The sequence below is a fragment of the Macaca mulatta genome, chromosome 8 (assembly GCF_049350105.2).
Source record: "Macaca mulatta isolate MMU2019108-1 chromosome 8, T2T-MMU8v2.0, whole genome shotgun sequence".
NCBI classification, from domain to species: domain Eukaryota; kingdom Metazoa; phylum Chordata; class Mammalia; order Primates; family Cercopithecidae; genus Macaca; species Macaca mulatta.
In genome coordinates, this window is record NC_133413.1 from 38,624,568 (window position 1) to 38,912,925 (window position 288,358).

At 38.2% G+C, this 288,358-nt stretch overlaps 1 protein-coding gene, 1 long non-coding RNA gene and 1 pseudogene across 2 annotated transcripts; 2 read left to right on the forward strand and 1 right to left on the reverse strand.

The window, feature by feature from the left end:
- Positions 1–34,525: 34,525 nt before the first annotated feature.
- On the reverse strand, positions 34,526–54,444 carry LOC106999725 (uncharacterized). The gene is made up of 3 exons (XR_013396884.1): positions 54,352–54,444; positions 35,464–35,546; positions 34,526–34,770 (listed from the first exon to the last, which is right to left on the reverse strand). It is a non-coding gene; the product is annotated as an uncharacterized LOC106999725 (long non-coding RNA).
- A 5,160-nt stretch (positions 54,445–59,604) lies between these two features.
- On the forward strand, positions 59,605–222,203 carry KCNU1 (potassium calcium-activated channel subfamily U member 1). The gene is made up of 27 exons (XM_077942816.1): positions 59,605–59,799; positions 62,815–62,934; positions 81,233–81,294; positions 82,432–82,522; positions 83,529–83,640; positions 84,599–84,674; positions 85,944–86,019; positions 91,419–91,589; positions 93,159–93,250; positions 95,519–95,629; positions 112,800–112,905; positions 114,033–114,115; positions 115,569–115,638; positions 116,064–116,216; positions 119,751–119,863; positions 120,220–120,291; positions 124,899–124,988; positions 125,124–125,221; positions 143,761–143,878; positions 186,477–186,573; positions 190,070–190,294; positions 191,611–191,800; positions 205,221–205,295; positions 208,799–208,938; positions 217,170–217,364; positions 219,122–219,240; positions 221,713–222,203. The coding sequence occupies exons 1-27, from the start codon at positions 59,605–59,607 to the stop codon at positions 222,116–222,118; spliced, it is 3,456 nt and encodes a 1,151-aa protein (XP_077798942.1). The 3' UTR covers positions 222,119–222,203.
- On the forward strand, positions 152,076–169,901 carry LOC144330645 (translationally-controlled tumor protein-like; annotated as a pseudogene).
- Positions 222,204–288,358: the final 66,155 nt, after the last annotated feature.

Genomic DNA, 288,358 nt, shown 5'->3' on the forward strand with positions numbered 1-288,358 from the left:
ACAAGGCTACAGTAACCAGAACAGCACGGTACTGGTACCAAAACAGATATATAGACCAATGGAACAGAACAGAGGCCTCAGAAATAACACCACACATCTACAACCATCTGATCTTTGACAAACCTGACAACAACAAGGAATGGGGAAAGGATTCCCTATTTAATAAAGGGTGCTGGGAAAACTGGCTAGCCATATGCCAAAAGCTGAAACTGGATCCCTTCCTTACACCATATACAAAAATTAACTCGAGATAGATTAAAGACTTAAATGTTAGACCTAAAACTATAAAAACCCTAGAAGAAAACCTAGGCAACACCATTCAAGACATAGGCATGGGCAAAGACTTCATGACTAAAACACCAAAAGCAATGGCAACAAAAGCCAAAATAGACAAATGGGATCTAATTAAACCGAAGAGCTTCTGTACAGCAAAAGAAACTATCATCAGAGTGAACAGGCAACCTATAGAATGGGAGAAAATCTTTACAATCTACCCATCTGACAAAGGGCTAATATTCAGAATCTACAAAGAACTGAAACAAATTTCCAAGAAAAAAACAAACAAACCCATCAAAAAGTGGGCAAATGATATGAACAGACACTTCTTAAAAGAAGACATTTATGCAGCCAACAGACACATGAAAAAATTCTAATCATCACTGGTCATGAAAGAAATGCAAATCAAAACCACAATGAGATACCATCTCACACCAGTCACAATGGCAATCATTAAAAAGTGAGGAAAAAGCAGATGCTGGAGAGGATGTGGAGAAATAGGAACCTTTTACACTGTTGGTGGGAGTGTAAGTTAGTTCAACCATTGTGGAAGACACTGTGGCAATTCCTCAAGGATCTAGAACTAGAAACACCATTTGACGCAATGATCCTATTACCAGGTGTATATCCAAAGGATTATAAATCATGCTACTACAAAGACGTATGTTTATTGTGGCACTATTCACAATAGCAAAGACTTGGAACCAACCCAAATGTCCCTCATTGATAGACTGGATTACGAAAATGTGGCACATATACACCATGGAATACTATGCAGCCATAACAAAGGATGAGTTCGTGTCCTTTGCAGAGACATGGATGAAGATAGAAACCATTATTCTAAGCAAACTATCACCGGGACAGAAAACCAAACACTGCATGTTCTCACTCATAGGTGGGAATTGAACAATGAGAACACTTGGACACAGGGTGGGGAACATCACACACTGGGGCCTGTCATCAGGTGGAGGGTTGGGGGAGGGATAGCATTAGGAGAAAATACTTAATGTAAATGACGAGTTGATGGGTGCAGCAAACCAACATGGGACATGTACACCTATGTAACAAACCTGCACGTCGTGCACATGTACCCTAGAACTTAAAGTATAATAATAATAAAAAGAAATTCAATTTAAACTTAAAAAATCAATTTCCCAAGTTTAGCTCCCACTCAAATGTCCAATGACATTGACATTAAAGAAAGTCCTACAAGGGACATCTCAACTTCCCTGCATCTGCCAAGTCCTCATATTACAATTGCAACCCATTTCTCTAGTATTGTTTTAGCTTGATCATTTCAATGTCCATTCATGCAATAAATATTTATTGCATATCTGTTGTGTCCCAGTCACTGACCTGGGCTCTGAGGATAAAGCTGGGCATAAGTAGCCCCAGTTTCTCCATTCTTAGTGCTGACATTCGATCAGAGGACTTCCTTCTTTCAACTCAGTTCAGCACTTCTAACTTCAGCCTCTCATTCTTTAAACAATCCAAACAAACAACAAATTTTGAGCTTGATTAAAATATGCGATCACTTTTCCCATCCCTCCTCCTATTGTCCTCTTCTACTCATCTTCCATATTAATGTTTTAAAAGCATTGGTGTCACTATATGCCACTCCCTGTTCAAAAATCTCCAATAGCTCCCCATGGCTTATAGCAGAGAATCTACTGACATTTATAAACCTCCTCTCTCTGCCGTTTTTGAGGACCACTGTGGTATCAGCTCCTGTTATTGAGATGAGTACCGCCCAGTCCCCATGTCTATTAGAATGGAGAATAAAACACGAATCCTTACACTAACTGCAGCTATGCCTGACTTCCCTTTTCTGTTCAGTCTTATGAATCTCTGATAAAGGAGCATTAGCGCACTCTGTTGTCGACTAACCTTCCATATCCCTGCCTGAGATGTCTATCTTTACCCTGATTCTCCTACCTAAAAGACCCCAGTACTTTTGATCCATCCCTTTCTTTAGCAATGTGTTTCTCTTGAACTAATCTCTCATGCTATTATTTTAATCCCTATGTACCCAAAAAGAAAAATCATTTCTTGAGAAATCAGCGATTTGTTTGATAAATGTATGTCTTATTCATAGCACCTAAAAGTGGTGGACACATAGAGGCATTGCAGAGTGAATGCAAGAGTTTTAGGCTTAGAAGCTGCAGACCTTGGTTTAACTCTAAGAGCCAACATAGTCAAACTCATTTTCCTTATATCTAAAATGAGAACTATGGCACTCGCCTTTCAAGTACCAAAGAATAAAATTAAATCACAAAGTTTTTTTAAAAAATAAACACAGCTATGACAATAAACACAGTATGTCAATTTGCCAACAAGGAAACATGCCATTGAAGAAATTCACTTAGTTGTTTACTAGCTACAGAAAAAGAAATCAGGGGAGTTTAAGTGCTGGAAAGGAGGAGTTAATGGTGGTTATGCTAGTTAAGCTTTGAAGTCTGGCACTATGGATAGAATGAGTCCATGGGTCCAGAGCAATTGGTTGAAATGAGTCCTGTTGTTCATGGGTTAGAAGAGCTTTTTCAGTTATGTCCAGTAAGAGTCTAGAGTACTGGGGTCATTCAAAGGTCATGTCTTCCATTTGCTTTAACTAGATAGAGTAACTTATGAAATACAACACTGAATTTTAGTATCTCCTAGGAAAGCACCGCCTTCAATGAAAAATGTCCTTTATAAAGGCTTGTTTAAAAAAAATCTTAAAAGTCAAGTAATTAAAATGTATATTGTCCAGAATATAGTAAACATTTAATAAATTATATGTGGCATTCTTATTGAGTAATATTTGCTCATTAGTTAATTCTTAGATTGGTTCCAAAAGGCATGCCCTTGAGTTCTGGTTATCTTTGGAAATAATTTTGAAAATGAGAAGTAAAATTATTTTAATAAATATTATGTTAGCAGCTGTATGGCTGAATTGTGTCCCCACTCCCACCCTCCAAATTCATATGTTTAAGTTTTAACCCCTAGTACCGCAGAACATGGCTTTTTTTTTTTTTTTTTTTTTTAATTCAGGGCCTTTAAAGAAGAATTACGGTAAAATCCAGTCAAAGGAAGTGGGGGCTAATATAATATGTCTGATTTCCTTATAAGAAAAGGAGATTAGGACACAGACACGTAAGACAGATCTCATGAACAATGTGAAGACACCAGTAGACAGCCATCTACAAGTCCAGGAGAAAGATCTCAGAAGAAACCAACCCTGCTGACACCCGTAGAGTAAATGTGCCTGACACCAATAATTTAAGCATACCCTTAGAATGACCCTGTATGGCAGACACACTTTAATGTGTGTTCTGAGCTACTGAATCTGGGAGTGGCCAACCTGAAGATTCATTCCTTGTCTATAATAAACATCCTAGCCCCACATCCTGTCCCATGGAACATAAGCCATACAGGGGATTGAGGGAGGCCCTGAGTTTGGGGTTAAGTGAGGTTCCCAGGTGGAGATCATTAGGGGAAGGGTGTTAAGTGAAAATGCTATATAAAGTGCATGACATTTGGAGGTGATTGTGTTTTCCTGTCCAGCTTGCTGCCACTGGGGCATGTGGTAACGTTGTTCAGCCTGCCACCAATGGACCATTTCTATAAGTAAGTTGGTTCTCCTGTCTGGCCTGCAGGCACTGGACTCCTCCGTATGTAAGACCCAGTAAAACCCCATGTCTTGTTTGCGGGATAATGGGTCTCTTCTTAGGCCTCTCAAACCTGGTTTCTTCCCAACTGAGGTTAGTGGGGTTTGGCGCAATACCACCTTGATGTTGGCTTCTAGCTTCCAGAGCTGTAAGGAAATATATTTCTGTTTAAGCCAACCAGGCTGTCTATCGTTTATTATGGCAGCCCTAGCAAACTAATACAGGGGCTTTCATTTATTATATATATTTTAACCATAACCCTGTGTAGTAGACAATATCCTCATTTTACAAATTCAGAAGCTGGGGTTAGAAAAATTAGGTACACTGGCTTGTATTTTTACAGTGTCCTAAATGCTGGAGATCTCATTGAATCTTTAGGATCAGGGTTCAGACCAAGTCAAGGCTGGTGAAGCACTTGCCTCAAGCTCAAATTTTAAGGGATGACAAAATATTCGTCAATAAAGATAAATGGGTCTGGCGTAGCGGCTCACGCCTGTAATCCCAGCAGTTTGGGAGGCCAAGGCGGCCATCTACCTGAGGTCAGGAGTTCGAGACCAGCCTGACCAACATAGTGAAACTCCGTGTCTACTAAAAATTAAAAAAAAAAAAAAATTAGCTTTGTGTGATGGCGCATGCCTATAATCTCAGCTACTTGGAAGGCTGAGGCAGGAGAATCGCTTGAACACAGGAGGCAGAAGTTGCAGTGAGCTGAAATCATGCCATTGCACTCCAGCCTGGGCTACAAGAACAAAACTCCATCTCAAAACACAAAACAAAACCAAAACAATAAATGGCTCAATGCAATATATTTTACATTCAACTTGTTTTGGGGATAATTATAGATTCACATGCTATTATAAAAAATATTACCCAGACCCTTCATGTACCCTATTCTCAGTTTTCCTGAAGGATAACATCTTCCAAAATTATACTACAATATTATACGAGAGTATTAATCTTGATACAGTCAGATACATAACATTTCCATCACCACAAAGACCCCTCGTGTTGCCCTTTTGTACCACAACCGCTTTCCCCATCTCCACTCCCTCACCGACTTCTGAAAAGGACTAACCTGTTCTCTATTTCTATGATTTTGTCATTTCAAGATTGTGAAACAAATGAAACCACATAGTAAGTAAGCTTTTGGGGTTGGCTTTTTTCATACAGCGTAATTCTCCGGAGAGTCAGCCAGGCTGTTGTGAGTCTCAGTGGTTTGTTCCTTTTTATTGCTGAGCAGTGTTCCATGGTATGGATCTACCACAGTTTAGCCACTCGCTCATTGAAGGACACCGAGATACTTTAGTTTAGGGTTTTTAAGAGTAAAGCTATTATAAACATTGTATACAGGATGGTTTGTTTCGTTTTGTCAGAAGATTTTGTTTTTATTTTCCTTTTTAAATTTTTTTCCTAGCTTTATTGAGATATAATTGACTAATAATATAGTGCAGGGCTTTGTGTCGTAACTCCTCATTTCTCTGGGATAAATACCCAAGTATGATGGGAGTTGAATGTTTAGTTTGTTAAGAAACTACGGAACTGTTTTGTAGAATGGCTATATCATTTTACTTTCCTACAAGAAACGTGTACGCAATCCAGTTTCTTCACTTCCTAACCAGCATTTTTAATTTTAGCCATTCTGACATATTAAGGGATAGCTCATTGTTCTTTTAACTTGCACTTCCCTAATGGATGATGATGTAAATAGCTTTTTGTATGCTCACTTGTCATCAGTTTATCCTCTTTAGTGAAATATCTGTTTATATCTTTTGTCTTGTTCTAATTGGATTTTGTGTTTCTTTCTTTAATGCCGAATTTTAAGCATTTTTATTAGTCTAGATATTAGTCATTTGTCAGATTTATGACTTGCAAATATTTTCATCCTCTTAAAAGATCGTTTTTTAAAAAGTTTTTAATTTTCACTAAGTCCAATTTATTAATCTTTTTCTTTTATAGACTCTGCTTTTGTGTTGAATTTAAGAACTTTTGCCCATTGCTAAATCCCAGAGTTTCTTTTACATTTTCTTTTCTAAAACTTTTATATATTTTCTGTTTTACATTTAAGTCAGTAATCCATTTTGAGCTAATGTTTCTATAAGATGTGAGACAGGCTGAGATCAATTTTTTTGTCTATGGATGTCCACTTTCTCTGAAAGGCTATGTTTCCTCCATTAAATTATTTTTACATCTTTGTGAAAAATTAGTTGGGCATATTGAATGGGTCTCTTTCTTGGTTCTCTAGTTTGTTCCATTGATGCATGTGCCAATCACCTACTGTCTTCATTACTATAGATACATAAATATTGAAATCAGTTTGCAAGGCAAGAAACACACTTGCCTTGTTCCTGATCTTAGGGGGAAACAATTTTGTCTTTCACCACTAACTTTGGGGTCCCCTGTAGGCTTTGGGTAGATGTTCTTTGTCAAGTTAAGAAGATACCCTCTATTTCTATTTTGCTGAGAGGGTATTTTTTAAGTCAGTTGAATCATGTCAAATGCTTTTCCTACATTGATTGATATGATTATATGATTTTTGGTTTTAGCATTTTAATGTAGTGGATTGCATTAATTGACTTTTTTTTTTTTTTTTTTTGAGACAGAGTCTCGCTCTGTTGCCCAGGCTGGAGTGCAGTAGCGCGATCTCAGCTCACCGCAAGCTCCGCCTCCCGGGTTCATGCCATTCTCCTGCCTCAGCCTCCTGGGTAGCTGGGACTACAGGCACCCACAACTGCGCCCGACCAATTTTTGGATTTTTAATACAGACGGGGTTTCACCGTGGTCTCGATCTCCTGACCTCGTGATCCACCCGCCTCGGCCTCCCAAAGTGCTGGGATTACAGGCGTGAGCCACCGCGCCCGGCCTAATTGACTTTTGAATACTGAATCAGACTTCCATCCCTGAAATAAACCCCACTTGGTCATAGGTATAATTCCTATTATATGTTGCTGATTTATATTTGTTGATATTCATTTACAAATTGTACTAAGAACTATTTTGATCTGAGGGTTTTTTATTTTTGTGCTGTTGTCTGATTGATGCTGGTTTCATAAAATGGAAAACGTTCCTTTCTCTTCAATATTCTGGAAAAATGTCTTTTGAATTGGTGTTAATTTCTTTTTAAAAGTTCAGTAGAATTATCTGATGAAACCATCCGGGTGTGGAGATTGCTTTTGGGGGAATTTTAAAATTATGAGATCAATTTTTTAACAGTTATAGAGCTATTAAAATTTTCTATTTCCCATTTGTGGAGTTGTCATAATCTTTTCTGACAAATTGGTTCTTTTCATCTAAGTTGTTAAGTTTACATATATAGAGCTATTTGTAATATTCCCTTATTATCATCCTAATGTCAGTGAGGTCTCTAATGACATCCCCTATTTTATTTCTGATTTTGGTAATTTATGTGTTTCTCTCTCTCTCTCATCAGTCTTGCTAGAGATCTTTGTGACTTTTATTGATATTTTCAAAGCGCCAGTTCTTTGTCTTATTTCTTGTTTTTCTCTATTGCTTTTCCATTTTAATTTTATTTCTGTTTTTATTGGTATTGTTTCTTTTGTTCTCCTTGTTTGGGGTTTATTTTGCTCTTTAGTATTTATATTCTTAAAGTGGGAGCATGGATTATTGATAGGAAACTTTTTCTCCTTTCCTTTTATTTTATTTTATTTTATTTTTTGAGACAAGTCTTGCTCTATCATTCAGCCTGAAATGCAGTGCCAAAATCACAGCTCACTGCAGCCTTGACTTCCCAGGCTCAATTGATCCCCCCACTTCAGCCTCCCAAGTACCTGGGACTGCAGGCATGCACCACCACTCCTGCTTAATTTTAATTTTTATTTCTGTAGAGATGAGGTTTCTCCATGTTACCCAGGTTTGAGATACTGGGCTAGAATAATCCACCCACCTCAGTTTCCCAAAGTGCTGGGATTACAGGCATGAGCTGCCATGCCCAGCCCTTTGCCTCTTTTCTAATCAATGCATTTAGTGTTACAAATGTCCCTCTCAGCACTGCTTTAGCTGTGCCCCACATATTTCTTATATGCTGCATTTTCATGTAGTTTACTATATAGTTTGATTTCTTTTCAGACTTTTCTTTGGCCTGTGGATTACTTAAAAGTGTGTTGTTCACTTTCCCAAAGTTTAAAGATTCTCCTGTTATCTCTGTTACTGATTTCTACTTGAATTCAGTTGTTAGACAACAATTCAACATAAGCTCATTTTTCTATAAGTTTGTTGAGGTTGAATTTATGACCCAATATGTGGTTTGTCTTCATACTCTATATCCTTTGGGCACTTGGAAAAGAAAGTGTATTCTGCTGTTGTTGGGTGGAATGTTCTATAAATGTAGATTAGATACTATTAGTTGATGGTGCTGTGAGTTCTCTTCCACATTCTTACTGATTTTCTGTTTAATTTTTCTATTAATTATTGAGAAAGGAGTGTTGATATCTCCAATTATAACTGTAGTTTTGTCTGTTTCTCCTTTTAGTTCTATCAATTTTTACTTCACATATTTTGCAATTCTGATGTTTGATATATATACATTTATATAACTTCTTGGTGAATTGATCCTTTTATTATACAATATATCCCTCTCTGGTGATTTTCTTTCCTCTAAAGTCAAATTTATTTGTATACTTTATATTTGTATCAAAATATCACATGTGCCCCCAAAATATGTACAACTATTATGTATCCATAATAATTAAAAAGTTTCTTAAGTGAAAAAAATAAATTCTAATTTATGTAATGTTAATATAGCTACTTTTGCTTTATTTTATTCATGTTTGCATAATATATCTTTTTGCATTACTTTATTTTTAATCTCCATATGTCATGTCTAAAGTGAGTTTCTTGTAAACAGCATAAAGTTTGATTACATTTTTTAATCCATTATGCCAATCTCTATCTTATATTTATACCACTTATATTTAGTGTAGTTATTGTACTATTTTATTTCATTTGCTGTTTTTTTTTCTTTCTTTCTTTATCTGTTTTGCTTTTCCTGCCATGCTGGGGGGCTACTTTAACATTTTTTAGAATTACATTTGGATTTATTTTTAGTATATCTCTACGGATAGCTTTTTTTTTAGTGGTTGCTCTAGGTATCACTTTATTTATATATAAATTACTGGTGTCCATCTAAGTGACACATAGAAAGCTTATATTCCTTTAAGTCCTTCTACCCTTCCTTATATATCATAGAGTTGGATTAAATATTTCCTCCTATATGCATTTAGAATTACATCAGATAGTGTTATAATTTTTGCTTCGATCACCAAAACTAATTTAGAACACCAACAAAGAGAAGGAAAAACTATACTACTTACCTGTATTTTTGTTTACTGTGTTCTTTCTCCCTTCCTGATATTCTAGGATTTCTTATTCTATCATTTTCATTCTGTTTGAGGAGTTTCTTATAGACATTTCTTAAGGTAAATGTACTGGCAACAAATTATTTTAGTTTTCTTCTATTTGAAAATGGATTCATTTCCCCCTTATTTTTGAGTAATATTTTTGCTGACTATTGAATTCTGGCTTGATAGTTCTTTTCCTTCAAGCTTGAAAAATGTTGTGCTACTTTTTTCTGGACTCCATGTTTTCTAATGAGAAATCTGTTGTCATTGAAATTGTTTTCTCCCATACGTAAGGGATCATTTACTTTGACTGCTTTCAAGATTTTATTCTGTCTTGATATTTCACAGCATGTCGTGATGTGTTCTTAGTGGATTTATTTTAGTTTATTCTTTTTAGAGTACATTCAGATTTTTGAATGTGTAAGTTTATGTATTGTGCCAAATTAGGGAAGTTTGCAGTCATTTCTTCAAGTTCTTTTAAGCCCCTTTCTTTCTACTCTTCTTTTAAGAATTTTATAATATTTGAAAAGTTCATAAAGTGCTGTCCATATTTAAATTCAGTTTATTTACTCTCTGCTGTTCCTATGGGTAATTTCCAGTATTCTACCTCCCAGTTTACTGATTCTTTATCTGTCCTTTTCATTCTGCTATTGAGAGTAAATACTGAGCTTTTATTTTGGTTATTGTAGTTTTCAGACAAATTTTATTTCTGAAATTTCCACTTGGTAATTCTGTATATCTCTTATTTTTTTACTGAGACATTCTACTTTTTTGCTGAGGCTTTTTTACATTTTTGTTGTTGTAAGCATGTTTGTAATTGTGCACTGTATCATTTTATAATGGCTGCTTTAAAATTATTCTCAGAATTCTAATACCTCTGTCATCTTGATATTAGCATTCATTAGGTCTATTTTTATACACTTTGAGGTTTTCCTGGTTCTTAGTATGATGAGAGGTGCTACCCTGGATAGCTTTGCATTATGTTATGGGATTCTGGATCTTACTTAAATCTTCTTTTTTGCCGGGCGCGGTGGCTCAAGCCTGTAATCCCAGCACTTTGGGAGGCCGGGACGGGCGGATCACAAGGTCAGGAGATCGAGACCATCCTGGCTAACACGGTGAAACCCCGTCTCTACTAAAAAATACAAAACATCTAGCCGGGCGAGGTGGTGGGCACCTGTAGTCCCAGCTACTCGGGAGGCTGAGGCAGGAGAATGGCGTGAACCCGGGAGACGGAGCTTGCAGTGAGCCGAGATCCGACCACTGCACTCCAGCCTGGGTGACTGAGCGAGACTCCGTCTCAAAAAAAAAAAAAAAAAAAAATCTTCTTTTTTAACTGGCTTTGATTGACACCACTGCAGCAAGAGAAGGGAGAACACTGTCTCATTACTGTTAATTGTAGGTAGAAGTCAAAGTTTCTTACTAGTATACCTTTGACATTGGAAGTTGAAAGGACTTTTTGTTACTGCTGATGAAGAGTATAGTGCTGGTTTATCATGTAGGCTCTACTGATCCCACATTTGTTGAGGATTCATTACTGTTGGGCAATAGTAAAACCCTGACCTCTTTAGCCCTCTTCTGACATTGCCCCAGGAGAGGAGAGAAAAACTGTGTTACTGTCAGTGGGGAATGGGAATTCAGGTTTCCATTATGGTCTTCAATGACACTATCATAGAATGAGACTCAATACTAATCAGTGGGAATAAGAATCCTGGCTTTGGGTAAATCTGACATTTAAGAAGCTTAGAAGACATCACTCTGTCCTAACAACAAATAAAAAACTGAACAAACTGAAAAGTACCCAATTCCAGCTCACCCTCACCATCCTATTCTATCTGTGAAGAGAGGAAGGGGCTACTGAGAAACACATGTGAAGTACACAGTCCAAAGGCATAGGCTTACTAAATGACTGAGACCTAATTTTAAAACTATAGAATGATTCCCAATACCCAGCCTTTACCACCACATTCCCAAAGGTCTATTTATTACATTTTCTTTTACCAAGTATCATATCCAACTATCAAGAATAAATCACAAGGCATACTAAAAGGCAAAAGCAAACACAGTTTAAAGAGACTGCACAAGCATCACACCACACTTGAATATGGCAAAGATGTTGAGGTTATCAGACCAGAAATGTAAAGCAACTGATTAATATGCTAACAACTTTAATGAATAGAACAATATGCAAGAACAGATGCGCAATGTAATCAGAGAGATGGAAATTCTGAAATCAAAAAGAAATGCTAGAGATCAAAAATACAGTAAAAACATAAATAATACCTTGAATGAGCTTATTAGTTGACTGTACACAGCTGAGGAAAAATATCTGCACTTTGAACTATCTCAATAGAAACTTCCAAAACTGAAAGACAAAGAGATAAAAGACACATACACACCAGAAAAGACTTATAATGTCCAAGAACTGTGAATCAACTATAAAAGGTGTAACATTACCAGAGCAGAAGTAAGAAAGAGATGCCATATTTGAAGCAATGATGACTGATAATTTTCTCAAATTAGTGTCAAATACCAAACAAAAAATCCACAAGGTTCAGAAGACATCCATCAGGATAAAAGCCAAAGATAGCTATACCTGGGCATATTATATTCAAGTTACAGAAAATAAAAGATAAAGAAAAAACCTTGTAAGAAGCCTGATAAATAAACATAAATAAATAAATCTTACCTAAAGAGAAGCAACTATAAGAATTATATCTGACATCTACTCAAAAGTAATAAAAGCAAGAAGAGGATGGATAAATTCTTTAAGGTTTTGAAAGAAAAAAAACACCAACCTAGAATTCTGTACCTTGAAAAAATTAACCTTAAAAAGTGAAGGAAATACAAATACATTTTTGGAAAACAAAAATTGGAGGAATTTGCTGTCAGTATACCTTTCTTGCAGAAATTTTAAAAGATGTTTTTAGAGAAGTGAAGTTATGTAAGCCAAAAGCTTAGACATGCATAAAGAACTCCAGAGTAGGAATAAGTAAAGGTAAAATATAAAATTTTATTTTTCTTATTATTAGTTGATCTATTTTTTGCCACTTTCTCCTAGAACTTATTCTTAATTGATCTGACAGATAATAGGTTTCTTAAAAATTATAACAACAGTATATTTGAATACACACACACACACACACAGAATTCTGTATGCTTATATATAAATGAAATCACTACAAACAATGACACAAGGAACAAGAGGAAAGAATTAGAATTATTTTGTTATTAAAAGACACTTTCATGACCCATAAAGTTGCATAATATTTGTAAGTGGACATGGATTACTTGTAAATGTGTATTGCATATTCTAGGGCAACCATCAACAAAGTAAAAGATGGCCAGGAGCGGTGGCTTACGCCTCTAATCCTAGCACTTTGGGAGGCCAAGGCAGGCGGACTGCCTGAGCTCAGGAGTTCAAGAACACCCTGAGGGCAACATGGTGAAATCCCATCTCTACTAAAATACAAAAAATTAGCCAGGCTTCATAGTACATGTCTGTAATCCCAGCTACTCGGAAGTCTGAGACAGGAGAATTCCTTGAATGCAGGAGGTGGAGGTTGCAGTGAGCTGAGATTCCACTGCTGCACTCCAGCCTGGGCCACAGAGCAAGACTCTGTCTCAAAAAATAAATAAATAAATATAAATTTAAAAGGAAGAATAATATTTCTAAGAAAGGTAGAAAATGAATCATATAAAATGTCCAGCTGAAACCACTGAAAGTAGAAAAAGTAGAAGACAAAAATAGAAACAAAAATCAAGGGCAACAAATAGAAAACAGCAACAAATATGGCAGATGTTAACTATATCAATAATTACTTTACACATAAATGGTTTAAGTACAACAATTAAAGACACAAATTTTAGAGTGTATAGAAAAATAAGACTCAACGATGTCATATGTAAGAAATATTTAAATATAAAGACTCAGGTAGATTAAAAGTAAAGGGAAGAAGAAACATGCTAACAAAAGAAATTATAAATAGCTATATTAATTTCAAACAGCAGACTGTAGAGAAAGGAAAGTGATCAGGGATAAACAAAAGCATTACATAATGATAAAGGGTTTAATTCTCCAAGAAGACATAACAATTCCTAATGTTTATGCATCCAGCAACTATGCATCAAAATACATAAGACAAATACTAATAGAACAAGGAGAAATTGGTAAATTCACTCTTAGAGACTTCAACATCCCTGTATGAGAAATGAACAGACCCAGTGGGCAGAAAGTCACTAAGAACATAGTTGGACTCAACAGCACCATCAATCAAATGAATATAATTGACATCTATAGACTACTTCATCCAACAACAGCAGAATGTACATTCTTTTCAAGCCTACATGGAACAGTCACCAAAATATATCACATTTATGTCCATAAAACACATATTAACAAATTTTAAAGAATAGAAATCAAGCAATGCCTACTCTCAGACCATAATATAAGTAAATTAAAAACCAGTAACAGAAGGACAGCTGGGAAATCTCAAAATAAATGGAGATTCAACAACATATATTTCAATAACACATAAGTCAAAGGAAAAATCTCAAGACACATAAAAAATATTTTGAACTAAATGAAAATGAAAATATAACATCAAAATTTATGGGATTCAGTAAAAGCAGTCATTAGATGGAAATGTATAGCACTGCATACATATATTAGGAAAAAGAAAGATCTAAGATAAATAATCTAAACTTCTATTTTAACTAGGAAAAAATAGCAAGTGAAATCCAAAGTAAACATAAGAAAATAGAAATTAGAGCAAAAATCAATGAATTGAAAACAGGGAACTAATATGAAAATCAACAAAGCTAACAGTTGCTTTTTTTAAAAAAGACCAACAAAATCAATAAACCTCCAACTAGATTAACTAAGAAAAAAAGAGAAAGATGTAGTGGCTAATGTCTGTAATCCCAACACTTTGTGGGGGGGCCGAGGCAGGTGGATCACTTGAGGTCAGGAGTTCGAGACTAGCCTGACCAATATGGTGAAACCCCATCTCTACTAAAATTACAAAAATTAGCTGAGCGTGGTAGCAAGTGCCTGTAGTCCCACCTAGGGTAGAAGAATCACTTGAACCCAGGATGCGGAGGTTGCAGTGAGCTGAGATTGCGCCACTGCACTCCAGCCTGGACAACAGACAGAGACTCTGTCTCCCACACGCCCCCACCCAGAAAAATAAGGAAAAAAAGAGAGAGGACATAAATTACAAATGTGAAAAATGAAAATGGAGGCATCACTACAGATACCATGGACATTAAAAGAAAAATAAATAAATACTATGAACAACTATATTCTCCCAAACTTGATAACTTAGATGAAATGGACCAACTTCTTAAAAGACACAATCTTCCAAAGTTCACACAAGAGGAAGTAGACAATCACAATAGGCCTATATCTATTACAGAAATTAAATCAGTAATTAACAACCTTCCAAAAGAGAAAGCAACAGACACAGATGGGTTCACTGGTGAATTCTACTAAATACTTAATGAAGAAATTATACCAATTCTCTCTAATTTCTTTCAGAATACAGAAGCAGAGGAAATACATCCTAATTCATTCTATGAGGTCAGGATTACCTTAATATCAAAATCAAAGACATTACAGAAAGAGAAAACTACAGGCCAATAGCTCTCATGAACACAGATGCAAAACTTTTCTTTTCAACAAAATATTAACAAATCAAATCAAACAATGTATAAAAAGAATTCTACGCCACAACAAGTGAGATATATCTCAGGTATGCAAGGCTGATACAACATTCAGAAAGCAATTAATAGAATCCATCGCATCAAAACTCTAAAGAAGAAAAATCGCATTTTTATATCAGTAGATGCAGAAAAATGATTTAACAAAATTCAACAACCATTCATGATTAAAAAAAAAAAACCTCTTAGCAAATTATGAATAGAGAAAAAGTTTGTAAATTTGATTTTTTAAAAAAATCTACACAAAACCTACAATTAACATAACCCATAATCATAACAAACTAGAAGCCAGCCAGACACAGTGGCTCACTCCTGTAATCTGTAATCACAGCACTGTGGGAGGCCAAGGCAGGCAGATCACGAGGTCAGGAGACTGAGACCAACCTGGAAAACATGGTGAAACCAAGTCTCTACTAAAAACACATACACACACACACAAAATTAGCTGGGTATGGTGGCACAAACATGTATTTCCAGCTACTCGGGAGGCTGAGGCAGGAGAATTACTTGAACCAGGGAGACGGAGGTTGCAGTGAGCCCAGATTGCACCATTACACTCCAGCTTGGCAACAGGGCAAGACTCCATCTCAAAAAAAAAAAAAAAAAAAAACAAAGCAAAACAAACAAAAAAAAAACTGGAAGCCTTTCTGATAAGATTAGAAACAAGGCAAGGATATCTTCTCTCACCACTTCTTGTTGATATTACTCTGGAATTCCTAGCTAATGCAACTAAGAGAAGAAAAAAATTAAAAGGTACATAGATTAAGGAGGAAGAAATAAAATTGGCTTTGTTCACAAATGACAATTAAAGAACTGACAAAAACTTTGCTTGTAACCAATAAGTGATTATAGCAAGGGGCACAATAATACAAAGTTAATATTTATAAAACTCAGTTTCTTTTCTATATACCAGCAATGAATAAGTACAATTTGAAACTAAAAATACAAAACCATTTATATTAACCCCCACAAAAATGAAATACTTTGGTATAAATCAAATAAAATTTTTATAAGATATATATAAGGAATATCACAAAACTCTCATGAAAGAAATCAAAGAAATAAATAAATGGAGAAATATTCTATGTTCATGGATAGGAAGACTAATATTGTATGATGTCAGTTTTTCTCAACTCTATCTATAGATTTAACACAATCTCAATTTAAATCCCAGAAGGCTATTTTGTGGATGTGAACAAACTGATTCCAATGTTTAGAGAGGGAGGCAGGTGACCTAGAATCGACAATGCAATATTGAAGGAGAAGAACAAAGTCAGAGGACTGATACTACCCTACTTTAGATCTACTAAAATGTTACGGTAGTCAAGGCAGCATGGTATTGGCCAAAAAAAAAAAAAAGGCAGAAAAAGTGTTCAATGGAACAGAAGACAAAGCCTAGAAATAGACCCACATAAATATAGGCAACTTGATCTTTGACAAATGAGCAAAGGCAATACAATAAAGCAAAAGATCTTTTCAACAAATGGTGTGAACAACTGGACATTTACATAAAAAGAATCTAGACACAGAACTTATACCCTTACAAATATAAACATTAAATATATCATGAACCTAAATGTAAATGTAAAATGCAAAACTAAAACTTTCCTAGACAATAACATAGGAGAGAACCTAGATGACACTAGGTATGGTAATGACTTCTTAGATACAACACCAACAGCCTGATCTGTGAAAGAAATCATTCATAAATTTGACTTTGTTAAAATTAAAAATATCTTCTCTGTGAAAAACACTGTCAAAAGTATGAGAAGACAAGCCACAAACTGGGAAAAAGGATATTTGCAAATCACATATGGTAAAGTACTGTTAACCAAAATATACAAAGAATTCTTAAAACTCGACAATAATAAAAATACAACCCAATTTAAAAAACAGCCAAAAGATCTGAATAGATACCTCACTAAAAAAGATACATGGATGGCAAAAAACAAATAGTATTTAAAAAGATACTCAATATCATATGACATTAGGGAATGGGAAATTAAAACAACATTAAGTTATTCTCACACCACTACTAGAACGGTCAAAATCCAGAACACTGACAATGCCGAATGCTGGTTTGGATGTGGAGCAATGGGCATTCCCATTCATTGCTGGTCAGAATGATGAATGATATAGCCATTTTGGAAGACAGTTTGGCAGTTTCTTATAACCCTAAACATACTTTTACTATACAATTCGGCAATAGTGCTCTTTGGTGTTTATCCAAATGAGTTGAAAATTTACATCCACACAAAAACCTACACATCAATGTTTACAGCAGCTTTATTCACAATTGTCAAAACTTAAAAGCAACCAAGATGTTCATAACTGTTACATATATATATATGTATGTATATATCCATACAGTGGAATATTTAGTCCTGAATAATATTCCACGGTGGAATAATATTCAGGACTAAATAGGAATGAGCTCTCAAGCCATAAAAAGACATACAGGAAACTGAAATTCACATTACCAAGTAGAAGAAGCCAATCTGGAAAGACCATATACTACATGTTTCCCACTATGACATTGTGGAAAAGGGCAAAACTATGAATACAGTAATAGAACTAGTGGTTACCAGGGATTAGGGGGAGGAAGAGAAGAATAGGGAGAACACAGAAGATTTTTAGGGCAGTGAAACTACTCTATGATACTAGAACGGTGGATCCAAGTCATTAGCATTTGTCAAACCCATAAAAGATACAACCTCAAGAAAAAATTCTATTGTAAACTATGGGCTTTAGGTATCAATGATGTGTCAATGCAGGTTCATCGACGGTAACAAACGTACCACTCTGGTAGGGATGTAGGTAACAGGGGAGGCTGTGCTTTCTGTGGGGGCAGGAAGCATATGGGAACTCTGCATACCTTGCAATAATTGTTGCTGTAAAACTACTGTAAAAAATGAAATCGATTTTTTTTAAACCTGACTCCATATTGGCATTCTCTGATACAATTCCTGTGAGGGTCTTGGGCACCTTGTTTCATCTTCACAAGTGTCCCCCCTCAGTTACCCATTTAATCTTTGCTGGCTTGGGTGGAGTGGAGCCACACTTTTTCTGTAGTATTTGGATAAAGCAGAGTAGCTATTTTCTAAGTTTCCTGTCTTAGTAGACTGCCCCTTTCCTGATCCTTTGAGTAGTGAAAGCAACTGTTTGCTGCTGGGACTTGTTGTCTCTGCTCTAATTGGCATTTATGGGTTGCCTGCTTCTTCAGTTACATGTGCAAGTGACATGAGGTGAAAAGATAATCAAGGGAGTTCACTGCTGTGTCACTCCTCTGGTCCTGAGGAAGCCTTCTGCCTTCTGCTGTCATCACATATAGAACGTATGTCCAAGATTTTTAGTTGTACTTAGTATGAGGAATAGGTGAAAGTATTTGTAATTTATCTTTTCAGGAGCACAAGTCCCAGTGCAATAATTTAAAAAATCGAAATTAATGCAAAAAAAATGCATGATGAATAAAACATCAAAACTGTAAAGGCAGAATCAGTATTACAAAAATTTCCTCTTCTCTGAGCCTCCAGTGTGGCCTTGTGCAGCACCGCTATTGATCTTGCCTATATTTAACATTTAGAATTGGCCTTCCTTTAGCGAAGAAAACAACAACCAATGGCTTAAACAAGAGAGGAATGTTTTTTTTATTGTTGCTGTTGTTGCAGAGAGGAAGTCCTGAATCCGCAGCTTCGGGCTAGGAGATGCTCCATGGCTTTATCAGGAATTTGGGCTTCTTCCTGTCTATTTCACCGTCTTTAGCCTATGGACTCTTTTTCAAGGTCACCTTGTGGTATTCACGGCTAGTCGAGGCCAGAAGGAGGAAGAATGGCTGGAGAGTACAGATGGACTTATGTTCAGCTGAGGCAGCATTTTTCAAGTAGCCTTTCCACAAATTCTACACATTTCCATTCACATTTTCCTGGTAAAGACATTCTTTTGCCTCTTCTAGCTAAACACGAGGGTTGAATATATTCTTCATTTCTGAGCTGCAATATATCAGCTAAGAATTAGGGTTATCTATTCGAGGAAGAAGAGATCAAATGTTGGAGGAAGGGAATTAGCAATCTCTGCCATACATATGCCACTTGGTAAGTGTCCAAAGTCTGAAAGAGACTGGCCCAATTGCTGTATATCTCACGATGCTGTAAATGTTGGTAAATAGGAATAATCTTCTTTGGGGGGAAAAGCAAAGTCAAAAGCAGTAAGTATAAATGCAAGACCTCAAGGTACATGCACACTGAGCACTGCTGGAAAACATCAACACTCACAGTTCCTGTCCACCCACTTCCTGGGGCTGACTTGGAAGTTCTCACATATCCTCCTGGTCAATGTGAATGGATGCTATTTTAGATCCAAAGGGCAATATGTCCTGTTCGCTGACACAAAGTGTATGTTTTTATTTCCCAATATCAATCCCATTGCTCTGGACATTTAAGAGGCAAGTTCTCCTCAGCATTCGGGATGCTGTGGATGGTATCGATATGTTCACACTTCCTGCTGTTAAACTCTCTGTTTTCACTGCTGACAGCTTTATGGGGTGGATATAAAGTTTTCTCAGGCAGCTCGTCAGTCCTAGAGCAGCATACCTATTCAAGAAGGAGGGACAGAGCCCCTTATTGTAGCAATTTTGAACAAGGTCAAGAGTTTTTCTGGCATGGCCCAACCCAATGCAATAACAGGACAACAGCCGCAAGCCAAGGGCTGAAAGGCAGAATTGTATTAAATCTTCAAGGAAAAGGGCAAAAAAAAGCCATGCATCTGCAACAGAAAAATGTGTGTTTTTTCAAAGGCTAAAAATAATCAAACAAATAAAATCACAGAAAAAATATAAAGCACACATGGAATAAAACACACCTGTTTGTCTTTTTAGTTTTCAATGCTTTCTTCATTGCTTTTCATATTTTAGTTTTCATTGCTTTATATATTTTATATAAATGTATGTGTATGTAAATTTTTATATTTACATACCTTTGATATATTTATACGCAAATATATTTCATTCACCTGATTTACAGACATTAATATATCTTTTTGTAGGTTAATTCAGAAAATATTCTCATATACCTCAACTTGGAAGAGCACGTGAAAAAAAGAAAGACATAACACTTGAAATGACCTTGTCAACTGGAAAACACTAACCAGATATTAGGAAGAGGATTCTGGCATTACCACAATCCAAGAGCTAAGCGTACAGTCTTACCTCTCAGAGAGATGAAAATATTCTCCAAAGGTTACACATTTAGGAGGAGTCACTCAAACTGATACAAACTTCTACCTGCAAAATACATGCTACTGTCCAGGTATAGGGACACCATAGGCATGAATAGCAGTGACGCAAAGTGCAACAGCCAAGCCATACTAGAGAACAGCTGAGAGCAGGAGTGACCTGGTGCCGGGGTTCCCCAGGGTTCATGAATCCCGACATCACCTTCTGCCATCCACTTAGCTAAGGGTCCTCATGTTTCTTATACTTATTACTCATTTTTTGAAAATGTGATATTCCTGTATTATCCAGTTCATAACTCTCCAATTCTTTTCTACCTTCAGCCACACCAAGTGCCTCTGGTGGTCAGTTAGGAGGAAACTGTGCAAAGGATTAAACAAAAATGACCACATCACTTGACCTTAGAGGAAAATGAAGTTAAAGGCCCTTTCCCCTCTAGGCTGATGATTTCTTACTCTGATTTATAAGGTTGGCAGGAAAAAGCCATTCTGCACCCAACTCTACTTCATTTATTGTAAGATTGCATGCAATTGTATGAGAAGGCAACAATTGCCCAGTCGGTCACTGCAGAGTTTGTCTCTCCCTCTCTGACCCACTCACTTCTATTGGCCACGTGCTCTCAGTGTGAGGCCACTTGTCCCAGGGCACTCTTGAAATGGGGATGTGTGTTCCTCCATTCAGTACCCATTTCTCTAACTTGCCCTTTATCTCTCTTCTAGAATTCTCAATAAAATAGTTTTTAATTCATTAGCAACTTGTTAGCACTGGGTTGCTGTATCAATTCTTAAGAGAGATGTTAAAGTTAACAGAGGAAACTGGAAAAGAAAATCTCCTAATGCTAAGGTAACACTTGCCTGTGAATACAACACTATGGAGAAAATAGGTAGGGATGTTGGAACGTTCGGTCAGTCCCTAGAGACTTCTGCCCGGATCAACCTGCTCCCAAGGGTCGAATTAGGAGCTTCCTGGCAGGCTTCTGACTTGAAGGAAATATGTGGGAAGTAGTCATATCCTTTGTCCTCTAAAGTGCCACTGGTTTCTGTGGGCACTGCAAAAATCCAGAGATTGAGAATGTTTTGAAAAAAAGGTGCTTTTGTAATTGGGAGAAATGTCTACAGCTGTGACTTTCGCCTCATGGATTCTAGAAGATCTCTTTTATTCTGTAATTCAAGACTGCATGGGTAGCAAAAAAATTATGTGGCATATCAGAAGCATGAAGTAAAATTTAAAATACTAGAATAATATATTCAGTCACATCACTGTATATAATCCTTTTTAAGAAATGGTTCTTTCCTTTGTTTAACTTAGTCTAAAACTCCATCAGATATCTGAGGCATCATTATAAGATTTTAAACCAAGATTAGTTCAGTATGTTAAAGGGGAAGAAAATATTTCTCTTCAGAAATGTTAGTAAAAGTGGGTTGAAATGTTGACTATCATTCCTCTCAAATAAAGCTGACAGAATATAAATCACCCTTAATGTGTCTTATCCTCTTTAAAAAATGCACCAGGAGAAAATGGTCTGTGCTCTTCGTATACTTTGAAGGGTTTTAATCCTCATTTCGTTTTCTGACTTAGGTGCAAAACAAAGGACACTGAAGACCAAGGCAAGAGTTGGGTTTTCATACTAAGTGAGATTTCTGGTTTATTTAAGATGTTGCCCAATCCAGAAGAAATCATAATCTCAGAACAGCTGCCAAATTAGGAGGCAGTTCTGGGTTTTCCTATCACCTGACATTTTCTGAGTTTGCTGTTTGTCCAGACCCAGAGTTCATTTTCATGTTAATCAAATTTGTCCAGTCACCAGGTGGGCGGGACCACCTGACCTTGTGAAGCTAGCTCATCTGTTTCTCAAATCATGAGCAGTCCCTAGTAAGAAGTGATTCTTGTTAATAAGAAGTAGAAACCCCCATTTGTGACCAAAACAACTTTTAATTAGAAATACAAAAAAAAGAGCATTTTCTATAGATATTCTCCACTTAACAATTAAAACATTAAATATTTATGTTTTAAATTGAAAATAGATTTTAAAAAGCCTAGGACCCTACTGTATTGAAGCATATAATTTATAGGAATAATCCATATATGATTGCTTTCTCAAATTAGAAACACTAATTACCTCAGCAAGTTAGTCTCTGATTCATTTGGTATAGACTTATACCTTTATGCATGAGTGTTGCTAAGCCAGGATGATCCAAGCAACCTTAAAAAATCTCCTTTATCCACAGGCCTAGGCTGTTTGGGCTCAATCAGTATTCATGAGAAGTGTCCTGGCAATTAGTAGTGAAAGAACAGAGAGAGTTTGATAAACTAAAGCTCAGAAAATTTTTAGAATTCAAAATGGTGAGATAGTTTAAGATAGAAATTGATCACATAGATTTCAGTTCTGGATTCCTAAAAACAGATGTAGCAGAGGATTTCGGGTACAGACTGATAAGCCCTTCTTTCCACGGGTTGGCCAGTAAAGCATGTTATTGAAAATCTGTGGTTAACTTTGACACAGAGAGGAATGATGTCATACAGTTTTGTAAGTGGTCAGCGATAGGCACTCTAGGTTAACATAACAAAGGCTAAAGTTTTCTATAGAAAACATAAGGATACTCTTGGCTAAATTAAGGCTGTATTAAGTTTAATTAGAGCTGTCACAACAGAATCTGTAACAAGGAATCCAGATTCTGAAAACATCTAGGTGTCAAGGTCATTCAGATTTTATTAACCTGAGGACTGAAAAAGGAACTGATCTATGGAGCGCATTGCCGCTGCAACAAGACAAGGTACTCGATGCTTTTGGCAGACATCATTTATTTTCGTCTTAACACAGACCTTATGAAGTAGGAATTATGAATCTTTATGTTCACATAGTTTATTAGTTAAGTTATAGCACCAGGTTCAAGTCGAGGCCAGTGTGACTCCAAAGCCCATGCGTTTCCCACTGCATTATACTGTTTATGTGGAGGAGTCAGTAGGCATTGGACAGTAAATAAAATTAAGTTAGCTAAATTACAAATGCATCCATGCTTTCACCTAACCATTCTACCTGGAGTAATTTACTTTGAAAAGATGCCTGCAGAAGTCCAAAATATAATTCACAAGCTTATTGACTGCTGCATTATTTGTATTAGTAAAAGTCAGAAAAGAACACTAAATGTATCCTAATAAGGGAGAGGTTAAATAAGAAACAATGCAATTATACATTAAATTGCTATGTGGCCAGATAAAAAGGATGAAGAAAATATAAACTTACATGGAATAATCTTTAGAAAAAGTTAATTAAAAAACTAAGACGAAGAACACTGTAAAAAGGGTTAATATTTATGTGAGAAGTGAGAGGAAATAAGAACATATATGTATATGATTTTATATATTATACACACCCTTAAAATGAGAATCATCAGAAAAAATAACCAAACATTTTTTAAATGTTCAGCTATAGATGGTAGAGAGCTATGGGGTGAGGGGACAGAGATAGAAATTAAATGTCTCTGAAATTGTTGTTTTGACTTTTAAACCATGTAAACATCATACAATGCCTAAAAGTAAATAATAATAAAACAGAAAAACAAAGGAATAAAAATTTTAAAGTGAAAGCCATCTGAAACAAATGAACCTTATAATATTGGCCACATGGAGCAAATAATTATTTTAGTGTCATTAAAAACAGCACTGATGTAACACTGGGATGTATTCTAAGACAAAAAAAAAAAAATTACAAAAATAAATTTAAAACTTTATCCAGAAATTTTGTTTTGTTTTCCTCAGTGGTAATATTTATTTCCTTGTTTTGAATCATTTTTGTGAATATTGTATTATGCTACAAATAGATAGTTGTTTGTTATTATATATCAAGATTTCATTTGTAAGGGAACAGAGATACAAATCTAAAGTTCAAGAAGTTAAGTAAATCTCTTGTTCAAGTTAAAATAAAAACAAAATGATAAATTCATGAGTTTAAAAAATCTATCCATGAAAGGGCTGAAGAGCAATAATACCTAAGTAGTATTGGGCACCACTTATGTCCAAAATTTGCTTTCTATACACCATTCGTCTCTAAAGGAGACTGTCTTTGTTTCTGAAAATAGCTGTTTCCAGATCTAATAGGGAAAATACAGTGTTGGGACATTTTTTGGTCCCAGAAAGCAAAAAGCATTCCAAGACCAATGGAGTTCTGTCAAAAGGACCCAGGGCCCAGTCAAAAGGGATTCTACCAATCAAAATTGAAACAATCTGAGTGACAAAATAAAGATAAAGGTATTTGATTTAAGCATATCGAATATAAACAATTTCAGACTACAATGATGCACACATACCCCTACACACTCACATAAATAAAAAAAAGCTCCCATTAGAGATGACAATTATACCAAGTCCTTCTGTGGAAATTAGTAAATTAATGAATTAAACGATTATATTTTTATTTTATTAACCATAAAATGTCACCAAATAGTCCTAATTGATGAGGGACAACTTTTATTATAGAAAAACATCGACTAACAATTATAGATGGAATAACAGGGGAAATAACACCACCATTTAATAGCTCCTAATAGGTATTTGATTCAACAAGGATCAGGAATGAATGCTAAAATCATTAACTGACAAGTTGATGGTGCTAAAAATACTGCCACACAGATAATCTCCTAATTGTAAAGGGAGAAATCTGATTGCTACTATCATGAAAAATGAATCAACCAATCATTTTGTGCCTCCTGATATGACGGAACATGAAGTACCTACCATCACCAATAACTTACTTTGTTAAATTGTGGTTAAATATAAACAATATAAAATGTACTATTTTAACTGTTTTTAAGTGAACAGTTCAGTGGCATTAAGTGCATTCATATTGATATGCAAATATCACCACCATCTATCTCCAGAACTTTTTATCTTCCTAAACTAAACTTACCACCCATTAAACACTAACTTCTTACCTTCTCTTCAAAGTTGTGGTGACCATCATCCTACTTCCTGTCTCTAAGAATTTGACTACCGTAAGTACCTTATATATGTGGAATTATACAATATTTGTTCTTTGTGACTGGCTTGTTTCACTTACCAATGCTTCAATGTTGTAGCATGTGTCAGAATTTTCTTCTTTATAAGGATGAATAATATTACATTGTGTATATTATACTGACCGTTGTCTGAGCATTGGGCCTATTTATTCCTCCTAAAATTATCATTTATGAACCCTCAAAACGGCCACATTTCTCCAATACTCCCTTCCCCTATTAAGATGGATATACAACTATGTGTACCTCATTGGGTCATTGGATAACTATCCTGAAATTCTTCAGTACTTATGCACATTAAATTTATTTGTATGCTTTTTTCTCTTATTAATCTGCCTTATTATCAGTTCATTTTTAGTGAATCTTTAGAGGGGAGGGGAAGGATTTCCCTTGGCCCCTACATAACAATTCAATTTCTTTAATAGTTGCAAAAATATTCAACTATCTTTCTTATATTGGGTGATATATATATATTATAAAAATTTGTTATATGTTATTTAACAAATGTGTATATATTATATAACAAATTTGTTTATTCATGCAGCCATTGATGGACACTTAGGTAGTGTTCACCTTTTGGCTACCATAAATAATGGTGCTATGACCATGAGTGTATAAAGATCTGTTCTACTCACTGACTTCAATTTTTGGGGGTTTATACCCAGGAGTGGAATTGCTGAGTCATATAGTAATTCTATGTTTAGTTCTTTGAGGAACTGCTTTACTGTTTCCCACAGCAATTGCATTATTTTACATTCTTATCAGCAAGACAAAAGGGTTCCAATCTCTCCACATTCTGGCCAAAAATTACTTTTTCTGGTTTTGTTCGTTTGTTTGACAATAGCCATCCTAATGCGTGGTAATTGGAATCATATCGTGTCTCTCCTGCTGTTATTGTAGATCTGCCTATTTGTCCCTTCAATTCTGTCAATATTTGCTTCATATATTTAGAGCTCTGATGTCTGGTGCATACAAATTTATAATTGTTATATCTTTGATTAACTGACACTTTTATTATTATACAAGGTCTTTCAATATATCTTGTAATGGTTTTTGACTTAGTCTATTTTGTCTGATATTAGCATAGGAACCTCTGCTTTCCTTTAGTTAATGTTTACGTGGAATTTCCCACCCTTTATTTTTCACTTTCAACCTATGCATATCCTTAGATCTAAAGTGACTATGTGGTAGATAGCACATAGCTAGATCTGTTAAAACAAAAATTCACTCCATCAATCTAAGCCTTTTGTTGGAGACTTTAACCCATTTATAATTAATTACTGAAAGAGCAGCACTTACTTTTGACATTCTGTTATTTATTTTTCATACATCTTATTTAATTTTTTATAGTGACATTCTAATTACCTTCTCATTTTATTTGTGTATATTCTACAGATATTTTCTTTTTGGTTAACATGGGGATTATATTTAACCTCCTGAAGTTATAATAATCTATCTTAAATGAATACCAACTCAATTTCAATTGCATACAAAAACCCTACTCCTTTGTAGCTCTGCCCCCTTTATGTTATTTATGTCATAAATTACCTCTTTATATATGTGTGCCTGTTAACAGATTTATAATCAATTTTATGCATTTGTCTTTTAAACCTTATCAAAAATAAAACATTGAATTAAAAACCAAAATTACAATAACAATTTTTAAAAATGTCTTTGTACTTCCCTTTATCAGAGAACTCTATATTTTTGTATGGCTTTTGAGCTACTATCCAGCATCCCTTCATTTCAACTTGAAGGACTACATTTGGAATTTTTGTAGAGCAGATTCAGTGGTTATGAACTTTCACAGATTTTTGTTTATCTGAGAAAGTCTCAATTTCTCCCTGTTTTTTGAAGAACAGTTTTGCCACATATAGAATTCTTGGTTGATGGTTTTGTTTTATTTATTTTTTTCCGCTTTGTATATGTATCAATCCACTGACTTCTGGCCTTCGATGTTTCTTCTGAGAAATCCACTGATAATCTGGGGACACACTGATAATATTGGGAAATTCTGTGATTTACTCATGACATGAATAGTCATTCTGCTGTTGTTCTTCTCCAGATTCTTGCTTTGTCTTTGACTTAGCAATTTGATTATAATGTGTCTCACTGTGGGTCTCTTCAAGTTTGTAGATCATTGAGCTTCTTCCACTTGTAGAACCATACCTTTCCTCAAATTTTGAAAGTTTACAGCAATTATGTTTTTCAAGTAGTCTCTCTACCCTTTTCTTTCTTCTCCCTCTAAACTCATATAGTGTATGCATTTGTCTGTTTAATGGTACCTTATAAGTTCCTTAGGTTCTGCTCACTTTTCTTAATTCTTTTTGTTCCTCACACTAGATAATTTCAAATGTCCTGTTTTCAAATTTTCTGATTCTTTCTTCTGTCTGCTTGAGTCTCTTGTTGTATAACTGTAGTAAGTTTTTTAATTCAATGATTACATCTTTCAGCTGTGGGACTTCTGTTTGGTTATTTTTATTAAATAACTTCTAGCGCTTTGTTGCTCTTCTCATAGTATTCATTTATTACTTTCCTACGTTTCTTTAGTTATCTGTCATGTTTTTATTTAGCTCTGGGAATATTTAAGACAGTTATTTTAAAGTATTTTTCTAGTAAACACGATGCCTGTGTTTTTTAAGGATAACTTCTGGAGATGTATTTTCTTCCTTTGAATGTGCCATGATTATTTATATGACAAATATGGGAAAATGTTCCGATTGTTTGATTTAGGTAGAGGATATATGGGTAGTAATTGTACTATTCTTCCTGCCTTAGAAGATATTTGAAACTATTAAAAATAAAATGCTCAAAATTTAAGAGGTCTAAGTAGAGTAGAACAGGATTAAACCACTTATAAGAGCAGAAACTTGTGGTGCAAACAAACAGGGAGCTGAAGTAGCTAAACACAGTTCACAATGGTTGGAATACTCCTCAGTCCCACTGATTTCTCTCACTCATACTTCTTTAGTACATATGGGTTAGACAATAATAAGCTGGGGATGCTTGTACCTGTAGATCTCAGATGAGGTTCATACTTTCCTTCTCCATAGATTACAGGCAACATAAATATAGAAGCAGTATTTTTCGTTCCTTTTGTCACTCCTTATAGCATCTACCTGTACAGACACTGCCACGGTTATAAATTACCAAGAGGCTTATGAAAATTTTCAGAGGTGAGTGACAATGATAAACACTGTCATAATTTTCTACTTCAACCTTTGTCCACACTTCTGTGCAATGTGACTTTACAGTACTTCCTATCAAAAGGTGGAATCTATTCCTTAATTGTTTACATCTGGGCTGTGACTTGCTTTGACCAATAGAATGCAGCAGAAATGATATTTGTACCAGTTCCAAACCTACTCTTCAGGAGGCCTTGCGTGCCTCCACTCTCTCTCAGAATCCTCCCAGCCACCATGTGAACCAATACAGGCTAGCCTGTTGTGTATTAAAAGATACTTGCTCAGTTCTCCCCGATACCCCCGCTAACAGGTAGCCAACCTGGCTTTCCATAAGCTGACAGATGCATAACTGACAACAGAGCAGAATAACTGGACAGCTGGGCCTAGCCCAAATTGCTGACTCACAGAACTGTGAGCTAAAAATAAAATTGTTATCTTTTAAGAGATGGGGTCTTGCTATGTTGCCCAGACTGGCTACAAACTTCTGTTCTCAAGCAATCCTCCCACCTCAGCCTCCCAGCTGAGACTACAGGTATATGCTGAAGCAAATGTCTCAAATGGTTGTTGTGTTAAGCCGCTCAGTTTGAGGTGGTGGTGCTTTGCATAGAGAAAGATAGATGATGCTAAAGATGAAGGGGGATGATTTTAAAAAGAAAGAGAGAAGGAAGAAAAAAATAAAAGAGCTCCTGAGCATATGTATGACTTCTTTTCATGGATCTCTTAAACCTACATTTTATTTAATCGTAGTTTCTGTTGCATTGGGAGCATTCAGCAAAAACACAAAAGTTATGTTGCATTACTTCTATTTTCTCATGCATGGGATTTGAAATATTTTTACAGACAAAAGAACTCATTATAATTCAAGAGAGTTTATCTCATTTGCCATTAGTTCATATCTACAGAAGCAGCATCTGTCTTCCAGCAATGGGTAGCTACTTAGTCTCACCTATCAGTTTTTCCTTTGATTAATCCCACAAACCAGAACATTGTTGCTTTCCTGTGTGTTACGACTTTACCTTTTTAACTGCTATATTTTTTTAAAGCTGTTAATAGAGTGCTGAGTGAGGTGACACCTCAGACATGGACTAGATTCCAGAAGACACAAGGATTCTGGTCCCCAATTCGAAGCTCCTAATTTCTTCCTCTACCTCTACCATACACCACCTCTGAGTATAAGACAATATACCCGGAAATACGTGATGAATCTTATCCAGTAAAAAATACTGACAAAGACCTAAAAAAAAGATCAATATCAAAGTCTACACTAAAGATATTTATTTGAAATATTTATTCACAATCAGAATGTCAGTGTGCTGTCTTGATACTGTGTAAGGATCTCAAAGAATATCTGTGGATAGAGGAGATTAAAGAAAAAGTAGAAGTTAAGAGAAATATCAAACTAAAGAATCACTCAAGTGCCTACCCTTCTCACTCCTCCTCACGTTTTCCTCCGCTCCGTCAAAGGTTTTGAAAAATTGTAAGACGTCTGGGGAATTTGGAGGCTGAGCAGGGCAGAGAAGCTTATGTTCATCAGAGAATAAGTTGGATTAAAATAGAAGAAGCAGAAGAGACATCTGATCTACTTCTGCTTCTGTAATATTGGCTTCAGCTACCCTTCTCTTGGGTCCTGACCTTCTCATTCAGTGAGATGCTCTGACAGATTGAAATAAAGTGATTAATGCCAATAAATTTAATTAATGGACCTGTCCAGCAGTTCAGCTGCAGTAGTTAATGTACTTCTGTGGCCCTCTCATCCCTCCCCACCTAGGGTGAGAAGGACAGGGAACCAATGGCTCCCAATACACTATGCAAGAGAATTGCCCAGATATTTTAGTGAAAAAGGTAGACAGGCTCCATCCCTGACCCACACTGAAATCAACGTGTTTAAGGATGGGGGCCTACTAATTCAAATTCAGAAAACTATCCCAGTTAATTTTCCTGCAGCCATTCAGATGCTGGTTCATGGATAAAATTTTGGAAATCACTGGAGAAGATGAAATTAAGATCAAGATATTATGATGTGATATTTATAGAGGTTTTAGTAGAGTTAGTTGACTTCTATAGAATTACTTTAGACACCTCCATAAGTATGCCATTTGAGTGAGACTCTAAAGTAGACAACACAAATATAAATACCTACAGAATAAACAGGCAAGTAGAAAGTGCCAAAGCCAGAGACTAAAGCCCTCTCTAAAAGTCATAATCCATTACTGCCATTTAGAAATGAGGGCACAGTGTGATTGTTCAAATACATATGAACATTAAGATATTTTAAAGTGAAATTTCTTAATTTTAAAATCATAACAACTTAGTTTTAAAAACTTAAAATACTGTTTTAATGCCTAACTGGATGCTTCTATGGGTCTGAATGTGATTGCCAGCTCCCTTTAGGTATCTGCAAATAAGTTGTTACCTTGGTACAACTTCAATCTATAATAAACATTCTGAAGTATTCCAAGTATCAAAAGATTTTAAGCACAACAAAAAATTACCCCAAATTGAGTAATGACTAATCTTTACCAAATATAATTTTTCCACTTGGCATGCATGAGGGTAGGATAGACATCATTCTAAACACAAACTTGTATGGTGCTCAGCAGCACCCCCTCCCCAAATACAAACTCGAACACACACAGATATTATCTACCAGGGTCTATCTGTATGATGTTATACACACCAGGTGTTTGTTTTAGGCTGGAGGAGGGCACCTTATTCAGGGAGACTTGGGATAATGAGATAATGAAACAACTACTACTACTGTCAGTGCTTCCTGAGCTGTGGCTTTTGATTCCTTGTGGAGAAAGATGTTAAAACCACAGGATAAAATAGCTGTCTCCTTGAGTCTTTATGGGACTCTGAGTACAAGTGCGGCTTGGGGGCCTGGGTGAGAAAGTCAACACAAGCCAAGAGATTGGTATTCTCTACTTCTTTCTGGTTACTCTACAGCTCCAGCACCTGGAGGGCTGAAGGATAATATAGCTTCATTTGGTGTCACCTGGGATGCTGCAGCCTTTATGGAGGTGGGGTCAGGGCTTCAGCATCATTTGGAGTGGCAGCCCTGACAGTGCCAAATGATCGACTTTGAGTCACTTGTGAGCAGGCACCACCTACAAAGAGATCACAGTTGATATAAGCCAATTTGTTCCTGTATCTCAATGAAACTATGCAGGCAACTCCCAGAAAATTGATGCCTCCCCACCACATACCTACCACCATCACAAGCCATGGCTGTACTGAATGTCTTATTCACCCTAATAATTTCTGTTAAGGATAGACCTAAGCCAATTTAGCCATTCAGAGTCATCAGGTTCTCCTTGGTAAATATTGGTTGCCTCCAGTGACTAGTGATGGCTGCAGTCAGTTGATTTCTCTACAATGTTATTGCTAGATGCTATGTTTAAAAAAATACAAATTCTGAAACAAGTACCAATATGTATCAATGAGCAGGCATCAAAACATGCAAACAATGAGGTCTTGCAAACTTGAGGAACTGCTAGCTCTCCACCCTTCCCACTCTTCTCTTTTGCACACCACAAGGCCACTAATAGCTCACACTGAGACAACCCTACAAATACTCTGATGGCAGAAAAGCAATGTTTCTAGTCTCATAGAGCAAATAATTCTCCATCAGGTGAGAAAGTTGGGAATAAGGGGAGTTTTAGAGCTGAGGTGCTACTCAAAAAATATTAGCCTGCTGGGATCATAGAGGATTGATCATGCAAGAGTAGATTTTTCTGTACAAACCTTTCCAGACAGCATCTATTGAATGCTATTTATTTCTCCAACAATATATTTTTAATATTCCTTATGTCAGTTAATAAACCCTCCAGTACTGAATCAGACTGTGATATGTGAAACACATTGTGTGTAGCTACTTCTGTGAAGTGTGAACTGTGGTATAAAGTTTTCTAAATTCTAAACAACCACCTCTGAAGCATCCTGAAATGGAAATTACTGGGTAACGTTCTTTACTTATGTGATCATCCCTGCAGTACAGATTCATGTTAACTTGCACACACATCCACACCTCACACTCTCCAGATATTTTTAGATAATAAAATAATATCCCACAGAACACTATTTTTTGCACAAGGAACCTACTTTATAGTGAATTAACATTACAGTAAAGGAGATCAAGCTGGTGGGTTTCACTGATCTTACTCTCTATTCAATTGTCTAGAAGCAGCTGGCTCTGTAAAATAGAATGGTATATGAAGACTCTGGCACAATATTAATCAGGAGAAAATACCACATGAGACAGAGGTGTTGCTCACAGGCTTCGTATCCCCTCTAAACAGCAACCAACAAGGGGCTCTTTCCCCCTGGATACACAGGCACAGAATACAACTAGTTGAAGTGAAAGGAGTACCTCTTATTTTTATGCACATAATGGTCTTCTCACAAAATTTCACCTTGTGCATCAGCAAATATATACCTCCTTGATAAGCAAGATCACTTTTATTGGCCAATATCCCAATATTATAAACCTCCTTTCCTCCTGTTGACTTAGTGGCTGGAGAAGCCCACATTTATCAAGTGGATGTCTCAGCTTCATATACAATGGAAGCATTGTTTATTCTCCTGCTGGAAGCACCAGTATTCTCCTGAAATATTAAAATCTTAAAACCATGGGAGCCTAAGGTTTATCTTGTATTGGACAATGAAAAGAGTGGTATGTGGCAGTAGTAACACTTGTTGCTTGATCACTGAATATGGTTTGGCTGTGTCCCCACCCAAATCTCATCTTGAACTGTAGCTCCCATAATTCCCATGGGTTGTGGGAAGGACCGGGTCGGAGATAATTGAATCATGGAGGCAGTTTTCCCCATACTATTCTTGTGGTAGTAAATAAGTCCCACGAGATTGATGATTTTATAAGCGGTTTCCCTTTTCGCTTGGCTCTCTCATTCTGCTGCCATGTTAAGACGTGCCTTTCCTCCACCATGATCGTGAGGCCTCTCCAGCCACATGGAACTGTGAGTCCATTAAACCTTTGTCTTTATAAATCACCCAGTCTCAGGCATGTCTTTATCAGCAGTGTGAAAATACCATTATTTGAATCTCCTTTCAATGTTTGGGGAATTATTGATGAGAAGCTCAGCATACCCCACCCCGCCCCAACTATAGAAGCTGATTATTACAGGTAGCCACGTTTCAAGCCTCTTTTGTAGTTAGTGCATGGCACATGGTCTAAGCATAGCTAATAACAAGCACTCATTCTGGAATTTGAGTGAGAAACTGATGAAACAAAGAATTAAGATAGGAGGAAACTTCTCTGCAAGCAGATGACAGGTGCATCTAGCTTCCCAGGTAACCAAGCCATGAAATGCCAGCAATAGCATCCAGTGATGAGTGTCACAATGAGCCCCATGCCCACTATGGTGCTCAGGGATCATACTAATTTTCTATTGCTATATAAAAAATTATCACCATCTTAGTCCAAAAAACAACACACACTGATTTTCTCACCATTCTGTATGGCAGAAGTCCAGGTGGGTATGACTGACTTCTCCATTCCAGGTTTTATAAGGAAGATATCAAGGTAGTGGCCAGTCTGAGCTAATATCTACAGGCTCTGGGGAGAATCTGTGCAGAAGAGTAGCTCTTTCATGGTTTCCTGGTGACTTTTCATGTATTTATGTAGCTCATGCATGCAAAGGCTTGAACCACAGCTTACCTGAGCCTTAGAAGAATGCTTTGTGATCCTTCCAGAACAGGAGAGGCTAGGAGCATGATGAGGAGCTTCTGTGAGGCCATCTCCCACTGAACCTACCTCTCCCAAGAGGCTTTCATGAGATGATATGGTTTACTGCAGCTTCCCAGGTTGTGATGAGGCATGGGAATGTCTTCTCTGCTCCCCTGAAAATGGAGCTGTAGGATATAAGACTGCTTAGCTATAGAGTTAGCTCCCCAGGAACACCATAGCCCACAATCCATATTATAGCCCCCTTTTGTTTCTGTATAATTCTTTCTGGTGTGAGGGATGAGGACCATTGGGAACTGCAGCCCTTGGTTAATCTCCCTCTTGCTGTCTATGTAAGTAAATCAGCTGTTTGAATCTAAAAAGTGGCTTGTTGTATTTTTACTAAACAGTAAATGAGACTTGCCTTGTCTTGGGTGGGCTTGGAGACCTGCTTCCAAGCTCATTCAAGTTGTTGGCAGAATTCGGTTTTTTTGTGGATGTGGGCTGAGTCTCCCATTTTTGCTGACTGTCTGCTGGGAATGGTTCTTATCTCATTAGGCTCCAGTCAACCCTCATCATGTTGCCGCCTCCATTTTCACACCAACAGTGGTGCAAATCTCATTCTTCAAATCTCTCCAACTTCTCCATCAGATCTCTTCTTTCTCCTTTCAGAAAAAGTTCTGTTTTAAGGTTCATATTATAACATTGGCCCCACCTGGGTAATATGGGATAGTTTCCCTATTTTAAGGTTCATAAACTTAATTACATTTGCAAAGTCCCTCTTGTCATGTAAAATAACAATGTCACAGGCTCTGGAATTACGGTGTGGATATCTTTTGGGATACATTCTGCCAATTAAAATTGGAAATGATGTTGGCATCTCATCAGACCAGATTTACGGCACAATTTTGAGTCTTGCTATGCCTAGATGGCTTTCAAGCTTGGTTCTACAGCACTTCCAGCTACTCAAGCTACTGTGAGCTACTCAATATTCCTCTATAAATCCCTCTCCTGCTTGTCAGAGTCAACTTTTATTTCTTGCAAGTAAAATTCTAACTGATACCGATCCACATCATTTTTAGCACTGTTGACAAATATTGGATGACATTTCTTAGGGCTTAAAAATTTTTGCCAAATGATCATAGCCCATAGACTGGCTTACAAATATATCCTTTACGACTTTCTAATAACAATGACATCTTGGCATAAAAAGCTTCCTTTTCTTTTTTGAGACAGTCCCCTCTGGGGCTTGTGGTATCAATGTCTATAACTGTCTTATGAAATAATTCCTCATTCTCGACTGACCATTATTAGAGAAAACAATTGAGAAAGTAGCCACCCAAAGACCAACACCTTACCTCTCACTCCCAGTAAGAATCTTCCATCCTACTCTCGCCTCCCTCAGTCTTATTCTCAGTCAAGGTTATTACACAGACATCATCTGAAATTGCAGAGGAAGCAATCACTCCATATCATTTAACTTCTTGCAACTGTACTTTGAACTAATTGTTCCCCTTCCTCTAGAAGCCATCAGAGGTAACCCCACAATGTCTTGCATCCCTGCTGGCCTTAGGTACCACCTGCACTCTTGTCCCCTTCCTGCTTGGAACCCCTCATAGTCTGGTCCATTGCCTTCCCCTTCCTGCCCATGCAAAGTCTACACTATGCACATTAGATGGCCTCACCTGGAAACAGCAAGTCCATCTTCAACAGTTGCTGATTGTGCCTTTACTGAAAGCTGGTTTTCCCATTTCTCCAAAACTCCCCCAGTTGGAGGCCTTTTATCTCCCTCTCTCATTTCCCCACACCGCAGGGCCATGAGGCAGCATAAGTGTTCTCTGTGCTCCCTCTTGCCTCTTCCATACCCTTTCTCCTTCCTCCTGCAATATCCCAGCTCCTCCGATACTGAAGCCACCAGAATATACCAGAGATGCTGCTCCCTCCTTGCTATCATCTGTAGACATCTCATTCTCATCTCTTAACTGAAGAGGTTACCAAGTAAAATGGCTTACTCCTAGATGCACAGGAAGCCAATATTATATCCCTGGGTTTTTGAGAAAAGAAAAGCATTTTTTATTGCAAGTCAACCAACAAGGAGACTAGAGTCTAGCTCAAATCTGTCTCCCTGTACTGGCTCTAAGGCAGTCATTTTATTAGAAAAGGTTTAGGGGGTGAATTCTGAGATTAGTGGGTGATTGGTGGGAGGAAAGAGGAGGACTAAAAAGTTCTCAGGCATGCACAGGTATCTCTTCACTGCCTTCTCATGAGTCAGTCACGTGTGCACATTTGATGGGCATTATTAGTATGAAACATGTGATCGAAATTTGGGCTGTGACATCAGCAAGCCCATTCTGCATAGACTCCAGTTGGTCATATTTGTTCCAATCAATTATAATCAATGTTTGGCAGTCTTTGAAATCTCATGAGTGGGGGGAGCTTCAGCATTTCAGCAAGTCTTTTGTTGTTGTTTAATCTGCCATCCTACAAACTCATGAATATCTTAGTCATTAGTTTCTTTAACTATTTTGGGCACAGTTTCAATTCAATATAGTTTGGCTGTATTCCACCCAACTCTCATCTTGATTTGTAGCTCCCATAATCCCCACAGATTGTAGGAGGGACCTAGCAGGAGATCATTCAATCTTGGGGGCAGTTTCTCCCCTATGGTAGTGAATAAGCCTTGTGGTAGTGAATAAGTCTCACGAGATCTGATCGTTTTATAACAGGTTTCCCTTTTTGCTTGGCTCTTATTCTTCTGCCTGCTGCCATGTAAGATGTGACTTTGCTCCTCCTTTGCCTTCTGAGACCTCCCCAGCCATGTGTAACTGTGAGTCCATTAAATCTCTTTTTCTTCTAAATTACCCAGTCTCGGGTATGTCTTCATTAGCACCATGAGAACAGACTAATACACAATTCTTGTGGTCTCTGCTCAGATTCCAACTTCTTAAAGGAGACTTCCATGCCACCCCATCTGAAGTCACTTTACCTCCACCTCATTTCTTCTCTAGCCCATCAACCTGCTCATTTCCTTCAGAGCATGTATATTCTGAAGTTTTTTAAATTACTTTATTCATTTGTTTAGTGTATGTTTATCCTCATTAGAATAAGCAAGGTCCTCATCTTTCTATTTCACAGATATAACCTCAGTACCTAGAATAGTGTCTGACACTTTTAAGAAAAATTACCTACCTGAAATTAAGTCATAGTTACATGAAGTTCTACTTTCATGTTTTATCCAAAGAGACAATTTTCCTACTGCTATTGATAGAATAGTAAGCTTTGCTCCTGCTAACATGCAATGTTTTGTGATATATTACATAGCAATATTGGGTCTGTTTCATGATTTTCTACTCTCTCATTTGAATGCATTTGTCTGATTTTTCTGCCAAAGCCAAACTGTTTTAATTACTGTGACTTGATAAACTTGGTAATACTAATAGGACAAGTTTCTCCCCGCCCCCTTTTTTTTTTTTTTGACAGAGTGTGGCTCTGTCGCCTAAGCTGGAGTGCAGTGGCACGATCTCAGCTCACTGCAATCTCCAGCTCCTGGGTTCACGTCATTCTCCTGCCTCACTACAGGTGCCCGCCACCACGCCCAGCTAATTCTTTTTTTTTTTTTTTTTTTTTTACTTTTAGTAGAGACAGGGTTTCACCATGTTAGCAAGGATGGTCCTGATCTCCTGACCTCGAGATCCGCCCGCCTCGACCTCCCAAAGTGCTGGGATTACAGGCTTGATCTTTTCCTCTTTTAAGCTTTTCAGAGGAAGTCTCTTTTATATGGATGTTAGAGTTCAACTTATTAGGGTACTTTCAATGTACAATGACAATGGAGTAAATCATGAGTGAAAAAAAAAACTTAAATTTGATTATATAAAAATACAAACACTTTGGGAGGCCAAGACAGGCAGATCATCTGAAGTCAGGAGTTCAAGACCAGCCTGGCCAACAAGGTGAAACCCTGTCTCTACTAAAAATACAAAAATTAGCCAGGGGTGGTGGTGCACGTCTGTAATCCCAGCTACTCGGGAGGCTGAGGCAGGAGAATCACCTGAACCTGGGAGGTGAAGGTTGCAGTGAGCCAAGATTGTGCCACTGCATTCCAGCCTGGAAGACAGAGTAAGACTACCTAAAAATAAATAAATAAATAAATAAATAAACAAACAAAACAAAACACGAAAAGAACTTTAGCATGTTGCAAAACACCAGAACCAAACTTGGGAATAGTTAAACAATATGTAGCAGTATTTGTGTTGGGGTTTGACAGAGGCTATGAGTCCTCTTAAGGAATCAGGTCATACCATCCTCAGGACCAGCCTCAACCTGCCATCAAACTCCCAAAGGCCCCACCACCACAGAATGCTCAGGGACAGGGAAGAGAGGCTGCACACAGCCAATCACTTGGAAATATCTGGGAGCCAGTAAGAAAGAGAGAACAGCAACCCTCAGCATAATCAGGATTTAAATGTGTCCACAGATCTGACAGATGGACTGGACAGAAAGCAGGAAATGGAGGAGTGTGTCTGGAAGAAAGGGCTTGCTGCTTGATGCATTAGAAGCCAACATCATGGCCTTGGATTTCTGAGCAAAAAAAAAAAAAAGCTTTTTATTTTAGAGCAACCAACAAGGTGAGTGGAGTCAAGCTCCAACTCTCTCCCAGGGCTGGCCTGGTATTTTTATTAGAAAAGGTTTAGGGGGTGGATCTGGGGATTAGTAGGTGACTGGTGGAAGGAAAGGGAGGTCTGGAAAATCCTCGGAGCTGTGTAGTTGTCTCTTCATGCCTACTCCTGGGTTGTATGCATAAATTCACAGGGAGTTAGTATGAAGCATGCAACCAACATTTGAACCAGATTGTTCTGTGCAAACTTCAGTTGGCCATATTGGTTCCAACCAATTTCAGCCAGTTTTGTCATTTTATAAGCAGAGGGAGTTTTAGCATTTCAGCAAGCTGATTTTATTTTTTATAATGTCATCATGTAAACTCAATAATTGGCCACTCGTTTCTTGACCTCTTTGGGGCACAGTTTCAAAAGTGTCAGAGCCTAAAGATCAGTGAAAAGGAGTGTGTGAAGCTGGCCTGGTCATGCCTGTTGCAGCCCCTCTATTCTTGGAGTCCTCTGCTATCTGATAAGGAAAAACCTAAGGCAGGAAGAAGCAGATGGAATTCTGTTTCTAAGAACCCAGTGAACTGCTGCGGAAAGCCCTTTCTGAAGAGCTGGTCCTGCCAGTCAGTCACACAGAAGATCCCCTTGTTGGTTCAGGAATGTGGAGAACAACATCAGGCTGATGGCCAAGGATGATGAGACAGAAAGAGGAGCCATCACGGAAAGGAACAGATGCCTGATTTTCCTGCCAGTTCCTCCCCTTTCCCTAACCAAGTTCTAGGGAATAATGGGGTGAGGGGAACCCTAGTAGAGTTTGATTAGGAGGTGAAGACTCTAATTTGTGGAATTTGGAATTGCTAAATATTTGTAATCACTGGTAGGTGAGGTCAAGACACCTATGAGCTATAAATAAGAGAACCAAAGGGTTAATATTATCCTCAATGGAAAAGATGTTCTTAACTCAAATAAAGACAGGACTGGCTTTCCAATGGAAAAAAAAAGTCAAATACATACATAAACACACACACACACACACACACACACACACACACATATATATATGTTTTGAGACAGAGTTTTGCTTTGTTGCCCAGGCCTCAGTGCAATGGCACAATCTCGGCTCACCACAACCTCCACCTCCAGGGTTCAAGCAATTCACCTGCCTCAGCCTCCCAAGTAGCTGGGATTACAGGCATGCGCCACCGTGCCCAGCTAATTTTGTATTTTTAGTAAAGACAGGGTTTCTTCATGTTGGTCAGGCTGGTCTCGAACTCCTGAACTCAGGTGATCCACCGCCTCAGCCTCCCAAAGTGCTGGGATTACAGGCAAGAGCCACTGCACCCAGCCTATACTTTTTAAATGTTAAATATAATAATATGGGTGAAATGGAGAAGACCTAGGAGTTCCAGTAGGCATAAAAATATTTCAAGCTTTCTAAGAAGAGATTTGGCAACAAATATCAAACACTTTAAAGGAGCTCATTGTCTTTAAAATAGTAATTTTATTTTTAGGACTCAACCCAAGGAGCTCACTGGAGATGGAGACAAATATTTACAAAGATGCTTATGCAGCATTTTTAATCATAAAAACATTGGAAAGAGCTTAAATATGTAGGAGATGGCTAAATAATTAAGATAATGTAATAAGCATTATGCAGTCATTCAAACGATGTCTTAAAGTAATGTTACTGACATGGAAAATATTCAATATATAATGTTCAATGGAAGAAAAAAAAGATGCAAAACGATATAGTATGATTACCTACAAGCCATAAAATCACTGAACTGTACCTCAGGCATTACCCAGGCCACTGCGATCATTTTATGGATGAAGAAATTAAGGTTCAGAAAAAAAATTAAAGATCGGAGAGGATAAACGACTTCCTCAAAGTCACAGAGTTAGTTTGGAGCAGAACCAGGACTAGAATTCTGAAGTCCCTGAAATCTCCACTGAATGTTTCTGAAACTGGCTCACAAAAATTTTTCTTAACCATAATATGCATTTATGCATTTTTTTAAAAAGGGCTTCCAACCTCCTACCTACATCACTACATTTCTCTCTCTCTCTCTCTCTCTCTCTCTCTGCCTCCCACCCCCTTTTTTTCCATTATTATTACTCTTATCAATCTATTATGACTCTGGCTACTAAAACTGCCTTATCTCCAAATCCTTATCTGACTAGGTAAAGGGAATTCTTTTTTGTTCTTTTCATCAGATCATTAACACTTTAAGAAACATACATTGATGTCTACGGCCATACCACACTGAACACACCCGATCTCATTGGACCTCAGAAGCCAAGCAGTACTTGGATGGGAGAAATATACATTCATGAGGGGAATGTCCCTAGGCCTTCTCAAATTTGCAAATCTGAAAATACCCCTATTACACATCATTTTTCCATAAAATGCTATATAAAGTATAACTTAAAATTTTAAGTGACCCCCTTAGACAATTAATGATTCTATAAATTCAATACTGAAGGCTTTACACAGCTATTAAAATAAATTCTGGCAGAAATAGTTCCACAGATTGCTCACTCTCGTTTCTCTGTAGAGGGCATGCTGAGTTGAACTCAGCATTTGACTCTATTTTTTTTTTTCTTTTCTGTCTAAGAAGTATAACCTTCAGAACCACTTAACTTTTATCCCAAACTTAGCTATGGACTTCCTTTTCCAGGTCATTTTTTCAAAAGAAATAAATGTGTGTTTTTGTGTTTGGTTTTTTGTTGTTGTTGTTTTGTTTAATTCAATCACTACCTACAGCCAAGAGACAGTGCTGAGCAGAGAACAGAGTTACGTCTAGATTTAGATACAGGGAAGCCAATTATGTTCCCACCTATTAAGATCACTCTAAAATACTAAATTCGAATTCATAACGCTGTTGTGGTATTGGGTGCCTATAATCCCAGCTACTCGGGAGGCTAGGCAGGGAGAACTGCTTGAACCCAGGAGGTGAAGGTTGCAGTGAGCCGAGATCAAGCCACTCTGTCTCAAAAAATAATAAACAACAACGACGACAAAAATTCATGATGCCCGCAAAATTATTAATTACTATGTTCCAAAATAATTGAAATTTTAAAGGTTATCTCAAAATGCCAAGTTTTGTTTTCCTATAGCGTTTCATTCCTAGTAAGACATTTTATCACCTCGAGTTTATTTTTTATATTTTCCTTTGCCTACCTATCCCACTTCCAATTAGCTGAGGTGGCTATTGTGTGTTCCTAACCTCGTCTATAGCCCAGCGATAAACACTTTACCAGTTGCTCAGTACTTACCTGTTTGTCTGACAAAAGATCTGCAAACACTTCAGTCCCAGATTGTTGATAGGATGGAAGCAGAAAAAGTCTAAAATGCATGCTCTTGGGATACCCCTATGGTCTCATACAGCCCAGTCTTTGATTTCCTACATTATCCCAAAGCAAATGCTTTGCTCTATTAAAACAGATTAAAATCTGCCATGACCTATCCAGTCTTTTCTTTAATGAAAGTAGAATGAGAAATATATCAGTTAATACAGCAAATGAAAGGGGGAAACTGCATCGTAAATGTATGGTTGAGGAATCAAATTTCACTGTCCCTTGCATGAAATAAAATACAGATGGACATTCTAATAGTCATGTTCTTCTTTCCTTACCTAGAAAATACCAGTCATCTCAGAATTATTGGATAAGTGTGTCAAGACAAAGTCTGGCCTCATCATGCTGACAACCATGAAGGGTCTAGAATGTGGCCTAATGTGCTGGAAGCCCAGACTTCTCACCGGTGACCTAGGGACAGGCCCTGTTCATTATTACATACATATTTGGGACTTTGAACAATTCAATTATTTTTTATTTATACTTAATCTTGGAATATCTTTCTGTTACAAATTCACTTTGGTTAAGGGAACATTATAAAGGGCGTTTTTCCCATAATTATGATAAAGCTCACCAGCTGTTAGCGACTCTTTGCATCTAGGAAATAAATCTCAATTAGATTTCACATGATAAATACTAGTGTGTCTTACGACCATTCCCATATGCAGTCATAAACAAGTCATCACTATTTTACTCATAAATATCTGTCAATTCCACCCACCCTCCTCTGTTTGACCCTCATCCACTTCCACACTGTCCTATGATAGTGCACTGACCACCCTTTTTCATTCTGGTTCCCCAGCAATCTCTTCTTCTCATTGCAGAGAGAGGAAAGATTTAGAAAATGTAAATCTGTTGTCAAATCTAGGCTTAAATGCTTCAAAGGTTTTCCAGTGCTTTCAGGAAAATAAATGCACAGGTTAAAAATCCAGGACCCAGAAGCCTCGCACACTTTGTCTGACTCTAGCCATGTCCAGTTCCATTGTCTGCATCTTCTCCTCACCTCAGCCCAGTTGTGCTCCAACCACCGGGTTGAAGGGTATGTCACCTGGAGAGTAAGACCTGGGACAGAGGAGAGAAGGGTGGGGAGCAAGCTAGGGATTGTCGTCTGTTAAGTATCCCAGGTGATTCCAATATCAGAGTTGAGAACTATTCCTGTCAAGTAGTTTGGAGCAGGTTACTTTACTCTGAATTCTTTTTTTTTTTTTTTTTTTTTTTGTGATGGAGTCTCAGTCTGTCTCCCAAGCTGGAGTGCAGTGGCACAATCTTGGCTCACTGCAGCCTCTGCCTCCCGGTTTCAAGCGATTCTCCTACCTCAGCCTCCCAAGTAGCTGGGATTACAGGCATGTGCCACCATACCCCGCTAATTTTTGTATTTTTAGATGGCCAGGCTGGTCTCAAACTCCTCACATCAGGTGATCCACCGGCCTTAGCCTCCCAAAGTGCTGGGATTACAGTCGTGAGCCACTGTGCCCAGCCTCTGAATTCTTATAGAAACGTATCCTCTTCATTCATAATACTTATTTTCATTTGTAATTTTACACTGGATCATACACTTGAAAGTTCCTTGGGAGCAGGGACTCTGTGCAGCATAGTGGGCAAGTGCCTGCCACCACATAGAAGCTTCTCTGTAATGACTTGTTCAATGAATGAATGAATGAAGGAACAATGGCAAGCTAGTTGATTATTTTACTTAAAGTATGTACCATAATACAGTGCATTTTCATTTTAAAGACAATAAAAAGTGTATTTTAACAATTTTTTTTACTTTTTTTTTTTCTTTTCTTTTTTGAGACAGGGTCTCACTCTCACCCAGGCTGGAGCTTACTAATATGCTCACAGCTCACTGTAGCCTCAAGAACTCCTGGGCTCAAGTGATCCTCCCACCTCCATCTCCGGAGTAGCTGGGACCACAGGCACACGCCACCATGTCCAGCTAATTTTTTTAGTTTTTGTACACAAGGGATTCCCATTATGTTGTCCAGGCTGGTCTCAAACTTTTGGGCTGAAGTAAATCTCTCACTTCAGCTTCCCAAAATAATGGAATTACTAGCATAAGCCACTGCGGCTCGCCAAAAATATATATATTTTTTAAATCCCTATATTTTCACACTAAAAGATAGTAAATGACCCTATATTACATTTCCTTCTGGTCTTTTTTCTAAGCATACAAATTTCAATATTATAAAGATAATATTGTACATTTAATGTTGCTACTTTAAAAAAAATTTAATATTCTTTTGTCATAATTTTCCATACTATGAATGGCAAGATAACCCACCAATGGATGTCTTTATTTATTTTCTTTTCATTTAATAATTAGGTACTTGCTATTATTTTTCCATTAAAAACAAAAATTATTCTTTTGAAGTTTACTTTGAAGTTCTAATTACTTCTTGAGGATAGATACCTTAAAAATGAGTTACTAGGCCAAGCTCAGTGGCTCATCCATGTAATCCCAGCACTTTGAGAGGCCGAGGTGGGTGGATCACTTACAGTCAGAAGTTTGAGACCAGCCTGGCCAACATGGTGAAACCCTGTTTCTACTAAAAATGCAAAAAAAATTAGCCAGGTGTGGTGGTGCATGCCTGTAATCCCAGCTACTCTGGAGGCTGAGACAGGAGAATCAATTGAACCTGAGAGGCAGAGACTGCCATGAGCCAAGATTACACCACTGCACTCCAGACTCCAGCCTAGGCGACAGAGTGAGACTCCATCTCAAAAATAAATAAATAAATAAGTTACTCAGTTAACAAAATAAATATTATGATACTTCTGCAATATTTACATTTTTAACAGCTGTATATGAGGTAACATTTTTGTGCTCATGACAAAGAAGACTTTCTTTTATATAAGTATTCACATCGTTATCAAATATTAGCTGTAGTCTTCATCACTGAATGTTAATGTTTCTTTTCATTTTTCCAGTACTGTTCAGTATTGCTTACAAATTTTATGAGTTATTTATAAGAGGTACCAAATTTTGTACCAATTATTTGTTGTAAAAATGTATTGCTTGGCTTTAATTTTATGATGTTTATGAACTATAAAGAATTCAATTGTCATATAAGCTAAGAAATCTATTTTTGGTTACTTTTTTCATTCTTTTTATGCTTAGAAAGTCCTTTTCTCTACCATATCATATAAATAGTAACTGGATTTTTTTTTCTGGTTTTAATTTTTTTTTTCTTTTTGAAAGACATTTATTAGTAAATCACACTCTAAAATTAAGAGGAGACATCATATAAGGGAAAAAAATCCATGCTTTGGGATCACAAGATTGGGCCTTCTATTCCTAATTAAGTCTGTGATCTTAGGCACATCAACTCAGATCCTAGAGTTAATTGGGTATCATAACACTCATTATCTAGGACTGTTATTGTAAAGGAAGTGTAAAATGGCTAGATCCCAAAAATGTTATTTCTTCCTCCTTCCCTTTTCACATACGTTCATTCTTACAGCTCCTGACATTTTCTCATCTGGAATGACTCTGTCTCCTTTATCCTCTAAATTCTACCTGGTCATTATTACCGTCTCTTCCTTAAAAACAGTACCAGATCTCACATCCCTTCTTCGGGTTGCACTCTTGAGGTTATAATAAAGTACTAAATTTATTTTTCATAGTTTTTCATTACACGTGTGTGTTCACTCTCATCGCATAGCTCTCTCTTCCAGCAAGCTCATTGTTTAAAATATGAACAGATTTTGCAAGATGTTGTGGAGGCTGCAAAAGAAGATCTGAAACTCTCGGCTTCCTACCCTACCCAAACCAAGGAGATAGTACTTTTAAAATATTAAGAGAAGGGACAAACTAATCCCAGACATGTACACCAAGCAAGGAATGGCGAATGATGTATCATAGGTTATACCCTCTTCCTGATGCATTTCAGAACTCTGGAGCTATTCCCAGTCTCCATAGTTCAGACCTCAAACTGAAATACTTCTAGATGACCTTGGTTCCACCTGCTAGAGGCCACTTCTTCCTGTCTCCTAGGGGACAACATTTCCTGCAAAGAAACACACCCTCCTCATCTGGCTGCTCCTCAGGAGAGCTCTTGTCTGTGCAGGCTGCAAATGCAGCTAATTAGGTGTGGTGACTGGCTTTAGCCTTTCCTGTATTTTTCCCTTTTCTCCCACTTCCACCCCCTTTTCTTTCTCGTTAGACTGAAGAGGTCTCCTTAGATAGAGCATGATTTCCAAATCAGAGTAGTGGAGGCAATCAGGAGTTACCTAAAGCCATTAAAGATCCTTCATTAACATGGAGTGCCCCTTTGTAATGACCCATGTGGTCAGAAAGAGGAAGGAGGTTTAACCTCTTTACAGAGAAGCAGCCTCAGATGCTGAAGGTTTCACTGTCCCAGATACAGACAGCAGCTTGCAACAGATCTGTCTGTAAAGCTTAATAGTGAGAGCAACGATTTTGAAGCCTGCTTGACTGAGCTGTGAGTCAAAACCACCACTTACTGGCTCAGAGACCATGGGCAAATCAATGAGTGTCTCTGCCCCTGAAATTTTTAATCTCTAAAGTGGATCAATGTATGTCTACGGTGAACCCCAAATATCTAACTCAGGTCTCCGGTCAATTTAGGAAGTTTATTTTGCCAAAATTAAGGACGCGCGTCTGTGACACAGCCTCAGAAGGTCCTGAGGACATGTGCCCAAGGTGGCCAGGGTACATCTTGGTTTTATACATTTTAGGGAGACAGGAGACCTCAATCGATATATGAGGATGTACATTAGTTTGGTCCAGAAAGGCAGGACAACTGGATGCAGAGAGGGAGCTTCCAGGTAACAGGTAAATAAGACACAAAAGGCTGCATTCTTTTGATTTCTGATTAGCCTTTCCAAAGGAAGTAATCAGATATGCATTTATCTCAGTGAACAGAGGGATGACTTTGAATAGAATGGGAGGCCGGTTTGCCCCAACAGTGCCCAGCTTGATTTTTCCCTTTAACTTAGTGATTTTGGGGTCCCAAGATTTGTTTTCCTTTCACACTACTATGCACTTACTGTTGAGATGATTTAGTGAGGCAGTCTGCAAAAACTGTTTAATATAGAACTCTGTGCTCAATAAATAACAGCTATTATTATAGTAGTCCCCCTTTACCCACAGGGCATATGTTCCAAGACTCTCAGTGGATGCCTGAAACCCAATACGTGCATACAGTACAACGATTTTTCCTACACATGCAGAGCTACAATAAAGTTTAATTTATCAGATATTAACGACAATAACTAATAACAAAATAGAACAATTATAGCAATATCTTGTTCACAATTTCACCGATATAAGATTTGCTCTTACTATATCTCCTAGCAACCTCAGCATACAATTTCTTTTCTTTGCTCATGGAGAATTTTCACTTTTTCACTTTAAAAAAGCACTTGATGGCTTCTCTTTGGCAGATCTGAATTGCCAGCATCACTAAGGTTGCATTTGGGGGCCATTATGAATAAGTGAAGCCGTGTCATTTGTCTGGGGTAATACCTGCGGTTGCTTGTCCCACAGTCATGGAAAACTAGGATTTGGATACAACAGGGTGAGGTTCAGAGCAGAAGTTCAATAGGCAAAAGAAAGAGAAAAGCTCTTTAACTGCAGAGAGGGGTCCCAAAGAAAATGAGCTGCCAGTTCCTTGGTGAAATGCACAGAGTTTTATAGACTACCTTGAGGAGGTGGTATCTGATTTACATAGGGGACAAAGAATTGTTTGGACCAGATATGCCATTTACATAGTGTGCAAAGAGACTGGCTGCCCCAGTCTAATCTGTTATTATGCAGATGGGTTCGCTACCTGGCGGGTGCCATGTTGCCTGCTTCTTTATTGTACACGTGGCAACAAAGAAAAGGGAAAATGGAGCCTCCATGTTGAACATAACTGGCTTTCAGGTAGCCCTTTTCTATTTGCACAGCTGCTGGCAGTCACCTGTGCAATCTTCCAGCTTGCCTATGTCTGTAGTTCCATTTTTCAGGTTGCTGTTTGTGAGAAAAGAAATAATTTGGGGACTGCTTTTTATTAAAAGGGAAATTCCACTGAGGACTCTCTTACCCTCACTATCTGCCTAAATAATTTCTTTTTAGCTTCTGTATCATAAGGGTGACTTGAACTCAAGCACTACAATTCCACGACAGTCGGTTTAATAACCAGGAGGGCTCCTAAGTGACTAGTGGGCCGGGAGTAGAGACAGTGTGGGTCCCCTGGTTAAAAGGATTCATGTCCTTCGTGGAGGTGGAGCAGGATAATGTAAAATTTTATCACACTACTCAGAATGGTGTACAATTTAAAACATAGACATCTTTTATTTCTGAAATTTCATGTTTAATATTTTCAGATTACAGTTGACCATGGGTGGCTAAAACCATGGAAAGTGAAGCTGTGGATAATGGGACTACTGTATTATTATTGAGTGCCTGAGTGTTGTCACACGAAAGAGCTTTCCTCATGATGCCTAACTTGACCTCATACTGTCTACGAGGCTTCAGGGTAGGGTAGGTATTTTATCTCCATGGATTCCGCAGGGTTTTTTTTTTTCTTTTTTTCCCCGGATCTGATAAGTAGCAAAGCCAGCACTCAAAGCCCTCCCTAGAGGATTCGGGGCACTTTTCCCCTGGCCACGGACCCTCTTGCCTTTCCGGTAGAGGAGCTCTAATTTGTAGAGGCCATGATTCCCCTGTGAATAATGAGCTTCTAAACAATGAACAGGGGTTTGTTTGGGTTGTTTTCATTCCATCTACTGGAATCAGTCAGGTAGTATTGAAGCCCAGAAGCCTCACTACTGTGTGCTATCAATTTGTTCAACGATTATTCGAGGAGCAGGTGATTTCCATTAGATGATCCATTAAATGGGGATGTGTGTTTTTCAAACTGGAAACTCTCAGCAAACAGAGAAGCAGAGCCAGCTGATCTGCCTCCCTGGGAGCCACTGTCCTTAGGCTGAGCTTGGGTGGGAAGGATAACAGTGTGGTTATCTGGGTGTTGTGTGGTCAGGCCAGGTACTAGACTCTGAGTATATCCACTGCCAAGTGTTAACTTACCCAGCAGTGAGAAGGATATGAGATGGGTCAGGGAGGGAAAATGACAGCCAGTGTGTGACAGACAGGTTGAGAACAAGACTCCAGAAACCAAAAGAGCTCCCAGAATCTTATTTTCTAGCTGCAGAAGGGGTTAGGGATAACTCACAAAGCCAAGAAAGAAAGTCCTGGATGATCCTTCTAACATCACCACGATCTTTCTGGGGAAAATTAGTTAATTACCTTCTACCTTTCTGCGTTTTTATTTTGTATGGGCACATTAAATGGGGAAAATGGTTAAGACTCTCCCACTTACATCTTGATTTCTGTGTTAGACCTTGATAATCTATGGCTGAGATCATCTTGTAACGTGGTCTTTGCTGCAAGAAAAGTCCATGCTCAGGAAGACATTTTGAGTGGAGATGCAATAAACGAGTTTACTTTTTAGTTCTTTCACTAAGTTAACTAGTCTAAGGATGGTGATCCAGGACAAGAATGAACTTTGCAAACCTAAATCCTCTCTGGATTTTCAGATGTTAATATACTTCTTAAATATAAGACTCAGAACAAGTTTCTTATGTTCCCTGAAGCATAGTTTTCTCATCAGTGTAAAGAAGAGTCTGAACTGATCTCTGAGATCCCTTCTGGCATTGACATACTACCAATCTTTTATTCTGTAATCTTAGATTATTTCTGTAATAGACTGTAAACACCTTACCATATTTCTAGAACCTGACCTCATTCTCCAAATGGACTCTTTTAAAAAATGAACAGAGTTACCTGTGTTACATGCAACCACCCTGCCTAGTTATACTAGTGAGATTCACATCTATAGCCCTAAACACTTGTCCTTCCAGTTTCATCGAGGTGAGCACCAAGGTAATTGCCAGGAAAGTTGCCAAGGGCTCTCCTGTATCTCATTGTTAATCAGGACTGCATTTCTTTCTCCCCATTCTGATCAGGGACTGCAAAGATGTGATTTCTGAAGGGTTTATTTGGCATACTCCTGGGGAAAACACACACACACACTTTTCCTTAAAAAGGGGGTGGAAGTTGTGGAAGTTGGTGGGGGTGTTGGCAGGTCTCTAAGAGCAAAAGTTAGACAGTGTTGCCCTCTGGTGGCAAAATTTCCCAACAGTGACCTTTGCTTTGAAGAAACTGCAATGACACTGGCTCGTCAGGGACTGGACACAGGGCGCTCGGGACACAGCATACATGCGGAGAGGAAGAGGTCACTTGCTCAGAGATGGCCATTCCATAGAGAGTTGCTACCTTGACAAGCAAATAAAATCTTGCCACCAAATTGCTATGCTCTCTCCTTTCACTCTCTCTCTTGGCCACAAAGGATTTGATCTTTATCTCATCTGTAGTACTCCCTTTTCTCCCATCAGTTCAATGCTTGTTAGAAATAAGATTAGAAGATATTTTAAAACTCAGAGGATTTGCCAAATCAAAGGTTTTGCCAAATAAGCTTATCATTAGTCCTTATGACAGCTTGACATCATAGGGTTTTCTTTTTTTCTGCGAAATACTATGCGTGTGGATGAATTGGGGTAGCTCTGCATTCATAGTTTGAAGAACAAATTCTTCTGCCTGGGTATCAGTTTCCTCCTTTCTAAAAAGAATGAACAGGAATAAGTGCTAAACAGATTTAATGCTCAATAATTCTTGTACCCCAATATTTATCTATATAGTTTTTGCATTTTATATTCCAAAGACCCATACTTCAAGGACATGCTGAAAAAAGAAAATAAATGTATTAATGCAAACAGCTCCACATCAAGGGCATTGCATAGAAAGGCAGTTTTTAGACAAATGCAATTAAAATCACAATACTGATGAAGAAAGTCAGAAATACCAATAAGGAGGGCAACATTACCCTTTGATGGTAGAAAGAACAAAGCTGGGTGAATAAGTAAAGCTCTGCATAAGAATATGTTAATCAGTTTCAGGGTATTTCATTTGCCTCGTGCATGCATCTTATAGCATTTGTTTGTATTTTCTTGTAAATATGTGAATTAAAATGAATTTTATTATGGAGAGCTATTTTATCTATGGCGTTTTAGTTTCTCCCTTAATTGAAAAACTACTGGGCTATCCTCAAACCAAAGATGGATCTAATGGCCACTCCTTTCAACTCCTGCCAGAGCTCACAAGGAGACAGAAGGCTGTGGAAAGGAGTATTTTTGCATGAACGTGCCAATTCAATAAGATCTGATACAGAAAAGATGGCTTTCATCTCCTATGCTGTTGTGGGGTGACAACTGTTTTTTAACCTAAGCCTCATGTTGGGACTCAAACAAATACACAGTTCATGGTAATTAGGATTTCGGAAACACGTTCACACAGCACCCACGGAAATAATGCAACCAGCCACTGGGCCAATGCCTGGTGATTTGCTTTAGTCTTTTAATGACAGACCACTAATTCCAAACAGGAGTGGTGGAGAGGATGGGCAAAGGGCTGGCATCAGAAGTTTGGCCAGAGTTGCTAGTCAGAACTGCCAACAGTGAGCCTCCACTGCTGTCTCCTTCACGCTGCTTTGTGGTGGACATTAAGCATTCCAATAAAATCACCAGCTTGATGCTCAGCTGGCCTGATTGCTGAAGAGACTGATTGCATTATTCATTCTCATGAAAAGATTTTTAGGACTCTCAAGGATCTATAGAGATTACATTAAAAATAAAAAAAAAACTCCAGAGTTATCAACAGTTTAATTTATCCTCCTATTCTCTCAAAAGGAACAAAATCACAGAAGACAATAGACAGAGCCTGAACAGAAAACAGGTTTTTGCTGAGGTTGAATCAGTTTGGAAGCCCTGCATGTTATGGGATTGGGTGCCCCTCTCTTAGTCTTTTCTTTTTTCTTTTTCATTTCCCCTTTCCACTTTTATTCCAGACAGGTTCCTCTAACTTTTTTTAAAAATAAATAAACAAAAAGTAAACAACACCCCCTCCACCAAAAAAAAAAAAAAAAAAAAAACACCAAAAAAAGTCCCAAAACAACAAAAGCTTGCTGCTTGCTAATTCCCTATGAAATACTTCCATCTACTGGCTGAATGGAGAAGACTCATGTTTTAGCTTTTGTTGTTGAATTTGTACCACAATTTATGAACACCACTCTTCAAGTATTTAATACAAAAAAATAGGAATCGCAAATCCAAAAATTAAAGAAACTGAGCAATGTTTTACTTTATATTTAGCAATAGACCCAAGGAATACCCCCAAGTATTTGATATAGGCATGAACATTCAAATGCACTTTGCAAACACCCAAAATGAGGCACAGATCTGCAGTACTGCAGAAAGCAAATTGGTGAGAAAAAAGGAATTGAGAGACTAGGGAGAGCAATGGTAAGAGATGATCTTTTGAGAGATGATCTTTCTGTCAAGTTAGTCAGGATATTTTAAATCAGACCACATAGGGAACAAGGCCGTAGCATTAGAGATGAAATCAGAGACAGTGGCCAAGGTAACCACATTCTCTTTATGAAGAAAAGTAATTCTGTGAGATCTAAAAAGAAACCAAATTGGATTTCAAGTTATGTTATTAAAGAGGATGCCTTCAATAAAAAGCCATTCAGAACTGATGCTTCTTCCTCTGTGTTCATTTTTTAAAAGAGTCCATTTGGAGAATGAGGTCAGATTCTAGAAATATGGTAAGGTGTTTAGTCTATTACAGAAATAATCTAAGATTACAGAATAAAAGATTGGTAGTATGTCAATGCCAGAAGGGATCTCAGAGATCAGTTCAGACTCTCCTTTACACTGATGAGAAAACTATGCTTCAGGGAGCATAAGAAACTTGTTCTGAGTCTTATATTTCAGAAGTGTATTAACAAATTCAACAAAAAATACAAATAAAACTCAGGGTTTCCATATGGATGTTAAATGCATTATATTGTTTGTAATATTCTTTCAAGAGTTGTCAGTTTCTAAAAGCAGATCCATATGCACAACAGAGCATCACAGACATCCTGTTATTGGGTTAATATTCACATCACAGTGGAACGTCTTGCTGCAGTTTGTCCATTTAGAATACACAGGGAACAACAGACTGCAGAGAAAATACAGTGCCTTTTTCAAAGGGTAAGTCTCAATAGGTCATGGGGCTAAATAAAATACGGATTGAATTATGTTCCCTCATTAGCTGGGCGTGGTGTTGTGTGCCTATAATCCCAGCTACTCAGGAGGCTGAAGCAGGAGAATCACTTGAACCTGGGAGGCGGAGGTTACAGTGAACTGAGATCGCACCACTGCACTCTAGCCTGGGTGACAGAGCAAGATTCTGTAGAGAAAAAAAAAAAAATGTTCCCTTTGAGGGAACTTCTCTAAAAGTAATTAATATGTTATGTACCCTATTGGTGAAATGTAAAAAGAGGGGTCAAACCAAAAATGAATCCTTAAGGAGGTTTAAGGTAAAGACGTGGTGACTTAAATAACTCCACATACACATCTTGAGAAACTGAAGCTCTAATCTTTAAGTCAATTTCCTTAGTGATATATATAAAAACTCAGCAAGGAGAGAGTTCCCCAGAAGTAGCTGGTTGTGATGTGCTTTCGCCATGACTCTAGTGCTCTGTGGCATTACAGCCATTTCCATCCCCAACTTCAGACCTGCTTCTGCCATTGACTGGCCACACGAATTGAAGATTGAGGCTTAGCATTTCTCAACATTGCAATTTCCCAATGGTATGAATGTGCTCTGAGGATATAAAAAGAAAAACTCTGCTTGTAGAAATAGAGAAATGTGGGGGTATAGCATTAAGTGCAATGGATAGGCACTTAAAAGGCAACATTACAATATAATTTATTACTTCCGGATGCATTGCAAACACACACACACACACACACACACACACATTCATGAGTGCTGTTATCTACACTTAAAAAATGTAATTCTTACTTTCCTTTCCCAGATATGGCATGTTTCTTGAAGAGAGTAAATTTTTAAAAATTAAACATTTATTCAATCCCATTACAAAGTATAATTTTCCAGAATATTTGAGTGCCCAGAGGCAAATTGCAGAAATGTGTACAAAATGAAGCAATTTTTCTAATCAAATCACTGACATGTTAAAAAATTCATCTGAAATTAAAAAAAAGAAAAAAAAAATAGATTCCGTAGCACAGTCTTCATTTCTTAGATTTACTATTAAAGGCATAGCAGTGAAAAGCCCCCGGAACCACCCAGAGGTATCATTCAGAGACCCAGGATCAGCTTTGATGCTTCCTGGCCCTCACGCCCCAAATGCTGACTTTTCCCCAGACGTCACTCACATCTGCGCACTTGTGTCTCTTCCCACCAGCCCCATCCCACCAGGACTAGCGTTCTGTCAGGGTCGGGACCAGCTGTCTCTGCATGGAAACCAGTGTGACGCTTTCACAATGGAAATGCAATCACTTACCTCCCTTCTTCAGAACCTATCAAATATTTCCTCTTGACCTTAGGATAAAGTTGTTCTTGGTTTTTAGCCTAAGCTGGAACACAAAGCCTTGCATAATCTGGTTCCCTTTTAGACAGCCAGGTTGGAAGCGATCCCGGAAAACCTCCAACCAACCTGCGCATTAGGAATAACGCGCACTGGGGTGGAGACACAGAAGTTCGTGCCCTTTGGAGCAGGGAGGAGCCTGGCCCCTCCTCTTCCTGTGTGGAACCAGGGATTCAAGCTGCAGGCGGGAAGCGCCCTAGCAGGGACTCGCCTTGCGAGAGTTGTTTCCCCCTTTTCTTCCTCTTCACCCACTACAACTCTCTCCTACTCACCATTCAAACCACCTGCGAGCCTAAATTTTCATGGCCATGGGACGGACGAGGACCCCGTCTTTAGCCGAACCAAGGAAAAGTCCTGCAACACGTTTATACACGCCCAGCCTTCTTTTGGGTCACGGCGTTTCATCTGGCCGATGAAGAATGCCCTTCAGCACTTTGGGAGGCCGAGGCGGGCGGATCACGAGGTCAGGAAATCGAGACCCTACTGGCTAACACGGTGAAACCCCGTCTCTATTAAAAATACAAAAAATTAGCAGGGGGTTGTGGCGGGCGCCTGTAGTCCCAGCTACTGGGGAGGCTGAGGCAGGAGAATGGCGTGAACCCGGGAGGCGGAGCTTGCAGTGAGCCGAGATTGCGCCACTGCACTCCAGCCTGGGCAACAGAGCAAGACTCTGTCTCAAAAAAAAAAAAAAAAAAAGGTGCATTCTCCTTCCCAGCCTAATCATGCTTTACCCCAGCTTCCTTAACCCCCTTCTGTGGTCCTGGCCTGGGAAGCTTCTCATCCTTCAGACCTCAGCTTCAAACATGATGTATTTGAGGTAGCTTTCCTGACCCCCTGGCTCCTTACTAGATTAGTTTATTTTCTAAACACTTTTTGCAGTTTGTCATTGTAAATATCTTCCTCAGTTGACTCTATCTTCTGTGAGGGAATGAACTAGATTTGTTTTGGTGACCCTGGTGCTGCCAGTCCTTGGTATAAGGTAGTTGTTCAATACACACAAACACACACACACTTAGACAACAAAGATTCTAGCTTGCAGTTGGTAGTCAAAAAAATAGTTATTGTGTTTTATTCTTATCAAACCATCAAGTACAAGGAGAATACTATCTTTCATTACTGTGAAGGGTATCATTGCTTCAAAGTTCTCTACCTTCCAAGTTCTGAACCCTGAACTGCTACCAAGCTATAAAGGGCTATGCCTAGTCACATGTCCACCCATCACCAAATAACTCACTAACCGAGAATAATTACCAATTTTTTTTTTTTTTTTTTTTTTTAATTTTGAGACGGAGTCTTGCTCTGTCGCCCAGGCTGGAGTGCAGCGGCACCATCTCGGCTCACTGCAACCTCCACCTCCCAGGTTCAAGTGATTCTCCTGCCTCAGCCTCCCGAGTAGCTGGGATTACAGGCATCCACCATCCCACATGGCTAATTTTTTTTGTATTTTTAGTAGAGGGGGGTTTCACCATGTTGGTCAGGCTGGTCTCAAACTCCTGACTTAAGGTGATCTGCCCGCCTTGGCCTCCTGAAGTGCTGGGATTACAGGCGTGAGCCACCGCATCCGGCCATAATTACCAAATTTAAATTTGCAAAGATGGTGACACTTTGACACTTGATCCAAATCAGGTGCCCTTTTCACTACACACACACACGCACATACACACACAGTATGAACCATGCATTACACACTATGGGTGATGCTTTCGTCACAAGAACAGTTTGCAGTCAGAGGTGGAGAATATGGAGCAGAGAAGTCTGGATAACTTGGGTTAAGGTTGATGTAGATTCAGTATTTCATTCACCTAACAAATATTTTTGAGGATCAACATGCATTTGTTCAATCGCCAAATATTTACAAAGTCCGTACGTATTCCCAGGCACGTGCCAGGTACAACACTAGACACAGTAATCGGTGATGAGTAAAGCAGAAATGACATCCCGTGCTTGTGGAGCTTACAGTCTTGTGAAAGGAGACCAGGCAACAAGTAAATCACATAACAACAAATCTTGAGTACTATGAAGTGCTATAAAAGAAAGGGTCAGAAAGCCGTAAGAGAGACCAAGGGAGATCTGAAGAACAACAAAATAGCAACCACTACTGAAGTGAGTGCTCTGGGCAGAGGGAACAGAGGCATTGTGCTGTAAGGGCCTGGGCCAGGAAAAGGTTTGTATGTCCTCATAGCTAAGAGGAGGCAGCAGGATTGGAGTGCAGCATAGATGACGTGTTGCGGGATGCGGGGTGACTAGTCGCTGCAGTTTGCTAGGACAAGGTGGTTTCTCAAGACACTGGACTTTCAGTTTTGAACCTGGGACAGTTCTGAACGGACCATTCGTCACTCTAGGTTCAAGATGGGTTTGAAGAGACTGATTTTGAATCTCTCCTGTCCAGACCTACAACTGCTCCAGTCAGTAAGCAGGGCCTGGGCTCTAGCGCTGTCTGGTGTTCCCCCTCTGCAAATCTTTGTCCAGTAAATCTGTGTTGCTGTTGAGCAACCCTCCCCACCGCTGTCTCTGTTTCTTTTCTCCATTCTAACAAATAGTAAATAGCAAAAGTGAAGAAAATGAGAAAATTAAAGTGATAATGATAGATTAATCATTACTTAAGAGGGAGAATACTAAGTAAAGGATGTGGAGGAATTTTGGCTTAGAAACTCTGATCTTGTCCACATAGCTGTAAGTGTATGTGTGTGTGTGCATGCACACACACACATGTGAAAGAGATAAAACAAGTGATTTCTCCCTTTCTTCCTTCCTCCCTCCCTCCCTCCCTTCCTTCCTTCTTTCTTCCCTCCCTCCCTCTCTTCCTTCTTTCCTCCCTCCCTCCCTTCCTTCCTCCCTCCCTCCCTTCCTTCCTCCCTCCCTTCTTTCCTTCCTCCCTCCTTCTCTTCCTTCCTTCCTCCCTCCCTCCCTTCTTTCTTTCCTTCCTCCCTCTCTTCCTTGTTTCCTTCCTCCCTCTCTCCCTTCTTTCCTTTCTTCCTTCCTTCCCTTCCTTCCTTCCTTCTTTCTTCCCTCCCTCCCTCTCTCCTTCCCTCTTTCTCTCCCTCCTTTCCTTTACTTTCTTCCTCCTCCTCTCTTTATAATTAATGCCATTCAAAAAAGGAACTGAAATGGCTAATGGCATCTTATATTGAGTTTTATGCTTTTCAAAATATGTTCACACTACCTTCTTGAATCCCCACAATAATTCTACCAAGTAGGTATTATCTTCCACATAAAATCAAAAGACTATGAAAATTAAAATGACTTGTTAGACATCACACAGTAACTTAACAAAAGGACTAGGCTGGAACGCAGGGCTCCTAACTCCTCGACCAGTGTTCTTTTAAACACCGCCCTTTATTATTAGCTAGCTCAATGACAGGATTTTGTAGAAATGATGGGTAAGCTTAAAGGCAGGAAACGTAACTGTGGCAGCAGTTCTAGGAAATGCTACAGTTATCTTCTGAAGCAGCCTGCCAAACAGCTCAGAGTCATGGCGGGCTCCCAAGGACAGTGTGAAGATTTCTCTTGGGCCTCTTCACCTGGTGTTAGGTTATCTTCATAATAACTGGGGTGAACTAGGCCCTCCACTGGGCTCTGACATTTCACCTGCCACTTGTGCACACTGAAAGGCATGACATTTCTTACACCTTTGAAAACATCAGGGAAAATCAAAGAAATTTCTCTCATTCTGAACTTTACCTCTGCTGGGCCAAAAGGTTTGCTACCAGGGCAATAATAAAAGCAAGAAAGGAGAGAGTTCCATAAAGAAGAGATAAGTGGAACAGATTTATGGGCTGAAATAACAATCAACCAATGACCACACTAGTTAAATTGCCTTCTTCAATACCTGCACTCTATACTATGCCTTTCTTATGTAAAGAGTAAACAAACCCCTTTTTTTTTCTGTTTCAAGACAATCTTGATTTTCATTGTGTGTAATTAAGGAGTACAATGTGATATTCTTTGGATTGATGCACAATAGATACACATATTTTCAAGTCACGTGGGATAATATGTTCACATAATTTGTACAGATCAAGTCAGTGTACTTGGGATATCAATCAACTTACATATTTGTATTTTCTTTATGCTAGAAACATTCAAATTTTTCTCTTCTAGCTATTTTTAAATGTACAATAGATTATCATAAGCTTTAGTCACCTCACTGATCTTTAGAACATTATATGTTATTTCTTCTATCAAACCAAATATTTGTACCCATTAATCAACTTCTCTTTATCCCACTTCTTTCTTTGGCCACCCTTCCCGACCTCTGGTAACCACAAATCTACTCTCTTTCTTTATGAGATCCACTGTTTTAGCTTCCACATATGAGTATAAATGCAAAATGCTCTTTTAATATACTTATGCGTAGTGAAACAGTGACTGTAGTCAAGCAAATTCACATATCTGTCATCTCACAGAGTTAATCTTTTTTTGTGTGCATGTAACAAGAGCCCTTAAAATCTACTCTTTTAGCAAAAATCCTGAATATAAAATAATTTTATTAATTATGTTCTTTGTTCTGTACACTGAATCTTTTAGACTTATTCATTCTGCATATCTGCTCCTTTGTATAAAGGATAAACAAAAACTTTAAAATACTTCTCTCTTCTGTCCTTCCAAGCCTACTAAGCACGTGGCATCCTCCCAGATGGAGAACCAACTCATTCACACACATAGTTGGCTGTTGTTTCACTCAAAAGGAGTTGATTTGAAATTATCTGACTGCATTAACTGAACTGATAACCAGCTGATCATTGCTATAGATAATGGGATTTCTTCAAGGCATAGGGAAAGTCAGTAACAATCAGATCTAGAATTATGATTTTTTGACTATTCATATTGTAGGCCCCAGCCATCTCCAGTTGTGTATTTGTCCACAACCCATGAGCTGGCACCGGGGGATTGGCAGACCCTTGTTCCTGGAACCTCCCACTGGTTATCACACCTAACGTTGGAACACTGTGGTACAGTGAACTCTGATTCCTGGAATTGTTACCAGGTGACCACGACGTCATCAAATGGTCTGGCCATTCCTTCTACTGATGTCTCAAACATGTTTCAGACTAAGCTACGAAATGAAAGTTGGGAAGACTTGCAGAAAATGTCCTGCACAACTGAGATCCAAGTAGCATTCATTCTCTCCTCCTTTATGACCTTCATCAGTGGACTCATCATCCTGCTGATCTTCAGGCTGATTTGGAGAACTGTTAAAAAATGGCAAATCATCAAGGGAACAGGAATTATCTTGGTCAGTTTCCTTATTAGGGATCCCTTTGTGTGAAGTTACAGATGAGTTTGGGGTAGTTTTGTGTTCAGCAAAAGATCTAAGCTTCATTCAGTTTTTCAGGCTAACACAGTCAGCTTCTCTGGCCTGGTGCCTCAGAAAGGGTAGTAAGCCAGACCTCAGGCCACATTCTGAAGCCTGAAGAGACAGGGTCAGGCCTCTTTTTTCTCCCATCACTGGAAAAAGCAATGTCTTGTATGGTTAATGATTAATGTTAGCTCTGGAAAGGGAGGTCACTGTTCTGAAAAAAAGGTTCATAAACATTATGTCCATGACTCTATCTTGAATTTTAACAAGACAATTGTGCTAGGTTGTAGAAAGGAGGTGAAAGGGAACAAGACATCAACGTCAACCTTGCTTTCATAAATTGTTCATGCATAATGCATATGTACTGACATGTGTACATTGTCTTTTGTATGGTATGTGAACACAACACATTGAGTTGCACATACACAGAGAAGCTCATGCATACATGCCTGTGCTATCCAGGCATAGATGCAAGGACATTTCTTATAACCAAACAACCTTAGCAGGAGTTGATGTTGTTGAATAACAGCTGGCAAATGATGATGATGAGGATAACTGATGTATTATACAGATAAGGCATTGCTTAAGAGCTTGAAATAAAGCTCTCAAATGCTGTGTAATGGATGTTCTATTACCAGAGGTCAAAGATGAAGAGTTTTATTATACCCTGTGTAGTTTGTTTCCATTTTTGCTTCCCAAACTTTCTTTCTCTGATAGATTATAGCAATTTCCATAACACAACACATTTCACCTGTGCATTATAATATTGAAAATTTGCTTAAAACATTTCTTTTAGTACTAAAACCTACAGAAAATATAATTTATAAATTGATAATTTTTAAGGTTATTGGTAATATAGAATTTTGTTTTCCATATTTGAAAATTAGCCAATATTGAAGCTTATAGATTTTGTTCCTAAACAAGATTATTCTATTGATTATTTGTACATTATGGATTTTAAGCAGTGGCACAATAATTGGAGAAAGAATACTGGGATACTGACTTATGGGTAAATAGCCTTGATGAATCTGCCTCCTGTTTTCTACCTTGTTTTGTTGTTGTTAATGCACAACTGAATTTGTAGGATTTTTAAATCTTCTTAGTCTTCTGCTCTAGGCAGTGTTCTTCTCCATTATGTTCATTTTCTGTGATTACAAAAATGTGAGAGTACATTTGTCAATTTCCTATATTTTTCATTTCTTACTTTGGGTGTAATTTATGTCTACACTTCAATCCAGGTGTATCCTTTAATTACAAATATTTAGCAAATGTTACGAAATGTTAAGAAGTGAGCCTGAGCAACCAGAATGCTGTACCGTTCTGCTTTTGAATCTTGAGGAAAGAGTTTGATCAAGTTGAGTTAGTTTTCAATAATTTGTTTTGTTTCATCAAATTAAGAGTGACCTGTTTTTCTCTAAGCCTTTGGAGAAGTTGGACAAATGCAAAAAAAAAAAAAAAAAGTCAGAAATCTAGGTGTACTGTGAAGAGTTATTTTAAAAATTATTTGGAGAGTTATAATTTCTCTCCTTAAATGTGCATTTAAAACATTTATTACATCTATAAATATGATTTTATTATATCTTAGGACCAATTTGTTTTTCCACAGAAGGTAGCTCCATTTTATGATGGAATTCAAATGAGTATTCTATATTAATGTCATACCTAGTATTTTTTTAAATTAATTCTCAGACAACATTTAGAAACAGACATGAGTCGTGTGTATTAGAGGACAAATAATTGATCAGGATGTAAACTTTTATCAAAGAGTTTTTAAATGAGACTTCTCTTCTTATCATTCAGAAAATATGAGTAGAAACATTAACTGATTTTGGAAATCTTGGTTTCATATAAAATGAGCTTTTTTGAAAGTCAGAGGGAGTCATTTAGCTTGGTGTGGGTAGTCCTAGGTGGTTTGTGTATTTCTTTGTGGTGGTTCTAAAATATTATCAGCAAACAATGAATGCCAGCTCAGGCCCCAGCCTTTCCTCATTGCCTGATATTAGGAAAGTCATTTAATTTCTCTATACCTTGGTTTCCACATCAATATAAAATTTATTTAGTCATGCCTAACTTTATCATATGAGATTACTGTAACATTTAAATATAATAAGTGAAGACATTCTGGCCGGGCGCGGTGGCTCACGCCTGTAATCCCAGCACTTTGGGAGGCCGAGATGGGCGGATCACAAGGTCAGGAGATGGAGACCATCCTGGCTAACACGGTGAAACCCTGTCTCTACTAAAAATACAAAAAAACTAGCCGGGCGAGGTGGCGGGCGCCTGTAGTCCCAGCTACTCGGGAGGCTGAAGCAGGAGAATGGCGTAAACCCGGGAGGCGGAGCTTGCAGTGAGCTGAGATCCGGCCACTGCACTCCGGCCTGGGTGACAGAGCGAGACTCCGTCTTAAAAAAAAAAAAAAAAAAAAAAGACATTCTATAAATGTGAGGAAGGATTATAATTTCAGAATATAATACCAGCCAAAAAAACTAAAAGCAACACAAAATTGCTGAAAACTTCTCCCTTGTCTCACAAAATGCAGACACTTAAGTAATCACCTAAAAAATCAATTTGTAATCTTTTTTCTTTGTCCACATATCTTGATGAAAACTGTTACACTTATACCCAGAGCAGAAGAAAGTATGATGCTCCCAATTCTGATCGTTGCAATGATGTCAGTATGAAGGGTCTGGGACTGAGTATACATGAGAAAGACATAGAGGAAGATTGCAGAATTTCAGCATAGAAAAAGCTGTGCAGAAAACCAGGAAAATGCAAATCCAGTAAAATCCGTATTATGAAATATTGAATAAGCAACTTCAGGGTTCCCTGGTTTGGACAAGGTAGAGTGGTTTTCGACTGATACCATCACAAGAGGCTCTATCAACATAAGTAAAACAGATTTCTTTCTCTCAGATCCAGCTCACATTGTCAATTTCTTTCTCTCGATTGTAGGAACTGTTCACATCAGGTAGCATCCGTAGGAACCATGTAAGAAGCCTCCACTTCCACGGACGATTTCGTGATCGTATAGAAATGTTGCTTTCGGCCCAGACCTTTGTGGGGCAAGTGTTGGTAAGTACATTTTCAGTGTTAGCTTGCTAACAAACTTTAGCCATAGGTGTGATTATAGTCAGTATAAATCAATTGATTCTCTAGGTAAACAACTGATGTTCCTTTGGTCGTCTTATCTATAATATCACCACCTCCCCGTCCCCACCTCCCTGTGTCTACCACTCTTTACCCATTATCTTGCTTTATATCTGGAGTGAATATAATTACTAATAATTGTATTATATTATTATATATTAATGTAAATCATATATATTATTAATGTTATATAATTAATAGTATATAATACATTATCTGTAATAACATGTAATTATATGGAATAATTATATAATTATTAATAATTATAATCTTCCTAATTATAGTTAATTACTAATCATATATTTATAAATAGTAATTGTAATATTATATATTTACTAATTAATGATATATATTTATAATTATATAATTACTAATTATGTATTATAATTATATTTTATATTTATTGTCAGTCTTTCCACAAGGAAGAAAGCTTTGTTAGGGCAATAGTTGTGAGCGTTTGGTTCTCCTTATATATGCAGATGGGTGTGCACATAGATATTTTCAAAAAATGTTTAGTAAACGAATCAGACCTGAAATATATAGCTACTTTCCTCTCCTTTGATTTCAACAGACCTCTTTATATCATTATGCAAAGTAGCCTTTAGTGTCCCTCTATGATATTTATCCCTCTACTTCCTATTTTAATCTCGGTAATTTGAACATATTAAATCTCACTTTGGGCATCATCTCTTTGGGGCATCCTAACCTTACCTCTTTATTAAGAGCTCCTCCTCTAGCTTCTTTAATATTTGTTGAGCATTGCTATTAAAATTATCTGTGCACATGCCTCTCTCAGAGTACAGTGAGCTCCTGTCCATACTATGTCATGGAACTGTTTATTTCCCATTATCTGGATATAGCAGATGCCCTGTAAATGAAGATTGCGCTGATCATCCTTTCAGTAGTGTGGTTTGATCTAAAATATGAAAAGATGAAATTCATAATTAGGGGTCTGCTGCCATCAGATGGTCTTATAATGGAAGTAGGTTCGTGTGAGCTAAAGATTATCCTCTGTTTCTTATAACTAGCAAAAACATGGCCCTTTTCCAGTTACTGTTTAATTCTGATCTCATACATTGCTAACGCTTGGTTGGAAGTATTAAGTAAAACTGCTTTCATAAAAGCTGCAGGGAATGTTGAGTCATCTGGAAATGTGCCTCTCCTTTTTCTGTCTTCTAAAGTTTTTTATCTCTTTTCCTGAAATCTCTGTGGGTATGACCCATTGCAGAAGGATTTTGTAATTCTCTCTGATGATATCAAGGATTTCTTGGTTAGGATTCAATGTTCTTCAAACGTTCAAGTCATGTTTGTGTGAGAAACTTTGGGAATAATATATTAAAGGTCACTAGGGTGAGGGAGAAGGGAACTTACAACATCCATCATATGAGCATTGCATATGGGAAGTGGGTGGGAAAGGAATGATGAAAAATTACCATACCAATAAAAATTACTTACTTAACAAAGGGAAACTGTATTATTTTAACCTATAACAGCTGGTGATTATCTAGTTGGAACAGCAGGAGGCAAGGAGTAAAGCTTAGATTAGAATAAATGCTTCAGGCCGGGTGTGGTGGCTCATGCCTGTAATCTAGCACTTTGAGAGGCAGAGCAGGAGGATTGCTTGAGCCCAGGAGATCAAGACCAGCCTGAGCAGCATAGCAAGACCTCACCTCCACAAGTAATTTAAAAGTTAACTCAGTATATTGGCCTGCACCTGTGGTCCCAGCTACTCAGGAGGCTGAGATAGGAGGATCGCTTGAGCCCAAGTGGTCAAGGCTGCAGTGCTGCAGTGAGCTGTGATCATGCCACTGCACTCCAGCCTGGGCAACAGAGAGAGACCCCATCTAAAAAAAATACTCTAGCATTGAAAGCCAAAACTGAGCCTCTTAGAGATCCCAAGTACAGTTTTAAGAGAATAAAACAGCTTAAAAGGAAGGCTTCCTTCCTTCTATCCTTCTTTCCTTCCTTTGTAATTCTTTTACTTCTTTTTTTTATTTTAATACTTTAAGTTCTAGGGTACATGTGTACAATGTGCAGGTTTGTTACACACACACATATATATATATGTATATATATATATATATATACACACACACACACACACACACATGCCATGTTGGTGTGCTGCACCCATTAACTCGTCATTTATATTAGGTATATCTCCTAATGCTATCCGCCCCCCCACCCACTCCCCACAATAGGACCCGGTGTGTGATGTTCCCCTTCCTGTGTCCAAGTGATCTCAATGTTCAATTCCCACCTGTGAGTGAGAATATGCGGTATTTGGTTTTCTGTTCTTGCGATAGTTTGCTGAGAATGATGGTTTCCAGCTGCATCTATGTCCCTACAAAGGACACAAACTCATCCTTTTTTATGGTTGCCTAGTATTCCATGGTATATATGTGCCACATATTCTTAATCCAGTCTGTCATTGATGGACATTTGGGTTGATTCCAAGTCTTTGCTATTGTGAATAGTGCTGCAATAAACATACATGTGCATGTGTCTTTATAGCAGCATGACTTATAATCCTTTGGGTATATCCCCAGTAATGGGATGGCTGGGTCAAATGGTATTTCTAGTTCCAAGACTAAACCAGAAAGAAGCTGAATCCCTGAATAGACCAATAGCAGGCTCTGAAATTGAGGCAATAATTAATAGCCTACCAACCAAAAAACATCCAGGACCAGACGAATTCACAGCCGAATTCTACCGGAGGTACAAGGAGGAGTTGGTACCATTCCTTCTGAAACTATTCCAATCAATAGAAAAGAGGGAATACTCCCTAACTCATTTTACGAGGCCAACATCATCCTGATACCAAAGCCTGACAGAGATACAACAAAAAAAAGAGAATTTTAGACCAATAGCTCTGATGAACATCGATGCAAAAATCCTCAATAAAATACTGGCAAACCGAATCCAGCAGCACATCAAAAAGCTCATCCACCATGATCAAGTGGGCTTCATCCCTGAAATGCAAGGCTGGTTCAACATACACAAATCAATAAACGTAATCTAGCATATAAACAGAACCAAAGACAAAAACCACATGATTATCTCAATAGATGCAGAAAAGGCCTTTGACAAAATTCAACAGCCCTTCATGCTAAAAACGCTCAACAAATTCGGTATTGATGGAACGTATCTCAAAATAATAAGAGCTATTTATGACAAACCCATAGCCAATATCATACTGAATGGGCAAAAACTGGAAGCATTCCCTTTGAAAACTGACACAAGACAGGGATGCCCTCTCTCACCACTCCTATTCAACATAGTGTTGGAAGTTCTTTTACTTCTTTCAGCAAATATTTATTGTTTGCCAAGTACATGCTAGGCAAACACTCTAGGTATAGTGGAGAATTCACGCAAGAAACTTGCATTTAAGAAACTTAAATTCTAGTGAGGGTAGATATGAAAATTACATACATATGTAAATAAGATAAATTCAGATAAGGAGTGCCATGAGGGAAATGTGAGTGAAGTGTTTGTGAGATATGGTTGTTACAGAGTTAGATCACAGTGATGATAGAAAAAATCTCTAAAAAGGTAAGATTTGAGCTGAAGCATGATGACAAAGAATAAAGCAATTGAAGAATTAAGGGAATAGAGTTCCAGATTGAGAGAATAGAATTGTGGAGTCAAAGAGTGCCACAAGAGTTTACTGCAAGTACCAGAAGGAGGCTCCTATGCTAGGGACATGGAGGGCAGGGGACAGCGAGGTCTTACAAGAGACTGTAAAATGGCTCAATGTCTTAAGATTCATAGGGAGGAGCTAAAAGACTCAAAGGGAATCACTCTATTCTAAAGTAAAGGGATATCTGAGATCTTAAAGCATGAGTTGACATGGTCTGATTATATTTTAAGGTTCAACAGGCACTAAAGGCTGAAAATAGAGGAATTGTTAAAAGTAAGCCAGGAAAATGATGGTAGAAATTAGGAGTACAGTAGGGACATGGATGCAGCTGGAAACCATCATTCTTAGCAAACTATCACAAGAACAGAAAACCAAACACCACATGTTCTCACTCATAGGTGGGAACTGAACAATGAGATCACTTGGACTCAGGAAGGGGAACATCACATACCGGGGCCTATCATGGGGAGGGGGGAGGGGGAAGGGATGGCATTGGGAGTTATAACTGATGTAAATGACGAGTTGATGGGTGCTGACGAGTTGATGGGTGCAGCACACCAACATGGCACAAGTATACATATGTAACAAACCTGCACATTATGCACATGTACCCTAGAACTTAAAGTATAATAATAATAATAATAATAAATAAATAAATAAATAAAATATTCACACACACAAAAAAGAAATTAGGAGTACAATTTTAATATCACATAACTTTAAATTCAACAAAATTCAACCATAACCTTTGAAATGATAAATGTAACAAACCACAAAGAAGATATAACATCATTAACATCACTGCACCAAAAATATAACCCCAACGATATGTAAAACATTAAAAAGTTATTTTGATAAATGAAAAAGTAATTAAAATAAGTGAACTAAGTATCAAATGCAAAAAGTTAGGGAATAAAAACATTAAATCTAAGCAGAATAAATTTAAAAGATAGTTAGAAAATAATGAATTATAAAACAGTTGATTACTTCAAGCAATGAAATAGAGAAATCAATAGCTAGTCTATAAACAAGGAAAAAAAAGGAAAAAGAACAAATATATGAAATAAGACATTTAAATGAGAAAATAAGTACAGATAAAAAGGAAATTGAAAAAAATATATATGCAATTAATTTTGAAAACTAGATGATTTCTTATGATAATATGAATTACCAAAACTGTCCATAAAAGGAGAAATTCAAACAGACCAGTATCTGGGAAAAACAAAGTTGTCAAAGACCCATAATCATCATCACCCTCCCTTTTTGCCCCTTTGAGGAGAGACTTGGATGATTTCAAGGACTAGTCTATAAAACCATCAAGGAGTAGATCTCTCTAATGCTAATTAAACAGCTCCAGGTCATGGAAAAGAAAGCATTACATTTTCTTTTCCAATGAAGACACAGTACTTACATGAAAATCCCCCCAAATAGCAAATTTTATATACCCTAAAAACTAATGCCCTTAACACTTTGAGGGAGAATACATGGGCAACCACTCAATAGAAGTCTAAGAAAAGGAAGAAGGAGGAAGAGGAAACTAGGAAGATGGGGAAAAAAAAGGAAAACGAGAAAGAGGAAAAGAGAAAGAAGGAACGTGAGAAGGAAACTCCAACAGTAAAATAAAAAGATTCCCTTCAAACAAGCATGCCCTCTAGAAGTCTTCCTATATTATTAATATTAATGGAATGACAAGGTGTTGATCAACTCTGTAGCATCTATGGGTTTGATGTTTAGTGCATTTATGGGTTAGGTGTGTTATACCAACTACCTGCAGACAAAAATTTTTCTTCTAAATTTAGTTCCAAATATGATCCTATTCTCAAACAATTATCTTATTCCTTTTTGAGATTTTGTGTTGTAGTTAATTATGTAACTGACTGTAATTCTCTATTGCTTTGTGGCTAGAAAATGTAAAACCAAAATTACGGCTTATTTTTAGCAAGTGTGTCTATTTTTAGCATCATCCTAAGCACTACTGTACGTTCACATTCTGTTTTTCTGGCTTCTCTGGCATCTCTTTTTTTTTTTTTTTCCAGGTAATCTAGCATTTGTGTTTTTATATTCTGCCTTAAATCCTTCCTGTAAATGCATAACTTTTTCTGTGAACATGTAATCCTCTCTGTAGATAAATTAAGCCCCTAGCAACAACAACAGTTGTCAACCTTAGTATAAAGAAGAACTAAATGCACAAATAAAGCATCATAATTCATTTCGAAATGGGAAAGAATATTTCAAAAATGGTGTTTGGAATGACTAAATAACTTATTTTGCTATTTTTGCTCATTTTCCTAATGTAATGCAACCTCTAGGGAAAAAAATAAGAAAAACATAAAACATACTGGAAAAGATCAGTTTCTTCATATTTTATATGCATTGTTTATGTGAAAATAAAATAAACGTTTTCCACCACCTTGAGATAAGCTGTATCTTTATCTTTGTTTTCTTCCTTTCCTTATTCCATATTTCATATTGAATATACCATCAAGCATCAAGAATGTACTTTGACAGATATATGATGAGAATACAGTTTAGAGATCACTATCATATGAACAAAGAAAACACTGGCAGGAAACACTACACTACCGTCCTAGAAATGTTTTTGGCAGATGATTACCTTGTTTATGTTTTTTTCTGCACTGATCATTTATGGATATTATTGTTTATCTTTTCATGCACATGATACAGTATTTTAAAAGTACAAAGTAAAAACTAAGTTCCTTCCTTACCCCTATCCCCAGAAGCAAGTACCTACTGCCATGAGTTTCTTCCTTCAAAGCTCTGCAAATTCTCAGCAACATTGTCAGATTTATTTTATTTAGGTGTTCAGGCCACTTGGGATACTCTTGTCCTCCCATAATTGTATCTACAAATATAAATTTTGAAATAATGTGTTACTTCTTGTGGCACTTCTTTGTGGAGAGTAGTAAAGTGAATGGCCAGTGAAGCCAGTGGAGGTAAAATTAGATCTGAATTCAGGTTAGTCCATAGATCCTGTCTTCAAATAGGGATACACCCCGCGAGAAAGGGAGGGATGCCAACAGGTTTCTGAGGGGTCAGCAGGTGGAACGGTTCTCCAGCTTTCCTTGGTTCTACTTCCTAACATTGATGAAGCTGCGAACTCCACATGCTCACTTTCCTTTCCCCCACTACCATTTCACAATCCGTTTTTCAAGAGAGGCACTATCATTACCTCCTTTTTAAATGAGGAAATTGACACATATCTCATAGAAATATAATGTAAAAATTATACAGTGGGGATGAAAAATGCTATCTATAGATTTCAATAAACAAGCTAAAACATAAGAATGAGTTAACATTATAATCATTACTGTAGTGTTGTCATTATTACATGAGTTAATAAGTGTAAAATATACATAGGTTGTGCATATAATAAGCATATATAGGTATTGTTATTAATATTTTTATAAAGAAAATATCTCAGGACTTATATCTATAAACATAAACAATGACTAATATTGATGTTGAACCCTGTCTCATTCTAACAATAAGTGATATCTATAAATACCAACATTAATTTGAAAAGTCCATCTCATGGGTGAATGTTTTATAAAATTTTACTTTTTATGTTTTGCAATGATCAGCTTATGTTGTTTAATAAAAATTATCATGACAATTCAATACAGAAAAAAATATACAAAATAATATTTTGAGGCAGATGTCAGGAAATTTAGATTCCCTTTGAGTTTCTTGCACCTATCTTGAGATTTCAAACCTGCTGTCCCATTTTTCCATTTGTTTATTACTGGAAATAATATTTGTTAGAGGCATTAAGCAGTAATTACTAATCAACATGACATTTTATGTTGTAACTAGGATGATCATAAACACAGATTTCTGCTAGTTGTCCTAGTATAATTGTTAATAGAGCCTCTTTTATTCTTAAAAATCTATGTATGGCCAGGTGCAGTGGTTCATGCCTGTAATCCCAGCACTCTGGGAGGCCAAGGCAGGCGGATCATGAGGTCAGGAGTTTGAGACCAACATGGTGAAACCCCGTCTCTACTAAATATGCAAAAATTAGCCAGGCGTGGTAGCGCTCGCCTGTAATCCCAGCTACTCAGGAGACTGAGTCAGAAGTATCACTTCAACTTGGGAGGCAGAGGTTGCAGTGAGTTGAGATTGTGCCACTGTACTCCAGCCTGGGTGACAGAGCGAGACTCTGTCTCTTTAAAAAAAAAAAAAAAAAAAAAAAAAAAAAAAAAAAAAAAAAGAGTCCATATATTTGGACAATAAATAATATAGTCACCTTGGTTTTAAATGAAAGCAAGTTACAGGTCATTTTCCAAAGAAGAGGAGCCAACAGAGAGAAGACAATTTTGTCTCCTTGATGGCCCCACAGATTAAATTACAGCTTTGATTAGAAAGAACCTTTTTTTTTTGCTTTTGTTTGGTATGCCTCTTTTTCTCTAATTTGCACCCTTCTTCCCCTTTCCTCATGGGTCATGTTCCTTCCTTTTGGTCTCATTTAGCCTTTTTGGAGATGTATATGTTTCATTAGTCTCATGAAGAAAAGTAGCTTTATTCATTAATTCTACATAGATGCATGTGTATATATATATACTTCAGTGTGTGTGTACAATTTATACACACACATATATGTGTAATTAATATCTTCCTTAGCCTTCTTAATTTTAATATGGTTTTTTCCAATTTACCTTAATTTTCCTTTTCTCCCCCTCTAGTCAGTTATATGAATGTATCACATGCTACACCACCAGTTCAGGATGAGCATTTTCTCATAAACTTTTTCTGATACCCAAACTGCTTCCTCTTACCATCCAAAAGTCCATCCTGTCCAGGCATGATGGTTCATTCCTATAATCCCAGGACTTTGGGAGGCTGAGGCAGTAGAATCACTTGAGCCAAGGAGCCTGAGACCAGCCTGGCAACATAGTGAGACCTCATTTGTACAAAAAATAAAAATATAATTACCCAGGCATGGTGACGCACACCTGTGGTCCCAGCTATTTAATTGAGAGGCTGAGGTAGGAGGATTACCTGAGCCCAGGAGGCTGAGGCTACAGTGAGCTGAGACTGCACCACCCACTCCAGCCTGGGCAACAGAGCAAAACCCTGTCTCAACAAAAACAAAACCATAAAAAACAAAAGTCCATCCCAAGCTGAGGAAAGGGAAGTCTGGTTGGGCCCTAAGTTTCTTGAGAGGAATCCCCAAATCCACATTTCCTCTTTGCAAGGAGGTGGGGCAGGGAGAGCTAATTCTAGCCCACAGGGCAAAAAGGATTAATGGGTAATAAACACATTGCTCAATGGTTCTTGTGAAGCTTGCCATTTAAAAATAACATCCTCAGCACAGGTTTTCAGTGGCAGTGGCTCACACTGTTGGCTTTGGCAGAGGGGCCTGGGCTCCTTCCCCCTGGAGCCTCTACCTGCCTCTGTTACCAGCAGTGACTAGTCTTGGACGTCTCATGTACTTGGCACTTACTCTTAATCACTGACCCTGATTGCAGATACCCAGCAGCTCTAGCAGTAACCCCCCTCACATCTGGCATCCACATTCATGCCTTGTCCATGCTGTCAGTAATCATCCACTTCAAAGCCAGGAAGTGGCTGATCAATGAGGGGCACAGGGGCTTGGTAGAAATGGCCCCTGGAGGGTATGTACCTGATCCATCCCAGGCTGGCACTTCAGGAAAATTCCTCAGTGGTTGGTGGAAGGTGGTGTGGGGGTTGGGCTGGACACTTACCCCTTCCTTTGCAGAAGCAGCGTGATACTTTCCAAACTTATTCTGTCCATAGTTCCCTGAGTCTGTGTCCTAAAGGCTCTGGCTGTACTTGACTTCCTCCTTCCATGATGATGAATTCATCATCGTGTTGATGAATTCACTGGACCACTGGATCTTCCAACACAGCTTGTGTTCTTGACTGGGGCAGCTTTGATAAGTGTCTTTCTGAGATCCAGCTCATCCTTTGCCCTCTGGATGAGCTTGGCCGTGGGCTTGGGTAATATTCGTTGTCAGTCTGGGTATTCCCGTATTCAGGACCAGAGATTCATCATCTCCCTCAACTTAGCCCAGAGGCGCAGGACAGCACCACAAGCCCAGGTTAGGTCCCACTATCTTGCACAGCCTTCACCGTGGAAACAGCCATCTGGGCTGGCCACATTTTCCAGTTTCTTGAGTTGAAATTAATTGTATCAGAATTTTTCCTCGGAGTACTTCTTTGGCTATATCTCAGAGACTCTGGCAAGTAATGCTTTTATTTTTATTGATGCATAATTCATCTTTTAAGTTGTTTAAATTTTAATTTTGATTTCTTGTTTGATTCATGATCTATTTAGAGAAATGTTGTGTGCTTTCACTTTCCTTGGATGGAGGGGTTTTCGATTGGGGATAGAGTGGCTATCTTTTCTACTTTGGTAGAAATTTATGGTCCAAGAATGTCAAAGCTTTTATGATTTCTACTTCACAGAATTTATGGAGAAATTCTTTGTTGCCTAGTACATGATCAATTTTTATTACCATGTAATGGAATTTTGAAAGACTATATATTATCTGTTTGATGTATAAGCAATACTAATTATGTTATATGTGTTTTCCATATCCTTAATTATTTGCTGAATGATTGAAAGGGACATGTCAGAAAGCTTCATTTATAATTTTTTAGTTTTATTGACAGTCATGTATTTCCAGCAGACTTTGAATGATATATTCTTATATGATATCCACTGATATACAAAGTCACCTATTGCATCTTCTTGGTTGATAGTGCCTTTTATCAATATGAAATATCCATTTTTGCCAAATTTTGTATTATTTTTGGCTTTGTTTTGCTTTTGCTGGAATATTTTAGAATGCAATATTAGCATGTAACATTGATCCTCCTGTTTTCATTTTATTCCTACTGGGATATCTTTGCCAAGGTCTCTTTCAATCTTTCTTTCTTATTTCCTTTTAAGTATGTCTCTTGGAAGTGTCATATAGCTGGATTTTTGTTCTTGTGTTGATTTAAAAATACATTTATTTTTTAATTTGCCAGGAGAATGTGATCATTTTCCTTTATGGTGATCTATTTTATTGGTCTTTATATTATAATATTTAGAGATTAAATGTACTGCATAATAGAATATCTAAATATTAGTGGCTTAAACAAACAAATGGGAGATCTGTTAGCAAAGAAAGAGAGAACAGGTATTGGATACACACTAGGAGCTCTGCTAGGGTCTGAATTTCCTATCTTACCAGAGAGGCAGAACTACATGGTGATTGTGAATTTCAGGAGATTTCGGTTCAAACACTCACGCCTCCACTTCCTAGTATGTAATCTTGAGTGAGTTAATTTTTCTAAATTGGAATTCATTCACATAATATGAATATAAAGAAGGTTATAATAACACCCATTAGAGTGTTGCGAGGAGAATTCTATCATAATACATGTAAACCACTCAAGGCAGAGTAAGCACTGACCATTGGCTGATATTTACATTTTTACTTTATTTTTTTTATTACTTTAATTTATTTTTTGGCATCCTCTAATGTGGCTAATTTAATTTTAATAGACTATTATACACATTATGTAAATCAAATGCAGAACAAACTATCTGCACTATATTTCTCTGTGTATCTTTGTGTGTTTATTGTATCTATATGCTCCTTTTGTATGAGAATAATTGCAGGGGAGGTCAGGTAGCATTATACATGTAGTATGATTCCTTCTTAACGTTTACTTTAAAGTCTAAAATTACACTAAAACCTAATTTTATCAGTTTTATTATGTACCAGTTTTTCTTACATAACATACCATTTCTTTCTGAATTTTTCTTCTTCTTTTTTTTTTTTTTTTTTTTTTTAAAGAAGTGCCCATATTCATTTGCCATGGGGAAGTGTGGGTAGTATACTTTCTGAATCTTTGAGTGTCCAAAAATGTTTTTTTTTTTTTTTTTTTTGCTCTTACAAGTAAACAACAATGTGGTTGAGTTTAGAATTCTTGGCTTGCAATCTGTTTTTCCTAAAACTCTGTAAAAGCTGCTCCAGTGTTTTCTAGCACTTAGGGCCACATGCCAGGTACTAAGCTATTGTCTAGCAGCTCCCAATATAGCCTCTCTCCTCTGTTTTGTGAGGCGGGGCCTGAACTCAGCAAGTGTGTCTCTTCTGTAAGCTTGCTCCTAGACTCTGCCAATAGAGAGTATAAGACGAGGCAGGAAGCCTCGAGGTCAGAAAAGGGAGCTGTTTGTTGCTTCTATGTTTTGTGTCTGTTCCTTTCAGTCCCACCTACTCAACAGATTTTTAATCCAATTGTCGTACTTGATTCTTGTTTCCTTTTTTTTTCTTCCAACATTGCCACAAGCAGCTCACAGCATCACTGCAGAGGCACAATTACCATCTGTGCTGGGATCCTTCCTCTTAGATCTTGAGGACTAAATTCTGATTATTTTATCTTGCCCAAATTCCTATCTAAGGGATGTAGGGAGTCATGCCCTACAAACCGTAAATTCTCATCGATAGGTTTTATTTAACCCTATATATTGTGAGTTACTTTCCAATCTGACTGGCATAACATTATGCCAGAAGAAGAAAGTCAAAATATTTTTACCCCAAAACATGTTTCTTTGCCATATTTTGAATGGCCCTGCAAAGCTGTCCTTTGTGGGGGAATATTTGCATGTGTAAAGAATCTCTATTAACATAGCTAGATCTTTTTCTTCCAGGCCCTCCCAGTCCTAAAGAGCTTAACTAAGAGTCCAGCAAGTTTTAAAGATCTGGATAGGAAACATTTGTCATCTATTGTCTCTAAGGGCAGCTATCATAAGACTTCAGAAGAACCTTGGTCTCCACAGTCTTTTACCTTAACCTGAACATTTCCTTTCTATCAATCCCAGGTCTCCAGACAAACTCAACCAATTGTCAACCAGAAAATGTTTAAATTTACCTATATCCTGGAAGCTCCCCACCACTGCTTTGAGTCCTGCCTTTCCGTACTAAACCAATGTATTTCTTAAATGTATTTGATTGCTGTCTCATGCCTCCCTAAAATGTATAAAACCAAGCTGCACGCTGACCACCTTGGGCACAGGTTCTCAGGATCCCCTGAGGGCTGTGTCATGGGCCATGGTCACTCATATTTGGCTCAGAATAAATCACTTCAAATATTTTACAGAGTTTGACTCTTATCGTCGATAGTCTGAATCCCAACTCCAAAGAGCACCTCTTTGAAACTACTAAATTTTGAGAATTCCAATCTCTTTTTTGTTGATCCCGCAGGCACTGGGGTGCAGAAGCTCACAGTGAGTTACGCCCATATTCCTCTTTTTGCCTTTCTGATCCTCCAATCCTACTTAATAAACTTTTAAAATTCAATTCTCTTAAAATGACTGGTATGACTTCTGCTTTCCCTTTCGGATCCTGATTGATACAGATTAGAAAGGAGAATTACAAAGTCAGTCTTACTCTCTTTAGTTTGCAGATAACCTGTATTTTTATATTTTCCAATATAGAAAAGTATAGACTATCTTCAAAATCTGAAATTTCCCCATGATATGGCTGTGTGTGTGTCTTCTTTCAATGTTTCCTCCCTGACAAGTTTTGGTGGGCCTTTTCAATCTAGACTCAGGTTAGTTTTCAGTTCAGGGAATCACCTTTTGCTTTTTTCTTTAGCTATTCTTTTTTTTTTTTTTCCTTGGGGGGGGGTGGGTAGAAGTGTTTGTCTTATCCTTCTAGAATGCCCATTATAGTTGTTTCTCTTGTATTTAACCTCCCTGCCTTTTATTTTTATTTATTTATTTATTTATTTTATGGCGTATCACTCTGTCACCCAGGCTGTAGTGCAGTGGTGCAATCTCGGCTCATTGCAACCTCCGCCTCCCGGGTTCAAGCAATTCTCCTGTTTCAGCCTTCTGAGTAGCTGGGACTACAGGCGCATGCCACCACACTTGGCTATTTTTTTTTTTTTTTTTGTATTTTTAGTGGAGATGGGGTTTCACCATATTGGTCAGGCCTGTCTTGAACCCCTGACCTCAGGCGATCCTCCCACCTTGGCCTCCCAAAGTGCTGGGATTACAAGCATGAGCCACTGTGCCAGGCCCCTGCCCTTTTAATTATAATTTTTATCTCCGTTTTTTTGCTTGGTGGTTTTGGAGAATTCCTTTATTCTAGTTCACTTTCATCAGTAGCCATTCTGCTATTCAGTACCTCCACTGAGATATCAATTTTGTCAGTCACATTCCCTCCTGCCCTAAGACTTCTCTCATTCTCTTATTGTTCCTTCTGATTGTAGGCTGCATTTATTTCATCAGTATAATATCCTCTCAAGTCTCACTAGAAACTCTAATTGTAACTTTAAAATGTTAAATCGTAACAGATTCTGTGTTAACTCTTTCATGAAAGTCACTCCGTGTACTTTCTTTGCCTGACCCTCCTGTTTTCCTATACTTCTCATAAAACAGGCACTTCTCCGTGGTATGTTACTATTCCCAAGGTTTAGAGTACTCCTGGTGCCCTTTTTAAAAAGCATTGCATTTTGTTTCTTATCTGAAGACCCCACAACTATCCGCTAACTAAACAGGGGTTTTTAAATCCAGTTGTGAAAATCAAAGTCCCAGGTTTCTATGTGTTTCCTCATAAAGATAAGTGTGGGAAATAAGGCTGAGGCCAGCAACTCTACAAACAAGGCTCTGTCTGGATGAGGTCTCCACTCTTTCAGTTAATTTTTCTTTGATTTCTTTCTAATGTGCTTCCTAGAAAAAGAACTGTTGCCACTAGCCAAGAGGTTCCTCCTCCGGGACTGCTCAGCCTCAGGGTGTCTCCTCTCCGCCACTTTCAGCTGGGTGGCCCCATCTCCAATCCATGGTCTCCATGGCTCAGGTAGAGGGCTTTCTACCCGTCTCTGAACAGTCAGCTCTTCCAGATTTTGCTCCTCCAACCCAGTGAAAAATTTACAGCCCTTCTCAGAATTATCTATCATTTCTACCCGACTCACTGAACAGTGTCAGTCAGAGCCCTAGCATCGGAAAGTACTCATCTTGAGAGTTGGTAAGAATGACTGACAACAGTATAACAGGTTTGAAAAAGGAAAGTGTTATCGGAAGGAAAGAAAACTGCAGTAGAGTTCAGCAATGTTCTTCAGCAAAACAGGACTGAGTGGGCAGCAGGGTGCTTCAGCAAAGCAGGACTGAGTGTGTAGCAACAGGACTGAGTGGGCACCAAGGTGCTTTGACAAAACAGGACTGAGTGTGCAGCAGGGTGCTTCAGCAAAGGAGGACTGAGTATGCTGAGATGGATTTTTCCTTAGGGGTGTTTTGGACCTTAAAGCAGGAGCTTAAGGGAAATTTGAACCATATTAGCCCATAGGTCTGCATAAATGATTACATTTGTAGACATCGTGGTGCCTTGATGTCAACAAGGGTTGCGCAATGAGTTTTGACATGCATGCAATCCAGAGATGTATAGAAATTCTGGTTACTTGTAAATTTGGGAGAAAGAAACATGGAACCAGATGCCTGCTTTAGGTAATAGGAAAGCCCAATTAGTTGTAATTCCTCGGGTAAGGAGTTTTGTCTCTGGAGGGTCTGCTTGATGGGCATCAGGTGATCTTTCCTCTCCTTAGTGTCCACAAAGCTGTCAGCTCCCAGTGCCTTCTTTTGGTTTTAATATATATTTTGCTGTTTGTTTCCTATGATTTCTGGGTAATGTTCTTTGGGTTTGTGGTATTCAATTCTTAGTTTTGACAATTTTTTTTTCTTTTTAAATTTACTTACCTGTTTTTGTTCATTTCCATGGGTTGGGGGGTGTAAAAGTAAGGCATGTATGCCATCATCTTTCCAGAAATCTGTCAATATATGATTTTTACTTGAACCTTCTATGGGATTTCATAAGAGAAAAAATGTACATAATCATATGTAAATAAAAGTAAAAGGATTTCATTAAAATTATTAATAATTATCAATATGCTGCGGTTAAATGTATATATGTGTGTATAAATACACACAAACACATATATATCTCCACTCCCAACAACTCTTCTGAGCTTCAGACCACAGTTGCAACTGAATATCTGCATGAGACCATCAAACTTAGTACTATCTTCATCAACACTTAACCTAGATTTTTTAAATGGAACTCACAGGGCCAAGCGCCATGGCTCACGCCTGTAATCCCAGCACCTGGGAGGCCAAGGCAGGCAGATCACTTGAGGTCAGGAGTTTAAGACCAGCCTAGCCAACATGGTGAAACCCCATCTCTACTACAAATACAAAAATTAACTAGGTGTGGTGGCAGGTGCCTGTAATCACAGCTACTCAGGAGACTGAGGCAGGGGAATTGCTTGAAATAGGAAGGCGGCAGTTACAATGAGCCGAGATTGCGCCACTGCACTCCAGCCTGGGCAAAAGAGAAAAACTCCGTCTCAAAAAAACCAAAAACAAAACAAAAATGGAACTTACAATAAGAGCTGAGACGCCAGCACTACCACATACAAAGCTCTTGAAAGAAAACCAGTTGAAGCTCCTAACCTCTTACCCAATCACTTGTAAACTAGGGTCAATTTGAAATAGAAGAGCATTTTTGGAAGGGACTCTGCTGTTGGAGAAATGTGAGGGTACTTTCCTCTCATCTCAAACTTAGGACAGGAAGCTGAAGAGGGACTACTCAGAAATCTCAATTTGCCTTCCTTGGAACTTTGGGAGCGCAGAGGACAGGTCTGTGCCTCCTCTGTGGCTCACTGTTGGCTAGCTGCTTTGTGTCAGACGAGTTGCCACCCAGGACATAATCTGTCCCTTCCAGTGTTTGTTGGAGCAAAGAAAACTTAAGAGTTTCCATGGGCCAAACATGAATCACAGGGGAGAGACTTCTATAACCAGCTGAACGGGGGATCTGGGAGGATAAGGGTTCCTGCGGAAAATAGGAGGGTAGGAAGTAGCGAGAGAAGAGTGGCTGTGAGAGAACAGGCGTCACAGAAATAAGGGAACCACAAATCAAAAAGATTGTCTTCCCTCTTCCCCTTCTTCCCCTTGCATTTTCCCCCTTTATTTTGCTTTGTTTTATTTTCAAAGAATTTCACTTCTAACATATCAGATGATTTGCATATTAATTATCTTCATTTGTCATCCAGGCTGTGATGTCCATGAGGGGGCAGGGATCTTTGTGTATGTTGCTCACTGATGAACAGAAGAGTACTTGGGTCACAAGAGGAGCGAGAGAAATCTTTGTGGAATTTGAACATGAATTCAGTTGGAATCTCCAAAGAACAATGGGACCACCATGAAAGTAAACATTAAAGACCTTTCATGGCCAGAGAGCCCCAGGGTGTGAGCACCATGATCTAACACCAGTCAGAGAAGCAAGTTCTTTCTCTCATCTCCCTTTTCTGATCCCTCCCCAGATGGAGCTACAATTCTGGAGAGGTCAGTGCTGGCCTAGTCAGCAGAATCCAGGAATAACAACCTAGAAATGGTTAATAGAGATGAAACCGAGTCCTTTCACAATATACATAGCCCACCCAAGGAATATCTGAGCTAAAATTAAGAGAAGATTTAATCCTAAATAAAAATCCAGAGTTTCATTATTAGAATTACACTGGACTGAACATGTTCAAGAGCTGGATCGTTTGGAAACAAGAAATAACTGGAGGAATGTTAAATTACCTAAAATTAACCTGAAATGCATTAAGGCCGCCAAAGGTTTTATCCAAACACCCTCAGGGCTTTGAATGGACAGTTTCTAATTGCATTCCCCGAGTTATCCCTGTTTTACCGAGGCACTGGCATAGGAAAAAACCACCTTCTTCTCACTTGCAGCATTTTCGCTACTGGGAAAATTCTGGCTATACTTTAGGGAATACATGTCTGTAATTTTTTCTATAGTATAACCAACAATTCAAATCCAGGGTCTATTTCCCATAACCCCTTCTTTTCTAGCGTGTGATAAGTTGCATAATGCCTATTAAGCACTTAATAGATGTTTGATGAGTGAATAAGTGATCACAAGATAGGGCCTCTTGAGATCAAAGATTAAAAGCCTCTAGAAGTGCAAGGAGAACAAACTGTGTATTCTGAAATGTATGCAAGTGAAAATTAAGTAAGTAAAATGGGTGCATATTCATTTTTTTAATAGTCAGGAAAGGTCCAATCATGTTTTCTTGAATCAGCCAGGCGTGGTGGCTCAAGCCTGTAATCCCAACACTTTGGGAGGCAGAGGCAGGCGGATCACTAGGTCAGGAGATCGAGACTATCCTGGCAAACACGGTGAAACCCTGTCTCTACTAAAAATACAAAAAAACTAGCCAGGCGTGGTGGTGGGCGCCTGTAGTCCCAGCTGCTCAGGAGGCTGAGGCAGGAGAATGGCGTGAGTCCAGGAGGCGGAGGTTGCAGTGAGCTGAGATTGCATCACTGCACTCCAGACTGGGCAATAGAGCCAGACTCCGTCTCAAAAAAAAAAACTTTTCTTGAATCGATAAATGAATGAATGAATGAATGAATACTAACATAAGTGAATATGTGAATAAATGGCTGTACATGCACAGGCACGGTAAAAAGAGAAAACAAGCTTTTGTCGATGTTGTTTAATGCAAATAAAGTGGATTTAGACATTTGTTCCTGTTTTTCATTTTCAGGTGATCCTTGTCTTTGTACTAAGCATTGGGTCTCTTATTATCTATTTCATCAATTCTGCTGAGTGAGTACAATGTCCAGCCATGCTTGTCTGCTATATCAGTACATTGCTCGGCTAATTTGGAATTTTCTCCTCAGGAATAATGCTTAATATACTTTCACACACACATGCACGCACACACACAAGCTCATAAAGAATGATGTGTTTGGCCTCTCCCAGTAAGCACTAAGCCCAGCTCTGCAAAATATACAAGAGTTTCCTTGTATCCTGCCACCTTCCACTGCTAGGGGTCAGGGTGGTCTGCAACCCCCACCCCAGATTTATTCTGGAGTCTCTGGGACACCAGCCTTCAGCTTTCTTTCCCTCACTTAGGCCACTCATAAAGATTTTGTATGTCTTTGGTTTCCTTGGGTGTTGGAGCAGAAGCTTTTGGTTTCCGTGGGTGTTGGAGCAGAAACTCTGTTGTAGTTTCAGGGTTTCTCATAGGTTTCAGGCAACTTCGGATGGTATTAAGAAAGGAAAATGCCAGCCCTCACCTGCGACAAAGAAGCGAATTGTTGCCTGCTGTCTCTGAAAGCATCCCCTTCTTATTGCTCAGGGTTAGGGCAGCTATTTTGGACAAAGCCCACTCTACTCTGAATTCCATGTCAATCACCTGGGAATTATATTGGATTTCTAGCTAAAATGGACTTGGGATTGCAGGGCCACAGAAAGCCAGACAACTTTAGAGAACCTAGGAAAACTGGTTGTCTTTGCATTGTACATTCCTAAGATATCTTTTAGGAGATTTTCTTTGAAATTGGTTCAAATCAATCCATTTGACCTAGAGTATCTCTGTATCAGAAGAGAATAAAGTCGAAATATACTGACTAGATAGATGATCTTGCAAACCAGGAAGAGCTCCCTCATCTCTCTGGCTCTGAATCCCCATTGTTAAAATGGAAATAGAACCAATACATCCTACGAAAGAAATTGTGGGTAATTTTTTTGTTATTTCCAGTGCCATGGGCAGTCCACTGGTTTTGTTCATGCATTCCTCTACTCCCAAAAGAAAAGTTAATTTCCTTGAGATCTGAACTTAAGTATCTGGATTCACGGTGAATAAAGAAAAATTTTCCTATTCTTTCCCTTTAGTTGATCTTATATAGACATCACTTTTAAAATGTTCATCTTCACAAACTGTCCTTCTTTCTTTCCCAGCCCTGTTGGAAGCTGTTCATCATACGAAGATAAAACCATTCCTGTTGATTTGGTTTTCAATGCTTTCTTCAGTTTCTATTTTGGATTGAGAGTAAGTACCTACTGAAAGTGGGAGTGAATATCCAAACACCGCAGGCACAGCATACAGAGAACTAACTGTGTCTCAGTTAGTCCTACAATCTGCCTGAGTTTTCAAACTCTAAAGATAGATCATCTGTGCCCTAACTTGCTAAATATATACTGATCCCTAAAAACTCTTTCTCTTGCACGTGAAACCCTAAACCAGGTTAAAAGTTCCAATACAGCATGAAAGTGATTCTTTTGTTAAATGCCATCATCGTGTTCCCATGGCCTCCTTACTGGCTTCCCATCTTTACTAATAAAGTCAAACGAGCAGAACTTGAGTAGCAAGTCTCTGGAGATGTCCTTGGCTCCACTGGTGGCATGCCTGCAATACAACTGTGGAAAATAACTTTGTATCTTTATTTCATTTTGTTACACTCATTTGTTAAATATTTCTCTCTCTCTAGAGGTATTTATTAAGACCTTTTCTAGATCTAGATTTCAATCTCTTTATTCATTCCTTGTTTGTGGGAGACTAATGTGTGTATATAAAATATACACATATATGTATGTATATATAGGCATGCTATATATAAAAACATATCTTTTTTTTTTTTTTTTAAAGACAGGATCTTGCTTTGTCACCTAGGCTGGAGTACAATGATGCATTCTTCGCTCACTGCAACCTATACCTCCCAGGTTCTAATGGTTCTCCTGCTTCAGCCTCCTGGGTAGATGGGATTACAGGTGCCTGCAACCATGTCCATGTCCTAATCTTTGTATTTTTGGTAGAGACAGGGTTTCACCATGTTGGTCAGGCTGGTCTCAAACTCCTGACCTCAAGCTATCTGCCTGCCTTGGCCTCCCAAAGCATCCACATAGCATATAAATATACGTGTCCGTGTATATGTAAAACAGAAGGAGATCAAGGCTTCAGCTGATAAGTAAAATGTAGCTGAATAATGCTGTCTCTTGTGTTCCTTTAAAATTCTTGAGGGTAACAGAATTTGTGTTATTCTGTTTCCGTTTCATAGTTTATGGCAGCTGATGACAAGATCAAGTTCTGGCTGGAGATGAATTCTATCGTAGACATCTTTACCATCCCACCAACCTTTATTTCTTACTATTTGAAGAGCAATTGGCTAGGTAAGTGTGCTGTGGGAACTGGTAGCAATATCTATGAAAAAATAAAAACTCAACATTCATTTATAAGTATCTATTTTTCATTTTTGCTTAATGCCTGACTGTCATTTTAAAAACCCCTCACCTTAATAGTATGGTTTTGCAATACACTTGCAGAAACCTTTTAACTTTAACACTTTGCAATGCAGCAGGCACACAGTAGGTGTTCAATAGGTGTTGATGGAATTGACTGCATTTGTCATGTGAGAGGCAAGGTACCAACATCTCATTCCCCTCATGACACCTTTATGCTGGGATCCCACAGGACCTGGGGGAGGTGTAAAACCTCCCTTTGTCTTTAAAAGCTAATCATCACCTCCATATGTACTATGGCATTTTAGAGAATTATTTAATTAATTGTTTTGTCTTTAAGGTGAATGTGTTGACAGTGCATGGACATTATGTAGCTTTTATCAGTTTCATAAAATAAATATGAATTCCATTCCTTGCTAACATTATCATACCACCTAAAGTAAAATATTATACAAACATTGTGAAGCATATCATACAGACTGTAATGTCAGGAGTTTAAGTGGTTAAGGGAAAATTTGCTGTCTGTTCTAAAGAAGGGTTAAATAGAGTAAAATGAATAGTCCCCATAATATGTCAGGCATGCTTCTACATGCTTGATAGGGATGCTACAACTCTGTGAGGTTGGTACTATTATAATAGTAACATTTTACATTTTACATTCCCATCTTACAGATAAGGAACTAGAGACGGTGAGGGGATTGCCTTAGGTTACAACAGTGTCAGGGCTAGTATTTGAACTACAGCTTAAGCTGTTACACCTATAACAGAACAGATTTGGAACATGTCGAGAAGAAAAAGAATGTAAGCAATTCCAATGATGTTATAACGTAGGCTCCCTCTGGGGTGACCCTCTGATTTTGGCAGCTTTCTTCTTTCCACTGGTTTGTAGGTTTAAGGTTCCTAAGAGCATTGCGGCTGCTAGAACTCCCTCGAATCTTGCAAATTCTACGAGCCATCAAGACCAGGTAAATAGCCCTGACCGAAGTACTGCTTACTTACTAGTTTGGATTAGAAAATGAATGTATTAACTGGACCTTAAACTCAATGCATTTCTTATCAGAATTTCAGTGCAAAGATCATGAAATCTCTCAGCTGCCAAAATATTATTTGTTCACATTCTCCCATTATATTGCATCTTAAACTAGCTGAAAACTTTGCAATCATTTTAAATAGCTGGTTTAGTCTTTGTTTTGTAAAGCTATGGTGTATAAGTTTATTTAGGTTTTAATTCTAGGTCCCTCCACCAAAAAAAAAAAAAAAAAAGTCAAAACAATTCAGAGGCATTGGTTCCATATATTTGCTTTAACAACGCACGTCTCTCCTGGCTAGGTAAAGAAAAAGAAATAATTCTTCAGGCGTTAGAGTATAAAACAATTCCTTGAAGCATATGTTACCCAGTAGCAGCCAGCAGTGAACTATTGCTTGCAGAAATATAGCCACCTAAGTATTTCCAGACAACAAGAACACAATCCAAACTGCCTTTGAGCAGCAATACTTGTAAAGTTTTGAGCAGTTTGATCTGTTACCCACTCAAAATCTCCATGCCTTGACAGTCAAACTAGAAGCATCAAATATTAGAGGCCAGGTGGATTTCATTTCTATGTGTTTATGAATTATGGAGAAGCTGGAGGAGGAAAGGCTGCTCCTGTGTGACAGGTGGTCCTGCCTGAAAACCAGAGAGATCTCAGCTAAACTCTAGGGCTCTCCTTAGGTGACAAGGGCCCCTCTCATCCTTCTTCACTTGAAGACCCTGTTATCAGTTCAGCAGCCTGAGTGACTTTATATTTTTGTGTTCTGTTCAGAATTTTATTTTGCAAACGTGCTCCCTGGATTTCTACTCCCTGGATTCCTGGCATAATGCATTGCATATTATTATGTTGGACAATACAACAATCTCTATGATCCACATGTAGCATATTTTAAAAGTGATATGAGGCTAGTGGATATCGCAGCAAAATTCAGACTTTCCAAACAAGTATATGTAACTGGGCGAGTTTTAAAGCTGTGTTTCTCAACCTCTAATGTGTATGTGAATGAAGCAGAGAATCTTGTACCAATGCAGATTGAGAGATCGGGGCAGGGACTGGGATGCTGCATTTCGAATACGTTCTCGGGTAACGCCATTCCTTCTGGTCCATGAGCCACACTTTGTGTAGCAACATCTTAGAGGATGAGGTGTTTATGTTGTTCTGGAATCTGTTAGACCCAACAGCTCTTTGTCTTTCTTCCTCTAGTAACTCAGTGAAGTTTTCCAAACTATTGTCAATAGTTCTCAGTACCTGGTTCACAGCTGCAGGATTCATTCACCTGGTAAGCATCTCATCACAATTCCTAGTGGTGTCTGTTGTTACCAGCATCCGTTTTTTGAAAAATGGAAGGGAACCTGCTGAGCCCCTGTCTCCACCACTGTAAGCCAGTTAGAGGTGTGTCTTTCTACTTCCCATTTTCAGGTTTTCTTTACCCTCATATTCTCACAAATATGCATATCCTACAATCAAGGTGTCTCTGTTTCCTCTTCCAACTTTCAAAACCTACTCTTAGGGAAAGACCCAGTAAGCTCCAAAAGTATCAGCAATAAGTAAAATGTATCACTGTATCTTCATAAGAGTTCTAGCATTAAAAAAAATTAAAAAGTGAAGGAAATGAAGCCAGTTACAGGATTTCAGACTTATAAATGCTGGAGACATATGAGGGAGGAGTTACTGTTGCAAAGGGAAGTTTGGGGGCTTTTTTGATCCTCCTGAAATCAATCTGTAAACCTAGCTGCCTCCTTTGCCTATAGGAAAGGCTGGTTCTTATCCCACGTAATAAGAAATCTAGGAAATGGATCTCAACCATAGGAAAGGAACTCCTGGACCTTACTTTTTGAGGACAGTTGAGGAGCAGTCATTAGCAAATACAGAAATTGATGGGAAATGTTAAAAGCCTGCAAAAGCCTTTGAGATAAACAAAACAGAATTCATAACAGGTCTTTTTTATCTGAGCCCTTCTCTCAAAATTAATGTAAGACAATAACAATTTAAAAATACACTAAAAAGTTACCATTGTTCGATTCAACAAGAAAAATGTCAAATGCAAACAAGGATATGAACCTTCAAGAAATCTGAAGCTCTCTACGTCCTCCACAGCACTCAGGAAGGAAAGAGATTGTCCTGAAGTGTCACAGCAGTAAAGGCTGATTCCTGGATTTAGAGAATTGAACCTTCGAGTCCTGGACCCACCAGGGGACAAGTAGACATTAGTGTCCCTTTAGAAACCTCATGGCCACCACAGGATGCTAAAGGAAAAGTCATTAGGGCTTTTTTCTTTTTCCTTTAATAGCTGTTTCAATGAGAAGCTCGAAGCCTAAATGTGGCCTACAAGCATATTATTATATTTGACCTAATTATGTTTCAATTTTTTGTTTGCTATTTTTTGTCACTTGCTGACTTTTATGAAGAGCTCAGATAAAAATCAGAATTTCTGAATTCTTCAGGAAAATATAAGGTTCTAATAATCCCACTCTCCCAAGGCCACCAACAGCTATAGCTGAAGAATAGCTTCATATCACAAGGTCAAGAGATCGAGACCATCCTGGCCAACATAGTGAAACCCCATCTCTACTAAAAATACAAAAATTAGCCAGGCGTGGTGGCATGCATCTATCGTTCCAGCTACTCAGGAGGTAGAGGCAGGAGAATTGATTGAACCCAGGAGGCACAGGTTGCAGTGAGCCGAGATCGTGCCACTGCACTCCAGCCTGGCAGCAGAGCGAGACTCCATCAAAAAAAAAAAAAAAAAATCTTCTCTCTATGTACAGCAGGTGCTCTTGGGTTTAACACAGTCTCTGCCAGGCCTACTTGAATCATTGTAGTTTTGCTCCACTTCTCTAAGGATGTGAGCATGTTTCCCTGCTGGACATCTGGTCTCCCAGGAAAGGAGACCTCCAGCAAGGAAGTAAGCACAGAAAAAAGGAGAAGCAATCAGATGACATGTGAATTAAATGGTGCCACTTTGAGCCATACCAATTTCTAGAACATTAAAAACCTAGAAGAACTATATCCCAGAGCAAAGAGGATAGCAGATTTTATTGAGGGGATATTTGAAATGACAAGCCAAAATAAAAGCTATGGTTGTCCTAACTCACCATCTTCCCATTCTCATACTATCCTTCAGCTAAAAGATGATATCATTCAAAGATTAATATTAACTAGAAATGAATCAATATGGCACCTGTGCCTAAATTCTGCTAAAAACAACAAGAAGGTGTATTGGAAAGCGAGAGAAACATTAGCATAATAGAAGTTACAAAATAAAACAGTTATGAGAGCAACAATTAAGATAATTTGCCCAAGGGAACAAAGGAAAAGCTAAGGAAAAAAGCCATTTGTATTTAAAAAAATAAATAATTTTTTTAGAAAAACTGAAAATGATCCTTCACAGAATATTTATACGGTTTTAACTGAGGGATTATTAAACAATAGAAGTAATTGAAAGTGGGCCAAAAGACATCAGAGAAAAATAACAAGAAGAGTATTACAGAGCTAAAAACCACATTAGAGGGAACCAAAATGTAATACATTTGACAAAATCACATTCAGAAACATGATGGACAGGACTGGAGCAAAAATCTTGACATGGAAAATAACAAAGATACTCAAATGGTTGTAAAAAAGAAACGTGAAAGTGGGACAATATTGATTCAACCTACTGTAAGTATCATTAGGGTATTACAGAAAATAATAAATGGTGCCAGAAAAGTGTTTTAGAATAAGGTGTTGAATCTGGAGATTAAAGGATAGACTGTATTCCAGGAAAGATAATTCTAAGATATTAATTCTAATCATATATTGGAGCAGTTACAGACATTCAGGGATAAAAAGATAATCCAAGCAGAACAAAACAAGATTTATACAGGGGGGAACCAATGAGACTAGCTTCAGGTTTCTTGGCAATATAGATCAATACCAGAAGATGATACAGCAGTGTCTATAAAGTTTGCATAAAAGAAAGTGTAACCTGTCTTGTCATTTTAAGCATGCAAGGGGTAACGCACCAGTGAGCTTCTTTTGAATCTGTATTAATAGCTTAATGATAAAATTCAGCCACATAGGAGATGAATGAAAAGAGAATTCAAGAATGGGGAAGGCATGGTAAGAAGTAGTGGTAGTGGCTGGGCACGGTGGCTCACCCTTTTAATCTCAGCACTTTGGGAGGCCATGGCAGGCACATCATTGGAGGTCAGGGGTTCGAGACCAGCTTGGCCAACATGGTGAAACCTCATCTCTACTAAAAATACAAAAATTAGTTGGGTATGATGGCAGGTGCCTATAATCCCAGCTACTTGTGAGGCTGAGGCAGGTGCATCACTGGGGGGCAGGAGTTCGAGACCAGCCTGGCTAATGAAGCCTCATCTCTACTAAACATACAAAAAAATTAGCTGTGCATGGTGGCATGCACCTGTAATCCCAGCTACTTGAGAGACTGAGGCAGGAGAATCACTTGAATCTGAGAGATGGAGGCTGCAGTGAGCTGAGATCATGCCACTGTACTCCAGCCTGGGTGACAGAGTGAGAATCGATCTCAAAAAACAAACAAACAACAACAACAACAAAAAAACCATGATATTTTGGTCAGGCCCCTTGGCTCATGACTGTAATCCCAGAGCTTTGGGAGGCCAAGGAGGGGCGGATCACGTGAGGTTGGGAGTTCAAGACCAGCCTGGCCAACATGAGGAAACCCTGTCTCTACTAAAAATCGATAAATTAATCAGGTGTGGTGGCAGGCACCTGTAATCCTAGCTACTTGGGAGGCCGAGGCAAGAGAATTGCTTGAGCCCAGGAAGTGGAGGTTGCAGTGAGCCGAGATCATGCCACTGCACTCCAGCCTGAGTGACAGAGCAAGACTTCTCTCAAAAACAAAACAAAAAAGTAGTGGTAGTGATTACTGAATGGATATAAAATAGAGCTAAGACATAATCAAGGTAATTATCACTACAGAATAGAATGTAGATGCACAAAGTAAAAGTAATATAGCTAATATAAATGTTGATGGGCAGGTAAGAGAAGATGAGAGAATGTCCTCATATTCTTCTTCCTAATGTATCTCATCTAAAGTTGAAACAAAGTTTAAAATAATAAGAATTCAGTTTTGAAATATGTGGTTAAAGTAGATAATGATTCAGTCTGATAACATTAGTCCGTAATACTTTACCTTAACTGTATTTCCCACCTTGGACTGATGGGTCAACGCTAACATGGTTAAGAGGAAGAACAATGTGAATAAGTAGACCCACAGAAGGCTGCCAGCTCCCTTCCTCCATAAACTAAAGAGATACTGAGGAAGTGGAAAGGGATTTGAAACACCAAATTATTACTCCCAAGGACAATGAGTTAAATTTTAAAGCCTTCTTTAAAAAATTGTAAAGGATATTTCCAGATTAAAATAAATTTAGTTTTACTTTGTACATATTGTGCAGGGATAATATTGAATCCCTGTACTACGAGTTGTAAGAGACACTATGGGATTTTAGCTTAAAGGGAACTCTGCAAATAAATATGAATGATTTAAATCTGTGTGACTTAAATTTGGTTTTCTTGTAATGTACGTCTTGGAAAATAGTGAAGACTCCAGAAGTCAGTGACTTTGCAACAGTATCCACTATCAGCCATAAGACTTAAGAACAGACATATAATCCCATTCTTACTTTGGAGTGGAGTATTATAGGGGTCCATACTCTTAACCTATTCATTAAATTTAAGAAAGGGTCAGCACTTGGCACATCACTTTTAAAAAGGGAACAAATATCTGAGCAAACTGCATGGTTTCTAATTTCCATCCTAGTTCTTGAAAACAAAACAAAAAGCCCACTTCCCCCAGTTAGGCATCTCTAAGATTTTATCATCTTTTGTGCTAAATAGAAATGTAAACATCTAGAAAATATGTGAGGTGAGGAGGAAAAAAGGTCTAAAAAGAAAAAACAAAAAAAATTTTTATTATAAACTATATATGTATAAATGTATGTTATATATATGTTACATAATATTTTACACATATTTATAATAAATTTATATATGATATAAATGTCTAAGTTACTTCATTTATCTAATATTAAAAAATCTGATACATTTAGTTTTCTTGAAAGGTGAAGACTCAAAGAAAAAATCAGAAGAAAATATTTTTAAAGGTTTTTTTTTTTTTAATCAACAAAAAGACCATTGTGCAAAGAGATAAACAACTTGGAAAATTGGTTTGTTTTTCCATAGACACTAGCATTCTATATGCTTAAGCTTACTGAAATGAAGTGCTCATTTAAGCGCTTCTTTCTTTAATGATAATCCTAATCTGGTTAAAAAGTGAGAATATGTTATAATTGCTCAGTCTGAGAGCCTTTGGAGTCCCCTGGCTCCAGGATGCAATGCTTGCACCTACTTGAAAAGAGAGCACAGAGGCATCTGTGCCCTGTGGAGCTTTTCAAATGCTGTCCTGCAGCTACAAGCCCCCTCAGGTTTCGGCAATGATCACAATTAAGGAAACCAAGACTTTACACTCACTACCCGTGATTTACAAACTCTTCCATTTATGTAAACTCTTCATAGCAACCTGAAAGCCATTTGGTATTTCATTTGGATTGAATGAAGTGCAATTAATCTCGTGTTTTGCCTATTCTTTAAAACTCTTCTCTTGGATTCTATTCAGAGACGTTTCCTGAGTCTTCTCTCTTTGGACAGGTGGAAAATTCTGGTGATCCCTGGCTCAAAGGTAGAAATTCACAGAACATATCATATTTTGATTCAGTTTACCTGGTCATGGCAACAACGTCAACTGTTGGCTTTGGAGATGTGGTAGCCAAGACATCCTTAGGACGGACATTCATCATATTCTTCACACTGGGGAGTTTGGTGAAGAGTATTTTTAATATATTTTGAATATAGTTACATAAACCAGAAAATATTTGGTTAGTGGTAATCAATGAAGCAATATAGGTTTAAGAGTGAATGTTGCATTACTTGGGGCACGTGTCAAGGGCAAATGAAAACATGCACAGATCCCGTATTTTCCAAACTGCATCACCTGGAGCTCAGGATAAAATTGCTCGGTTTCCAGGGATGAAGGATGGTAGACAAAAGAAGCAGACTTTCCTGATTAAGCTCTACATTGATTTGAGCAAACCTATCTTCCTTCATAGTTTGCCCATCAAACTAAAGTCTTTCTTCTAGAGGAAGGCTATTTGAGATTTGATCTGAAGAAAATTCCATTCCTCCCAGCTCAAATGAGTAACCTTTCACTAAAACAGCGTTTAACTTTAGAGATGTGAACATCTGTGCCTGGCTTACGGGTGTAGCAAAGGCAAAAGCCTTCTTTTCTTTTAGTGACTTTCATATCAATTCCTTAAATTCCACAACAGAGTTCTCCACTCCACTTATTTGATACCTACGCATCCACGGTCTCACATGCCTTTTTTTCAGTCATTGTCTCTTAACCCTCCTCTGTCCCATATGCTTTCATTTTTCCAAGCTCCAAATAGAATAAAGTCAGTGAGAAGGGAAGTTTTAAGTGATAAAAGGAGGGCGGCCGGGCGCAGTGGCTCATGCCTGTAATCCCAGCACTATGGGAGGCCAAGGCGGGCGGATCACGAGGTCAGGAGATCGAAACCATCTTGGATAACACAGTGAAACCCCGTCTCTACTAAAAATATAAAAAATTAGCCAGGCGTGGTGGCAGGCGCCTGTAGTCCCAGCTACTGAGGCTGAGGCAGGAGAATGGCGTGAACCTGGGAGGCGGAGCTTGCAGTGAGCCGAGATCACGCCACTGCACTCCAGCCTGGGTGACAGAGCAAGACTCCGTCTCAAAAAAAATTAATTAATTAATTAAAAGCAGGGCTGGGCACGGTGGCTCAGGCCTGTAATCCCAGCATTTTGTGAGTCCAAGACAGGCGGATTACCTGAGGTCAGGAGTTCCAGACCTGTTCGAGACCAGCCTGGCCAACATGGAGGCACCCCATCTCTACTAAAAATACAAAAATCAGTCAGGCCTGGTGGCAGGCACCTGTAGCCCCAGCCACTTGGGAGGCTGAGGCAGGAGAATCGCTTGAACCTGGGAAGTGGAGGTTGCAACGAGCTAAGATCTCACCACTGCACTCCAGCCCGGGAGACAGACAAGAGACTCCGCCTCAAAAACAGAAACAAAAACAAAAACAAAAGTGATGAAATGATAAGACATGTGGAGAAGTCACCTTGCTGCTTTCCTTTGTTTTCATCATTTTGAATACAGAAAAGCCTTATGTTAAATTTTAACAAAATTCAAAGGCTGAAATAAGGAAGAAAAACGGGGTCCCTTTTAACATGCTATCATGTACTCTTAGATGACAGAAAGTTTTATGTACCCTCCTTTTCCTTTCTAATCTTGAAATTTTTGGAGTATTCATCAATATAATTGGAACTAAGATTTTATTTGCTGATCAATTTTAGATATTGTTTGCAAACTATATACCTGAAATGGTGGAACTGTTTGCTAACAAGAGGAAATACACCAGTTCCTATGAAGCACTCAAAGGAAAGAAGTAAGTAGTGTTTTAAGTATTTCTACAGTTTAAGAAATTCTATTAGCCACGTATCTCGTTCTAGACATCTGTTGTCTGGCTTAGCTGTAGAAGCCAAGGTGAATATATCAGTAACATCCTGCATTCACTAAAAAAGATTGTGCTAAACTAAATACCATAAGAAAATGATATTTGCTACTTGACACAAATTGCTACATAGATGCCCATAAGAATACTAAATCAACTAAAATGACAGATAATGTTGTAATTCACTGTCAATAAATATTATTGATTATGGCACTATTTGTACATTCCTTTTCACTAACTTCTCCTATAGTCATTATCAATTGTCTGACTCATTTTCCTTGTATGGGTAACTTATGGCTAATTTTACATAATGGATAAGATTAAAGCCATGACTCCAATTTAAAATAATTAGTTTAATTCAGTTGTCTTAGCCAAAGCTCCCCTAAACCATCTGGGGCTCATTTATGGTGAGGATTTGCCCGCCTGAGAAGTTTCTACCCTGTCTTCTGTAGCACCTCCTAGATGACTGATTTTTTTTCCATACCACAGCCATGTGTTCCCAGGAGGAAAATGGAGTGGAGTTGTTTTTATATTATTTCTTCTTGGATTCATGTTACCTTAGCTTCCATTAGGTTTTTTTCCTTTCTAAGACAAAAAAAATGAAATGGAGGGTTTTGTTTGTTTGTTTGTTTGTTTGTTTGTTTGTTTGTTTTTGAGACAAGAGTCTGCCTCTGTTGCCCAGGCCTGAGTGCAGTGGCGCGATCTCGGCTCACTGCAAGCTCCACCTCCCGGGTTCATGCCATTCTCCTGCCTCAGCCTCCCGAGTGGCTGGGACTACAGGCGCCCGCCACCACGCCTGGCTAATTTTTGCATTTTTAGTAGAGAAGGGGTTTCATAGTGTTAGCCAGGATGGTCTCGATCTCCTGACCTCGTGATCCGCCCGCCTTGGCCTCCCAAAGTGCTGGGGTTACAGGCGTGAACCACCGCGCCCCGCCTAAATTGGAGATCTTAAATTAGATGTGATCCTTTTAAAATCTTAGTCCCTGTCTGCTGTAATGAAAAACGCATAATGGAGATAGACTCCCTCAAAGCAGTCTCTTAATACAGTTGGATGAAAACTATAATTGACCTAGGACTATGAAGAGGAAAGGAAAAATATGATGAAATGAACAAAAAATAAATAGTGAGAAGCAATGAATTTAACTAGATAAGCCAAAATCAGGCCTCATTTGTCTCAGGAAAAGCCTTTGGGGCACATACGAAATCAGTCAATAGGTCTGGGAATGTTAATGTTAACTTAGGCTAAAATTATGTTTTCAGTTTTCTTCAATGAGTAATAGGAGGAAAATAGTTCCTTTAAATACATTAAACCTAAAAAAATTTTTCACGACAAAAACTACGTGCATAGAGTTCTGCACCTGTCTTCGATGTCCCTCCACTGGGCTCATGTTTTTGTAACTCCTAGATATTTGTAAATGTGGAAGATAAGCTGAAACAATCTGGAATGTGGTGCTTTCTCAGCCATGATATTTGGCTCTGGAAAAATTGATGAACTTTTCTGCTCCTCAAGAAAAAAACAAACAACAACAAAAAAACCCTATATCAGACAACTAGGAATCAAGCGAAAAAATGAAGTGAAAAATGTATTATAAGTTATAAATAAATGTGAAAAATCTAGCAATAATAATAATTGCTCTTGTATTCTTAAAAAGCTAGGTGCAATTTAAATGTTTGGAGTCATATTCTACTTGAGATGAGATAGAAGACTGTGGATATCTGATGCTTCTTTTGTATTAGAAATTCAGTCCTTAGTGTTTCAACGTTTAAAATCTGGGTGAGGTAGGCCAGGCATGGTGGCTCATGCCTGTAATCCCAGCACTTTGGGAGACTGAGGTGGGCAGATCACCTGAGGTTGGGAGTTCAAGAACAGCCTGACCAACATGGAGAAACCCCATCTCTACTAAAAAAAATACAAAATTAGCTGGGCATGGTGGCGCATGCCTGTAATCCCAGCTACTTGGGAGACTGAGGCAGGAGAATCACTTGAACCCAGGAGGTGGATGTTGGAGTGAGCCGAGATCACGCCATTGCTCTCCAGCCTGGGCAACAAGAGCAAAGCTCTGTCTCAAAAAAAAAAAAATGGGTGATGCAAATACCATATTTATTGAAAACTAAGTTTAAGCTAATTATTCATCTCTAAATGCTGACAGGAAGGTGCTTGTGTTCCTCGGATGATCCACCTCACCTGTTCTTGCTGCCTAGGTTTATTGTGGTCTGTGGAAACATCACCGTGGACAGTGTGACCGCTTTCCTGAGGAATTTCCTCCGTCGCAAGTCAGGAGAGATCAATACCGAAATTGTTTTCCTGGGAGAGTAAGTATATCTGTATGGCTCATGGGTTCTAAATGAATACTTAAAATATGAGTGAATATTTTTAATGCAAGAAAATCACCTTCACAATATTTATAGAAAAATTAGATATTGATCATAAACAAAACAAAAAAGAAATCTTTGACCACGCTAATCTCTGCAAATATTTTGGAATATGTCTTGTCAGATGTTTTTCTGCATAGGTACTAATATGATTTAAGTGATTACTATTTGACATTTAGGTTACACTACACATTATTATCATATATGACTGTAATCTTATGCAAAAGCCTGGTGCACTTGGTAACTATTATTCTGTTAATTCTGAGAATTAGAAATGTGAAGTTCAAATCAATACAGAAATGATTGTTCTTGATGCCGTTTTTGTCCTATGCAGTCTATCTTTCCACTAGCAGAGCCTAAGTCAAATATTTTGTCGAGCACTGGGAAATACATATTTAGTACAGAAAGATTTTAAGCATAGCTTAGGTATACAAAATGATTTCTTATATTTTAATTTTATAATTTTCAATTTGGTAAGATTGACTAATTTTCTATGTTTTGACTGTTGGCTTTTCTTTTTGAAATTTTTCTGTCTTTCATCCCCTCCTATTAGGTAGATTGATTACCTGTTGCTTTACTGACTTTTCTACTCAATATATGTTGATACTGGTCATTTTGTGTTACATGTTATACATGTTTTTCTTCCTACTTTCACCTTTTAATTTTTTTCGTACTTTTATTTTCATACAGAAGTGTTTGATTTGCATGCACTCCAGTCAGCTCATTCTTTTAGTGTTTAAGATCCATGGAATTGTTTTGCCTGATGTGTAGAGAATTAACTTCTTTATTTTTCTCAAATAACTCATCAGTTACACAAATATCATTCACTTAATAAGTCAGCCAGATTTTGAAATGACATTTTGATCTTACGTGGGATTGTATATAGCATCGCCTCTATCTTTGGGCACTGTGTAGTTGAGCACTCTGCTTTTACATTATGACATGTTCAATTCACCATAAATCTGGGCCCTCATATATGGAATAACCGATAGCAGTTTGAAGCACTCTACGATGTTACTGACAGCCAAGAATTTTGTTTAAGTAGCATCACCATGTCCATCTTTCTAGCAATTTGTGCATTATTTAAATCTTTTGTTAGAAAATAGTAGAAACAAAGAGTACTAAAACTAGGGATTAAAAGCTAATTATTATGATCCAGTTGAGATAGAGAGGAAATCAATAGATGTGTGACATGTTTTACCTGCCGTTGCATTTTTATGGACTAATGTGTGTTGTTGTATGTACTTCCCAAGATAATGAATAATATTTTTTAATGGAGAAAAATGTGGAAAGTATCTATATAGAATTTTGTTAATTTCATCTATACTCCGATGACTCCAAAAATTTACATCTTCCCTTAGACATTCTCTGTGGCTTTGTATTTACACAACTAATTGCCTCCTGGATATTTTTAGTGTTATGAAGCCCCTCAAGCTCAACATTCTCAAAAGTGAACTCATGATCTTGTGTTCTCCTTTCCAACTCAAAGGCAAACAAACAAAAATAAAAGAAGGAAAGCAAACAACATTTTATATCCTAGTGAATGAGACCTGATTAATATACTTCCTTAAAACAGAAAACTGAGTATTATCTCTGGTACTCCTGTTCCCCTCAATCCCTATATACGTTTTCATCAATACCATTAATTTTGTCTCACATGTAAATACTAATTCTATTTCTACCATTTCTTCTCCACTATCACAACCCTATTCATAGTTAAATCTTGTCTTCCCAAAATTTCTCTAAAGGCCACTTTATTTGTTTGTTCTTTGTGCTCCAAAGCTCTTCTTCTCCCTTTATATGACCAATTTATTCCCATCCTTCCCACTCAGAGAGACAGTCCCTGTCCATTCTGTCTAAATTGGTGTCCTCTAATTTCCTTCTATCTCATTACTCTGTTTTGTTTCCTTTAAAACAATTATCACAATCTATAAAACACAGCTGTTAACATTTCTTTCTTTTATGATATACTCCTGCCCCTTCTCCCATTTAAATGTGAATTCTCTTTCTTCTTCCTTTGAATCTGGGCTGACTTGTGGCTTAATTTGATAAATAGAACACAGAAGATGTGATACTTTGCTACTTCAGGCCTAGCATTTAGGAGGATTGACAGTTCCAGCTTCCACTTGGAGCTCTGAGTCATCATGTAAAAAGCCATACTACCTTGCTGGAGAGAAGACCCAGTCAGCTGTCAGCTACTCTAGTCATATAGCTAAAGCAACAATCGTGTGTATAGCCACTTTGGACATTCCAGCTCCCTGTGAAACTCCTGGATGAATGTACCTATGTGGAAGCCGCTAGTCAACAATGCATGGAACACAACAATCTGGCTAGAGACACAACAAAAAAAGAGAATTTTAGACCAATACCCCTGATGAACATCAATGCAAATTCCTCAATAAAATACTGGCAAACCGGATCCAGCAGCACATCTAAAAGCTTATGGACCATGATCAAGTGGGCTTCATCCCTGGGATGTAAGGCTGGTTCAATATACACAAATCAATAAATGTAATCCAGCATATAAACAGAACTAAAGACAAAAACCACATGATTATCTCAATAGATGCAGAAAAGGCCTTTGACAAAGTTCAACAGCCCTTCATGCTAAAAACTCTCAATAAATTCGGTATTGATGGAACGTATCTCAAAATAATAAGAGTTATTTATGACAAACCCACAGCCAATATCATACTGAATGGGCAAAACTGGAAGCATTCCCCTTGAAAACTGGCAAAAGACAGGGATGCCCTCTCTCATCACTCCTATTCAACATATTGTTGGAAGTTCTTGCCAGGGCAATGAGGCAAGAGAAAGAAATAAACGCTATTCAATTAGGAAAAGAGGAAGTCAAATTATCCCTGTGTGCAGATGACATGATTATCTATTTAGAAAACCCCTTCGTTTCAGTCCAAAATCTCCTTAAGCTGATAAGCAACTTCAGCAAAGTCTCAGGTTACAAAATCAATGTGCAAAAATCACAAGCATTCTTATACACCAATAACAGACAAACAGAGAGCCAAATCATGAGTGAACTCCCATTCACAATTGCTTCAAAGAGAATAAAATACCTAGGAATCCAACTTACAAGTGATGTGAAGGACCTCTTCAAGGAGAACTACAATGAAATAAAAGAGGACACAAACAAATGGAAGAACATACCATGCTCATGGATAGAAAGAATCAATATCGTGAAAATGGCCATACTGCCCAAGGCAATTTATAGATTCAATGCCATACTTGTGAAGCTACCAATGACTTTCTTCACAGAATTGGAAAAAACTACTTTAACGTTCATATGGAACCAAAAAAGAGCCCGCATTGCCAAGACAATCCTAAGCCAAAACAACAAAGCTGGAGGCATCATGCTACCTGACTTCAAACTATACTACAAGGCTACAGTAACCAAAACAGCAGGGTGCTAGTGCTAAAACAGAGATATAGACCAATGGAACAGAACAGAGCCCTCAGAAATAATACCACACATCTACAACCATCTGATCTTTGACAAACCTGACAGATACAAGAAATGGGGAAAGGATTCCCTATTTAATAAATGGTGCTAGGAAAACTAGATAACCATAAGTAGAAAGCTGAAACTGGATCCCTTCCTTACATCTTATACAAAAATTAATTCAAGATGGGTTAGAGACTTAAATTTTAGACCTAAAACCATAAAAACCCTAGAAGAAAACCTAGGCAATACCATTCAGGACATAGGCATGGGCAAGGACTTCATGTCTAAAACACCAAAAGCAATGGCAACAAAAGCCAAAATTGACAAATGGGACCTAATTAAACTAAAGAGCTTCTGCACAGCAAAAGAAACTACCATCAGAGTGAACAAGCAACCTACAGAATGGGAGAAAATTTTGGCAATCTACTCATCTGACAAAGGGCTAATACGCAGAAGCTACAAAAAACTCAAACAAATTTACAAGAAAAAAACAAACAACCCCATCAATAAGTGGGCAAAGGATATGAACAGACACTTCTCAAAAGAAGGCATTTATGCAGCCAACAGAAACATGAAGACATGCTCATCATTGCTAGCCATCAGAGAAACGGAAATCAAAACCACAATGAGGATACCATCTCACACCAGTTAGAATGGCAATCATTAAAAGGTCAGGAAACAACAGGTGCTGGAGAGGATGTGAAGAAATGGAATACTTTTACACTGTTGATGGGACTGTAAACTAGTTCAACCATTGTGGAAGACAGTGTGACGATCTGTCAAGGATCTAGAACTAGAAATACCATTTGACCCAGCCATCCCATTACTGGGTATACACCCAAAGGATTATAAATCATGCTGCTATAAAGACACATGCACACGTATGCTTATTGCGGCACTATTCACAATAGCAAAGACTTGGAACCAACCCAAATGTCCATCAATGACAGACTGGATTAGGAAAATGTGGCACATATATACCATGGAATACTATGCAGCCTTAAAAAAGGATGAGATCATGTCCTTTGTAGGGACATGGATGCAGCTGGAAACCATCATTCTCAGCAAACTATCGCAAGAACAGAAAACCAAACACCACATGTTCTCACTCATAGGTGGGAACTGAACAATGAGAACACAACACAGGAAGGGGAACATCACACACTGGGGCCTGTCGTGGGGTGGGGGGAGGGGGGAGGGATAGCATTGGGAGATATACCTAATGTAAATGACAAGTTAATGGGTGCAGCACACCAACATGGCACATGTATACATATGTAACAAACCTGCGTGTTGTGCACATGTACCATAGAACATAAAATATAATAAAAAATAAATAAATAAATAAATGAAGAACAATCTGGCTAAGACCAGCCAACCTACAACATCATGAACATAGTATATTATTGTTGCTTAAGGTCAATAATTTCTAGGATGGTTTGTTTTGCAGAAATAGATAATTGATACAACAAGTGGTACTAGAAGTGGGGTGCTATCATATTGAGAGCCAAAATGTGGGCTTTTCCTTGGAACTGGTGGAGACAGAGGCCAGAAGAGTTTCATGGAGACTCAGTAAAGGCTGGAAAAGCAATGAGGAAATTGCTGTAGGGTGCTGGAGGAAGAAAAGCCCATGCATGGTATTATGTCAGAATTTTGGTAACACTGTCACCAGCAATAATGTGGAAGACAGGAAATGTACCTAATGAAATTGTGAAGCTAAGAAGATTTCCCAAAGGAAGGTCATTTACTCTAGTTTAATCATGCATGCTAAGGTATTATAAAAAAAAAATTGAAGAAAAAAAAACAAAGAAATTCTTTAGTTTTTGAGCAGAACTTAGAAGAAATACAGAAGGCCCAGAACAATCTCTCCAGATGGACAAAAAAGGGGAAAATGACCTCAAAGAGAAAAAAATCAAATTTAGGATGCAATCTATAACATTTGACCTCAAGGTCAAAAATTGAATCAAGGATGCAACTGTAAGATCATTTGTTAAGATCTCAGAAAGATTTAAGGTGGTGACTTACAAAGGCTCTCAGTCAGGCAAAGAGGCTGCAAAGAAGCTTACAGACATCTGTCCTGGAAGCCTGACATTGTCAAAGTGGAGAGAGATCTGTCTGCAAGGAATCATGGATCTGACTTTTAAAGCATGACATGAACCTGAATTAGGTTTATAGAAACTACTCAATAGAATTCTGCTTTAAACAGAATTTTTCTGATAGCAGCCCTCCCAACTTGAAGTAAAAGGGAAAGAAATAGTTCAAAATGAAAAAAAAAAAAAAAAGTGTTTCTGAGCCCAATTTAGCACACACAAGAATCAGGCAGAGAAAGCTACTGAAGTATAAACATAGACCTTCTATTAAAGAAAGGGAAGCATGATGACTCAGGATCAGAGGACAGAGAAAAGAATTATGGACAATAGATTAACTCGTGACCACAGAACTGGGCCATAATTGAGAAACATTCTCTACCCCTAATAATACATGCTCAGATTTCAGAATTTCTGTGGACTCGTGATTTCTCAGTGCCCTCCATTACAACCTCCACCACTTTTGATGGGGCTTGTCTATTGCAATTTTCCTATCCCTGTTGGTGTCATCATGGTGAGTTGGCTGTTGGAGTCAGGGTATGCACTTCTGCATTCAGTTCACAGGTGTTCACATCAGGACCAGATGTGTTCAGGAGCCCCCAACCAGGTCTGGGCCTAATTTAGATGACAAGATCCAGGACTTTGAGCTGATTCTGTAAAGAGATGAGACTTTGGGAGGAAATGTGAGAATATTTTGTACAAGGGAGAGATGTGAATTCTTGTAGCCAGGATGCAGACTGTGGTAGTTTAATGATGGCTAATAGCAATTCCTCTTTATACATACAGATAGTCCCTGGTTCATGATGCTTTGACTTAAAACAATTTTGTTTTACTTTATGATGGTGCAAAAGCCATATGCATTCAGTAGAAACCATACTTTGTATACTCATACAACCATTTGGTTTTTCACTTTCAGTACAGTATTCAGTAAATAATATGAGATACTCAATGCTTTATTATAAATAGGCTTTGTGTTAGATATTTTGACCAAATGTAGGCTAATGTGAGTGTTCTGAGCATGTTTGAGGTAGGCCAGGCTAAGCAACGATGTTTGATAGGTTAGCTGTGTTCAAAGCATTTTAAAATTACCACGTTTTCAATTTATGATGAGTTTATAGGGATGTAGCTCCATCATAAGTTCAGGAGTGTCTGTATTCTGCTCCTCCTACCAAAAGTGGAGTCCTTTCTCCCTTCTCTTGAATCTGGGCTAGCCTTTTAACTCATTTCAACCGTAAGATATCGACAAGTGACAGTATGCCAGTTATGCCAGCCCTTAAGACTCCTGATAACATCTGCTTTCAGTATCTTGGCATCTTGAAATATAACTATAAATAAATAAATGCACACATATCTATGTATGTATATATATGCATCATACATATATATGTATGTATGATACATATATACATACATATATAATATATTGATAAATACATAAATACATACATATATGTATGCTACATATATACATATATAATATATGTATGATACATCTATACATACACATATATACATACATATATATATGTATGTATGATGGAGAATAAGGCCCATCCCACTGCCAGTCTTTCCAGCTAGCTCAGTCGAGGCAGCAGACATATAAATGATGCCATCTTGGATGTTCTAGACCACTAAAGCTCTCCTATAAAGGAAGTCAGTCCTATAAAGGACTCTAACAAAACCACAGGGAACAGAAGTGTCACCCCGCTGAGCCCAGTCAAAACAAGGAATACAAAAAATAATAACTTGTTATTTTAAGCTACAAAGTTCTTATGAGATTCTACACAAGAATACATAAATGATACCATATCATCATTTTCTTTCTTTGGTTACTTATTTATTGCTTGAACAAAGCAGTATCTAACATATTATTCTACGAAATATTATGAAAATAAAATATTAACTTATATTTCCATAAGTCAGACTGCTTAGTTGCACGCAAGAAAAACTATAGTTAAATTAAGCAGAAAAGAATATATAAATAGATATTACACAGCTCTTAAAACCACCAAAAGCCAGATAACTAGGCTTAGAGGCTACATAGCAAGGAGCAGTGATAATGTGATACCTCTTTCCTTGAGTAATTTGTTTTATGAGTGGGCACATAAATGTTGACTTCCTTGTCATTCTTTATGCTGACTGCATATGTACTATTTTTTACAAAATTTAAAAGATGAGAGCTTTCTAGGTTTGACAAAAGAAATCAGTTCTCAGATGAGAAGGCACAAGAAATCATGTATACTTCCATATACTTGAAATGTGAAAATCAAAACATAGGGATAAAGAGAGGCATGCATGTGAGTGTTGTCATAACAGAGGGGGCAGCTAATTCAGCAATTGTTAGGGGATGGGGCAGACCAGAGTATGCATTCCGAAGAAAGTACCATTAAGAAAGTATTTGGTTGGTGCAAAAGTAATTGTGGTTTTGCCATTAAGAGTAATGCAAAAACAGTATATAACCATAAGTTACACATCAAAAGTAAAATACTTACCATGAAGTGCTTATCCCTTCTTCCCTTTCCCCAGTCCTACTGCTCAGAGACAACTGCTTTCAGTTCTTTCAGACTTAATATTTCTTCAAATTTTAAGTCTAAATGTTACCACTTTTTTGATTCCTCGGTTATAGATGGTATTTATTAACCATCAGATTTGCAGATGAGAATTGTCAGCACTGTGCATCACTTCTATTGTTTCAGTATTATGATCTTAAATCTGTAGTTACATGATTAGTGTTTATATCATTGTGGCAAATAAATATTGTTCCTTGCAGATTCAAGTAAAAGTGTATAAAGATAACAGTATATTTCCTCAAAATTTTATTTTCAATCCTCAATGATTGTTTCATTTTATAATATGTTTATCATATATATCATATATAGTAAGTATATATAATAGAGGTACCATATGAGTGGCAATAAATATTTTCCAATTTCTCCAATATGTAATAATACAATAGGAGAAAAGTTGACTGAGAAATTTTAAGAGTTGCACATGGGTCATTGGACTATAGAAAAAAATATGCCAGAACGTTTATTCACTTCTAAAATAGCAAGGAAATAATTAATCTCCTTGTTTAAACCTTGTTGTTTTTTTGAGAAGGAGTTTTGCTCTTATTGCCCAGGCTGTAGTGCAATGGTGCGATCTCAGTTCACTGCAACCTCCGCCTCCCAGATTCAAGTGATTCTCCTGCCTCAGCCTCCCAAGTAGCTGGGATTACAGGTGTGCACCACCAGACCTAGCTAATTTTGTATTTTTAGTACAGACAGAATTTCACCATGTTGGCTGGACTGGTCTCGAACTCCTGACCTCAGGTGATCCACCGGCCTCTGCCTCCCAAAGTGCTGGGATTACAGGTGTGAGCCACCACGCCCAGTGCCTGTTTAAACTTTTTTAGACCAAAATGTAATTCAAAAACTCACTTAGAATTAAAATGATTATAAAATGAACACCCATGTAACTACCACTCAAGTCATTAAATAAAGTAGTGCCTCCTTATCTGCAGTTTCATTTAGCACAATTTCAGTTATATATGGTCAGTCGTGTTCTAAAACTTAGTGAGTACAGTACAATATGGTATTTTGAAAGAGAGACTGCTTTCACATACATTTTGTTACAGCATATTGTTATAATTATTCTATTTCATTATTACTTGTTATTGTTAATGCCATACTGTACCTAATTTATAAATTAAATGTTATTATAGGTATGTGTATATAGGAAAAACAGTACTGTATATACAGGGTTTGGTACTATCTGTGGTTTCAGGCATCCCCTGGGGATCTTGGAATGTATCCCCCTCGGATAAGGATGGATTACTATATTCCATAGGTAGCACACCAACACAACCCTCTGCAGCTGAAGCTCCATCTTTACTTCCTAGAAGTAACTACAGTTCGAACATTATATCTTATTATTTTTTGTTTATCTTCTATGTTTATTTAGAATATTATTTGCCTTTTCCTGTTTTCTTAAACTTTTTAAATGGAATATAAATTTCTTTACCTCATTGTTATGTTTGTGAGATTTATCCATATTGCAACTGGAAATAGTTGTATAATACTTATTTTTATTGCTGTGTAGACAGTATTCTATGAATACACCATGATTTTTCTTAATCCATTCAACCATTGGTGGCATTTCTCCCCTATACTTTGGCTATTATAAAGAATGGTGCGGTGCAAATTTTTGTATATGTATCTTGATGCCCAAAAATGTAATTGTAGGGTAATAAAGTTTAAATATTTTTCTTAGGTAGAACTGTCAGTTGTACAAAATGATTTGAACAATCTGCACCGTACCAGTAGCCCTGAGAGTTCCTGGTGCCCTACATCCTACTAACACTGAAAGTGTAACTCCACACTTAGAAACAGCAGTCTTTTTAATTGTAGCCATTGGGTAGTACTTTATCAAGATGGTGGTCTTTCTTGTGGTTTTAACTAACATTTTTCTCACTACTAGTGAGGCCAAGCATCTTTTCATATCCATAAGCCAACTGGACTGCCTCATATTAAATGATGATCCATTTGTCTTGACCATTTTTATGCTGAATCGTTAGTCCTTTTTTATTTGCATGAGGTAATATGTGATTCAAGCCTTTGTCAGGTATATGCATGATTAAGCTTATTTCATGTTAAAAAAAATCTACAAACTTAAAGTTTTATGACAAATTTCATTAAATTTGCCCTAACATTTAACCTTTTGTTATATTTATCTCTTCTTGCACCTCTGCTCTTCCTTCCTATTGTAATGATTTTCTTCATGCCAAAAAGTAAAAAAAAAAATTGGTATGAGTTTAAGGGGTACGAGTGCAGTTTTGTTACGTGGAAAGATGTGCAGTGGAGAAGTCTGGGCTTTTAGTGTAACCATCGCCTGAATAATTTATATTGTACCCATTAAGTAATTTTTCATCTCCCAACCCCCAAATTTTTAAATTTTCCTTAAATGCAGATCTACCAGTGACTAACTCTGTTGGGTGTTGTTTGTTTTTTTTTAAGTGTAAAGATGTCTTTTTTTTTCATTCTTGAAGGACAATTTCACTGATACAGAGTTACAAACTGGCAGTTTATTTACTTAAGAACCACGAAATCTTATTCCACTTATTTCTGACTTCTGTTGTTACTATTAAGAAGTCTGTTGAATTACCTTGTTAAAAGAGCTATCTTTTTTAAAGGTCATACATTTTACTTAATATGGATGTATGTTATACTTTTCCTATGATGTGTATAGGTTTGAATTTCTATCAATTTACCACAGTTAGGATGCATAGATCTCCCTGAGTCTCTGGATTGGTGTCTTTGATCATTTCTGGAGGATTCTCAATTACTTTAATTATATCTTCAAATGTTGCTTGTGTCACCTTTTTGTTTCTCCTTTTCTTCCAGGATTCCGATTACAGTTAACTCTGCTAGCCTTTTTCTTTTTTATTGTTCCAGTTATATGTCCTGATTTTTTTTTTTTTTTTTGAGACAGGGTCTTGCTCTGTTGCCCAGGCTGGAGTGCACTGGTGTGATCTTGGCTAACTGCAACCTCTGCCTCCCGGGTTCAAGCAATTCTCCTGCCTCAGCCTCCCAAGAAGCTGGGATAATAGGTGCCCGCCACCACACCTGGCTAATTTTTATATTGTTAGTAGAGATGGGGTTTCACCATGTTGGCCAGGCTGGTCTCTAACTCCTGACCTCAAGTGACCTGCCCACATTGGCCTCCCAAAGTGCTGGGAGTACAGGTGTGAGCCACTGTGCTAGGCCATATGACCTGAATTTCTTACCCTCTTTTGAACTTATCTCCTCCCTTTTTATATCTCTGTGTTGCATTCTGGATAATTTGTTTTGACCTAGATTCCAGAACCTTAGCTCTTTTTGTGTGTTTAATCTACTTATAAACCCATCCATTAAGTTTTCAATTTCAGTTATTATATTATTCAGTTCTAGAATTTACATTTGATTCTTTTTTTAAAAAATTAACTTTTATTTTGATTTCAGGGGCACATAGGAAGGTTTGTTATATAGGTAAACTTGTGTCATGAGGGTTTGTTGTACAGATTATTTCATCACCCAGGTATTAACCCCAGTACCCATTAGTTATTTTTGATTATTTATCAAACTGTCCTGTTTTTATTTTTACTTCTTGCATTTCTACCTTACCTTTTGTGTATTTCAACAAAATAAGCATAAATATGCTGTAGCTAGTGTCCAATAATTGAATGCCTCACATCTTTGATTTTACTGACTGTGGCTTCTGCTGCATGTTACACACACTGTCTTATTTTCTTTCTTTCTTGTTTATGTGCCTATTGTCTTACATTAGCACTGATTCCTGTATTGCACAATTACACATGGAAACATTGTTAACTTAGAAAGATGATGTTACCTTCCTCAAGAGAGTATGTTTCTTTACTTCTTTGAAACACAACAGGGCACTTCTGCCTCAGGACCATCTTAATCCAAGCTCAACGCTTGAAACTCTCTGTACTTCCCAGGTGACAAACTCAGGATGACAGCCCATTTATAAGCGAGTCTATTCAATTTTACCCTTCTTCTTTGCTTCTGTGCTTTTGTTATGCCAGTTTTTATTTTGGAAAAGATATCAAACCCTTCATTTTGTATGTCAGGTGAACTGCACTTTTTTGTCCTTTGACTTGTGTGACCACCAAATGTTATCTCAGATTGGTAGCTGCTTCTTCTGAATTATAAAATGCCTTCAGGGGAAGAAAATTGGACCTAACCCCCTGGTTATTGATTTCTCTCAGGTTTTGGCCTGATAACTCTTCATTGTTTGCTTGTATCATTGATGACTTCTTAGCAGACATTTTTAATATTTCATCCAGTTTTTTTATATATCCTCAGAAGGGAGTTGGCTGAAGTTACCTAACTTATTATTCTTGAAAGTAGAAGCTCTCAGTTCTGTTAATATTGTAATGTATGCAAACATAAGCAGAGCTCTCACTTTTCCACATATGTTGATTGTCATGTGTCACATATTGAATCCAAAGTGTTCTAAGGAAAAGGGGGAAGTTTCACTCATAAGGACTGATAATTTCAGAGTATTTGAAAAATATTGTAATTGATAGTGGGCCTGATAATAAAGTTGTATTGAGTCCATTGTACCATTGTAGAGACTTGGCTTTAAGGAAGGTAATTTTCTCTGTGTCAGTTCTGATTGTTGGAGTACTTTGAGTAGAGGGATGACATGATTCTTCATCAATTATGAGAACTGCAAATTTCTTCTTCAGGTTTGTAATTTGCCTTTTTACTGAATACTGTGTGTTTTTCATATTTAAAAGTTTTTAATATTATCTCAAAGATAGAATAATTTATATTATATTAAATCACCTCTTGTTTTTTGTTTAGAAAATCTTTCCCTATCCCAGTGTTTACAACATGTTGAACTACATTTCCTACTAGGATTTAGTTTTCTTCTTTGAGTGTTAGAAAATCAGGATTAGATTTATTACAATTCTTAGTCATAACATTCATAATTGGTTTACACATAAGCCCATTTTGGTTATTTATGTTACTAGTTCTTTTTAATAATGTTGTAAGCACCAATGTGTGAACTCACTGCCAAGGTGAAACGTAGGACAATAATCTATATCTAACCGTATAATCTTCCCCATATTTCAACCTATGGCTAGTTTTTTAAAATATCACTACCATTCTTTCTTTCTCCTATGTTTTATTACATCTATATTCACATCTAAAGTGTGCATATTACTTTAGACATGTTTAACTTTATAGAAGGAACACCATACCAATGTAATCTTTGGGGTTTTATTCAGTTTATATTATGTTAGTAAGATGCTTTCATATTTTTGAGTGTTGCTGTAATTAATTGGTTGTTCTTGTTAGTGATATTCATTTTCTTCAGTTCCACTCTTCTTTTGGTGTGATTGGGGTTATTTCTATATTTTGCAATTGGAAATAGTTTTGTTATTAACATGCTTGTATATGGCTCCTGGTGGACACATGAAATAGTGTCTCTGTGTGCATGTTTGTGTGCATTTGTGCTTGTACATGTGTGTGCTTAATAGTGTCAAGTATGTGAATATTCATTTTTAGGCCATTAATCATTTTTTCCAAGTCTTCGAACCATTTTGCAAGCCTATCAGGAATGTGTAAGAGACTTCATATATATATATATACACACACACACACACACACACATTCTTCTCATATATACGTGTATATATACATTCTTCATATATATACACACACACATATATATACATTCTTTCCAACAACTGATATGGTTATGTGTTTTAATCTTTGCAATAAAATCAATGTAAAATGGAACCTTCTTGTGGTTTTGATTTCTATGCCCTTTAGCTCTACAGATGTGGAGCTTCACCATGTTTACTAGCCACACATCTTTTCTCTTTCCGTGACATACTCATTCATGTGTTTTGCCTATTTACTTTTTTTACTTAACTATTTTGTGTGGTTTTTGATATTTAATTTTAGGAATGTGTAATATATTATTTGCAATAATTCTTCATCAGTTGTGGGAACTGCAATTTCTTCTTTCAGTTTATAATTTGCCTTATTACTGAATATTACATGTCTTCTGATGCTTAAAAGTTTTTAATATTATTATAGTCAAATATTGAATGTTTTCTATTACGTTAAAGCACTTATTGTTTTTTGTTTAGAAACTCCCTATTACATTGCTTAAAATATGTTGAACTACATTTCCTACCAATAATTTAAAATTTTTGTTTTTGTCATTTATGTCTCTAATTCATTTAGAATTTTTTATAGAGTAAGATACATGTAGAAAGTTTTTACCTTATTCCATATGGATATAACTATTTTACCAGTGCCAGTTATTGAACAAACCCTTCCCTCTCCTCACTGATCTGGCATGTGACCACTGTGAGTAATGTACTTTCTATTTTAAAGAGAAATTTTATATATTAATCTTGTAATTAATTTTGTATGTTAATCATATCTAATCACATAAATTTTATTTTTTTCTGTAGTAATATTAGGGATTTCCATGTAAATAATTATATATATAATTAATTGTATAATTATTTATATTTGTGTAATTATAATTATTCGCATTAAACCAATTTATGTTTATTATCTTTATAATAAAATAAATTTAAATCAAGATTTATAAATCTGTATAAATCTTTATCAATTTTTCTATTACTGCATTAATACTACACTCTTTTAATTACTAAATCTTTATAACTAGTTCTATCTATCCCTAGAGCAAGTCTTTTAACCTTTTATTTTGTTTTTTTATAGTAGACAAGCTTTACCTGGCCCTTTATATTTTATATAAATTTTTAAATTATTTTATCACGTGTATTATTTTATTATGAAAAACTGCAGAAATGTAATGTGAATCTAATTGAAACTTTAGATGCAGCATTGACTGCTTTATGCTACAAACTTTTTCCAACTTTTACTATACTGGGGTTATTCATTTATTTAGTTCTCATTTAGTACCCCTTAATAATACGGTATAGTTTCCCAGGTAGAGAGCTTACTAACTTTTATTTCTAGGTACTTGGTATTTTCTGATATTAGTTAAAGTAATATCTTCCAGTTGGGTTTACTAGTTGTTTGCTCTTAGTACAGGAAAAACAATTAAATTTTGTATATTAGTCTTATATCTAACCACATAAATTTTATTTTTTTCTATAGTAATATTAGGGGTTTCCATGTAAATAATTATATTTATATTATTTATATTTGTATAAGTATACTTATAATTATTTACATTAAAACAATTTATTTTTATTTTATCTTTTAATAAAATAAAATAAATATTAATCCAGATTTATAAATAAAATAATTATTTATAATAAAATAAACATAAATTGTACACATAAGGATTGGAAAGAAGGAAATAAACTATTTGTCTGAAATAATATAATTATTGCTGAGACAGCAAATACAATGTTGAAAAAGAGCAGTGATGATATCTCTATTTCTCTTTTTTAAAAGCACCTTTAATATTTTTTCATTAAAGATATCTTTTTTATTTTAAGGATATTTGTTGGGTTAAAAATATTATCTTCTATTTCTAATATACCACGAATTGTATTTCTTAACTCTGAAGAACTATTTCTGTCAATTTGTTTCTGCATCTGAGGTGATTATATAATTGTTGTTTTTTAATTTGTTAATGTGGTGATCTCACTGATGTTTTTGATAACATAATTATTTTGTCTTTTTTAGTATTGGTTAGGAACTATTTCCTATTTTTACTTTAAAAGGCTTTGTATAAAAATGAGATTATGTGTTGCTTTAAAGTATGGTAGAAGTTAAATGTGGAAACCATGTAGAACTAGTGGTTTTCTACATTTTATTTGATGGGGGTGTGTGTGTGTTTGGGTGTGTAGGTTTGTGTGTGTGTGTGTGTGTGTGTGCATGTGTTTGTTGTGTTTTGAGAGATTTTAAGCCACAGTTTCAATTTCTTTAACAGCTATAGAGCTATTTAGGCTTTTTATTTCTTCTAGGGTTAGTTCTGGTAAGATATACTTTCAAGTAATTTGTTCATTTTGTCTAAGTTTTCAGAGCTGTTGACATTTAGTTATTTGCTGTCTACTTTTATTTTTTAGATCTACTTTATGTATTATATCTTCTTTATTCAATATTTGCATCATTTTTGTCTTTTATTTTTTCTCCATTAACTTTTCAAAACTTTTGCCTATTATGCTAGGTTATTTTTCAAAGAACTAACTTTTGATGTGGTTTATCTTCTCTATTTTATCTTTTTGTTCCTTTTTCATTGTTTCTTATTCTTGTTTTTATCATTTCTTTTATTCTTATTTCCTTGATCCTATGCTAATATGTCTCCAAAACTATAAATTATTCCTAAAGCATTGCTGTTGTTGTATCCCAAAGCATACATATTTAATATTTTCAACATATTTCTAAGAATAATGATAAAGAATTGTTGCAATTTATTCTAAGCCCATAAAATTTTTAGCAGTCTATTTTTTTTAATTCCTAAATCTAAAAACTATTTTTATTTGTGTTTTGGTTAACTTCTAAGTTCATTGTATTGTGATCAAAGATCATTATACATAATAACTATGTTTTTGTAATGTGTTGAGGCTTTCATTTTCTGTCAGGTAAAGTATCATTTTGATAAATATTTGTGTGTTCTTTATAAAAATTAGTTCCTCTAAATGTTATTTGCAGAATTTATAAATATTAAACATGTGTGTTCAAAATCCATGATGATTGTTTTCTGCTTGCTCTATCAATAGTTTAAAAAGATATGTCAAAATTTCTCATGACAGTGGCAGATTCATCAATTTCTCTTTCTAGTTTTTTTCATATTTGCTTCCTATATTTAAAAGCCATTTTATTAAATGTATAGTTGTTTAAAATGTTATGCCTGTTTCAGTAATTCAATTTTTTAAACTAAATAGTGAACCTCTCCATCCTTAGTAATTACATTTTAAAAAAAAATAGCATTAACTTGATTTGTATTTTTTCATATCACTATGAGGGATTCTACTAAATGCACCAAATAAGTTATAAAAACCTCTAAACGCAGAATCAGTCATCTTTTTTACCTCATTGCTGCCACATTGTTTTTTGTCGAGGAGCCCTCCTTCTTTGGAACTTGAAACCATATTTAAATGCTACTTGGCCTACACAACATTCATTTCTGGATCTGCAATGAAGTGGGAGGATCTGAGGCGAGTTGCGGTAAGATCTAGTTGTTTTAGTTCCTTGTAGTTTTCCTAAGTTGCAGCAATTAAAATTACAAGATATATTGCTTTTGGAAAAGATATTATTTCAGCTTCTTTAACTGGAGGAAAATATAACTTCCTCAGCTTTAGAAACAATTGTAAAGGAAGTGTAGTAATTGACCTCCAAATCTGATTTCACAAATGTCAAGCAGACCTCACTGTTTGCCAACACTTATATTTAAATTATTTATTTCACAAAATTCTCTATCTAAATCAGTTTTATTTTATCAGCCTAAGAGGTCTGTAAAAGGTATGGATAGCAAGGTGTGTTTGATCTTACCACACAAATAGAATTCTTACCAGAAGGCAGATCTCTGAGTCTGTCAGCTTTAATCAACTTCTCCTCCTAAATGCATGAATATGCTTTCCAATAGGAAAAACATAAAGAAAAATAGTAGAAATCTCATTAAAGTTGTGACTAAAAATAATGAGCAACAGCCAACCCTCTAGACAGGTTTGGCTTAAGATCAAAGGCAGCTTCCTGTCATGTTCTTAGTCTCGGAGAATCAACAAACAGAAAAGTTTCTGTTTAAAGCCAAGATCTATAGAGTAAACATGAAGAATTGACAGACCCAGAAAAATCTTTCTCTTTCCTGCAATTTAGTACTGTAAGAGCCACTTCAGTAATTTTCTAGAACTTTGAAATTCACACGCCACCAATATTGAATAACTGTTTACTTTGAGCCAAGTGGACTCCCAGTTCCTCTGTTCTTTACTGTCCTGAAAGACAAATAAATACACAGGCAGTTGCTTATAAAGGTCTTATGGCTTATCACTAGGCATCAAACAATGATGATGGATGGTAGGAAAAATATAACTTTGTATTTTACCCACTTGAAAGCAATCTTTTACCTATGTCAGAGACCCTGTGCCCTGGCCCATCAGCTGCAACCCTTGCCTTTTGCGGCATTTGCAGGACAGCAATCCTGATGTAAAAGACATCCTCATTACAACTCATTCCCAAGTGTGTCCTCTTTTTTGTTAGCAATTTTATTACAAAATTCTAAGAAAACCCAAAAGGGGAAGACCAGAGCATTTCCCACATAATTAACACCATGGCTCCTGTCCAATCTTGAAGGGTAGGTGGAATCTGCAGAGGCATGCCTGATTATAGCCAACCCTTTGTGCAGTGATTCCCATGCTGAAGATATTTCCAACATTATGAGGTAAGAATCTGGTATTGTATTTTGTATGCTGTAATGATTATTTTTTTCTATCTCTCTTAAATTAATGCCTGGTACATAAGCATAAACAGGAGAAAATGCCATCTATCATATCACTAGATTCATCGTATTCCAAGGTTCTGCCTACTTTTTGCCCCCTCCCCAAGACTGTGCAGACAGTTGCAAAGGAAAATGAAAATAGAGCATCCTGAGTGTGAATGTGCTTCTCCATATAATTCCCTGAAGTTTCATATGTATAGTAGCCATCTGAATTTAAGAAGCAAGCATACAAATAACTGATTATTGTTCAGATAGCACCATTATAACTAATATCCTCTCCTCAAAAATAAAGATGCAATTTTATCCCTGTTAGTACACTTTATTTATTGGGATTTTTCTCTAGTAACTATGGTGAAAGATTATGTATGGTCCGATATGATGTACTTTTTGACCATCAGTAAGTATTTTCCTTCATTTTTTTTTCTTTTCTGTCTTTTTTTTTTTTTTTTTTTTTTGAGACAGAGTCTCACTCTTTGTTGCCCAGTTGCCCATGCTGGAGGGCAGTGGTGTGATCTCGGCTCACTGCAACTTCCACCTCCCGCATGCAAGCAGTTCTCCTGCCTCAGCCTCCCAAGTAGCTGGGATTACAGGCATGTGCCATCACACCAGGCTAATTCTGTATTTTTAGTAGAGATGGAGTTTTACCATGTTGGTCAGGCTGGTCTCGAACTCCTGAGCTCAGGTGATCCACCCACCTCAACCTCCCAGAGTGCTCGGATTACAGGCTGAGCCACCACGCCTGGCCTGACCATCGGTGAGTATTTTCAAGATGTTATCATGTTGAACTGTGAACTCTGAGCAAGAATGTAACTTGTGATAACAAAGCTCTAACTGTGATTATGATGGCAATGGCATTTTGGCTAATCCAGATGAACTTCTAATCTCCAGAGTAAAATAAATACACATAGCTGAAGGTGACATTATATATAGCAAGAAACAGCTGAAAATTTGTACCATGCATAATACAGTAAATATGAGGTAGATCTTAGTTTCTTAATTTGTAAAATGAGGAAGTTGAATTAGACAGTCTATGAGCTATTTCAAGCTATAGACAACTATCAAATTTCTATTTTTACCTGTAATAATTAGGTTTGGGTTTGAAGGCTAAAACATGAAACTGTTGATTTCCTCCTCAAGAATTGGTCTCAGAAGAACACAGTCTTCTAATACCAAGAGATAATCATTCCATAGATTTGGTTGGCAAAGTTATGAAAACAATGACGCTTTTCTGTGTAGGCTACTAAAAACATTTTTCGAAAACAGCATAACAATAAAATTATTGTATGCCAAGTTTTTCTACGCTTACCTACATATCAGTTTAAATCTGAATTAAATTATATTACAAAGCCCTTTGGCTATGACACATGACTAATGAGAATGTTTGGGGTTTATATAGGGTGCTCTCTATCAAGAACTATGACTCTACCACCAGAATCATCATACAGATACTACAATCCCATAACAAGGTATAGTAACATTCTAGCGTATTCAGTCTCCTCCTTTTATCTGTATAGCTAGACTAACTTTTTTATTTTCTAATGGATGTGTAAATAAAAAGTTTTTGCTAATCACAGGTAAAATTTGGAGTTTCATTAAGATGGATAATCACTCAACAATGTAAACTGGGGGCAGAATTAGAGGTTTAAGCCATTTGACCTAATTTTGCAACTCTAGCTATTTTTGTTTCAAAAAATGAGAGCCATTGACCACTAACCACTTTCAAATGCTGAATTTGTTCTTATCATTTTCATTGACCTGGGCACCACTTTTATGTGCAAAAATAAAGAATATATGATTGCAAGAAAATTTTAAAAGAAAGACATCCATCCACAAGAGCTTTCTTGAGGTGTGTTTATTCCTAATACTTGACCTGCTTTGTGCTATGGAACAGGTTTATCTGCCAAAGATTCCCAGCTGGGACTGGGATGCCGGAGACAACATCATTTGCTTTGCTGAATTAAAGCTTGGGTTTATCGCCCAAGGCTGTTTGGTGCCAGGCTTGTGTACCTTCCTAACATCTCTATTTGTGGAGCAAAACAGAAAGGTAACCTTGTAAATTAATGTCAATTCTTGGCTCTGTCCCCATGTCCTGCATATTAAGATCAGAAATAGAAAAAAAATTTGAGAAAAGCATCAAGGCCCCAAGAAATGAGATTTGACTTCTGCTTGAGCTGGGAAAGGATTAAAAGATCTGGATTTAAAAGTCCCAGGTACCACACTGACCTTGAAGAAATCATTTATTTTATTCCTGCCTAAGAATATTTATCTACAAAACAGAAAAATTATAACTCTGCTTCCTACCTACGGTCCAGTATGTTTTAAATCAAAGTACATTCATCAAGGTAGAAGCATTGAGTTATTGAAGGCGAAAATATAAATAAAGGTTATATTATTAATGAAGGATTCATATATTTCAATATAAATTAAATCCAAAATAATTGGTATAATAATAATTATATTCATCAAATAGAAATAATGATCAAATAGTAATTCAAATCTAATTTTTCCAGGTTGTTTTAGGGAGAATTCCATGCAGGAATAATAACAGTAACCACATAATAAGTGCCTACTGTCTTGTGTTTCCCCTCAATAATATGTTCAGTTAGTAACCCAGCAGTGAGTTGGTGAAGCTAACTAACTTGATCATACAGTAAGTTAGTGAGCCACAGAGCTAGGACTGTCTGATGCACAGTGTTGTTACCATAGTGCTCTATGTCTCTGGTGTTATTTCCACACAATGTCTCACATCAAGATTTTTTATATTTTTGTCTGAGACAAAGTAAGGGGCTAAAAGTGACTCTTGGGATAAATTTTTATAGCACAAAAGGTGGTCTTCCAAATATCATTTCCATGAAATGCTCCAGCCAAGGCGTGCTAGCCCTTGGCTGGTCCTGGTCTTCCTTTTCTAAAGCTCTTGCAGAGAATGACCTTACTGTCTGTTTAATTCTGAGTCCATGCTTGCCTTTCATACACTTGACTTCCCTCCTGACCTCTCTTTGCTTGCTCTTTCCTCTGTTCTCTTTTTCCCGTGTTCAGTACAAATGTTTGCATCTTTTTCTGTTTCTTCCCTGGTGCTATTTAAGGAAAAGCAAAAGAAGTAAGAGGTGCTCTGGCCAGCTGTATGCTAACTGCAACAAATGGAAAGCTTCTGTAATTCCTTCTGTGAATGTAAAGAGATATAATATACAGATGTAAAGAAATAGCAGTCAGGGTGGAGGGAATGAGCCTTCATGCAGCTACAACACACAAGCTTTCACTTTCATGTAGTGTTCACTGTATACAACCTAGAAAATGGTTTATAAGGACATTGTCTTTGTGTTGCATATTTAGAAAGTAGCAGAGAACTTCAATATTTCTTGTGATTATTGCGCTTTCAATCTCCATGGCTGGAGAAAGTAAATGGAAATAAATGGAATGTGAACTCTATATGAAGACTTATTCTCCTTCATGAAACTATAGAAGATAGAGATATAAAAACATACTATTGTATTTTTCTTATTTAAAGAGTTGTGGCCAGGTATGGTGGCTCATGCCTGTAATCCCAACAGTTTGTGAGGCTGAGGCTGGCAGATCACTTGAGCTCAGGAGTTTGAGACCAACCTTGTCAACATAGTGAAACCCCATATCTACTAAAAATATTAAAAAAAAAAAAAAAAAAAAAGTTAGCCAGGCATGGTGGCATGAGCCTGTAGACCCAGCAACTGGGGAGGCTGAGGCAGGGGAGTTGCTTGAACCCAGGAGGTGGAGATTGCAGTGAGCTGAGATCATGCCACTCCACTCCAGCCTGGGCAACAGAGTGAGACTCTGTCTCAAAAAAATAAATAAATAAAATAAAAATAAGATCTAGAGTTGTAACCTCCCCACTGAGGATGATCACCTGTCATTATTTATACAAGATGGATTTTAGCTTACAGGAATTGAGAGATATTTGTGGTCTACTTAATGATTTTTTGAGTGAAGTCTGAAACCTACTTTCAGGAATCCTTACTGAACAGCATCAGGCAAGATGTGTGAAAGCTGCATTATTCTTTGGTGCTTTAGGTTCTAAAACAAACTATCGACTTTGGTTTAATGGCTGGGACTCCAGAGTTTTATGACCGATTTCTCTCAGAGTAGGCCCTTACTTTCTCTGACTGTCAGTTTCTCTACCTATAAAATTAAAGTTATTAATCTCATAACTGGGTTTTTCCAAATATTGAGTTAATATTTGTAAAACTTCTGAGAACTCAGACTAAAGGCCTTGAATCAGTGCCATGTGTTTTAATTATATTGATCATATTGTGAGAAATTGTAGCTCGAAGAACATTTCCGGTTGGTCCTCGGTTCAGAGCATGGCCTTAAACTTAAATTTACATTAGATCTGATCCAACTGGCTTACTTGAGCACCCAGATTCTTCTATCCAAAATCCTCCTGTTTTCCTTTCTGATCTTTTTAAATCTATCTCAGGAAGTCTTCTCCATCCCCATGCTATCGTTTTTTACCTTCTTTCAAACATGAAAACATTTAGATTAGAAACACTAAGCCAATTTCTTTAGTTATTGGAAATTAGTGGTATGAACCACCTAATGATCAGAGCCCTCCTCATGAGAGGACTGTAAAAGTAGGAAAAGGCAAAAGATTCATTCAGCTGAATCTTGGTGGTGGAAGTAGGCACTGGATTGCCTGAAATAGTCTGTCCTTTTTAGTAGGGCAGAATTGTTTGTCTATGTGTTTGGTTTTGCTTTGCTTTTTTTCCCAAACTGCATGATGACCATCTGAAGAGAATTTCTGAACCAGTCATAACTCTCCACAGCAACAGTGCTCCTAAATGTTTAGAAATTCAAGATTTTCATCTGAGATTCTGGGCTTTAAGAAGACTGTCTTGCTATATCAGAACAGTGTGGTGGTGATTCTCTTGGCAGTAGGTGGAGAAGGATGAGGAGAGGGTCTTACACAAACGTCAGCCACAAGTTCCTAACAGCCTTTCTGTTGGGTTAAGTGCATTTAGCCGTTTTGAGATATCTTTCTCCTTTTTTTACATCTCCCATTTTTCTGGAAACCTACTGTTTGCCTTGATTTCTCCATTCTCTCTTCCATGCATCAGGATGGTCCTTCAAGTTCATTTGAACTTATGAAGGGTTCTGATACTAGACAGAAGCCATGAGTATTTTCTTCATTGAGGTATATGGTTAGTAGAAAACTAAAATATTTTAAACCAATCTTGAATAGTCATATCCAGAGAGAGATAATTTAGATTCCACATTAACTTTCCCATCTGATTTTTACTAACTCAAAAGCTGAAATCAGGACTTGGCGATGGAGAATTCTCACTGCCAGCAAGGAAACTTGAACGCCATCTGGAAAGAAAATAAATAATGATGTGTCTGCCTCATCCTGAACTCTGGTGAAAATAGTTAAGATGGAGTTAGCTTTTTAGTTATTCCTTTAACATTCTCTAGTTAGGCACTGTGATAAATCTCCTTTTTATGACTTACATGCAATAAAGACTCATTTGTGCTTAGCAGAATATGCAATGTGAATTCTAACGTTCCACATTCCTTGTCATTTTGCTTCATGTGGCATGATTATGTATTCCAGGTTACACCTAAACAGACCTGGCAGAAACACTTCTTGAATAGCATGAAAAACAATATTCTGACCCAACGTCTCTCTGATGACTTTGCTGGAATGAGCTTTCCTGAAGTTGCCCGGTAAGTGAAGTGAAATTCTTCCCTCATTCTTCAGACAACAACATTCTTTCAACAACGTTCACTGAGGGCCCACTATAGGCCAGGCTCCATTACAAACTGAAGATCTAAGAAGGGACAGCCCAGGGTCCCTGCAACTTAGCAGTTCACAGTTGGGGTGGGGCAATTTCATCTCTGTCCCAGTTGGTGCAGTGGCTGTTGGTTACTTTAGGTAGTTTCACTTACAAGGGATCATTCCATATTGGGAGTTATTTCCTCTAAGATGTTGGTTTCCTCCTAGGCCCAGGGCACAGAGTGTTAGTTATTTTTTTGTTCACTGACCCCTTGCTCTCCTTATGACTCCTCGTCTTCTTTCCCAGGCTCTGCTTTCTGAAGATGCACCTCCTGTTGATAGCCATCGAATACAAGTCCCTCTTTACAGATGGTTTCTGGTACCAATAAGTCTGCTCATCTCTTCAGTTTTGTTTCTTTCTTTCTTTTTTTTTTTTTCTGGAGAATCTTTGTGATTAAGACTTTTTCCAAAGATGCAGCTATAACTAAGCTTTTTCCCTTTGGTGGATTGGCTGAGAGGAAGCCTCTGGGGCTCCCTGGCTCCTCTGCTGTGCTGTCTCTGATGGCACGGGTTAGGGTGGTGACTCTCTTGGATAAACACTTCCCTTTTGTTCCTCAGACCCTACCCCAGTCCTCTCTCAGGAGCAGAGAGGAGAAGAAATGGTCACCTTCTCAGAACTGTTTCTTTCAATATTGCCAGATCTTGACCATGAAATAATACCACAAAATTGAATTATTTGTAATAAAAATGTTCCCACAAACACTGGCCATGAAAAGTCAAGGACAGTGCTGGGCATGGTGGCTCATGCCTGTAATGCCAGCATTTTGAGAGTCCGATGTGGGTGGATCACTTAAGGCCAGAAGTTCGAGAGCATCCTGGCCAACATGGTGAAACCCAGTCTCTGCTAAAAATATAAAAATTAGCAAGGCATGGTGGTGCACCTAGGCCAGTAATCCCGGTTGCTTGGAAGGCTGAGGCATGAGAATTGCTTGAACCTGGGAGGCAGAGGTTGCCGTGAGCCGATATCATGCCACTGCACTTCAGCCTAGGTGACAGAGCAAGACTCTATCTCCAAAAAATAATTTTTAAAAAAGGAAAGCACAAAATATGCCAAAATGGGAATCTGACCAGCTGACTGGACAAAGGCTTTTGTTGATAGAGTAGATAAAGGAGATGTTACATCACCAGACATCAGCATTTCCCAAAAACCCATAAGTGAATAAATATGAAAGTAAGAGAAGTTATCACGTAATGCAAAATAAAATTCAGAGCAAATGAAATACACATGAACAAATGGGAGAAAAGGGGGAAAAGAAAGACAAATACATACTATAATATAGAGAAAAAGATCTGTAAAAAAAAAAAAAAAAGGAAAAGGGGTGGGGCTTAAATGGGATGAGGGCAAGAAAGACTGTGTGTTGGCTCATGTGTACTTTTTAGCGAAAAATTAACTTGTGCTAAATAAGAATTAACAGACTAGATTCTGATCCTGACAGATTTGCTGGCCCTGTGGCCGTGGAGAAGGATTCATCATTTGTAGAACGAGGAAATAGAGTTAATGAAACTCTAACACACCTTGCTGTTCTAAAATTGACATTACCAGAAATTGTAAAATTATAGGAAAACATTCAAAATGAAATAATTTTCAATTATATCAGATGGACTATAAAGGAATTATTATATGTGAAAAGTTTGGAAAGAAGCAAAGACCTGTCTGAGTTGAGAGGTTGTAGAAGGCCTCTGGGTAGAAGACGTCAGTGGGATATTGTAAAAAGCAAGTCATTAATAAGAGAATAACAAGTAGTATTGTCTGTCTGCCTAAGTTCTGTTTTAAAATCCTGCTGTGCTCAAGAAAATCTCACAATCAAAACCTCTGAATGTAAACATCTGCATAAATGGGCCTCCTACTAGAAACAGGTCATAGTAAAATGGGTAGACTTGGAATCATAAGCCAGGTAGTTTGGGTTTCAGACTGGCCCAAAATTTTATCAAGTTTTAGTAACAATTTTGGCTTTCAACCACCTGGCTTATATGTCAGAATTACTTGTATAAGTTTTTTTGTTTTTGTTTTTGAGATGGAGTTTCACTTTTGTCGCCCAGGCTGGAGTGCAATGGCACAATTTCAGCTCACTGCAACTTCCACCTCCCAGGTTCAAGCGATTCTCCTGCCTCAGCCTCCTGAGTAGCTGAGATTACAGGCATGTGCACCACGCCCGGTTAATTTTTGTATTTTTGGTAGAGATGGGGTTTTACCATGTTGGTCAGGCTAGTCTCAAACTCCTGACCTCAGGTGATTCACCCACCTCAGCCTCCCAGAGTGCTGGGATTACAGGTGTGAGCTACTGTGCCTGGCCTGTTTGCATAAGTTTTAAAGACTTATAGATTCCAAAACCCTACTTTTGACTGCAAAACCAAGGGTGAGCCTGAGAATTATTTCTCAAGTCTCCATGATATATTTGTTTTATTCACTGGAATCTGGAAACTACAACCACATGCCCTTAAGATCCTTTTCACCTCTTAACATTCTAGATTTCTGTAAACTTTATTAAGATGATGGTTGGGACATTACAGACCAGAAACATGAATATTTATTTAGTAACTAATCCCACGTAGATTTAAGAGGTCCTGTTTACTACCTAACACACATATACCCCAATGAAAAGGGGATTTACGGAAACAGAGATTTAACTTTACCTTCTCACTTGGAAGTCTGGTGAATCAAAGGGATTAAGTTCTTATTTGGCAAATGTATTGATAAGAACATTCCCTTACATGATTGATACTTTGTGACCAACACTGCTATAGACCTGTTACATATGTTAACTCTTGAATAATCCTCACAACAGTGCTGTGAGATGGGTACTATCATTATTAGTCTCATTTTACAGAGGAGGAAGCTGAACCCCAGAAAGCTAAATGATTTTCCCAACCTCACACAACACCCAAGTGGCAGAGCCAGGATCTGAACTCAGGTCCTCTGGCTCCAGGGCTGTACTTCTGTAACCATCCTGTAGTAAATTCACTGCTGCCATTATTGGTAGAAGGAAGACAGAACGTTTAAATAGTTGGACTTTAAACAAATATATTGCAATTCTGAGGAGAAAACCTATCTTTTCTCACCTTTTAATTCCTCTTCTAATTGGCAAGTTTGAAGAGACTGTAAGACTTGCAAAAGGCTTCGAGAATTATAAGAATTTTTCTTAGGGAATTATTTGTCACCTGCTAACAGATGAAGCTGGATCTGACCCCAGTCACGTACTGTAATGATTTTGTTTCAGGAACAAACATTCTCTGATGAGCAACTGGCCAAATCATAAAGAGGGAATCAACTAAAAACACATTAGGAAAGTGTTTAAGAGAGGCTCACCTCTTTTCTCAAATACAGTCAAATATATGTTTTATTGTGACAGTATCTTCGTAGCTAGATATTTAATATGAGTTCAGAGAAACCTCTCTCCTTAAAAAAAAAGAAAAAGAAAAATAGGAGCGGCCGGGCGCAGTTGCTCACGCCTGTAATCTCAACACTTTGGGAGGCCGAGGCAGGTGGATCACCTGAGATCAGGGGTTTGAGGTCAGCCTGTCCAACATGGTGAAACTCTGTCTCTACTAAAAATACGAAAAATCAGCCGGGTGTGGTGGCATGCACCTGTAATTCCAGCTACTCAGGAGGCTGAGGCAGGAGAATCACATGAACCAGGAAGGCAGAGGTTGCAGTGAGCCGAGATCGTGCCATTGTACTCCAGCCTGGTCAACAAGAGTGAAACTCCATCTCAAAAAAAAAAAAAAAAAAAAAAAAACCAAGGCTGTGTAAGACACAACTAAGCATGCAGCTGCTACTTAGTGAGCATCAGCCAATAATATTTAAGGGGCCACAGTTGTATTTTCTTTTCCTTCCAAAGTTAAGACCAATTATTTCACTCATTAATATAAGTCAGTAAATACTCAGAAAAGGCCATCCATTGTCTTAGGTAGTAATCTACCTGAACACAGCTATACAGCCTGGGTCTGTTCTTGGCATGAGACTGAAGAACTTTGGCTGTGCAAGCTCATTTACTTTTGTGAGGGTTCTCTAACACTTGAAAGGTGTGAGTATCGCAACAACAGAATAAGCTTTGCCAGAATTAAAACTTCACCTCATTGCAATGTGAATACAAGAGGAGGGATGATTTTTAAAGGAGGAAAGAAGAACTTCCATTCTGCAAAAAGTGAGAGGAATTATAGGGTTGTAAGACCTCACCATAGACATCTGAAATGAAGGAAATAAAGGCAGGAGATCCTGATGAACAGGGAGAAATGTGGGTAATTTGAAAAGCATGGCAGAATACTGCATCAAAGAGTATCATGGACAGAAAATTATAATACAATATTTTCAAACACATAAACCACAAGAAAATAGAAAATCAAAAGGTTCAAGTAAGATAATAATAGAAATAGTTCACATGGTTCCTGCTCTCAGAAATCTGGCAATCAAAATAAACAAAACCGAAGTCAAAAGAAATGCATAACCTCAAAAGCTGCATAGTTGAATACAAGAAACTTTTGAATCCAGCTGGTTAGTTAAACATTAATTTTAAATGGCAACTGGCCTAAAGATGAGCACTACTAGTATGATGCTAATCCTGGAAACTGTGTGGTCTCAGCATATTTGTCATTTGATAGCTTAAATCAAAAAGATATCGTGCACCTGAGTGGTCAGATCATCTCAGATGCGTGACAGAATCCGGGAGAGGCTTCCCCACAGGTCCACTGTGTGTTCAGCTCACTGATCAAGTTGTTCCCTGGCTGCCCTCTGCATAGTCAGCCCCAATCAAACAAAGAATCACAAATGTCAAATTCACACTCTCCACTGTGTTTGGCAGTAAGAGGAGGTTGAATACGATTAACTTAGCAACTTAGAGAATCCATTGATCGTAACAGAAAGAGGCACCAACTATTGCCACTGAAATCAGAGGGAAACATTACTGTGTGTTTATTTTTCGTTTCCAGTGGTCTGATACTAAATCCACCTGCACAAATTAGGATACATAAGAACACACTAGGGTTCTTTATTGCTGAAACACCAAAGGAAGTCAAAAGGTAATTTTTTTGTTACTTTATGGGGGAAAAGCACTAAAGCAACTACAGCTTAGTGGGAGGCCCACTGAGTCAGCACCATGCCTCCTTTGTGTTAAGACTCACATAAGTCATTCTTGGTTTTCTTTCATTGTCCAGAGCCTTGTTTTACTGTTCGGTCTGTCACGATGATGTGTTTATTCCTGAGCTAATTACAAACTGTGGCTGCAAAAGCAGAAGCCGGCAGCACGTCACAGGTAATTGTACTTTATTTCTGGCCGTCCTTAGCCCAGCCTCTAGGGAGCTGCCTGAGGAAAGAGAAGAGGGTTCCATCTCTTAAAAGGCAATGTCCATTTGAACTTGGCCAGGAAGTGGCAGACATTTATTTCCTCACTGGCCACATGAGAGGTGAGAATCAGTGTTTTAGAGCTGGAAGAAACCTAACTAGTTATCTAATTCAATTCCTTTAAAGGCAGGCAAATATGTTTTAAGAGATCCAGTCACTTTATTCCAAAGTCACATAGCCAGTTAGTGGCATCACCAAACTCAATCCCAGGCATGCTGACTTTCAGCCCATTGCTTTTTCATGATTTCACAGTTTTTCACAACTTCAGACTGAAAATTCAGCCTATATCTGACCACTTGGTTGGCCATGAGGATCTACTTCATGACCATACCTTGAGTACTCTGTTTCCTTAATGGATAGTAAGAAGTTTAAAGTTTACTCATCCTGACATGGTGCCGAGGGAATGTAATTTTTCTCTATTTTCTCTAACTGAACTCAGCAGTTTACCAACACCCTTTTCCATTTAATGGCAAAAATGGAAAAATTAATCTCAAGCATTCATAATCACTTAGTCCCTTCTGGTTTAAAATTTAGTCTTGGCCGGGCACGGTGGCTCACGCCTGTAAACCCAGCACTTTGGGAGGCCAAGGGGGATGGATCACAAGGTCAGGAATTCAAGACCAGCCTGGCCAAGATGGTGAAACCCCGTCTCTACTAAAAATACAAACATTAGCTGGGTGTGACAGTGTGCACCTGTAATCCCAGCTACTTGGGAGGCTGAGGCAGAGAATTGCTTGAGCCCGGGAGGCGGAGGTTGCAGTGAGCCGAGATCATACCACTGCACTCCAGCCTGGGTGGCAGAGCGAAAAAAAAAAAAAACAAAAAAAAACTTAGCTTCGTCCAGGTACGTTCAGACTCTGTGTAAAACCCCAGTGTTTCAGAATTTAAACTTAGTCCATTCAAAATATGAATTTTCTATCAGGACTATTTTCATCCCTAAGGTTCTTATTCTCTCCTTCTTCTCAGAAAGCTATCTAAATGCAAGAGTAAGCTGGCTTAGCATCATGAGTGTTCTTGCAGTGAACCGCAAGGCTTCACTGATTCCTCCTGAGGTTCCTCATTAACTTTGGTCTGTAGTTGTCACCTTCTGTCACCTCTGAGTCAACAACCAATGAATCTGCTCCTCCCAGCTTTGGGTCAGGCTCTATCACTTGTTACTGAAATCCATTCTCCTAGTCTTGAAGTCTGTAAAAACTCTTTTCAGTAATCCTTGTCTTTTCATTCCTTTTTAAATTTTTTTTCTGTTACTTTTAGTTTACATGTAATAATTGCATATATTTTTGAAATACAGAGTGATATTTTAATATAGATATACAATGTATAATGATCAAATCAGGGTAATTAGCATGTCCATCCATCACCTCAAACTTTTGTCATTTTCGTGTTGTGAACATTCAGATTCCTCTCTGTTAATCTTTTGAAAATACACAATAAATTGTAGTTAACCGTGAAGGACACTAGAAATTATTGCTCCTGTCCAGCTGTAACATTGCATTCTTTAACCAATCTCTCCCCATCTTCCCTTCCCTCTTCCCTTCTCATCCTTTAATAATCACAAGTCGAGTCTCTACTTCCGTGAGCTCAATTGTTTTTAGCTCCCATGTATGGGTGAACATGTGGTGAACCTAATGTCCTCTAGTCTCATTCATGTTGCTGCTAATAACAGGATTTCATCTTTTTTAATGACTGCATAGTATTTCATTGTTCATACATATCACATTTTCTTTATCTATTTATCTTTTGGTGTACATTTAGGTTGCTTCCATAACTTAGCTATTGTGTATAGTCCTACAATAAACATGGAAGTGCAGATACTTTTTTGATATACTGATTTCTTTTTTTTATAGATACACAGTGGTAGAATTGCTGGATCATATGATAGTTCTACTTTTAGTTTTTTTTGATGAATTCCCATACAGTTTTCCATAGCAGCTATACTAATTCACGTTTCTACCAACAGCGTATGAGTTCCCTGTTCTCCACATCCTTGTCAGCATCTATTGTTTTGTTTTATTTTTTGTCTTTTTCATAATAGTCATTGTAACTGGAGTAAAATGATAACTCATTGTAGTTTTGATTTGCATTTCTCTGATAATTAATGATGTTAAACATACTTATATACCATTTGTATGTCTTTTGCAAAATGTTTATTCAGATCTTTTTCCTATTTTAATCAGATTTTTTTTTTTTTTTTGCCATCGAGTTCCTTGTATATTCTGGATATTAGTCTCATGTCAGATGAATAGTTTGCAAATATTTTCTCCCATTCTACAGGTGTCTCTTCTGTCTGTTGATTGTTTTCTTGACTGTGCAGGTTTTGGTTTAATATAGCACCATTTGTTTATTTTTGGTTTTGTTCCCTGTGCTTTTGAAGTCTTAGCAATAAAAATATTTGCCTAGTTTAAAATCTTGAACCATTCTTTTCTTCTAGCGGTTTTGTAGTTTTGGGTATTCCATTTAAGTATTTAATCCATTTCGAGTTAATTTTTGTATGGGGTGAAAGAAAGGGGCCCAGTTTCATTCTTCTGCGTATGGATATCCAGTTTCCCCAGCACCGTTACTGAAGATAATCCATTCTGCTTGGTGTGTTTGTGGCACCTTCATTGGCCTAATGTCATTTTAGTCTCTCTGCTGTTTAGGATTTTTAACTCTCCTCCTGTATATGCATTTGTATGTCAGGATGTGGGAACCTCGGTGGGTTTCTCTCCACATTTCTCCCTGCTTACAGACACTATCATGTTTCTTCTTCTGTGATCCTCTTGCGTTGTTGCTAGACACTGTTTCAGGAGCACCCCACCGAGAATCCATATGAAAAGGGAAGCATTTCTCTCATTTTTCTGCTTGCACATCACACAAATATCATATTTTCCTGGCCTAGTCACCCCTTATCAACCTGAAGCACTGTGGGGAGGGGGTGGAAAACTGGGTTCTTTCTCAGAGATCAGGCTCTGTCCTATCTTTATAACATCTTTATTCAGATATATCTCAAATACCATGAAATAAATACATATCCATTTACAGTGTACAATTCAATGAGTTTCTTTATACAAATAGAGTTGTGTAGTCATCACTACAATAAATTTTAGAACATTTTCCTCACCTCAAAAAGAAACCCCATAACCAATAGAAGTCACTCCTCCTTCTCAACCCACAGCCCTGGAAAAAAACACTAGTCTATTTTCTGTCACTGTAGATTTTCCTATTCTGGCCATTTCACACACACACACACACACACACACACACACATACACACACACACACAAGATGCTATAGTTTGTGGCTTGTTGTGTCTGGCTCCTTTTATTCAGCCATGCTGTAGCATGTATCAGTACCTCATTTCAGCTGGGTACAGTGGCTCATGCCTTTAATCCTAGCACTTTAGGAAGCCAAGGTGGGCCAATCACTTGAAGTCAGGAGTTTAAGACCAACCTGGCCAGCACGTTGAAACCCCGTCTGTACTAAAAATGCAAAAATTAGCTGGGTGTGGTGGTGCATGCCTGTAATCCCAGCTACTTGGGAGGTTGAGGCAGGAGAATCTCTTGAACCCAGGAGGTGCAGGTTGCAGTGAGCCAAGATTGTGCCACTGCACTCCAGCCTGGGTGACAGAGCAAGACTCTTGTCTCAAAAAAAAAAAAAAAAACACCAAAAACCTCATTTCCTTTCTTGCTGAATATTATTCTGTTGTGTTTTTATTGATGAATAATATTCTGTTGTATAGATCTATACCTCATTTTGTTATACATTTATCTACATTTATCTATTGATGGACATTTGGGTGGTTTCCGCCCTTTCCATATTGTATATAATGCTGCTATGCACATTGGGACAAAAATATCTGTTCAAATTCCTGCTTTCCATTTTTTTAATGTATACACCCAGAAGTAGAATTACTAAATCAAATGCAAATTCTATGTTTCATTATTTGCAGAATCACCACACTATTGTCCACAGCAGTTACACCATTTTATATTCCCACCAGAAATGCAGAAAGGTTCCAATTTTTCTACATTCTCACCTACACTTATTTTTCATTTTAGAAAATAGTGGTCATCCTAATGGTTGTAAAGTGGTATCTCATTATGGTTTTGATCTAAATTTTCCTAAAATTTTTTCATGAGGATCTCATTGACCACTTACATATCTTCTTTATAGAAATAACTACTTAGATCCTATTTTTAAATTTGATTATTGTCTTTCTACTATTGAGTTGTATAAGATCTTTATATATTCTGAATATATAGGCCCTTATCAGATGTATGATTGGCAAATATTTTCTCCCATTCTGTGGTTTTGCTTTTCATTTTTGTTACGTACTTTGAATCACAAAATTGTCTAGTTTTGATGATGTTGAATGATGTATTTTTTATTTTGTCACTGGTGCTTTTGTGCAATATCTAGGAAGCTTTTGGCCAACCTAAGGTCAGCAATATTTACTCCAAAACTTTCTTCTAAAAATTCTGTATTTTTGGCTCTTACATTTAGATCTGTGATTTTTTTTTTTTTCCTTTGAGACAAGGATTCACTCCATCACCCAGACTGGAGTGCAGTAGTACAGTCATGGCTGACTGCAGCCTCGACTTCCTGGGTTCAGGAGATCCTCCTGCCTCAGCCTCCAAAGTAACTGGGACCACAGGTGCACACAACCATGCCCAGCCCTGCATTTTTTGTAGAGATGGGGCTTTATCATATTTCTCAGGCTGGTCTGGAGCTCTTAGGCTTAAGTGAGCCACCTGCCTCAGTCTCCAAAAGTGCTGGGATTACAGGCACGAGCCAATGTGCACAGCCTCTATGATCTATTCTGAGTGATTTTCGTTTATGGAATAAGAAAAGGATCTAACTTTACTCTTTTCATTGTGGCTATCCAGTTGTCCCAAAATTCATTTATTCAAAAACTATTCTTGTCAAAAAAACAATTGACTTTAAATATCTGAGTTTATTTCTGGGTCTCAATTGTATTCTATTAATCCATATGTGTAACCTTGTGCAAGTACCACACTGTCTTCATTACTATAGTTTTGTAGTAAGTTTGACACTGGGAACAATGAGTCCTCCAACTTTGTTATTCTTTTTCAAGATTATTTTTTTAATCTGGATTTCTGCATTTCCATATGAATCAGGATCAATGTGTTAATTTCTGCAAGGAAGCTAGCTGGGATTTTAACTGTTAACCTATTGAATCTATAGATCAATTTTGGAAAATCTTAATTATATTAAATATTCTGATCTATTGATATGGTTTGGATCTGTGTCCCCACCCAAATCTCATCTTGAATTGTAATCCCCATGAGTCAAAGGAAGAACCTGATAAGAGGCGATTGATTATGGCAAGGTTTATATCCTCTTTAATTTCGTTGAACAGTGTTTTATAGTTTTCAGATCATAGGTTTTGTACTACTTTTGTTAATTTGATTAGTAAGTATTTTTATTGCTATTGTAAATAAAATTGTTTTCTTAGCTTTATTTTCAGATGGTTCATTTGTAGTATATAAGGGTACAATTGATTTTTGTATATTGATCTTATATCCTGCAACCTTACTAAATGTGTTTATTAGTTGTAATAGTTTTTTGATTGTCTCTTATTTCATTTCTTGCCTAATTGCCCTGACAGAACCATCAGTACATTGTTAAATAGAAGTGGTGAGAGCTTATATTTTTACTTTGTTCCTGACCATAGGGGGAAGGCATTCAATCTTTCACCATTAGTTATGATGTTGGCGGTGAATTTTTCATAGATGCTCTTTATTTGGCTGTGGAGGTTCTGGTCTATTCCTAAATTGTTGAGATTTTTTTCTCATGAAGGGCTCTGATATTTGTCAATTTTTTTTGCTTTATTGAGATAATGGTGTGTTTTTTGTATTTTATAATATTAATGTGACATATTGGGTTAATTGATATCCAAATGTTAAACCCACCTTGTATTTCTGAGAGAAATCTCACTTGGTCATAGTATAGAATCTTTTTTATACATTGTTGGGTTTGATTTGCTAGCATTTTGTTGAGGAATTTTTAATCTGTATTCAATACAAATTTTGGTCTTTAGGTTCCTTTTCTTGTATGTCTTTGTCTGCTTTTGCCATCATGTTAAAACTGGCTCCATAGAATGAATTGGAAATTCCCTCCTCTTTTATTTTTTGAAAGGCTTTGTGAAGGATTTGTGTTAATTCTTCTTTAAGCATCTAATAGAATTTTACTTGTGAAGCAATCAGGGCCTAACTTAACATCTTTTTTTTTTATTATTAATCAAACTCTTTATATGTTATAAGTTTTTCAGGTTTTCTACTTCTTCCTAAGACAGTTTTGGTAGTTTCATCTTTCTGCCAATTTGTTCATTTAATCTACATTATCAAATTTATTGACTTGTATACATCTATTCATATGAGTATACATCTGATCATATAAGTATACATGTTGTATACTTATGTGTACATATGATATACATAAGTATTGCTTTATATTTCTTTTATTTTTTCAGAATGGTAGTAATAATCTGTCCTTCGTTTTTTACTTTGGTAACATGAGTGTTCTCTTTTTTTGCAGCCAGACTTGCTACAATGTTTATCTATTTTGTTGATCTTTTCAAAAAGAACAACTTTCCTAATGGATGTTTTTCTAATTTTTTCTATTCTATAATTTATTTATTTTCATTCTAATTTTTATTATTTCCTCCTTTCTTCTAGATTTGAGTTAACTTGCCTTCCTTTGTTCAGTATCACCTAAGGTGAAACATTAAGTGAAGTAATTGATTTCAGATTTTTCCTTTCTTTAAAATAGGAAAAAAATTAGGCTGCCAGCTGCGGTGGCTCACACTTGTAATGCCAGCATTATGAGAGGCCAAGGCTGGCGGATCACCTGAGATCAGGAGTTCGAGACCAGACTGGTCCACATGGCAAAACCCCTTCTCTACTAAAAATACAAAAATTAGCCAGGTGTGGTGGCACATGCTTGCAGTCCCAGCTACTCGGGAGGCTAAGGCAGCAGAGTCACTTGAACCTGGGAGGCAGAGGTTGCCGTGAGCCAAGATCATGCCACTGCATTCCAAGCTAGTTGACAGAGCAAGACTTCTCTCAATAAATAAATAAATAGGCATTTATATCTAAAAATTTCCCTCTAAGCACCTTTAGGAGCATGGTGTATTTTTAATGTGTTATGTTTTTATTTTCATTGATTTAAAATACTTTATAATTTCCCTGTGTTATCTGTTTTCTTTTTTTTTTTGTATGGTTTTGACCCATTATTTAGAAATGTGTTGTTTTTACTTTCACATATTTGTGAATTTTCCTAATTTTCTCTTTTATTGTATTCTTATTTAATTCCATTGTAGTTGGAAAGCATACTTTATATGACAAATTCTTATAATATTTTAAGACTTGCTCTGTTGTCTAATACATGGTCTATCTTGGAGACTATTCAGTGTATACTTGGAAAGATCATGTATTATTCTGTTGTTGGATGGAATGTTATATGAATGTCTGTTAAGTATAGTTGGTTTATAGGGTCGGTTAAGTATAGGTTGGGGTGTGTGTGTGTTTGTGTGTGTGTGTGTGTGATTTTTATTTCTTCTTGTGGATTTGAATTACTGCCTAATGTCCTTTTATTTCAACCTCAAGGAATCCTGTTAGTATTTATTGTAGGGTTTGTCATATATCAACAAGATCTAAGTTCTTGTTAATCTTAAAAATGTCTTAATTTATCCTTTATTTTTGGAGGATAGTTTTGCTAACTAATAAATTCTTTGTTGGTAGTTGTTTCTCATTCAGCACTTTAAATATTTCATCCTACTTCTTTCTGGCCTCTATTGTTTCTGATTAGAAATAGCTTTCAATTTGATTGGTCATCCTTTGTACACGATGAGTCACTTCTGTCTTGCCGATTTGAAGATTCTCTGTCTTTGAGTTTCACATTTTTGATTATGATGTGTCTCCACGTGTCGATCTCTTTAAATTGATCCTACTAGGAGTTTATTAAGCTTTTTAGTTGTGCAGATTAATGTTTTTCAAACCCTTTGAGAAGTTATTGGCCATTATTTCTTCAAATATTCACTCTACCCCTTTCTTTACTCTCCTCCTGTATCTATCATTAAATCCTTTGGTACACTTGATAATGTCCCAATGTCCCAGCAGTCCTTTAGACTGTCCTCATTTTTCTTAATTCCTTTTTCCTTCTGTCCCTCAAACTGGATAATCTTCATTCACCTATCTTTGAGTATGCTGATTCTTTTTTTTTTCTGCATGCTCAACTCTGATCTTTAGTTCTTCTTGTAAAGTTTTTATTTCAGTTATTGTACTTTGAACTCCAAGATTTCTACTTTAAAAAAATTGTAGCTATTTAATGATAGTCTCTATTTTGTGAGACATGATTCTCATATTCCTTTTGGTTCTTTATATATAGGCTTTTAAAGCTCTTCAAATATGTTTAAATTAGCTGATTTTAAAAGTATTTGACTGGTAAGTACAATGTCTGAGCTTCTCTCAAGGACAGTGTCTATTGAGAGCCTTTCCCTGTGTATTTTTATCTTTTTGTTTCTTTCCAAGTCTTATAACGTTTTGTTGAAAATTGGACATTACACAGGTTGTAATGTGTTATTTATGGAAATCAGATTCTCCAGTAGACTTTCCCAAAGTCTACATCTCTGTCATTTGTGGCCATTGGATTTTCTACTCTGTTAGTTTAGTGGTAAGCTTATAATTGGACAATGATTTTTGTTAAACACCTGGAACCAAGAAGTTTCTCAGTCTTTGTCAAGGGATTCTGTGTTTGTGTTGGGGCATGCCTTCAATATTCAGCTGAAAAGTTGACAACTCTGTTTAACCTTCATTTTCTGCTTTTATGAAACCTCAAGGTCAGTCAGAGATGAGAGCTTTGGAGCTTCTCAGTCCTTTCCGCTTTTGCATACTGTTTTGCAAAGTTCTGGGCATCTTCATTGCCATTTAGATTTCCACTAACATTCCAGAGTTTTTCAAAGTCCCTTATAAATAAGAAGACATTTTATTCTTCAGTTTTCCTTTTATGCTTTTATTTGGTCTTCAATTTGCCCTGCTATGTGTTGCCTCAGGCACATGTGACGTTAATATATTTGATAACACTCCCTGGGGATAGGCTTATAACACTAGACAAATGCAAATGAGGTTGCAAAAGACAAGCCATTCAAGTAAGGTTATCCAGGGAACCACCAGACAAGTCCAATAATGACTCTTCTTTGGAAATAAGGCTTTTGAAGAACTGTATTTCTGCTGTAATCCCTCTAGTGTCAAGAATATGGAGTATTACATTTTGAAAGCTATTGATGAGCTGTGGAGCTAGAGATGAAACTAGTGTAAATTAAAACAACACAAATCTTGTATCTCTTACTGCTATCTATTTATTTATCTTAACTAAATGTTTCCATGGCTCCTGTTGGTTAGTTTCCAGAGTTCTGAAAAATAAAATAATTCTCACAAGTTTTGCCACTTTATTCTATTTTTATGCAGGGGCAGCCTGTCTCAGGTCCCTCCTCTACCTTTTTATTCTGGTATCTTGTCTTAATTTTTTTGTTTTGTTTTTGTTTTTGTTTTTGAGATGGAGTCTCACTCTGTCGCCCAGGCCGGAGTGCAGTGGCGCAATCTCGGCTCACTGCAAGCTCTGCCTCCCGGTTTCACGCCATTCTCCTGCCTCAGCCTCCCGAGTCGCTGGGACTACAGGCGCCCGCCACCTCGCCCGGCTAATTTTTTGTATTTTTAATAGAGACGGGTTTCACCATGTTAGCCAGGATGGTCTCGATCTCCTGACCTCATGATCCACCCGCCTCGGCCTCCCAAAGTGCTGGGATTACAGGCGTGAGCCACCGCGCCCGGCCTTGTCTTCATTTTTTAAAGGTAGTTTTCCTGGGTATAAAATTCCTGGTTGGCAGTTTATTTCAGTACTTTTTTATAACATCTTATTGCCTTGTAACGTCCATTTGTTTCTGATAAGAAGTCAGCTATTTCACATGAAAACCACATTTTTCTCGTGCTGGTTTCAAGATTTTTCGTGATGTAGCGCACAATTTAGTCCACAACAGTCACATTTTGAGGTTCTGGGTAGACATGTATTAATATTTGGGGAGACAATCTCCAATTTATTAACCCCTCTAGTGAATAATTAACATCAGTTAATGTACTTTTCAACTATAAAACTTCTATTTGGTTCTTCTTAAAATTTTTATTTGTTTATTGATAATGTTTCTTTAGGGAGACATTGTCATCATGCCTTTATTTAATCAGGATTTCCTTCATTTCTTTCAACATATTTAGAATATTGACTTTTAATTTTTTTTGCTAACTCTGACATGGACTCTTGCACAGAAAGTTTCTTTTGCTTGCATTCCCCACCCTGTGTATAGCTCATGCTTGCCTGTTAATTTGCATGTCTCATGCTTTCCTGTTACTTTGCATGTCTCATATTTTGTGTTGAAAAATGGATATTGTAGATAATTATAGCAGCTCTGAAACCAAGGCTTATTGTTGTCACTGGTTGAGTAATTAATTGGTTAGTGACTTGGCTGAACTGTTTTATAAAATCAGTTTCCCCTAAGTGTGAAGCCTTTGATGTTGCACATTGGAGAGTGCAGCCTTGGACTACAGTGGTTAATAACCATTGGGCTGATGGTGGTTTTAGCAGGCTCATTTTAATTATCTCTTTCCCTGATCTCTATGGTAAGCTCTCTGCCTCTGTTGGTATCACACCCAGTTCCTAGACTACACCAGCAGGCTGCCTATTATTGTTTCTTACTATGCCTGAGGCATCTGTCGCTCCACGGTATTATGCAATTAAATTTGGGCCCCTTTGCAAGAGTGGTTTCTAAGACCAGTCTTTGCAGTTTGTTCTGTCCCTAAGAGAACAGTTATTAGCTGTATTTTTTCTGGTTCACTATGGTAAACTCTGACTTATTGTTTGTCTTGTTGTTCTCAAGGAGATACCAGCCTCCAATTAATTGTTTAACACCAAAATCACTGTTGTCAAAAAGCACCCTTGGGCTTGAAATTCTTGATACTCTGTTCCAAGTAAAGTCAATTCCTTTGGGCAGAGCTTCAGAGCTCTTTGTTCTTACGGCCTGCCTCTCCTCCTGGGCAAAATCTCTGAGCCATTGCTCCCAAGCTTGCAGAATGGTGGGTGGTGTTGGAAAAGAAGTCTGCTTCTGTTGAAGTGACACACCTGTTTTATGAGTAGGACACTAGTAGTAGTGTCTGCTAGCAGTAGTAGCCTGGCCTTCTTTGTTTGCTTCTCCCACTATGAAACCTCTGCCGTGAGGGTGAGCTGAGGTAAGGAAGATTAATACTTCATTGTTTTCATCCTGTGATACCTAAACAGAGCCTCACCTATAAATGAGAGCTGTGAGGACTAAGAGAGTCTCTATCCTCTAGGCTGCACTCACCTGAAACTTAGTTTCTGCAACACAGAGTGGGAAGGGGATGAGAAATACTGACGCTGTGTCCCTCACAGGGACATAGCACAGCCTTTGACTGGGAGCTGGAGGGAGGGGAAACTGCATTCTTGAGCACACTTGTCCAGAATGAAGCTTTTATCACACCTAGCTGGGTTTGGAGGAAAGGAAGCAGTTTGTGGTTCAAGTGCCAAAGATTCTTGATGCCCTTATTAAGATTTAGTATATTTTACTGAATACAAGTTTTTGTGTTGCTGTTGTTGTTATTGAGATGGAGTCTCACTCTGTCCCCGATCCTGGAGTGGAATGGCGTGATCTCAGCTCATTGCAAGCTCCACCTCCCAGGTTAAAGTGATTCTCTTGCCTCAGCGTCCCAAGTATCTGGGATTACAGGTGCCTGCCACCACACCCAGCTAATTTTTGTATTTTTAGTAGAGATGGGGTTTCATCAGGTTGGCCAGGCTGCTCTCAAACTCCTGACCTCAGGTGATCTACCCACCTCAGCCTCCCAAAGTGCTGGGATTGCAGGCATGAGCCACTGCACGCGGCCACAAGTTTTCTTCATTTGCTATATGTTCACAGAACAATTTCTAGAGATTTTCAATGTGTGTGTGTTTATGTTTTGATAATTTCACTAGTTATGGCTGTTTCACTGAGGAGCAAGTTTATGAAGCTTCTTCTGCTGCTATTCCACACCCAAAACTAAAGGCTCTGTCTTAACGTTATCTTAACGTAAGATTTTCTGTGAATCTTTCTACTTCCCCTTGAAAGTCTTAAGACAATTTCTAGGATGGCCAAAAATAAATAAATAAATAAATAAACTGTTCCTATGTAATTTCCTGAAATCCCTATTATCTACATCCTGAAATCCCTATTGTCTACAGGGTAATGCAACTGAATGCTTGAGTCTGAAGAATATTGTTTCTTAAAGCTTCTTCAAGACTTTATTTTGGGACTGGAAATTTAAACATGGACTCCTTACATTCAATAAAAATGTGAATCTTTTTGAAGCAATGGGTGAGTCTGACTAAATAGGAAGAAAGTCCCATTAAAGGAAGGGCCCAAAAAAAAGAACAAGATAATACCCTAAAAAATATAATCTCATTACACATGTCATCCTATTATATGTAAATTTAGTATAGTTTTATGCAGTATACATATGCCTTTAAACACTGTACAAACCAAACTTTCTGAAAAGAAATTACACATACAAGCACACACATGCGTATACTTCTGTCATTCTGCAAACAAAAATGCTTTATAAAAATAAATAATCATCCCTTTTTAGCTGACTTTTGTGACTTTACTATAAATGTTAAAATATTTCTATATAAAAAGGAAGATTCTGCCTTCATATTTGTAGACCTGACAAATTTTGCCCACTTCTATGACATGTATTTTATGATGTCTAGGGATAAGTTAATGAGACTTTCAATTTACAATCTAATTTCTTAGCTTCGATGTAGTCTTCATACTCTTCAGAATCTTTCATTACTCTTAGAATAATTTCTTTTTCCTACCCTATACGGATCCTCAATCACCAGTATTACCAAGTCCATTCCACTCCAGCCAGAACTCTATTAATCTGGTACGGAGATTCTGAAGTAATAAGCAGGCAACGATCAAGTGTTACTGACTTCAATTTGCCAGATGATGGCAGCAGAGTACCATGAAATGCTCACAGGTCACTAGATTGGTGTGTGAATTTGAATCTGCAGATCCTGGTTCTAACTAAAATGTGCCAAAAGAGAACATCATTTTAGAAAGGTGTTGCTTGACCATATAGTTTTAAATGTCATGATAATATCTGGGCATTCTCTTAGAGAATTGACTTTCAAAAAGAGCTTAGGAACTTATCAATAAATGACAACATAGAAACCTTACACTGACTGAATTAGGACAATTATCACGTTGAATACTTTATGGGTTTAGAGCCAGTTAAGAGTATCCTCAGTCTACTCCTTTCAAATAGTTATCTCTTTAATGAGTTCATTAAACTTCCTTGGTCCCACCAGTTTCTCCCCGCTACCATACTCAGTGAGAACTTAGAAGACTTGAGTTGTGATCACAGCTATTCCACTGATTACTGTGGTTGGTGAAAAACATGTTAGCTTTTGGGGTCTCAGTGTAATCACCTCCAAGGAGGGGAATTCTCACTCTCTATGCCCTTTTCAACTCTGGTGCTCTATAATTCTGAATCCCTCTTTTTTTTGATTATGTCCATTTTTCTAAACTAGAACCACACTAGAAGTTCTCCAATTAAATTCAAAATCAAATATTTTACAGAGGCAGAATAGAGTGCTGGTTAAGAACATGAATTCTGAATTGGCCATTTACTAACTGTGTGACTTCAGGCAAATTATTAAAATTTTCAAGGTGCTTCAGAGTTTTTTGAAATGTTGACAATAACATTGCATATCTCAGAAAGTTAAGTGGGAATATCAGTATATAAAGAAGATACAAATTGATTATATTAATATAAAAAGCATTAAGCTAGTAAGTTCTGCATATATAATAATTATTATGCCACCCATGGGAGCACAAACTCAAAAGGAATCTTTTTATTTTTTTCAATCAATGAAATACAGATAAAATAAGAATTGAAAGAGAATTCCTAGTAGATTATACTTATTTTAACCCATTACCTGATTTTTTTTCTTTTCTGGGTTTTTTTTTTTTTTTTTTTTTTTTTTTTTGAGATGGATTCTCTCTCCATTGCCCAGGCTGGAGTGCAGTAGTGCGATCTCAGCTCACTGCAGTCTCTACCTTCCAGGTTCAAGCGATTCTCCTGCTTCAGCCTCCTGAGTAGCTGGGACTACAGGTGCCCACCTGCCACCATGCCCAGCTAATTTTTTGTATTTTTAGTAGAGATGGGGTTTCACCATGTTAGCCAGGATGGTCTCGATCTCCTGACCTGTTGATCCACCCACCTCAGCCTCCCAAAATGCTGGGATTACAGGTGTGAGCTACCACACTTGACCCATTCCCTGATGATTTTTGCGTTCACAGCATAAACACAAGTAGGGCTAAGCCTTCAGAGTAGGAAGAATAATTGTCTTTCCGACCTTCTTCTTAATGGAATTAGATAAGTTATTGGGCATGAAGTTTCCTAGCCTCAACTCTACCGTTCACTACCTGCTATTTCTTCATTGCAGTTTCTAACACCTAGGATAGTAGTATCCAACCAAGGCAAGGAGGGGTACATAAGAATCTTTACATGTGATAGAGTAGAAGGAATGGGCAATTTGAAAGTAGCCCTTAGGAAAGTTGTGCCCAAATTCTGCTAATCCTCACCCCTTGAGAACTGTTTCAGAGTCTGCATTAAAATGCTAATATTCTGCAATACAGTCAAATCTAATGGAAAGCAGAATTCTGAAAAGGAAATTGGAAAGAGGGTGCAAAAAAGTTAGGGACAGGAAAAAAAAATGACAAGAAATGGGCTGAGTAGGTGGTCCAAATACGGATTTATTTTACTTTATAGTTTTCTTTAGGTTTGACCCTGGGTCACCTTTTTTTTTAATAAACATTCCAGACTATTAATTGACCTTTTTAAGGAGGAGCGACCCCAGCCAACGTTTCCTAGGGAGGAGAACTCCAAACTCAAAAGGTAGAGATTTAGCTACCCTAATGAATATACCAGCTCATCTTCCCAGTTTAGCTTATTTAAGCAGCAGTGAAGAACAGTCAGAGATCCCAATGGTCTTAGGTTAGGTAGGAGAAAGAATAGGAGATGGTTGCTGCATATTTTCTTCTCTAAGAGTTCAGGACTACATGTCCACCAAATTTCAATAAAAAGAAAAGCAACTTGGTAACAAACCTATAAAGACCCTACACAGATATATTGCACTCCTATATTTGTGTCAGTTGCGGTTATTCTTCTAATGGTACAGTTGAGTATGGCTTTCCGTGATTTCCAGTTGTTAGCATTATTTCTGCCCCAGCTGAGGCCTTCTTTCTCATCCTAGTGACTACAATAGCTTTCTACTTGGCCTCCCTGGCTCTGGTCTCCTTTCATGCCAATCCATGCCATTTTTCATAGCTGTAATAATTTTTATGACATTCTGATCATGAATGGATACATAAATAAATAAGGAATAAATGGGTGACTGTTACCCCACTTCTGCAAGAGTAAGGCATGGGCTTGCTCTGTTGCCCTGTTGCTTTTTCAGCTTCTAAAAGTAGTGGTTTTTAGCTAGAATATGTAATATCACTTTTTAGGCGTGTCACAATGAGTGGTAAAGTACTACATTTTATAAATAATTGCAACAATTTAGCTATTTAGTAAATTGGAGAAGATTTGGGATAATCTGAATAATATAGGCATTATTTTCACTCATTTGAACTGTGATAAAACTTCTTGAGGGAGATAGAAATAAGTGGAATTATTGCTATCCATATGAGGCATTTCTTAAAATGCAGTCCTATCATGTATTCCAGAAAAGGAAAGATTTGCTTGTTGCTTTCAAAGGAATTACCTTTTGAAAGAGAAAGATAACCAAAAATGTTGGCCATGTATTTAGAAGAACTTTCATTTTTTTCTAGTCATTTACAGGTCTCAGATCCCATTTTTTTTTATTTTATTTTTTAATTTTTATTTATTTATTTATTTATTTTATTTTGGTATCCAATGCTTTATCTAGAAATCTGTAAGGTATCCATAAGGAAGTCATGGTAAGTCATGACATTAACAGTTTAGCTAAAGTGTTAGGAAAAATCTATTTCAACTTTCCTTGCCTAAAATAGCTTTAAAATATATTGCACACTGTTAGCTATAGGTAAGTAGATAGAGGATAGATAGATAGATAGATAGATAGATAGATAGATAGATAGATAGATACACAGATAGAAGAAATATAAATAAATAAAATGATCAAACAGAATGAAATCAGAGAAACTTCATTGCTTATCTCTTGCCTTGAGGAAGGGACTTTGTCTTCTTATTTTTTTCTTAAAATTTTTTCCTCAGATATTTGAAGCAATATTGAAACTGAGGATAAACTGTTGCAATTTCTTTATCTGCCCTATCTTTCAACCTGGTAAATAAACAATTTTCAACTTCCTTTTTGAACGCAATTAGAATTATAGAATTTAGACCTGGAAGGAATCAGAAGAGATGACTTGGGCCAGTTTGTCCTTGATCTTCAGGTGGTCAACACCAATCAGAAACGTCAGCAATCTCCATACAAGCTGTTCTGTCTGCCCCACACACATGCACATTCTTCCGTAATTACGAAAGCTTCCAAAATTATAAAAATCATTAATGCGTTTTCAGATGAGGTTTTAAGAATGATTCAAGGAAAGATTCAAAGCTTTAGCAAAGATTTTGAGAGTTTTACAGAGAGCACTCACCCCTCCCACTTATCCTTCCCCCAACCCTCATTTTTTAACAGCTGACAAATGGTATTGGCTGGAGAATTAGGCTTTGAGAAAAGGAGAGACTTCCTAAAAGTTCTATAATTCCTAGGCCAGTTCAGGCATGTTGTCTTAGACATTCCATAATTCAGTTTCCATCACAACCAGCCAGCCTTTAGAGACTGACAGTTGGTAACACAGCTAGTCCTTCCTCAGATTTTACTTCAGGTGTTCCCTTCCCAAGCCATTCCCCCCAGGGCAAAATGTAACCTTGAAATAAGGAAGCATCAGTCAAGTGAAGGCTTCTGAGGATTACAGGTAGGGTAAACTTATTCCAAACCCATCTCTTAGCACACCTGGGTGATGCAGTCACTGCCAATTTAAGTTGAGAAATCACATATCCAAAGGATGTCCTTCTTTCAGAAGTGTGTTTTGACTCAGTTGATGTTTTTATGGATTAGAATGGTTCAGAAAAGAATTACATCAAAAGAAAGAGGGATGCCAAGACATCTTCATGGCTTTTTCTGTCTGCCACTGATCAAAATGAGGTGATAACTGGGATTAAGGTCTTGTCCCACACAAACTCCCCACTGTGGTTAGTCTAAGTACAGAGATAATGCTTATGTTGAGACAGTAGGAAAAGGTCACGTCTGCTTTCTGCACTTGGGTGGGCAGGGGAAGAGGAGTATCAGTGATGACTGCCCCTTGATGTGGTCCACCTCCTTAGGAACTTCTGCTCAGACAATCTCTCCGTCTCTGATCACCAAGCAATCAGGTTCTGGCAAGCGGATTACACAGGCTCTTTGAAAATTGAAGAGAAATATTTAACTTGCAAAGCATTGTTTAGAATAGGTTTTTTAAAAGTCACAACAGCAAGTGCAAATTCTTATTGTGTGACAATGCCTACCTAGCCTAGATGGTTGAAAATGATTCTTGGGTTGAATCTGGGTTCCAGGATAAGAATGGCATGATTACATATCAACATATAGGTACAGGAAGAAGTATTGGCTCACCTGTCACATTTTTCCATATTAAAGTGGTTTCATGGTGCTCATTGAATCTATTAATTTCAACATTCTTGCATGTATCCTTATAATCACCCTTCATAAAGTCATGGTAGTATCCCTATACTGCAGGAGAGAAAATTATTTCCTTTTGTGTTATTTCCAGATTTGGAAATATACAAAGGCTTTGATATGCATCTACTGTAAGATCGAGATTCTTCAAAAGTCAAAATTAATAATAAAGAAAGCCTCAAAGAAAACATAAAGCAAAAGGAAGTGATGTCCATGCAGAATGAACTGCAAGCCTGGGCAGCATCTGCAGGAAGGAGACAGGATTTTTGTAGAGTGATGCTTTCTTAGCGTCCTAAGGTGCCTCTAGACATGCTGTAGCAGGAAGGCTCCTCAAATGCACTTGGGTGAAATGGGAGGGGTGATGGATTAGAAAGGTGCAACAGCTACTCAGTAGGTACTTATTTTAAACACACCATATGGAATTGAAATCCTTTCGCACTCCCTAATTCTGTAGAAGGAAACCAAAGAGTTTGCTACAATTCATCCTCTTAGAACTAGGCTGTAGCTGAGACTCCCCAGCCTTTCCTTAGTCAAGGGTCTATAAATGACTCAGCCAAGGGGAATAGTCCAAAAATCCCTTGTGAAGAGATGTGCCAACTCACTGAGGTTTCTATCCTATTGCAGTGCCAGCGGTAAAGATAGTGAAAAAATGTATGAAGGGGCTCTCCTCTCATATGGCAGGGCAGGATTCTCCTCCAAGGGTACATGCAAGCCCTTCAAGAATATCAGACTTCACCACCAGGTAAGAGCTGCAGAGAACCCTGGTCTCCTATAGTTTTTCTGAGACTCAGTGGGATATACACACACACACACATACACACACACATATATATGGGGTAATATATTGTATTTAAACCATTGTAATATATTGTATTTATAAACTCCTATACTGACCAAAGGAATCGTTCCTCCCCAAAGTGAAATCATCTCCACCTCGCCTATATCATTAAGCTAATCAGATATACCTCTTTCTTCTATTGCTCAAATCATCCGTACCCATAATAACCCAAAAGGTAAATACCCAACTTTCTTTCAGACCACCTTTCAGGCACTTTAGAAATGTAAGTTAGAGACAAATTTTAGCAACTCCAAATAGCTTTTCTGTTGTTAATCAGTCCCCCATTTCCAATACATTCAAGATGTGATTGCCTTAGTTTTTGCATCTGCAAAATATGGGCAATAAATCCCTCCTCCCTGCCCTTTTCCTTGCAGCTTTTTAGTACACTGAAACCTCCACTAACCAGAAAGCAGAGTTGGAGGAGGGTGATCTACTTAGTTGATTTTAATTAGAGGGGCAATCCAAATGTTCTATCATTCCAAACTTCAGTGAAAATAACTCTGTAATATCTTGACAACATTTCAGTTTATTAGGGATAATATACCAGGAAGATCTTTGATGATTAAAAACTGTGATTATCTAAGGGTAAATATATTATCAAAGAGTCATTATACCCTGGCATTACACGATGTTATAAATATTTTGTAGGTTTTTTATAGTGATTAAATGAGATTAGGTATTTAAAGCACTTTGCTGCTGCAGCCAGTATGGAAAATAATATGCAAGTTCTTCAAAAAATTAAGAATAAAACTACTATATGATCCAGCAATCCTACTTCTGGGCATTTATTCAAAGAAAACAAAATCAGTATTTCGAAGACAATTCTGTACTCCCATGTTCATTGCAGCACTATTCACAATAGCCAAGATATAGAAACAACCTAAGTGTTATTCAGAAAATGAATGGAATAGGGCTGGGCATAGCAGCTCATACCTATAATCCCAGTGCTTTAAGAGGCTGAGCTGGGAGGATTGCTTGAGCCCAGGAGTTCAAGACCATCCTGGGGCAATATAGAAATACCCTGTCTCTGCAAAAAAAAAAAAAAAAAAAAAAAAAATTTAAATGAGTCAGGCATGGTAGCACACAGCTGTAGTCCTAACTACTTGGGCTACTGAAATGAGAAGATTTTTTGAGCCTGGGAGTTCTACTCTACAGTGAATTGTGTTCATGCCACTGCACTCTAGCCTGGGTAACAGAGCGAGAGCCTGTCAATTAAAAAAAAAAAAAAAGTAGAATGGATAAACGAAATGTCATACACTCACACACAGAATATTATTCAGTCCTAATAAAGAAGGAAATTCTTCCATTTGTAAGAACATGGGTGAACCTAAAGCACATTATGCTAAGTGAAGTAAGCCAGACACAGAAAAAGAAATACTGCACGATCTCGCTTATATGTGGACTCTAAAATAGCCAAACCCATAGGAACAGAGTGGAGTGGTAGTTTTCAGAAGTGGTGGGTGGGGGAAATGGGGAGCTGTTGATCAAAGGGTACCAAGGAATCACTTTGCTTGATTCCTGGCTGCTGGTATGTCCTCATTAAATGCTTGTTATTATTGCAATGATCAATTCTTATAGCCAGGAAGATGTTTGAAATTGGGCCGAGAGTGTAATAAGTGCAGAGCCTTCCAATGATGTAGATTTCGCAATAAATCTTTTACTTGTACTTGGTTTTGATACAATTTACTTATTTCTTTTAACACACAGTTCTCTTCTGTTTACCTGAGGATTCTGGATTGTTGGGTCTGGTTAATGGAAATTTTCCTGTATCCTACCAAAGGTGGGGTGGGAGTCAAACGTCTGAGCCACCAATTTTCCCTCCCTTTTATGCACTTTCTAAGAGCAATATAAAAGTCCAGGAATTACAGTTTGTGCCCTTCCTGCCTTCCATTCCCAGATTTTATAAAGTGGATGAGATAGCCTATGGGAAAGCACTGAGAACTAGTTGAAGGAAAGGTCTTGGGGCATTTCAGGGACCTAGATTTTGCCTGGCTATTTCCAACAACAAAACAGTCACAGATGAGCACAGGAATCTGAAGATGCTTTTTCTCCAAAAGTGGTTGGTGAATAGGCATTTATTGAGTAGCCTGTACGTGCTAAGTAGGCACCATGCTTGATGCTTTTGTAAATATAGAAATCATGTTTCAACTTCCATGCTGTCTAGATGGGTAAACAAGATGAATTCACATAAAATGAATCAGAGGCCAAAGAAAGAATAAGTGCTAGTTTTTGACAGCACAGTAAATTGACTATAGTTAACAACAATATATTGCATATTTAAAAAGTACTTAAAGAGAAGATGTAAAATGCTCCCAGTGCAAAGAAAGGGTTCACACGTGAGGTGATGGGTATTCTAAATACCCTGGCTTGATCATTACACATTCTACACACATATCAAAATATCACGTATACACCATAAATGTGTACAAATATTATGCATCAGTACAAATATACAGAAAAGATAGGTTAATTTTCTTCCCTAGAAAGTACAAGGGAAAAAGTTGGAAAACTTTCACAATAAAAAGTTTTTGCAGTTCAAAATAAACACATAATAAGACCCAATCAATCAGTCAATCAATCAGAGGCCAAATAAAGTGGTACTCTTTCAAGTGCTACATTGGTGGTTCTGGCAGAAGGTAGGGGAAGACAAGGTCAATGAGGGCTGGAAAGATTGTTCTAGAAAGCTTTCTGTGGGGGGTGGGAATTGGAAAGGTGGGAGACGGTGGGAATCTCAACTCCTGTGAATAGTGTGACATGGATAAAGCCTGGGGGGAATGTGGCATTTTCCATGTAGCAGCTAGCCAGCCTGACAAGAGGAGAGAATGCACGGTACAGTGTCATGGGAAAGTCTCAAATTTATCAAGAACACAGTCTTGGATTTTGGTATTGTGCATGCATGCATGTGTGTGTACACTATGTTTATGTTAATGCAAAGTTGTCATAAAAACATGATTCAAATTTGAAAATTGTTTGTGAACACATAAACACAACATATGTGATAACACAGAAAATGCTCCAATCACGTTTGTGCTTTTGTTTATTCTCTCCCACGTCTTCTCTGTGATGGTAAAGGGTTGGCAAGCCATGGATAATCAAACGCCACAGAAAATTCTCAAATGTAATTTTACCCATTCAGTTTCACTGGCTTTTCTTTTTATTCTTTAGCACAGCTGTTAAAACAAAAGTAATTTAACATATCAGAATTTTTCCCATTGGTTTTAATTCCCCTTGTCTGTAATAAACAAGAAAATGGTTTAAAGCAGGCGTCTAAAAGAAGAATGGATCCAGATAACCTGGTTCATCTGCAGACCTGGTCTGTCAGCCCTGTTTCTGGTTGGGGATCCCTAAATATGCTTTTGACCCCAAGTAGACCGGAGACTGTGATAGTAACCCATGCAGATGATTGCTAAAGCTGATGATTAATTCCCTTGCACTTCTTAATTCAAAATCAAGGTATGTTTGCGTGAGTTAAAGAGCTTTAAATAAATAAACAAAGGCCACACTGCATAATCTTTTAGATGGTGGTATATCCTTGAACAAATATGTTCCATTTGAGGGTAAGTCTCTGTGATATTTTATCAATGGGGTTGGTTAGCTCGGGTGACTTACATACCGTGTTAACGAGTCAGTGGTATAGTACTCCCTCTTAGTACCATAGAAAAGAGTTTGTGTTTGTTTTGTGTTTATGTTGTAGGGCAAAGGGAGTTCCAGCTAGCAAACTGGCAACATGTGTCTAGTGGATCTATGTTTGCCATAACAACAATGAGTGGTAGAATAAGCTGGATGGCTTAATAGAGATTAGTAGGCATTTTGGGGAAAAAAATGTGAAGTATGTGGTATGTGCTATTTGTGATCCATTTTTTTATGCGTTAATAGTCTTGCATTCACAAATCAAAAGCAACATAATATTATTTATAGTTTTGCTGACAATGAGCTTGATATTTTTAAAGATGTAATCTTCAGGCCACCAGTGGGTTTTCCAGTAAGTTCAGAAACTACTATTTTCTATTCTTAGTACTTAAAGCACTACAGACAGCTCTAACTTATACAAAAGTTATTGTCGAATATTTTATGGTATCCCTGGTGTCTTTCTTTTCCCATAGAATAAGCAGTGTTATAAATAGCAGCTATGTTGTCAGGCTAGCACACAAAAGACTGTTTAATAGATGGTAGTTAAATATATATTTGTTGAATGAATAAGTAAACAAACATTAGCTCTATTCACTTGAATTTTATGTCCTTAAATCAAGGGATCATATGATATAAGAGCGAGAAAGTATTTCCTGTTTCTTTTCAGGGAGATAAAGTTAGACCTGTGCAGTGTTTCATTGTAAGTGAACATGAATCTCATTCATTTCCGGAGCTCCCTGGTCCTAGCTTCCAATTTCTTTACCTTGGCCATTCCATTTTGGGTGAGTTAGGACAGTTTTGCCCATTCTATGTATTACACAATTATTTACTATTCTCTGCTTCTTCTCTATCAAAACTCTCTTCTTTGGTAAAACTGATTTTAATTAGATATTAGAAAGAAAAGGTTTAGATACAACTAATTTGTATGATGTTGTGACTAATAACACCATAACCACAATAAATTATCCAAGTTTCTAAAAAGTAGATGTGAATAATCTCAAGTGAATGGTGAAAGATATTTAATTGGTGAAACAAGGCAGAAATTTCCAAGCATTGTATAACAGACCTGAGCCAGGAGAGGGAAACATTTTTAACAGAAATACTTGTTTTGTTTGGCCTTATCAGTCTTTCCCTGGAAATTCTCCCCACTGGGTCTGCTTACATCACCTTATGGCCCATATTGAAATCTAAATATTTTTCCATATAACATCCTTTCTCACCATGTCTTGATGGTATCTATGAATGAGATCACATTTATAATATCAACATCATCTCCATCCTCTCTATGTTCTTTTACAGATACCAGGGACCATAAATGCTATTTTTTTCTCTCTTTGCCAGTGTCCAAGCCAGCCTTAGTTCTTTCAAGGATAAGTGGTCCACAAATATTAGCCATGAGCAATAGCACCTATGGCAGACGTGAGTTCCAGATTGCCATCTTCTTAGCCTGTAAGCTTCAGTTTTCTCATCTGTAAAATGACATGGTATTAGAATCTAATTGAAATGTTGTAAGGATTGGTTGAGACAGGACTGATTCAATTCTTAAGTAGTGCCTAATATACATAGTGAAAATACAGCAAGTGAAAAATGTTTCATTCTGTTGTTGTCATTGTATTTCCTGTCACCCTCTGCCATCATGTCTCTGGTTCTTAGACTTCTACGTTTTTGCTACCACTTTCTTTCACATTTTAGAGGAGAGGTTACAGAGTTCAAGACCTCGCAAGATTTCATTCACTGTCCACAATCACCATCTATAGACCACCAGCCTGGCAAGCATATCAGCAGGGTTTTCAGTGAAGATCTATGTTGCAGTAGTTCGCATTGGTAAGGTCACTTTGCCATGTCCAAGTCTGCCTATAACTTGCCATTCTCCCTCCAGAACATTCTTTTCCATGGCAATTCCAGCTCCTTCCTTGGCTATTTTCCAGTGCCTTCCAGTCATCCCATGGCAGTCTTTCATTTCCAACCAAACGGTAGTCCATCCAGAAGGACTGCCAGGATAGCCTTTGCCAAGCTGGAAGCTTGCTAGTAAGTAGTGCACTGGCCTTAAGGGTATAAGAGGATCAATCCAACTGGGAGAAGTTGTTTGTTTCTTTTCTGGCACATCTATTTCCAGCCCTACATAATTTATGCCCAGGCCTGACTCCTGAGACACCTTTTCCTATGACCTCTCACTTTCATGCCTCCTCTGCCATACATACCATGTTGTCTCAGGAAAAGAAGCCAAGCCCTTCCTCCCCTTTTACTCTCAGTTCTGTACACTTTATCGAATTCTGTGTCCCAAACTATTCAGGCAAGAGAATCCCCATCTTTTAGCCTCAGTGATGTCTGAACTCCTACTGAGAGCCAGGCTCTGGGTCCACCTGGGGGCGGGGGGCAGAAGATCGGATACCAGTCACCGTACATGGCTCTTTTCATGTCATTTCTGAGCTTTCGACAGAAACTGTTCAGATGAGATTATCTGAGCAATTCCTTTTATCCCTTCTTATTTCATATTAAGCTTCTAAAACTACTTTCCCTCCAGACAAGCATAGACTTTCCTATTTGAGTGTAATATAGCCCATAACTAGGAAATCACAAGCATTCTCTGGTTCTTTCATTCATATGTGCCTATTGAGTGGTACCTTTACTGTAGCATTTCAAATCATGTTCTGGAAAGCTACATTCACGTAACACTATATGGCCAGTATTTCATCTTCCAGAGTTACCTTTCCCTAAGAGTCCAATTGGCACTTATGTTTCCCATTATATGGTTTTCCACCTGAGATTCTAGGACCCCTAAAATATGTTTTCTCTCATTTTAATTGATGGTGTAATTTGGGACCACCAGGATCCCTAGCAGGGCTATGTGTCTGCAATGAAGTTTAATAAATATTTTCATCAGGTCTCAATAGCAAGACCAAAGAAGATAGCAGGACAAAATACATTCTCATATAATTATGGGGGATATTCTAGGGGTAGGATTGAAAATAAACATACACATATACGTATAGAAACTATACTTTTAATCACAATGAGCCTGAGTTCCAAAAACAGATGAAAGAGTTAGGGTGGCAGGAAATAAGAATTTTGAAAAGATGACTTGATATTTTCCTTCAGATCCTCTAAATACCTCTTTTCTAGTTCTTATTTTGTATTCATAGGCAAAAATCCCATTTTTGAGAAGCAATGTGCCACAATCCTAGCAAAGTACCATATATATAGAGAGAGAGAGAGAGAGAGAGCGCGCGCACGCAATAATTTATCAAGTATGTATTGAATAAACTGATTCTTTAGATTAACAAACAACATTTTATTGTTATTGCCTAAAAATAGCAGAAGGATAGCTTTAGGCTTCATAAAAGCATCAGAACTGTACCATGGAAAACTCAGCATATCTCTTCCATTACTCTCATCTCCCTCATCCTGCCTAGCTTAACAGACTATAATAAAGGAGGGACAAGGCATTTTGTAAATATCTTTGTGAGTCTGTGGACAGGTCTTTTAAAAAACTAAAAACCAATTCTCCTGGAATTATGGGTATGGAAATTGATTTGGCTGGTTGCTAAGATGAGGAAGTGGCCCTCAGATCATTGCAATAAAAATTACGATGGGATGACTGATCATTTACTGAGTGCATATATTTATTTGCATTAGTTAACTAGTATTTGCATGCTTTTATTCTTCATCTCATTTATAATCTCCTAAAAGGCAGGAATGAGACCTTGTCTGTTTAGGGTCAGATATAAAAGACCGACTCTATAAGACAAGGTGAAGATTATGTGAAGTTTAGTCACTGTTTCTAAGTAAAACTCTCTTCAAGGCCTTGAGACATGACTTGCATAGTTTCCAAGGGAAAAAAAATGTGAAGTAGGGAAATGGCACTGATTTTCAGTTTGTGTTATTTGCCCTCCGAGTAACACCTTACCATCATCTTTCTCAGGGGCTCACAGTCCCCAGACACTTAAATGTCCTCATCAACATCTATTATCTAAAACTTCATTTGCAAAAACAGAAGAATAAAATATTAACCCCTCTGGGGCAGCTTCCCTTTCATCATGGATCAGAGACTTCAGCTAAGGAACAAAGCCCTAACAGATTTCAGGTATCACCATAAAGGGGAGGTATAATTGTAGACGACCTCCAACAAGAGTCTTCTGTGTATGTCCAATACCACATCTCGAAGCCTATCGCATGCTATGCTATGTTAGCTTTTTGGCTTCAGAATGAGGGATAAAGAGGGACACTGCCCCACCCTGTAACTATGGTGGGGGCTCCAGCAGTAAACTGTGAAGTGTCAGATCACAACTCTGTGATGCTCATGCTCTGTGACCATGAGCAAGTCACTTACTGTCCTGTGGCTCAGATCCCCCACTCAGTAAAATAAGTAATACCAATCTCATAGAAATTATGAAAAGATTAAGTATAAGACTTTGAGAGAAGTTCCCGGCATTGAATAGTAAGCATTAAATAAATGCTAGCAATTATCGCTATGCAAGAGGCAGGAGTGTCCCATAAAATAATTGAACCCAAGGTCTGGAGAGTCACCGCAAAGCAGCTTTCTGCTAAAATTATATTAAAATTCTGCATTTGTGCTAACACCAACAGTTTGAGTAGGTAAGACAGAGGACTTAGAGATAAATGTTATTTCAATTAACATCTTGGGCTGGGTGCGGTGGCTCATGCCTGTAATCCCAGCACTTTGGGAGGCCAAGGCGGGTGAATCACCTGAGGTCAGGAGTTTGAGGCTAGCCTGGCCAACATGGTGAAACCCCGTCTCTACTAAAAATACAAAAAATTAGCTGGGTGTGGTGGCTCACACCTGTCATCCTAGCTACCCGGGAGGCTGAGGCAGGAAAATCGCTTGACTCTGGGAGGTGGAGGTTGTAGTGAGCCTAGATTGCACCATTGCACTCCAGCCGGGGAAACAAGAGCAAAACTCCATTTCAAAAAACAAACAAACAACAACAACAAAAAAACCCAACAATTTACATCTTGTGGGGGTGGCAAAGTGGCAGCAGAATTCACTTTTAGTAGTAAGAGAAGTAGACCCTGTCTCATTCTCCCCAGGGAGCAATGTGGTCCTTGCCTACTAAGAATAATTACTTTCTTTCTTTCCTTCCCCCAACCCCCACTCCCAACCTTTTCTTTAAAGATAAGAGAAATAAGAATTCTCCACCTGTATTAGACCCATGCTTGGCTCCTAAAGACCACACCACTTTTGATAGTGAAAGTCAAGGACACAACCATAATTGTCCTCCTCAACTTAGCATCAAATATAAAGGCTGCTTACCCAACACTATAGATTATTGGCTTATCCAACACAATATATTATAGACTTTTATACAATTATTTATACCTTTTAAAATAAACATCAAGAACAAGTGAGTGTGGAGTCTGTAATAGTTCCCATTTAATTGGGAAAATCTTTCTTGCTGAGAGAGGGTTAAGAAAAGGCACCTTTAACAAATTCTTCTCCTTGAACGCCCTTTTCTCTCCTTGCTCTCTGTTCCACAGCTGGCTGACGACTGCAAGCACAAGGCAGGCAGAACTTCAGGGTTGCTGGGCAGCCTTACAACTTGGCAGCTGTCTTCAGCACATGCGCAACGATCAGGACAATAAAATATTGTTCATTGCCTCTACCCCACAACCAATTAGGTCAGCTGTAAATATTGGAATTGCTTGGTAAACATGCTGGAAGATTGTGCTGACTTGTTAATATAAGTGAAAATGTAATTAGATTTATAACACTTTTTTTCCAAGCCATAATTTACAACAACAACAACAGGAGGGAAAAAAAATCTCTTGCAACCTGCTGAAATATCATTATTAAAATGCACATGAAAAGTCAATTATGCCAGAGGGAGGTATTTAAGAGAAGTAAGTTTCCATACCGTGGGATTACACCGTGGGGATTACATATTTCTTATTTATTTTTTTCCCTGGATCTTTTCTGCTGCCAAATGAAAAGGAACAGATATTTTACTTATTTCACTCTGAAATATTGCTGAAGATAGTGCTAAGAAGTAAACCAAATAACCTGATTCCCTGGAAACCTACTCAGTTCTCTTCAAAGCCCCAGGAAAAGCCGAGTAGTCACCATTCTTTTTTATTTATAAGCCCATCTCGCTTTAAGCAATAGTCATGTTCCTTAAAACATGTGGAAATGCATTTTTTTTTCCTAAATGCTGTTCTGTTTTACACTGTAAATGAGTAGATTATTATATAGAATTCTGTGGGGCAGTCCTTATGTAAAGATAAGAAATAAGCCCTCATTTTCATTTTAAAATCTGGAGTTTCCTCTGCTCACAGGGTGATAGTGGGAGCGCCACTCTATCCTCACTGAAAGATGGTACAGAGTGGCAGGACATTCATGTGACATCCCAGGCACAGGTGCCACCACGTGCCCTCCCTGGGTAGGAGATCTTGGTGGCATCATCCCTGAGCTGGGCTTCATCTCATGAGGGGTGTTGGGGTATCTGTGTGTCAGGTGAGGACACAACCATCATTGTCCTCTTCAACTTAGCATCAAATATAAAGGCTGTTTACCCAACACTATAGATTATTAGCTTACCCAACACAATATATTATTGGCTTTCACACAATTATTTATACCTTTTAAAATAAACATCAAGAACAAGTGAGTATGGAGTCTGTAACAGTCCCCATTTAATTGGGAAAATCTTTCTTGCCGAGAGAAGGTTAAGAAAAGGCACCTTTAACAAATTCTTCTCCTCGAATGTTCCTTTCCCTCCCTGCTCTCTGTTCCACCAGAGGGGTTCTGTTCCTTCCTTAGAACCCCTCTCTTCCTCCCAGAGGGGTTCTGTTCCTTCCTTAGAACCCCTCTCTTCCTCCCAGAGGGGTTCTAAGCCCAGTTCCAATCATAACCCAGCCAGATTGCTGCCCTTCTGCTTCCTGGTTTCCTCCTAATGAATGTAGGTGGTATTATATCTCATTTACATCTGAGGTACCAGTGGGGAAAAAGCTAGTTAAAAAAAATCATAAGGCCATGTATAAGTATGAAAGAAGCTGCCATTTTCAGTCTGTCCCAAACTTCTAAAATGTTCTGTTTAGATAATGGAAGAAATCTTTTAATGCATTTTCTTAGAATTGCTAGTGCACATATTGCAGATATATTACGCTTTAGGGGAAGATTTTCGTGTTGCCACATAAGAAACAATCAAAATAAATCACATGTATGTGTGTATATATATACACACATATGTATGACTTATTCATACATACCAATACTTACATGTGTTACATATATACATTACAGATATATAATATATATTACAGATATACTATATAATGTATTGTATATTTTATTATATATTATGTTATATATAATATATAATCCATAATAACATATATTATGTTATATAGGTTATGTTATATATTATATATGTTATATATAACATATACATTACAGATATATACACACACACACACATTACAGATATATTATATCTATACTGGGAGATCTAGAAGAGCCAAAAATAAGGAGTGGCAAAATTTACAGACTTTGATTCAAAGTAGCCTTTTAATCCAGTGATATGAGTTTGTAATTGACAACAATGCAAGTGACCTTCCAAAATAAAAATGCCCAGTTTTTGTTTACTTATTGCATGTAATAATTATGATTAATACCTTTATATTCGCATTTTATTACAAGTAAAGAGCACATTAAAATTTCTAGTTCATAAAATAATTTTTTTTATTATACTTTAAGTTCTAGGGTACATGTGCACAACATGCAAGTTTGTTACATATGTATACATGTGCTATGTTGGTGTGCTGCACCCATTAACTCGTCATTTACATTAGGTATATCTCCTAATGCTATCCCTCCCCCCTCCCCTCTCCCCACAATAGGACCCAGTGTGTGATGTTCCCCTTCCTGTGTCCAAGTGATCTCATTGTTCAATTCCCACCTATGAGTGAGAACATGCGGTATTTGGTTTTCTGTTCTTGTGATAGTTTGCTGAGAATGATGGTTTCCAGCTGCATCCATGTCTCTACAAAGGACATGAACTCATCCTTTTTTATGGCTGCATAGTATTCCATGGTGTATATGTGCCACATTTTCTTAATCCAGTCTGTCACTGATGGACGTTTGGGTTGATTCCAAGTCACTACTATTGTGAATAGTGCCGCAATAAACATATGTGTGCATGTGTCTTTATAGCAGTATGACTTATAATCCTTTGGGTATATACCCAGTAATGGAATGGCTGGGTCAAATGGTATTTCTAGTTCTAGATCCTTGAGGAATCGCCACACTGTTCTAGTTCATAAAACAATATTTTTAAGAAAAATATTTTCATGCATATTAGCTGGCTTTGCTTCAACTGAAATATTGTTTGATTTTATACTCAGTCAAGCCTGGTGCCTGGATTTTACACTGTTTAGGTATAAATATAAATATGCAGAGATCTTTCTAAAAATCCCTGGTTTCAGCTGTTGCCCACAGCATAGTTATCTGCTGCCAGGACCTTGGACAACGTGCCTTCTTTTTTGTCAATTGACTTCTGTTTTATTCTTTTCAGGAATTCTTTAATGAATCTTAAAACTTGGAAACCAGTTTTAAGAGACTTAGAGATAAGTCAGAGGCAAAAGACAATTTGAAGGGATTTTCAGGGCCAGGTATCTGCTTGGCTTGTGAGTTTAGTCTTCCAGGAACAGTACCAGTATCTCCTTCCCACAGCAACCCAGGTCCCACTCAAACTAATTAATTTCCATCATGCATCCCGTAGGGCCACCCAGGACAAGTTCAGAGCTAGGCAAAAATAAATAAATATATAAAAATAAAAAATCTGTGAACCCACTGGCATAAGGCTTTGACTTCTCTACATAGATGCTATCTGGGTTTCTTTAAAGCTAATCAGGAAAGATTTGAGTGAATGTATTAAAAAAGAAAACAGACAAGGAACCATCCTGGGTGGCTTTTACATTTTTCTGTTTTTCAAAGTCCAAGAGCTATGTCAGAGGACTCTCAATCTTTAGGGAATCAGGAATAAGATCGCAGAAGAAACATCTTTGTATAATTATACAAGCAGATCATCTCTGTCAACCCTGATTCTATCCCTCCTTCCAACAGTCTTTCAAGGTCTATCTTCCCACCTAGAACCATCTTCTTTCTTGGAGACAGGGCAGGGTAGGCATTCCTAATGAGGTGCTCTGTCACCAGACATTCTTACCCAGAATCTTACACCAGATTCTTACCTCCAGATCTGTGGAGCTGCCTCAAGTTCTCCTCCTCATTCCCCTTCTTCCTCCTTTCCTCTTCTTCAGTTCACCTTGCACCCACTACATTTGGTTCTAGTACTTTTTCAAGCCAAGAAATAAGAGTAGAGAAGAGATGAAACAGTACTTTCCAAGGTGGGTGTGTATGTAGGTATGGATATCAAAATGTCAGGGGATAAGAGGCTTCTTCAAAGCCTTGTCTAATAATACACCCCCTAGCTTGTCTGTTTCCACCCTAAGAATCATAGCACATACACAAGGCCAGATGTTGGTGATGGGAGCACTGAAGCAGAAAGGAGGTGAGGAGACAAGAGAAGAAACAGAGAAGTAGGAAGAGCAACTGGATTCTGGAAAAATAATTTACTATACCAAATTAGAGAATACAATTATAAAATCAACACTTTTCCCAAGCACCTGATTTCTCTCTAACTTTCTGTTACCTGCACTTAGAAACACACTCTAAAATAAGCAAAAACAAAGGGCAAAGCAGATGATCAATGTGAACCCAGAAGGGGCTGCAGATTGTTCACACCTGGGCTAGCAGGTGGGTTAAGGGTTCATAGAATCAAGTGAGGAAGATGTGAGAAGGGTTTCTCTCCTCAGTTCAGTCAACCCTCTTGCTTTCTCTATTTTATTCCTAAGAATTTCTTGAATCTCTAGTTTTTCCTTTTTTTTTTGTTTTTGTTTTTTGTTTGAGACAGAGTTTCACTCTTGTCGCCCAGGCTGAAGTGCAATGGTGCGATCCTGGCTCACTGCAACCTCCGCCTCCTGGGTTCAAGCGATTCTCATGCCTCAGCCTCCCAAGTAGCTGAGATTACAGGTGCCCACCACCACACCCAGCTGATTTTTGTATTTTTAGTAGAGATGGAGTTTCACTGTGTTGGCCAGACTAGTCTCAAACTTCTGACCTCAGGTGATCCTCCTGCCTCAGCCTCCCAAAGTGCTGGGATTACAGGCATGAGCCGCCACACCTGGCCTAGTTTTTCCATTTTTAATTCTAATCCCAAATCAAGCTACCATCTTCTCTTCCTAGACAAACACTGAAATATCCTCTGGTGTGGTCTTCCCATATCTATACTTGTCCCTTCTTCTCTGTTTTTATATCACAGCTTGAGGGATGCAGCAAAAATGAAAATGTGAAATACTGCTTCCCTGGAATGGTTTTTCCATGCCCTTAAGAATGAGATCAAAATCCTTAACAATGCCCTTTATTATATAGTTTCTATCTCTCAAAAGCCCTCTTAACTCAAACTATATTCTACCCTCTCACTTGTCCAAATATGCATTATACTTCTTATCTGCCTTGGTCCTGTGTGTATACATAGAATGTGTTTCTGTCTTCCCATATTTGCCTAATAAATTCTCCCTGCCTTCCAAGGATATTCCAAAACTCAATTCTAAATACCCCAGATTACCAAGATGAAAAGGATTTTGTATTTTATTAACATCCCAAAAATACCTAGCTTCTCATTATAAGGAATGATCTCTTTTCAAACAAAAATGTGCCTCTCGTGGTATTTTAAAAAGCTAATTTAGCAATAAAATATAAATATTTTAAATAATGCCCAATTAATTGCAAGTAAGATAAACCAATTAAAAATAAAGACAAGAAAATTTCTGATAAGGAATTTCAGATCAGAAAAACTCTAAGGGAGAAAGTGGTGTTGGCCTTCAGGTGAGACTGGAACCAGGAATGGAAAATCTGTGTGCCCCACCCAAGGAGGATGCCCTCTCAGCTGCACTCTGCCGTGGGTCCACGTGAGCTGTTGTGTAGACCTCACACTGCACAAAGACTTTCTTTACCTCTGTAAAGCAGCAGGTGGTTGTCCCTGTACTGAACTCATATCCCTGCTCACAAACTAGGTGACTAGCTTCTCAGTTTCTCTGTTTCTTATTACGAGAGTATCCGATTGACTCAAGTCAAGTCAGCTTTCTGTGTTATATCAGGAAGTGGAGACATTGGGAACAAACTTGACCATTGGGTAGGGGATGAAATAGTTCTCAAAGAAGTAAAGAAGTGCAGACACGGACTTGGAAGAAACGCCAAAGGATTTATTCCAAATAAACACAAAAACAATAGCCATAGTAAAAAAATACTTTTAAGCATTATCACATCAATTAGGCCATATGTGTATATTTTATATATATAAAATATAATTATACATGCATATCTGCCTTAATTGACAGTATAATGCTTAAAAGTATTTACATATTTTATATAAGATTGTATATGTATATAAATATATAATACATTTTAATACATTATATATGTTTTATATATTATTTATGAACAATTTTATATATAGGGATATGTAGACTGGCTTTCCCCCAGGTGAAATTTACCTAGCAACTATGATAGTAAATCATTGGGACTTTGCTGAAGTCAGTTTCTCAGATCTTCTGGAAGGCCTACATTGAGTGGGCACTGTGAAAGATTGGTTTATGGCTTGGGTATTTCTTGCATTTTAATAAGGCTTGGAAACTTAGATGTTATTCACTGCAGCTGCCAATCAAGTACTTGTGCAATTCAGGCATGTGTGTGTGTGCGTGTGCGTGTATATATATATATGAAATATATGAGATATATAAAAATATATTTTTATGTTATATATATACACATAATATGCTATAGTTTTGTATAAAATTATATTTTTGCTATACCTACTAGGTACACAGTGGTATAACACACACTTGTGGTATAAATCTAACCTTGAGAAGTATGTGTCTGGTATGCAAGCAAAATTAGCCATCAATTAATTGCAGAATCGATTGAATAAATTAATGCAGAGCATATTTCCATCTAATATTTGTTGAGTGCCTTTGATATGCATTGTGCTTTCGTGAATTTATGAATGAGAGAGCTGTGTTGAGGGATGGGTCAGGTATTGTGCTAGAGATCAGAAAAATAGTGAAATTAATAAGGAAGGCTTCCTGCAGGAGGCAGATCTTGAGCTGCATTTGAAATGCCGAATGCTTCAACAGCTGGCGTACTGTGATCTGCAGGAATAAGAAAAAAAATTAGTACAAAGCAAAGCAAACCTGATTGAAGGAAAATGCAGATTGGCTTTCCCTCAGGTGAAATTTACCTGGCAACTATAATAGTAAATCACTGGGACTTTGCTCAAGTCACTTTCTCAGATCTTCTGGAAGGCCTGCCTCGAGTGGGCACTGTAAAAGATTGGTTTATGGTTAGGGTATTTGTTACATTTTAATAAGGTTTGGAAACTTAGATGTTATTCACTCCAGCCGCCAATCAAGTACTTGCGTAAAAGCAGGACAAACATAACAATAAATGCTAAGCACTCCAGTGTGCAGCAACTCTGGCAGGATGTACTGCAGGCTTTATGAATGTATGAGAGTGAATATACAGAAGCTTGGGAAAAGGTCATTGGTATTTTTGGAGCAATAAATCAAGTATGGAAAGATTTGCATTTTGGCTGTATAACATGCAGGACTGGATTAGAGGGAGAGAATACTTTGAAGTAATATTTCTCTGCTGACTTGTTTTATTAGCTTCTTTTAAACATGTTACATTATTGCTTATAGAATTTCATTTACTCGGATTGGCAGCTTGATAAATACGTCTATTGGCGATGATTTGGATTGCTCTGGGCATTAATATTATTAAAACCTGTCACAAGGAAATGTCTGAAAGATGACTTACTGTAAAGATTGCAGCATGAAATAAATCATCCAGTGGTATTTGTTACCATTTATGGCCTCTTGGAGCTGAGTCAATCCCTTTTTCTGTTGCATTATTTTTCAAGTTTTTATAGCCTTACATTATATATTGCTGTCAGAAATGAACAGATGGGGTGTCGAACACAGGCTTTCTGAATAATTCCCACCCTCCAGTTATTGGTATGAAGGACAAGTGCAAAACTGTGCATTCTCAAGCAAAAGGGAGCGAGAAAGAGGTGGGGAAGTTGCTGTTGAGGAAAGGGATCCCTTTGTCAGATGCTTTAGGCCAATCCCACCAGCTGGTTGGAATTCCTGACTGGCAGTCACCCTGTTTGGGTTTCAAGCAAGAGATGAGGTGGCTGTATCTGGCACCAGCAGCCAAAAATTGCAGTTTTCAAATGCATTTTTTTCCTGAGCGCCTCTTGCTGAGACACCCACCTCCACATTTGGAGGTAAATGTGTCATGTTACTTTTTTCCTAAAAAGCTGAGAAATTAAAAAAGAAAATCTGGTAGAACAAAAAGAAAGATGCACAGAAATAATTGAATATTCTTTGAGTAAGTGACTAATACTGCAAACATCCTGTTGTTGGGCTTGGGGGTGGGGCATGAAGGATTCTGAGTAATGTGGATTGCTTTGCAGGGCCCTGGGCATCAATATAAAATAAATAAAAGGAGCACCCTGGAGGTTCTCAATATCTCACAGAGGAGGCAGGAACATGGTGCTCCAAGAGTTCCTACACACTGAAGGCAGTGTGCCTTTAGGGGTCATTAGCTGCCCCCACTGACAGGTCCAGGCAGCCACCAACCCTTTCGGGAGCCATTCTGCAAAGTTCTGAGGCTTTGCAACCATTGGAGGAGGAGAGAAAGTTAACTCACTAAAAGGCCAGCCAACTGGTTTTTTTTTTTTTTTTTTTTTGAGAGAGGGTCTTGCTCTGTCATCTAGGCTGGAATGCAGTGGCACCATCACAGCAGGCTTGAGCAATCCTCCCACCTTAGCCTCTGGGGTAACTAGTACAACAGTCATGAACCACCATGCCCAGCTAATTTTTAAAATTTTTGGTAGGGATAGGGTCTCACTGTGTTGCCCACTTTGGTTTCAAACTCCTGGCTTCAAGTGATCCTCCCACCTTGACTTCCCAAATCACTGGAGTTACAGAAGTGAGCCGTTTCACCTGGTCAAGCCAACCAACTTTTTTAAGGGGATGGGGGAAACATGAAATTTTCCTCACCTAGTCTGCACACACACTACTACATTCATTCTGAGTAGTTGTACAAAGTACTAGCATATTATAGAGGAACATATCATAGACCCAAAGCCTGAGTGTCTGGAATTCAAATTCATTGCTCACCATCTTGGGACTTTGAATGAGTCACTTAATTTCTCTTCATCATAAAATGTGGATAAAAATATTTTTTCCTGCCTACCTCGTGATGTTGCTGGGAGAAGTCAAATCACACACACACACACACACACACACACACACACACACACACACTCAAGTTTACTGGCCCCAACATTTGTCAAAGATAGGTATTTGAGTCACCATGTTACAGCCAGATTCTTACCTTCCCTCCTATAAAGCTCTGCATCTTCACGAGTTTATCAATCTCTGTTACTCATCTCCTCATCCCCAGATCCCTAAATATTCAGTCCTTTCGCCATCATCTTTTTTTTTTTTTTTTTTTTTTTTTTTTTTTTTTTTTTTTGAGACAGAGTCTTGCTCTGTCGCCCAGGCTGGGGTGCAGTGGCCGGATCTCAGCTCACTGCAAGCTCCGCCTCCCGGGTTTAGACCATTCTCCTGCCTCAGCCTCCCGAGTAGCTGGGACTACAGGCGCCCGCCACCTCGCCCGGCTAGTTTTTTGTATTTTTTAGTAGAGACGGGGTATCACCGTGTTAGCCAGGATGGTCTCGATCTCCTGACCTCGTGATCCGCCCGTCTCGGCCTCCCAAAGTGCTGGGATTACAGGCTTGAGCCACCGCGCCCGGCCTCGCCATCATCTCTTAAAAGTGCTACCTTACTAGGAGTGATTTGCAGACAGTCATCTACAGCCTCTCCACAAAGAGACCCATTCTCTTTTACCACACCTCTTGACTCCCTTGTCTCAATCGTTTCTTCTTTTATGTCATTTCCAAAAGGACCTTTCATATGGGTTTCTCTCTGTTTGTCTCATTCATGTGAGGATGTCATTTGGATAAGCCCATTTAAAAGTCCATATTTACCAGTCACACCTGAAACCGGCAGGGCTGTGGAGGACTGTTTCTTTCCAGGCAAAGTTCACAGCATTGCTCCTTCTCATTTGAGATCTCATTCTTGAGTAGCACAGAAAGTTTTCTGTCCTTAACCCAGAGAGAGAGTGTGTAAAAGTGTGAATTTCAGATAGTTGAGTTTACAAAGGCAGTCAATTAGTTATGTATGCAGAGCTAGAATTTCTGTATTCCTGTGAGAGATAACTCTTGGCCCTTCTCTGCTTCTTTTCTCCCATTGCCTCTACAAAGGGACATTTGCATAAACCCCATTGTCCTCACCAAATTGGCAGCACTGAGCCCCCATAGGCTGACTGATACATAAACATTTCACTGGGGTTTTTTTTGTTTTTTTTTTTTTTTTTTTTTGAGATGGAGTTTTGCTCTTGTTGCCCAGGCTGGAGTACAATGGCACGATCTCGGTCACTGCAACCTCCTCCCAGGTTCAAGTGATTCTCCTGCCTCAGCCTCCTGAGTAGCTGGGATTACAGGCATGCGCCACCACGTCCAGTTAATTTTGTATTTTTAGTAGAGATGGGGTTTCTCCATGTTGGTCAGGCTGGTCTCAAACTCCTGACCTCAGGTGATCCTCCCACCTCGGCCTCCCAAAGTGCTGGGATTACAGGCGTGAGCCACCAGGTCCGCCACATTTGTTTAACTCTTATATATAGAATCAATCTATAAAATATGCATTTCTCTTTTTTTCTTTCTTCTCCTTCCCTTCCTTTTCTATCCATCTCTTTTTTCCTTCCTTATCTTTTGCATTTTATTTGCTCTTACTTATGCAGAGATATATTGAATGAGTCATCAAAGTTCTTAGCATCTTCTGAATAAGCATCATGATATCTGTGTTTCCACATAGTTATTTTCTTGTCTCATGAGAGGCTATAATTCACCAAGCTGAACAATCAGTGAATTATTTTTTCTTCCTCTGAACATTTAGCGTGACCAGCCATCAAAGTTCTCTCAACATGCTGAGAAAGTTGATGCTCACCAATTTCCTCATCAGTTGGTTGCCTATCACGCTTTAAAGAAGAGACACATAGCACTAGGCTTGATATCTGGCTCTCTTAGTAACTGGCAGTCATTTATTCTCTCCAAGCTAAATCCCCTACCTGTGAAATTAGAGAGAAAATGAGACATAATCATCTAAGCTTTGAACTTTATCATTTACTCCTGTTCCAGCTGCCATATCCAGAAACAACCTCAGGGTAACTAATTTCTCCTTGTTGTGCTTTGCCTTTTCTGGGAAGAAAGACTTCCACTGGCTGGGCACCATGGCTCACGCCTGTAATCCCAGCACTTGGGAAGGCAGAGGTGGGAGGATCACTTGAGTCCAGGAGTTCAAGACCAGCCTGGGCAACATGGTGAAACCCTGTCTCTACAAAAAAAAAAAAAAATGCAAAAATTAGCCAGGTGTGGTGGCACATGCCTGTAGTTCCAGCTACTTGGGAGGCTGAAGTGGGAGGATCATTTGAGCCCAGGAGGTTGAAGCTGCAGTGAGCTGAGATGATGTCATTGCACTCTAGCCTGGATGACAGAGCCAGACCCTGTTTTTAAAAAAAAAAAAAAAAAAAAAAAAGGCTTCTGCTGATTGCCAAATATCTGTGTCCAATCAGTTGCAAAATACTACCTCATACAGAGTTCATAAATCCTCTTCCTTCTCCTAGCTTAGCTTTCATTTAAAAAAGTTATCATAAATTCACTAAAACCATTAAATCATGTATTAAACTATCTTAAAGGTAGGGATGCATCTTCAGTGTGTTGGGTGTGGGGTTGGGAAGACATGCAACTTTGACCCAGAATGACCTGAGATAATGAAGTTTCATAGTAATGGCTAATTACTGCTACCCACCTCTTTATTATTAATTCCACAATTCCGGCACATAAAATAACTTAATCATTTTCAGAATTTGCATGACTAATGGAGTGAGTTCTGATAGAATAAGGATAAGTTTCATAATTAGGTTTTGCTGGGAACTTGTGCAAACCAGTCTATTTATAATTTGGTCAGCTCCTGATTTTTAATGAGGACATTGAGAGGGACTAAAGCCTCTGGCAGCATTCACTTCATATTTTAATTACCCACAGTAATTCTGACAATTACACATATGTCATAAATCACATCATAATGACCCGTGAATAAAGTGTATTTAATTACTGAAAGGGGAGTTTTCAGGTTAAACGCGTGGCGGAGGTATGCCGTGATGTGATCCACATTTGAAAACCAGTCCCCGGGCGCGGTGGCTCATGCCTGTAATCCCAGAACTTTGGGAGTCTGAGGCGGGTGGATCACCTGAGGTCAAGAGTTCCAGACCACTCTGGCCAACATAGCGAAACCATGTCTCTACTAAAAGTACAAAAATTAGCCAGGTGTGGTGGGGCAAACCTGTACTCCCAGCTACTCCGGAGGCTGAGGCAGTATAGAATCGCTTGAACCCGGGAGGTGAAGGTTGCAGTGAGCCGAGATTGAGCCACTGCACTCCAGCCTGGGAAAAAGAGTGAGGTTCCATCTCAAAAAAAGGAAAAAAAAAACAAAACAAAACAAAACCAAAAAACAGAAAAAAAACAAACAACAACAACAAAAAACGGGGGGAAAAAAAAGGAAGAAAACCAAGCCTTCTGTTTCTGTGGCCTAGGGGAAGCAGTCTTAGTGAATAAGGAAAGCTGTGGTTGAAGTTCCAGTTTTAACTCTGACTTGTAAAGATCTTTGAAGTCATTACTCCTGTCCTTACAATAACAAAAAACTAAACAAACTGAGAAATTAGAGACTTTTCATGGCCCATCAGTGAAACTGAAGTTATAGGGCAAAATCCAAAAATGTGCAGAATCACAGCTGAGATCTGTTCACTGGGGGAAGCACTGAAGCTGTAAGCTAGTGGGAATATTTACATGATAACTGGGCCAAATTACTACAGGTTGAGTGTGGATAAGGTATAGAATGAGAAACTCCTGGGGGCACACTTTGGAGGGTTTTGCCTTCAGGAATTCTACCAAGTTCCAGGATTTTTCCAGTGAAAGGCCTAGAAAAATTCCCTCAGAGACTCTGGCAGGGTGAGAGAAAGAGTAACCATTGTGAAATACAGCCAGAGGCCAAGCACGGTGGCTCACGCCTATAATCCTAGCACTTTGGGAGGCCGAGGCGGAGGGATCCACCTGAGGTCAGGAGTTGAAGACCAGCCTGGCCAACATGATGAAACCACGTCTTTACTAAAAATACCAAAATTAGCTGGGCATGTTGATGGGTGCCCGTAATTCCAGCTACTGGGGAGGTTGAGGCAGGAGAATCACTTGGAGCCAGGAGAATCGCTTGAAGCCAGGAGGCGGAGGTTGCAGTGTGTGAGATCACACCACTGCACTCCAGCCTGAGTGGCAGAGTGAAACTCTGTCTCAAATAAAAAATTTAAAAAACCTGAAGTCAGGAGTTCGAGACTAGTCTGGCCAACATGGCGAAACCCCATCTACTAAAAATACAAAAATTAGCTGGTCAGGTGGTGGGCGCCTGTAATCCCAGCTACTCTGGAGGCTGAGGCAGGAGAATTGCTTGAATCCAGGAGGCGGAGGTTGTGGTGAGTCAAGATTGCGCCACTGCACCCCAGCTTGGGCCACAGAGCAAGACTCTGTCTAAAAAAAATGTAAAAAGAAATAGAATCAGAACATTCTCCATTACAAGGGCCTGCTCTCCAGGGGAAAAAAAAATACTTTCCCAGGGCTTTGCCTCAGCTGAGGGAATGGCATGTCTCCTACTCTACCCCTGTATCACCTGAAGAAGAACGGAGAAATGTGGGGAGTTAAGATCCATGCTGATGGTCACAGCCTCCAAAAACAGACCCACTAAAAATCTGAGACTTCATCATACAATCATATAATCTTCCTGTATCCCACACATTACCACCACACCAATAGGGCTTCAGTATCACAAAAGTGAATTATAGTTGAAAGAGGTGCAAGGTACAGATTATTCAAGAAGGAGTTCTTAGGAAAACCCGAAGACAACAAAGTAGACAAAAGCAATGACACTAGAGGAATTTGGAGCCACTGAAAACTACAGCTACAGCAAACAATAGTGCAATTCCCAGCTAGATTAACATAAAATCTCACACTGAACACCTATTTACCTCAGTTCTTATTATCTAATACAACATATCCCATTGTAAAACAAAGTTGCAAAGAATGCAAAAAGCCAAAAATAAAACAAAACACTCTCTGAGATGTTCAGTTTGAAATCACACAATTTATAAATTCGGAAAGGAGACTTTATTTCTTGTAAAAGGTTACAGCCTGTAAGGTGGCCATCCCACAAGCTGGGAAGTGAGCCTTCAGGAAAAAACAGAGACAGGAATTTCAAAGGAAAAGGGGTTGAGCTAGGAGCTTTATGTTGAACAGGTTGGCAAAACATATGTATTCAACAGGTTACAGGAAAAGCTATGAATGTGCGTGCAACATGAGACCCATGTTTACCTTGGGGTAGAGACTTAATAATTTTTTAACGTCTGCTTTAGGGGGACAAGTGGTTTTTTGGTTACATGGATGAATTGCATCGTGGTGAAGTCTGAAATTTTAGTGTACCTGTCACCAAAGCAGTATACATTGTACCCAATATGTAGTTTTTTATCTCTCATTCTCCTTCCAGTGTCCCCCTTCTGAGTCTTCAATGGCCATTATACCACTCTGTATGCCTTTGCATACCCATAGCTTAGCTCCCACTTATAAGTCAGAACATACAGTATTTGGTTTTCCATTACTGAGTTACTTCACTTAGAATAATGGACTCTACTTTCATCCAAGTTGCGACAAAATACATTATTTTGTTCTTTTTAACGGCTGTGTAGTATTCCATGGTGTATATATGCCACATTTTCTTTATCCACTCATCAGTTGATGAGCACATAGGTTGTTTCCATATCTTTACAATTGTGAATTGTGCTGCAATAAACATATGTGTGTAGGTGTCTTTTTGATATAATTACTTATATTGCCTTTGGGTAGATACCCAGTAGTGGGATTGCTGAATTGAGTGGTAGATCTACTTGTGATTCTCTGAGAAATCTCCATACTGTTTTCCATACAGATTGTACTAATTTCCATTCCCACCAACCATGTAGAAGCACTCCCTTTTCACCACATCCATTGTTTTTTGACTTTTAATAATGGCCATTCTGGCTGGAGTAAAGGTGGTATCTCATTGTGGTTTTAATTTGCGTTTATCTGATGATTAGTTGAGCGTTTTTCTGAAAATGTTGAGCATTTTTTTCATCTGTTTATTGGCCATTTGTATTTTTTTTGGAGAAATGAGACATTTAAATGTATCACAACTAGGCCTTAAACATCAAAATTTCTTTTCAAGGCATGAATGCATGTAAGAGTGTAGCTTCTGGAAATCGGCCAGAACCAATCCATGGTTGACGGTCTTCTTATCTGTAGAAAGTGCTGAAATCAGTCTCTTGTCCCATAAAAGCTGTAGTTATGGCTGGTAGAACAGGGATCAATTAGTCAGAATGTGGTGGTGAGCTACAAATTGTTTTAATATTGCTTATCTTAAGTTCAGTGCTTGTTTAGCTACTAGAGAAACAAACCAAAAGCTTTGTGGCAGTTCGAATGTCATTTATTTCTTAAGGGTAGGGTACATGACATAACCCTTGCCTAGAATGGCCTTAAGTTCTGTTTGTAATTTGGTATCTTATTGCCACAAAGGGTCTGTTCTGTCAGTCTTATAATCTCTATTTTTACATTAATACTAGTCAGTAGTCATGTTGAAATGATAGAAGGGAGGAGGTATCATGAGGCTCATCTGATCTCTTCTCCTGTCATGGCTGGGAACTCAGTTTTTAAAGATTTTTCTGTGGTGCCTTTGGCCAAGAGGGAGTCTGTTCAGTTGGTAGGGGGAAGGGGGATTTAGGATTTTATTTTTATTTTATAGAGGAGAAAAACCAAGTAACAGAAACAATCTAAGAGATGATACCAATTTGGAATTATCATAATTTGAAATAAGTAGGATTAATATGTTAAAGACTCTGATAGAAAACATAGACAACATGGAACAACAAATGGACAATGTAAGCAGAGAGGTAGAAATCCTCAGAAATAATCAAAGGAAATACTAGAAATCAAAACTACAGTAACGGAAATAGAAAATGCCTTGATTGGCTCACCAGTAGACTGGACAGCACGAAAAGGAGAGTAGCTTTTCCTCCCACTCCTCCCTCCCCCACAACACCATTCTGGCTGCACTGTGCTCTGAGCTCCAGGCTTCTGCTAAGCTAGTGCCACCTTCATCTCCCTTCAGCCCCATCACGATTACCTTCCAGGACCTCATCAGTCACAATAAGATGTTCTCTGACACTTACAAGATCTGGGAGATCACAAATGGGCTGTGCCTGGAAGTGGAGCAGAAGATGGTCAGTAAGACAACAGGGAACACTGATGACTCACTCATTGGCAGAGATTCCTCCTCTGAAAGTACTGAGGGTGAAGTTACTGCAAGTACGATAATCACTAGTGTTGATATTGTTACAAACCATCACTTGTAGGAAGCAACTTCACAAAAGAAGTCTACTTTGATTTCATGTAATCAATCAATGAAATCAATCAAAGAAAAATGAAATCAATCAAAGAAAAACTTGAAGAACAGAGACCAGAAAGAGTGAAACCTTTTATAACAGGAATGAAGAACAAATCAAGCACATCTTTGCTAATTTCAAAAACTACTAGTTCCATTTTTTTTTCTTTTTGAGACAGGGTCTCACTCTGTCACCCAAGCTGGAGTGCAGTGGCACAATCACAGCTCACTCTAATCTCTGCCTCCTGGGTTCAAGTGATTCTCTTGCCTCAGTCTCCCCAGTAGCTGAGATTACAGGCACGCACCACCATGCCCAGCTAATTATTGTATTTTTAGTAGAGACAGGGTTTCACCATGTTGACCAGGCTGATCTCAAACTCCTGGCCTCAAGTGATCCACCTGCCTTGGCCTTCCAAAGTGCTTGTATTACAGGCATGAGCTACATGCCCAGCAAGACTACCAATTCTTTATTGGTGAAAACCTAAATCCACTTGGCATGGTTGCTCTGCTGAACTACCATAAGGATGGTCAGTGTGACCCCATATATGATGTTTTAAAGAATGGTTTAGAAATTAAAGGATGTTAACAAATTTGGTAGTTACTTTGGATCTATCAACTGTCATCACAACTGGCTGCCACTTGTCATCGACACAACACCAGAGATTAAGACAATGAGACTGATGTCATCTTGAGCTCTTTAATTGTTTTGACTCTGACTTATTTGGCATGGAGGCATTACTTTTAAGGAAAAAAACTTGTTATGTAGATTGTCTAAAAATAAAATGCATTTAAACTAAAAAAGAGAGAGAATAAGTACTCTTGAGGATACATCTTAAGAAATTTTCCAAACTCATATAAAAGGGCATAAAGAAGAGTAAAAAATAAGAACAATATAAAAGAAAAGTGGGCCAAATTTAAAATGTGAATATATGCATAACTGTAATATGAGGAGGAGAAAGAAAAAATGGAGAAGAAATGTTTGAAGTAGTAATAGCTGAGACCTTTCCAAAATTAATAATGCTAACCCACAGACCTGGAAAGTTCAGAAAACAAGTAGGATACATAATAGAATATATACAACTATGCGTATCATATTCAAACTGCTAAGAAAAAAAAATAGAGAAAATTATGAAAGAACCCAAATGAAAAAGAAGTCATCTTGCCCATGGAGAAGCATAGAAAATAATTATAGTTGTCTTTTTGTCAGAAACCATAAGTAAGAACAGAGTGGAGTGAATTAAAGTATTGAAAGAAAAAAACCCATCAACCTAAAATTCTATTTGCAGTAAAATTTTTCTTCAAAATTGAAGGAAACAGTCAGACTTCCTCAAACAAAAACTGAGGCAGTTTATCACCAGCAGGCTTACCCTACAAGAAATGTCAAAAGATGATAAGAAAGTCTTCAGGCAGAAGGAAAATTACATAGATCAGAAACTGAGATCTATATAAAGAATATTCAAGACAGAATAAATGAATTAAAATATTTTATTTTTCTTATTTTTAATTGACTTAAAATATAACTCTTTAAGGTATTAATAGTAAAATTGTATGAGGTGACCAATATACCTAGATACTTGAAATGAATGACAGCAGCATCATAGGAGATGAAAAGGATGAGTCAGAAATAAGCTATGTGCACTACACATCAGGCAGTGTAGTGTTATTCAAAGAGAAACTTAAATCAGTTAAAAATATATATTGCAAATTTGAGGTCAACTCCTAATTTAAAAAAATAAATATAAGTGTTGTATTATGCTACAAAAAGAGATAAAATGAAATCATATAAAATGTTCAATCAAAACCAGAGAAGACAGGAAAGAAAGAACAAATGTAACAAATTAGAAAACAGTTACAAATGTGGTAGACATTAATCCAACCATATCAATAATCTTTTCAATATGAGTGGCATAAATACAACAATTAAAAGACCGCTATTGTTAGAGTTGATAAAGAAACAAGACTCAACATGTGCTGTATATAAGAAATCTACTTTTAATATAAATATTTGGACAGATTAAAATAAAATAATGAAGAAAGATAAATCATGCTAACACTTGTATTTAGTACCTTTTTTCTTGATGTCTGTTGTGTTTATTATTAGTATGACCACTACAGTTCTCCTTTAATTACTATTTTCAGGCTGTTATTTTCCATCCTTTTACTTTCAACCTATTTGTGCTTTGAATCTAAATTCTTTCTCTTGTAAATGAAATACATATTTTATGAATATTATTACAACCTCTGCCTTTTTATTAGTGTAATCTATTTACACCTAAATTGATTATGAATAATGAAGCATTTAAGTCTGCCATTTTGGCATTTTTTATATATGTCTCTTGTCTATTTTTAATCTATTCTACAATTACTGCCTTATTTTTTTGTTAAATAGATATTTTCTATTGTACCATTTTAATTCTCTTGTGATTTCTTTTAGAATATTTTTATTTTATTAGTGGTTGCCTCGGAGATTACAATTAACAACTTATAGCCACATAGTTCATATTAATACCATCTTATTTTCACTAGTACACAACTATTTTACTTCTATGTAGCTCTAATTCTTTGCCTCACCTTTATGCTATGATTATCATACAAATTATATTTTGATAATATTATAGGTTCATCAACACTCACTAGTACACAACTATTTTACTTCTATGTAGCTCTAATTCTTTGCCTCACCTTTATGCTATGATTATCATACAAATTACATCTTGATAATATTATAGATTCATCAACACAATCCTATAATTGCTTTGCAAACTTGTATTTTAAGTCAGACAAGATAATACAAAAGGATGGATGGATGGATGGATGGAATAATGGATGGATGAATGGACGGATGCATAGAGAGATAATACTATCTTTCCTATTTACCTATGTAATTACTTTTACTGATACTCTTTATTTCTTAATGTGGATGCAAGTTAATGTTTGTCATCCTTTCACTTCAGCCTGAAGGAATTGTAATACTCTTTAGTATTATTCATAATAAAAGTTTGCAAACAACAATTCTGGCCATTTTTCTTTATCTGAAAATACCTCCATTTCTTCATCATTTTTGAATAATACTTTGTTGGATATAGAATTCTTAATTGATATGTCTTTTTTTTGAGAACTTTATATATGCTCTTCCACTGCCTTCTGGTTTTCATGGTTTCTGATGAGAAATTAGCTGTTAATCTTATTAAGAGTCCCTTGTAGATGCTGAATTGCTTTTTGCTTGCTGCTTTCAAGATTCCTATTTGCCCTTGGCTCTGAACAATTTGATTATGATATATCCAGGTGTGAATATCTTTGAGATTACTCTACATAAACTTCCTTTAGCTGCTTATATATGTAAGTTAATGTTTCCATTAAATATGTAAAATTCATGTCCATTATCTAAGTATTCTTTCTTCTTTCTCTCTCTCCCCTATTTCTGGAACTCCCATTTTGTGTATGTTGATACACTTGATGATGTCCCACAGTTTTGTCAAATTTCTGTGTATATTTCTTCAATAGGTTTTTATTTCTATTTTTCTGACTGCATTATCTCCATTGACTTATATTTAAGCTCATTTATTCCTTCTGTCAACTCAGATCTGCTGTTGAGCTCCTCCACTAAAATTTTCTTTTCAGTTATTGTAGTTTTTAACTCCAGAATTTCCATTTTTTTTTCTTGTAATCTATCTATTGGTGTTCCCATCCCCCACCCCACCTGCCAGGTATGGCCCATACTTCCTCTGTCTTTGTGTCTCATAATTTTTTTGTTGAAAGCCAGGCATTTTAAATAATATTATATGACAACTCTAAAAACTATTTTGCTAGGCTTTGTTGTACATTGACACTTAAATCTCTACTCACTTAGCTTTATGGTCAGCTAATGATTGCACTGAGATTTCCTTAAATGCCTTCAACTGATAAGTCTTCTTATATTTGCCAAGGGATTCTGTGTGCATGTTGAGGTAATTCCTTTGACATTTTAGCAGTTTACATCTTTGCCTTAGCCTTCATTTTTGGTTTGTGCAGTCTCAGTATCAGCCAGAAGAGATTAGGAATATCTCAGGTTTTTTTCCCTAGGTGTATTTACAACTCTGCACATGCACATGATTTTATTTTTATTTAGTTTCCTACAGTGAATGTTTCAAAACCTTTTAATACCCTCTATAAGAAGTCGGTTATTTTCTTTTGTTTTGTTTGAGACAAGAGTCTTGCTTTGTCACCCAGGACAGAGTGCAGTGGCACAATCTTAGCTCACTGCAACCTCCACCTCCTGGGGTCAGGCAATTCTCCTGACTCAGCCTCTTGAGTAGCTGTTATTATAGATGTGAGCCACCATGCTTAGCTACTTTTTTTTTTTTTTTTTTTTTTTTTTTTTTTTTTTGTGGAGATGAGGTTTCACCATGTTGCCCAGGTTAGTCTTGAACTCCTGGCCTCTGGTGATCCACCTGCCTCAGCCTCCCAATGTGCTGGGATTACAGGCATGAGCCACCACACCTGGTCCTCTCTATAGACTTCTAATTCTCCAGCTTTTTCTTTTGAAGATTTTTATGAGTCTTTTTTGGCCACATTGTTAACTATAACTCAGATACTTGCAATTTTAAAAAATTACTGCTGATTATTTTTTTAAAATGCCTCAGGAAAAAATTCCACTGAGGAAGCTCCCAGGCCAAATAAAGATAAGCCCTGCAAGTGGGCATTTCCAGGGAGCTGCTAGAAAGCTCAAATAGTAACATATTCTGTGAATAAACATATTTAACAGCTTCAGATCTATTATTTTCTCTCTGGTGGCTGCCAGACTGCTGGTTTTCAGAGCTACTGTTATTGTAAGGCTTCTGATCTTGAAGGCTGCTGTTGAACTAAAGAGAGCAGAATGGGAATAGCACTTCTCAAAAATACCATGAAACTTATTGTTCTTACCAAGATCTCATCATTTTTTCTTAAACAAATACTCCTCATATTGCTTCAAGTCTCTGGTTTATTTCCAGAACTCTGAAGATGTTGATTTTGATAATTTTTTTGTCAATATTCTCATTGCTTGTGTAGAATAGTGAATATTCAAAGGCCCTAACTCTGCCATTCTGGAAGAATGTCCCTTGTAGTTACTTTTTATAGTTATTTTTCGTCTTATTATTAAACGTGTAATGGTCTCTCAAGCTGGTTTAAGACCGTCTCTTTGCAGCAATGCCTTTCTTCATCTCTAACTTGACACTTTTAGTTGGCAAGCCAAAAATCCAAAAATGTTAGAAATATAGATAATTCACAAAAAAATTTTCCATTAACAAATGCCACTGAGTATTTGTGATATCTTTGGTCTATGCAAATGCTATTTTAAAATGGTATCAGTCTGCTTTCTAGATTAGAAGTCAAAATCCACTTCGCTACCTGTTTTTATATGATTTGCCATACAAAGCATTGTGTTTCATTTGTGATGAAAGTATAACTGTGGTAAAAGAATACAATATATGCTGATATTATCAAACTTGGCACTTAATACAATATTCCCAATTCACGGTGAAGCCATGGTTAGAAAAATTATAAAATTTTAAAAGAACATCTTAGCACAGCAGAATTTGCAACCAGAGTTTGTTTCTGAGTGACTCACTTGTTAACCAAGAAAGAGAAGTCATTTACTGATGGCGAGTCAATTAAATTATGTTTGATTGCAGAAGACCAAAAGATGTATCCAGACAAAATAAAACTGCCTAGCACTATTAACCTTTCAGCAAAAATCATTGCTAGAAGAATTGAAGACATCAGAAGCAATATTAATATCACTTAAAAATAAGGAAAATAGTTGTGAGTGGTTTCCCTCAGCTTTTAATATGTTAACATACATTACTGATACAGCTTAGTTATTGTTTATTCAAGGAGTCAGTGCAGAGTTTGAAGTGCCTAAATGGCCTCTGTGAATAGTTTGCATGGCACAACTACCTGTGAAAATATATTCAAAGAAGTTGAGAAAATATTAAGTCAGTATAATCTGAAGCAGAATCTGCTAAGATGTAATACACCTGATACAAAAATACACGTGGACCAGAAACAGTCCTAGTTAGACAAATTTACAAAGTTCGTAAAATGTAAAATGCATAAAGACTATAGTCCTTATTGTGTTATCCATCACAAAGTATTTTGTGAAGAATATATGAATTTATCATGAGTTATTGAACCAGAAGTGTCAATGGTAAACTTCATTAGCTCTCATAAACTTTGCCATTGTTAGTTCCATAAAGTTTTGTAAGAAATAAAAGCTGAATATCCTGACTTACCCTACGACACATCAGTTTAAGAACTTAACAATAGTAAAGTTGTTTGTGGGTTTTTTTTTGAAACAGAGTCTCTCTCTGTCACCCAGGCTGGAGTGCAGTGGCACTATCTCAGCTTACTGCAACCTCTGCCCTCCCCACTGCACCGGTTCAAGTGAGTCTTCTGCCTCAGACTTCCAAGTAGCTGGGACTACAGGCACTAACTGCCACACCCAGATGATTTTTATATTTTTAGTAGAGGTGGGGTTTCACCATGTTGGCCAGGCTGGTCTCAAACGCCTGGCCTTAAGTGATCTGCCCGCCTTGGCCTCCCAAAGTGCTGGGATTACAAGCATGAGCCACTGTACCTAGCCTTTTGTGTTATTTTTTAAACCTGGATCAAGATTAAAATGTTTCTGAATAAGAAGAACTGTGCTGTTGACCACTATTTCAGAACACTAAACGACTTCAAAACTTATTATTCACTGCAGGTTTCATCATCTCCAATTGAAAGTCAAAGCAGAGCTAATATGTGAAACTTGCTCTATCATAATTACAATGACAATCATCAATCTTTGAATCACAACTAATATCATGCTTCTTTATATACTTCCCATGCTGTCAAAAGTTAAAATAAAAAACGAGATTAATATTTCCACACAAATTTCAGTAGATATATTTTCTGATCTCAATTTCAGCATTGTCGTTTTAGACCTTGATGCAAGTGCTAAAAAAATTCTATATTTCAAAGTTTACTTAACAATGCAATTGAGAAGATTCTACCTAAACTTTCATTGCAAGTGATTAATCTGCAATATAATGACATGCTAAAAGGCAAATATCAAAAGAAGAATCTAATAAAATTCTATAAATGACTTCTAAGCAATAAATATGCTCAATTATTATAGAATCTTATGCTCTTGGAGCACTATTGGTATTTGATAGTACCTATCTGTGTGAAAAGACATTTTCAAAGATAAAATATGTTAAATTTTGTTGGTGTCAACATTAACATATGAACATTTGCAATTAATTTTGATGATAGAGAATATTAACATGAATGCCAATTTTTAAAAATTCCTTAAAAATTATTTTGTTTTCATTAGTAGACCTATAATTTAAGAAATTTAAATTACTAAACTATTATATTTTAAATACCATCAATGAATATTTATAAAAACTTTTTTTCTTTCTTGTTATGTAAGTACCTACATGATACCAATGTAGCCTCTTGACCTGAAGAGCTTAAAATATTTATTATCTAGCCTTTTGCAAAATAAAATTTGTCAACTCTGTTCTAGATAGTTAAAATGAACAGTATCACATCAGATGTCTGGAAACAATAAAGATTAGATTTATGATAATTTGACAAAGGCAATAATTTTCATTCCAAACTACTAATAAATGTTTTGAGTTTAGATTAATAGGTTGTTGGAAAATTGGGAAAAGGTAGGGGTGAATAATACTTTTAAAGAGAAATTGACTCAATTATATAAGCTTAATTTTCCATGGAAACAAAAAATAATAGTACAGCAGATAAAGGAATCAAAGAATAGAATGTGATAATCATTAAGACATCTAAAATTTGGTGTGGTTACTGTTGGACTTTTATCCCTGAAACTCTGAGAAAGAAGGTCTGCTCCTTTGAGATGATCAAACAGAAGAGGTTGGAGGAAGATTTCAGAGAACATGCAGTTTATTTTCTTTTTCAAACAATAAAAAGAGCTGAGACATGATTGGGAATTTATTTCAATGGAGTTTTTGATATGAAAGAGAAAGAGATAATAGGAAAACATTTTTTCTTGCAAAATAATCAAGAAACTGATCACCAGGAAGTGAGATTATTTATATTTGTATTAAGATAGTTTCATACATATGCCAGTTTATTCTAGTCTATAAAAGACAAGGTTGCTTACCTAAAAAACTTTAACAGTACACAATTTTGCATCTTCCATTTACTCCACAAGATCAGTAAAGAGAGAAATGCATGTGCTTCTGCATGAGTTATAACTAGTGGTGAACCATGAGGTGATTTTGTTCTTGCTATGGGACAATAGCAAAAAGGGTCTGAGTCAAAACTCACTTATCAGCATGCACAGTGGTTCCATTGTGCAGACATTTTGATTAGACATAAGACAGAATTTTATTGCCAAAAGCTGTGTGTATGTGTATGTTTGGTGGTGATTTTTAAATTGTAGAGAAATTCCCATAAAATTTATAGAATATCTCTCTCTCTCTCTCTTTCTCTGTCTGTCTGTCTTCCTCTCTCCCCCCATAAATGGCTGCAACTAAGTAAAAACATTTACAAGGAAATAAATGACTTCCAGTATTTCCCTCTGGAGCTTTAGAATAAGAAGTGGAACATCTAGATAGTTTCTTGGTGCAACAGGTCTTAGCTTCAAGGAATCCAAATATGAATGTGACCAAGAGTCACACATCAGGAAAGCTGAGGACTTACTGACCTTTAGAAACTTCATTTCAAATTAGAGGTGAACAGAGCAGGGTGAATATCCTCCTTCTTACCCCCTTCCATTTTCATTCACCTTTAATTTAAAAAACTAAAGCATAGGAAACATCTAAGTATGAGTGCCCCTGCCTTACTGAGGCTATCTCATCCTGCACTTCTTATACGGCCCACTAAAAAACTCTGATGCTTACCTTTCATACCTAGTCACAGCCCTACACTAATCACATCTTCTTGTTAAAGAACACTGTCCATAACCTTTTCCCTCCCACAAGAGACTCCTATTTTTAACTTTTCATCTTTAATCAAGGCGTGCCTCCTTTTAAAAATAGCCATTGTGTAACACACAGACCGGGAGGACTCCATGTCGTGAGTGATCCCAAATGGCCTCCATCTCCATTATCTCCATTGCTTCTTGACAGGTTGCTGGTACTAAGTAAAATGTTATAACACTCAGGATGCCTGTATTCACAGGCTTTCCTCCAGTGATGGCTTCCAGATGTGAGGAAATTTTTAAAGTCTGTGGTCCTCAACACATCATTGGGTCCTTCCAATGTTTTCAAAAATCCATAATCACCAGCACACTATGTTGACTCCATTTCAACTTTCAGCCACAGGGATTTCAGAGAAACTAAGCAATATGGATAAGAATACTTCACAAATAACTTCCCATTTGTAGAGAAAATACATTAAAATATCCACATACCCTGCAATTATTTTAATTTCCTCTGCAGAGTTTGATATCTACCCCCTCTATCCTTCTCTCACACACATAAACACATGGGCACCTCACACCAGTAACATTTTGATGGGTGCTATCTTTTTCCAGTTCCAATTCCTTTTGGGGGATATTAATGTTAATAATTTTCCAGGCCAAGCCTCCCAACCCACTGCATAAAGAAAGCATTTATGTCATGTTGAACCCTGACCTGAACTCAATCCCATAAAACCTTGGGAAGTGAATCAATACAATGAAAAGGGAAGTAGTTTTCAGATATCTCATGCTCCTACTCCCCATCTCCATACCCCACTAAAATGGAAAAAAGAAAAAAAAATACAGTCTTGTGTATGAAATTTGCATTTGTTTCAGTGATGCATTTTAGGATTGAAAGTGTCAGAGTAACTGACTTAATTGTTCAGTTCATTGTCCAATACACAAAGAAAACTGTATGCCACAACTGTCTATGGGAGGGAAGTATTCTTTTTTTTTTTTTTTTTTGAGACGGAGTCTCGCTCTGTCGCCCAGGCTGGAGTGCAGTAGCGCGATCTCGGCTCACTGCAAGCTCCGCCTCCCGAGTTCACGCCATTCTCCTGGCTCAGCCTCCCGAGTAGCTGGGACTACAGGCGCCCACAACCGCGCCCGGCTAATTTTTTGTGTTTTTTTAGTAGAGACGGGGTTTCACCGTGGTCTCGATCTCCTGACCTTGTGATCCGCCCGCCTCGGCCTCCCAAAGTGCTGGGATTACAGGCATGAGCCACCGCGCCCGGCGGAAGTATTTTTTATTTAGGTCAACCTCTACACTTACTATGCAAGTTGATATTTAGAAAGTGTTGGAGAGTGTGGGAAAGAGCACCTAAAACTATAACCTTATGCTGAAAAAAATTGGCTGAGGAAATGTCTCCTATGAGGGTTGCCATGAGCCCGAGGCTTGTCGAGGGCACAGACTCTGACTTTTATTAAAGGAACCTACTCTGGGTCATATCTCATTTGTCCTCATGTTATAGAAAATCCCAAATGCAATATCCATGAAATGTAAAGGGATTTAAATGAGGGTTCATCTGTAGAATGGGTGAGAAAGAGGGAAATTGTCTTTTTATCTTTCTCTTTTCGTCTGGTAACAATTTATACTCAGAGATGCCTACACAAGTGTTTTCACAGAAAATGCTCTGTGGAAAAGCTGTCAGTTTTTACTCATCAGAAATAAAGCAAAGCTTAACACAGAGAAGTTCAAATATCGGCTCAGATGTGGGTTTATCTAACAGAAACTCTATCCTGGTCTTGCCTCACCTGGGCTGGGGCCACTCTGACCTTGGATCTAACTTCTAAGCTAGAAGATAGAAAAAAAAGCCTTTGTGGAGATTTTATATTGTAAACATTGAAAGCAGAGGCCACAAGTTTGATAGAGCCCATCTGTAAAGCAGCATTTAAAGGCAAACAGAACGCTCCGCTCACAGCTGATCTGGTTTACCTTAGAATACAGTTTACATTCTCCTACGTAGACTGAAATTAGATTACACTGAATAGAAAGATATCCTGAATTTTTATATACCTCCTTTAAAAAATACCATTTACAGATGTTTTTAAAATCATACCTATTATCTCTACTATTAAAGTTTATAATTTAATAATGACTTCATGACGACTCTGTGTATGCAAAGAATCAGGAGAGACCAGGAAGTGGAGAGAGGTTGAAGAATACAGAACCTATTTATCTTAAAACATTTCAGGGCTATTGGCCACCTAACTGTCTTCTCTGCCTGCTCTTCCATTAAACATCAACAGAGCTCATCAATAAACACAGAGGTGTAGAAAGTTTTCTGCACAACGTGGAAGGCTTTCTAGGCATGATATTTCAAGTGTTTTATTCTTTCTTTCCTCTTCTTCCTCTCAGGGAGCTTTTCAAATTAGCACAAAAAAGTATCTCCATTTGGGCAACAGAGTGACCAGTTTTAGTCCTGAAAGTCTCCATGTCCTGGGAAACCCAAGCAAAGCAGAATGGCTGGTAGACAGTGGGTTTATTTTCCTCTTCTCAAATGGTTTCCTAAGGTTGTCCCAGATGGCAAGCAAGGGGGCTTGGTGCTTTGGAAGTAACCAGGCTGCTGTCAATGTATGTCACATCCCATGAGACTTCATGGCAGGTCTTTATAAAACTTTACCCGGTAAAGGAGTGACAGCAAGGATTAACTGGCCAAGCTGGATGCAAGACACAGAGCCTGGTGCCCATTTCACTCCTCGTAGGAAAGGAAGGAGTCACAGAGGCCTTTCTAACAGGGAGGGTGAATTATGTCCCCAGTTGCTTGGTCCTGAAAGTTTCTTGGCACTCATAGGATCTCTTTTCAGCTTGCTCATACACAGGTTCCTGGGGAAATGAACTATATAAAATTATCAATTTTTTTAAATCTTAAATTTCCCTCTAAGGTAAAATAAAATGCCTCGTAATGAATAAACAGCAATGAGATGAAATCCAGAAAAATTAAATCATAATGTGGCCATAAAGATTAGGCTCAGATTTTAATATTTGACTACAATATGTGTATCGCTGTGGGATGGGGGTATGTGAGTAGGATCAGGTGGGAAGCACTGCATATGTAACCTGTCCTTACATTCCCCAATTTTTGGTGATTTTTTTCCCCATAACATGCAGAATTCATCAGAATTGACAATAAGTGAGTGTTTCCAAGTCAGGTGTAAACTGAATAGCCTTGCTATATTATATATAAAGTCATTGGAGAGAGGGCACATGTGGCCTTTGATATACAAAAATCTCAGAACCATCAAAGGCATCCTGAGACACAGGATTTTTTTCTTGAGTTTTGGCGAGAACTTGACTATTATGTTCAAGAGACAGTCACAATGGAGTTTTCAAAAGATTGAACCAAGAAAGCCACTTAAACTGCTGGACACACAAATGCTCTTCCCTCCTTCTCTCTATGCTAGAACTTCATGAAAGTTGTTATTTCTGTAAAACTCAAATCTTGCCCCAAAAATATATTACTCTGCATCCAGGCCAGAAAACTCTCTCTTAAGAATTTACAAGCCATCTGTAGGGTTTTAAGGAAATTTCAAGTAGAATGGTCATAAGCCAGGATTTCCTAACATAGCCGAAAATGAGGTCTACGAAAGAAAAAAAAAAGGAATTGTAGAGGCTTTTTGAACTTTCTAATAAATATTGTGAACAGTGGAAGATCTCATTTTTTTGGCAGATCACCTTCAAGAATCATCTGAGTCAAATCTGTAAGTTGGAGAAAATAATGATAACAAATTTACATTCTTGGAAACCATGCCTCCTGACCTGGCACAATGAAACCTAGTCTACCTTCTTAATAGAAGTTTTCTTACATGGTTTGGTCTGTCTTTCATCAGGTGCCACCACTGGCAACCAAAGGCACAAGGTTTATTTATTTTTTCCTTTAACTGATAGGATTTATACAGAATAAGTTGCTAGGAACATGAGAGAATAGAAGTTCTATTCAGAATGGTCACAGAAAACAGAGCTGCCTTTCCCTGCTGGAACATGTTCAAGTGACACGTTCTGTTCATGAGGCAACACATTCTGCTCATGAGACACAGTCTTCATGCATATCAAAGCAATCCAAAGAAAAGCAATCATCAGAAAGGAACGCTGATTTGCGTGCTGCTCTATGCAGCCACAAGTGGACAGGCTGCAAAAACTGTTCTTATCCAGCAGCTTCCAAAGCTGAAAGCTGGAGATGGGACTCAGACATTTCAAGGTTCATTGCTTCCTGGATGCTCCCAGGCAAAAATACAACACGCTGTTGCTTGGGCAGTAAGAAGCAAGATATGTGACCAAGGGAACCAACCCCACCATTATCCCAAACACATCCTGCTGAAGGCCACCCCATAAAACTCCCGCCACATTTCTTGCCAGCCTCTCCTATATACAAAGCCCCCTCGACCTTGGTCAGACTTTGACAGGTCTTTTTTTGACCTGAATGGTACCCCGTGGCTACCTTTTTCTCCTATAGCATAACCTTTATGGTCTATTCCTTGCTTCCCAGTTCTAAGACTGCTGGTGCTGAACATTCTCATAGATGATTTATTAGTCTCTGTAGGAGAGTATGTTTCTGTGAGGATCATGACATTTGCAAAGCATATGGCAGAAGGGAGCTTCAGTTAAGGGATGGTGATGTAAATTGCATTCGGTTTTGCTTTGGCAAGGACACCAGATGGATGCCTTTATGATGAAGTGGGTTTCCTCCAGAAGTTTTTAAATATCGGTCTCCAACAGGTGTTTCCTTTAAGGCATGTCTGTTTTTCATAACATTAGAATGAAGAAAAATGTTGCCTGTGACAGCTTGTATACATATATCACACTTTTATTATGATAAAAATGTACAGTGATTGATTCCCTATTCTGAGTCATGTTAAAATGTGCTTGGGAGAAGATCACCTTAAATTTGCCAAAAGGGCATTTAATTACCAGACCAAAGACTCTTCATTTATCATGAGGGTGGAGAGGGTGGAGAAGGAGGGGAAGTAGAGAAAAGCTGAAGAAAGTGACCAGAAGGAAAGTAGTAGTAGCAGCTGTAGACTTGAGTGCTGAGGGCAGACAGCAGGGAACCACCTCCTAAAAGGCAACATAGCTATTTCCAAATTGTTCTCAAAGAGTCCCTGAAAGACAGTCACTACCAACTTGGTCATGATATGTAAACACATGTTCTGAGGAATCCTAGGGAGAGTGTCTAGGAAGCGACTGATAGAGACAAAGAGGTTCTATGGATGAATAATACTATTCATCAATTCTCCAAATCCTGATGAAAATCAAGACCAGACTCAGGTATTAGCTGTGTTTGCTGGTGAGTCCCATTAAGAAGCTTGTCATAAGGCTGTCATCAGGGTCCTGTCTGGTGCAATTAAGAGAGCCTGTGGGTCTTTTGGAACTTGGTGTTGGAGCTCATGGCTTATAGATATTTAAATTGCCAAAAGATATGTTAATTTGAATGAACAGGGTAACCCATTTTGGTCAAGCTGACCTTGAAGCCTATATGTTACATCGTCTAACTAGGCAAATGATTAGAATTCACTAAACCCACTAAGTTTATAGGTAGTTCTTAAGTGCAAGAGGAGATTAAGGATTGCATCAAGACCTTGGCCACTCTTGTTAGGAATTATCCTCTCTGACTTTCCAAACCTGTTTCTAGTATCCCATTCCCCCTATCCTGGCTTCTCCTTCTAGGTCCTCTCTGTCCTATTACTTTGAAGTATGACACTTCAATCTAAGTTGGAGTAAGTTCTTTTGTCTGAAAAAAAAATAAGGTGTAAGATATCAATTTAGAATCTAGACTGCTTGAGGAAAGCAAAATTGCTTGTCATTATGTTGAGGTCTGAGTTTGGGGGCTAGGCGTTGAATAATAAACTGTATTAATTCACAAGGAAACCCCATAACCCTGCAGCATGAAGGGGAATAGATTGTATTTCTCCCAAGATGTAGAGTAAAATTGCATGGGAGAACATTGTTATCAGTTACATCTGAGATGAGCATGACTGAATCTGTAATGTGACACACAGTACAGTATATTCCAAAAGACTTTAGGGGACAATAACAGATACTTTTAAATAAATAAAATAAGTAAGCGTGTAAGTAAATAGTGAAAGCTTTTGTCAGATAAGTTGTGAAACATTGGGTTATACAATTTTTAAAGGATTTCTATATCGCAGAAATCCTTTTATATGCTGTTGTCAGAACCTTTCACAGGCCAAAGTGCACTGTGACTACATTATTCTGTTCTCACACTGCTAATATTTGAGACTGAGTAATTTATAAGGAAACAGTTTTGGTTGACTCACAGTTTAGCATGGCTGGGGAGGCCTCAAGAAACTTACCATCATGGTGGAAGGGGAAGCAAGGAAGTCCTTCTTCACATGGTGGCAGGAAGAAGTGCAAAGTGAATTTTGAGAGAAGCCCCTTATAAAACCATCAAATCTCCTAAGAACTCACTCACTATCATAAGACCAGCATGAGGGTAACCATCCCCATGATTCAATTACCTCCCACTGGGTTTCTCCCATGACACATGGGGATTATGGGAACTACTGTTCAAGATGAGATTTGGGTGGGGACACAGCCAGACCATATCAGTGACTGTCAAAGAGGGGCCATTGCTCTCAAACTCTGGTTACTTCTAGGATGTCTCCAGTTACTAATATACCATGGAACATGTGTTTTGCAAAAGGAATTGGTGTTAGAATGGGATGGACTTATGCCCTGATAACAACTATGAAATCTCAGTGGCTGAGCACAAGAAAGGTTTATTTCTTGTTCACATTACATGTCCAGCATAGGCCAAGCAAGCCAGGGCACTCAGCTCAAGGTGCCCACTGGAGCAGCCAGGCTAGGAGAGACCCTGAGAACTTCACCTGAGAGCTTCTCACTGCCTGACCCATCTCTTCTCACATTTCATTGGACAGAACTAGTCACATGGCCCCACCTACCTGTCCCTACACTCAGGAAGGAAAGCAGCTGGATATGGTGAGGTTGGTAACCTCAACTTCAGCACTCTATTCAAATGCCAGTTTTGCACTTTGTTAGCTCTTTGACTTTTATGCATAAAATAAGGGCGGGTAGTCTTTAAAGTTGCTGGCAGAGACAGAAATGTTTACTGAACAATTTAAGTTACTTCCCATGTTCTCCAGACCTCTTAAAGTCAGCAGAAGCCATGTGACTAATTCTGGCCAATGAGATGTGAGGAGAAATGAAGGGAGTCACCCTGGACCAAAGCAGTTAGAGGCCTAGGCTTGGTTCTCCAGTTCCTTTGTCCTCCCCTGCCTGGTGACTGAGGAGTATGCATGTTCCAGATGTTGAGGCCATAAGATGGTAGAACCTCTGTCCCCCAGGTTCTGGCTGCCTGTGTGGAGCAGAAACATCTTTTCACCTGAGTAAAATATATCGTGTAGGTGAGAAGAAGTAAGTTGTGTTGTGTTAGGCCCTGGGGATGTTAAGGTTGTTTCTGCAGTGTAAGCCTAGATTTTCCTGGCTGATATAGGCCTTTCTAATCCTCGATTTTCTGTAATTTGACAAGGGTTTTCTTATTCTCTCACAAGCAAATATGCATTCCTTAGGATGAGAGTGAGATTTTTCAAAAGAACATCCAACCCTGTCATGAATTGAATATATTATGAAACAAACTTGTGTCTAACTGCAGTGTGGGGTGACCACGGGGATGGCATTGCCAAGACTTAGATCAAGATCAAAGCAAAGTCTAGGCAAATGCAGACCAGTGATGAAAGCTTTAAAGAATGCAAAAAGTATTTACTAAATCAGAATGTTTCAACAGGGAACCATTCAGAAAAATATATGGAAAGGAGACAGGAGGAAAATATGCTAAGGAGAGAAATATCACCCGTGATTGAATCTCTTACAGCTATGTAAATTCTATATTCAGGTGCCCAAAACACTACTCATGATATCTACCAATGAATAACAGTATCATACAGTATCAAAATTAAAACCAGAAATAACTATCTTCAAGGTACATATAATCTAAGGCAAAAAAAAAAAAAAAATCCCTATGTAGCTTTTGCCCAAAGTGTGTCTTCAGCTATGATACAGTCTGGGCTCTTTGTGCTCTTCACATCTAAGCCTTTATTCTAGAGTCTTACAGACCTGTGGTCATTCTACTTATGCTATTCTCCTCTTTGATCTCAAGGCTCTGATGAGTTTTACATCTCGGCTTTGTTACAGAGGAGCTCCAAATAGTCTCAAACTAACTCTCAATTCTTCCTATTTAGGACTTTTCCACATGATGTAGAACAAGATTCTGACCAGCTTGATAGCAGTGGGATGTTTCACTGGTGCAAACCAATCTCTTTGGACAAGGTGACTCTGGTAGGTGATCTTGCATCATCAAATCTCAAATAAGATAAAGCATTTCTTAGGGTAAATGATGTTCCTATGTTAGTCATAAGCACCTGTCACTTCTCTTTGTAAACTATGAATTTGTCAAAAAAAGAAAAAAAAACCCATATCCCTCACCAGCCATATGAATAATATACAAAGTAACACATGAGGCATTTGACAAAGCCTACATGAGTAATATGCTGGAATTTCAAACAATTATATGTCTTCAACTATTTCCTCTCTCCTTTAACAGTTTGGCTGACTCAGTTATTCAGAATAATGTTCTCAAAATTTTGCTGTTTTCCTAGTAAATCTAATTAATTTAAATGCACCAGGGAAACCTACTGTTTACAAGGACTCTGTAGTCTTTTTTTTTTTTAAGTAAATAAGAATTTTTCTAATGTATTGGTTTTGAAATTTGGATTTTCTGTAGTGGTTTTTCTTAAAGCTGGCTCTACTTAGATTTAACACATTAGCCACAAATATGCGTCCTAAACACTCCATACAACCAGGGTGAATCTTTGTAGATATTACAGTCATATCCTTGTCTCTCTTCTCAAAGAGACAAACTAACTCAACTCACAGAAATACCTGCAACTAAGATGGAAAAAGTCTTGTATCCTAACCCAGGGTCTGGCACCTGCTTTCCAGATGCCCCCCTACTGTAATTTTCTGGAGTTGGAAACTGAAGTATAATCTTAGTGGTTTACTTTACAAGTAGTAGCTGATAAATTTAACTAATAAAAATGATTGTTTGCATGCTGTATGAACCCTATATATTTTTTTATATATGACTAATTGATACTTATATATATTTTCTTGCTTTCCAAAAGAGTTTAGTTCACTTTTTTGATAGATGCACACATGCATACATACACATCTTTGTGGCTCAGTGCCAATGTCCTGACAGAATATATTTCAACTTTTATAAAAGCATGATCCATCATTTGATCAGAAACACAAAACTGTCAGAGCTGTCATACCAACTGGAGACTATTAGGGTTGCTGAAACTCACCATTTTAGCAATTACGTCTTATTCTGAACTATACAAAATAAACATCCGTTGAGCAGGAAGACAAACATATTTTCAGTGGGAGGCAAATCTTTAGAAAGGTTAGGAAGTTGGTTGCAGATTGAGACATTTGAGACCAAAGGATGGAAATAGCAGAAGTTTTATTAGATCATATTTATTAAGAATGCAGACAGGTTGCCATGATTGATATTTCCCTTATGATACTTGATATGGAATATAGTTCAGAATACCAACTGGGTCTTTTGTTAACTTTAGGATGCCTTCTAGTTTTAAAAATGCTAAGAAATTTGAAATGTGTACCCCTAGGAAAGAAATATCTGGACTGCAAAATTTGAGGAGCCTTTAAACTTGGTTTCATCTGCAAAAGGGTCAAGTAGAAATGATCAATTTAAGTTACTTTGAAGAAATAGGACATCCTCCCCTTCCTCCAATAGCCACCATCTTTCTTAATCAGGAGACAGTTTTGTGCCACAGTTTCTCGGAGAAATTGCCTCTCTAGCTGTGCCCATTAATGCACTCTGCCATGTATCTTGTTTCTAATTGTTTAGTTCTACTCAGAAGAGCAATTGTTGGACTTTAGACATGTTACATTAAATACAGTTAGAGGCTTCATTATTCAAGTTAAAACTAATCGGATTAGCTAGAGACAATTATTTAATAGATTTGGTTAAGATTCATATCACTCTAGGAAGGCTCTCCAGACAAGTAGCTTTATTTCCCCTCGCAGGGAGATCCCTCTTGGAAGGAGGGTACAGTACAATATTCCCAGTATATGCTAATTTGGTAAACTTTTAATTGTTGAAATGTCAGATGCTACTTGTTTATCCTGTTAAATTTCATCAGTGCCTGTTTCATAGAAGATTGCCATTTAACCGAGCAAAGGACTGGCATAAAGAAGAATGATATATCCATTTGAAGTATTCTGAGTCTTTATGTGTCTAGGAATACAGGAAATGCTCATGCTGAAATTTAAATACACTTAACTTACTCTGTACCAGCTTCTAAGTGTCCTCCTTTGAAAATATAGAAATTCAATAACTTTTAAATTTGATTGATAGTTATTGAACAACTTTTAGTGAGTTAAGAAATAAACACATTCAATATATTATGTCCTACAACAAAATTAACTCTTTGTTTTATTTTTTTCCATTTTAAACACAAAGAAATTGAGAACCAGAGAAGTTAAGTAATTTGCTCAGTCATATAGCTAACAATAGAACCAGAATACAAAATCACATCTTCTGACTCCGAGTCCAGGGTTCTCTCTGTCACATCTCAGTGCTGTTAAGAGGAGACATTAGCCGTACTCTGACAGAAACCACACATAGGCTTAAGATAAGTTTCCCACAGGAATATCATTCTTTAAAAGTTACATTTATTGTTTTTATGGGTCTCTATAACTGTGGGAGAAACCTAAATATATTCCATACATATTCTTTTGTTTTCAACTTAGAGACACAGGGACAATGTTAACAATTGGCAATGCTGATAGTAGTATGAGACATATTCAAATGTTTGAGATCAAATGAAAATTTTTGTTATACTTTAAGTTCTAGGTACATGTGCACAATGTGCAGGTTTGTTACATATGTACACGTGTGCCATGTTGGTGTGCTGCACCCATTAACTCTTCATTTACATTACGTATGTCTCCTAATGCTATCTATCCCTCTCCACTCCCCCAACCCCACGACATGGATGAAGCTGGAAACCATGATTCTGAGCAAACTATCACAAGGACAGAAAACCAGACACCGCATGTTCTCACTCATAGGTGGGACTTGAACAATGAGAACACTTGGACACAGGATGGGGAAATGAAATTTTTATAATATTTCTTTTTCTTTTATACATTTTGTTTGATGAATTTCCTTGATGCAGGAGTCTATAGAACCAGTTCAGTGTATTCAACTGAACCATATGAAATTGCCACTGTTCAACCATTTTTGACCCGTAAAAAGGTAAATTCATATGGTTCAAATTAATGAATGAAACCCCACTGAATATGCAATATGTTATAGCTGTATAACACTAAAAGACATAATTTAGCATTGAATTTGGATTCTTAGGTTTTCACCGAATTTTACTGTGGCACATACAAGGCTAAAAATATGTAATAAAAATCAAGAAATACTTTCTCCATTTGGTCCAATGATTTCACACCCTGAAGAATGATGCTAATCTGAGTTTTAGTTGATGCACTCCAAGCTAATAGAAAACTAAAAAGAGAGTGAAATAAAAAAGAAATTCCACAAAAAAAGTAAAAGGTGTAATTGCACCACTTACGCATGAGTTCTGTTTTTTATAAACAATTTGCAAAATTCTATTCACCTTATGAAGGTAGAGCTATGGATGTACCTAGAAGAATTGGGAGGAGGAGCGGTGGTCCATTTGGAGGGATTCTCATCTTGTTTATAAAAATGACCAGACTCTGGAATCCTTATCCTTAGAAACGAAGTCGCAAGTTAAAACATAAGTTTCGGAACCACATTGTAGCATGTGTATTTGGAGATGCCCAATCAGCCCTGATAGGGCTTCGGAACTTTGTAATGCCCTTGAGAGCCAGCAACTATACCAGGAAGGAGCTGAAGGACATAGTGTTCATTGGGTCTCTGGACTATCTACAGAGAGAATGGCGATTTCTCCGGAATTTTCCCCAGATATACATTCTGCCTGTAAGTATCATATAAGGAATAGTTAATAATTATAAGGATTTCAATATAAATGGGACTAGAATTAATAATGATAATAATATTGCAGTTCTACAGTGCTTGCCAGATGCCAGAAACTGTTCTAAATATTTTCCCTATATTAATTCATTTAATCTCGAAACCATCCTATGAATAGATGTTAAATTTATTGAACTTTAAGCATGGGAAGAGTAAGTGACTTGACCAAGATTGCACAGCCAGTAAGTAAGTAACAAAATTAGGATTTAAATCCAGATGTTGTGGCTCTTGAGTTAATGCTTGAATCACCATGTTTTATGGTCTTTGTACAAATAAGTTTCTCTGCATTTCTGAGTCTGATTATAATTTAATGGCTACACCTAAACTAATACTGGCCAGCCTTTGTGCTCTAACTTTTTCATCTTTTCTGGAGATATTTTATATGAACCATATAATGCCACGTGGTCCCTGATGGCTGTATGGAGAGGAGGGATTTTGCTTATGTGGTATTGTGGTTGCAACTATATTTTCCCAGAATTTGCGTATATCTATGTCCCACTCTATGCCACCATTTCACTCGTTGAGGAGTCCATTATGTGCACTGTGAAATGCACCAAAGCATTTCATTTTCTTGAGATATGCACCAAAGCATTTTCATAATGCTAGCAACATATTTGAAAGTAATGGCAAAAACCATGGTTACTTTTGCACCAATCTAATGTAAGAAATATTTTTCAAATTTCAAAAATGATTCTCTCAAGAAGCAAATTGCATTTGCTTTTTAAAAAAGCCACTGTAAGTTTCCCTGTACTACCTCTCCTGCTTAAGTCCATTGAAAGGCAGGAAAAAAAAGAGCAAATCTGATCCAGCTAGTGTTAGGAATTACCCTATATTAGACTCCAACCTACTGGAAGACAGTACCAGATCGATCTCTGTTTTCCCACCAAAGAAAGAAGCAACTGCCACCTTGCTAGTTAACCCAGGGAGTACAAGTAGGGCCTCATCACTGTTACCCTGACCCTACTCTCTTCTTCCACCTGAGTCAGTGGCATGGACTTTTGTTCCTCCCTCCCCACTCTCCTCTGTCTCATCCAAACTTGCTTTCAGGAAAGAATCTATGAAACTTATTCACACTAAAATATTAATGTTTGATAAGGTTAAATGTGTCAGATATGAGGTAACTAAGTTTTAAAATCAAATCAGTGAAGGTTGGAGCTCAATGCTGAAAAATTACATCACTCACAAAGAGCTACCACCATGAGCCATGATATAGCATCCTTCCATCAGACAAGTGCCTCCTCTCTCTGTTTGCCTCTCATTAGGGATGCGCACTTTATTCTGGAGACCTCCATGCGGCCAATATAGAGCAATGCTCCATGTGTGTTGTCTTGTCCCCCCCATCCAAGCCATCAAGCAGCCAGACTTTGGTAGACGCAGAAGCCATCCTGGCGACCCTCACCATCGGATCTTTGCAAATTGACTCCTCCTCTGACTCGTCACCCTCAGTGTCAGGTGAGAACAGCACCCCTGACAAGAAGCTAGGACGTATGGAGAAAGAAAAGAGAATTAACTCCTCTTTGAAGTATTTTAATTATGGGGAGCAGGAGGGTGGGCCAGATGTCCTCTGAGGTCCCTTCCAATCCTGAGAATCCTATAGTAGAAATAGCCCACAGTTCAGGGCTCTGGAATTCTAAGTCAAATGGATAATGGTATGCATCTTCTAAATGGAATGCACTTAACACAGGTTTTTTATTTTTTCATTTTTAAGGAAAAAACACAATTTTGAAGTGTTATCATTTTTGTTGTTATCAGTGAACGTAGCATGTGGGATATTATTTTAATTAATGAGGTACTACTATAGTTATTATTATTATGAAATTCTCATTGGATCTTATAGATCTAATGCAATCAAGTTAAAATTGTTAGTTTTGTGGTTGAGAGAATGAACCATGATTCTCTTTTCCTTTTTGAGATGGTTTCAGTATATGAATTTTAGAAGACTAAGATCTTTTCTAACATCTATAGACTAAAACTGTCATACTTCAACTTCAGACTAGAAAGAGATGGTGAGGGAGATACAAGGGTCTTTCCAGGATGGGGACCGTGTCTTTTTTCCCTTTGTATTTCTCTCAGTGCCTATTGCAATTACTGTCATTTGGTTGATGTTTAACAAATACTCATTGAATTGCAGCAAATGAGCCTGTGACACCTGAGGTGCTTCTGCACATTTCATTTTGCCCAAAATGTGCCTATGGTCAATCCCCATGACAAAATTGTGATTTTCCTTCTCCCTCAAAATGGGAAAAAGCTTATACATTAGTCTATTTCTAAAAATTGACTACCATCCCCTCAACCTAATCTAAAAGTACTATTACTAAAGAATTTTCTGTATCTAAAATAGATTTCCAATTCAAGAAATAAAAGTAAGTCATGATTGGAATCCCCTGGATCCAACTATGTTCCTTGGGGACAATTGATTCTCTGTATCAAGATCAGGTACTCAATCCTTGGGCCATGCAACCTCTGACCACAGCTGTCCCACTTTGCATGGCACTTGAAGAAGTTAGCATTGAAGGCATTGCAAGGCTTTTCATAATAATGGCTATGGATAAAAATGTTCATGATTAAAACTGGGAAACCAAAAATCTCTCTCTGATTCTGAGGCACTGTTGTTATGCAAGAAAATATAAGGTTATTGGCACAAAGGAATAAAACAGTAATCTAATCTTTGGTGGGCAAACTGAGCTAGCTGTTAGACAGACCTTAACTAAGCAACCAATCCCAACCCAGAGACCAGGCTTTCAAGGTGTTTTCCAAAGCAGAGCTAATAACAAGGCACTTCATGAATATCAAAGTGCCATGAACAGCCAGGCTAAGGAGGGGTGAACCCTACCTCTTCTGAGCAAATCTGAAGTTCCATAAAAGTGCTGTTTTGTTCTACCATAGGAATCCTTAGCTTAGCAGTTAGGGTCACTCCTTGGATTCACTCATCATTTGTTTCTGTGTGTGTGTGTGTGTGTGTGTGCATGCTGGTAACTGTCCATAATTGGACAAAGAACAAGTATTCACTTTAAAAGCAGTATAGGCAGGGCGCTGTGGCTCACGCCTGTAATCCCAGCACATTGGAAGGCCGAGGCGGGGGGATCACGAGGTCAGGAGATTGAGACCATCTTGACCAACATGGTGAAACCCTGTTTCTACTAAAAATACAAAAATTAGTTTGGTGTGGTGACTCTTGCCTGTAATCCCAGCAACTCGGGAGGCTGAGGCATAAGAATTGCTTGAACTCAGGAGGCAGAAGCTGTAGTGAGCCAAGATCGTGCCACTGAACTCCAGTCTGGTGACAGAGCAAAAAAAAAAAAAAAAAAAAAAAAAGTTTATAAATCCATATACAATGAAAATGCATGCACAATATAAGCCCAGGATAACTGACAACACCATAAGTCATTTAGTTGATGGTCTAGGTGAATAGTTCTTCCTGTTATTACTATTATTGAAATTTCACCTTCTTTAGGGACTAGAAAAAACATAAACCTATGATTCTAATTTTAGTTTCCTTTATATCTAGTGATTTTCCTACTTTATTCGTTAAATCAACAAAAAAATTGATTTAAAAAAAATTTTTTTTTATTATTATACTTCAAGTTCTACGGTACATGTGCATGTTTGTTACATATGTATACTTGTGCCATGTTGGCGTGCTGCACCCATCAACTCGTCAGCACCCATCAACTCGTCATTTACATCAGGTATAACTCCCAATGCAATCCCTCCCCCCTCCGCCCTCCCCCCTCCCCATGATAGGCCCTGGTGTATGATGTTCCCCTTCCCAAGTCCAAGTGATCTCATTGTTCAGTTCCTACCTATGAGTGAGAATATGCGGTGTTTGGTTTTCTGTTCTTGTGATAGTTTGCTGAGAATGATGGTTTCCAGCTGCATCCATCTCCCTACAAAGGACACAAACTCATCCTTTTTTATGGCTGCATAGTATTCCATAGTATATATGTGCCACATTTTCTTAATCCAGCCTGTCACTGATGGACATTTGGGTTGATTCCAAGTCTTTGCTCTTGTGAATAGTGCCGCAATAAACATACATGTGCATGTGTCTTTATAGCAGCATGATTTATAATCCTTTGGGTATATACCCAGTAATGGGATGGCTGGGTCATATTGTACTTCTAGTTCTAGATCCTTGAGGAATCGCCATACTGTTTTCTACAATGGTTGAACTAGTTTACAATCCCACCAACAGTGTAAAAGTGTTCCTATTTCTCCACATCCTCTCCAGCACCTGTTGTTTCCTGACTTTTTAATGATCGCCATTCTAACTGGTGTGAGATGGTATCTCATTGTGGTTTTGATTTGCATTTCTCTGATGGCCAGTGATGATGAGCATTTTTTCATGTGTCTGTTGGCTGTATGAATGTCTTCTTTTGAGAACTGTCTGTTCATATGCTTTGCCCAGTTTTTGATGGAGTTGTTTGTTTTTTTCTTGTAAATTTGTTTGAGTTCTTTGTAGGTTCTGGATATTAGCCCTTTGTCAGATGAGTAGATTGCAAAAATTTTCTCCCATTCTGTCGGTTTCTGTTCACTCTGATGGTAGTTTCTTTTGCTGTGCAGAAGCTCTTTAGTTTAATTAGATCCCATTTGCCAATTTTGGCTTTTGTTGCCGTTGCTTTTGGTGTTTTAGGCATGAAGTCCTTGCCCATGCCTATGTCCTGAATGGTATTACCTAGGTTTTCTTCTAGGGTTTTTATGGTATTAGGTCTAACATTTAAGTCTCTAATCCATCTTGAATTAATTTTCGTATAAGGAGTAAGGAAAGGATCCAGTTTCAGCTTTCTACTTTATGGCTAGCCAATTTTCCCAGCACCATTTATTAAATAGGGAATCCTTTCCCCATTTCTTGTTTTTGTCAGGTTTGTCAAAGATCAGATGGCTGTAGATGTGTGGTATTATTTCTGAGGACTCTGTTCTGTTCCATTGGTCTATATCTCTGTTTTGGTACCTGTACCATGCTGTTTTGGTTACTGTAGCCTTGTAGGATAGTTTGAAGTCAGGTAGCGTAATGCCTCCAGCTTTGTTCTTTTCACTTAGGATTGTCTTGGCAATGCGGGCTCTTTTTTGGTTCCATATGAACTTTAAGCAGTTTTTTCCAATTCTGTGAAGAAAGTCATTGGTAGCTTGATGGGGATGGCATTGAATCTATAAATTACCTTGGGCAGTATGGTCATTTTCACGATATTGATTCTTCCTATCCATGAGCATAGTATGTTCTTCTATTTGTTTGTGTCCTCTTTTATTTCATTGTCGTTCTCCTTGAAGAGGTCCTTTACATCCTTTGTAAGTTGGATTCCTAGGTATTTCATTCCTTTGAAGCATTTGTGAATGGAAGTTCATTCATGATTAGGCTCTCTGTTTGTCTGTTACTGGTGTACAAAAATGCTGTGATTTTTGCACATTAATTTTGTACCCTGAGATTTTGCTGAAGTTTCTTATCAGCTTAAGGAGATTTTGGGCTGAGACAATGGGATTTTCTAAATATACAATCAAGTCATCTGCAAACAGAGACAATTTGACTTCTTCTTTCCTAACTGAATACCCTGGATTTCTTTCTCTTGCCTGATTGCCCTAGCCAGAACTTCCAACACTATGTTGAATAGGAGTGGTGAAATAGGGCATCCCTGTCTTGTGCCAGTTTTCAAAGGGAATGCTTCCAGTTTTTGCCCATTGAGTATGATATCGGCTGTGGGTTTGTCATAAATAGCTCTTATGATTTTGAGATACGTTCCATCAATACCGAATGTATTGAGTTTTTTTTAGCATGAAGGGCTGTTGAATTTTGTCAAAGGCCTTTTCTGCATCTATTGAGATAATCATGTGGTTTTTGTCTTTGGTTCTGTTTCTATGCTGGATTACGTTTATTGATTTGTGTATGTTGAACCAGCCTTGCATCCCAGGGATGAAGCCCACTTGATCATGCTGGATAAGCTTTTTGATGTGCTGCTGGATCCGGTTTGCCAGTATTTTATTGAGGATTTTTGCATCGATGTTCATCAGGGATATTGGTCTAAAATTCTCTTTTTTTGTTGTGTCTCTGCCAGGCTTTGGTATCAGGATGATGTTGGCCTCATAAAATGAGTTAGGGAGGATTCTCTCTTTTTCTATTGATTGGAATAGTTTCAGAAGGAATGGTACCAGCTCCTCCTTGTACTTCTGGTAGAATTCAGCTGTGAATCCATCTGCTCCTGGACTTTTTTTCGTTGGTAGGCTATTAATTATTTCTTCAATTTCAGAGTCTGCTATTGGTCTATTCAGGAATTCCGCTTCTTCCTGGTTTATTCTTGGGAGAGTGTAAGTGTCCAGGAAATTATCCATTTCTTCTAGATTTTCTAGTTTATTTGTGTAGAGGTGTTTATAGTACTCTCTGATGGTAGTTTGTATTTCTGTGGGGTCGGTGGTGATATCCCCTTTATCATTTTTTATTGTGTCTATTTGATTCTTCTCTCTTTTCTTCTTTATTAGTCTTGCTAGCGGTCTATCAATTTTGTTGATCTTTTCAAAAAACCAACACCTGGATTCATTGATTTTTTGGAGGGTTTTTGTGTCTCTATCTCCTTCAGTTATGCTCTGATCTTAGTTATTTCTTGCCTTCTGCTACTTTTTGAATGTGTTTGCTCTTGCTTCTCTAGTTCTTTTAATTGTGATGTTAGAGTGTCAATTTTAGATCTCTCCAGCTTTCTCTTGTGGGCATTTAGTGCTATAAATTTCCCTCTACACACTGCTTTAAATGTGTCCCAGAGATTCTGGTATGTTGTATCTTTGTTCTCATTGGTTTCAAAGAACATCTTTATTTCTGCCTTCATTTCGTTATGTACCCAGTAGTCATTCAGGAGCAGATTGTTCAGTTTCCATGTAGTTGAGCGGTTTTGATTGAGTTTCTTAGTCCTGAATTCTAGTTTGATTGCACTGTGGTCTGAGAGATAGTTTGTTATAATTTCTGTTCTTGTACATTTGCTGAGGAGTGCTTTACTTTCAATTACGTGGTCTATTTTGGAATAAGTGTGATGTGTTGCTGAGTAGAATGTATATTCTGTTGATTTGGGGTGGAGAGTTCTGTAGATATCTATTAGGTCTGCTTGCTGCAGAGATGAGCTCAATTCCTGGATATCTTTGTTAACTTTCTGTCTCGTGATCTGTCTAATGTTGACAGTGGAGTGTTGAAGTCTCCCATTATTATTGTATGGGAGTCTAAGTCTCTTTGTAAGTCTCTAAGGACTTGCTTTATGAATCTGGGTGCTCCTGTATTGGGTGCATGTATATTTAGGATAGTTAGCTCTTCCTGTTGAATTGATCCCTTTACCATTATGTAATGGCCTTCTTTGTCTCTTTTGATCTTTGATGGTTTAAAGTCTGTTTTATCAGAGACTAGTGTTGCAACCCCTGCTTTTTTTTTGTTCTCCATTTGCTTGGTAGATCTTCCTCCATCCCTTTATTTTGAGCCTATGTATGTCTCTGCGTGTGGGATGGGTCTCCTGAATACAGCAGACTGATGGGTCTTGACTCTTTATCCAGTTTGCCAGTCTATGTCTTTTAATTGGAGCATTTAGTCCATTTACATTTAAGGTTAAGATTGTTATGTGTGAACTTGATCCTGCCATTATGATATTAACTGGTTATTTTGCTCGTTAGTTGATGCAGTTTCTTCCTAGCCTCGATGGTCTTTACATTTTGGCATGTTTTTGCAATGGCTGGTACCAGTTGTTCCTTTCCATGTTTAGTGCTTCCTTCAGGGTCTCTTGTAAGGCAGGCCTGGTGGTGACAAAATCTCTAAATATTTACTTATCTGTAAAGGATTTTATTTATCCTTCACTTATGAAACTTAGTTTGGCTGGATATGAAAATCTGGATTTAAAATTCTTTTCTTTAAGAATGTTGAATATTGGCCCACACTCTCTTCTGGCTTGTAGAGTTTCTGCCGAGAGATCTGCTGTTAGTCTGATGGGCTTCCCTTTGTGGGTAACCCGACCTTTCTCTCTGGCTGCCCTTAAGATTTTTTCCTTCATTTCAACTTTGGTGAATCTGGCAATTATGTGTCTTGGAGTTGTTCTTCTCGAGGAGTATCTTTGTGGCATTCTCTGTATTTCCTGAATTTGAATGTTGGCCTGCCCTACTAGGTTGGGGAAGTTCTCCTGGATGATATCCTGAAGAGTGTTTTCCAACTTGGTTCCATTTTCCCCCTCACTTTCAGGCACCCCAATCAGACGTAGATTTGGTCTTTTTACATAATCCCATACTTCTTGCAGGCTTTGTTCATTTCTTTTTCTTCTTTTTTCTTTAAGTTTCTCTTCTCACTTCATTTCATTCATTTAATCCTCAATCGCTGATACTCTTTCTTCCAGTTGATCGAGTCGGTTACTGAAGCTTGTGCATTTGTCACGTATTTCTCATGTCATGGTTTTCATCTTTGTCCATTCGTTTATGGCCTTATCTGCATTAATTATTCTAGTTATCAACTCTTCCACTCTTGTTTCAAGATTTTTAGTTTCTTAGCACTGGATATGTAATTCCTCCTTTAGCTCTGAGAATTTTGACGGACTGGAGCCTTCTTCTCTCATATCGTCAAAGTCATTCTCCGTCCAGCTTTGATCCGTTGCTGGCGATGAGCTGCGTTCCTTTGCAGGGGGCAATGCGCTCTTATTTTTTGAATTTCCAGCTTTTTTGCCCTGCCTTTTCCCCATCTTTGTGGTTTTATCTGCCTCTGGTCTTTGATGATGGTGACGTACTGATGGGGTTTTGGTGTAGGTGTCCTTCCTGTTTGTTAGTTTTCCTTCTAACAATCAGGACCCTCAGCTATAGGTCTGTTGGAGATTGCTTGAGGTCCACTCCAGACCCTGTTTGCCTGGGTATCAGCAGCAGAGGCTGCAGAAGATAGAATATTGCTGAACAGCAAGTGTACCTGTCTGATTCTTGCTTTGGAAGCTTCCTCTCAGGGGTGTACTTCACCGTGTGAGGTGTGGGGTGTCAGTCTGCCCCTAGTGGGGGATGTCTCCCAGTTAGGCTACTCAGGGGTCAGGGACCCACTTGAGCGGGCAGTCTGTCCATTCTCAGATCTCAACCTCCATGTTGGGAGATCCACTGCTCTCTTCAAAGCTGTCAGACAGAGTCATTTGCGTCTGCAGAGGTTTCAGCTGCTTTTTTTGTTGTTGTTGTTGCTGTTGTTTAGGTGTGCCCTGTCCCCAGAGGTGAAGTCTACAGAGACAGGCAGGACTCCTTGAGCTGCTGTGAGCTCCACCCAGTTCGAGCTTCCCAGCGACTTTGTTTACCTACTTAAGCCTCAGCAATGGCGGGTGCCCCTCCCCTAGCCTCGCTGTTGCCTTGCCATGAGATCACAGACTGCTGTGCTAGCAATGAGGGAGGCTCCGTGGGTGTGGGACCCTCCCGGCCAGGTGTGGGATATAATCTCCTGGTGTGCCCGTTTGCTAAGATCCTTGGTAGAGTGCAGTATTGGGGTGGGAGTTACCCAATTTTCTAGGTGTTGTTTGTCTCAGTTCCCCTGGCTAGGAAAAGGGATTCCCTTCCCTCTTGGGCTTCCCAGGTGAGGTGATGCCTTGCCCTGCTTCAGCTCTTGCTGGTTGGGCTGCAGCAGCTGACCAGCACCAACTATCCTGCACTCCCTAGTGAGATGAACCCAGTACCTCAGTTGAAAATGCAGAAATCACCTGTCTTCTGTGTCGTTCGTGCTGGGAGTTGGAGACTGGAGCTGTTCTTATTCGGCCATCTTGCTCCACTCCAGGAAAAAAAATTGATTTTTTATGATATGTCAGGTACTTTGTTACAGGCAAGAAGGTTGCCCTTAAAGGAGAAGCTAACTGGTTTTGGGGGAAGGAGGTTGAGAAAAGAAAGAATAAAAATTGGAAAGGCAAAGAGAAAAGAAATGGAAGGAATTTCAAAGTATTTGAATCATTATGAGTATGAGTGTGCTTAAGCAAAAAGATGAAAAGACAAGGTTAGGGAAGAATGTGCTAAGTTGGGCTTGTTTGGATGGGATCACAGCCATTTATGTGACGGGGAAACATAGATCCAGATAGGCTCTAAGGACCCACCTAATGAAGGCGTCAGGTCTGCTTATCTGGCACTGTCACATCAGTGAGGTCACATTTTCAGAACATTTTGTGGCAACCTGTGAATAGCAAAGGGCTCTTACCCAGAATCTTCCCCAACTACTCTGGCATCATAAGTCTCTATCTGGAGTTTGTATTAATAATATAGAAATTCCCAATCTTCACAGAAGCCTGTTTGGCTTTCTTAATCATTCTTCTCATTCCATAATAATACTCCTCTTCCACCATACGTAAGAGGTAGAACCAGGAACACACACCCCCAAGAACTGAAATTATAAAGGATTGTGAGATTCTACCAGGAGGCAGAAAGCATCGTCCACAATGAGCACTAAAATAAGATTTGCTGGTAGGAAGTTTTCTATCACTTTCACTCGGGGATAGGGTGTTTCTCAATCAGTGGCAATTTGTCTCCTGAGGTCACCTTACGATGTCTGGAGGCAGTTTTGATTTTCACCACTGTGGGAATGCTATCACCATCTAGTGGGTAGAAGTCAAAGATGCTGCTAAACATCTTTCAATACAAAGGACAGCCTCACACAATTAGAAAATGTCAACGGTATCAGGTGGAGAAACTCTGCCCTAACCTATCTGGTGAGCCCTTTGAGGGATCAGTGGGCGTTTCCACATCTTCATAGTCATGATAAACATAAATGTGAAGCCAAGCTAGGACCACCAAGGCTATTCCCTGCAGAAATTCACCCAGGGAAATTGGATGGGGCAGGGAGGTTTGGGGGAGCAGCAGAGTGAGGACTTTCTGAAGGATCAGTGAGAATGCCAGGCCTCCTGGACATCTCCATGGGAAATTTTAGGTTTTTCCATAATACACGAATTACTGGCCTGTCACATCACAAGGAGAACAGGCTGGCAAACCTAGGTACTAAACTAAATAATCTGTGGCATAATCTAAACATACAACGGTAATTAAGCCTGACAACTTAATATGCTACTGAAATTTAAATGTACAGAAGTAACCTACAATTAAGCAATCTTTTGTAATAGCACCCTGCCAGGCTGGAAGATTTCAGGTATAATACTGTGTACTATTAGGTAGCAAAAATATTGACATTAGTAAAATGTACCCAGGCTATGATATGACACATTCAAATTAACCATTGCTAGAAAAAGAGATGGAGTTAAGGTGGAAATTCAGTTGCTGTCCTTCAGCCGGCATCAGAAGCAGATTTTCATACAGCTGCTTCAGCTGATGTGAATGTGTCTGTACCCAGTTAGAACACTGGATTCTAAACATCAGGATATTTCAAGTCCTTTATTAGCAGAGAACTGGAATCAGAAAGTGGGGTTCAAAGGGGGATTTCCCCATACAGAGGTTTCCCCTTTGTAGAAAACTGATTTCAATATTTTATTGAAAATTCCAGTCAAACCTTGTATATCTTAATAGGGCTACAACTTAAGTAGATACCCTGAAAAAGGGTATGGGCTTTGAAGTTGGTACTGATCAGGCTGTGAAGCTTCCTCCATTATTTACAAGCCACGTGATCTTGGGCATGGTATGTAAATCCTGGTGGCAGTTTTCTCAAAGGTAATCTCACTATAGTTAACTCACAGAGTACATGTAATAATCATGTAATTCTTATCTCTTTACAGTGTCTACTGCTTACAGCAGCCAGAGATCTTTTACACATATTCATCGGATAATCTCATTTCCTTACTTTAAATTCTACAATGTTGACCTATGGCAATTAAAGGAAAATCTAGGATCTTGCAAGCCAGCAGGGAGCTTTGATTCTCTCTTCCTTCATCCTGTTCACACTGGCTATTACATACCATGGGTTCTTTATCATAACCCTTCTGCCAGGATGACTTTTCCTTTTTCCTCAGATTCTGTCCCAATGTCAGAGAAGCCTCCCTTTGGGGCCTTATCTAAAGTCATGTCTCCAAACTCAATGACTATCCTCTGAAATTTGGGGTTTTCTCATACTCATCAATATCTGAAAATCTTTTGTATTTGCAACATGTGGTATGTGACTGGGGCAAGAACTGTACATAGTTCTAGTATGGAGTAGAAACTTCAAAATATTTATAAAGGAAGAAAGGGCGGGAGGAAGAAAAGAGGAGAAAAGAAGAAAAGGAAAGAAGGAAGGAAAAAAGGAAGGAGGAAAAGAAAAAAGGAAAAAGAAAAGAATGAAGGAAAGGAAGAAGGGCAAAAGAAAGGAAAGGAGAAGGGGGAAAGGGAAGAAAGAAGAACAGGAGGAGAGGAAAGGAAGGAAGGAGGGAGGGAGGGAAGGAAGGAAGGAAAGGTGGGAGGGAAGGGAAGGAAAGAGAAAGGAAGGGAAAGGAAAGAGGGAAGAAATGAAAAGAAGGAAGGAAGGAAGGAAGGAAGGGAGGGAGGGAGGGAGGGAAGGAGGGAGGGAATGAGGAAGGGGAGAAAGAAGGGAAGGATAAAAGGAAAAGAACGAAATTAGAAAGGAAAAAAGGGAAGGAAAGGAGGGAAAGGAAGAGAAGAGAAGGGAGAAGAAAAGGGAAAGAGGGTGCATGAAACAGATAAGGCATCTTAATCTGAGAATAAAATAGAACTTTAATTCCCCCAAGTCTTCTTGCATTATGGAAATCTCAGACATATTTTTAAGGAAAAATAATTTCAGGTATTTAGATCCCATCAAGAGTAAGAATTATCAGTGAATTAGGATCTCTAACCAGCCATGTGAACCTTCCTCTTTAATAGCTGTGTGAATCCAGTTAGCCCTCTGCGCTTCCATTTCCTCACCAAAAACTGAACAATTTTGTGAAATCCTGGAGGTCACTGATGGTTCTAGACATAAACCAAATGTCTTGGGTTCTTCATGAGGAGCTTCAGTTTTTATCCTACATACATTACTCAGAAATTTACTAGAAATCAGAAATATATTCAGCTCTACTCTGCATTAACAAGAAGTGGTTCTTTTCCATCTCAGTAGCGAGATGGGAAAGGTGTGAAATATTGTAGTATGTAGCATTTCCTCTGGAAACAAACCTCTCTTTGGGTTTCCCCTTTTCCTGGTCTCCACCTCAGTGACTCCATTCCCTGTCATCTTCCCATTGTCTGTTTCTCAGAGGGCCTAAGCACAGAGCTCACCTCCATTCATTCAACTTCTTACCCCTACCAATTACCCCATTCGGGGAACAAAGGACCTTCCAAAGATTTTGCTCTCTTCTTAGCAGCAAGGAATCTTAATTACAAGTAGATCTTGAAGGTTTACAATATTTTTTTCCTCTTACATCCTCAGAAAACTTTAAGAAAGTAACCAACAGTTGTAAGCACAACTTACAATGCCATTATAGTGTTTTTCTTTGTTTTTCTTTTAATTATTTTTTAATGGCACCCTATTTTCCCATTTTCCCCACCAACTTTTTTTTTTTTTTTTTTTTGAGATAAGTTCTCGGTCTGTCGCCCAGATTGGAGTGCAGTAGCACGATGATGGCTCACTGTAAGCTCTGAACTCCTGGGCTCAAGCAACCCTCTCACCCCAGCCTCCTATGTAGCTGGGATTTCAGCTGTGCACCACTACACCCAGCTGATTTTTAAAAAAAATTTTTTAGAGAACGGGTCTGTCTATGTTGCTCAGGATTGTCCTGAACTCCTAGACTCAAGCGATCCTCACGTGTCAGCCTCCCAAAGTGTTGAGATTATAGGTGTGAGGCACTGCACCCAACCTTCTATTCCGTTTCTTTCCTCTTACATTTTTAGTTTAAGTTGGAGACTAAACCTCTGATGTCATACTCCTTTCTGAAACTCACCGTGTGATAAAGCTCTTTCAGGCCAGTGCCGTGCATCCCTGTTTTGGGGTCGAAGCTCACAGAGGCTACTGCAGTGCCTTATCTCCGAAGACAGGAGGGAACCGTGTCTACAACCTGAGCACAGAGATCAAGGGTTCTGAGTGACATCCCAGCCCAGTCTTTAAGAAACCCCACAGCCTTCCATATGGAGACAGGCAGGCAGCCAGTTCTGCAGAGACAAAGCAATGCCTCAGCCCAGGGAGGAGCTAAAGAAGCAGAGAATACCCGGAGTCAGCAGCCACTCATAATGTGTCCTAAAGCACTCATGGGGACAGCACCACCCATATATTTGCAGTTTCCTTAAAATACTACAGGCAAATTGATGTGGTTTGAGCTACTGCCTGACTGAATTGTTACCTAGCACAGCCACTCAGTGGAGAGTAAGCATATCTTAATTGTGACATCAATAAGCAACTACTGGGAGAACTTTGCCTTTTTTGTAAGTCATATGAAGCGCCATTTAGAAAGAACAGACATAGCCAGGCATGATGGCTCATACCTGTAATCCCAGCACTTCAGGAAGCCAGGAAAGGAGGATTAGTTGAGGCTGGGAGTTTGAGACCAGCCTGGGCAGCATAGCAAGACCCCATCTCTGCAAAGATAAAAATAAAAATAAATTAGCTGGGTATGGTGGCATGTGCCAGAGTCCTAACTCCTCAGGAGGAGGCTGGGCAGCAGGATCACTTGAGTTCAGGAGTTGGAGCCTACAGTGAACTCTGATGGCACCACTGTAGTCCAGTCTTGGTGATGGAGCAAGACCCTGTTTCAAAAAATGCAAAAAAAGAAAAAAAGAAAAGAAAGATCCCCCCCACACACACACACATACACACTCTCCTCCCCACATTTATCAAAAGGAGATGCTGAGGAGACCCACATCATAATTTTTTGTCTAAACATAGTAAAGGATTTGGGATTTGCACATGAAAGTAACTTTGCTAAGATAAAGCACAAAGTTACATGATATTCTTCTACATTTTTGACGTTTCGTAAGGCATTGTGCTTGCATTTATCACCTCTTTTCTTCTTTGCAGAGGAGACTGCAAGTTACACAAATGGACATAATGAGAAATCAAACTGCCGAAAAGTCCCTATCCTTATAGAACTGAGTAAGTGGTGTTTCGAGGGCAAAATTCAATGGAGAAATTTTTGTGATATATAACTGATGTTCCAAGGATCTTTTTAGAATGCACAAAGGACTCAGGAACCAGAATGGGACTCAGAGCTTCAAGTGCTTGCCCAGATGTTACATTTGGGCTTTGATCCAACTGGGGACGTCAGTGTATCTGGTGTCAAGGTTCAGAAATGACATCTGCCTTTTCCACTCTTCTAGTTACCAGGAGAGAGAGGGGGACCAGCAACTGGCTTAGTCTTCTTCAGAGGGAGGGGCCACGGATTTGAAGACTGCTAGAAAGAATCTCCCTGTACTGACTAGTCAAACCCATCACAGGACTTTAGGTCAGATGCCTTCCTTTCCAGCAGTGACACCAGCACTGGGACAGTGTAATGCAGGAGAGGCACGTGGGGTACAGACTTAGAGAAGGTGCTCACCCTTGGTGTACCCAAATTTTGTGTCCCCTGTATTTCCCCCCTGTCACCTTAATCCCAGCCCTGAGTGATACTTTCCTAAAATAGGCAAAAAAAAAAAAAAAGAAAAGAAAAACTCTTGAAGAATTAACAGAATATGCTGTTATCTGTCACCAGCACCTGTACAAAACTTCCCTAGGCACAAGGAGCTCTGGGAACAGAAGACAAGGGAGGGAAGGCAGGGAAGGGTAACCAAGTGCATTTGGTAAGGTGCATTGCTGGGGCACCAGGGGACACACTGAGATTTACTACTGAGTATAGTTGAAGAGAAAAGGAGAAAATCTCAGGCAAGAGGAGAACGGTGCCATTAGTGCAGATTGAACCAATTCAGAGATGATCACTAAAAACTGCTCCTAGCTGTGATTTGACCTATTTTACTAACCAGAAAAATGCATAATTGGCATTTTATGAGCAAGATTACCAAAACCAGTGGGATTTATCCCAAATTAGATGAACATCTAGAGCTCTTAGTCCTGCAAAGTGGGAGAACTTAGAGAGGAATCAGTAGGTGTCACCGCCATGTGAGCTGGGAGTGACAGTGTAGAAGGTGAGAGGTGAGTCACTGCTTCATTGCTACCTAGCTTTCCTGGCCGTTTTATGGAGCAGAGGCTGTTGCAGTTCAGCTCTGAAGATCCTAGACCCCTGGATCCTAGTACCTGCCTGCCTATTTGGAACCACCTTGAAGCTGTCTGCTGCAGTTTTTAATTATATTTTACTTTTTTCCTCCCCTTTGAACCATCTCTAACTGTTGAGCTGTATACAGTTGGTTCTCTGTATCTGTGAGGCATTGGTTCCATAACTCACTCTCCACTCCTCCCCTTGCCCTACTTCCTGCAGACACCAAAATCCATGCTCAAATCCTTTATATAAAATGGTGTAGTACCGTCAGCCCTCTGTATCCATGGGTTTCCATCTGCAGTTAATTGAATCCTCGAATGCAAAACCTGTGGAAATGGAGGACCAACTGTATACATCAAATACATTAATTCAAAGAAGAGTGTAAGTTAGAGTTGTTGGAAGAAATCAGCCAGTTTCTCACTGACCCAGAGGTGCATCTGGTCACTCTCTGGGGACTTACAGGCTTTGTTTCTGGCAGCAAGTAGCCCTTATCAAGTTAACCTAACAACCCACCTGCTAGCTTGTCCAGGTTCTTGTCTAGCTGACTGGAAATGGTCACATTGACATGGGAGCTGCAGGTCTGATGTTCTGTACCACTTTGTTACAGAACGGATGGGAATCTGAAGGAAATGGCCAGGAAAGCTGAGGCCGCTAGTTTAGGATGATACAGCAGGATTTGGACAAAGGCTCGTGGGATATTTGTGTGTGTGTGTGTGCGCGCATGCACCTGTGAGTGTGCGTGTGTGTTTGTGTGTGGAGGGTTCACAATGCAAGAAGAGGAACGTAGAAGTGCACAGGAGATGGGGGTTGATATTAGTCATACCTTGCTCATCTTTTATAAAAATAATGCTGTTCTCAGAAGAAAATGATTCATTAATATTACTTCATTCATTAATGTCACTTCCCCCAAACCTACTGAGGAATAATTTAAGGCATTAGGGGATAATCCAGACATAGTAAGCAATGGATTCCGAGTTGTATGTCCAGCATATTTGTTTGGATTGGTCATTTCAAGAAGTGTAATGTCAAGAACTGTGGAAAGTCTAAGGCTATCCTATTTGCAAACCAACAGGTGCACCTACCCCAGTCTCATGGATGCTGGCAGAAGATATAAGACTCCTGGATCAGAGAACAAAACAAAACCAATCAGTTTATTACTCAGAGTAATAACAGCAGCCAGAGTATCCTTGTTTTTGTGTTGGTTGCCCAAGCCCTGCTTTCCACCGGGTGACTTGAAGAGTAACACCTGTACCCACAGTGGATTGCTCTTTAGGATAGGAACCTGAGCTCAGGAAACCAGAGTCTTTTATAACAGGCAGTAAGCATGCCTTCCCTTTGCTCCTGTGGGAGACATCATCTCTATCTTCCAATGCTGTTCTTGAGACAAACATTCTTGAAGCAAGAGTCTAAAACAAACTTTGGGAGGCTGAGGTGGGTGGATCATTTGAAGTCAAGAGTTTGAGACCAGCCTGGCTAACATGGTGAAACCCTGTCTCTACTAAAAATACAAAAATTAGCTGGACATCGTGGTACATGCCTGTAATTCCAGCTACTTGGGAGGCTGAGGCATGATAATTGCTTGAATCTGGGAGGCAGAGGTTGCAGTGATTGTGCCATTGGGCAGCCTGGGTGATGAAATGAGACTTACTAAAAAAAATTTTTTTTTAAAAGAGTCTAGGAACAAAGGCAGCCTGTGCCTCTCCTCTCATGGACCACAACGATGTCTGTATTCACCTCAGAGGCTGCCTACAGGGGGTCTGAGTTGGAGCCTGGGGCCAGTACAGACATGCTGATAGATAACTTGGCTACTGCTATACTGGTCTCAGTTAGGATGATTCCCTAAGCCCTTGCCACACAGAGTGCCATCCATGAATCAGCAACCTCAGCAGCATCTGGGAGCTGGCTGGGCATGTAGACTTTCAGCCCTCACCCTAGATTCAGTGAATCAGAATCTATATTGCAACCAGATCTCCAAGTGATTCATATGTGCATTAAATTTTGAGAGGCACTAGGCTTAAGTGACGGGTGACCATGTGTTCCTATTCATTCCTATGATACCAGGGCAGTTTTTGAGCATGCTCCCTTTTGCTCCCCCAAAATATCCTGGTTTGAAAGATGAATTATACGAGGATGACAATCAGAACACTTCTTGAGAAACTGAGCCTGTGCTCCAGCAATGTCCCCTTGATGGTGAATGTACCCAACAGAACTATGTCTTTTGTGGGAAGGAAGATATTTGGAAAGGAAAGAAAAAAAAATGTACTGAAATAGGGGTAGATCCGACAGAGACCCCAAAGAAGACATCAGATCTTTTGATCAAGTGGTCGCCCCTTGGCCTGCATGGATGGCGGTTCTTATATTCTTAGCTTGATCTGATTATCTTTCCTTTTTGCCTCTTGCCTTGCAGAAAATCCTTCCAACATTCACTTTATTGAACAGCTTGGTGGACTGGAAGGGTCCCTCCAAGAAACAAATCTGCATCTCAGCACTGCCTTTTCTACAGGCACTGTTTTTTCTGGCAGCTTCTTGGATTCTCTCCTGGCCACGGTAAGAAAAGTTAAGCCACGGAGCCCACAAAACCAAGCCCTCTGCAGAGAAGTGAGCAGGTGGCATAGAGCTGAGTAGATGATAACACCTCTCAGTTCTAAGTTCTCTTTGATTTTCAAAAACAAGCTGGTTCCCACACATTAATTTATCTTTTCTGATAACTACTTGGTGTGGGAAGCAACATTTTCACATTTTCAAGATTAAAAACATGAGGCTCTTGGAGCCAGAACCCCTGATGCCAGGAAAAGTGAGTGCCGGCCTCTCAGCTTCGAAGGCATCACTGCAGACCAGGCCCCTTGGGATCAGAGCTCAGGAGATACTACTTTCCCTTCTCTCTAAAATCCTTCCAACGGCTCATGTGGAAATTGGCCATAAAGGGATCCAGAGTTTCAAGGAAGAAGCTCTGGCCTTTGCTGGTGAGTTTTGTTCAAAGCTAAGTCAAATCTCCCTCCATGTTCCTCCTCTCATGGGGAGCATTGTTGACTACATGGTTGTTCTTTAGTTTTCAGCACCTCTTTAGCCACCTGGCAAATTTTTTCCCCCTGGATGGAATTAATTCATCCTACAAATGCCCACTGAACACCTACTCTGTGCAGGGCACTGTTGGGGGGTGGTGCTGGGGAATCTGCAGCTTGAGAATGACAAAAGCCTCACCCACATGGGGCCTTCTGAGTGGAGGGTATTGGCATATGCATCATAAATAAGTAACACAGAGGGATGCCAGTTACACGGGCTAAGGAGATGTGAGATAGGAAATGTGGAATTTGGGGAAGGAATTGCAAGATTCAATAACATGCTGAGAAGGTGGCAGGTGAGCCCAGCTCTGGGGAAGAGAAGAGAACACAGGATTCAGAAGCAGTGAGGTGGGAGCTGTTAGAAATAGATAATCAGTGCCATGAAGAAAAGTCAACATGGAGACAAAAGATCTCTCAGCAAGGCAATCTTTACTTTCTGCAAAAAGGGTGCTCAATGGCAGATGGAACAATGGTGAGAGCACAGTTGAACAAAGGAAAAGCAGACATATTTATCCCTTACGCATTTGGGTCATCCTTACTGCTGTGTCCTGCATTCATTGGCCGGAACTATCATCACAGTCTTAAACTGATACCCAATTTGCTAATAACCTAAAACTTTCCTAAATAAGTAAGTGCAAGGAAAAACGAAGAAGAAGAGGAAGTTGCTTACGACAGGTTTAAGGAAGCAATAGCATTTTCACATAAGGAAGGTACAGAAACTATGAGCTAAGACTTGCCTGGGTCTGTCCAGGCATGCCTGAGTAAGCCAAAACAACTAACTGGAGGAAAATGTAAGAAGTAATAGTTGATAGGAGGATTTAGAGTAAGGAGCTATTATTCCTAGTGTCTATTATTTTATTTTTAAACCAAGATGAGCTTTGAAGAGGAACTTTTCTACTTTCTACAGAGTACACCCCAGGGTGTTAAAGGAGTTTCAAATTGACTGAGACTCATGAGATCGGTGTGTAGCCATTGGTGAATGACTTGCAAGAACTCTTCCAAAGGAAAGCCACATAACCCACTGCCTCCCACACTCCTCCTACTTGGGATTTTCAAGGGAAGAGCTGCAGAATGGCTGGATGTCAATATGCAGATGCTTATATGCAGAAGAATCTGAGCATAGTTGATGAACTTGTGTCTTCTGGAGGTCCACATGAAGAGGCATCACGCCTGAATTTCAGGAATGCCTCAAGGCATAGTTTGCAAGTTTAAGGGAGCATGGCTGGGCATATCCATCCCCTTCCTAACATCAGTGCCATTTGGCATGAGATTGTGTTGCCCTGGACTCTTCCTGTCTAAGCCGTGGTAGGGGTCTCATACACCCCATCAAGCTCTTAGAGAGAGAATACCACTTAAATGGTAGTTTAACATTAAATAAATTAGTAGAGTGCAAAGCTCCTAAAGAGTTAAGCAGCTCAGCCTTCACTGTGCCAGGGAGGTACTGGAGGAAGTCAAGTCAGGTTACTTTTCTGAGAAGGTGGCTCTGTCAGAGAAAGTGTTATATCACTGTCTGTCACTGATACGTCAATTAACTCGCCTGGAATTAATGACTGGAGTGTCAGGCAGGAGGTGACTTTCGATGAACTTGACCTGTCTGCAGATACATTTCAGATGGGTTTCAGGTCCCAGTTCTCTTCAGAGATCCTTAGATGTCAGGCAGCTTCATGCCTTAAATTAAAATTGAGACTTAATTAAACACCACCAGCTCACGCAGGCAGGAACAGAGCCACAGATTCTATTTAGAATTGGTCAGAAGGGCAGGATGGACAGGGAAGGGCTGGAAGAGTAGGGACAACAACAAATGAACACACAAGCACAAGCCAGTATGAGGAATACAGATTTGGTCACGAGCCTAATTCCTCCCACCACTCAGCACCTGATCGTGACATTGGCCTTGGGTGGTCTAAAGAGTGCAGCTTCTTCCCAGGCTGCCTTCAGATATTGGGTCAATGGTCTTCACTTGGTGGAAGAGGAAGATTCTTGCTGGAAAACAAAATGTGCCACATAGAGAATAAAGGCCACACAGTGTGACCTGAAACTGCAGTCATCACATGAGGTCACAACACACAGTGGATCAACAGCTTTGCCTTCAGAACTCTTGGTAAGTACTTATTTTAGGACTGGCATTTGTTCAACTGAATTTGGGCAGGGGTGGCAATGGAGCATCAGGGAAGAAGGCGTCTTCTATGTCAAGGGTGCCAACTGAATCTTGAACCTCTAAATCTCTACCTAGCAGTTTTCTGCCCCAGCTCTTGAATCTTTAATAACGTACGCCACAGCAAAATGAACACACTGTAACATTATTTAATGATGAGTTGAACTAGGCCATTGAAAATAATTGTGAATGCTGATTATTTTTGTTTTCCTTCTCTTGTTTCCCTTCTCTCTGCACCTGATTCTACTGGTTCTATGTGCCCTTATCAGTGTGGGGGTGGCTTTCCATCACCAAAGAAAGACCCAAGGATCAAGACTGAGCCTCCAATCTCATTGTCTCCTTTATTCTGGGGACCATTTGATCTTGGGTGGACTCTGGATCTTACCACCTGGTCACATGGAAATACCCTCGGAGAGGAAGAGAACATTTATCACCTTCCAGTAACAACATCTGGAGTCACTATAGTGGCTCCTGAATACATTCTCAAATACTTCACTTATTCTCTGTATGTGCTGGAGCATCTCCTGGTGGAGGGTTGGTAGGAAGGCAATGACGTTGATCTCCCCATTAACTTAGAAAGGCAGTTGTGGGTCCTGGAGCTATGACCTCCACAGACCCCCAAGGCAGACATTGCTGATGACCACAGTTCTCCTCCCCCAGATCATACCTTTTTCTATATAGGTCTCTAGGCAATTTATTTTGATGAGTTTTCTTGTTGAGATAATATCAAAAATAATAGCTATTGATCTTAAGAAGAGTAACATCTTTCAAGCACTTACCCAGAGCCAAGGAGTTCACTAAATGCGTTACCTCCATTACCTGGTTTAATTCTCCTGTCAAATATGGAAGCTTAGCTGAGTAAATAATCTGCCAAAGGCTGCATCATTTACAAGTAATGAGTTGGTTTTCAGATCCAAGTGTATGTGATCCCAGAGTCATTCCTTGCTGCCACAATCAACTGCCCCTCCAGAGATCTATTTCTGTAATGATCAGTGTCCTTGCAACACAGGGATTTTCAAGTTTAGGTTAGAGGGCTCCTTCCCTGACAATGCTCTGTGCAGAAAGAAGGAGATGTGCCCACCCTGCCTTGCCCACCCATACCTCTCCCCTCCATCAGAGCAACTCCACTTTCATCTGTGGTATATTAGAGGTGCCTGCATAAGATTCAATTGCACAAGAGACGTCTGTTGTTAAGAAGATTTTGGAACTCATTCCCTTGAAGTTAGGATGCAGGACCAACAGAGAGGCATAACATAAACAGAATCCTATTCTCCTCTATTCTGAGACAGTTTTCCAATTTCCAGCCAGAAGTCTGGTGTGGGAGGCAGGAGTCAGTCATTTTGCCCCATTTTGCATGTCCCTTTTATCCATAATATCCCTCCACAAAGACTGTATTCTGGGTTTGACACTTCCAACCTGCAGCCTAGCTTAATGCACCAAGAGATCTGTGTCCCATTGCAACATAGAGGTTACAGAGATTACAATTAGACTCTCAACGTTGGTTTCCCTGATACCTATACTACACAGAAGGTCAAGGCTAAGAGCAGATGCATTCAGGACAGGCTCCCTGAATGTATCTGCTAATGCTTCAGCAGTTTATGAAACAAGATGAGAATACCAGCCATTACTTCAATCCCAGTGAACTGTATTTTCAACCGGATATTAAGGGCCCTCTTCCTTCCCATGTGTACTCAGACACCTCCATAGTGCTGTTCCACCTTTCTCTCTCCACTGCCCCTAATAAACACCAAGAATAAATGTGCGAGTCCCAAGAAGGCCACAAAGCCCACAGTCATGTGCTGTGAACTTGTCACTGCTTAGAAATACTAAGGTTTTGTTTAAATTTTCATGCAATTTAAAAAATTCTATCCCTTGATAGACCTGTGCTAGTTTTTTCAATGTAAAATGATGGGTTTTTCTCTGCCACCTTCTGATACAGTTGACATTAGAATGGCTTCAAGTACCCCGGTATACTACCCTAAACTCCTGACTAGCTGAAGAAATATGCCTATAGGATGTAATTCAGATTTGCTTTTAATCCTCTATCAGTTCAATGCTATAAAAATTCAAATATGGTGGAGCAGCCAGGCCCATATGCAGGACTCCTATCTGGTTCTACAATCAAAGACTTTCAAAAGTAGATGTGAACTTGGGGAGCACTTTCCTTTACTTGTAAGGAAATTGAAGCCCACACAAACTATTTGACATTCTTAAGGTCACTTGGCTTGTTAGTTGCAATTTTCCTACCCTATAATCTCACTCTTAGATTAGAAGTTATTTCCCCAAGAATGTTCAATCTTAAGGTCTTTGAGAATTCTCAGAATGAAAAGCAGCATTTGGCTAGGATGTTAGCATCTACACCATTTGGTAATATTCCAGGTTATGACAGGGACCATAGCATTCATAGTAGCTAAAAGTTACAACATTATGGGCATCAACATTTTCTAACATTGAAAGTCCAGGTTCCAGTAAACAAGACGATATTAGAAACATTGGCCAAATTTGAAAGTCTGAGATATTTCAAGTGCCCTTGAACTTGCGGATTTTCTTGTGAAAGACAAGAGGGATGGAGAGAGAACAAGACGGGGAGTGAGAACTAGAGGGAGGGAAGGAGGAAGGGAGAGAGGAAAGAAGGAAGGAAGGGAGGGAGGGAGGCAGGGAGGAAGGAAGGGAGGGAGGGAGGGAGGAGAAGGGAAGGGAAGATAGAAAGAAAGAGATATTGAGAAAGGTCTGTGCCAGAAACCCCAAATAATAAGAATAGGAGATGAGCTCACAGAATATGGGTGACATGTAAATCCCATTATTTTTCTCAGTATAGAATTATAATCCTTTTGGTGTCAGAACTGAAGAAATGATATATTCAAAAGCTAAGCCTCTCTCAGTTAAATATGTAAAGCACATGTTTCCCTAGAGTTATTGACACCAAGATAACCCTAGAATTTACACCTTTTCTTTAATCAGTGGAGAATTATTCTAACACATTATGTTTGATCACTCTACACTATGGCCACATGTTCTTAAACGGATTGTGGTTCAACCTGAATTTATGTCCTCCACTACCCCCCCCGACCCCCCGGATGTCGGGGACTTTATTCCATAAGCACCCTCCCAGCTGGTAGTGGGATGTAGCAAAGAAGAAACATAAGGAAGAAGACATCACTCAGGGAATTCCTTTAGTCTGGGGACTAGGGCGAAGTCATCTTTTAACCTAAAAAATACTGTAGAAGTTATTTTTATTATCTTCTAATTCATATAGATTATATTATTCCTTAAGTCAACTTGTCCCAATCACGTCTACATTTTACCAGCAATATTTATTTGTTAAAATTACCTATCCATTGAAGTCAATATTCTTACAGCTTTCAAACACATGCCTTGTTCAGTGCACTACTGAGGATATGAGTGTTATATAGACATAGCCTATCTTCTGAAGGAGCACATCATCTTCAGGAATTATTGCTCAGTCTGATCTGAGGACAACCAGTGTCAGAACCACTCAGGGTGCTCTTTAAATTCTGATTCCCACTCCTGTCCATATATTCTGATCCAGGAGATCTGGGATCCCAGAAATCTACACTCATTAATATCACTTCAGATGATCCAGATACACAAGAAGCAATGATAAAGAAAACAGAATTTAGCAATGTGTGCATTATATTTTACTTAATCCTGCAAGCAATGCTAGAAGGTAAGTATTGCCATGTCAGCTTTAGAGATTATAAAACTGTTGTTGAAAAAACAATCAGCCAGACACAGTAGCTCATGCTTGCAATCCCAGCACTTTGGGAGGCCAAGGCAGGTGGATCACTCGAGGTCAGGAGTTTGAGACCAGCATGGCCAACATGGCAAAATCATGTTTCTACTAAAAATACAAAAAAAAAAAAATTAGCCAGGTAGAGTGGCGCATGCCTGTAATCCCAGCTACTTGGGAGGCTGAGGCAGGAGAATTGCTCGAACCCAGGTGGCAGAGGTTGCAGTGAGCCAAGATCGCGCCACTGCGCTCTAGCCTAGACAACAAACAGAGTGAGACCTTGTCTCAAACAAACAAAAAACAAAAACAAACAAACAAAACACATGAATTGCCCAAAGGCACCCAGCTGGAATACGGCAGTCCAAGATTCAAACTCAAGTGTTTCTAACTAACTGTAAAAAACTGTGAAATATAGAAGAATGAAATTAAGTAAAACCCAATGCCCAGGGAATCCCAAAGAAAGAGAAATTTCATTCTGCTTTGAAGACCCAGAAAAGAGTCATGAAGCTGATGAACCAGAGTTCAAAAGCAAAGGCATGAAGCGGTAAAAGAACGGGTTAAGTACCTGTAGATAGACTAGCGTGCCCCAGAGGGAACATGGCATGGAGGAAACAAGCCTGGGAAGAAGGACTACATCAGATCCCGAAGGTTTTGAAGGCCACGGTGGAGACAGAGGGCTTGGTGGCCTGGTTTTATGTGAGGATACTAAAAGGTTGAGGAAGTGGAGGTCATAATCTGATTTGTGTTTCTGGGAATTGCTGTGGAAGCATTGTAAACAGTGGGATGCAGATGAGAAGAAAATCAAGGCAGAACAAGAAGTAAAGAGGTTCCTATGATAATCCAGGTTTCAGAAGATGGATCCCTGATTTTGAAAGTAGAGAAAATAAATGGTAAATGAATAACAATTGAAGTTATTCCTGATGTTTATTATAAAAACAAAATGATTGCATTTAGATAATATATATAAATGGAAATTCTCATTTTTAATAAAGCAAAAGTCTAATTTAGATAAAATGAAGGATGAAAAATAAAGCCTAGTGGGTAATATATTCCAATGACTTCTCCATGTATGCTAATGCCTGATCCATACTGAATGTGGTAGCAATCCTGGAGAAAGAGACTTTATTAAAATGGCTGGGATTATTCAGACTCAAGCTCATTTCAAAATAAGAAGTTTGCCATGTCTTCCTCTGGTTTAATTTGGATGCCAAAGATTCTGAAACCCTATCCATTTAATTATTAAACACCTATAATTTCTAAAGTATAATGAGAGCTATGGGAAATCCAAATACTAATAAGACCTATGTCGATATGTGTCCTTAAGTAGGTCACAAACAAAAGGATTAAAAGTAAATTCACATCCAGAAGGTTCAAGTGTAGATGACAATAATATCATTAGTTCCCCACTGGAAAATCTACAGAATGTCTCAGTAAATATATGTATTTTTAAATATACATTGATGATGATTGGGGTATCTGTGGCCTGACATATATACCTCCTCTGGTCATTTTGGGAAGAGGGGAATCCCTGGTGTCAGTATCATTATCCAATTTCTTCTTCATCTGCTGTGTAATCTCCAAGGAACAGGAACTGGGTCAGTATTGTTTTCTCTGCTCTTGGTCTAACCTAGCACAGTTAGGTTAAACTGCCATCCTTCAGCTGCATTAGATAATGATAATGAGAAACACTGTTCTACACCATCAGGTCCATGTTAAACAGCAATGCCCGCTAAATCTCCAAGCCTATACCCCTCCACAGTTTACATATTGGCTCTTCTGACTTTGTATGTGGCTTGTCCTTGTTTTCCAGGCCTTCTACAATTATCATGTCCTGGAATTGCTTCAGATGCTGGTGACAGGAGGAGTAAGTTCTCAGCTGGAACAACATTTAGATAAGGATAAAGTCTATGGTGTGGCAGATAGCTGCACGACGCTCTTGTCTGGAAGAAACCGGTGTAAAATGGGGCTTCTGTCCTTACACCAAACCATTTTATCAGACGTTAACGTGAGTCTACTCTTCTCAGAATTCAGTTTTTCACTTCCTTTCCTCTCTGAGCTTCTGAAAATGGTCCAGGCTATTTGGGTTCATAGATGTCCCACAGCACAGAAATAATAACAATAAAAATAACAAAAAACGAATACAAGTTTATGTTATTCATAGAGTATTTTACAAATCACAGTGTGTTCATATGTTATATTTATTTTTTATAATAATTATGAGAAGTAGATAATGCAGTTGTTATTATCCCCATCTTCTAGATAAATAACCCGAATCTACAGGGAGCATCAGAGAGGCCTGGCAACTTTGTACCTTGACAAGGGTATTCATAATAATTATAACAGCTAATGTTTATTGAGTATTTTCTCTGTGCTTGTCTTTTTTAGTATTTTTTCCACTTAATCTATCCATGGATTTATATGGTAGGCATTATTATTAATTCTGTTTAACAGATCAAGAAACTGGAGCTCAGAGAAGCAAGGACTTGCCAGAGACCACATTGTCAATCAGTGTCAGAGCAGGGACCCAGCTACAGCAGTTTGACCCCGGGCCTGCCTACTCTGCCCATACTTAAAATGCTAAAGAAATCTGATAAGGTCAGCTGAAATCAGGCAGAAGACTTTTGTACATGGGTCTAAGAATCTGGCTGCGCTATCCAGTGGAAAATACTTGCATTTTCTTAGCCAAGGGAGCTGGTAAACAGTAGATTACAGCAAGGGAGAAGATAATAATTCTGGAAAATTCCAACAGGGCATCCAGGCATTTGGGAATCATAGTAGGGTCTAGCAAAGAAATGAGAAATCTACGTGGTGCCTTCTGGTTTGGTTTTAATTGGCATTGCATTCAGTTGTCCAGTGTTAACTGCTAGGGGCAGGCTTTTCCAAGGAAACATCTTTTGTTGATTCAGAGGACATTAGCAAAACCCCTGGGTAGAACACTATACCTGGTGCATGTCGATGTGTGCTGCCAAAAGGGGCAAGACCCATGTTCTGTGCATTAGCATTTCAGGTGTGAACTACATTCCAGAAGTTCCTTCGATGTAGTCTGGTCCTTTACATTTCCGTAGTCCTGGGTTGCTCACCTACACGTGGACTTGTAAGTGTATATAAGCCCAGGAAACTATTGCTAGCAACTTCCTGTTGGCATCAAAGAGGATGGTAGACTTGTCCCTACTCCTCTCCCTCCTCTCTCCATTTATGCCATGTCCTCCCTTTGTTCTTTATCCTGAGGAATTACAGAACTGGATGGATTGATCCCTTTTGACCTTGCTGAGCCCATTTACTGCTGCAGGGGCTTGAAATTGTTGTCTATTCATAATGATTTTGTTGGGTATAGCCTGAGAATAAGGTCCAGATGAGTATTTGGGACTGGGATCTGTTTTACAGTAGGATAAGATGACTCTCAAGAGGTCATTTAACATCCCAACTCATTATATATCTCAAAAGCTCCATTTTCCAATCTGTGGCTCATTGTTAATTCATAGTGGTTACCAGAATGGCAATGGTAATAAGGACAAGCACAACAGTATGTCACACCAGAAGCTCTTGAAAGAGCCAGAATGATAAAAACAATCGCTGGGATTAGAGTTTCAGAACTAATCATTCTCTTAATTACCTATCCACCTGGCAGTGCTGCCACAAAGATATTAGGAAATGACTTTCCAAGCTTCTACTACGAGGTAAAGCAAACGACACTCCAGTGAGTGCTTATAATTGCTTGATCAAAGTGCCCAGCAGACATATTTTTGTCTCTTCTCTCTCCAGCCAAGAAACACCTTTGGACAACTGTTCTGTGGCTCATTAGATCTGTTTGGAATCCTGTGTGTTGGCTTATACCGAATAATTGATGAAGAGGAACTCAACCCAGAAAACAAAAGGGAAGTGTGCTAGATTAGAAAGCACCATCCACCCATTCAAGCATAAGAACCAAAACTACTTTATTCAATGTGAAAGAGAATTCCAGAGCTCAGGGTCCATAGTTGCAAGGAAGGGTGCATGGGAAATAAAGAACTATGTAAGAATAAGAAGGAATGGGTATAAACAAGAGGTACCTGAATAATTAGGGTCCAATTAATATTGACCATGTAAGAAGAATGGAGTCTCTGTCCCCTAGTGAAAATTGAAATGTGGAGCTAGATTTTAAATCAGCTCATTTCAGTTTTGTAACTTACTCCTCATCCATGTCTGTACAACTTTCTAAAGCTGAACGCCACTATCCACATTTGAAAGATGTACTTGTTTTCTGCTGGATTCATTGGGTAAATATTGATTGAGATCTACTTTGCTAGCCATGATGCTTTTTACATATAAATCATAGGGGTGATATGTTCGACTTTCAATTTAAAGAAAGACTACTCTGACAGCCCTGAGTAAGATAGAAATGTATGTGGAGGGGAAAGGGAAAGGAGAGGTTACAGTCTAGAGACCACACAATCGTGTATGCCCAGACTAAGATCTTCACAGTGGGAATGGACAGGATTCAGTAGGGAAGTAGAAACTGAAAGGAATAGAGTGGAAATAGATCGATGGAACCTGTTCCAGGAGAAAGGAGAAGGAAGCCAAATTACTCAAAGTGGAGCGGTCTTGAATAGAAAATAACAGCAATGATTTTTTTGGCCCACAGAAGAAAAGGAGGAAAAGAAGAGATGCCAAGGCAGATCTAGCTCTAGGTGAGGGCTGTGTTTATGGGAATTTTTATTTTGCACTAGGATTTCTCAGTGCACAGTCATTGCTGAGAGAAAGATGGAAGAAATATTGTCAGGAGTTGAGAAAGGAGTCAATGTTTAGATTAACTGCTGAGAGGAGTGGAAGAGGAAGCTTATTGTGGATTTGTGAAGAAATCCTAGACCATACAGTAAAAGAAGAAAGATTGGAAATCTCAATGCATTGAATAGTGGATGTACTCAGAGTTAAGGGAGTGAGAGAGAAAGTATGATGAGAAGTTGTAGTCAGCAGTGATTTATTGAAATGTAACATTTTAGAAGTGGAACGATGTTAGGAATTAAAACAGCTAGGACATGGCCAGGAAAGTGGTTTGGAGGTAAAGATCATTGGGTACTGGAAGTCATAGCAATGTGTCTGAATGCTGGAGTTGTAAACCACATAGACACTGCAGGCATGTAAAAAGATAGCTGCACTAAAATTTGAAAGGAAGAGCATGTCAAGTGCCAAATGACAAAATAAGCGTGGAGGTCTACAGATGACTCTGATGGATGGGGAAGGAAGGTGCCATGGCTTTATAGCACCCACCACCAAGACAATGGGGGAGGACTGATGTTCTGGAAATAGCTCTCTCTCTCCCTCTCTGCCTGAACTCCACTCCTCCCCGAAACACCTCCGTATAGCCCTTGCAACATGATAACTGGGAAAATATACAGCTTATATTAATACTTGACCTCAGGGGGAAAATTGATATTTTTGTTTTAAACAGAATATGTGATCTTGTTCAGCACATTTTTTTTAAGAATAGAATTGAGGTTACAGAGGACTCAGTGGGAAAGATAAAAGTAGGTAGGTCGTTCAGTGAAGGAAGTTCAGTGGTACCTTGAGATCTATGCTAGGAAAGAGGTGATCATTTGAGGCACTAGTGAGGCAATGCGGGATGAAAGTCATACAAGGCTACCCTGCCTCAATGTTCCCACATAAGCACTGTTGCACTCATTACTTCAACTCACATTTTTGGGCATTTGCTGTGTACCTGATGCTGTGTTAAGGCTTCTGGGTATTCTTTAGGGTTCATTGACATTCGCTATTTGCTTGCCAGTCAGGTTTCAAATGAAACTGTTTTTTTCTAATGCTTTTCTCCATTGGCCAGGCTACATTCTGTGTGAAAGTTGGTGGCATAAGCATTAGGTTAGAGTAGGTCTAAGTCAGGATGAAAATACCTGAAATATATGTCATCTTTCTGTTGACAAAGCTTGGCTACGAGGTCAATATTGTGCCAGCTGAATTAATGAGTATAGTATCTTTTAAAAGCAAATAGACCTGTTTTTAAGGCCATTAGACATCTGTCAGTCCAAACCACAGTCTTCCCCCTCTTCCCACTCGAACAAAAGATGAGTGCAGCAAGGCCCAGAGAGGGAGGACACCATGCCCAGAGTCAGAAGTGGTTGGGTTCAGAGGCAGGGATGAAAGCCAGCCCCCTCATTCCTACTCCAGAACCTCTCCTCTTGCACTGTGCTACAGGAGTAAGTACTAAATAGATATTTACTATTAATCAGAAACCCATGAAGCAAACCAAAACAAAAACGTTTCCTCTTTGCGCCCAGCAAAATGACCTCTTTATTTGGGTCACTGCCTGTCACCACACTGGCCAGCTGCAGAGGCTCAGCATTTATCTTTGACTTGTCTTACAGGTTTGTGATCACCCGGCCAGCCAATGAGTTCAAGCTGCTGCCCTCAGATCTTGTGTTTTGTGCCATACCCTTCAGCACTGCTTGTTATAAAAGGAATGAAGAGTTCTCATCACAAAAGTCATATGAAATTATAAAAGAAGCATCACAGACAACAGAGACACATTCAGACACAAATTTTCCTCCCACCATTTATTCAGTTGATGAGACATTGTATTCACCAGTCTATTCTTACCCGTCAAGAACTAACTCCGTCTATTCTGCTAACCAAACAGCACGCAATCAGATTAGAACAAACAGTTCTATAACATCCCAGAAACCTTTAGGTGACAATGCAAAAAAAAATGGAAAGAAAATCTCAGATGAGATTTCTGATGAGGACCCCTTTGCATATTCAGAGCCACTATAGACCTGCCCATATTCTTCACGTGCTCTTAACTTGCTGCTTACAAATCATCTCCCGAGATGCTAACTTTGAACAAAGAAAATAAAAATGGAAGCATGTCATTTTTCTACCCATTGCTTAGTGGTTCATGAAGGCCACACTGTTTCAGATGAGACAAAAGTCTAATCCCACTGGATCTTGTGTGATAAATAAAGAAATATATGATCAATGCTTCTGTAAGGAAAGTTCATTGCTCTGTTTCCCTTGAGTAGAAAATATGTTAATTTGTGCTGCATTAAGGAAGTCCTCCAGTTCTTGCTGGATTCCCCAGATGAGGAAATACAGGCAATCAAGATAAAAATGAGAATTACTCAGACGTAGGAAAGAAGTAAAGAGACCCCCTTCAATCAAGAATCATACATTTTATTTTATCCCAGAACAGGCAAACAGTAAACTAGTATATATTTCCCTCTTTCTCTCCCCATCACATTTTTTGTTATTCCATTGTATTTTTTTAAGGTTGTTAAAATATTTGTTTTTTATTATTTTATTTTATTATTACACTTTAAGTTCTAGGGTACATGTGCATAACGTGCAGGTTTGTTACATATGTATACGTGTGCCATGTTGGCGTGCTGCACCCATCAACTCGTCAGCACCCATCAACTCATCATTTACATCACGTATAACTCCCAATGCAATCCCTCCCCCCTCCCCCCTCCCCATGATAGGCCCCAGAGTGTCATGTTCCCCTTCCCGAGTCCAAGTGATCTCATTGTTAAGTTCCCACCTATGAGTGAGAACATGCGGTGTTTGGTTTTCTGTTCTTGCGATAGTTTGCTGAGAATGATGGTTTCCAGCTGCATCCATGTCCCTACAAAGGACACAAACTCATCCTTTTTTATGGCTGCATAGTATTCCATGGTGTATATGTGCCACGTTTTCTTAATCCAGTCTGTCACTGATGGACATTTGGGTTGATTCCAAGTCTTTGCTATTGTGAATCGTGCCGCAATAAACATACGTGTGCGTGTGTCTTTATAGCAGCATGATTTATAATCCTTTCGGTATATACCCAGTAATGGGATGGCTGGGTCATATGGTACTTCTAGTTCTAGATCCTTGAGGAATCGCCATACTGTTTTCTATAATGGTTGAACTAGTTTACAATCCCACCAACAGTATAAAAGTGTTCCTATTTCTCCACATCCTCTCCAGCACCTGTTGTTTCCTGACTTTTTAATGATTGCCATTCTAACTGGTGTGAGATGGTATCTCATTGTGGTTTTGATTTGCATTCCTCTGATGGCCAGTGATGATGAGCATTTTTTCATGTGTCTGTTGGCTGTATGAATGTCTTCTTTTGAGAACTGTCTGTTCATATCCTTTGCCCACTTTTTGATGGGGTTGTTTGTTTTTTTCTTGTAAATTTGTTTGAGTTCTTTGTAGGTTCTGGATATTAGCCCTTTGTCAGATGAGTAGATTGCAAAAATTTTCTCCCATTCTGTCGGTTGCCTGTTCACTCTGATGGTAGTTTCTCTTGCTGTGCAGAAGCTCTTTAGTTTAATTAGATCCCATTTGTCAATTTTGGCTTTTGTTGCCGTTGCTTTTGGTGTTTTAGACATGAAGTCCTTGCCCATGCCTATGTCCTGAATGGTATTACCTAGGTTTTCTTCTAGGGTTTTTATGGTATTAGGTCTAACATTTAAGTCTCTAATCCATCTTGAATTAATTTTCATATAAGGAGTAAGGAAAGGATCCAGTTTCAGCTTTCTACTTATGGCTAGCCAATTTTCCCAGCACCATTTATTAAATAGGGAATCCTTTCCCCATTTCTTGTTTCTCTCAGGTTTGTCAAAGATCAGATGGCTGTAGATGTGTGGTATTATTTCTGAGGACTCTGTTCTGTTCCATTGGTCTATATCTCTGTTTTGGTACCAGTACCATGCTGTTTTGGTTACTGTAGCCTTGTAGGATAGTTTGAAGTCAGGTAGCGTGATGCCTCCAGCTTTGTTCTTTTGACTTAGGATTATCTTGGCAATGCGGGCTCTTTTTTGGTTCTATATGAACTTTAAAGCAGTTTTTTCCAATTCTGTGAAGAAAGTCATTGGTAGCTTGATGGGGATGGCATTGAATCTATAAATTACCTTGGGCAGTATGGCCATTTTCACGATACTGATTCTTCCTATCCATGAGCATGGTATGTTCTTCTATTTGTTTGTGTCCTCTTTTATTTCACTGAGCAGTGGTTTTAGTACTCCTTGAAGAGGTCCTTTACATCCCTTGTAAGTTGGATTGCTAGGTATTTTATTCTCTTTGAAGCAATTGTGAATGGAAGTTCATTCGTGATTTGGCTCTCTGTCTGTTACTGGTGTATAAGAATGGTTGTGATTTTTGCACATTGATTTTTGTATCCTGAGACTTTGCTGAAGTTGCTTATCAGCTTAAGGAGATTTTGGGCTGAGACAATGGGGTTTTCTAAATATGCAATCATGTCATCTGCAAACAGAGACAATTTGACTTCTTCTTTCCTAATTGAATACCCTTAATTTCTTTCTCTTGCCTGATAGCCCTAGCCAGAACTTCCAACACTATGTTGAATAGGAGTGGTGAGAGAGGGCATCCCTGTCTTGTGCCAGTTTTCAAGGGGAATGCTTCCAGTTTTTGCCCATTCAGTAGGATATCGGCTGTGGGTTTGTCATAAATAGCTCTTATTATTTTGAGATACATTCCATCAATACCGAATTTATTGAGAGTTTTTAGCATGAGGGGCTGTTGAATTTTGTCAAAGGCCATTTCTGCATCTATTGAGATAATCATGTGGTTTTTGTCTTTGGTTCTGTTTCTATGCTGGATTACGTTTATTGATTTGCGTATGTCGAACCAGCCTTGCATCCCAGGGATGAAGCCCACTTGATCATGCTGGATAAGCTTTGTGATGTGCTGCTGGATCCGGTTTGCCAGTATTTTATTGAGGGTTTTTGCATCAATGTTCATCAGGGATATGGGTCTAAAATTCTCTTTTTTTGTTGTGTCTCTGCCAGGCTTTGGTATCAGGATGATGTTGGCCTCATAAAATGAGTTAGGGAGGATTACCTCTTTTTCTATTGATTGGAATAGTTTCAGAAGGAATGGTACCAGCTCCTCCTTGTACCTCTGGTAGAACTCAGCTGTGAATCCATCTGGTCCTGGACTTTTTTTGGTTGGTAGGCAATTGAGTATTGCCTCAATTTCAGAGTCTGCTATTGGTCTATTCAGGGATTCAGCTTCTTCCTGGTTTATTCTTGGGAGATTGTAAGTGTCCAGGAAATTATCCATTTCTTCTAGATGTTCTAGTTTATTTGCATAGAGGTGTTTATAGTACTCTCTGATGGTAGTTTGTATTTCTGTGGGGTCGGTGGTGATATCCCCTTTATCATTTTTTATTGCATCTATTTGATTCTTCTCTCTTTTATTCTTTATTAGTCTTGCTAGCAGTCTATCAATTTTGTTGATCTTTTCAAAAAACCAACACCTGGATTCATTGATTTTTTGGAGGGTTTTTTGTGTCTCTGTCTCCTTCAGTTCTGATCTGATCTTAGTTATTTCTTGCCTTCTGCTATTTTTGAATGTGTTTGCTCTTGCTTCTCTAGTTCTTTTAATTGTGATGTTAGAGTGTCAATTTTAGATCTCTCCAGCTTTCTCTTGTGGGCATTTAGTGCTATAAATTTCCCTCTACACACTGCTTTAAATGTGTCCCAGAGATTCTGGTATGTTGTATCTTTGTTCTCATTGGTTTCAAAGAACATCTTTATTTCTGCCTTCATTTCGTTATGTACCCAGTAGTCATTCAGGAGCAGATTGTTCAGTTTCCATGTAGTTGAGCGGTTTTGATTGAGTTTCTTAGTCCTGAATTCTAGTTTGATTGCACTGTGGTCTGAGAGACAGTTTGTTATAATTTCTGTTCTTGTACATTTGCTAAGGAGTGCTTTACTTCCAATTATGTGGTGAATTTTGGAATAAGTGTGATGTGGTGCTGTGTAGAATGTATATTCTGTTGATTTGGGGTGGAGAGTTCTGTAGATGTCTATTAGGTCTGCTTGCTGCAGAGATGAGTTCAATTCCTGGATATCCTTGTTAACTTTCTGTCTCGTTGATCTGTCTAATGTTGACAGTGGAGTGTTGAAGTCTCCCATTATTATTGTATGGGAGTCTAAGTCTCTTTGTAAGTCTCTAAGGACTTGCTTTATGAATCTGGGTGCTCCTGTATTGGGTGCATATATATTTAGGATAGTTAGCTCTTCCTGTTGAATTGATCCCTTTACCATTATGTAATGGCCTTCTTTGTCTCTTTTGATCTTTGATGGTTTAAAGTCTGTTTTATCAGAGACTAGGATTGCAACCCCTGCTTTTTTTTGTTCTCCATTTGCTTGGTAGATCTTCCTCCATCCCTTTATTTTGAGTCTATGTATGTCTCTGCATGTGAGATGGGTCTGCTGAATACAGCAAACTGATGGGTCTTGACTCTTTATCCAGTTTGCCAGTCTGTGTCTTTTAATTGGAGCATTTAGTCCATTTACATTTAAGGTTAATATTGTTATGTGTGAACTTGATCCTGCCATTATGATATTAACTGGTTATTTTGCTCGTTAGTTGATGCAGTTTCTTCCTAGCTTCGATGGTCTTTACATTTTGGCATGTTTTTGCAATGGCTGGCACTGGCTGTTCCTTTCCATGTTTAGTGCTTCCTTCAGGGTCTCTTGTAAGGCAGGCCTGGTGGTGACAAAATCTCTAAGCATTTGCTTGTCTGTAAAGGATTTTATTTCTCCTGCACTTATGAGACGTAGTTTGGCTGGATATGAAATTCTGGGTTTAAAATTCTTTTCTTTAAGAATGTTGAATATTGTCCCCCACTCTCTTCTGGCTTGGAGAGTTTCTGCCGAGAGATCTGCTGTTAGTCTGATGGGCTTCCCTTTGTGGGTAACCCGACCTTTCTCTCTGGCTGCCCTTAAGATTTTTTCCTTCATTTCAACTTTGGTGAATCTGGCAATTATGTGTCTTGGAGTTGCTCTTCTCGAGGAGTATCTTTGTGGCATTCTCTGTATTTTCTGAATTTGAATGTTGGCCTGCCTTACTAGGTTGGGGAAGTTCTCCTGGATGATATCCTGAAAAGTGTTTTCCAACTTGGTTCCATTTTCCCCCTCACTTTCAGGTACCCCAATCAGATGTAGATTTGGTCTTTTTACATAATCCGATACTTCTTGCAGGCTTTGTTCATTTCTTTTTCTTCTTTTTTCTTTAGATTTCTCTTTTCGCTTCATTTCATTCATTTGATCCTCAATCGCTGATACTCTTTCTTCCAGTTGATCGAGTCAGTTACTGAAGCTTGTGCATTTGTCACGTATTTCTCATGTCATGGTTTTCATCTCTGTCAGTTCGTTTATGGCCTTCTCTGCATTAATTATTCTACTTATCAATTCTTCCACTCTTGTTTCAAGATTTTTAGTTTCTTTGCGCTGGGTACATAATTCCTCCTTTAGCTCTGAGAAGTTTGATGGACTGAAGCCTTCTTCTCTCATCTCATCAAAGTTATTCTCTGTCCAGCTTTGATCCGTTGCTGGCGATGAGCTGCATTCCTTTGCAGGGGGAGATGCACTCTTATTTTTTGAATTTCCAGCTTTTCTGCCCTGCTTTTTCCCCATCTTTGTGGTTTTTATCTGCCTCTGGTCTTTGATGATGGTGACGTACTGATGGGGTTTTGGTGTGGGTGTCCTTCCTGTTTGTTAGTTTTCCTTCTAACAGTCAGGACCCTCAGCTATAGGTCTGTTGGAGATTCCTTGAGGTCCACTCCAGACCCTGTTTGCCTGGTATAAACAGCAGAGGCTGCAGATGATAGAATATTGCTGAACAGCGAGTGTACCTGTCTGATTCTTGCTTTGGAAGCTTCCTCTCAGGGGTGTACTCCACCGTGTGAGGTGTGGGGTGTCAGTCTGCCCCTAGTGGGGGATGTCTCCCAGTTAGGCTACTCAGGGGTCAGAGACCCACTTGAGCAGGCAGTCTGTCCGTTCTCAGATCTCAACCTCCGCATTGGGAGATCCATTGCTCTCTTCAAAGCTGTCAGAGAGAGTCATTTGCATCTGCAGAGATTTCTGCTGCTTTTTGTTGTTGTTGTTGTTTAGCTGTGCCCTGTCCCCAGAGGTGAAGTCTACAGAGACAGGCAGGCCTCCTTGAACTGCTATGAGCTCCACCCAGTTTGAGCTTCCCAGCGACTTTGTTTACCTACTTAAGCCTCAGCAATGGTGGGCGCCCCTCCCCCAGCCTTGCTGCTGCCTTGCCGAGAGATCACAGACTGCTGTGCTAGCAATGAGGCAGGCTCCATGGGTGTGGGACCCTCCCGGCCAGGTGTGGGATATAATCTCCTAGTGTGCCCGTTTGCTAAGACCCTTGGTAAAGCATAGTATTGGGGTGGGAGTTACCCGATTTTCCAGGTGTTGTGTGTCTCAGTTCCCCTGGCTAGGAAAAGGGATTCCCTTCCCTCTTGCACTTCCCAGGTGAGGCAATGCCTCGCCCTGCTTCAGCTCTCGCTGGTCGGCCTGCAGCAGCTGACCAGCACCCATTGTCCAGCACTCCTTAGTGAGATGAACCCAGTACCTCAGTTGAAAATGCAGAAATCACCTGTCTTCTGTGTCGCTTGCACTGGGAGCTGGAGACTGGAGCTGTTCCTATTTGGCCATCTTGCTCCACCCCCATTCCATTGTATTTTTATTTCATTTCTTTTTATAGGAGGTAAGAAGCACCAGATGGGGACATGTGACTGTAATTGGAAAACAATTTGTCTATAAAACCTGGGCATATGCCTGGAACATAGTAGAGGTTTCATAAAAATGAATGTAGAGTATCCTGGGATGGGATGCCTGAGTGAAATAAGATAGATTAAAGTATGTAACCTTCCAAAATCTCTAATTCAAGAACAGAGACATCATTGCATAAAAGGTCTGAAACATTTCCCTATTTCATAATCCAAAACAAACGTATCCACTGCTCTATAAACCTTATCTTACAATTAAGTCATTTCACCTAGAGGTTACTGTTTACATTGTAAATAAAAGTTCAGGATATCTAGGATGTATTCACTCTCAATTGGTTGTCTTACAATGATGAAATTTGTAAGCAAGGTCCTTGCATTATCAATACAACACAGGTAGAAGGGGGGTGGGAGGAGAAAGAAAATAATTAACCATTTCTCATAAATTGTTTTACATAACATTTATAACATCCTTGACATTTTTAACAATATATTTGCTGATTTGGTATTATTGCTTCTGTTTTACAGGGCAAGAAACTATGTCACAGATAGTGTTGCCAGATCAAATAAACATGCCCAGTTAAATATGAATTTCTGATAAAAGAACAAATAATATATTTAGTATAAGTATGTCCAAATTATTCCATTCAGCTAGTAAGTGATTGAATCAACATCCAGACCTGGTTTATTTCACTCCAGCACTTGTAAACATTATACTTTGAAATATACTAATAAAGAAAGTAAAACAAACTAAAGAAGCACAAAAATATCCATCCAGAGGAAATACAATTTTGCATCAGTTAAGCTTTAGTTGTAAGGAAATCAACTCAATCTACGTGGAAAATAGAGTAATTGTAAGGAAATTTGTCAGGAACCAAGGAAATTAAAAAAATTTTTTTGAAGTCTACCAAAGTCATCTTCATCCTTCCCCCTTGTTCAGATAGACTTTGCTTTTCCATATATATGGCAAGATATATCTTCCTGCAATTCCAAATTTATAGGTAGAGTTGTAGGCATATCAAATTTTTAACTGACTGTCTCTAAATCTCAATCCTAATTTTTAAAAGTATTTGATGGGCTCAGCTTTGGCCACTCCATTCCAACTATCAAGGACTGAGGATGAGGGTGCCTCTGAATGAAGGACTGTGCTCAGGGAAGGGAGGAGGGTCCATGGCCTGGGGTGAAGTGCCACCAGAATCTATTGCAAATACAGTATTAGTCCCTTTTCCCTATTTCCCTGGCCAGTCTGTACACATAGCAGGTTTAGTAGAGACAATATGTTCCTGAGAAAGAAAGTATGGTTTGGCCCTATGGATATTCAAAATCCAGTATTTTAGGGAAATGAGTACCGGAAATCTGGCTAAGGAAATATCTGTTGCAACTACAGCCAGTGTGTAAGTATTCATATTGTCAGCCTTGATAAATGTAGTTGGCAGAGTACCCTGAAATTTATGTGCCACACAATTCTATAGCTCCAGACCCCAACTCTTCACCTATAAGTGACAACATTTTTATAATACAAATCACAAACACCAGGTTCTTTGGCAATATGGTGGATATTTAATTCATAATAATTGTTTCATTCTTGTTAATAGAAGAACTGACATGAAGACAAGGGAAAACATACAAGGAATTTAGTTCACAAACAATATGTGGACCAGAAGTTCTTAAGTTTTTTGGCACTTTAATACTTTCAAAATTGGATGACAGCTACAGACTTCCTCCACAGAAAAATTTATATATGCATATATTTCACAAAATTCCTCATGTAAGTGGGAAGGAGGACATGGATCACTCTATAGTCTATTTATTATCTTTCAAAATCCTTGATACAGACTTTTTATGATCAGCAGAGTAGTCACCAGATAGAACATAGGAGAGGGAAGTCAAGAGACCTGAGTACATGCTTTGGATATCTCATTACAGATTTTTTGTTTGTTTGTTTTTAATATTGGGCAAGGTCTTAAAACCTTCCTGAGCTCATTTTACTGTTTGCAAAAGGATAAAGTTTAACTAGAAGATGCTGAGCATTACTTCCATCTTCGTTTATTCAACACATTTTTTTTCACTTACTATGTATCAGGTACTGTGCTAGATGCCAAGGATAGAGCAGTAACCAAGACAAAGTTGCTTTCTCCATGAAGCATACATTCTAGTTGAAGGAGGCAGAAAATAAGAAAGAAATAGCATTGTTAGAGCACAGTGAATAAACCAGAGGAAATGTTACATGAGATGAGACTGGAAAGACAGGCAGGACCTAAGTAATAAAGACTCTATAGACAAAAAAGACTACATTTGATTCTAAGTGTGATAAGAAGCTCTTTAACAATTTTAAGTACTGGAGTGAGTGATGTGATTTACAGCTGATCCATGAACAATACGAATTTGAACTGCGTGGGTCCACTTGTATACAGCTATTCATCCTCTCTTGAGACAGCAAGACCAATCCCTCTTCTTACTCCTCCTCAACCTACTCAACGTGAAGATGACAAGGAAGAGACCTTTATGATGATCCACTCCCACACAGTAGTAAATGTATTTTCTCTTCCTTATTATTTTCTTAATAATATTTTCTTTACTCTAGCTTACTTTATTGTAAGAATGCAGTACAAAATAGATATAACATATAAAAATGTGTGTTAATGAACTGTTTATGTTTTTGGTAAGGCTTCCAGTCCAGAGTAGGTTATTAATAGTTAAGTTTAAAGGGAGTCAAAATTTATATGTGAATTTTTGACTGTGTGGCGGGTTGGGGCTCCTAACTCCTGTGTTGTTCAAGGGTCAGCTGTATATTTTTCAAAGACCAGTGTGGCATTTAGGGTTTCAGAAGTATAACTAACTGGATTCAAATGGATTTTCTGTCTGCTAGAAACACTCAGAAATGCTAGGTAAACTATAATAACTTTTAAATATATATATATAGCAGTTCCTTGTTTGTTTGTTTGTTTGTTTGTTTGTTTTTCTTTTGAGACAGCATCTTGCTCTGTCACCCAGACTGGAGGGGAGTGCAGTGTAACAATCTCGTCTCACTGCAACCTCTGCCTCCCAGTTTCAAGCAATTCTCCTGCCTCAGCCTCCTGAGTAGCTGAGACTACAGGCACGTGTCACCACACCCAGGTAATTTTTGTATTTTTAATAGAGATGGTGTTTCATTATGTTGGCCAGGGTGGTCTCGAACTCCTGACTTCAAGTGATCTGCCCACTTCAGCCTCCCAAAGTGCTGAAATTACAGGCATGAGCCACCACACCTGGTCTATAGTAGTTATTTAAAAAGAAAGAAAACTCCCAGGCAGAAGCAAGAGGGAAGTCATAGCCAGGGAGGGTGTCTGTAGGAGATACAGGACTAATATGTAAGACTGTTTAGTCAGTGGCTGGGATTATGATGTCATGGAGGAGCCATAAGATGAGATGGGAACTGAGAACCAATATAACTTTAAGCTGGGAAGGACTAGCCCATCTGAGCAAGAAGCAATAGAAAGCCTCCTTCCACTGGCCAAAAGAGGACCAAGAACATTTATCTTTGCTTCGGAATCTGGGTATGAAAAACACCCGTCATGAGAAATTGAAGCCCCAAGCTCATATCATATGCTGATGTAATATTCAAATTTATGCCATGTGTGACAGAAATTTGAAACTGAAATGTAATAAAGAAAAATCCAGTTCCAAATGAGTAACACTCTTGAAACGACATGAAAAAACAAGGAAACATGACACTACCAAGGAAACAAAATAATTATCCAGTAACAGATCACAAATAAAAGGAAATATACAAAATGCTACAAAAAGAAATCAAAATAATAAACTTAAAGACATGCAGTAAAACACCAGAGAATAAAGATGGACAATTTGATGAATCAGGGAAAAAAATCCATGATCTAAATGAGAAACTCAACAGAGATAAATACCATAAGAAAGAACCAAGCAGAAATCTTAGTGCAGAAGAACTTAATGAATAAAATAAAAATGTCCAGAGCTTATATGAAATGCTAAATCAAGCAAGAGAAAGAATTTCTGACCTGGAAGACAGATCTTTTGAAATAACACAGGCAGATGTAAAAGAAAAAGAAAAAAAAAACTTAAAAGAAGGAAGAAAGCCTATAAGATTTGTGGAACACCAATAAGCAAACAAATATTTATATTGTATGAGTTCCAGAAAGAGAATAGACAGGAAAAGGCATAGGAAGCATACATAATGAAATTATAGCTGAAAACTTGCCAAGTATAGGGAGAGAGATAGACATCTGCTGAGAAACAGCAAAAATCTCCAAATACCTTCAACTCAGACAGATCCTCTCTGAAGCATGTTCTAGTCAAATTTTCAAAAGTCAAAGAATTCTAAAAATGGCAAGATAAAATGTGAAGTCACTTATAAAGGAATCTCCATTAGACTAGTGCAGCTTTCTCATCAGAAACCTTACAGGTCAAACAAGAATGGGATTATACAGTCAAAGTGCTGAAAGAAAGTAAATCTGCCAACCAAGAACACTGCACCCAGCAAATCTATTCTTCAGAAATGAAGTAGTGTTTCCCAGACAAGCAAAGACTGAGAGAATTTATCACCACTGGACCAGTCTTACAAGAATCACTTAAGAGAGTCCTACATTTGGAAGTAAAAAGACAATAGCAATCATCATGAAAACACACACACACACACACACACACACACAAAATCTAAAGCTCACCTGCAAAGCAGATACAAGAAAAAAGAAAAAGGAATCAAACCTTATTGTGATAGAAAAACCACCAAACCACAATGATAAACAATAATAGAGGAGGAAATTTTAAAAGGATATACAAAACAACCAGAAAACAATAAAATGATAGGAGTAAGTCCTCCCCTATCAATAACTTTGATGTAAATTGATTTCCCAATTAAAAGACGTAGACTGGCCAAATTGGTTGAAAAAATAAACAGACATAACTATGTGCTGCCTATGAGAACTCAATTCACCATACAAACATGAATAGACTGAAAGTGGAGTGATAAAAAAAGATATTTCTTGGAATATCAAATGGGTACCAAATGCAAGCAGGAGTAGCTACATTTATGTCAGATAAAACAGACTTTACATCAAAAACTGTAAAAAGAAACAAAGAAGAATATTACATAACAATAAAGGGATCAATTCAGCAAGAGTATATAACAAATGAAAATATGTAAGCATTAACACCAGAGCACCCAGATATATAGAGCAAAATATTATTAGATCTAAAGAGTAAGAGAGATTCCAGAACAATAATAGTTGGGGACTTCAACATCCCACTCTCAGCACTGGACAGATCATCGAAACAGAAAATGAACATAAAAACACCAAATTTAAAGTGCACCATAAACAAAACTGACCTAACACATTTATAGATCTTTTCACCCAATAGCTGCAGAATACACATTCTCTTTAATATTCTCCTAAATTAACCATATGTTATGACACAAAACAAGTCTCAAAAATTAAAAAAAAGTTAAAATCATACCATGTATTTTTTTCTGACCATAATGGAAACAAAATAGAAATCATTAACAAGAATATTCAAAAATATACAAATACATAAAAATTCAGCACCATATTTCTGAGTAACCAATGAGTCAAGGAGGAAATTAAGAAGAAAATTTAAAATTTCTAGAAACAAATTGACATAGAAATACAACATACAAAAACCTATGGGGCACAAAAAAGCAGTATTAAAAGACAGGTTTATAGTAATAAATAAATGCCTACATTGAAAAGTAGAACTATTTCAAATAAACCACGTAAGAAGGCACTTCAAGGAACTAGACAATAATAACAAACCAAACCCAAAATTAGAGAAGGAAAGAGGTAATAAAGATCACAGCAGAAATAAACAAAACTGAGACTATCACATTACATAAACAAAACAAAGAATAAAAACCACATGATCATCTCAATAGATGCAGAAAAGACTTTCAATAAAATTTAACAACCCTTCATGTTAAAAACCCTCAACAAACTAGGTATAAAAGGAACATACCTCAAAATAACAAGAGCCATCTATGACAAACACACAACCAACATCATACTGAATGGGCAAAAGCTGGAAGCATTCCACTTGAGAACTGAACTGAGACAAGGATGCCCTGTCTCACCACTCCTATTCAACATAGTATTGAAAGTCCTAGCCAGAGCAATTGGGTAAGAGAGAGGAATAAAAGGCATACAAATAGGAAGAGGGGAAGTCAAACTATCTTTCTTCACTGATGATATCATTCTATACCTAGAAATACCCATAGTATTTGCCCAAAGCCTCCTAGAACTGAAAAACAACTTCATTAAAGTTTTGGGATACAACATCAACTTACAAAAATCAGTAGCATTTCTATAGATCAATAACATTTAGGCTGAGAGCCAAATCAAGAATGCAATTCCATTCACAATTGCCATGAAAAGATTAAATACCTAGGAATACAGCTAACCAGGGAGGTAAAAGATCTCTCCAGGGAGAATTACAAAACACTGCTGAAAGAAATCATAGATGACACTAACAAATAGAAAGTCATTCCATGCTTATGGATAAGAATAATCAATATTGCTAAAATGGCTACACTGCCAAGGGCAATTTACAGACTCAATGCTATTTTTATTCAACTACCAACATCATTTTTTTCACAGATTTAGAAAAGACTATTCTAAAATTCATATGAAACCAAAAAAGAGCTTGAATAGCAAAGCAATCCTAAATAAAAGAGCAAAGTAAAAGGCATCACATACCTGACTTCAAACTATTCCACAAGGCTACAGTAAACAAAACAGCATGGTATTGATACAAAAATGGACACATAGACAAATGAAACATGTTAGAAAAGCCAAAAAATAAAGCTGCACACCTACAATCATCTGATCCTGAACAAAGATGACAATAACAAGCAATGGAGAAAACACTTCCTATTCAATAAATGGTGCTAGAATCACTGGCTCACCACATGCAGAATATTGGTAATGGACCCCTTCCTTTTACCATATGCAAAAAATCAATGCAAGACAGATTAAATACTTAAATGTAAGACCTGAAACTATAAAAATCCTGGAAGCAAACCTAGGAAATACCATTCTAGACATAGGCCTTGGCAAAGATTTCACAATGAAATCCCCAAAAGCAATTGCAGCAAAAACAAAACTGGACAAGTGGGACCTAATTAAACCAAAGAGCTTCTGTACAGCAAAAGAAATTATCAGCATAATAAACAGCCTACAGAATGAGAGAAAACATTTGCAAACTGTGTATTAGACAAAGGCCTAACATCTAGAATCCATAAGAAACTTAAATCAACAGGATAAAAACAAGCCCATTTAAAAATGGGCAAAGAAAATGAACAGACACTTCTCAAAAGAAGGCATACATGTGGACAACAAGCATATGAAAAAAAAATGCTTAACATCACTAATCATTAGAGAAATGCAAATCAAAACCACAGTGAGATACCATCTCATACCACTCAGATGGCTATTATTTAAAAGTCAAAAAATAGCAGATGCTGGCAAGATTGCAGAGTAATAGGAATGCTTATGCACTGTTGTGGGAATGTAAATTAGTTCAGGCACTAAGGAAATAAGTTTGGGGATTTCTCAAAGAACTTAAATCAGAACTGCTATTTGACCCAGTAATCCCATTACTGGCTATAGGCCCAACGGGATATAAACCATTCTACCAAAAAAATCATAAATACATACTTTATTGCAACACTATTTACAATAGCAAAGACATGGAATCAATCTAGATGCCCATCAATGGTGGGATGGATAAAGAAAATGTATATATGCACCATAGAATACTATGCAGCCATAAAAGAATAAACTCATGTATTTTGCAGCAACATGGATGCAGTTGATGGCCATTATCCTAAGTGAATTAATTTAAGAACAGAACACCAAATACTGCATGTCCTCACTTATAAGTGGGAGCTAAACACGGAGTACCCATGGACACTAAGATGGGAACAATAGACACTAGAGCCTGTTTGAGTGGGGAGGGTGGAAGGAGGTTGAGGGTGGAAAAACTACCTATTGGGTAACTATGTTCACTATTGGGTGACCAAATCATTTGTACACCAAACCCCAGTGACATGCAAGTCACCTATATAGCAAACCTGCACATGTACCCCTGCACTTAAAAGTGTAAAATAATAATTTAAAAAAATTTTTTTTGAAAATAATTGAAAAATCTTTAGCTATACTAAGAAAAAACTCAAATTAATAAAATCAGAAATGAAGAAAAATGTTGCAACTGATACCAACAGAAATAGAAAGAATCACTAGAGGCTATTACGAGCAACTACAGAACAAAACATTTGAAAATCTAGAGTAAATGGATAAATTCCCAGACACATACAACCTACCAAAATTGAACCAAGAAAAAATAGAAAACTGAAACAGACCAATAATGAGTAATAAAGTTGAATCAGTAATAAAAAGTCCACAAAGGGGCCAGGCACAGAGGCTCACGCCTATGGTCCCAGCACGTTGGGAGGCCAAGGCGGGCGGATCACGAGGTCAGGAGATCCAGACCACCCTAGCTAGCGTGGTGAAACCCCGTCTCTACTAAAAATACAAAAAATTAGCCGGGCATGGTGGCAGGTGTCTGTAGTCCCAGCTACTTGGGAGGCTGAGGCAGGAGAATGGCATGAACCCGGGAGGTAGAGTTTGCCATGAGCTGGTATAGTGCCACTGAACTCCAGCCTGGGCTACAGAGTGAGACACCATCTAAAAAAAAAATTTAAAAAGTCCCCAAAAGAGAAAATCCAGGACCAATGGCTTCACTGCTGAATTCTACCAAACTTTTTTTAAAAAACTGACACTAATTCTTCTTAAATTATTCCAAAAAATTGAAGGGAGGCTAATTCTTCCAAACTCATTCTGTAAGGCCACCTTAACCCTGATATTAACATCAGATAAAGACACAACAACAACACTACAGGCCAATATTTCTGATGAACATAGATGCAAAAATTCTCAAAAAAATACTAGCAGATTGAATTCCACAGCACGTCAAAAAGACTATACACGATAATCAAGTGAGATTTATCTCCAGGATGCAAGAATGGTTCAACATATGCAAATCAATAAATGTGATATAACTCATCAACAGAATGAAGAACAAAAACAATACGATCGTTTCAATAGATGCAGGAAATATTTGATACAATTCAGCATTCTTTCAAGATAAAAACTCTCAATAAATTAGGTATAGGAAGAATGTACCTCAACACAATAAAGACCACATATTACAAACCCACAGCTAACATTATATTTAAAGGGGAAAAGATAAAAGCTTTTCCTCTAAAAACTAGGACAAGGATGTTCACTCTCACCATTCTAATTCAACATAGTACTAAAGGTCCTAGCCAGAGTAATTAGGCAAGAGAAATAAATAAAGAGCATCCAAATTGGAAAATAGGAAATAAAATTGTTCCTGTTTGCAGACAACATAATAATATATATAGAAAAACCTGAAGACTCCACCAAAATACTCTTAGAACTGATAAACAAATTCAGTAAATTTACAGGACACAAAAACATTAACAATCAGTAGTGTTTTTATACACCAACAAACTAGCTGAAAAATAAATCAAAAAAGCAATCCCATTGACAGTAGCTAAAAAAAGAAAAACCTAGGAATAAGTTTAACCAAGGAGGTGAAAGGTGTCTATCAGGAAAACTATAATACACTGATAACAGAAATTGAAGATGTAAGCAAATGGAAATCCCACGTTCATGAACCGGAAGAATTCATTTTGTTAAAATGATCATACTACCCAAAACAATCTAGGGATTTAATGCAATCTCTATCAAAATACCAATGACATTTTTCACAGAAATAGAAAAAAAAAAATCTAAAATTTGTATGGAACCACAAAAGTTCCCAAATAGCCAAAGCAATCCTGAGCAAAAGGAGCAAAGCTGGAGGCATTATACTACCAGACCTCAAAATATACTACAAAACTATGTCTGATAAACAAAAAAAGCATTGTATTGGTATAAAAATGGATACATAGATCAGTAAAATGAAATATATAACCCAGAAACAAATACATGTATTTACAGCTTATTGATTATTGGCAATGGCACTAAGAACATTCATGAGGGAAAGGACAGTATCTTCAACAAGCGGTGTTGAGAAAACTGTATATCTATACGCCTAAGAATGAAACAAGACTCCCATCTCTTACCTTATACAAAAATCAACTCAAAATGGAGTAAAGACTTAAATGTAAGACCCAAAACTATAAAACAACTAAAATAAAAAGGATAAATGCTTCAGGACATCGGTATGAAAAATGATTACATAAATAAGACCTCAAAGGCACAGGCAACAAAAGCAAAAATATAGATTATATCTATAGTTAGATAGATTATATCTAACTTAAAAGTGTCTACACAGCAATGAAAACAATCAACACAGTGAAAAGACAACCTGCAGAATGGGAGAAAATATTTGCCAACTATTTATTTGACAGGAGATTCATATCCAGAGTATATAAGAAACTCAAGAGAAAAAAAAGTCATCAGGTTAAAAATACGGCAAATAATCCAAATAGACATTTCTTAAAAGAAGACAGGCAAATGGCTGACAAATATATGAAAAAATGCTCAACATCACTAATTATCAGGGAAATGTAAATCAAAACCGCAATGAGATATCATCTCAACCCACTTAGAATGGCTACTATCAAAAACACAAACAACAACAACAAATGCTGGTGAGTGTAGGGAGAAAGGGACCTCTCATACACTGTTTGTGGGAATATAAACTAGTATACGTATTATGTAGAACAGTATGGAGATTCCTCAGAAAATTACTAGTACAACAACCGTATGATTCAGCAATCCCACTGCTGGTTATATATCCAAAGGAAAGGAAATCAGTATGTTGAAGAGATGGCTGCACTCCCATGTTGTTTGCAGCACTGTTCACAAAAGTCAAGATATGGAATCAACCTAAGTGTCCATCAACAGATGAACAGGTAAGGAAAATGTGATAGATATACATAATGAAGTACTCTCCAGCCATTTTTTTACAAAGAATAAAATCCTGTCATTCATGGCAACATGATTGAGCCTGGAGGGTGTTAATTTAAGTGAGATAAACCATGAAAAAAAAAATACCTTATGTTCTCACTCAGATGCAGAAGTAAAGAGTAGAATAGAAGTTACCACAGGGTAAGAAAAGGAGGGGGTGGGAGTGGGGTAGAAAGGAATTGGTTAAAGGTACAAAATGACAGCTAGATAGGAAGAATAAATTGTATTGTTTTATAGCACTGTAGGATGACTATAGTTAACAGTGCATTATTATATACTTTCAAATAGCTATAAGAGAGTACTTTAAATGTTCCCAATACAAAAAAGAAATGATAAGTGTCTGAGATGATGGATGGGCTAATTACCCTAATTTAATCACTATACATTTTATGTACTGAAACATCACTTTGTAGACCATGAATTGTGCAACAGGCAAGGTGGCTCACTCCTTTCATTCCAGCATTTTGGGAGGCTGAGGTGGGAGGATCGCTTGAGCCCAAGAGTTTGAGACTAGACCAGCAAAGAAAGACCCTGTCTCTACAAAACAAACAAACAAAAATTAGCCAGCTGTGGTGGTGTGCACCTGGTGTGCACCTGGTGTGGTCCCAGCTACTTGGGAGGCTGAGGTGGGAGGATTGCTTGAGCCCAGATCAAGGCTGCAGTGAGCTATGATTGCACCACTGTACTCCAGCCTGCACAACAGAGTGAGACCCTGTCTTTAAAAAACCAAGCAAGCAACAAATAGAAAATAACAAGTGTTGGGAAGGACATGGAGGAATTGGAACTCTTGTGTACTGTTAGTGGCAATGTGAAATGTTGTAGCCACTATGGAAAACAGTGTGGAGGTTCTTCAAAAAGTTAAAACTTGAATTACCATATAATCCAGTAGTCCCACTTCTGATTACCCAAAAAAAAAAAAAAAAATGAAAACAGTATCTCAAAGGGATATTGCATGTGCCCATGTTTATTGCAGCATTATTCACAATAGCTAAGAGGTGAAAGCAACTTAAATGTCCATCAGCAGATGAATGGATGAAGAAAAGGTGGTATAGGCATACAATGAAATATTATTTAACCTTAATAAGAAAGAAAATACTGTATCCATGCTACAACATAGACAAACCTTGAGGATATTAAGCTAAGTGAAATAAACCAGCTACAAAAAGACAAATACTACATGGTTCCACAAATATATGGTATCAAAAATCAAACTCTTACAGAGTAGAACGATGGTTGCAAGTGACTGGGGGAGGGGGTAAAGGGGAGTTTGTTTAATGGGTATAGAGTTTTAGTTTTGCAAGATGAAAATGTTCCCAAGATCTGTTGCACAGCAATGTGCATATAGTTAATAACACTTTACTGTAAACTTAAAAATGGTTAAGGTGGTAAATTTTATGTTATGTGTTTTTGACCACAATAAAATAAATTGTTACATATATATAAATTAGTAGAAAGAAGTGAATTTGTAACTTTACATGCATATGTAGGAATAGATGAAATCTTAAAAATTAATAAGCTAGTCATTCAATTTATTATAGTAAATTAGAGAAAGAATGGCAGAGTAAACTGACAAAAGTCTACAGGAATTTTGCATCAGTCTTCACATTTCCCAACATTCTTGTCTGGAACAGGAAACCAGAACACAAATCAAGACTCCGCTTTGCTCAATAGCTAATCATTTGTTATTTTGAGAAATAGGGAAAACATCCTCTATCAAATGGATTGTTTAAGTAGCCTAGAGAAATACTGGAGCAACGTTTGAACAGAACTGAAGAGTAGGGCAACTACGGTAAGATGAAGAAGCTGGAAGCAATACGTAAAAATCTCTTTAAGATGTGCTGTTCAAAATATGGTCCCCCAACCAGCAACATCTATGTTACCTGAAAGTGGGCCCCGTCCCTGGCCTATTGAATCAGAATCTGGATTTTAACAAGATTGATAAATGATTTATCCATTAAAGTTTGAAAAGTAATATTTTCAAGGGATATATACATGTGCATGTACATATGCAACATATGTGTGTCATATAATACACATGCACACATACATATACTAATATATATACACAAATATGCATACATACATAAATACAGACACACACACAGTGGTTTCTGAAAAATTAAAGAGATCTGGAGGTTTGGTTTCAATGAAAACTACCTCATCATAGTAACATATACATGTGAATGTGTATATGCAATATATATGTATCATATAGTACACATACACATACACAAATATACACAAATATGCATACACATATAGATATAGACACACACACACACAGTGGTTTCTGAAAAATTAAAAAGATCTGGAGGTTTGGTGTTAATGAAACGACTTCCACCAACATGCTGCTATTTGGCATGTTAACTTCTATCTAAGACATATAGCTTCCAACACCTCCAATTAATTATTAAATTTTCAAGCTGCACACCTTCAAACCATAAAGGAGTTAAGGGAGGTTAAAATTCAATCAGGTTGATGTATATTTTCCTGGAAGAAAAACAACTTACAGCTCAAAACTTGAGTTGTTTCTTCCAGGCCAAAGAAACACAAGAGCCGGAGCTCTAAAAGACATCTCAAGTCAGTTCCTTGATTTGCATGCACAGGGCGCTCTGAACAGTGAGAAGGAAAGGAGGGAGTGAGAAGAATGAAGGGCTGCTGGGGACAGGAGGGAGCCAGCGAGGAAAGGCCCTAACACTAATTAGGTTTGAAAGACTACAGGATGAGGCCAGCCACGGCATGCTGAGAAGAAAGGAACCTGAGCAGCTGATGCTAAGTTCAGACTAAACTAGCTGCAAGTCCCCTGGGGACGTCCCAAGGTAAACCTGATCATCTCTGTCATTTACAATCATTATCAGGCAGGCTGCCTCTGTAATTTTACTGGGGAGCCAATTAACAGATCCCTGAAGCTAGGGGGGAAATGTACCAGCCCTCCTCTTGTTTTTGAAAAGAAAAAATAAGGCAGTCCCTGTGCTGCTGTCTTCTGAGTGCTGCCTTTTTTAAAGGCAGGAAAGATGACTTCGTACAACACAGATGCAGTGACTCCTCGGGTCAGGTGGATGGTGGGAGTCAGTCTTTTTTCTGCCTTAATTTACTCTTTTCTCTAGCAAACTAAATTAGCCACCAGATAGCCCAGCGAGCCTTGCTTCCTCCTTTATGGAAATGCTGACCAGCTCTTTTACTCTTCTTTGCCTTCAAGAAAATGTCTTTGCAGCATTTCATCTGGCAAAAAAGTGGGAAAAGCCAGCTAATGTGCTAAGGAGGCAGTAAAGAAGGACCACTCTTCTATTTATTGCTCAGTGACACGTATTTTCTCCTGCCCCTATCCTTTCTCTTGCCTTCCCGTCACGAACTTGGTAACTAGTTGTCTACATTCACTACTTTATTTCAACATCTCTGATTCACTACTCAAACCACCCAACCTGGCTATACATCTACTAAGAATGCTGTTCCTAGGATTACCAATGACATTTATGTCACTCAGGATACTAGAATATTTAGTGCTAGCCTGACTTGAAGCCTTAGCAGGACTCAATACGGTTGATCCTCTTCCAACCTGAAACACTGTCTTCCCTCGACTTCCATGATATAACAATTGTCTAGTTTTTCTTTCACTTCTCTGGCTATGCATTCCCACATTCCTTTGATTCTCCTTTTCTACAACACAATTAGGTATTGGAATCACTCAAAGTTTGATCATGCACCCTCTTCTTTTTTTACTCTCAGGGATCCCTTAGTTAGGCAGACAAAAAAAAAAAAAAAGTACTGGAGAGCATATAACTGAAATGAAAAGGACAGGGGCTACTTGCCTCTAGCCATTGCTGTCACACAAGAATGCAGGCTCGGTGTTGCTAGATTTTTTTTTTTTTTAATTTTTAAGAGAAACTGGCAATTCGGGTATTTATATGACAACATTATCCTTTTAAAGTTTAGATTATGGCTGTGATAGAGTAGCTGTAGCAGACCAACCCTCACTTCTAGAAAAAAATTAGAACTAGATAAGCATTTTTAAAATTATCTATTTGAAGTAATCAGAGGGCAACGAAGTCGGTAAGACCTTGAAAGGCTACGATCCAAGAAAAAAGAAAAACTTTCAGGTGAGCGCACCATTCTCTGCCTCTTTTTCCTTAGGGTATCTGCCAATTAGTACGTGGTACTGGACAAGAGATCAGGTTGAACTGTAAGGCTCTTAGTTTTCAGTGGACTCGTGGTCGTGGGAGAAAGAAAACAATTGGACAGTGGGCTATCAAGGTAGCCAGGTTTTGAGGGGACTAGATTCAGGAGAAGAGAACTGGAAAGCAGGTCCTGTGCTGCTTTTCTCCTTGAGGAATTTATTTATTCCCAATATGTTCAGAATGAGAGGCTGAGCACCTAAGAAGAAAGCATTAGCTAAAAAACTAGAAAGCTAAGCAGAGCTTTTGTCCTTCTCATAGTGCTAGAAAGATGAAAATTGGCATTCAAATCCTGGAAACGGGAATAGACCCCCAAAACCATCTCTTGTTTTCACTGGGGTCCTTGAAAGGCCCTACTTTAGGACTACATCAAACTAGGAATGGAGCAGTTCTCACAACATCCGAAATCCAGTTCAATGTCTCCTGTTCCCTGACTATGTGAAGGTGATCAATCCCTACTGTAACTGCCTATGAGAAAAAAAATAAGATAAATTCTCTCTGCTAGAAGTTAACATTATTCAGAGCTTTTCTATGCTCTGTATACACAGTATCAAGCACTTAATAAAAATGGTTAGTCTCAATCTTATCTCTGCCTTTACTTACTCTTTAGGTAGGGAGGCAAGCTTTGTTTTTTTCTTTTCTGAGTTATAAAAATGTTGACCATCTCTTATTCCTTTTTTACCCCTGCAAGAAATAAATAAGTAAATAATTATCATGAATGGCAGCAGCAGATAAACTCAAAAAAATAATAATAAACCAGAAACTGAGAAAAAATAGATAATGGAGATGGACCACAGGCGATCTAGATATCACACATAAGACATGGACTTTAAAGTCACTCTAATTACCACGTTCAAGACATTGGATGACAAGATGGAAAAATTTACCAGAAAATGATCATTTATCCAAAAACTATTTTAAATACAAGAAGTAAATTTATAAATGTAAGAGACACATTTAACAGTTGTCTGGGTAAAAAAGAAGGTAAAATTAGAGAACTGCAAAATATGTTAGCAGAATAAAATCAGAGGATAGCATGAAGAAAAAAAGAAAACATGCATAAATATGCGTAAGAGACATGGTGATAATGCCTGAAATGGAATTAGAGCCCCCAGAAAGGCAGAAAAGAGATAGCAAGTGGGATAGAATTTTATGGAAATACTAACCAAGAATTACTCTAAACTGAAGACGTCGACCCCTGCATTCAAGAATCTTTTTGTACCTCAAACATGAAAAATAAAAGAACTCCTAAACACATCGTGGTAAAATGTCTTTGTATTAAACTAAAATAAAACATCTTAAAGACATCCAGACAAAATATACACATTGTCTTCAAAGAAGCTATGATAAAATGTATAGCTGACTTTTTAATTGAAACAATGAAAGTCATAGGTCAGTGGAATAAAACATTTAAAGGTTTGAAAAAGAAGAAAACTAACTGCCCAGCTTCCTATACCCAGTGAAAATATCCTTTATAAATAAAGGCAAAATACAAACATTACCAGAAATACAGAAAGTGAAATAATTCATCACCTTCAGACTTATACTATAAAAAACACTAAAGGGAATTATTTAATCAAAAGAAGAGACCATAAATGGTAATATGGAAATACAGTACTGAATGAAAAGCAAAAAAGTGGTAAACACAAATTAATACTGACCAAGATAAATGATAGTAATTATCTTGTAAGATTTAAAATAAAAAAAATAGGAGTTGCTAAATGGAGGTAAAGATATCTAACGTTTGTGCATTGCTGGAAAATGACTGAACACTGGTGAAAATGCTAATTCATAGTAACTTTATTAAGTGAAAGATACTCATTATAATTCACTGGGTAAGCATTAAGAAAAAAAAAGAATAATAAAAAGAATACATAATGAACTATAAAAAACAAAATGGAAAAAACTGATTGGTCAAAAGAAGGCAAAAGACAAAAAGAAAAAAGAAAAAAGCTACTAATAATCAAATAGCAAGATGGTAGGCTTTAAAAATAAAAATAAACGATTTACTCAAAAAATAAAAATTTTCAGATTGAACAAACAATCCCAAGGTATATAATGCCGATGAGACACAGCTTAAATATATGGCACAAAAAGATTGAAAAAAAGGATAGAAAAGCTTATACCATAAAAATAATAGAAAGAAAGTTGGCATAGTATAGTAATAGCAAATAACACAAACTTGAAGGTAAGAAACATTAATAAAGATATTCAGGGACATTTTGTAATAATATGTTAATCCAATGAGAATGTTTAAAAATTCTAATTCTAAATGATATTTACCTAATAATATGTTCTTAAAATATTTAAAACAAAAAATGACAGCAGAGACAGAAAAACTAAATAAATACACAAGGTAAAACATTTTAACAAACATATCCTGGTAACTGATAGATTTAAGAGAAAAAATCAGTAAAGATATGTAAGATTTAAGTAGCAAAATAGAATAAATCAACCTAATGGAAAAATATAAAACATGATATGCAACAACTGCTGAATAAACATTTTCTCCAAGGGCATGTGGGGTATTTACCATTTGATTGTATTTGGATCATAACGAACATCTCAATGAATTTCTAAGGACTGAAATTATTTAAAGTACATTTTCTGAGCACAGTAAAATTAAACTAAAAATCAATGTTTAAAAAACTAGAAAACCTCTGAAATGCCTTGAAATCAAGCAATATGCTTCCAAAAATCCACAAACGCAAGGATAAAAGAAGAAATTAGAATACATTGGGAATTGAATTACAATGAAATATATGCAAAATTTAAGAAATGCTGCTAAAGCTATACTTAGGAAATTTATCATTTTAAATAGCTACGTCCAAAAGAAAGATTAAAAATTAAGAGTCTAAGTATCTTTCTCAATAAGTTATGAAAAGAAAAGGTATTCAAAACCAAAGAAACTGATAGTAAATAAATTATAAAGAATAGAAAGTAATAAAATGAAAATAATACAACAAAGAAATTTTCAAAGCCAAAAGTTATATCTTTGTTAACATTAATCGAATTGGTTTACTCTATCAAAACTGAGTAAGAAAAACATAGCAAAGCCATAAATGATCAGTATTAGAACTCAGAAAGGAAACATTGTATAGATCTTACATATTAAGGAGCTATGAACAAGTTTATATAATGAATTTGGCAACATGGATGAACTGGGAAAAATTCCCTGAAAAGTGTAATTTATCAGAAATTGTGCTTTCAGTATAAACAAAACATCTGGAGGTTTCTTGTATGAGTCAGAGTCCAATAGGGAACGGAAGTCTTACCCCTAACTTAAAAAGAGATTTAATAAAATAAATTATAAACTGATACCAAAGGATTAACTGTTAAGAGGGATAAAGAGAAGTCTGACGAATAGAAGAACAGCATATTTAGGAAGTAAGCATTACCTGTCTCATAGGTCTGAGGAGAAGTTCACAAGGCCCCCCAAAGCTGAACTGTGGGCATCATTGGATGTGGCTATGGCCCACTGGGTGCCAGAGAAGTTGTTAAGGTGCCAACGGGTGGAACTTGTGAGCAAAAACCACCTCCTTGAGTGCAGGTGAAAATCACTAGAAACAAACCTACTTGGGTGAAGTGTGACTCTCTGGGAAGTCACCCACTTGGGTGCCAGCACAACTCCCTGGGATGTCACCTGCTGAGGGGCTGATACAATTTCTAGGAAGCCACCCTCTGAGTTAAGTGGGAGTTAAATAGGTATTGCTAATCCCTACTTCATTCGAGCTTTTGATTGTGGCATTAGCTTCTGCAGCTCTCTCAGAGATGAGGGATTATTCCCGCTTTACTACTTTGGTAGGGAGAGGAAATTCCAGAGACTTTCACTTAGCACTTTTTACCATGATAGCATTCACACCCATGGGTCCAGAGTGCCATTGAGCAAATTCTGCCAATTCTCAAGTATGTCTGTTCCAACTACACACACAGGAACTACATGTGGGGGTGAGTCCACATGCCCACTGGGGCCAATGAGAGAGGGACTCTGGCTATTACCTTATCACTGTAAGCCTCCAGGTTGGCCAGGGGACCACAATGGCATTCTGGAGCCTTAGGAACTAGAATCAAAGCAAGGGCAAAGGCTAGTAATTTTTTAAAGGCCTGAATATTTCCTTTTCCCCAGGGTACAATCATTTTAATAAATGGCCTCTTCCTATCCAGTGTTAATGTTTGTTTAAAAAAGATAGTGACATAAGCCTACATATTAATGGAGACATTTAGAGATTTTTAAGGAATAATAACATTTAAAGGAAGGCCCATCAAAGAGAGAAAGAGAGAACAAAAAGAACATAAAAAGACTCCAGGCTTAGGAACCACACTTCGAGATTTCCATTTTCATAGAATCTTTAATTTATTATGATTTTAATTTTGAGGAATAAAATCTTAGAAATAGTACAGAAAACACTTACGCTTCCATCATTTGTAAGTGACTGTTATCAGCATTTTGTTGTACTTCAATTTTTTAAATAAAAGAAGATATTACAGAAAAAATTTTAAATTTTATTGGATCCTGAACCTAATCCCAACCTGTCCTCCTAATAAATGTGTATAAAGGTAACCATTATCATGAATTTAGTGTATTCCCTTCTAATTTATTTTTAACTTTTACACACATATATATTTGTGAATTATGTATACTTGTCAGTGTTTTTAATATGCAAAAATGGAATTTTACTATTTTTATTCAGCATATTATAGATCTATTCATTGAGACATATATAAATTTAGTCTATTTCTCTACATTGTATCATGTTTTAAAGATATTGAATACATTTAAAGTAGTATAAGTGATATGAGTATTATGAAACACAAAATATAGTCAGTATCCTTGAGCCTCCCAACCAACCCAAGAATTAAAAAATTTTAATAACTTGCATCTATTTCTGCACAGCTTTTATACAATTTTATCACATTTAAAGGTGTATCTGAAATGGTTTTTTAAAATTAGTTTTGGTGGGTTTTAAACTCTATTGTGTTGTTTTAACACTTTCCTTTTTCTCTCAACATTATGTTTCTAAGACTAATTTGTGATGTTTTGTTATTTCTCATTCATTTATGCCAGTGGCTGTATAGTATTCCAATGGCTGAATATATCACAATAAAATCACTTCTCATGTCAATGGACATTTAAATTTTTGTTTTGTTTTATTTATCATTGTAAACAGTTTTATACATTTTTACTGATGTGGTACACATGTGCAATAATATCACAAGAATATATATCCAGAAATCAAAAATGTAATAGCAGGATTGTAGAATATGTGAGTGGCCATCATTACATGATATTTTTCCTTAAATTTTCTTCCTCTCTGGCTGCTTTTAATATTTTCTATTCGTCACTGGTTTTGAATAATTTTATTATGAAATGTCTTAATATAGCTTTTTTCCTGTTTCTTGTAATTGATGACTCATTGAGTCTCTCATATCTGTGAGTTTAGAGTTTTTTTTCCAATTTAGAAAAATTTTAACCATTATTTCTTGAATTTTTTGTTCTCTACCTCCCTTCAGGGACCTTGATTATATGTATAATTAAACCTGTTGAAGTTTTATTACCATGATATACCCCTTCATTTATTTCACTCTTAATTTGTCTCAACATTTTTTTGTAGTTTTTAGAGTATAAATCATGGCCATATATATCCCCATGTATTTCATAATTTTTGATGTAGTGGTAATGGGTACTTTTAACGTTTGAATTATAGGTTTTTTGTTGCTAGAATATAGTACTATTGATTCTTGTATATTAACTTTGTATCTGTGATGTTGTCATACTCACTTATTAGTTATATTAACATTTTCCAGATTCCTTGGGTATTTTTACATCAATATTTATGTCATCTTTGAATGAAGCTTGGTTTACTTATTCCTCTCTAATGTTTACACCTTTTTCTTGAAGGCATTGTCTGGGACATCCAATAAAATATTGGAAGGCAAAAATAATGTTTATTTATTTAATTTCAGTATGCTAAAGACATTGTCTTCAGAGTTTCATAGTTTCTTACGGGAAGTTCGCTGTAATTTTTGTTTGTATTCCTCAGGATATGGAGTTCCTTTATTCTCTGGCTGCCTTCATGACTTTCTCTTTATTTTTGATTTTCAGCAGTTTAACTATGATGTCACTAGGGGTTTATGTGTGTGTGTCTATGTGTGTGTGTGTATGTGTGTGTGTGTGTGTTTACCCTACTTGCAGTTCTCTGAAACTCTTAAATTTATGGTCTGTTGTCTTTCATTAAAGTTGGAAAATTTCAGCCATTATCTCGTCAAATATTCCTTTTGCCTCGTTTTCTGTTTTCCATTCAGTATCCAATTACACATATGCTATTTATCTAATATTATCCCTCAGATTTTGGATACTCTGTTCAGTTTTTATTTGTTTGTATATTTTTTATTTAACTATTTTTCTCCTTATGTTTCAGATCAAATCATCTCTTTGGTCTCTTTTTTAAATTCCCTTATTCTTTCCATTCATGTATCAAACTTTTGATAAACCAATCATTGAGTTTTTTTATCTTTCATATTGTGGTTTTTTAAATTCTAGCACTTTTATTTGACTCCTTTCTTTGGCTTTCCTTTTTCTATTGACATTTTCTATCTGTGTACAATGTTAATCTTTTCCATGAGTTATTTTAACATATATATCATTGTAATTTTGAAGTCCTCATCTGATAGTTCCAACATCTAGGCCACCTCTAATTGCTTTGACTGCTGTATCTTTTGATAATTACTTTTGTTTTGATTATTTTCTGTCTCAAAATAATCAAAGTAATTGACTGAATGCTAGACATTGTATGTAGAACAGCAGAGGCTGAGGCCTATGTGCTAAGTTTGTGTTGAAAATTATTTGCAAAACTTTTGTGTTGAAAATTAGCACATACATTTTTCTTTCAGGTAAAGAGTTTGGAGTTTAGTTAATTGAGTGTATTTGGGTTTTGTTGTTGAAATAGTTACTCTGAAAGCCCTGTGGACCTCAAATTCCTCCAGCAGCAGCTATTGTAACTTTGTGGTCAATGTTGGGCATGGGGTGTAATTTTGTGGTCAATGTTGGGCATGGGGTGTTGAAGCCTTTTTTTCTACTTCAATTTTAGTTTTTTTGTAGGTCTTGTTTCGCTCTACTACATAGATTATTTCTCTTTATGCTGTCTTTCCCCCAAGCAGTACTTTCCCCCAAGCAATGCTACTACTGGTTAATAGGTATAATATGTATGGAAGGAGCAGAGATTCTGGATTCTCTTGCTTCAACCTCAGTTTTAATCAGGTACTGCATACTTGATATCATGGTTAGGGTTTTCTCAGTATGACTTTCCCTTCCTTCTATGGCTGCCAAACTTTGCCAGCTGCCTATGGGGAGATCTTGGGCAAGAGAGCACTTCCTGCCCCTCCCCAGTGGTCACCAGTCTTTGGTTTGCAGCAGTGCAACATCCTCAAACTCAGGAGGTTTTTCCCCTTCCCAATGGAAAACAGTTCTTTCACTCTTCCCTCAATGCATTTTCCTTTGCCTCTCACTTATTACTCAGCACGAGGACTGTGCTTAAGGATATTTCCTACATCTCCCTTAGGAGCCTACAGGTTTGACTTCTCTTATCTCAGTATCAGTTCACCTTTTCCTGGGACCCTGGACAGGAAGGTCTCCTAGCCTGTTACCTAGAGTCAGAAGGCTTTTTTCCCCTGCTCCTACCCCAGAACAATGAATCTTTGCTTACGCCTTGTGGGAAAGAGGTTTTTCTGCTTTCCCTCAAGCAGTTAAAGGTTTGTACTTTGCAAGAGAGAAAGGGACTGGAGAATGAGGAGAGGTCTCATGCCTGTGCACCTCCAAGGAGTCTCTCTCAGATCTCCGCTCTGTCCACAATCTTTTGAGTGAGCATCTGATGAAGGACCATAAGAAATAATTTTGTAGTGCATGTGGACTCCTCTTGTGTCTGAGGTTCTCAGGAATTTTCAATGTTATTCTGCCCCTCAGAATTACAAAATGTGGATGTCTATTCTTACCTACTATTATGTGGGTCACTTCTTCCTTCTGTGCTCTGCAAAGATGAAAAGATCTGTGTGTCCTGACTTTGCTGAGAGGGTCTTGTCAGATTTTGGAATTTAGGGCACCAAGGTGCCTTGCAAACTTAGCTCCCCATGGGTTTCTTGAAAAGTGATTGTTTTGTAGATTATCTGGGGGTGGTTTATGCATTGTTTTTAGCTTGAGATTGATTTTTGTTTATGGCTTTCTAAATTCTAAGATAAATTCTAATAAGTCTTTTCTATAAACATCTCAAATCATCTTTACGATAATTTTATAAAGACGATGTTTTTGGATTTACTGGAGATTTAACATTTTATATTTGCATTGTATCATTTTTTTTAATTATGGTAAGAATATTTAACATGAAGTCTACCCTCCTAACAAATTTTTAAATGGACAATACATTATTGTTAACCATAGGCACAATGTTTCATAGAAGATATGTAGAACTTAATCATCTTGCATAACTGCAACTTTATACACTTTGAATAACAAATCCCTATTTCCCTTTTTCCCCAGCTCCTGGCAACTGCCATTCTATTTTACATCTACATGTTTGAATATTTTGTATACTTTATATAAATGGTATCAGCAGTATTTGTCATCTGTGACTAGATTATTTCACATAGCATAATGTCCTCAGGGTTTATCTGTCTTGTCACATATGGCAGGATTTCCTTCTTTTTTAAGGCTGGGAAATATTCTACTGTATGTATATACCATTCTTTTTATCCATTTATTTACCAATTGACATTTAAATTGTTTCCACATCTCGGCTATTGTGAATAATGCTGCAATAAACATGGGAGTGCAAATATCTCTTCAAGATCCTGTTTTCCTTTCTTTTGAAATTGAGGTAGTGAGATTGCTGGATCATATGGTACTTCTATTTTTGATTTTTTGAGAAGGTGCCACACTGATTTTCCAAAGCAGCTGCACTATTTTACATTCCCATTGACAGTATACAAGGATTCCAATTTCTCTACATCCTTACCAGCATTTGCTATCTCTGTTTTTTGAATTTTTTGTTTTTATAATAGCCATCTTAACAGAGGTGAGATGACATATCATTTTGTTTTGATTTGCATTTCCCTGATGATTATTGAGGTTGAGCACCTTTTCATGTAACTGTTGACCATTTGCATGACTTTTCTGAGGAAGAGTTTATTCAAATTATTTGCCCATTTTTAATTGGGTTATTTGGTTTTTTGTTATCAAATTGAAGGAGTTCCTTATATACTTTGGATATTAACCCCTAATAAAATGTATGGTTTGAAAATATTTTCTGCCATTCAGTTGATTTTCTTTTCACTCTGTATTTTGTTTCCTTTACTGTGCAGAAGCTTTTAAGTTTGATTTAGTCCCATTTGTTTATTTTTGCTTCTGTTGCCTGTGCTTTTGGTGTCATATTCAAGAAATCATTGCCAAATCTAATGCCATGAAGATTTTTTCCCTATTTTTTTCTAAGAGTTTTATAGTTTTAGGTTATACGTGTAAGTCTTTAATTCATTTTGAGTTAATTTGTGTGTGATATAAAGTAAGGTCAAAATTTATTCTTTTGTATGTGGATATACAGTTTTCCTAACACCATTTGTTGAAGAGACTATCATTCCCCCAGCCCCCACCCCACCATTATGTATTTTTGATATCCTTGTGAAAGATCAGTTGCTCATATATGCATGGGTTTATTTTCAGGCTTTTTATACTATTCCATTGTTCTACATGTCTGTTTCTGTCCAAGCAACATACTGCTTTAATACTGTAGCTTTGTATTATATTTTGAAATCAGGAAGTATGATGTCTCCAGCTGTATTATTTTTTTCAGCAACCTTTTTTCTATTTGGGTTTCTTTGTCATTTCCCATAAATTTTAGGATTTTTTTTTTCTGGTTTTGTAAAAAATATCACTTGATAGTGATTACATTGAACCTATAGATCATTTTGGATAGTAGGTCCACTTTAATATTATTTTTTCAAATCCGTGAATCCACGAACATGGGATATCTTTCCATTTATTTGTACCTTCTTAATTTTATTTCATCAACATTTTAATATTTTCAGTGTATAAGACTTTTGCCTCAAGTTCATTGCTAAGTATTTTAGTCTTTGTGACAATATTAATATTATAAATGATACTATTTTCTTAATTTCCTTTTCAGAAAATTTATTATTGGTTCATAGAAATACAACTGATTTTTGTTTTTTCTTTTTGAAACGGAGTCTCACTCTGTCGTCAGGCTGGAGTGCAATGACGTGATCTCAGCTCACTGCAATCTCCATCTCCTGGTTGCAAGCTATTCTTATGCCTCAGCCTCATGAATAGCTGGGATCACAGTCACGTGCCACCACATCCAACTAATTTTTGTATTTTTAGTAGAGACGGGGTTTCACCATGTTGGCCAGGATGGACTCGATCTTCTGACCTTGTGATCCACCCGCCTCAGCCTCCCAAAGTGCTGGGATTACAGGTGTGAGCCACCATGCCCGGCCTTATAACTGACTTTTTTATGTTGAGTTTGTATCCTGCAACTTTACTAATTTCATTTATTAGTTTAACAATTTTTTTTGCCTGTGTGGCCTACTTAGGGTTTTCTACGTGTAAGAGCCTGTCATCTGCAAAGAGAGATAATTTCTTCTTTTCTAATTTGGATGATTTTCAATTATTTATTTTTATTATTATATTTTTTCCTGTTGTTCTGACTTGGACTTTCAGTACTATGTTGAATTAAACTGGTAAGAGTGGACATCCTTGCTTTTGAATCTTAGAGAAAAACCTTTCAGTTTTTTTACCGTTGAGTATAATGTCAATTATAAGCTTTCCATAGGTAGCCTTTCTAGGTTGAGGTAATTTCCTTCTATTTCTAGTTTGCTGAGATGATGTTTTTTTAAATCATAAAAGGGTGTTGAATTTTACCAAATACTTTTTCTGCATATATTGAGATGATCGTGTGATTTTTATCTTTTGTTCCATTAATGTGGTGTATCACATTAATTGATGGGTTATGTTGCACCTAGGGATAAATCCTGCTTTGTCATGTTATATGACCATTCAGTGCTGTTGAATTCAGTTTACTAGTATTTTGTTCAGTATTTTTTGTGTCTGTGTTCATCGGGAATACTGGCTTATGGTTTTCTTGTATCGTTTTTGTCTGGTTTTGGTATCAGGGGAATGATGGCCTCAAAAAATCAGCTTAGAAGTGTCTGTTCTCTTCAATTCTTTGAAAGTAATTAAAAAGTACTGGTGTTAATTCTACTTTAAATGTTTAGTAGAATTCACCGGTAAAGCTATGTAGTCCTGCACTTTTTTGGTTTTTTTTTTTTTTTTTTTTTTTTGAAGATTTTGATTATGGATTTATTCCCCTGAGTAGTTATAGGTCCATTCAGAATTTCTGTTTCTTCATAATTCAGTTTCTGTAAGTTGTACATTTCTAAAAATTCATTCATTTTCTTTACTTTCTCTGTACCACCTCACCTTGTATCTGAAAATACTTTCCTGTAATAATGTTTCTTCTTTCAGAGTTGCTTAAGAAATTTTTGTAGCAATTTTCTGGTGATAAATTCTATCAGTTTTTGGATCTCTGTAAATATATGTCTCATCCTTATTATTGAAATGAATGTTTGTGATCATAAAATTCCTTGTTGACAGTTATTTTGAACAGCAAAGACCAATCACCTTAATAGTTTAACAATTCTCCTGAGTGGTCAATTGATTTTGCACATGGCTTTTACCTGTGTTTGGTGCTTGAATCTGCTGTAAGAGCCTCCAAGCAAGGACATCAGTTGACTCAGAGTCAGGTGATGAGAGTCCGATGAGCACAATGCTATCTAGAGTCATGATGAAAATTCCACAGTTAATAGAATCTCCTAGTTTCTTAAGTCATTCCAACAATTCCCAAATATTCTCCTCACTGTATAGCCATTTTATTATTGCCTGTTATTCTATTGAAAAATGGGAATAGAATGAACGATATATGAGAGCTCTCAGTACTTCTTGTGAGGTCATCCTCATTCTCATAAAATGCAAAATAGGCAACTACTATCTCAGCTGACTAAATCCCTGAAATTGTGTTGTTCTGGACCCCGAAATAGCCTTAAAATAAGTTTTACTTTGGCAGTAAATCTACAAAATGCATACTCAATAAGCCCTGGGCTTTTTCCAAAGAAACATCCATGATCATTGTCCCCTGAAAACTGCTTTGCCCACTTTCATGATACCTCACTTTTCTGATTTTCTTCCTTTCTCACTTGTCACTCCTTCCCAGACATATTGGATAGATCCCATTATCTAAACTCTAGAGTTGGAATGTTCCACAGATCAGAGCAAGGCTGACTCTTCTTCTCCATGTTTACTATCTTCCTTGGTGATATCATCCAAGTCCATAATTTTAAGTATCTTCTAAATGCAAATGACTGTGAAATTTATATTTTAGCCCTTACATCTCCCGCTGAGTTCCATGTGTCCATATGTCAACATCAACATCATAATGTTGGGCGCATCTGAAATTCAATATGGTCAAGAAAAAACAATGAATTCCACCATTTTCTGGGCCCCAGGCTTCATCTTCCCTGTTACTCTGTGTCTTAGTTAACTCCACCCTCATGTACCCAATTGCTCAGGCCAAAGGAGAAAGGCCTTATCCTCTCCTTTCCTCATGTCCATATCCAATCTATTAGCAAATCTGTCACTTCTATTTCTCAAATATATTCTGGTTCTGTAAACTCATTGCCCCGCTATTAAATTGTTACTACCTCTTAGTTTACTCAAGTTTATCACTTTACAACTGGGCAATTTTCCTGGCCTCCTAACAGTTATTATTTTAAGTTTTAATTGAGTTTGTTTTAGGTGGAATTCTGTAAAAGACTCATTTGTCCCATTTGCTATTGTATTCTTGATATTTAGAATAGTGCATATTAGATGCTAAATAGATATTAGTTGAATGAATGAATAATACATGTGAGGTTTCATACCAAAAGAGCACTTTTCATAGTTTTACAAATTCTCACTTAATTCACCCATAAATTTATAAATTCTTTGTCAGAACATGTGTCCTGACGTTTTATACCACTGAAAACATGAGCAAAAGCAGTTCAGGATAATAGCAGCTCATTATTTTATTACTATCAAAGATACTCCATTTGGGCATCTTCACTCATGGTGTTCTGATTGAAGACTCAAAGGAAATCTTACTAGTCTTCTGCCTCTGGAAGATCTTACTAGTTCTCCTCAAGAAATCAGTACTCCAAGAAGTCTAAGAAGAATTATTCTTTTGAAGATATTCTTCAGAACTTATGCCCTTTATTAATCCATGCATTTAGAGCATATTATTAAAATTCCACAGTTAATAGAATCTCCTAGTTTCTTAAGTCATTCCAACAATTCCCAAATATTCTCCTCACTCTATAGCCATTTTATTATTGCCTGTTAATCATCCCAAACCCAAATAATCTCATCTAACGCCACTGGGTAAACATCACCTTCCTATTGAGGTGATAAAAATCTGAGTACCAGAAATGGGTAAAACGGAAGATGGAGAAAAGAAGCTGGTTGTAATGTCAGAGAGGCCCAGGCTCCAGGTTTGGCTCTGTTGCTTTGTGGGGCATGAATTTGAGGAAGTAGCCTATTCTCTGCAAATCTCATTTTTCCTACCTGAGAAAGGTTACCAATATGCCTGTCCTGCAAGATCCTTGTAAAGTGTAGGCATAATCTACCTGGCCGGGCACACAGGGGAAAAGTTCAGGCCCCATGCTTGGAGCTAGTTAGCTTTTTTTTTTTTTTTTTTTTCGGAGTTTCACTCCTGTTGCCCAGGCTGGAGTGCAATGGTACAACCTTAGCTCACTGCAACCTCCACCTCCCCGATTCAAATGATTCTCCTGCCTCACCCTACAGAGTAGCTGGGATTACAGGTATGTGCCACCACGCCTGGCTAAATTTTTTTGTATTTTTAGTAGATATGTTGGCCAGGCTGGTCTTGAACTCCTGACCTCAGGTGACCTGCCTGCCTCAGCCTCCCAAAGTGCTGGGATTACAGGCGTGAGCCACTGCGCCCAGCCACTGCTAAGCTCTTGAAAACTCTTCTGTGTCATCCCTCCAAGGGCTGTCTTTTGGCCACTGTCAATCAGCTGTAACTGACTACTGTAACGAACACCAGTGGCAGGGCCTACCTCTTCCCAAGATCCAGATAACTTGGGGGAAGTAAGAAATGGGGAGTCCTGAGACAGTTGCTATGAGTCTCACTCATTAAATTAAATGTAGATACTCAATCTGACTTATACAGTCATGTGGGAGATGATCAATAAACAATCGAGAATGAGTTAACAAATGAAGATGGAGGTTGTTCTTCATCAGTTACTTCCTAGATAGTAGAGCCACATGTTTCATTGTTTTGTTGTACTTTACAGTTCAGAAACCTCTGGACTTAGCAGATGGTACAAAAATGAGTGCGGCTGTGTCAAGGGACTCAGAAGCAAGGAGGGTGGGGGGCGGGGGGAATTGTGAGTCAAGGGAGAGCAGAGATTTCGTTCTGAAGAGCAAATCCTTACTGGGTCAAGGCCGTTTTTGCATAATTCTATTATCACCAAGAAGAAGAGAAATAATCATATTAGGTGTGTGCTATACTGCGCGACATGGCTTGTCTTACCTTACTTTTTGAAGTCACACAGGTTTAAGTGCTTTGTGTGAGCGAGTTGTTCAGAGGCACCTGATCAATAAGGCATGTGCTGTCAGGGTAAAGCAGGGAAGTTTTTGATGTTGACAATGACATACATTCTCATGCAGAAAGGAGTAATCCATTTGGTCACAGCAATAAAAAATGTTGTATGTGTATTGCTTTAGAGAACAGAGACAGTGCCATCAGGGAAGGCTGCTTCTAGGCAAGCCAGCCACAGGACACCAGCACGCTGGTGGGTCAGCCCATGACCAAGAGGAGCCCTTTATTGCACCTCCCTGTCCTCTGTATGAAAAAATGGGCATTTGCACAAGCAACTGAGTAGTGTTACTGAGATCATTGACTCCCCCCATCTTCTGATTACAGAGCCCGGGCATCTCATCAGGTAGCATCGAGTTTCTGCCCAGCATTGCCTCTTCCTGAAGCCCAGTGCAGTTCACAGCAAGACCTGTGCCCATCCAGGCTCTGCTGGTTCCAGGTGGGGCTTGTACAAAGCCTCCTCTATGGTGGACCAGAGGTGGCCAGGGAAACATTAGCGCTTCCATCTTTCCAGCCCATAGCTCTTGTTCTCTTTCTTCAGATGAGGTATCTCATCTGGTAGTGGCCACCTGAAAACGCATCAGAGACAGTCTAAAGAAGAGAACACCAAATAAGGAAGGTATCAATCTTTTTAAAGGTGTAAACACTCTCCATCGTGGAACAGTGTTGGCTTCATAACAAAATGTCCTCCTTTCTAAATCCTCTATTCTACCTCAGCCTCTATGAATGATGGCAGGCTTGGCACAAGATGCTAAAACTCTTGTTTTAAAGAGGAAAGAAGCTATCTCACCTCATGTAGCTCCCAGCTTATGGTGGAGAAGCAGTCTGCAAAAACAAGCACAATGCAAAGGGGAGGTAGCAATGAATAGTGCCTAAAAGTATGGGCTGTAGAAATAGGGACTTCTGTCCTCCAGACTCCACCTTTCCATCTATTCACTGGGTATCTTTACCTACTTAGCCCTTCGGTACCTCCAGTTTTGTTACTTCATACATCTGTAATGAGGACAAAATGGGATCATACCTGTGATCCTTAGCATGATTTGGGCATTTAGTTGATTTTTAATAAATGTTAATACTTTAAATAATAATTACCATGGAGAAATCTCTGTACTGTGTTCTTCAGATGCACAAAGAAGGGAGGGGCCAATTCTAATTAAGATGGTAAAGAAAGCCTTCCTGTAAGTGAATTCTGAAAGATGATAATGGTTATGATTTTTATTGTTACAATTGTATTTTAAAGCAGTTACTGTGTCCTGGTGTCTGTGTTAAGTACTTACAGGTGGTGTCTTCTGTGCTCACAAAACGACCATAAAAATTAACTAAACTGCCCTTACTCCCATTTTATGGATGAACATAAGTGAGTATAGTCTGATTAAAAACAAATAATCTGTGAATGCATAGAGAAAATAATGAAATATTATTCAGCCTTAAATAGAAGGAAATCCTGCCGTTTGCAACCACAAAAATAAACCTGGAGGTGATTATGCTAAGTGAAATAAACCAGGCAAAGTGTATGATCTCACTTAAATGTGAAATCTAAAAAAAAATCAGACAAGCAAAGAGTAGGAAGGTGGTTATTAGACAGTAGGAGGTGGGGGAAGTCAGGGCATATTGGTCAAAGGGTCTAAACTTTAAGTTGTAAGATGAACAAGTTCAAGGAATCTAATGTATAGCATGGTGGTGATGGACATGTAAATTAATTCGAGTGTAGTAATTATTACACAATGGATACATATATAGAACAATCACATTGTATGCCTTGTGTATATGCAATCTTTGTCAATTAAATATTTTTTAAAAACTAGTAATAAAGTTCAGAAGATAGAACTAAGAGCTTCCAAATGTGCCCTTACAGAGCAAACACAGACTTGCCGTATATGTACAAAGCGAAAGCAAACTTTATTATCAATTGTCACCTCTCTGGCCCCTGTGGGAAGGAAGGAGAGTCCCCTGGCGCTGATGGGGTATTTGTTTTCACCCCTGCAGGCAGGGCCCAACACACACTGATCCCAGAGTTTCAGTTTCAGCCAAGAGGGAACTGGGAGTCCATCTCTCCAGATGAGAAGAAAGAAGAACAGCACAGGATAGAATGTAGTCCTGTTATGTGTCTATGCGTGTTCAGAAAAGACCAGCACACTTATGTCAAGAGGCCAACAGAAGTCACATCATGGCTCTTGATAAGAGCAGCCAGGCCTTTGCAGACCACTCACATTTATGCAGATAATCCACAAGTCCTCCCAAACCACAGGGCATTTGCAGTGAAGCTACTGAACTATTACAACATTGCATTCTCTTGCTTAAATCGTTAAGACTTACAGGCTTCAACTGGTTTAGGCAAGAGTTTGGTGAGCAAAGGGAAAGGTCCTTATTAAAAGCTAAACTGCTTAGAGCATCCAGATAACTCAAGAGATTTTTCTGGGGCTCATTCCTGTGGGTATTCTTCACACAGGAAGAACATGAAAGGACACACCCAAAGCGGTCTTAGGAGGGTAAGAACAGGCACAGAGTTGTGGAAAAGCATGGTGTGTATTCAGTGCTCATCAAGTTCTTCGGTATGATTAAGGCTTAGAGTGTTGGGGGAGGGTAGAAAAAGTTAAGACCAAAGAATTATGCCTAGGCCAGTATGGAGGACTTTGTACTTTAAGCTACTGAGCTCTGGCTTTGTTTTGTATGCTTTCAAACTATTTTATAGTTGTTTAATGACTCTAGTATTCACATTAGCACTTACAGTAGCTGGAGTAAAAATACGTAGCATAGGCAGCCACTGTAGTTTTCCATGCCCATGGCAGACATTACTAATTGATCATAGCACTCTCTCCCTGAGCCTGAAGGCAATTTAAGAAATTCTTCATTGGAGCCCTCTAGACAGCTATTAACAATTGATCAGAGTTTTCATGACTTAAAACCTATTTTCCATCCCAAGCTCATGAGGAAGCCAAGTGTGTATGTGACAGATAAAGGTAGAGTCTTTCTGGCTGAGGCCCTGGGATGGTCAAGGAGGCGGAGTCAATGGTGCACTAGAGCTGACTTCACATTTCTTGCAAAATCTCATGGTGCTGGTAGTTTGAAATTGACCACAGTGGGAGTGTCTGTATTATAGAAACTAGCCAAATCTACAAATAAGGATTTTGTGGGAGGTTTTTGTTTTCACTTTTGGGGAGCTGGTTGTTAAACATTTGCCAGCACAATACTAAGCTAGGGGCTGGGGGCAGAAAAAGGATGTCTATACTTCAAAGCCCTAAATTGCCTTCTCTCCCCACCTTTCCCTGCAAACACTTGAGCGAACCAATCCTTCAGGGTGACAACCATGGTAGGAAGTGACCAGCCACAAAAACTTTTGAGTGTGCTTTTGTTTAAGACCAGATTTGTACTTTAGAAAGGCAACCCTGGCTGCAATGTATTGGATAGACTGAAAGGGTGTAAAGTCACAGAAAATATCAGAGGCAAGAATGCTAGAAGGTAATCTAATGTCCTTGTTCAAACAAAGGTTAATGAGTCCTGAACTAAGGCAGGAGCAGAAGGAATAAAGAAGAGAGGACAAATATAATAGATGTTAGTGAAACAGAGATGATAGGACTTATTGGTTGATTGAGTGTCAAAGTGAAAAAAAATAAAAATATTCAAATTTCAAGTGGTCTTGCTATTTACCATGACAGGGTATACAGGAGTAGCAGATTTTGGTGGAAAATTGATGGCTTAGGTTTAGAGCAAGTTGAGATGCCTGAGCAGTAGGTAGAGGAGGCTGAGGCTCAGAGGCACAGGGTTAACCAAAAAGGATTTTCAAAGTCAGAAGATGGTGGGAAATTGACACCAGGTGATTAGAGGGAATCGCTGGGGGACAATATGAAGTAAGATGTCCAAAGAAGAAACATGGAAACATGATGTTTAGAGGGCACACAAAGAAATGAGTCAGCAAAGGTCAGAAGGATTGGCCAGTGGAGGAGGAGGAGAACTGGAAGATAAGCAAACGGAGTTAGAGGATCAGATGGCCATGGATGCAAAATGCTGGGTCGGGGTCAAGGAAGATGCAGTCCAATGGAGAGCAGGATTGGTGTAGCTGTGAGAAGACTGCAAGAGCCTTTTGCCAGAGCAGTTTCTGTGGAGTGCAGGGAGAGAAGGAGCCAAGCTGCAGTTTGTTTGAAGAAGGAAAACTGGGAGGTGGACAGATGGAAAACAAGTCAAGAAGCAAGAATTTGTAGGCTTGGATGGTAAGAAAAGAAAAGAAAAGAAAAGAAAAGAAAAGAAAAGAAAAGAAAAGAGAAGAGAAGAAAAGAAAAGAAAAGAAAAGGAGGTGTAGGATCAGGGGAGGACTTTAAGATGGACAACATGCTTGATCATAATTTTATGATATGAAGAAGGAGCCAATCCAGATGGACTTGCCATTTGGGAAGGAGAAAGGGAATCCCAGGTGCAACAAAGTCCTTGGGGTGATAGGAGCATTGTCAGTCAAGGGTACAGGTGGAAGGAATGGCTTTAAACTAGAGAAATAACAGCTCTTCCTACAAGACCTGAAGGAGGGCGTGAAAATAAATGCAAATATGAACAGCTTTTCAATGGTTGGAGTTTGAGGGTGTTTATGCCTGATAATTTCAGTTGCCTCTTGAAGTCTGAAAAAGTTTAAGTAGAGGAGTAGAAGTTTGAATTAAGCACTGTTGGGAATAGAACAGGTCATAACACTCTGCTTTAAACCTACATTACATTTTAATGGTATAATGCCCATACATGATTTTATTGTACTGTTGTGTTTTGTCTATTTTGTGTCTCCCTGAGTAGCTGTACCATCAAAGTCATAATAGCATGGCTCACACAGCATTACTAGTGCTTATTTGATTACCTGCTTTCCATGTAGCAGTAATCCTTGATAGGGAAGGAATAGTGTGTCTAGCCTAGCAAAGCACCTGAAATATAATTAATCATTAACAAATGTTTGTTGAATGGATGAATGATTAAGCTGTAGATGTCTAAATTAGTCCAGTCTTTCCAACTAAACTGTTAACTCCAGGGTGGGGATTGTGTCTTAAACTTGGTTGGATCACTCAGCATGTTTGGTACAAAGGAACTACACAATAATGACGCATTAAAATGAATCAAAGGTTGGGTGCAGTGGCTCACACCTGTAATCTCTGCATTCTGGGAGGCCAAGGAAGCTGGAGGATCGTTTGAGCTCAGGAGTTCGAGGCTAGCCTGAGCAACATGGCAAGACTCCACCTCTACAATGTTTTTTTCTTTAATTAGCCAAAAGTGGTGGTGCACACCTATGGTCCCAGCTACTTGGGAGGCTGAAGTGGAAGGATCACTTGAGCCTGGGAGTTTGAGGTGACAGTGAACCGTAATTGCACCACTGCACTCCAGCCTGGGCAACAGAGTGAGACCCTATCTCTAAATAAATAAATAAGTAAATAAATAAATAAATAAAATTGAGCTACATAAAGACCAAAGTGTGAATGTGAGAAATCAAGAAGTGCCTTCCAAAGGAGGAGCTTGAGATGAGATGAAATGATGGAGGAATGAAATTCAAAACTAGCTAAACCTTTAGAAGAAAATACAATCTTTTTCTTCCCACAGCTTTCCGTCATTATTATGTAAGTTTTAGGTAAAGGATCTTTCAAACATCCCAGTGCTTGGCATTTTCCATTTCTAAGTGGAATGGTCCAATCATTACCAGAATCTCTCATCCAACCTATTCTCTGGTTTCTTGGACCTTAATCCCCATGGTCTAGAAACTGAGGTCCAGATAAAGGAGCCAATTATTGACTATTTCCCTGCTTTGTGGTTTTTCTAGTTCTAAAACTGTGCTCCCAACTGCCAGCCCTCTGTAACAATGAGAGAGAAACCCTTCAGGCAGGCAAGGAGAAGCAGCTTCTCTCTGCTTTGCCCTGAAGGGTCCCATAGCAAATGACAGTGGCAGGGAAATGTCTTAATAGAGCCTGCTGTTTAGCATAATTGATGTTCAGATGCAGCCCTGGTAGAAACAAGACGAGTTAATTGGTCTCTCAACCTACATTAGCTGTTGCATTGCAGCCAATTAGGCAGGGGCCAGAGGGCCCTCTGCTCAGTCATTAGAGCCCTGCACGCTGAGGTGGGGAAGGGCAGCAGTTAGGGAGCGAAGCTGGTGTGAAGGGCTTTGATGAGGTGTGTGTGCAGCTGCACCACGGTCAGAGCCATCTGTCCATTTAGGAGTGCGAGACCCTCAACGACCAATCCTAAAGGTGACAAAAGGAAGGTGACATTCAGGAGAGGGAAATTTGGGCACTCCCCAAGGGGTGAAGTGCTAGAGGAAATTTTGAAGATCATAGATTTGAAGAACATTGTCCTACAGCAAATATTTATGATGAATGAAGAGCCCGTGTCTATTCTCTGAGCCTTGATGTTATGAGGAATGCCCTCGATATAAAAAGGAAGGACCAGGCCGGGGGTGTTGGCTCACAATCCCAGCACTTTGGAAAGCTGAGGCGGGTCGATCACCTGAGGTCAGGAGTTCACGACCAGCCTGGCCAACATGGCGAAACCTGGTCTCTATTAAAAATACAAAAAAAAAAAAAAAAATAGCCAGGCGTGGTGCAGGCGTGGTGGTAGGCACCTGTCATCCCAGCTACTTGGGAGGCTGAGGCAGGAGAATTGCTTGAACCTGGGAGGCGGAGGTTGCAGTGAGTTGAGATCGCACCCTTGCACTCCAGTCTGGGTAACAGAGGGAGATCTGCGGACCAGTGGCACCACAATCATCTGGCAGTGTCCTAGGTAGACAGGCCTCAGGCTCACTCCTGACGTGCTGAATAGGAATCTACAGTTTAAGAAGCTTTCCGGGTGTTTTATATGCCCATTAAAGTCTGAGAAGTCGTGCTCTAGGCCAAGGGTCAGCAAACACCCTTCATTGGCACACAACCATATCCATTCCATTACCCATTCCTCATGGCCGCTTCCACACTTCCATAGAGGAGCAGAGAATTTGCAACAGAGACCCAATGGCCCACAAGCATAAAATATTTACTCTCTGACCCTGTTTTACAGAGAGAGTTTGTCAACCCCGACTCAAGGCTGCACTGACCAGGATGGCGGAAATCTCTGTAAGGAACCCATGTGACAAACATTTCTGTTCATCCTCAGAAGATAGGCTAACCCCAGATATTTGATTTATTGTTTAAATATAGTCATAGGGGCTGGGTGCGGTGGCTCATGCCTCTAATCCTAGCCCTCTGGGGGACCGAGGTGGGTGGATCATTTAAAGTCAGGAGTTCGAGACCAACCTGGCCAACACAGTGAAATCTCGTCTCTACTAAAAATACAAAAATTAGCCAGAAATCACTTGAACCCGGGAGACAGAGGTGCAGTGAGCTGAGATTGCGCCACTGCACTCCAGCCTGGGCAACAGAGAGAGATTCTGTCTCAAAAAATAAACAAACGAATCAATAAATAAATAAACAAGTCATAGCTGTGTTGTGTCAAACCCCTGTTAACCTCAGTAGGGAAGGCATCAGGTTTGAGAGGCTGAAGAAGAGACTCAGAGACGTGGGATTTTATTTTGGGTTTATATAAGGAGAAAGAGTCCAGTGGTGGTGGACTGGACAAGAGATCCACCTTCTTTGGTCCAGGGACAGCAGGCTAGCCAGGAAAACCATGGCCACCTGCAAACATCATGCAGTTTCTATGGCATTTTTACTTCGCACCCTCCAGCCAAAGACCTCTACCTGGCAATCTTTATTTAACCCAAAACTGGGGACCTCAATCCCCTGTATAGAATGTGTTCCACAGGACAGGCGCGGGGCTCAGATGTTTATCAAAAATAAGGAACAAATCTCTGGGTTGGCCACTCCCACATTCCCTAGCTCAGAGCACACATGCAGGTGCATCTGTCCTACGGGGTCATTCTAAGGGTCTGCTTAAATCATTGCTAGCAAGTGCATTTATCCTATGGGATCCTATGGACAGGTAGAGGAATCTATGTTAGGTAATAAATAACCTCAATTTCTAGAGGCTTAGAAGTTCATAAAGACTTCAGCAAAAGTTGGTAAAAAACTTTGAACTTCCTGCTACCATGAATGAGTCAAATGGTTTTCAGAATTCTTCCCTCCACATAGAGAATAAAGAAAAACTGATAAACTGAAACTAGTAATAAAACAATCACCAATTTTCTATATTGTATCATTGAGAGCATGTTTATTGTGACTAGCAGTATTTGCGTTTTTCCCAAATTTATCAAGAGGTGGCTTTGACTTTATTGCTAGAGTTTGGGGATAATTTTACAACCAACGAAGTACCCAAAGAGACCACTTTCTTCCCTCTTGCTTTTCTGCAGTATGAAATGTTACAGAGACATGGACTCTTTGAATGTTTGAGGTAGGTGTGGTGGCACACACCTGTAGTCCTAGCTACTCTGGAGGCTGAGGCATGAGGATCCCTTGAACCCAAATTCTAGGCTGTAGTGTGCAAGGATCGTGCCTGTGAATAGTCACTGCACTCCAGTCTGGGCAACATGCAAGACCCCATCTTTAAAAAAAAAAAATAGGCTTGGCTACTCTTCTTTATATGTAGCAAAAGAATTGTTGGAAATATGCCTTCCTTAGTGTATCCGCCCGTAAAGAGAACTAGACTCCACAATAACCAATGATTAGGAAGAGGCCTACTAAACCAACATTTCTGAAATGGCTGAAATATTTTGATAGAAGATTCTGGCTTCGAGCTTCTAGAAGACATGCACTTATAAGAATATTAAAGAGACACCTCACCGTTTTCAAAACCCTTGGAGTTTTTCCAAGCTCTAGCTACCCAAGTCTGTCTCTGTCCCTCAGTCTCACACGCATGCCCGCATGCACATGCACACACACACACCGCCAACAAAAGCCAGGCTGCAGCCTCAGACTCCAGACGCATGCATCAATCATAATTGCAGCACCGCCGGCAGTCATGTAACTGCTTAAAGACCTCAACAGCCTTCTGGCACTTAAAGGAAAAAAAAATCATCTAATTAATCACAGGTGAAACAGCTTGGACTGTCTCCAAAAGCCCCTGAATTTACTGCCAAGCTTTGATGCTAATTTTCTTTCTAAGTAACCCCCTAAAGAAATTTACGATTAGGTAATTAAAGTAATGAATAAAGAGATACTTAGGTGGAGGGAAATGAGGAAAGGAAAAAAGTCTATATTTCCATCCTGCAATAAACGCCTCTGGGTATGCATCATTTGTGAACCCCAACTTAAAGGTCCCCAAGTGGCTTTCTCCTGAAGAATATTTTAAAAATCAATATTTGAAAGACTAAAATGAGGCACATAAATGAAGTTAGAAACAGGTCATTTGCTAGGGCCTGTTAGGGAGGGAAAGTTGTCTTCTGCTGGATACTTAACTCTTGACTTAAAAAAATAATAATAATGTCATAGGTTATATCCTTTGGGAAGGTTGGTAGTGGTTTCTCTCTATGAGCTGATTGGATAACATCACTGGGTTTGATTCAGAGATCTCATCCTCCACCTATTCCCCATGTCCCTGCCGGGATGAACTCTAGATTTCTGGTTTTAATTGGTTGAAAAGCAATTGCTCCAGCCTTTTGTCCTTAAAATTGGAAATGTTCAGGGAAGGGCTTTGGGTTTTATTATTCCAGCCCTGATCCTTCCCTAGATCTCTGACACTTAATATTGGAACACTCCAGGAATGGGGAACTTTAGTTAATTGGTTACTTTAGATTACAGAATTAAACAGAAATGCTCATGTTTAAATAATTCATCAGACAAGTTTCTGCTAAACTCCTAAACACCTAGAGCTTCAACTCCTGCTGAAAAATCTTGGTAGCAACTATTTTTCTGATTTAATAAATACAGTGTAATAAGCATAATGCTTTTTTAAATAATTCAGAATCTTGAATTTTTGATTGAAAGGCTCTTTGCTTTGATTTATGTGTACCCTTTGGGATCTTTTACAAGCTTCTGCAAGGAGAGATCAAAGCAGGTCCCCATGTTGTCTCTTTCCCACATCTAGCAGAGCATGAGAGCTCATTATTTATTACTGCTCGATGGTATTCCAGTTTATGCAAAGAGGGTGTAAGAGTTTTTACTAAATAAACACTGACTCAAAGTGTCATGGCCTGAAAATTTAGGGTTTTTCTTTTTCACTAAGTTACCATATGAACTTACATATTTAGTTTTGTACCCCTCCTGAAAAGAGAAGGGTGAAAATTGTACATTTAGAATTTTGATTTGGAAGTAAGATTGGCGATTTTATAGTCTGAAACTTCATTTCTGAGCTGAGGATATGGAGGCTTAGAAAAGTAGGATGATTTGGCAAAGACACACAGCCACCTAAGGGGTTGTGAAGATCATACACTCTAAAGCCAGATGAATCTGCATATTATAAAGCACATCTGCTACTTACCAGCTGTGGACCTTGAGAAACTACACGCTTTATTCTGAGTTTCTTTTTCTGATCCATACAATGAAAATAATAATGTTCTGAAGATTAAACAAGCTAGTATAAGAAAGATGTTTAGCATCATGCCTGGGATGTGATAAATGCTAAAAATCACTTAGCTCTTATTAGTTTTATTTATTCATTATTTATTTATTTTCAAGGATCTTGTATTAAATTATAATTTTATATTTATTTAAGAAATTTATTGTCATCATTCACATTCCCTTACATCATTTATAATGATGTAAGTGAATTATTTTCATCATTCACAATCCATGGAAGGTAAGGTCTTAGTCAAAAGTGGCGCTTTGGTTGCTCACAGGGAGATGGTCATAGAAATTCAGGTTTGTGGGAGCTGGACCAGAGCTCAAGTGCTCTGCATAAGAAAAAGCTACACATTTTCAGTCGGGCATGGTGGCTCACGCCTGTAACCCCAGCACTTTGGAAAGCTGAGGCGAGTGGATTACTTGAGGCCAGGAGTTCACGACCAGTCTGGCCAACATGTTGAAACCCCGTATCTACTAAAAATACAAACATTAGCCGGGCATGGTGGTGCACACCTATAGTCCCAGCTACTCAGCAGGCTGAGGTAGGAGAATCGCTTTAACCCATGAGGTGAAGGTTGCACTGAGCCGAGATGGCACCACTGCACTCCAGCCTGGGTGACAGAGCGAGTGAGACTCTGTCTCAAAAAAAAAAAAAAAAAAAAAAAAAAAAAAAAGGCTACACATTGGAGTTCTTTAATTCAGTGCTTTTTCTTCTTCCTAACTGATGTAGAACAATATGAGATTTGAAACTTATTCCTAATTGAGGACTGAAAGATCCTGTCCCCAAATTTCAGAACATGGATAAGCCTCCATAGAGAGGTGGAATGTAGGGGCAGGGGTCATTTGAGGATATGGGTACCTCTCCATTCCTCCCGAATCAGCCACAGTTGAAGGCCACCATTCAAGCTGCCTAATCTCTTTGCTCTGTTTCCCAGTCCTAGGAGCCTCAGGCTCTCCTCTGAGCCTTTATCTGAAAGGCTAGAGAAGTTGGAGAATCTTTCCAAGTAGGAATTAAAAATGACAAAACAGCTGATTAGATCTGAGGTGACAAGAATGAGAAATAAAAGCCATTAGAGCCCATTTGCAACATGCCCTCAGCGAGTCAAGTTTCAAGGTATTCCTCCAAAGATTATTAATGATGTGACAGTGTTTTCCGTGCGGGAATCTGATACATGAAATAACACCGGTGCACACACGCTGCATTCTGGATGGTAAGAGAGGCCTGCCCTCATTTATTTAGTTTCACGGATTTGAAGAGACACCCTAATTCAGCTGTCAGGGTGAGGGTCAGTGTAAGCACCCAGCACTTGAAGGAACAGATTTCCATGGTAAATAGTTTTCCTGTAAAGCAGGGGTCCGTCACCATGGCCCAGAGGCTAACCTGGTCAGTTGCCTAATTTTTGTACAGACAACGTGCAAAGAGTGTTTTTGCATTTTAAAATAGTTGGTACAAAAATCAAAACAAAACTAAGTGATGACCCATGGAAATGTTGTGAAATGTATGCTGGTGTTTATCAATAAAGTTTTATTGGAATATAGTCTCCCTCATATGTTTGTGTATTGTCTACGGCTGCTTTCACACCACAACAGCCGTGTCGAGTGGTTGTGACAGAGATGGTGGGCCTGGAAAGCTTCAATTATTTACTATCTGGATCTCTACAGAAAAAGTTTGCCAACCCACCTTGTGTAGGATAGATTGGCCATATTGTTAACACTGCTTTTGCCAAAGGAAAGGTCGGCACAGCTTAGAAGAATACCAGAAGGGTTTCCTATAGCAGGCTATAGCCTCAGCTTAGAATCACAGCACAGAAATCAATGTATCCACCACTGTCCAAGGCCAAGCCACCTAATCCCAGAAGCAGCAAGTTCCAGATTTTGTAAGAAGTCATTGGACTTTAGGTCCTCCAGGCCCCTGGTGGCCATTCGGTTCTAAGAGAAGCCAACAGCTCCAAACGGCATTGTAAACATCTTACTCTTTCAGAAGTCATCTCAGGCTAGTAATCAGGAATCCTGTTTAGTTGGTTACCTTAGAAGTTACTTGCATTGGTAAGGGATAGGTGAGAGCTCAGAAGAGAAGACGTCAATTCTAATTATTTTCATCTCCACCCCTGCCTCAACATGCATCGCAATTTCATTTCTATGCCTAGACTTTTTTGCAAGATTTAATAAAAATGGAATTTTACTCCCTTCTACATTATTCCCCACCTCCTGACAAAAACTAGCTGTGTCCCTCAATTAGTACTACCAATTGTGTCCAAGATGCTTGTTATCCTAGAGTGACTTATTGCTTACAATGTCACTTTCTGATACATTTATTATTATTATTTATAAATAGGAGCAATGTGGTAATCTTGAGATGAAGAAAATTGTTGCTGTTGTTTGGATGACACCAGGGATGAGGATTGACCACATTTACCCTAGATGCCTCAGATGCCAGTTTGCGTGAAACCACTCATGAAAACTCTCCCTCCTCGACATGCTCAGAGGGCTTTAGGAGCCAGTGACCAGCGGCTTCTTATCCAGCAGGACAGACGCAGCCCAATGTTGACAAACAATACAGAGGAGAAGGTAGTCCATGTCCAAAAGGAAGGACTCACAATAAATGGAGAGGCCTTACAGGGAAAGGGCACAGCACGTGGCAACTTAACAAAAAGAGAGTTGGAATTGAGTGGAGGAGAGGGGTGAATTGCACCAGTTGGGGGGAAATTAAAAAAGATTTTGAGATGAGAAAACTCTTCAACACTGAGCCATTTAACATCTTAATTACAGTGATAACTTCATCCAGTAGGGCTGCTATAACAAAATACTTTAGACTAGGTAATTTGTAAACAACAGAAATGCATTTCTGACAGTCCAAGAGGCTGGGAAGTCCAAGAGCAGGGTTCTGGCAGATTCAGTGTCTGGTGAAGACCCATTTGTCACAGTCAGTGCTTTCCCACGGCAGCCTCATCAGGTGGAAGAAGCAAATTTGCCCCCTCAAGATCTTGTAGAAGGCACCAATCCCATCTATGAAGCTGGAACCCTCAAAGCTAATCAACCTCTAAAGGCCCCACCTTTTAATACTATCAAATTTGTGGTTAGGTTCAACATAGAAATTTGGGTGGAGACATTCATTCATTGCTATTCAAATCATAGCAAGTCAGCTGGTCACAAAGCCAGTCTCTTGACTTTTTAATTGAATACTCTTTCAGAAAAGAGTAGACAAAGAACCTTTAACTAGTGTCTCAATTGCTAGAGGTAGGAAGATTTGTAGTACATGCTTTTTCAAACGTACAATGCTACTTGGGTAGTCCTATCTTTGGTGAGGTGTAGGGAGAAAAAGTGATTCAAAATCTCAGCAGATTTTGAATTCTGCTTTTTTATAAAATGAGATAAAGTTTGAGCACTCTCGCCCCTTGACTAATGGGACCACAACAGCTTCAGTTTGGGGGGCTCCCCTGCAGGATAAATAATCTATAAATTGAATTGTGATATGCAGGTCAAGGGCTACCAAAAAGAATTCTGAACCAAGTTCAGGAGCAAATCATAGAAATGATGTTTCTTCTCCTTCAGTCTTTAATCATTCTTTTCCATAGGTCTTTGCAGTATTTTTTTCCTCTTTCATAGTGAAGAATCTCTTATCCATAAATACTGAGGTTTCTTTCAATCAAATCTGGAAGAAAAACCTTATTTTGGATTGTGATCTCACAAAGGTATAGATGAGAGGGGAAGTATGGGGTTAATTTAAATGACTTCAAAGGGTCTTTTTTGTTTTCTCTAAATGTTTCTCTTTTAAGCATGTATCCCTGAATTATAAGCAGGTGGTCACATCAAACTGGATAGGAATTGTAAGACACTCAAATTAATGGTCTTGCAAAAAAGTAGGTCATAGGGAAACCTGATAGAAATTGTATCTGAAAGTGGGAACTATGACATAATACCCAATTCACAAATAATATCACAATCACTTCAAAGCATCATAAGAAAACAGATATCCTATGAACAAGAGGCTCCATTTCAGCACTGCCCCCTGTGGCCTCCCTCTAGGGGTTGCCAATAGTTAAATTATCGAAGGTTGAAATTTTATGTGAACCAAGTCCCTTTCCCATGTGTCTGTACAGCTTTGCCTATGCCATCAAATTCCTGTCCTTTGAGAAATACAGAGGACTGTTATTGTCAGTGGGTTATGCCCAGTGCTTCAGGGTAAATTTCCTAATAATTGAGACCCCTGCCAGGCCTCCCACCTGGTCATCCAGCTAATAGAAGGGCAGCCTCGCCAGAGACTTGGCAGTGAACACCTTGTTCTGCTCATTGCCTTCCAAATAGCTGGTATAAATCTTCCAAGAGGCATGAGACCACCTCCAGCCCAGAAAATACCAACAGGGAAATGAAGGTGAAAACAATTGCTCTATTTAGGCAGAAATGTATATTTCTATATATAGAAGCCAAGATACTCCTCTCCCATTGTGCAGCCATGAATGCGTAAGTGTTGTGTAGGGGAACTATTCTTTAGGGGGAAAAACCCACTAATTGGCAGTATGCTATTATTATAATTAAAAGCCTCTTTAACCAGAACAAAGTTTATTCCTGCAGAAACTCCGAAGAGGGCAAGATGGCTGCAAGTGCCACCCAGAAGTGTCAGCAGGCCTGAACTCGCCTTCCTCCTCTTCTCTCCTCTGACAGTCACAGGAAGCCTGAAACCCTTTTGACACTCACCTCGGCAATGACAGATCCTCCCTGAAGACTCAGTGGCAAACAAATGCATTGTTCTCCTTGTCAACTCACTATTGAAAGGTGATCCACAGCGAGCTGCAATTGGCCTCATTTGTTAGTCTTAGCAAGTGCTAGGCTGAAAGCTCATTACCCTGAGAAAAGCAAAAGCCGAGAACAAGTTCCTGATATCGGGCTGTAGAATCAGAGACCTGGGCTGTAGAATCAGAGACCTGTCAGCGAGGTCTGAGTGAAGGAAGGCACCACCTCCACTGGGTGAAGGAGCCCATCTTGTCCCTGCCTCGATTGGCCCCATCCCCACCTCGAACATCTCCAGAAAATTGAAACACAGGGCTATTGCATATCGGGAATATGAATGTCAGTTTTCTTCTCCAGTTTTCTTTTCATCACTACACATGGCCTCCCTATGGAGTGAGAGAACCCATGGACTAGGACTCTTAGGAGCACCTTGAACATGTGGCAGAAGTGATTGCTCCATCATCTGAGTCCCCATAAATCTCGAGCCCTTACCCATTTCAGCATTGCACATAGAACTGCATTGTGCAATGTATATGGCTGCTGAGATGTTTGTGTGTCAGGCTATCTTTCTGAAACTGTGAACTCCTTAAAGAACAGGGTTTTGGGCCACTCGCGGTGGCTCATGTCTATAATCCCAGCACTTTGGGAGACTGAAGCAGGTGGATCACTTGAGGTCAGGAGTTCGAGACCAGCCTGGCCAACATGATGAAAGCCCATCTCCACTAAAAATACAAAACTTAGCTGGCCATGGTGGCACATGCCTGTAATCCCAAGTACTTGGGAGGCTGAGGCATGAGAATTGCTTGAACCCAGGAGGTAGAGGCTGCAGTGAACCGAGATTGTGCCACTGCACTCCAGCCTGGGCAACAGGGCAAGACTCTGTCTCAAAAAATAAAATAAAATAAAAGTCAGGGGTTTTGAAGACAGATATGGGAGCATGGACTTTGGCCTGGGTTCAAAAGCTGGCTCTACCATATACTCAAGGTCAACTCTCAGATCTTTCCAAGGTTCAATTTTCTACTTACACAATAAAGAAAAGAAGTCGTCTGAATTGTGTCCTGCACCTAAAATTCATATGTTGAAGTCTTCACCTGCAGTATCTCCGAATGTGACTTTGCTTGGATATAGGGTCTTTAGAAACATCTTTAAGGTTAAATGAGGTCATCACGGTGGGCCTTAATCTGATATGACTGATGCCCTTACAAGAAGAGGAAATTAGGAACCAGACAAGCACAGAAGGTGGACTATGTGAAGACATGGGGATAAGAGGGTCGTCTGCAAGCCAAGGAGAGGGGCCTCAGAAGAAACCTCCCCTTTCAAGACCTTGATCTTTAATTTGCAGCCTCCAGAATGGTAAGAAAATGAGTTTATGTTGTTTAACCCACCCACACTGCAGAACTTTGTTATGGCATCTCTAGTCAATGAATACAGGAAGGTGTGAGCTAGGGCCCCTTCAGCCCTAACAATCCAGGCTTTTTGTTTATAACTTTGAGGATCACACACCCCTTTGAGAAGGTGCTGGAGGCTAGGGACCCTCTGGGAAAATTCACATACAGATAGAATTTTGCAAACCATTCAAAACCTCAGTGATCTAACTATGGTTCTTAATACCCTAAGGATCCTGGAAACTTGATTGATGATTGAGAAGTGGAAAGGGAATAAAATTCCAGGTGATAATGAGATGTTTCTGAAGAGATAGGCCCTTCATGGTCTGGTCAGGTGAAAGAGTTAAAATCTGGGGGAATAAATAATGCAGCTCTTGTTTCAACTCATATTCCCTGAAAGGTACTTGAGTCCTTTATTTTAGGGGAGAAAAAATTTGATTCTCAGATTCCTCAGATTTTTTAATTATTATTATTATCTTTGGAGACATCAGAAAGAAGAGCCCCTCAGGGCATTTTTCTTACTTTATCAGCTTTGCTTAAAAACACAAATAAAGGAGCCAAACTTGACGTGCTATGATATTCAGGGACATAAAGGACATTTTTCTTTTCTGCCCACATCTAAAGAATGAAAGCATTTGGCCATCTCACTTTATTTGGAGGAAAATGGTATGTGATGGGCAAGGAAATGACATGACTTAGATCATAGTTCTAAAAATGTTTAGCCTTTTCAAAGTCACGGCACTTTCAGAGAGAATTAAAGACTCAGACTTTCACTAGAAAACTCTAAGTAAGACTTAACATGTTTCCTCTTATTTTTCCCACCCTGGTCACCCACTAATGATCTAAAACTTAACATCACCACCTGTACTGGACATTTCTGTATTCTCCTTTTTCCATCTCCTCCTTCCCCATTTCTTATTATGTAAAATCAGCAGGTTAAAAAGATCTCTATGGCCCCTTTCAGCTAAAACAAAATCCTATGATTTTATGATTTTCTGAATCCCAGTGCCGCGGTAGCTCTAATTTCAGGCTTGTCTTTAATTCTTTGCTTTGCTTCACAGAGCAGGAGAATAGCTTATGTTGCAAAATGCATCCCAGAGAGTAGCGCCCTAGAGACCAAGAACAGGGCGAATGCAGGCATAGCTAACACAGCACTGCAGCCTGACAGGCTGGAGGAGGAGGGAGGGAATCTTGTATGTTGATTGCGAAAAGCTTTGCTTGGCAATTTGGCAGTGCTGGTAATTATGGGAGGGAGGGTGACAGGGAGTTAAGTGATGGTGAAGATGTCTGTTAAGAGAGCTCTTCCAGGAGTTTCTCCCTAATTTACCTCTACTGGAGAATTGGGAGAGCTGGCAGAGCCTAGGATAAACCTTGCAGGCAGCAATTCAGCTTCCTTACCTGCCTAGTTTTAGGAGATAACCCACAATGTCTGAGCACATTGCTTTTTTTCCTTTTTCTTTTTCCTTTTCTTTCTTTCTTTCTTTCTTTCTTTCTTTCTTTCTTTCTTTCTTTCTTTCTTTCTTTCTTTCTTTTTTTTCTTTCCTTCCTCCCTCCCTTCTTTCCTTCTTTCTCTTTCTTTCTTTCTTTCTTTCTTTCTTTCTTTCTTTCTTTCTTTCTTTCTTTCTCTCTCTCTCTCTCTCTCTCTCTCTCTCTCTCTCTCTCTCTCTCTCTCTCTTTCTTTCTTTTTACAATACTGGAAGAGAGCTTTCCATGAAATGGAAGGTCACGGACTCACCCTTAACCCTTCTTGTAACATGTCTTCTTAGGCAATACTATCGGACAGAACCCAGGATAAGTCATACATAATTTAAAGAACTTCCATAGGAATTAAATGAGATAACATAAGTGAATGCGATTTAAAAATGGTCATATGTGAATCCACAAGGCAAGTGGTAGCAGAAGAAGCATTGGCTCTGTGGACAGAACTGGCTAAGATCTGGCTTTGCGTTTAGCACCTAGTAAGACCTTGCAACCAATCCTCTTTATGTCATACTTTCCCTAACTTTAAAGCAGTGTAAATGTTGTTATTGTAATAACAATTACAGGGTGACTCAGGGGTGGTATTAGTAATAGGAGTAGTAGTAATAATAGTGATTCCCCTTCAAAAGGAAAATGAACCACACTCTCCAGAAACTTCAGCTTTATCCTTGGCACTGATGGATTTTCTCCCTGAAGGCCTCTCTCCATGGAGTTGGCTGGGTCAAGAGTGTTCTGGTCACAATAGCTGCAAATGATACCTTCTAATTTCCAATACCGAACCCTGTTGCCACCTTTAAAATCGTTCATATGAAGAATCACCCACCCCGAGCCACCAAAGAGTGATTTACCTTTTTTATGGCTCCAGAGGGCATCAGAGAGGTGGTGAAAGAAACTGGACAAACTTCTATGAGGCTCCCACAAAAATAATGTCAACACTAGCAGGAGTACAAATACTATATTTACAACTGTTATGGACATATAAATCCAAGTTATAAAAACACAGTAGGTATCTCTGGGTGATGGAGTTATGGATGATTTTTGGCATCTTTTCTATATGTTTCCTTATTGTTCACTTAAATGAGCATAACATTTTTCTTTGGAAGGGATCGGAAACGATGTAAGGGCCAAGTATTTTATCTTCCCTATTTATGAAAATTAAGAAGACCCAAGAAGAAGCATGCACACACATGTGCACGCGCACGGGAATGCAGGCACACATGCAAATTGAAACACACACATCTGATTGAGGCAACTGGTTCCTTATGCCTAATTTTTAAACTTTCTTTCATGAGACAAAGGAAAACTAGAGCCCCAACTTTCCAGGCGGCTAATGGCCTTTTTCTAAATTCCGTGCTTTTCCAGTGACGTTATTTATTCTTTGGGTTAAGAAAAGAGAGACAAATAGAAAGAAGAAAAAGTCCATAACAATGCCCACGCCTGCTTTAAGGAGCAACTGGACCCTCACTGTTAACAGAGGAGGTGCCTGTGTGTCCAACTCTCCCTGAAAGCCAGCCCTGTTTTCTGTGCCTCTTGGCAGACACATGAGTGATTTATTGCTCCTAACGTCTCTTAGTTTGTAATACAGTTTTCAGCAGTTCTTTTTAGCTGCTGCAACCTCTGCCCCTGAAAACACTCTTTCTCTTTTTCTCTCTCTCTTTCACACACACACACACACACACACATTCTGACTTCACTTTGTTCTTTTTTCACATAATGTCAACTCATAAAGCTTTCATCAAGTCAACCAGGTGGAAAAATCCCTTTTGCTGAAAGAAGCCTTCATTCCGGTCTGGGTGGTGAAGGAGAGTCACTGGGCAGGAGAGGGGATCAGCAGACAAGGTGGGGAAGAGAAGAAAGTGTGCTGCTGATGGGAAAAGTTTTATGTGTGACGAGGTGAGTGCGAGCTTCACAGGGGCGTGCCCTCTTGATGAAAGGGCTTCTCTCCTACGCTTTCCCTGGTTGCCAACATCCACAGAAGCTGACAAATCTGTCATTGCAGGAATAGGGGATGGAATTCGTAATATACATATTCAAAGAAGTAGAGCTTTGGACCTAATACCTAATGATGATAAGATGGTATAAGCAAAGTCAGGAATTCTTCCTTTGCAGTACAGACCAGCCTCTTGTGAGGAGGTTGGCTTCCCCTTCATTCCTCCCACGATTGTCTAACGCCCTGGTTTCCATCTTCAGCCCTGCTACATCCTGCCAAGGTCACCCCTACTGCCAGCCCCATCCTGCTCCTTAGAGCCTTCTCAGCCCAATCATTTCATATTGGCTCTTAAGTACCCTAGAGCCATGTGGGAAGGAAAAGTGTCACCAGAAGAATAATATACTTGGAGAAGGAAAGACCCAAAGAGATCAAGACTACAAGGAAAGGTAGAGTAAGATGTGTGAGGTCCTTTGTTTTCTCAAGAGCCAGTGTCAATACATAGGAGTTTAAGATTTGGGGAAAGGTTGAGTATTGCCAGAGCCCAGATCTCCTGATTTTCCTTACAAGAGGTTAATTTGACAGATACTCCCTGAATTCCTGCAATCCTCATGAAAGCTCCGTGGTATTTTATACATGGAGGGCTTCCAGTACTCCTGTGAAGCATCTGAACATTAACTTCACCCTTCCAGAGATGGGATGGAGAAGACTCTACTGTCCAATCTCTGATTTTCCCCTCCCTTACTCATGGTACTTAGTAAGAACAGAGAACACCCACTGCTACATAGCAAATTAACTTTGTCCCCAAGTCAGATCATAAACAGAAAGCAAGATGCAGCGAAGTGAATGCATGCAAACACCAAGAGATGCAGCTTGCACTAATGTGCTGAGAAATTCTGTGTTCTCTCTCCCCTCTCCTCGAGTCCGGTATTGCAGCAAGATTTCCAATGCTGAGGTACATAGCCAAACAGCATTCTACTTTTGTCAGAATTTTCTCCTTTTCTTTGATTTCAGTAGTTTCATTATAATGTGTGGTAATTTTTTTGCAGGGGGAGGGCGTTTTTATTTATTCTGCTTGGGGTTCATTGAACTTCCTGATCTGTAAATTTATGTCTTTCATCAAATTTGGCAAAGTTTTTTTTTTCTTTCTTTGTTAGAGGGAGTCTCTCTTTGTCACTTAGGTTGGAGTGTGCTGGCATCATCTCATCTCACTGCAGCCTCTGCCTCCCAGGCTCAAGCGATTCTTCTGCCTCAGCCTACCACACCTGGCTAATTTTTGTATTTTTAGCAGAGACGGGGTTTCACAGTGTTGGCCAGGCTGGTCTTGAACTCCTCACCTCAGGTGATCCACCCGCCTTAGTCTCCCAAAATGCTGGGATTACAGATGAGAGCCACTGAGCCTGAGCAAATTTGGCAAATATTTAAATCATTTTTCCTTCAATTTTATTTTCCTGCTCCATTCTCTCTCTCCTATCCTGACACTTCATTTTTGTTAGACCTTTTGATATTAGTTATTTTTCTTCAAGTTTTAATGAAAGCCTGTATATAAGATTACTTCATTCCTGCATCTTCTCAATTGTTTCTGCCTTGTGTTTGCCCATTTCCTTTCCTGCTTGGTGAGATTTGGTTTTCTGTTCAAGGATCTTTTTCCTGTCTTTGGCCAGTTTTAGCTTAGTGATGAAGTGTTGCTGGGGCGAATGCCTATGTGTACAGTTGAGCTGTCAGCCTTTTCCCACTGCACCCTTTCAATGTCGACAACATATTTCTTCCTGTAAACCTGTACTATTTTGCCCATTTGTTGACCTTTATAGTGTCCTGGTACAACCTGAACTTTGTCATCCTTTCAGATGGGCATGGATCAAATGTTGCACTTCTGTCTCCTGTCTCAGCTCTTTGGAAAGAGGGGAAGACATAATCTTCCTGTGAATGTGAGAAGGTGCATTGAAATGCCTTTGGTGGTTCTTGCTTTGGTCAGAAGTCACAAAGGGATTGAACGTCGTTTTGGCTGCTCCCACTTTGGTGATGGCCGCAAAAGGGAAGAGAGCCACACGCTGTGTCCGGTTCTATGCATTTATGAAAGATTTTGGTTTGGGGATTTTTTTTAACTTTGTTCTTCAGATTGTCTATTTCCTACTGCTCAGTCTTCAAATTTACTTACACTTCTGTCATCTCCAATTTGTTCTTCAGCCTCTCCAGTGATTTTTTAAAATAAACGTTTTTATTTTGGAATAATTTTACATTAACAGAAAAGTTAGAAAAATAGTAGAGTCTTCCCCTGTGTGCTATCACCTTCCAACCAATTTCTCTCATTGTTAATATCTTTCATTACCATGGTACATTTGTCAAAACTAAGAAATTGACACTGATACGTTACTATTAACCAAACTCTAGAATCTGTTTGCATTTTAACATCTTTCCACTAGTGTCCTCTTTCTGTTCCACACCCAGTGTAGGGTACGACTTGACATTTGACTGTCATGTCTCCCCAGTTTTCTCTGATCCATGATAGTTTTTCTTTGTTTTTCATTTTTAATGACCTTGACGGTCTTGAGGAGTACTGGCCAGTTAGCCCATAGAATGCCCCAGTCTAGGTTTGTCTAGTGTTTTCTTATGATTAAAATGGGCTTTAGGGTTTGGGGCAAGATACAATAGAGAGGAAGTATCCTTCTTGCTGGATCATGCCCGAGGGTACGTGGTATCTACACGACACCACTGGTGGTTAACCTTCACCACATCGGTTGATGTTCTGTTTGCCAGGTTTCTCCACCTTAAAGTTACTACCTTTTGCTTTTCCTATTTTATTATATCCTTTCAAAGAGAGTGACTAAATCTAGCCCACCCTTGGGGATGTAAGGAGGAGTAAGCTCCACCTCTTGAAGAAGAGATTTTCTACATGCAGTGTTTGGAATTCTTATGTAAGTATGATTTGTCTCTTCTCTCTTGTGCATTTTTAATTCAAACATCTATTTATATCAGTACGAACTCATGGATATTTATTTTGAATTTTAGGTAACAACTCAATACTACTTTATTTGTTTTGTTACTTAAATTGTTATTGCTTTGACCAGTAGGTGCTCGTTCAGTGGGCTCCTGTGTTCTTTTGAAAATCTTCATCCGTGTGTGTCTGTGTGTGTGTGTGTATGTGTGTGTGTGCGCGCGCGCATGCACACCCTTCCTTACTTTCTGATACACAAAATGCTCCAGGCTTACATTGTATTTTCTCTGTCCTAGCACTAGAATCAGTCATTTCTCCAAAGAGCCCTGGGCTTATGTTTATTTATTCATTCATTTTGGAAGAATTATATTTCATAACCAAGATCTGAGTGCTCTGTGTACTTATTGCTCTCCAGTTGATTTTTTTTAATTTCAGGTGTTTATTTTTTAATTTTAGAATCTCATTTGTTTCTTTTTATATTTTATATTTTATATTTCTCTGCTGAGATTTCCTATTTATTTATTTATTAAAAGCATATTTTCCCTTACATCCCTGAGCATAGTGGCTTTAAAACCCTGTTCTGCTAGTTCCACCATTTGGTAATATTAAGGTTGGCCTCTAATGATTGCTCTTTTTCCTCTTTTGAGTATGGGCCATGTTTCCCTATCTTCACATTTCGTAATTTCACATTTAGCAATGTTTGGATTCTATCCTGAACATTGTAATGATATGTCACAGAGATTGTAGAACTTATATATTTTATATTCCTTGAAAGAGTCTTGATTTTTTGTTGTTGTTTGTTTGTTTGTTTGTTTTGGTCCTAGCAGACAGTTAACTTGACAGGAATCAAACTCCAAACTCTGTTTCTCTATAGTAAAAAGCAGCTGATATCTCTGTTCAGTTTTTTATAGATATAAATGCTTGAAGTTTGCCCGGCATTTACGTAGTTCAGTGATGAACCAGATATTTGGGTCATTTTTGCACAGAATTTAAATATCTTCTCTCTAAAATATACTCCCTTACTTTCCAATTGCTGTGGTCATTCCTCTGGTTCTTCAGTCAGCAAAACTACAAGTTTCCACAGTTTTAGCCACTCCACATGAGGCCAAACTAAAGCCTACACCTAGTCAAAGAGCCATAAAATCAGGAAATTCACCCAATGCCATTCCCCTCTGCCAAATGTTGCCCTGCACTCTAGTTTCTATGTTTGAGGTCATTCTTAAGTGCTTTTAGGTGACTTTTGTTTTTGGTATTATGTCCAGAATCAGTAGTGTTATTTGTGAAAGAATTGGCCCAATTGAACCTACTCTGCTATTACTAGAAGCAAAACCTTGCTGCTGCTTTTTAATACTAGGATCAGTGTCCACTGACCCTGCTATTATTACACTTTGGTTGTCTAGAAACAGTTTTAAAACTTAAAAAAAAAATTCTATACTCTATGTGTTCAATAAAACACAAAATGTTATCAAGAACTTATTTTCAACATTTATAAATTTCACAGGAAACACATTGTACCTATGGCCTAGAACTCTCCATCTCCCTTCAGGAGAATACAGTCCAATCAGAGAACTAACTTGACCACAACATATAAATAGCAGCATGCAGCAGCGTAAATAAATACCAACCAAGTGATGTGATAATCAATACTGAGCAAGAAGAGTTCTGACTGGGCTCATTTAGATAAGGAAGTCCTCCTAGACAGGGCAAAAATTGAGATGATATTGAAGAGCAAAGACTTAAATAAATAGATAAGAAATAGCATTTTCTATGAGGAGAATAAAAATATGAACAAAACGCATAGTCTGATTTAGGGACAACAAGTAGCTCAATTAGGCTGCAACAGAGAGTTCAAGTAAGGAAGTAATGTAATACAATGTTAGAACAGATGACAGAAGACCAAGACTCCAAAGCAAAGGTACTTGGATTCTATTATCTTATAAGGGATAGAACTAAGATTCATTATATACAGATTATGCAACTGAAGAGCTCAGGACAAGACATAATAGATGTAACCTGCAGTTTATGTTGGCTGTGTCCTGATGTTTTACATCAGTTTTTACATTACAGTTTACAATGTAAACTATCAAGAGTAGCCCACATCCCTTTGGTTGAGGGTGGAGTCTCTACTTGAAGTGAGTAGACTTCCTTAATGTCAAGTATCTGTGGAAGAGCTAGGTTTTAGGAAGGAATCTGGAACCAGCCTGAAATTACCCAGGAACTTTCCTTGGTCCTCACTCTCTTAAGTCTCTACTTTTCTTATGTTTCTGGGAGGTGAGAGAAAGATGAACCCTACCACAAAGAACAGGTTGGTACTGAAGCAAGGAGATGCTCTGATTATAAGCTCCATGAGATCAAAGACTCACTCATTCATGTAACTCAATACCCAGGGGCTTGCAGCATCTAGCAACCAGTGAACACTGAATAAGATTGGTCATATGAATGCAAATGAATGAGCTAGAACTTATAAGTGGATTGCCTGCTACTCTTCATGCTTAGTTCTCCTACCCCTCTCTTTTTTTTGTGGGCGTGTCATTTTAAAAGTATTTTAGCCTATAAGTTTAGATTTGTGCTTTAATTAAAAGTGAACAATGGTTGTGAGAGTACAAATTAGTAATAAATCCTTGAGGAAAAGGTAAATAAACCTCCAGAGACACAAATTTGAACCTTAGGGAAGTTCTTCCCCACACAAAATATTATTCTATAATGTAAAATATGGAGTATCTGGGTTTGCTTGCATTATGAAGGTGGAAAATAACCCAATGTGTAATTCAAGCTATTTTTAAAATTTTGTTATTACACTAGCCCTGCAAATGCAGTATTATTTGCATATTAAATACAAGAAACATGAGGTCCAGAGAAGTTAAATATCTTACCCAAATAAACACAGCTTAGTAGGTAACAAAGCCAGCAATTAAAACCAGATACCTTTAAATGAGACATCAATTAGCACTAAGGACTTAGGTTAATAAGCTGATTGTGGTGTCATGTTAATGATACAGTCTACAAATGAAGAGAAATCCATTTACAGAGTAATGATGGGAGGAATAGGCTTGTGATATATGCCCACGATGGGGCAGAATTGGGGTTAAAGATGAGATTAATAGCATCACATCTTTCTCCTCTTGACACAGCCCATAATCAACAGTCAACAAAGAATAGAATATGACTAAACCAGTGAAATTCAGACCAACCTTTCCTTAATCACCTTGGTTATCAGAACTTATCATGGGCAAAATTAGGACTATAAAGAGACCTTCAGCTGTCATGATAAAAAAAAAAAATTACTACATCTTCTTGTTTGGAAATTCTACATTCCCTACTACTCCTTTCTCCATAGTCTTCCCCAAGTGCCCCAAATTAAAATTAAGGCTAAAACTCAGTCCAAAAAATCACGGACAACCCAGAAATCATCTCTACTTGATTTATTTCACTAAAATAGATCAATTGAAGGAGGAGGCTGCTGAATTTAGTCCTAGTTCTCTTTCATTTAATTACATGTTCAACAAAATTTATTGAAGACTTGGCTATATCCCACACATTTTTATAGGCATGCAGGACATAGATATTAATAAGACACACTTCTTACCCTCAAGGAGCTCATAGTACAATTACATAATCTAAAACCAAAGTGACTTTACTGTTCTTAGGCTCAATTTGCTCATCTATAAAACAAATAGAACAACTCTCAACCTTTTTCTGAGACGCTGAATATTCCCATAGGTGTTAATGCAGCTTGTGCTGCAGTGTGCTGTGAAAAGTAACCTATGAGAAAATTATTTTTACCTTTACACACTGCTTCATTTGACAGCCAAGAAGCAAAATCTAAACCATGTGGATGAATTATGCACTTTTCTACCAAATGCTCTGAATTCCTATGAGACCACTAGTGGAGTCATATAAAATCACCTGTTTTCTCAAGGACTGAGGAAGTAGAGAAAAAGAAGTATTGTTTTGCAGATTCAGTAAGGATTATCTTATTTAGGATTATATTTGTCTCTAAGTAACAGGGATTTAGAAAAAGGTCATCTAAATTAGGTAGAGGTTTATTTCTCAGTCACATAAGAGAATTTGGAGTTAGATAACTCTAAGACTTACATAGTTACAACGTTGTCAGGATGAAATCAAGCTTCTTCCTACTTTTAGCTTCACCAAATCCAAGGACTATAGTCTTTGTTCATTTGGTTCAAGACAGTTGCCATAATTGCAGCTGTCACATTCTTTTCCAAGTAGCAAGATGTGTAGAGAAAGGTGAATAAGCACGCTCCCTTCTACATTACCAATCCATTTGCATCCCATTGGTCAAAACTGAGACACAGCCATGCTTCACTGCAAGGGAGGCCAAGAAATTTAGTCTTTAGCCAGGGGACAACGTGCCTACCTAAATGTACAACTTCCTTCAAGAAAGAAAAATGGAACAAATATTTTTAAGGCAACTTAGCAGTCTCTATCACAGGAAGCATCAGAAATATATTGTTAAATATTCATTGACAACTCCTGTAGGTCTACTTTCTTCTTTTAGAGCTGCCACCTACTACTTTAGGATAACCTTAATTCTTAGCCAATGGTTTTCAAACCTTAGCTTGCATCAGAATCACCCGGAGGACTTGTTAAAACACACATTGCTGAGCCCCAGCTCTAGAATTTCTTGTTTAGTAGGTCTGAGGTGGGGCCAGATAATTTGTATTTTAGTAAGTTTCCAGGTGATGGTGATGCTGCTGGTCTGGCAACAGCACCTGAGAATGACTGCTCTAAGCAAATTGACAAGACAGGACCAAAAGGAAAAAGGAAGAAAGCAAAAGATCATGAGTATTAATGACGAAATGGGCAATAGAGAGTAGACTTGATATAAATAATAATAATATCAAGCCATGAGATAGAAACACTTTAAGTCAGGACCTCTAACCCACCTACTAGGCCTCAGAAGAGTTCTTCTAGAGTTCCAGTACATTTTGGCTCATAACATAACCCAGATGCTGTTGCTCAAGAGATCCTGAGTGTGACTGTGACCGGACCTGCTCGACGTGCCTTTTTGGAATCAGCAGAGACTACACTTTATTGCTCCAATTTGCTGAAGTCTGATTTCTTCCTTACTTCTGACATATCATCTATTGTCCCATTGGAATTGCTGGCCTATGACCTGCCTGGGATATTTAGCTCAGTTTTCCCTTGGGAGGGTAGAATGCTGACAATGAAGTATCCATAATCAGCTTCCTCTCTCCCACAGTCTCACGAAATCAATCAACTGGGGACTCCTGCTTTCCTTGTCATCTCTCCAGAGCCCCCTAATAATGACATCTTCCATATGAGGGGCTGCCAGCAATGATAAGTCAGAAAATTCTAACCACTGATCAAGAAAGACAACAACATTGTCTAGTTGGGTGGAGCATCTTACTTTATCATTGGGGGCTTCTTTCACCATTTGTTTCACATGTGTTCTTCCCCCCGAAACAAAAATTTACTTATGACTATGTGCATATGATTTTGATCTTACTCTTGTTAGTACATGCTATTGGCCTACTCTAGTTATTTGTGTATATCCCCTCTCCTCCAGCTCTTATGAGCATCCGAGGCATCCAGCGCAGTGCCTGACATCTAGACCATCAATAAGTACTAGATGGTTGATGCTGGGCTTGGGGTTTTTCCACACACACGGTTTGTCAACAGAGCCTTGAGATTCTCTGCTGGCAGCCATGCCACAAGCTCCAGGCCTTTCCTCCACCTGCAAGCACCAGCAGCCACAGGATGTAGCCACTTTCTCATTGCCCCTTCCCTCATCTGAAATTAGATAGTGCTCTAAACACTGGACATACTACTTTTGGAAGAGTGCCAGACCCTAAGCAGGCCTTTGGCAGGAACAAACACAGATAAAAGGAGTAGAATATAAATTGCTAAAGATTTTCTGTCCAGGAGGAATAGCAGGTAACTGAACTATACCAAAGGAACCCCAAAGGCAGCAGCAATCGTAGAGATTGATCCTGACCTAATGGGTCATTGAGTGCTCAGTGTGAAGCAGACTTACCCTGCTGCCCTGTGTGTGTGTGGCAGATAGGGCATAGAATTTGACTCAACACTTTCGTTCCCTCTCTGACTCATTTTGCTATAAATTGTCACCTCCTTCACAAAACTGCCCCATCAAAGATCCTGTGGAAATGATTTACCGAGAGATTTCTCAGGGAAGTGAGAAGAATCAAGAAAATATCAAGGCTTTAACAGCCTTGCTTCTTCCTTCTTCTTCCTGTTATTCCTTTTGGCATTAGAAACCTAAAGCTCAGCCAGAAAGCACAAACAAATGAGGTTTTAAAGTCACCCATACCTCAGGTGCCAGGCTGTCTATGGAAAATGAAATTGATCTGTTTTAAAGACTTGATTGGGCTTAGAAAGATAGTTCCCTGAGCTCCATTCATCTGCCTTAATCAGCTGCATTTTTTTTCAGTCTCATTTCACTTTTCTTGCCACAGGGATAAAGTGAGTGAGAACAATAAAAAAGGGAAGGAGTGAAGAAGGGATAGAAGGAATTAAAGGGCTCCGGAGTGAATAGGTAATTTGACTCACTATTTACATTGCTGGTGGAGATATTTAAACAGTTGGCCTACTGATGACCCTTTAAATTGAGATTTTAGAGAAATTCTTAAAATCAAATAAACTTTGGAGTAATGAAGACTGTTTCA

Excerpts from the sequence above, each read along its gene's own strand:
- KCNU1 (XM_077942816.1), top strand. The coding sequence starts at position 59,605 with ATGTTTCAGACTAAGCTACGAAATGAAAGTTGGGAAGACTTGCAGAAA. Across the intron at positions 62,935-81,232 it reads CCTTTGTGGGGCAAGTGTTG|GTGATCCTTGTCTTTGTACT; the intron begins GTAAGTACATTT and ends TTTCATTTTCAG. Across the intron at positions 124,989-125,123 it reads ACACCAAAGGAAGTCAAAAG|AGCCTTGTTTTACTGTTCGG; the intron begins GTAATTTTTTTG and ends TTCATTGTCCAG.